Raw genomic sequence first — 226,696 nt, forward strand, 5'->3', positions numbered from 1 at the left:
AGTTCGAGCCCCGCGTCGGGCTCTGGGCTGATGGCTCAGAGCCTGGAGCCTGCTTCCGATTCTGTGTCTCCCTCTCTCTCTGCCCCTCCCCCGTTCATGCTCTGTCTCTCTCTGTCTCAAAAATGAATAAAACGTTAAAAAAAAAAAAAAGAAATTTAAAAAAAAAAAAGAAAAGAAAAGGAAACTCCTAAAATGAGTCCCTTGAATACCTGTAAGAATAAACCAGCTATCCCTGAGCTGGGACTTGCCGTTCCTCTGCCAGAAAATTACGGGATCTGGAATGGTAGTTACCCCCTCCTGTTAACTATATTTTCTTATTTTCTGTTTTCCTGACTTTCTGGCATCTGGGTCCTTCCTGACCCAGGAGAGGCCCCAGGGTAGCTAATCCCTACACATAGCAAACTACTTCCCTTTGAGCATGCCTGTCATCTGTAAAACAACCTAATCCAGAGTCTGTACTCTGGACCCCTTCCCCCATCTGGTGCTTACACTCTAAGAAACAATATTCTTCTGCCCTAATCATCCCCTGGCCAGGTACTAGACAACTAGAGAGAGCCCCCGTATCCCATATTCCCAGCTGAGATTATTCAAACCAGCCAATCCTAAACCTGCTTACCCTGCCTTGCTTTGTCTCTCCCATGGAAACCCTGCCTATGCTCTCCCCTCATTCCTCATAAATCCTGACCTACCCTGGTGTTTCCCCCTGTGCCCTACATAGTGTGGAGTGCCCCTCTTCTTGGGAACTGTGAATCATAAGTTATCTTTTCAGTGACAGTCATCTCCTGATGTGTTGATTTCACCGTATCTGAATAATAACAAAACTTGCATTTTAAAACATCCCAGGGGCGCCTGGCTGGCTCAGCTGGTTAAGCATCTGATTTCGGCTCAGGTCATGACCTCACAGTTGGTGGATTCGAGCCCCATGTTGGGCTCTGTGCTGACAGCTCGAAGTCTGGAGCCTGCTTCTTCGGATTCTGTGTCTCCCTCTCTACCTGCCCCTCCCCCACTCATGCTCCGTTTCTCTCTGTCTCAAAAATAAACATTAAAAAAAAATTTTTTTTTAAACATCCCTTCTCCACCCTTAACTTCCCACCCAAAAGGCCAATGAACTGGACAAATCCATTGCATGTTAGCTCCTCCATAGAAAAAAAAAGTCATTGGAAAGACCTAGATGTATCCCACAACATTTTGTGAAGTATAGATTTTGAACTATAGAGTTAAAAAAAAACAACTATATTTTTAGAAAAAGTTACTTGAAGATTTACCCCCAATAAATCTTTGAGATTTATAAATATAAATATATATAATATATATAAATATAAATATAAATAAATCTATGAGATTTATAGATCTATATATCATAAATCTATAGATCTATATATCATAAATCTATAAATCATAAATCTATGAGAGAATAAACAAACGGAATATTTTCCATTTTCAACATTTCAATGTTTTGTAGTTTCTAAAATGCAAGTTTTGCACTACTTTTGCTAAGTTTATCCCTAAATATTTTGTTCTTTTTGATGCTATGAAGTTTGTTGAGTGTTTTAATCGTGAAAGGATGTTGGATTTTGTGAAATGCCTTTCCTGCATTGTGTGGTCTTTATTTTTTATCTTATTAAGATGATATATTATGTTCATTGATTTTCAGATGGTAAGCCAACCTCACTTCAATGGGAAAAATCTAACTTGTTCATAGTGGAAAGTTCTTTTCATACGTTGCTGGGTTCAACTTGACAGTATTTATTTGAGGATTTTTGCATCTATATTCATAAGGCATATTTGTGGTTTTCTTGTGATGTCTCTGGTTTTGGCATCAAGGTAACATTGACTTCACAGAATGAGTTGGGAAGTATTTTCTTTCCTTCTATTTTCTGTAAGAGTTTGAGAAGAATTGATATTAATTCTTCTTTAAATGTGTGGTAGAAGTCCGTTGTGAAGCTATCTGGGCCTGGGCTTTTCTTTGTGGGTAATTTTTTGGTTATTAATTCTATCTCTTTGCTTGTAACTGGTCTATTCAGATGGTCTATTTCTTCTCAGACTTCTCTTTTAGTAATTTGTGTATTTCTAGGAATCTGTCCATTTCACCTAAGTTATCTAACTTATTGGCATACAGTTGATATAGTGTTTCTTCGTAATGCTTTTTATTTTTATAAGTAATGTTCCCTTCTTTCATTTCTGATTTTAGTAATTTGAGTCTTCTTTTATTTCCTTCATCAATATAGCTAGAGGTTTGTAAAAAAAAAAAAAATCAACTTTCTCTTAGGGGGAAAAAATCAGAAACAAAATGCCACACTGGGTAAAAATCTGTAACCTCTATCACAAAGGACTAATATCCCTAATACATAAAGAGCTCCTAAAAATTGTAAAGGCCAACAGCCCAACAGAAAAATAGGCTAAAGGTTTGAACAGATGGTTCACAGAAAAAAAATTACAAATAATCATTAAATATATTTTTTAAAAAACTATTCTTTCATAAGAGAAACATAGGGGTGCCTGGGTGGTTCAGTCAGTTGAGCGTCTGACTTCGGCTCAGGTCATGATCTTACAGTTTGTGAGTTTGAGCCCTGCTTCGGGCTCTGTGCCGACAGCTGAGAGCCTGGAGTCTGCTTTGGATTCTGTGTCTCCCTCTCTCTCTCTGCCCCTCCCCCCATTCACGATCTGTCTCTCTCGCTCTCTCTCTCAAAAATAATAAACATTAGGGGCGCCTGGGTGGCTCAGTCGGTTGAGCGTCCGACTTCGGCTCAGGTCATGATCTCACGGTCCGTGAGTTCGAGCCCCGCATCGGGCTCTGTGCTGACAGCTCGGAGCCTGGAGCCTGCTTCAGAGTCTGTGTCTCCCTCTCTCTCTGCCCCTCCACCATTCACACTGTCTGTCTCTCTCCCTCTCAAAAATAAATAAACACTTAAAAATTTTTTTTTAAAAAGAGAGAGAAGCATAAAGTAGAGGTACACCAAAACACCATTTCCCAACCATCAGATTGGTAATAATCCAAAAATTTTACAACTTTTGTTTCTTGTAAGACTGTTAGGAAACAGATATACATATATTGCTGGTGAGGATAAAAAATGAAGCAACTACCAAGGAGGAAAATATGGCAACATCTAGGAAAATAATGAACGTACTTATGCTTTAACCTAGAAGTTCCACTTCTGGATCTCCACCTCAAAGTTCCACTGACAAAACCATGAAATGACCTACACACAAAGTAAGTCATGAGCCCATTCTTTGTAAAAATAAAAGACTGGAAACAATCTACAGGAGTAGTTGAATAAACTAGGTGCATTCACACAAAGGAATACTACATAGCATTAAAAAGAATGCGGAAGATCTCTTTTGTATCCATTTGAAGTAATCTCCAAGATAATGTTGTTTGTATTGTTCATTTTACAAAGTGCCAAAGAGAATTTAGATAATGCTGTGTCTGGTCCCTTTGGGGCTGCCATTTTTTGTACAAGGGATTGAGATGAAGTATATGCCCTCACAGAGCATGGGTGGGGAATTGGCTGTCCTGGGGAAAACTCACAAGACCAGAGTCGGCAAAACAAAGATGCGTACATCATGCAGTCTCTCCATCATCCCATGGACAGGGGTACCAGGGCCAGGGCATCTGCTGGACAACAGTGCATGTTCAAGGAGTTCTGTTGGAGGAACCCCTCCCCGCACTGGTTCACGTGGTAAAGTGATCTAAACAGTCTGTTCGATACCAGGCAGTCTGGGATTGGATGTGCCAGTGATTCACAAGGGTTGTCTGGGAAAGTCACTTATCCTGCACCCAGGGAACTTGAAGCCTGTGAGATTTTACAAATCTTTTTTTTTTTTTAATTTTTTTTTCAACGTTTATTTATTTTTTTTTGGGACAGAGAGAGACAGAGCATGAACGGGGGAGGGGCAGAGAGAGAGAGAGACACAGAATCGGAAACAGGCTCCAGGCTCCGAGCCATCAGCCCAGAGCCTGACGCGGGGCTCGAACTCACGGACCGCGAGATCGTGACCTGGCTGAAGTCGGACGCTTAACCGACTGCGCCACCCAGGCGCCCCCCCTTTTTTTTTTTTTAACATTTATTTATTTTTGAGACAGAGAGAGACAGAACACGAGCGGGGGAGGGGCAGAGAGAGAGGGAGACACAGAATGTGAAGCAGGCTCCAGGCTCCAAGCTGTCAGCACAGAGCCAGACACAGGGCTCGAACTCACAGACCACGAGATCATGACCTGAGCCGAAGTGGGACGCTCAACCAACTGAGCCACCCAAGCGCCCCTCACAAATCTTTTATGCAGGAGGGGAGCTACAGGTTGCATGAGAGGCTGAGCTTAGGTGCTATGCAGTAAGGAGTTTAACTGTGTTAATTATATCTCAACTCTAAAAAAATTAACCTTACCCCAAAAGAGGCCTGGCCTTCACCCTTGGCTTCTAGGAAGTGATCTTGAAACCCTTGGAACACTATGCCTGATAGGAGTGTCTTTGTTTAGCAGGGGGCTGTTGGTCAGGCCCAGTAGTCTAACAATGCACTTTAGTTGTGGGCTTTGAATCACACCCAGAGTGACTGGAGACTGGAGAGTGAGACCAGCCATGTAGACAGTCAGTCATGCTTATGTAATAGAGCCCCAGTAAAAACTCTGCACATTGAAGTTCAAGTGAGATTTCCTGGATGACAATGCTCGATGCCTTTGGTCACACATCAACACCAGGAAAGTAATGCATCCTGATTCCATGGGAAGAGCACAAAGGAAGCTCCACATCTGATACTTTGCTGGATTCTGCTGCATATGCTTCTTCCCTAGACTGATTTTTGTATGTATCCTTTCCCTGAAATAAACTACAATTTTGAGTACAGCAGCTTTCAGTGAGTTCTGAGTCCTTCTAGTCAGCATACTATTGAACCCAAGAGTTAGTTTCGGGAGCCCCCCCTGAACTTGTTTTTGTCTCAGAAGAGAGAGCAGTCTTGTATGGAAGGTATCCCTCTAATTCTGTAGTTGGCTCTGACTCTTCACAGGTGCTATCATCCCATCAAGGAGAAGGACGAGAAGCTAGCTGGTTCATTTTCTAGACAATCCACGGTGAGAACACCGGGTTAATTTCAAGCAGTCTTACCTTGCATTACAAGGAAAAGGGTGAAAATGAAACATCATACAGTTTTATCTTCAGAAGAAATACTTCCTTTTATATATAAGACATAATATCAAATAAAAATAAAAAACAATCTTAAACTTGTCCCAAAATGAAACCAGTAAAGTTAAATGAATATCAAGTTGATGACATAACCACACAAACAAAAACAATGATTTCAATGAACTTTATTTAAAAAATTTTTTTTTTAAATGTTTATTCATTTTTGAGAGACAGAGAGAGACAGAGCACGAGCAGGGGAGGGGCAGAGAGAGAGGGAGACACAGAATCTGAAGTAGGTTCCAGGCTCTGAGCTGTCAACAGAGAGCCCAATGCGGGGCTCAAACCCACGAACTGAGATCATGACCTGAGCCAAAGTCAGACGCTTAACCAACTGAGCCAACTAGGTGCTCCTGATTTCAATTAACTTTAAATTTTTTTTTATGTTTATTTATTTTTGACAGAGAGAGAGAGACAGAGCATGAGCAGGGGAGGGGCAGAGAGAGACACACACACACAGAATCTGAAACAGGCTCCAGGCTCTGAGCTGTCAGCACAGAGCCCAACATGGGGCTCAAACTCACAGACCGCGAGATCATGACCTGAGCTGAAGTCAGACGCTCAACCAACTGAGCCACCCAGGCACCCCTGATTTCAATTAACTTTAGAGCACAGTCTTTTGACTGTACATTCTTAGAGGAATATACTGTAAAGGCAATTGTAAAGACAACTAGAACTGCACAGAAATCTCACCTTCATTTGAGAAGTCTTAATCTTACTATCGTTAATATTACTAAATTATTTAAAATGTTATTTTGAAAGAATTTCATGTGTAATGTAGGTAAAGCAAGTAAGTTACTATGATAACGTTTTAGAAACAAATATTTTCAGCATAAAAGAAATGAAATATTAGTATAAGATCAAAGTTAAATAAAAGTTAAATACCAATTCTGCAATGTTAAGTTAAAACGGAAATATTAAGGGGCTCCTGGGTGGCTCAGTCAGTCAAGCATCCAACTTCGGCTCAGGTCACAAACTCGCGGTTCGTGAGTTCGAGCCCCGTGTCAGGTTCTATGCTGATGGCTCAGAGCCTGGAGCCTGCTTCAGATTTGTGTCTCCCTCTCTCTCTGTTCCTCCCCAGCTCCCACTTTCCTCTCTCTCTCTCTCTCTCTCTCTCAAAAATAAATAAAGATTAAAAAAAATTTTTAACATGGAAATATTAATATGGCCTTAAAGCATGTATTTCTTAGCTCCATGCACCAGAAAGCCCCAGAAGCAATGACAGCTAATAACAAGCAACACCAACAACCTAATGGTGATCCCTCCAACCATTCTCTACTCAAGGAACTGGGACTCCGAACCAAGTATGGATAGGGATAGATAGATGAGCCTGGAGCATCTTACACAGAAAGGCATGGCAGCTATCAAAGACCAATGGGATTGTGGCAAAGGACACAGGAACCGACTTGAAGAAGCTGCCAACAGTCAAAGATGAGGCATCATGAGCATGAAAATAACTGCAAACTGAAACAATGAAGTCTTCAAGTTTATAAATAAAAGTTTTGATTAAAATGCAAGAAGTCTGCAAGTAAAAAACCAAAACCAAATGAATGAAACGGAGACACCAACTCCTAACTCTGAGAATTAGCAATTAAAGAGGAAGAATTATGCATTTGTTGTCCCTTCAGCAAGTATTTAGTGCAGGGCCACTAGTTCAGGGTCAGGCACTGAAGTCAGTACTGGAGATTTCATCAGCAAAACAAAGTAAATTCCTACCCTTGCAGATCTTGTCTATGACTCTTTGGCATGTAACTATATTTCAAGGTAACTAAATAGTCCTCATTATTAAGGAAATGTTCTACTTTACAGAAGAATTCAGCACCTAAGTGTAGAAAAGTGATAGAGTTAAAAAGGCAACTATATTATTGTTATAAGTCCTAATGAAAGATGGATCCGGGAGACAATGACCAGTGGACCAAAGCTATCAGGTAAAACACTGGGAGAGGATCTGACAGAGGCAGGATGAGGCTTCGACCCTTGAAACCACTGACCAATCCTACCATTACTAAAAATGGGCAGGCCAGGGACACCTGGGTGGCTCAGTCTGTTGAGTGTCCAACGCTTGATTTCAGCCCAAGTCATGGGATCGAACCCCACATCAGGCTCTGTGCTGAGAGTGGAGTCTGCTTAAGATTTTCTCTCTCCTTCTCTCTCTCTCCCTCTGCCCCTCCCCTGTTCCCATGCATGCACTCTCTCTCTCAAAATAAATAAACAGAAAGAAAGAAAGAAAGAAAGAAAGAAAGAAAGAAAGAAAGAAAGAAAAAGAAAAGGAGGGAGGGAGGAAGGGAGGGAGGAAGGCATGTGTAGACCAAATCCTGCTGTGAGGCAGCAGGAAGCTCACATTACCATATTTTCAGTATTCTAGCTACAACAGTCCAACCTGAATCAAATCAAGCCTCTAGCATGAACTGCAAGACCCCACAAAATATGGGGGATAGAGGAACAACTGGAACAGTACAAGGAAGAAAACAGATCAACGTGGCACGGGGGACAGTCCATACAGCAGCAGGCCTGGCTTATTCAACAAGATAATGGCAGGAGGAAATGGGAAGCATGCAGAGGGACTTCTCTGGATTAAATGAAATTTACAAGATGCAACAACCACATACAGTGTGTGGACTTTGCTTGGACCCTGATTTGAAGAAACTGTTTGTAAAAAGTCCATCTTTAGAACAACTGGGGAGAACTGGATGTGAACTAGGCATTAGTTTTTGTCAAATAATTAACTCAGTGTGACAATAGCATTGTAATTATATGAAAATGTTCCTGGTTTTTAGAGAGGAAATAAGAACCCCAGTGCTAAAGGAGGTATCTCAGCGGTGCGATAGCATCCACATCAGCCAGTCAAATGAGAATTTGAGTCAACAAAAGCCATAAATAGAGGCCTTAGAAATTTACTCTATGTTGATAATAGGTTTGATGTACAATGAAGGTAGGTTAGTTATTAAACCAAGTTTAAAAATATTCAATTCAAGGGCATGGAAAAAATAATCAAGGGGAAGAAAAGAATACAAACATAGGAAGAATGAGTTAAAGAAAATAAAAGCAGAAAACAATACGTTAGAAAATAATAGCACTGAAATACGCACCGATGTAACACAGGAGCAAATTAATTGAAAAGGACAAAAAAATAAAAATCTGTAGTGAGGCTAATTAAGAGAAAGAGAAAGCCCAAACATTTGGAATGAGACAGGAAATATAACCAGAGGTACAGAGGAGACAAAAGAAAAATGTTTTGAGCCACATAATAAATTTGAAAACCTTAATTTAATGGAAAATTTCCTAAGAAAATCCAAAAAAAAAAAGGGGGGGGCACCTGGGTGGCTCAGTCAGTTGAGCGTCCGACTTCGGCTCAGGTCATGATCTCACGGTTCATAGGTTTGAGCCCTATGTTGGGCTCCGTTGACAGCTCAGAACTTCAATTCTGTCTCCGTCTCTCTCTCTCTGCCCCTCCCCTGCTTGTACTCTGCCTCTTCTCTCTCTCTCAAATATAAATAAACATTAAAAAAAAAAAGGATGCTTTCGTTAAGTGATTGTTGAATGACAGCTGAATTTAATTCCTCTACTTGGTTTCCATGAGATACTCATATACTTACAATGATACCCTTATTTGTTTCCCTTTAAGCTAACACAAGTTGGTCTCTTACAATCAGAAAGCCCCACCAAATACGGTAGGGGACCCTTCCCTTCGTAGCCACCACTCCACTCCAGGTATATGCACCTGGCCTCAGGGAAAAGACCACCAGACAGCACTGCCACGGTTCGTGCCCCGGAATGTTGAATTGACGTATCAGGAGACTGGGTCCGTGGCCGGTGGCCCTGGAGTGGGGTGGTGAAATAGCCAGGAAGATGTACAAATCCTGGCTGGCAAAAGTGGTAAGAAAGTGCAGAGAGGCAAGTCAACAATAAAGGGTTCTGAGAGAAACTCATATTCTTTCAAAAAGTTCTTTTCCCCCATCCCCACTTAAATTGGAGTGTATTTCCCTCCCCAGTAGTCAAAACCCGCAAACTTTGTGGGGTGATGAAGTGTTCATTATCTTGATTGCGGTGACTTTTATGCATTTATGTCAAAACCAATCACGTTTTATACTTTAAACTGTGCAGTTTATTGTACTTCAACTATGTATCAATAAAGTAAAAATATGTGGAAAGACCTTAAGTCGATTTTGTTATTTTATAATAATCCATAATGTACCAATAATGGTACCATGCGTAGGAGGCCCTCTGCCATGACTGTGCGATTGTGGATTGTGGACTGTGCTTAGTATCAGCACTTCTTTATTTATTCCAGCGTCTTCTCACCTCCTCCACCCCCAGCTCCCTCCTATGCCTCATGGAAGTGAACATGTAAATAGTAAAATATAAGAGTAAAGTTGGTGAACTCTCATTCATAATCAGTAGAAGTACACATTTCTTAACCTTATCGGGGAACTTTTACATTTTAATCTTACTCTCTAAATCCCTTACAGGGATTGTAACTTATTTTACACTTTTATAATTGTGAATTATTTTACACTAACAGTTTAATCATAGGGCAAATTTGCCTCTTACTCCCTACAGAAGTAGTAATTGGTTGACACACACCAGAGTTACGGCTTGTTAAGATTATCCATGTAGATCACAGCCACTTTAAGGACAGGGTCGAATCATGTATCTGGATTCCCCAACTCAAAAGGCAGTGTCCAGTACAGAGCAGAGTGACTGGGGAAAGGTAAAGGGATTGAGGATACGACGGAAAACAGGGTAGGAAGCAAAAGGGTACGTGTGGGGGCAGATCATGCAAAGCTTTGTAGACTGTGATAAAGACCTTGGATTTTACTGTAATTATAATACTAAGCCATTGGAGGATTTTGAGCAGAGGAATGGCATGGTCTGATTTATATTTTACAGTAGGGATCACTCTGGTTGCTATATGCGTAATTACAGATAAGTATGGAAGCAGGGAGTAATATACCAAGAGAAATGGGTGCACACGATCACTGAAAGACAGATACGAAAATGTTTCTAGCGACTTTATTCATAATAACCACAAACTGGAAACAATCAAAATTTCCATCAACAGTAGAATGGACTTTTAAATTGCGGTAGTCGTACAATGGAATACTGCACGTAAGTAAAAAATGCTGCTACATGCAACATGGATGAGTCACACAGTACTGAACAAAAGACACAAGAGTACATATAATTGTTACATTTACATGAAGCTTTAAAAAGACAAAAGTAATCTATGGTGATCAAGGTCAGAGTAGTGTTTATCTGTGTGCGGGAGGGACACAAGGGCATTTGCTGGGGTGCTAGAAATGTTCACTATCTTGATCTGGGTGATGGGTTCAAGGGTATATATAAAAATCCACTGAGGCATACACTCAACATTTACACACTTCACTGGATGTTTTACCTCACTAAAAAAGATTTCTAAAGAAATTATATAAATGGAGACATAACCATGTGTTAATCTAGTGTTGTCTTCCAAATATTTCTGGTTTTCCTTTGAGGCACGTGGAAGACTTAACACTATTCCTCGAACTTTGGTGTGGCCATGGGATTTGTTCTGGTCAATGACAGTGCTTTAAGGGCCTGTAAGTGATTTGCTGTATTCTTCTCATTTCCCAAAATGAACAGCCACACCCTAGATGGTATCTGCCTGGTCAACCTGAGTCTCAGCGACTCAGAGCAGGGATCAGTGAGCGTTTTCTGTGGGGTCACACAGTAAATATTTTAGGCTCAGTGGACTATGCACTTTGTCACAGCTATTCAATTCTGCCATGGTAGAGCAAAAGCAGCCACAGACATAGGTAAATGGGCAAGGCTGTCTTCCAGTAAAACCGTATTTACGGCAGCAGGCAACAGGACGGATTTTGCCTGTGGGCTGTAGTTTGTTGACCCCTGACCTAGCGCAAAGTCCCTAGACAAGTTGCAAGAAAAAAAGTTACGTGAGGCATTGAGATTCTGTGGTCGTTACTGTAGGACAACCTTACCCATCCTGATACAGAAAGTGACTCCATTTTTTAAAAACCTTAACGTACTACACGCTGGCTTAGTTGGGAGGCATTCAGGAAATTGCTACTGGAGGATGGGAGAAGTAACTTACGTAGGGGCAATTCACGTGGTGGAGTGGTCAAATTGTCTCTTGGGAAAGCATGGAAGGCACAGACTCTTTATTAAAGGGGGGAGAAAAAGAAAGAAAACAAAATGTTTTATGGTTGTTGTTGGCTGCATTTGACAAAATGTACAAGAAAGAGATGAACTCAGAATTCATCAAATTGCAAGCAGAAATGAAAGGGGTAGAGTTCACAAGTTGAAGTACTTATTGGGTAGGATGAGGCTACTGCTCAATTACAAAAAGATAAAAACGAGAAATTGTTTAATCCAGAAGATTAAAGAAACCCATGAAAACCCAGTTTTGCAGCAAGGATCACCGGATGACCATCACACCTACCATTAAGGCCTCTGGATGAGTTAATGTGCCACAGGCTAAAAGTCCAACTAAGTGAACACTGGTTAATCCCTTAAATTAAAATGACTCAAGGAAACAGGCCATGGTTATAGTTCTTCCACGAATCCCAAAAGCCCCAGTTACCCAGAAATTAAGTTCAGAGGCACATGAACAAGAAAGCAAAGGAGTAAATCTAAGTACACCTTGACTAGATGTCCCTCTTGGGTCACCTCCCTTGGAGAAGTGATGAGGACATTCCGCAGGCAAGAAAGCAAGAGAACTGGATACCTAGTGACCAGAAATACCAAGTCATTCCTCTAAAATTCTATTAAATTTACTTACTTTTAAATCCCAGAAGAGCCAGAAATCATCTGTAAAGGAAAGTAGCAAGTAAATAGTATGTCATTTTCTTCTACGATTGACACGTTAAAAAAGGAGAAAGGATATTTTAAGCAGCATTATCTTCTTCTGATACCGAGTAGAACTTTTTAATTACCCAAGTATTGCTTTAGTTCGCTAAATGGTTGCCCAATCTTTTTCATCTAGGTTCCTCTGAAGTCTACCTTTGAAAACTAAAAATAGTAAACTAATAATACTTCTAAATAAAGGAGGTAAAGACTCAATATTCCATAGATTTATGTGAGTATACCTGCGTCTGAAATCTGGCCTCACTTCTTGTTTCCTAGGGCAAACTGCAATTTAAGTTTGTTTCCTCAACAACACTCACATAGTAAATATTTGAGCCGCATGCCAAGCACTGAGCTAAATTCTGGGAATACAACTCTGTAGTCACAAAGAACTTAGTTTCATTTAATTTGTAATACGTGAATAACAATTACCCAAGAAGCGGGCTAAGGCAGGAGGACCTCGGTGAAGGTCAAATGAGACTGCAAAAGGGCTTCAAAGATCATAAAACACTACACACGTATTTATTCATCCAAACATTTATTGGAATGCCAGGCATTGTGCTAAGCACTACATATAGAACAGCTAGCAAGGCACAGTCCCCGCCCTGGTAAAGCTTACAGTCTAGCAGTGATCAATAAGTAGCAACAAAGTGTGCTAAGTGTATGATTAGGAGAAAAGGGTATTTAGAGAGTGTCCAGTGGGGGCACCTAGTCTAGAGGGCATCTACGAAGGCTCTTAGTCTAGAGGGCATCTATGAAGGCTTCCTAGAGCAAGTGGTATTTAAACTGAGACCTCAAAGACGAATATCAGTCGTATGTTATCCTACATAATGGGGAAAGCAGTGGAGAGATATGACCAACTATGTCTCTCGGAATGATCTGGCTGCAGCATAAAAAGGGATCGAAACCAGAGAAAAAGAGACTTGACGAGGATGCTGTTGCTGTATTAAGGTAGGCTGATGGCCTGAACTGGAGAAGTGAGAAAAACTTTAGAGACAGTCGACTTAACACCAAGGTTCCCGTGAGTGGATGTGATGGATGAAGAGTCACGGGCAGGTCAGGTTTTGGCTTGGGCTATGACGACTGATAGCAGCCGCGCCATCTACCGAAAGAGGGAACATAAAAGGAGCAGGTTTGGGGGCAAGATCAATGACATGCCATGGTGTCCATGAGACGGCAGAGCAGACTTAAGTTAGCAATTTGATATATGGATTAGGAAAGGCCTGGAAAGGAGATAGGAATTTAGGAATCATTTGCACATAAACGGTAACTGAAGCCGCCAACAGAGATGACAGCAGCTAAGGGGAGGTACAAAACGGTAGCTCTAAAACCAAATTTTAACATCACAAGAACACAAACATGGACGGGAAAGAGTACCCACGAAGGAGACTGAGAAAGCATACCTGCTGATGGTATCTACCCCCGAAGCAAAAGTAAACCAGGACTTCAAGGAAAAGTGGTCAGTGGTGTGAGAGAGGGCAAGAATGTTGACAAGGATCTGGCTGGCTAGAGCAGTTTGAGTGGCACTACAGGAGACCGGGAATACAGACACATCTTTTAAGAAAACTAGGAGGAATGGGAGATATATAGGGACATAGGGCTTTTAAAAAATAGTACTTATTTTAACTATATTCGCTGATACAACAGGACCAGTAACAACTATTTTGTAAAAAAAAAAAAAAAAAAAAAAATTTTTTTAAAGACTGCCATGCAGTTACAGAATTACTTAATACAGGAAACAGTAATATACACGCTTTTCTCTTTTTTACAAACAAGACTAGTTTATAGCAAATTCTCTACTATTTAGGGTCAATTTTAAATCCTTAGTTTATATCTCCCCCCCCCCCCGACTCAGTACCTACATGATGCAAACTAGTTTTATTACCTTAAGCAAAAATATATAATGGAACTTCACAAAATGTACAAGACTTCAATATTTGAGGAACCAGGGTAGGAAAGCAGAAGCAGGTCCTCCAAATATTTTTTTTCAATAAAGCACTTGCCGTGAAAGAGAATACTATAAACTAGTGGGAAATTACCGGTAGATTTTTTTTTGGGGGGGGGGGGGGGGGTTTTTTGTTTTGTTTTTTTTTTACTGCTGTTTTTCCAGATATTTTAAGCTTATTCCCTGTTAACTAAAATCTCAACTTGACCATTCTTGATTACTAGCTTGTAAATACTTGCTTTTCTGCTCTAATTAAACAGAATAGAGCCCTTTGATCTGGTTCAGTATAAATCACTGACATGTAAATGCTATTGCAAGCTACCAGAACCTATCAAGGCCTTTACCGCACTTTACCAGCCAAACCTGGAATGTTGGAATTAGTTCCTATCAAATATCATCAGTTTGCCAGATTTGCCCTTTCATTCTGCTTCTACCGGTAATTTGCCCTGTCCCTCAAAATAAAATAATCTACAACGCGGGGGGGGGAGGGCTGTCTACTGGCACTTTGCGAAGGATAATTCTCCATTGTGCCTGGCTGTCCTATGCACTGTGGGGGCAGGGGGAATGCCAGCAGAACCCTCCCAGGGAGTCTGGGAACCAAAAAAGTCCCCTATGCTTTCCAACAACCCCTGGAAAGAGGGGTTACTGCTTCTGGTTGAGAACCAGTGACACAATTTTGGTTCCTGGGCTTTTATGGCATCGATTTTGATTGCTCAGGCATCAATTCCTTCTAAATTCTTGGTTGTATCCTGGTTCGATGAATTTGCTGGATTAGTGACCATAGAATGTGTTACAAAGGTTAAGACAGGACTTTAGCACAAGTCTGCAAACTGTACTTGAGAGGACCTCTAAGTTGGGTCCTGCCTTTAAATCGTTTTGTATATTTGGCTTTACTGTAAGATTTTCTTTTCACGGTTAACATAAGTTTGAAAATAACTGTTTTAGCACAAAGCAGATGTCTCACTAGAAATATGGAATTGCCACAATCTGTTAATAAAGCTGCTTCTTGAAAGTTAAATATTTCTACTTGTGCACTATCTTAAATACAAAACGAGTGGGACAGTTTTAAACTCTATAATAAATCCACTTCCAGCGGCTAACACAATCTGAGATCTTTACCACTTTAAACTAAAGGGTTTCCTTTTAACAGGGTTTCTTTATGAAGCAGTCAACACCCATGCATAATAAGCTAAAATACCTCCCACCTCCTGATCCTGGAGGGCAAAAATCTTATTCTCTCATCCTTTTTTGACAGGGCCAAACTTCTATCTGGAGTAGAATAAAGAATTACTAACGGGCAACCATTAAGATTCTATACTTACCGTAGTCCTTTAATAGGCAAGCTGACAAAACAGCACCCAAGTGTGAAAAATTCAGGGGAAATCCCCAATAATTGGTTAGTCTGATCTCCAAAATGCAGGAAGCCTCCTAAACCAGCAATTGAAACATAATTCTTACTCCTCTGACTAAAATTTTGATTACTTCCCTCTAATCATTGCTAGGGCTGGTTGCGGGGGGAGGGGGGGGGGGGGTTGAGGAGGAAATCTGTCAATATTTACTTAGGACTCAGAAAAATGTTTAAAAAAAAATAGTCTCAAACACTTCGATAGTTAGACAAAATACCTCCACCGTATGTACGCTCTTCCTTTTCAGAAACTTCTGAACTTGCTATGTGAGTTTCTGCAAACTGGCTCAAACATACATTTATGGGGTTGATAACTTCAGATCATATGCATCAAAATTTTAACACTTTGTTCAAAAGAAGAGCTAAAACTTCTTCAAAACACCAGAAAAAACAGACTTCTAATTCAACTCGCATTATCAGTACTGAATTTCTTTAGAAACAATCATATCATAAAAGTAAAAGACAATGACATTGTCATTAAATTAAATTTTAAAAAAGGTGTTTGCATGTGTCAGTCCCATGCTGCCTCTTGAGATGAAAAAAACAAAAACAAAAACAAAAACACCTCTGTCAGAAGAATCTGAATCGTGATCAATTTGGATGAATAAACTTGGTGCTTTGCCACAATCCAAATTAGTTAACTTGAAAAATCAGGCAAAGGTTTGCTTTTAGAATCAGACTCTGAGCGTCTCAGTGTCGTACTACCAAGGCCTATGGATTGGGTTCATTTCTTCCTCTCACAAGGTCATCCCAATGCGGCTCTATTTCAGTTGTGGCAATCCTAAACAGGGCGTGGAGATGCTCATCTGTCAAGGGTTGGCTCAAAGTGTGTTGGTTTCGAGTCAAATACGAAAAAGCCTTTTCGCAGATTTCATTACTATCAAACAAGGATGCCACCTTACAGGCAACCCCTTTGATAATTGGGTAAGATTCGGCAGACAAGCCAGCATAGAACTGCCCCAGGTCTTTGACTCTGTATTCATTCCAAAGGTTAGTATTTGCCTGAAGTTTGGTTAGCTCCACTCTTACTGAAATAGGTGCATATTCAGGCTTAAAATTAAAAGGATTTGCAAAAAGTTCCAAGTCCTTTTTAATGAACCTGAGGTCCTTGAAATGTCTCTCAAATTCTTTTTGCAGGCGACAGATCACCACTTGATACCTATCGGGATCAAATATTTTTTGTTCTTCTTTAAGATGCTGTTTAAGCTCATCGACAACTTCTCTGAAGGCCGCAAAGTGTGTTAGGTTTTTTTCTTCAATGTGTCTCTGCAGTAAACTCAGCTTAACTTCAAAGGTACAGATATGGTCAAAGGCAGCGGCAGCAAAGACTTTACTAACTCTCAACAGTTCACTGAGTTCTCGAAGATGGTCCATGATATCCACCAAGAAGCCAAAGTCACAAAGCCACTGCTTGTCTGTGAAATGGACCGTTGTGGCCCCTATCGAAACCAGGAAGGCTTCTATCTCTTTTCTCAGGGAAAATATCAGTTTTAAAGTTTTCCCTCTTCTAAGCCAATTGTTCAGACATCGTCCGTTAACCCTTTCGCCATGCTCTGATTCAGATTCAGTGAGGAGAGCCTGAAATTCGGGGCGCCTAACGCCTCTGGTCTTAATCAAAACTATCCATTCAGATATAGTATTTATGATCTGGTTAACGTCTACATCGTAGGAGCTCAACAGTTCCAAGTGCAGAAATCCTGAATAATGGATAACATTCCAACAGTTGGGGCTTACAGCCTTTTCTCTCATGTATGACACTAGTCCTGAGTTCTCACCAATCATCCTCAGCGTGTGGGTCGTGGTGAGTCCAACCATTCGCTGCAAGCTAAGCCCTGCCGTCTGCAGGGCCTCGAGGATTGCCGCCATAAGGGCCCCAACACTGAAGTGACGAGTCAGGTTGATGATGGTCAGAAGCTCTTCTTGTACCTCCAAGTCCTGGCCCACGCCACGGACAAAGACCAGGAGGTAGTTCTCATAGGCCACAAAGGCCTGGTCGTCCAAGGCAAGGGAATAGGCTTTAAAGTCCTTGGCTCGGTTAAAAAGCTGACTGCGTAGATTCTTGTTAATGTTGAGGACCCTCTGCCGCGTGACCTCTGGCGATAAATCAACGCCATCCAGGGCGCTTACGTGTTCGGGCAGCACATCCCTCAGCATCACCTCCATGCACTGGTACACAAAGTCCCCCTCACCCCAGCCGCGACCCTTCAAGGCCAAGAGGCGGGCGAGCCCGAGGCCTGCACGGGCGGCTCTCTCCTCGGGAGTGAGCGGGGTGACCACGGGCAAGTCGCCCTGCTGCAGACGCTCCACCAGGGCCGCGCGCTCGCCCTCCGCCACATACCGCTCGTAGTAGTCGTGCTCGGCCTCGTAGTGGCGCCTGACATCGCGTTCGCGGGTGGCTACGACGAGGCGGCGACAGACCAGGCACAGGGCCCCTTCGCCCTCCGGAGGCTCCACCACCAAGTAACGCTGGGTCCACTCGGCCCGGAAAACCCGAGACTCGTCGACTTCCATTTTGCTCCTCTTAGGCGTCATAAACATCCTACTGCAGGCCGCAAGAAGAGGGTCGACCTCCGGGAGGCCGCAAGGAGAGGGGAGGAGCGGGAGCAGGAGCAGGAGCAAGCACCTCCTCCGCTCTGCGCCAGATCACCCCAGCAGGGGGACACCAACCTCCGGCTACGGCACCTGCACTCCTATTGGCTGGAGATTTCGTATTCCCTAGCCCAGGAATGAGCCAATGGGAGAGTGGACAGCGCGCAGGCGCATACCCTTCTAGCCAGTGGACTCAAGGGCTATAGGGAGGGACCAAGTGAGCCGGGCACCGGGGGACTTAAGAAATTTGACTGGCATCCCAGCTGCCCAATCAACGGCTCCCTCGCTCTGAAGCCGCTGCCGCGGGAAGGTCTGGCAGGGCAGCGTAGACAGAGTTGATGGAAAGACGTCAGCACGGAGCCCTGAGGTGATTGGCCGAAGGTACTTCCGGTGAGCATCTCGACGTGTCTTGGGCTCCTCTGGCGCCAAAATGTCGCTCGTAGCGGGGGTTATTCGGCGGCTGGACGAAACAGTGGTGAACCGCATCGCGGCAGGGGAAGTCATCCAGCGGCCGGCCAACGCCATCAAGGAGATGATTGAGAACTGGTAGGGAGGGAGTGGAGCCGGGCTTCCTTATAAGCTACGACTCAACGGGCCGTTCTTCGGGATGGCGCGGACCCGCCTCCCTGCGGTGGGCGGAGGCGTGCACGGCGCACGCCCACAGCGCCCGAGGTCTGGGTGTCCTGCTCCTCAATTCCCGGGTACCGCGAGTTCTTGAGAGCTCTCGCGAGACTTCTGTAGAGCTGTTGGGGGCGCGAGCGGCGGCGACATAGTATTTTAATGGCGCCGTTAGTTGAGGGAAAGACTTTTTATATTCTATATACAGAAGGTGCAAGATTTTAAATGCATAAACATTTTCAGAAGGGGGAGCCCGCTTCATGCTCCAGAGAGTACCGTGTTATGCGTGTAATGTTTGCTCCAAAAATAATCAGTCCAGGGTGCAGTTCATTTTGAATTTTATTCCAAATAAATTGTCGAGGTTTTCGGACAGGCCGATGGACACTGCCTGGGTTTAACTTGTGATATCCCTACTGCCGAGTTAGTGACCCAACTTAGTGTTTTCCTCCCCTTTACCTCTCCGTGGGGGAGCATATCAAAGACAACCTGGTGTTAACGGGGTATCCCGAGGATTCTGACGTTTCGGAATTTCCTTCGCATTGTGGAAGGAAGAAGTTAGAAACCTGGAAGGAAAGGTGGGGGTAAACTATAAACTTCCAAAAAGGCTCGCTCGTGGGGTACCTAAACGTGACCTGCGTGTTGAAATCAATTGATGTTAATAAGATCCGTACAGTAAAGGAACAAAATGAGCCTGCAAAGAACGGTAGGTTTGTGAGGGGATTTATTGGGAAAACGGAAGACAGCCGTTCGGGGTCGTGGGACTAAAAACCGTGCAGAAAGGAGGGAAAGGGACAGAGCTGGGAGGCAGACAAAAGATGGAGCAGGGAGGCTGGCAACTTTCTCCTTCCACCTAACGTGACGCCGCCTTTTGTCTCTGCAGTGTCGGAATATTCACTGACGGAACGACGTGGGCCTCTTATCCGAAGGCCACAAACTGCACAACCAAACCCAATATATTAGCTAATGGTTAATAATCAGTCCTGTGAGCAGGGCTTTTGTTTGGAGCCCAGTCGTGTTCTTTTTTAATATGGAAGTCGAGATGGCTAATACCACGTCAATTCAGGCGCTCCTGAGAAAGGACTTTGATATTTAAGTAACTTATTATTTTTGAAAAAAGAATTTTCTGTGCGAGATTACCCTTCTTTCTCGTGCAGCCGCGGACTGAATTCCTTTTCTGTCGCTGGCGCTCTTTGTGATTGTTGGCTACGCTTCGGAAGTACCAAAGATTTACTGGCTTCCCAAAGAACTTTCTGTATTGCCATTTTTTTTTCTTTTCCCCAACAAAATGTATTTTCTTAAAAGGGTATTAGCATAAAAACACATAATATATATATATTTTTAATTTTTTTTCTTTAACATTTATTTATTATTGAGAGACAGAGAGACACAGAGTGTGAGCAGGAGAGGGGTAGAGAGAGGGGGAAACACAGAATCTGAAATAGGCTCCAGGCTCTGAGCTGTCAGCACAGAGCCTGATGCGGGGCTCGAACTCACAAACTGCGAGATCATGACCTGAGCCGAAGTCGGTTGCTTAACCAACTGAGCCACCCAGGCGTCCCTGCATAGATTTTTTTTAATGACATTTAATTAGGGGCCCTCGGGAACCCAAGGCTGAATAAAGTGGAAGAGATAGGGGCGCCTGGGTGGCTCAGTTGGTTAAGCGTCTGACTTCAGCTCAGGTCACGATCTCACGGTCCGTGAGTTCGAGCCCCGCGTCGGGCTCTGGGGTAATGATGGCCCAGAGCCTGGAGCCTGCTTCCGATTCTGTGTCTCCCTCTCTCTCTGACCCTCCCCCGTTCATGCTCTGCCTCTCTCTGTCTCAAAAATAAGTAAATGTTAAAAAAAAAAAATTTTAAAGTGGAAGAGATAAGTGGCAAAATTAGTTGAGAAGAAGGTAAGAAACAGGCATGTGGTAAACAGGCATGTGGATCCTACTTTTAACTTCACTTTCTTTCCCAGAGGACCAGAAATGGTGCTGCATGTCCTAATGGAAATGATGCTTGCCCCCTGCCCCCTCTCTCTCTTCTCCCTCTCTCACACAGCATGTAAACTCTTTACAGTGTAGTCATGGAGCCTGTAAAACAAAGGAAAAACACATCACTCAGACAGTCTGGCGTTTATCTGGAATTTGTTCTCATACCTTATCTGATTGAAATAGGTGCATTAGAATAGGGCAGAGTAATAACTTTTTTTTTTCTGTTTGATTTGCCAGCTTAGATGCAAAAGCCACCAGCATCCAAGTGGTTGTTAAAGAGGGAGGCCTCAAGTTGATTCAGATCCAAGACAATGGCACTGGGATCCGGGTAGGTAAAACCTCAGAGGAGGGGGCTGTGTGCGTGCTTTGTGGGGTCCATCTGCAGGAAGTGGCAGAGCCTTTCCTTGTTGGGGAAACTCAACTTTGCATATGAGATTTTTAACTGAGATTTTCAATACCCATGATAAATATATTTTGAGTGCCTATTCCAAGCTGGACACTTATTCAGGAAAATGGTCCAGGAGAGAGTCATGAGGCTGTTTAAAGGATGAATGTTCTGGGCAGAGAGAACATGCAAAGACCACAAAATGGAAGCATGCTGGACTTGTTTAAGCACCAGCAAGGAGGCCCGTGTGTCTCTGACAGGGTGAGGGAGTTGAAGAATAACAGGAAATGAGGGGCACTTGGGTGGCTCAGTCGGTTAAGCGACCGACTTGGGCTCGGGTCATGATCTCGCGGTTCGTGAGTTTGAGCCCCGCATCGGGCTCTGTGCTGACAGCTCGGAGCCTGGAGCCTGCTTCGGATTCTGTGTCTCCCTCTCTCTTTGCCCCTCCCCTGCTTGCACTCTGTTTCTGTCTCTCTCTTTCAAAAATAAATACACATTAAAAAAACTTAAAAAAAAAAAGAATGACAGGAGATGAGATCTGAAAGTTAAGAAGGCTGATCATGTAGGACCTTGTGGGCCATTGTAACATCTTTGGCTTTTACTCTGATCAAGGTGGGATACTATCGAATGGTTTTGAGCAAAGAGGTGACATGGTTTGGAGTTTTGTAAGAACCCATTTGTCTAGAATATGGAAGATAGACAGTAGCAGGACAGGACAGAGGCAGTGAGAGGGCTTTTGGAGCAGTCCAGGAGAGTGGTGACTGTGCCTTGGACCAATTTGGTTGCAGTGAGATTCCGCATTGATTATGAAGACAGAGCTCTCAGAATTTGCCGATGTATGGTATAAGAGAAAGAGAAGCCAAGGTTCAGGGTTTGGGGCACCTGGGTGGCCCAGTCGGTTAAGTGCCCAGCTCTTGACTTCAGCTCAAGTCATGATCTCGTAGTTCATGGGTTTGAGTCTCGCATCAGACTCTGTGCTGACAGCATGGAGCCTGCTTGGGACTTGCTCTGTCTCTCTCTCTCTCTCTCTGCAACCCCCGAAATAAATACAAATAAAAACTAAAAAAAAAGGAATGATTTCAAGGTTTTGGCCTGTGCAAATGGAAAAAAGAGTTGCTATTTACTGATGGGAAAGCCTATGGAAGAAACATTTGGGGGAAGATCACAAATTCATTTGGGAGCATGTTAAACTTAAGATGGCTGTTAGTTGAATAAGTGTGTGGGTCTGGAGGGTAGAGTAGAGGTTTAACAGCTGGAGATGAAAATGTTGTGTATTGCAGTTTGATGGTATTAGAAACTATGAGTCTCCCAAGAAAAGGTGCTGAATGCCCCAAGCCATTAGAGAAATACAAATAAAAGCAGTAATAACATACCATTTGACACCCATTAGGATGGCTATTATAAAAACGATAAGATAAAATAACAAGTGTTATAAAGGATATAGAGAAATTAGAACTCTTGTGCATTTGCTGGTGGGAATGTAACATAGTGTAGCCACTGTGGAAAATAGTATGGTGATCCCTGAAAAAAATTAAACAGACTTACCATATGATTCAATAGAATTTGTGGGTATATACTCCAAAGAATTGAAAGCAAGGTCTTGGAGAGATTTGTACCCCCATGTTCATAGCGTATTCACAGGAGCCCAAAGGTAGGAGCTACCCAAGTATCCACAGATGAGTGGATTTAAAAATGTGGTGTGTACATATAATGGAATATCATTCAGCCTTACAAAGGATTGAAATTCAAACACGTGCTGCAACATGCACGAACCTTGACGACATGTCAAGTGAAATAAGCCAGTCACAAAAGGACAGATGTTGTAAGATTCCTCTTGTAGGAGGTTCCTAGAGTAGTCCCATTCATAGACAGTAGAATGGTGGTTGCCTGGGACTTGGGAGGCGTGGGTGGAGAGGAAGTGTTTAGCAGGGATAGAGTTTTAGTTTGGGAGGATGGAGGGTGGTTGCACAACAGTGCGAATGTACTCAAGGCCACAGAACTGTACACGTAAAAATGGTTAAAATGGCCGGGGTGCCTGGGTGGCTCAGTCGGTTTTCCAACTTCGGCTCGGGTCATGGTTTGTGAGTTCAAGCCCCATGTCTGGCTCTGCACTGACAGCTCAGAGCCTGGAGTCTGCTTTGGATCCTGTCGCCCTCTCTCTCTGCCTTCCCCCCCTCCCCCAATCAAAAATAAATAAAAACAATTACAAAAATTTTTTAAGAATGGTTAAAATGGGCACCTGGGTGGCTCAGTCGTTAAGCATCCAACCCTTGGTTTTAGGTCAGGTCAAAATCTCAGGGATCGTGGGTTTGAGCCCCGTGTCAGGCTCTGTGCTGACAGCATGAAGCCTGCTTGGGATCCTCCCTCTGCTCCTCCCATGTGCATGTTCCCCCCCCCCTCAAAAAAATATTGTTAAAATGGCAACTTTTGTTATGTGTATTTTACTGTAATTAAATGTTCTGTAGATTTTTAATAAAGTTTTCTCATAATAATGATTTTTATAAAATCCATGAGACTGGGAGAACTCATCAAGAGAGTGAGTGCAGACAGTAGAGAGGTCCAAGGATGGAGTCCTGGGTTACTCCGCTGTCGGAGGCGAGAAGGAACCAGTGAATGCAAATGAGAAATGTAACCAGTGAATGAGAAGGGACCCTGGGACAGTGTAGCACTCTGGATGCCAAGTGACAAAGTTACTGCTCATTTTAATACTCTTCTCCTAAGAGGGGTTGCTTCTTGGATTCAGTCAAGAAAAGGGAAATTCAGGATTTGGAAAAATGAGTAACGTAATTATTTACTTATTTTTTGGTATCTTCTAGAAAGAAGATCTGGATATTGTGTGTGAGAGGTTCACTACAAGTAAACTGCAGTCCTTTGAGGATTTAGCTAGTATTTCTACCTATGGCTTTCGGGGTGAGGTAAGCTAAATATTAAGGAAATGAGTAAAATATTCTCCTGTGATAACATTTCTGCTATTTCTCAACATAGAGGTAAATAAGATATGATACTTCCTACTTGTTAAATATATGCAAATTGAAAAATCTTAATTAAATTCAATTTTCTAAAACCAAAGATTGTTCATAAATACTTAATACACTGAAAATTATTTTATCTACAGATACAGCCCCCTCCTCCCCTCCTGCCAGGATGTTTGGTATCTTTTGATGGAGAATGCAACACCACCTACAAAGTTTTTTTGGTCAGATAATCAAATGTGAATCTGATTAATACTTATTAAGTGCCAGTATTGAGAAAATATAGGAGGCAAGGGAGCATGGTAAATGATACAAAAATTAGGAAACTACATGATAAAAGGCTTGTTTGTGTCCTTCAACAAATTAAGGAAGAAAAGTGGAGGAGGGAGCAAGAACCTGTAATTTAAAAGAGGCTTAAGAAGCACGTGAACCAGGGCACCTGGGTGGCTCAGTCGGTTAAGCCTCCAACTTTGGCTCAGTTCATGATCTCAGGGTTTGTGAGTTGAGCCCATTGTCGGGCTCTGTGCTGGCAGCTCAGAGCCTGGAGCCTGCTTCAGATTCTGTGTCTCCCTCTCTCTCTGCCCCTCCCCTGCTCGCTCTCTCTCTCTCTCTCTCTCTCAAAAAATGAATAAACAGTAAAAAAAATTTTGTTTTTAGAAACAGAGGCATACGAACCAGTTCCAATGTATGAATCTTAGTTGGATCTTGATTTGAGCAAAACGTAAAAAAAATTTCTGTGTCGGATATTGAGCACAGATTGGTTATTTCATATTATTTCATATTATTTCATAGTATTTCATATAGTATTGAGAAGAAATTGTTGATTTTATGGGTATAAAAAATAGCATCATGTTTTTGGGCGGAGTCTTTTAAGATATATATGGAAATATTTATGAGTGAAATTACATGATGTATCAGAGGCATATACTATAAAAAGTAGATAAAGGGGCGCCTGGGTGGCGCAGTCGGTTAAGCGTCCGACTTCAGCCAGGTCACGATCTCGCGGTCTGTGAGTTCGAGCCCCGCGTCGGGCTCTGGGCTGATGGCTCGGAGCCTGGAGCCTGTTTCCGATTCTGTGTCTCCCTCTCTCTCTGCCCCTCCCCCGTTCATGCTCTGTCTCTCTCTGTCCCAAAAATAAATAAAAACGTTGAAAAAAAAAATTAAAAAAAAAAAAAGTAGATAAAAACATTTTAAGAACAAAATAAGATCTTAAAATTTTATGACCATACTCTGTTGGACATCTTTTCATTCAGTATATATATAGGCCTGTATAATTTTTAATAGTTATATTCTATTCTTTTACATGAATGTACTGTAGTTTCTTTAAATGATTTCCTGTTAAACATTTATACTTTTTACCATTTTCCTGTTTGATGCTTTGGTGAATATTCATGTACATACAATGTGGTTTTTTCAATCACTGCCTCGGTAAATTTATAGAAATAACATTCATCGGTAAAATATGTGTACTTTTCAAATAGTTTGTGTTAGTTCCTATTTTTGCCCTCCAAAAATTGCCATGTTCTTAGTGACTTAAAACAATAAAAATCTGTTATCTTGCAGTTCTGGAGGTCAGAAGCCAGGGGTCCAGCAGGTCTCGCAGCACTGAAATCAAAGTGTTGGCAAGGCTGTGTTCCTTTCTGGAGACATTTCTTTAGTGCACCAGAGAAATTGTTTGGAGTAGTTATTTTGGGGAAATGAGAGTAAAAGAGGGGATGGAACCAGTTACTTTTCCCTTTAGGCCACTCTGTAGTCTTTCCATTTTTTATCATGTGTCTATATTACTTTAAATTTTTTAAATTAAAAGGCAGCTGTGACCTAGTCATTGCAATTCATATCAAACTGGGGTGGTCTCAAGCACCCTCTGGCTTAACAGTGAGCCCTGAATTATTCCAGATAGAAGCAGTTTCATACTGTTTACCCTGAGGCAGCCCTGATTTTAAGTGTGCTTCTGGTAAAGTCCTAGGAAAGCAGCTCTGTTGTGGCTTTGCAACTTCCTGCATCAGTTCCTAAGCCCATGGCCTCCTGGAGCCTTAGCCTAGCTGGAGAAGATCTTTGGGCTTTTATTTTACTGTAATTAAAACTGGAAAGATTGGGGCGCTGAGTGGCTCAGTCAGTTAAGCATCTGACTTCGGCTCATGGTTCATGAGTTCGAGCCCCACATCAGGCTCTGTGCTGACAACTCAGAGCCTAGAGCCTGATTTGGATTCTGTGTCTCCCTCTCTCTCTGCCCCTCCCCCCATCTCTCTCAAAAATAAACATTAAAAAAAATTTTTTTTTAAAAACAAGGAGGATTTAATGAGGGATTTCTATGTGTTCTTTCCCTGGTTCTCAGCACTTTGTATGCATTAACTCTTGACAGTAGCTCTGTAGACGAGGTTCTGTTACTACCCTGTTTTACATCTGAGGAAACTGACCCTTCTGAAGTATTTCTTTTTTTTTTTTAATTTTTTTTAACGTTTATTTATTTTTGGGACAGAGAGAGACAGAGCATGAACGGGGGAGGGGCAGAGAGAGAGGGAGACACAGAATCGGAAACAGGCTCCAGGCTCTGAGCCATCAGCCCAGAGCCTGACGCGGGGCTCGAACTCACGCACTGCAAGATCGTGACCTGGCTGAAGTCGGACGCTTAACCGACTGCGCCACCCAGGCGCCCCCTTCTGAAGTATTAATAGGAGCGCCTGGCTGGCCCAGTTGGTGGAGTGCGTGACTCTCGATCTCAGGGTTGTGAGGACAGCCCCACGTTGGGTGTACAGATTACTTAAAAAAAATCAAGGGGGAAGGGGGAAGAAAGAAGGAAAGGAAAGGAAAGGAAAGGAAAGAAACAAACATGGCCAGGGCACACAGCTAGAAAGTGACGAGCGGGGGATTGAACCCTGGCAGTTTGACTTCAGAGTCTGTTTCTGCTCCGTTTCTGGTGCGAAAGCCCCTAAAGCAGCAGAACCTCTGCCAATGGCATGCTGTCTTTCTGGCATTATGTACTGTTGTGCTACATACTCTATATATTTCGTGTCCGCCTTATGCAGCTCTCAAAGTCATTTACATCTGACATGATGAAAATTACCTCAGTTACGTCAACTAGGGAAACCCAGCCAGGACCTGGTAATCTCGGAGCCTGAGCCATGTTCCTCATGAATGAACCGAACCTGCCACAGGCTGCGTGTTCACCGTCTTCCGAGATGCTGTCACACAGACCCCATTGCAGTGCTGGTTGCATTTTTATGTGCTGTGATGCCCTTGAGAGAGGAGAAACAGGTTCCAGTGAGCTAGGAAACCAGTCTTGGTGACAAGGTTGAGGGGAGGGGTGGGGAGTGGTCATTTTCAAAAAATTTGTTGTGTCTCAATTTCATAACCTTAAATTCACATTTCTAAACACGTAAGTTTTGAAAACAGTTTTGTGTACCAGTATGCGACATTATCTACTTGGAGTGCTCCCGTTTCTGAAGGCAACTTTTCAAATTGTTGGGAGGCAAATTATTGAGAATATTATTAAGCATGCCTGCACTTCTGCTGCCTGAGCGCACTTGCTGCTGACACATTAGTACCCTGGTGTGTTTCTTTGCAACCACATGGATGGAGCGGGAGTGTATTATGCTAAGCGAAATAAGTGAGTCATAGAAAGACATACCGTATGATTTCACTCATATGTGGAACTTAAGAAACAAAACAAACAAGCAAAGGGAAAAAAAAGAGAGACAAACCAAACAACAGACTCTTAGCTGTAGAAAACAAATGGGGGGTTACCAAAAGCGGGGGAGGGGCAGGTGAAATAGGTGAAAGGGATGAAGAGTATGCTTATCGTGATGTACATAATTGTTGAGTCACTATAATGTACACCTGAAATTAACGAAGAACTGTATGTTAGCTATACTGGATTTAAAGTAAATACTCTGATGTGTTTCCTTTTGGACTTCTAATATATATTTTCCCCCTGTTCTAGTAATATGCCACAAGTTCAATTTGATAGCCCTTTTTTACAGGTCATGCAAGTGAGTGAGCAGAAAATGCTCATCGTTGCCATTTGTTAATACAAAATGGAAGGGGAAATTTAGATTTAGATCACCTTTCTCGGTAATGAGGTGACAGTGGGTGACCCAGCAGTGAGTTTTTCTTTCATTCCATTTTTTTCTTCTTCCTTAGGCTTTGGCCAGCATCAGCCACGTGGCTCACGTTACTATTACAACCAAAACAGCTGATGCAAAGTGCGCATACAGGTATGGGGTAGGCTGCTTTTATTCATATATTCATCCTGAAACGTGCTTTTATGCCTAGATTTCAAAGTAACCTTGTCTAAACACTAGTGTCACCTTTTTTGACCAAGATTTTGAGTAAGTTTTCTTTCCTCTCTGGATTAGTTGATAATCCAGAGGGATGATTATTAGGTAATAATCTTATTTATGGATTCTTAACAGATAAGATGTGACGCATTATAAGTGCCTACAAACTGTTACACAGATGTATTCTAAGTAGGTGGCAGATGTGGATGTTCTTCTGCTCCCGTGCCCTGTAGTAGGTTATTACTTTGATTACAGGTCTGTGGCTGGGGTGCTGGAGGCTCACGGTTCCTTTGCTGGCTTGTGAGCCAGCAGCTCCCTGCCACAGGTGCATGCCTGTGCTGGCTTGCCCTCCACAGGTGGCCACTGGCTCTCTGTTGTGCCGATGCAGTTTTCAGAGGCTGACAAACAGCCTTGGAACAGAACAAAAACAGGATTTGAGGAATCAGGGTTACATCTTTGTTTTTATAAGCACTCGCCACTTACTCGTGGGAGACAGGTAGGAGTACCCGATCCAGGGGGACGGTAAAAAGAAATTTTTTTAATCCTACAGATTGTTCATAATTAACACAGAAAAAATAGCCCTAACGATGGCAGTTCTGCCTGTTTCTCAGTCCTCAACAGAGAGATGTGTAGCGTAATGGGAAAGGGGGCATTCCAGAGTATGCAGCCCTGTTGCTGGGAGAGTTTGACTCTTTGTGCATTAGACTTGCCCTAGGATCTGCGTGCACTGATGTGATCGGAATTTCTTCTCACAAATTAATGTCTTCCTAAAATAGACTGGGACACAAACTCTGTTTCTTCACCTCTGGAATTATGTTACGCTCCTGCTTGGGACCTCCAGTGACCCCCCCCGTCCCCAGCTTACATACTAGGATAAAATCCAGAGCGATCCCTAAATAGCACACCCTCCCACTGTGCCTGCCATCCACCTTTCCAGCCTCTTTTCTCCACCAGTCCCCAGCTGCCATGTGTTCTAAAGCTTCGGAGCTTTTATGTTTTTCTCTTCCTGGATGGTCTTCCCTGCTTTCTCCCTGAAACTGTTCCTCCCTAGAGCCCAGATGAATTGTCATCCCTTCTGTGATGCTTTCACCCCCCTTCCTGACCCCAAGCTGAATGTTTCCTTCTCCAGATCACTTAGGACAGTGTTCTACACTTTAGGGAAAAGTCTGTCCCTAGATTGAGGGTTCTCCAGGGCCTTTCTTTATTACCAGGGCCTCTGCAGGTCTGTTGTGCGATGGCCCCTCCATGAATGATTACAGAATTACTGAAGACATTTTACTCTCACCATAGGCAATTTGCATTGTAGCTTGAAACTGAGGAACTGGGATGCCTGGGTGGCCCTGTCGGTTAAGCATCCGACTCTTGATTTCAGCTCAGGTCATGATCTCATGGTTTGTGAGTTTGAGCCCTGCATCATGCTCTGTGCTGACAGCATGGAGCCCGCTTGGCATTCTGTCTCCCTCCATCTCTGCCCCTACCCTGTTGCTCTGTCTCTCTCTCTCTCAAAATAAAAAACAAAACAAAACTCAGGAACTAAAAAGCAACGTTTGCTAGAATAGGGTTTTCTTTTCTTTTCTTTTCTTTTCTTTTCTTTTCTTTTCTTTTCTTTTCTTTTCTTTTCTTTTCTTTCTTTCGTATCCAATTGGAATAATGGAATAGTAGAAAAACAAAGAAAGAAATCGTAATTAAGACAATATATAGGGGCACCTGGGTGGCTAAGTAGGTTAAGCATCTGACTTCGGCTCGTGCCATGATCTGTGCTGACAGCTCAGAGCCTGGAGCCTGCTTTGGATTCTGTGTCTCCCTCTCTTTCCCAAGCTTGTGCTGTATCTCTCAAAAATGAATAAATGTTAAAAAAAATTTTTTTAAAGTGACAGTCTAATAATATGGCTATATTTTAATCTGTTGTATAATTTTCTTTTTTACATTTGGATAAGTATTCTGCTTCTGTTGGATATTAATAATCTCTTATTATTTTCTTTTAAGAGCAAGTTACTCAGATGGAAAGCTGACAGCTCCTCCTAAACCATGTGCAGGCAATCAGGGGACCCAGATTACGGTACGAACGGCACAGGAGAGTATAAGTTGCTGAAAAAGAGCGCTGCATAAATATTGAAATAAGGAATAATATTGTCTCTTGAGTTTCCAAAGCAATAATAAAATGAAGTCTTGCTAGTTAAAAGAAACAGCAGATAATTACTGTCTAAACAAGAGGCGTGGTTATTGGCTTTTGTGGCATGGCAGCCTGTGTACTCCCTGCATCTTTTTTTATGGGGATGGCAGAAATGAATGGCAAGGTAGTTGGCATTGAGAGGACCTTGAACTCAGTTCCGGAAAGACTCGAGTGAAGAGTGTCATCTCAGTCTTGCAACTCAATGGTTGTGTGTCCAGAGGCAAGTTGTTTAATGTCCCTTAACCTTGCTTTTCCCAACTATCAAATGGAACAAAGAATATCTGCCCACTCAGAGGTTGTTTGAGGAATACGATTGTATCATTCATCAGAAAAAGTCTAGTATGCTGCCTTTTTCTGTGGTGCCACATTTGGTCTCTTCCCATTGTGTGATCCCGTAAAGCACCCCACTGTCAGGTTATGCATGCCATCTTCCACCTCCAGTCCCAGCTAAGGCACATTTCCCTGAAGGCTCCTAGCCCTAGACTTGTACAGCAGGCAGGAGGCAGAAATGAATGTGTGCTTCTAAGTGCATGTTAAGACAGATCCTGTATCCAGGGTGACCACAGTGTGATTTCCAAGAAGCCCAAATGATCTCAGAAATTTTATTATTATTCTTAGTTCGAAAAATACGTTTGGATGCCATATGATAGTACAGTTATTTGTAAATTTACATGTTTGCCCCGCTGAATTGTGTGCTATTGTGGGTAAGACTGTGCTTTATTTATCTTCGTATTCCCAGCACAAAGCAAAGAGCCTGTTGTAGAGAAAGCCCCCAGTACCTATTTGAGGAATCAGTGAATGAAATGAGAAGCAGGAAAAATCTCTTTTATTTCCTTTGTTTGCTAAGGCTGGCTTATCTCTTGCCCCCTCCCCAGTCAGTGCTTAGAACTGTACTGTTGGTAAGTACAGTTTGATTCTCTGCTAGCCAGCTTTAGGTGGATAGCTTGGGTCTTCATTTCCATGTACTTCTGTGAATTTACAAGAAAAAAATCTTCTTTTCAGGTGGAAGATCTCTTTTACAACATATCCACAAGGAGGAAAGCTTTAAAAAATCCGAGTGAAGAGTATGGGAAAATTTTGGAAGTTGTTGGCAGGTACAGTCCAAAATCTGGGAGTGGTTCTTTGAGGTGTCTCACCAAAGAAATGTGTTCCCCTGCTTATAAATTGAGAACCGTTTCCGAGCTAGATGGAAAAGAGTACGCTGTGTTTTAGCCTACAGATGGTTTCTGATCAAGGTTTGGTCGCCAGTTCTGGGCTTTCTCTCATCTCCCAGGAGAGAGCAGTTGGTCTCTGAATCGGTGAGGGTTCTTTGGTGGAAAGCAAAACAGACGAACTCCAGCTGACTTTTGAGCCTAAGAGAAATTCATGGGAAGGCTGGGAGTGACTCACCAAGTGGCAACAAGTGTCAGTAGTTGCTCCCTGGGGAAGACACGAGAACCGGGGTGGCTTCGAATTTTCTAGTGGCCCTGCTGCAGTTGTTTTCGTTCTTTTCCCGTCTCTACTCAAGCATCTGTTTCCTTGGAGAGTACATCTGATTGGCAGGGCCTGGGTACCCCCATCGTGCGTTCCTGTCTGTGGGAGATTCCTTGATTGGCAGTCTAAGGGTCTATCAGATGGAATGGGGAAGAGGTAGTTTCCCAGAGGAAAGCTAGGGGCTCTTAAAAGAAGAAAGTGAAAGGCAGGGCAGGTGAAAAGAACATTATGTCCGCTGTAGACTTACTTCATCTGCTGGTTCAGTGGATTCAGCATGGGCTCGCCAAGCCTGCATGTCCTTGAATTGTAGCAGAGATCGGTTTAACTGTTTTCCAGTATTTCTCAAAACTCCAAAATGAATAAAACATATACTCCTAATAAAGTGGAACAGACTTATACCTCAGGTGTCTTTGCTTTTCCCTGGCCTTGTACAAGCAGCATCAAAATATTATCCCTGGAAATAAGAGAGTTCTGGTTGGCTGTTTTGGTTCTAGGTGTGGTCAAGTGAATTCCTAGTTGTTAGCTGAATAAATGCATTTTGCTAGACACAGTCCTTCGGTTCATGGGGTCCATGGGAGGAGGAATAATAAATAAATAACAGCCAACTGAGAAAAGGCTGGAAGATGCTGGAGCAGGGCCGGGGGCCAAGGAGAAAGCGAATGAGGAGGGGGGGTGTCTTGAAGGGCTCTGAGAGAGAATAAGAGTTCAGGAGTTGTAAAGGCCAGGTTCTCAAGATGTAGCACCTAGACCTGTTGGGTCTGGGTAGTAATGCTGTAGGCAAGGAGGAGAGTGTGTTAAAGTACCCCTGCATCTACTCAGCACCCTGGAAAAGCAAACAACCCTGGTTTTTGTTTGATTCTGCCACATTTGGCATTGATTGTCTCCATGATGTTTGTGCTGGCTTATTTTCCTGTGGGTAAAATATGACATATGGAGATATTCTTGACTGTCTACATCTTTGTTTAAATCACTTAACCCCACCAATTTATTTAACCAAAAGGGGGTTCTGCCTTATATTGTGCATTAGGCGATTTCTTGCTGCTTAGTGTTCTGTTGTCTTTCTTTGCCAGGTATTCAATACACAATTCAGGCATTGGTTTCTCAGTTAAAAAAGTAAGTGTCGGTTTTGTATCAGAAAAAGGGATGTTTTTGATTTTTAAGAGTTCACCTGTGGAGGTAAGGTTGGGATGTTTTCATTCACAGCTGTGAGACAGTAAGTCGTATCTTCTGCTCTGTTTATCAGCAAGGCGAGACAGTGGCTGACGTTAGAACACTGCCCAGTGCCACGACTGTAGACAATATTCGCTCCATCTTTGGAAATGCTGTTAGCCGGTATGTTGATAATTCATATTTTAAGAAATCTGCATTCCACGTCTTGGTTTATTATTTTTCACATTATTTTGGAATCTGTCAAGGTAGTACCTGCCTTAAGAGTTTGCTTTAATGAAATATGCAGGCTTCTTTGCATGGTTCAGATTCGTTCTTGGAGTCATTATTTCATGGAATCCACACTTCTTGGGTGCATGTTATCTCCTAGAGGCTCTGGCTGTCAATCAGTGTGTTCTCTCTAGTCTCTGTCTTTAAAATGTTTATAGGGTAGTAGAATTCTTTCATTTTCTAATGTTCCTTCTTTTCCTGATATTTCCCTAACATCACTTTGGGACTTTGTTTGTGATCGTTCAGCATTTATTAATTGCCTCCCATATTCTAGGCTTTGTGCCAGAAGTTAGGGATGTAAAGACGAAATATTTCCTGTCCTTAAAGACTTCCCTGTCTGGTGGAAAGCAGATTTGTAAATGTTACCAAGTCTACGTTGTCAAGGAAAGAGTCCTGGCTAGACCTCAGGATTCTGCCAAGCCCAAAGTGCCCGTGCCATCAACTGAGGGAGAAATACTAGGAGCCCGCTGTGTGCCACGCATGCTCTAGATGCAGGCCACACACCGATGGAGAAGACAGACCCTGACTTCACTTTTTCCAAAGATCTTAGGAGCAGCAACAGTAGTCCCAGAGCCCAGTTTTCTACTTGAAAGGACAAATTATTCATTCTTTGAGCAAAACCAAGTTCCGAACTAGGGAACAGTCAACTTGCTTTTAATTACCCTTCTCTTACTGTTAATGAATTAAGTCTTTTAACTGTGTTCCTAGAGCAGAGGGAGAACCCTATTGTACAAGGAAACTTTCATGAGTTTTCTTTATTATATTTGAAGACTCAGAATTAGTCGTTACGAGATTCCTAGGGACCACAAGAGATTAGAAATCCCACAGAGCAGCCGTTCCCCAAAGCGTGTTTCCAGAATACCAGCCTCTTGAGATATCTGGGGGGAAGAAAAGATTTGCTGGTTTACTGTGTGGGAGAAACAGCACAAGCTGTATTTTCTGCTCACAGCCTCAGAGTTACTACATGACAGCTTCTAGCATACACTCAGCAAATGCCTCACGAGTGCCTACTAATTGCTGGGCGCTGCGCTGAGAAACAGAGTAGGGCGTAAAGCAGAAATGCTTCTTGCCCTCCGAGGACTCATACCTAGTTGGAAAGACACATGAGATAATTATGCCATTCATGAGTGGTCATGCTGGATGTCTCAAAGGAAAAATATAAGGCACAACAGGAGAATCTCTCGGGGTCAAGGAGAGTGATAGAGTTAGGTACTTCTTTGATGAGGTTAAGCCCTGGCGCGAAGGATATGGAGGAGTTAGCTGGCTATCAATGGGAGCTTTCCAGGCAGAGAAACCAGCAGGCAGAGATGAGTGAGGCTGAGACTTCCTTATTAACCTGCCTCCCCATGAGCACAGCTCTGAGGAACATCCCCATTGTGGTGCTATCCCATATAGTAAGAGGTTCAGTAGAAAATGAGTCTTTTTGGAGTTTTGTCTTTGGGACTTAGTTACTAAGATACATAAGAGTTTCAGTAAAACAAGGTCTCGGAGCTTAAGGTTTGTGATTATGTCCCAGCAGTCAGGGCAGTGCTTGGCATATAACATAAGTGCTTGAAAACAGTGACTGGGTGGGCAGGTGGGTAGACGGATGGACAACAGGCGGATGTGTGAGTGGGTGGTTGGACACATGCATGGATGTGTGGGCCCAGAAGACCTCAACAGACCAAGTCTCTGGGTCCTTATTTGGCAGAATTAATTTATGGGAAGGAGCCCTCACTTTCCTGCTCTGAGTTTTTATACTGTTTGAATTTTCCATTATCTTCAAAAGCCTCAGAATTTCTTTTTTCCAACCAGAGAACTGATAGAAGTCGGGTGTGAGGATAAAACCCTAGCCTTCAAAATGAATGGCTTTATATCCAATGCAAATTACTCCGTGAAGAAGTGTATCTTCTTACTCTTCATCAACCGTAAGTGGAAAAGGACCATGTCTGCAGAGAATTTTATGGGACCATGGAAAAATTCCTAATCCACAGGTTCGATTACACACAGGGAACCCTCATGCTGAAGTGTGGCTCGGTAAGGAGGTGTTCATAATTTCTGGCCTACGCCTGTTCAGCCCTCGGATACGTGCTCAGCGCTGGCTGGCTGTTGCAGAGGCCTCTTGATGCTTGCCTTTGAGAGGGAGCCCGGGAGAGGGCAACACAGACCCGTGAGTCCGAACAGCTTCCTCATCTGCTGGCATCAGAACCTCATAAGCAGACCCCAGGCAGATGTTTGTTCTTTCTCGAGATCAAGATTCACTGTTTGAATTGGCAACAGCAGGACACAAGGAGAGGGGTACCTTGGGTGTCATTAGCAAAGTCCCTTGCGATTTTCTTTTTAGAGAATGAGTTATTTATGATACAGTGAGGCAGTACCAGAAATCAAGGAGGAAATTAGCTAATGAATTTGATTTTTGTGAATTTCCTCTCCACTCTTTATCTCTCTGCAGGCATATTGTTTACATGATCACTGCTTGTTAAGTAAATAACGTTTTGCATTCTGCTGCTTTTTACTTAATTGCATATTATATGGTTTTGAGAGACTGACAGGGGAACTAGAAATGTGTCTGATTTGGTTTTTAATTTTCCAACCTGAGATGCATCATTCCATTTGTTTGGTACTTACCGTTTTTTAAATGTTTATTTATTTTGAGAGTGAGAGAACACATGCAGAGGAGGGGCAGAGAGGGAGAGAGAGAGAATCCCAAGCAGGCTCTGTGCTGTCAGTGCAGAGCCCTACATGGGACTCAATCTCAGTGACCCGTGAGATCCTGACCTGAGCCGAAATCAAGAGTCGGACACTCAACTTACTTAGCTATGCAGGCGCCCCAGCACTTACCATTTTTATCATATAGATCCTTTACCTTTCTTGTTTAAAGCAATTCACAATTACAGTTTTGTTTGCTTGCCATTGAAAATGGTATATTCCTTTGTTCCATTTATAATGATAACCAGCTATAAATGTCCCAGATTATACATGGGTTTTTTTCTGAGAGAAAGACAGTGCATGAGCAGAGGAGGGGCAGAGAGGGAGAGGGAGAGAGAGAATCTTAAGCAGGCTACACACTGTCAGCACAAAGCCCAACTTGGGGCTCAGTCTGATGAGTGTGAGATCATGACCTGAGCTGAAATCAAGACTCAGAAGCTGAGCCACCCAGGTGCCCCTAGATTGTACATGTTTTACAGCAGTTTTCAAAGCCATATAGAACAGCGAAGAGAGAGTCAATATTTCATAGACACGTTCTGTTAAACTGATCTATAATAGTAGGGTTTTTTCCTACTTTATTAAGAAGGACTTAAGCCTGATGTGTAACAAAGTTTGCTTTTATCAAAGCTCAGAAGTATTTTTCATTTGTTTTTCCCAACCATGAAGAATCGCTGCTTTTTAACACATGTGTTGGCTACCGAACAGGCCAGCAGAAATCCGTGTAAGTGCCACGTGCGTAGCTCACGTCTGTGCTTCTGGTGAGCTGTTCACCGCACGGGCTGTGCATCAGTGTTAGCAGCCTGGTCATGATACCAGGTTTCCAGAAGCAGAGAGGTCAGACTTGTAGGTGTATCATCGGGTTATCTCTGCACTGTGTGCTCTCACTCGGGTGGTGGGACAAGGAACACTCCCTCAATGTGTCTCCAGTCCAGAAATCGCAGCAGAGGGACTCTGACCGTCCCCTTTCAGGTGCCCCTACCTGCTCCAGGCCTGTGTGCTCAGGGCACATGTCCCCAAGTACAGCAACACTGTTGAGGGGCTGCAGGGGTGCTGAGCACTCAGAGAAGAACGGTCTCTTCATTGATAAGATCACAGCCTCTCTTCTCATTAGAAATAAAACCACGGGACCTGTCCTCGCGACACCGACCCAGAAGAACAGGTCACCAGCGGGTCACCTGTCGGGGGAGAAAGGAAGGCTGTGTTTTGTGAAAATAGATCTTCCTCTGGTTTTTGTCTTACCTCTCCCATCTTTTGGTGTTTTCCATCCACCCCCTTCCAACCTGCCTCATTTCCTAAATTACCTTAAATGTACATTTAGCTATCCGTACTGCCCGAAGTGTCCAGAAAACTTTCTTGCTCTCATCGCTCAGTTGGGACACCCCACTGTTGGAACACTGCCCCCTACCACACCAGGTACCCGGGCAGAATCGGTTGCTCTCTCCTCCCACCACTTAGCACACACCTCTCTTGTGGTGCTCAGCACTCGGAACTAGAGTTTACCTAGTCACCAGCGTATTGTCTCCTGTGATACCTGCGATAGGCGGCCAGCGTGTTGTGTTGCAGCATGAAGAGTCTGAGAGCCGATGGCTCACTGCCCACTGTGCCCAGCGAGGTAGTCCGCCCGGGCAGACTGAGGGAAGGGAAGCGGGCAGGCCGAATTGACCACCCTCCCGCGTATCTGTGACATGGGTGAGCGGAGAGAGCCCCAAGCCCATAGGGAGACACGGCAACACGTAAAAGCGGCCTTCCTGGAGCCTGCTGTGGCTGTCACTCCCGAAGTGTTCTTCCTGAGTGATTTCATGGCATGGTATGAATGTGCACCCGTTACCTCTCCCTTCAGGACAGTTTTGAGCCAGTTACTTTCCTTTTATTTTCTAGATCGTCTGGTAGAGTCAGCTTCCTTAAGAAAAGCCATTGAAACCGTGTATGCAGCCTATTTGCCCAAAAACACACACCCGTTCCTGTACCTCAGGTAACGTAGCAGCAGACGCCACACCCAAGAGTCACAAGGAGCAAATCCCTTTCTGCCGTCCTCTTAAAAGAGACGGGCTTGCCAGTAGCTCCATCTGAGTGAGTCCCGTGCGCCGCTGGCCAAAGGGTGTTCTGTCCTTTCTCACGGTAAAGGGCACAGTTTTCCTGCATGTGTTCACTCATGCAGCAGAATCTCACTGAACGCCTCCCACATGCCAGCCACTGTGTTGGTGAAACAAAGGTGGGTAACAGGTCTCGTCCCCGAACCAGACGGAAACTGCCCCCTACCTGGCCCCCGTCTTCCTCCCCCAGGGTCCCTCCAGTGCCCTCTACTGACAGAGATTCACATTGTGGTCGCGGAGCACACGATGAAAGCTGGGTTTGGAGCTGGCACAGCCTCTCCACTGACCTTTGTGTTAGATTTTAATGATGGAAAGTTCTCTCGTGTATTCTTGTTTTGATCCTCATAATACCGAGAAGTAAGTAGGGGACAGGTTACTGATGAGAAAACCCATCCAGAGAGGTTAAGCGACTTGCCCCAGGTCACTCAGTAAGAAGTTCCACTAGTTCTGGAAAGATGGTAACAGCTGACGTAGAATTAATGTGCCAGGTCCGTGTGAAGTGCTTTACACAGATTTAATCCCCACTGTACATTGTGTCCATTTTACAAATGAGGAAACTGCAGCAAAGAACGATGATGTCAGTGACCTGGGGCTGCACAGCTGGAGAATCCTGTCGCTCCGGCTTGAGCTTGAAGTTTTGACTACTGTGTCATTTGGCCTTCCCAAGTCTGCTGGGGTAACTATTCTCTTTTCCCCCTGCCAGTTTGGAGATCAGCCCCCAGAACGTGGATGTCAACGTGCACCCCACAAAGCACGAGGTTCACTTCCTACACGAGGACAGCATCCTGGAGCGGGTGCAACAGCACATTGAGAGCAAGCTCCTGGGCTCCAACTCGTCCAGGATGTACTTCACCCAGGTGAGGGCGCTCTCCATCCGGCTGTTGCTCTGGTGCCTTCCCCACCTGAACGTGTGCCCTCTCAGACGGGAGAGCCCAGACTTCTGCGTGTTGCTTTAGACTGTCTTTCCAAGGATTGCTTTGGTAGTTTTCCTTTGGTAACATCTCCTGATTTGAACCTAACCACGAAGGTATTAGAATGTTAGTCCTCAGGGTGCCTGGGTGGCTCAGTCGGTTGAGCATCCAACTTCGGCTCAGGTCATGATCTTACAGTTTGTGGGTTCGAGCCCCGTGTCTGGCTCTGTGCTGACAGCTCTGAGCCTGGAGCTGCTCCAGATTCTGTGTCTCCTTCTCTCTCTGTCCCTCCCCGCTCATGCTCTGTCTTTATCTCTCAAAAATAAATAAATGTTAAAAAAAAAAATTTGGAATGTTAGCCCTGGGCCTGGAGTCAGGAGGCCTGCATTTACAGTCTGCCTCTATCTGGCACCTTAGACCGACCCCTTAGGAAAACAGGCTGTCTGAAACAGAATACGGCACCGTTCCGTGCATTCTTCCCTGGGGATGTTCAGGAGGAGGCCGATCCCGCATTCACGGGGCAGAGTGGTGAAGCAGGGGGGCAGCGGAGGAGCAGGGCCCTTAGAGTCAGGCAGGCCTGGGTCACCACTGTGTGACTAACTTCCCCGGTCTCCACGTCTCCCTCAGTAAGGATTGAACTGGCCTTCCCCACATCCGAGGGTGGTTGCAAGCAGTAGGTGAAAGTCTGCAGAGCCTGGCACCGTTTGCCTTCTTGTAATTACTGAGCTTCCCAGTACTTTGGATTCTCAGCTACTCCTGGCTGTCTGGGGCCTCAGTTTTCCCCTCTGTAAAATAAACAGGTGGCTAATACGATGTCCCGTGTCCCTCCCAGTTCTGACATGATGTGATTCCAGGCAGCACGTGGCGAGGGTGTGTTCAGAAGCACAACAGACCCCAGACCTGTAGAAACGGAAACGCTTTCCCGATTAATTATTCTGGGTTCTGCAAGCAGAGAGTGGGCGTCTGCGAGCCTACTTCACAGAAAACTTGTTAAGTCACCAAGCTGGCGAATGCTTCACCCAGGACCCTCCACGGAAAGCACCTGGCTGGGAGATGGCATGGGCACTGCGGTGAGATAAGTGCCGGTGGGGCAGCCCCCCCCGCCCCTGGAGCCCAGACAGAGGGCTGGGCAGAGTCCCCTCAGGTTGCTACCGATGCTACCCGAAAGGTGTGTGTGGCAGGTGGGCAGAAGGAAGTTCTCCCTGGGAACCAGCCCTCAATCTCCTGTGACTCTTGGTGGGCCCCTGGTGCCACGTGAGGCCCACGTCTCGCAGAGGTAACAGACACACAAATCCTCGCAGTGCCATAGTGGCGAGAGCAACGCGCACGCCGTGAGGGTTGGTGCACCTGGCGTGCGTGGGTGAGGCCCTCAGCAGTGTGTGGTACGTGGGAACCATCACTGTTACTTGGTTTATATCTGTGGCTGCCCCCTGGCAACTGTGCACTGAGGACCCCGCCGTGGGCAGGACTCCGTTGGGTGCCAGGGGATGCCCCATAGCCAGTTCCTGCCTCCACAGAGGCGCCCCAGCCTGCTAGAGAGTACATCTCACGAGAGAGGGAAAGAGGGACTCCTGCCCGGACTCGGGCTGTCAGGGAAGGGAAGGGAGGGATGCGGAGGCTGGGATCCGAAGGCTGAGTAGGAATGAGATGGGTGAAGGGGAGGAGGAATGAAAAGAGTTATTTCTGGCTGAAGAAACAGTGAAGAAAAGGCCTGAGGGCCGGGGGGGGGGGGGGGCGGGCGGAGGGCAGGAAGATGCGTGTTTGAGGTTATGGAAGTTCCAGGGTCCAGTGTTTACCCTGCTGCCAGTAGAATCACCTGGGAAACTTAGAAAACACCCTTGCCTGGGTCTTCTCCAGACTAAGAGCTCAGTCTCAAGGTGGCACATCAGTAGGTTGACAGCTTTCCCAGGTGCTGTCATGTGCAGCCAGGGTGGAGCCCAAGCGTGGGCCCGTTGGGGAGCTGGCCGAGGGGAGAGGAGGCTGCAGAGGTCCCCCCACGTAGACATTTCTGTTGGCATGTTAAGGAGCTTATGCTGAGGTCTGATGTGCCATTTTATGAAGAATCCTGTGGTCGTAGTGGGGCAGGGATTGCGGGGGAGCACGATGGAGACCCGCAGCTGTCTGGGAGAAGCAGAGGAGGGTCTGGGCAGAGGAAGAGGAGGTCGCTCCACTCACAGAGGGTTGAAGATCTGGAACTGCCGGGACCCGGACAGGGCTTGGCTGGGGGTGGGGCGGGGGGGGAGCAGGGGGACGGGCTCAAAGCAGGCCACGAAGATGAGGAGCACGCTGGCCGGGCCAGAGGGGCCACCCCTCGCTCTGTCCCAGCCGAGATCCAAGGAAGGGATCTGCCAGAGGTCCCGGGCTGTGTCTGTGACCGCACTGGGAAAAGAACTCCTCTTCCTCCTGGCCTTATTTTGCAGGAGTCAGATTCATTTAGTGGGCTTACGTTGTATTTTCCAGTAAGTAGATTTCTGACCAGTGTGTCTTCAGAAGGAAAGTGATTTCTGGATCAGACGGCCTGCCTCTGCTGGTGCGGTGGCACAGGCCTCGGAGCATTGCTGTGTGTGGTGGGGTCCCAGCCCAGAGCTGCCCCACTCCTAGAGGGGAATCAGAATCCTTTGTCTCCTGCTTGGCATCTGTGCCTTGCACAACACTGCCCAGGGCCTACAGCACAAGCCCTGGTTTGCAACGAAACCATTTGGTATGGAAATCACAAACCCCAGGGGCTCTTGGGCTTGTTCCGACTCCATCAAGGTATTTCACTTTTCTGGACTTTAAAATTACTGTCTGCGAAGTATTTATGTTAATTTCCACTCCTATGGATATTACACGAGCAAATGAAGCAAATGCAGTTGAAACTCAGACAGGGCGGGGGTTGGGGTGCCGACCCCCTGTGCAGTTACAAATCTGTGTATAAGATTTGACTCCCCAAAGCCTTTAACTACTAGTAGCCTAGTGATGACTGGAACCTTACCGATAACGTAAACAGTCATTTAACACGTATTTTATGTATGTGTTACATACTGTATTCTTACGATAAAGTAAGCTAGAAAAAAGAAACTCAGGTTTTTAAGAAAATCATAAGGAAGAGAAAATACACTTATAATACTGTACTGTAAAAAACCTGCATGAGGGGCGCCTGGGTGGCGCAGTCGGTTAAGCGTCCGACTTCAGCCAGGTCACGACCTCGCGGTCCGTGAGTTCGAGCCCCGCGTCAGGCTCTGGGCTGGTGGCTCAGAGCCTGGAGCCTGTTTCCGATTCTGTGTCTCCCTCTCTCTCTGCCCCTCCCCCGTTCATGCTCTGTCTCTCTCTGTCCCAAAAAAAAAAATAAACGTTGAAAAAAAAAAATTTTAAAAACCTGCATGTAAGCAGACCCGTGGCGTTCAGATCTGCTCTGTTCAAGGGTCAACTGCATTTACTTCATTTTCCTGTGTGTGTTGCAAAGGTTTTATATTGTCCATGAAGAAAGGTTTTTTGGGGTTTTTTTGTTTTTTTTGAGCAGAGTTGCTACTTTATTTGACTTTTTATTATCTAATTCGTCGAATATTTCTAAGTATACATGGAAGTGGATAATACACAAATTATCCACGAACGTATCACCCAACTTCAACAACCCAACATTTTGCCATATTTGTTTTCTCTCTCCCTCTCTGGCTTGGGGGGTGGGGAAAAGAATATTTTTTAATATATTTTTTTTAATGTTTATTTACTTTTGAGAGAGAGAGAGAGACAGGCACGAGCAAGGGAGGGGCAGAGAGAGAGGGAGACACAGAATCCGAAACAGGCTCCAGGCTCTGAGCTGTCAGCACAGAGCCTGATGTGGGGTTTGAACTCACGAACCGCAAGACCATGATCTGAGCCTAAGTCGGCTGCTTTAACCGACTGAGCCACCCAGGCGCCCCAGGGGAAAGAGTACCTTAAAGCACATTCCATGCATTTACTTTTTTCCCTAGTACTTCGTTATGCGTTTAAAAAAATTTTAAATATTTTTTCCTTATATAATCACAGTGTTCTTTTATACATAACAATGATAATAATGTCATTTAATATCCAGTCCATATTCAGATATCCCAATTGTCCAAAAAAGATCCTTTTATAAAGTAGCTTTGTTCAAATCTGTATCCATTTAAGTTCCATTGTATTTAGTTGATCTGTCTTTAAATCTCTTTTACATCTCTTTGAAAGTAGAAAATCCCTGTACAATCTTTTGTTGTTCCTATTAGCTTATTCTAAAGGCTTCCTGTGGAATAATGCACATTTTTGTTTGGCTGATTGCTTCTTAGTGTCATTTAACTTGTTCTAATTCTCCACATTTCCTGTAAACTGGGAATTCCTATAAACTAGCATAATTACACTCAGATTTAAAAAGCAGTTTGTGTTTGCCTTGTACTTTTGGTCACATCCCAGCAGAGGCGCATACTGACTTGTTATGCATTTTGGTGATGGGACTCATCAGTGGGTTCAGCTGGTGACAGCCTGTTTCCTTCGTTGTTAAGTTCTCCATGAATATTTAGCTTAATGGTTTCACCATTCATTGATGACCATTACCTGATTCTGTTATTTCACTAGGATTGCAAGATTGATTTTCTCATTTTATCTTTTTTCTACATTACTGAACTGTAATTCTTCTGTATACAAAACTTTCCCTCATTTGTTAGAGCTTTTTGGTTATCCTGAAATACAGTTCATACTAGAAAGTAAGGGTAAATGCTGAATTCTGTCTCTTTAATTATCAATGTGCAGAGGAATGAGTTGGTGTCCTAGCGATCTGCAGTGATGTTTAATGACTTTGTCCTCTCTCACTGTCTCTCTCTCTCTCTCCCTCTTCCTACCCGTTTTTTCTTTTTCTCTTAGTATTTTATCATAACTGCTAACAAAGCTATATAGTTTAATTCCATAGAGTCGTTTTTATTTTGGATGCTCAAATTATCCCATCTTCGACCAACGAAATCCCCTTCAAGCTGATGCTCTTGTCCTTATGACCCAATTCCATTAGTCTTTGATAGTTTCCTTGTTTCTGGCAAGAGAATATGTTGTAGGCTCACTCCGTACTTTCCCAGCCCGAGCTCTGGAATTGGCCATTTCTCCAAGGAAATCTGGTTTATTTTAGTGGGGATGGTATTTAGAGACTATAATCTGGGGCCCAGGGGTCCTTACTGCTGCTGGGTGGTCATGATTTAGTCCTTGCCAGTGGACAGAGTAGGAAATATGTATATTTAAAAATGGGAGAGTGGTTGCCAGGAGCTGGTGAGTAGGGGAGAATGGGGATAAAGTTTCAGTTTGGGTGGATGAACAAGTTCTAGAGATGGATGGTGGTGATGGTTGCACAGTGATGTGATCTACTTAATGCCACAGAGCTACACGCTTGAACATGGTTAAGTGGGAAATTTTGTGTTTATTTTACCACAATAAAAAAGTGAAGTCCTCTTATGGCAGGGAAAAAAAAAAGACAAAAATAGGAGAACTTTACACTAATATTTCTCATTTGAAACCAATTTTAAAATTATAAGGATTTTGTTGAACTTTTGAATTTTTTACTGGAGTATCTGTTGAATTTCAAGTTCTGGTCAGAACTCCTATGTTATAACTACCTCTGTAACGACTTACCTGGTTCTGGCTTCTTTCTCCAGTACTGCTTCACTTTGGGACCAGAACATCTTTTTATTTTATTTAAAGAATTTTTTTTTTTTTTTTTTTTTTTTTTAAAGAATTTTTAAAAGTAATCTCTACACTTTGAGGCTTGAACTCACAACCCAGATCACAAGTGGGCTTGTTCTACCAACTGAGCCAGCCAGGTGCCCCTGGAACCTGGACTTAGTTAGTTCATGTTCTAAATCTTCCCGTTGCTCTTTTTAATATTTTTTTTTTTCTGATAGATCCTACTTTATTGAAACATGTAAGATAGAATACAGTAAGAGTTCAGCATCAAACGTAAAGGGAATCTCAGATTACATAAGTACCACTGAGCTTGAAAGATCTTGGTGGCTAGGAATCTTATTTACTTAAAAAAAGTGTTTTTAATCCGCTACCTTCTTTTTTGACCCAGACTTTACTCCCAGGTCTTGCGGCCCCTCTTGGGAGGTGGTTAAGTCCACAATGGGTGTGCCCCCCTCATCCGCTTCTGGAAGCAGCGACAAGGTCTATGCCACCCGATGGTCCGCACGGATTCGCGGGAAACAGACGCTCGATGCGTCAGGCAGCCTGTGGGCAAGGCTCTGTCCGGTCAGCCTCAGGCCGTGGTCCCAGGCAGAGGGCCTGAGGCTTCCAGCGGCAGGGGCCAGGCAGCAGGATGAGGAAATGCTCGAACTCCCGGAGACTGCTGCAGTGGCTGCCACAACTCAGGGCTTGGAGGGGGTGCAACAGAGGGGACTTCGCAAGCGTCGGAGAAGAGAGGGCCCCCTTCCAGCCCAGGTAACCCCAGGTATGGACTCGGGGGGAGGAGCGGCTCGCCTCTGCTGTTCTCCCTTAAACACTGCTTCTGGCTCGACTCCACGAACCGCTTGCAGCTTCTCTCTGTCTGACTCAGCCTCTGACTCCAGTGGGACAGTGCCTGCCTTTGACCATGGCTTGAGAGTCCCCTCACCCAGTAGTCTGACGAAATATCTTAAATGTCCATTGTTCCAAGCGGGGAGGTTAAACACACATCAGAACAAACAAATCAGAAGATCATCCTTTATTTTTAGTTACTGGATTTGATACCTGCCCCAATAGCAGAGGTGACTAGAGACAATCCTAAAACATCCAGAGGTTCTCCTTCATTCTCACTCCTCTCAGTAAAATTGCATTTTTCCCAGTTCATATTAAGCCCACAGGCTGGCGGTGAGAACGGGAGAAGGGTGGACGGTAACAACAGCTGCATTTAGCTGCGTTCCCAGCGTGCACCCGGTACGCTCTCCAGAGGTGCGGCGCTGGGACCCAGGCGGACATTCCTTACCTGCGGGCTTGGGTGCCTCACCTGGGAACCCAGGTGCTTGCCCAGGGCTGCCCATCGACACCATGGCCGGCCACTAGGACCCCGGTGCTAAGTTGGCCTTTGGATTTGGACGCGTTACTGGACTCCAGTTTGCCCGTTGCCAAGTCGGTCTGGCAAGACCACCTGGAGGGCTGTTTCCAGAGAATATAAGGGTGCCGCCACTTATGGAGAAGATGCCGTGTGGTGGATACTGTATGCACACTCTTAGCAGCCCTGCAGGGCAGGATTATGTTTCCGTTTGTCACCGGGGGAGGTAACACCACCAGCTCTTTACCACACAGCAGTCAAAGACAACTTTTGAAACCAGAATGAAACTGTCACTCCTTAGCTGAAAACCAGCGTTTCCCTTGCACTTGGGTGCATCCACCCTGCCTCCCCGTCAGCCTCCCGCTTTCCCTGTCCCACGGGGTGCTTGGCCACTCCTCTCTGTGGCTGACCTGAACTGCCTGAGCTTCTGCCCTTTGCTCTCGCCGTGCTCTGGGCCTAGGAAGACTCTGCCGTCTTGGCACTCAGGACTTCTATGTCACCTCTTGCCAGAGGCCCTCTCACTGCCCCATCAGTGTGTTACCTTTTTAGTTTTCTTCTTAGTATTTGTTGCTACTTAAAATGAGCTTTTTTTCTGTGTCTTTCTGACTCCCCAGCTGGAAAGTAAGTGTGGTGAGGGCAGTCACCTTGTCTGCCTTGTGCGTGGCTGCCCAGAGCTGGCACTCTAGTGTCTGATAGAGGACTGAACGAGCAAAACTTGGCAAGGTCAGCGCACATGCTCCAGCCCCGCAGCCCACAGGGCGAGTGACCTCCAGAGTCCGGCTATGTGCAGGGCCGGCTGCTGGGGCCGCAGGGTCAGCCGACACACAGTATGCTAGAAACAGACCCATCTTGCTGGCCTGCCACCCGCACAAGGACCCCGCCCAGACGTGCATAGCCAGCACAAGAAGCTGTCCCCTCTTCCAAATGCATACACAAAATTGGCTGACTTAAAAACACCAATTTTAAGAATGGTAATCTCTGGGGTTCCTTATTGTCATCACAGAAAGAGGCCCCGGGAAAGCTCTGATGTGGAAATGGTGGAAGATGATTCCCGGAAGGAAATGACAGCAGCTTGTACTCCCCGGAGAAGGATCATCAGCCTCACCAGTGTCCTGAGCCTCCAGGAAGAAATTAATGAGCGGGGACATGAGAGTACGTAAGTGCCAAGGTCTGTCGGGTCTCCGAGGGCCAGAACGTGAAGGTTTTGGAAGTGCAGGAAGTATTTATGTCAGGGTGGCCACCGCAGTGTGCCAAGCAGACCTCCCTTTATTAACCTGCAGCAGCAGCTTACAGATGATTTTCAACTGGTAGGGAAGGGAAAAGTAGTCTTTGGTTTTAATTATAATCATCGGTATTCTCATTAAACCCAGCAGTCAGAGTAAGGCAGTCATTGAAACTATCTTCAGTTTGTTTCTTAGCCCTATTAAAGCAAGATCCTTTAATCTTAAGCCTCGCTGGGACGTGCTCTTGCCGAAGCACACGGCTTTGCAGGGCTCTGAGTGGATATCCTGGCCCTACCCGCTTCTGTGTGTTGACCTTAAAGTTGTGACTTAACCTTGCTGTGCCTCAGGTTTCCTCATCTGTAAAATGAGATCAGTTTTACCCTGAAGATGATTGTGTTGGTTAGAGATAAAATGTAAGTAAAAGACTTGCTACACAGTAAAGAGTCAGTAGATACTTTTATATCCTGAAGATAAAGACGTAAGTCAACATCATCTTCCTCAGAAATAGCTTTTCATAATCCTTGAGTATAGAAGCTCCATTTTGGTCCCTGTTACTTCAAAACTAACTAATGTGGTTTAGGAATTAAAGGGGGCTAGTGCCCTCCTGGGCGTGAACTGACCAGGGAGGGATTGAGGAGCGTAACAGCGGCCCCACCAAAGAGCTGTCACCACCTAATGAGTCAGTCGTGCTTCAAGTGTAGACGACCCGGCTCCGGGCTCCAGACGGCAGGTCTGCACTGCAGGCCACACGGTTCAGCCATGGCCTTCCATTTTTCGCGTGCAACTCATTTCTTGATTAGAGCAGTCACATTTCAACACTGTGTCTTAAAATAGGACAACCTGGATTAACTCATAACGTCCTGAGTGGCCGAGGTGAATTTAGCACTTTCCACACTAATCCTCAACCTTCTAAAGCGGCTGCCATGACTCAGCGGCCCCTTCCATTTTTCTCTGTCTCGGTCATCCCCTGTGTGAACAAATTCAGGAAGGCCTCCATTTGCCTTGCCGTGTTCTCTCTTTTCTTTGCACTCTGGCCCTTCGTCCGCACGTGGGCAAAGACATAGGTGTCTCCACACACGGCAAGAGTAAACGCCTCCTGTGACTGAGGTCCTGCCAGCTGCAGGAGTAGTTGCCAGTTGGCTTCTGGCTTTTGTTCCGTGAAGATTTGTTCTGGTTGCTCTTCCGTTCTTGGCTTTCAAGCTGGGGACTTTCACAGCCGTTTAAAATAATGTAAGAGCGGTGGGCTGTTAGCTTGATTTATTAGCAGGCTTGCTCACAGTAGTTTCATTGACGGCCTCCCTCCGACTTGGAATTGACTGAGTCTTCCTTGAGGCTTTGTCTCCCTCGTGCAAAGCAAGCTACTTAAAGTTCAGGTTTCGAGAAACTTCTGACTGGTTGCAAACTATTTTTGGTGCAGCGTCAAGCTAACCTGCATCACGTTGGATCAGGTGTAGCGTCCGTCGCTGAGGCTCAGTTGATGAATCTAGATGTTCTCGAATTGCGTCTTTGTACGCGTTATGTCATTGAACTAGAATCGCCCTGTGAGAGCAGCTGCTGTTAGGTGTTTTGAAGATGGGGACGTGGAATGGGAGATGGAGAGGACAGATGAGTTGGAACATCGCGGCAGTCAGAAACAGGCCCAGGGACACGCCTTGGTGAGGGCGGGTCGTGACTGGCACGGCCTGCGCACGAGGTGGCCGGCCCGGGATTCAGATGCTAAACAGTCACCTTGCCTGTGTGGGCAGGTGCACCTTGTGATCCCATCCCGCATCTGAGGCTGGTTTTTCAGATGCGCCGGGGAGGGGCTTACAGGAGGAGTCAGTGCCCGTGGTCTGGGAGTGGAGGGAGCCGGAAGCGCGCTGCTGGAGCCCCTCGGAAATTTGTTCACCTTTTTGGGGCATCGTTTTCATGCTCTGCAACAGCCTTCCTGGGCCCTAGTGATGAACACCTAGGATACCGTGTGTGGGCCTCGTCAGCGCCAGCCCGCGTCCAAGGGGAAGGACCTCTGCCTTGGTCTTGCCCGCTGGCGTGTGGTTTACACCCCCACAGCCCCAGGTGCGGGAAGCTGCTGGTCTTTGAGGTGAATGCTGTACCGGGATTTCCCTGAAGCTCGGATTTGGTGAGGTGGGCCACCGGCCTCAGCAGACCAACAGCCTGACTGCTCCCCCGCAGAGGCTGGCTGTGCCCCTAACCCAGGAAAGGAGTACGGGATACCCTCCTTGTAGCGACATCCTTAGTTGTGCTTATTGGTGTGATTATTCGATCTACGAATAATCTGCAATACGCGATCGTGTTGTCTGTGCAGGGATCGCGTCTCTCGCACTCCCCGCCTCCCTGTTGGTGTCCACAGAGTGCCTGGTGGGTGGACTCAGGATTGAGGGGAGTGGCCCGGGAGGTGCATCTTTATCGTGAAGGATGTCAGAGTTGAACACTCAGACAACTCTCTTGAGTCTCCTGGATTTCCCCACTCCGGTGGGGCACACTTTCAGTCAAGAAATGAGGTTAAATTTTGGCCCAGTTTCCAGTTAACTGGATGCTGCATGGAATTAGGCTCATCTCAGATTAGTAATGACTAAACCTACCGCTAGTGCTGTAATTTTGATCTGTTAATTTATGAGGATAAGGAATGTCGTAATGTCTTTTGCTGTCATTTGAATGTAAAATGTGCTTCACTTTTATCCACAGTTCACTTTCTTGATCTTGGCGAACAGTCCTGGGTCTAAATGTTCCATACTTTTACATGGCCTGTCCCCAGATGATAGTTTCTTTCGGTACAGGAAATCAGCTTGGCAGACATTTGTCAAGTATCTTCTCCGCACAGATGCTCGATGCCAAGCCCTGAGGCAGAAAGTGAGGTGAGTGGCCTTGACCCCGGCCCTACAGGACACCAGGGTGTTGTGGGGAGTGTTTAGTAAGTAACCGGCTACCACCTAAGGTAAGGCAAAAGATACTCTGTCACAGATAGAAGGCCACGTCAGCCGAGCCCAGGGAGAGACCAGCCTGGGAGAGCTTCTGGCCATCTCCGACAGCGGCCACAGGCTGGGCACCCGTTGGCTTCTGGAAGGCGGGCCTGCAGGGCGCCGAGCTTCTGCTCTGCAGATGGCCGCTCAGAAGTAGAGGACTGCTCGCGCTTCCATCGGGTTTGGCTTTACTTGCTGCTTCTCGGAAAAACACACTGAGACCCAGAGCCTCCATCGAGCACTCAGATGTGTGGTTTGGCCTTGAAGCGCAGAGGGATCGTGTCCGTTTTGCTGCCGGCAGAATGGCAGGGAAATGCCCGCGGACTAACAAGGCTGTGGAGATATTTAGAGGAAGCGTGGAATCGAGGTGCTCGAGGTCCAGCTAAGAGGTGGTGAAGAGGGCCGAGCAGCCTCAGGAAGCCCAGGGAAGAAGAGTCCCATCTGCATGAAGGAGCACCTGTGGGGGCCCCACGCAGACGCCAGCAGACCCCTCCTGCCTTCCCCGCCCAGGGTGCAGGGCCGCGCCTCAGTAGCCGGGATGCGCCAGAGGGTTCCATGAGAAATCTGTGTGGAAAAATCTCTGACCCTTTTTTTAGTGGATTACACTGCTTTTCTTTCCTCCAGTGCCTCATTATTCAAGATTATTTGATGTTCTCCAGCTTTTAAAATAATCATTTCCCGCCTACGCAGAACATCCCGTAGAGACATTGAGTTTCCAGTGGTAACAGAGGGGAATGCTTCATTCCACAAATGAAGGGGGAAAAAAGCCTCTTCTTACTGGGGGTTGGGGGGACAGAGAGTATTACAGAACTTATGTAACAATATGAGAATTCACTTGTGGTGCCCAAGCTTAAACAGAAAAGTGCTGTATAGTGAAAACATGATATACAGGCTTATTGCTGTCCCCAGACCCTTTTCTGTGGTTTCCAAACCGCTTTCCCCCATTCCCCTCTTGGTGGTGGTATTTTTTGCTCTTCCATTTAAAACGCGCGCGCGTACACACACACACACTCTGGTAAATACAAAATCAAATTTATAAAATATTTACATAGGACCTATAGAAGAAAACATGTGAACATCTGCTGAAGAGAGAGCATTGCTGATCACCTTTGAATCTCTTAGGTGCTTCTTCCCTAATCCACCCCCTTCCCTTTCCCTTAAAGGTAACCACTTTCCTAAATTTTGTGATTGTTATTTCTTTTCTTTATAATCTATTTTTACCACCCCTATTTGTAGCCCTAAAAAATTTGTTTAGCCTGCAAGTTTTAAATTTTACATAACTGGGGGCGCCTGGGTGGTGCAGTCAGTTAAGCGTCCGACTTCAGCCAGGTCACGATCTCGCGGTCCGTGAGTTCGAGCCCCGCGTCGGGCTCTGCCCTGTTGGCTCAGAGCCTGGAGCCTGTTTCCGATTCTGTGTCTCCCTCTCTCTCTGCCCCTCCCCCGTTCATGCTCTGTCTCTCTCTATCCAAAAATAAATAAACGTTAAAAAAAAAATTTTTTTTTTAAATTTTACATAAATGGAATCATACTGTGGTTTTTTTGCTACATATATATGTATGTATCTACGCATACGTTCCTAGGATTCGTCCATTTTATTACATATAGCTCTGGTTTACTTTTTTTATGTAATAGTTTCCACTTAGTGACTATTACTGCACGTTTGTTCATTCACTCTGCTGTCGAGGGACATTAGAGACTCACATGGCCTCATCCCTGCTTCCTCATATTCCACCCCACTCTTGGACACAGGAGATTCAAGAGCTTGGCACGCAGGTTTGGAAGCTTGCTATGGGTATATATGTAGGAGAGCTACTCCTGGGTCATAAGATGATAAATTGTTTTTCAGAAGGGTCGGATAAATGTACACATTGTTGGTCCCACCAACGATGTACAGAAGTTGGATTTGTTCTGCTTTCTCTCCAGCATTTGATCCTGTCAGACTTTTTACCAGTTTAGTGTTTGTGAAATGGTAGCTAATGGTAGTTTTAATTGCATCTCTGTGAGTACTAATAAATTAAAGTATGTTTCCCCTTAAGTGCCTGTTCAAGTTTTTGCCCATTTTTCTGTTGGGTTTTGGCCTTTTCGAACTGATTTGAGGAGTTCTTCATATATTCCAGATGGTAATCCATTACATGAAACATCTTCTCCCAGTTTAGGACTCATCCATGTTTTCTTAAACAAACACTTGTTTCATGAACAGAAATTCTTAGATTTAACATAGGCAGATTTTATGAATCGTTCTTTACAGACTGGCTTTTTAAATCTTATTTAGAAGATCCTTGCCAACTCTGGGATAATTAAAGATACACTCTTACATTGCCTCCTAAAATGCTTTGTGTAAATCCCTAGTCCTCCTGGAATTTGTCTTTGGTGGACAGTGTTAGATTCATGGTTTTCATGTGGATAGCATATTGTTCCATAATATGTTACTGCTTGTTTGGAATTAGCAAATATTATTTGCTCATAATTCTTTCCCTGAGATCTTTCATGGTCTACCTGAAGCACATCCTTTGGTGAGGTCTTGGGTGGCAAACTGAGTTTTTTTTGGTCCAGTTCATCCGCATTTTGAAAAGTGTTTTTGCTGGTTTTAAAATTCCAGATTGGCAATTGAAATTGCCAGTTGGCAAAGAAATTACCTTTTCTTAATGCATTGAAGGTGTTCTATCATTTTTCAGCTTCCACTGTTGCTGCAAATCCAGCTATCGGTGTTATATTTTATTACTTTGTGGGTAGTCTCTGAGTGCTTTTGTCTCTGAGTGCTTTTAAGCACTCTTTTTTTTTTTTTTCTTTAATGTTTTATTTTGAGAGAGAGAGGGCACAAGCAGGGGAGGGGCAGAGAGAGAGGGGGAGGCAGAATCCCAAGCAATTCCACACTGGCAGCACAGAGCCTGACTTGGGGTTTGAACTCAGGAACCATGAGATCATGACCTGAGCCAGATCAAGAGTCAGACATTTAACCGACTGAGCCACCCACATGCCCCTTAGGTCTCTTCTTTAGTGTCCTGCAGTATCTCTGTGCACCAAATGTGGGTTTTGTTGGGCCTCCTGGAGCTGAGGCTTGGTGTCTTATGTCACTTCTGAGATAGTCTCTGATATCTTTGTCTTCAAAGTCAGCAAATATTGTCTCTCCCCGTGCCCTCTGCCCCTTCCGGAACGCGAGTTACGTATTATCCTCCATGTTACATAAGCTGTTCCCCATAGTTTTCATCTCTTTGTCTCTCTATGCTGCATTCTGGATAATTTATTTAGACCTACATTCCAGTTAATTACCTTGCCAGCTTTGTCTAATCTGTTGTGAAGTCCGTCTTGATTTTTAATTTCAATTATTATTTTTCATTTTAGAAATTTGAGTTCTTTTGGAAATCTTGATCATTTCTGATAGTCTCCTGCTACTTATCCATTATTTTAATCCCTCTTAAGTGTACTGAACATACATATTTTCTCTTTTCTGCTGGTATTTCCAGCCTCTGAGCCTTTGCAGAGGTCATGCGGTTTCTTCTGGATTCTAATTCTTGGTGCATTCTTTGTGTGTTTTGTAATTTTTTGACTGCTAGTTCCTGGTATTTTATCTGTGGGGGATTATTTGAAGCCTGGATTGAAACAGAGAGTTTGCATTTGATTCTATCAGGGACCTGGAGGAACAGTCAGCCCCGAATCACGTCAAGCTATAATCTCCATACAAGGTTTTAGGCGACGCGCTCATCGGGGTTATAGATTCTCAGGGCTGTGATGTTTTTCTTTGCTCCCAACACCCAGACTTGAGGTGGGTAGAGTTTTGCCCACTGCCCTTGGAGGGCACGGGACACAGTATTTCTTCTCTTTGGCTGGAAGGTGCAGCTTCACGTGCCAGGGAAGAGGTGAGCCTCCCCATTTCAAACCAGTCCTAGATTTTTATTTTTCTTTTTCTCCCCGTCAGAGCCTGCAAAGTCTAGCATTCGTGATTCCTGAGCTTCCTCTGGTGCCTTTGGGTGAACCTGGCTTCACGCCTCACAGTACTTCTCTGGCTCCTTGCTTTGCCTTAGGTTGTGATCTTCGAGTATTCCTTCGTCCTTGGGCAGCTTTTTGTTGCGTCGTCGTCTCTAGTCCTGGTGCTTGGTGTGTTGGGCTGCAGAGGGTCAGATATCATTACGTAACCTGCTTTTTGTCTTTCAGCTCTCCGAGAGATGTTGCACAACCACTCCTTCGTGGGCTGCGTGAATCCTCAGTGGGCCTTGGCACAGCATCAGACCAAGCTATACCTTCTCAACACCACCAAACTTAGGTAAATGAGTGAGTGTGTGAGGAAAGCAGGGCCGCTACAAGGAAGGTCTTGCAGGCACAGGCACAAAAGGCATGAGGTGTTTGGAAAGGTCCAGGCGGATAATGGTTTCAAATCCAGGCTCAGCCATTTACCATTTATGTGACCGGGACAAGGTACTTTCCTAAACTGTGTCTCAGATTTCCCATCTGCAGATTTGGAAATCACTACTTAACTTGCAGGGTTTTGTGAGGATGGGAAATGACAGGAGAAGCCTAATGTTTGGAAGCTTCTTGGAGCTCAGTAAATGTTGGCCCCAGTGAACCAGGTGTTTAGGGCTTGGTGCTGGTGAATTCTAGCATCTGCTGTGTGCAGCGGGGTACTGTGGGACGCGAGAGAAAGAAGACCTGAGGCCCCCTTTCCTCCTCCGCGAGCACAGCCAAGGCTTACCCTCGCCACCGCACCCGCCTGTGGGGCTGACGAGCACAGAAAGGTGGTCACAGCAGTGCCATTTGCTCTGCACGTAGCCGGCAACATTTCTGTTGATTGTTTCCACAGAGCTTGGTGGGTGAGCTCCTAGTGAGTCTAGAAGCTGTATTAAGTATCTCCTCGAGTAGGCGGCACAGAGGGGAGGGTGCTGCCGCCCTACACCTACGAGACCTCGCTTGTCCCCGTGGGGCCCCTGCCCACTGCGCCCCGCGGTGGCCTCAGCCTCTGGAGCCTGTGAGCGGGGCGGCCACTGGACGTTGCTTGGGGGCGGCACACCGGTCAAGACCAATTTGATCTCCCTCACCTAGAAACTGCCCCCGTGCAGCCGACTGTTGGCTCGTACGTCTCTTTGGCTAAGAACTCACTCCTCCTACGCCCTTTTGGTGCGGCTCTGTCCGAGGTCCATGGTCTTTGCTTCGAGGATCCTTTGGCTTGTCCGGTGAGCGGTCTCTTACTAATGTGCTAGGAATTCGCCTGCCCTTCTTCCTGCTTTTCCAGCGTGTGTGAGTGCATTTCCAAGGCTCCATCCAAATCACGGTTGTGGTCAGGGTCTTTCACTTCACAAACAGAAATCCAGGCCAGTCCTAGAATTTCAGCCAGTAATGAATGTGAATGGTTTCCCCAATTGAGAACCAGGTTCAGCGTGCGGTGTCTGGGTTCAGCTCCTTCCTCTTCCACCTTATTAACTCTGACCTGGGACAAGTCAGGTACTTACTGGGTGCCTCGGTTTCCCCACTAGAATGCGAGTGTACTGGATGCTTTGTCTGCTTTGACTGATAATGAAAAAGAAGTCTTTAACAGCCTGTGTGGTTCGGATTGCTTAAGAACTATAAAGTGCCATTTATTTCAGTGCTGTGGTTGTGTAAGGGGTTCAGTGTATTGTGTACTTTTCCGCCTGCTTCTGGAATGTCGCCAGCCAGCGCATCATCCTACACCATAACACCAGGGTGGTCTAATTCTGCCTTGTGTCCACTGGTGATTATTTAGCAAGTGTCCTACCCTCCCTATTCACTCCACACCGTTTTTAATGGTGAATTGTTAAAAAAAAAAAAAAAAAAAGGTTTATAGGATTCTTTGTAAGTGGGGAAAAGGTAAGCAAATAAAAATCCCTTAAATTTCACCTACAGGGCATTCAGGCGCCTCTTGCAGCACCAGGGGGTGGGGACAGAGCATGGGTGACTTAGTCTTAGTGCTCTAAGCTGCATGTGGAGGCCAGAGAGCCAAAGCCGCGGCTGGAGCACGCAGTGGGCCCGGTGCCGTGGAGGGGGAGGAGGTCTCCGTGGACCGCCGAGAAGGCTCCACAGCAGGCGGAAGCGTCCCTTTGACCCATCCGTGTTTCAGGGGTTATTTCTCCCCTTTGTTCTGGCTGCTTGGCTCTCAAGCATGGATTCAGCCTTTCCTTAAAGTCACTTCATTTTTATTTTCAGTGAAGAACTGTTCTACCAGATACTCATTTATGATTTTGCCAATTTTGGTGTTCTGAGGCTGTCGGTAAGTTTATTTCCTGCTTCTCACTTCTGAAAGTTCCAACAGCTGGTCATTTCTGAAAATAGTAGCTCTACCCTAATATCTGATTTGCAGGATGTTAGATTTTTCTAACTGTGCTTAGGACAGTGTCTATGTTGTATGATTTGTAGATGGAAGTGTCTTTAGTTATAAGTTTTATACAAAGCAGAACAATCATTTGGTAGCCAAGCTTAAACACGTGTTTGTTGTTATGTAAGTTAATACATATCTACTTAAGAAAACTTGTAAAGAGATAAAAAATAGAAATAAACATCCTCTAAGGCCCATGACCCAGTACAACCAGCCCCAGCTGACATATCAGGTCATTTCTTGTAAGACTTTTCATTGCTTAATTTTAATTTAGAATTAAAATACTACTATTTATCTATGTAGGTTTATGTCTTCTTTTTAGGGGTGACAAACTCTACAAAAAAAAGCCTTCTGGGATTTTTCTTGGGAGTATCTTTAATTTACAGATCAATTTGGGGAGAAAGTCTTTTGTTAGATTTATCCCTTAGCATCTCACACGCTTCAACACAATTATAGATGGCACGTTAAAAATCTTCCAATTGTTTGTTGCTAGTACATAGAAACACAGGTGTTTTCGTGTGTTGATCTTGTACTTTGCAATCTTGACAAACTCACTTAGGAGTCCTAGTAGCTTTCTTACAGATTCCATCAGTTACTACGTGGCCTCTGTATGAATAAAGGCACTTTTATTTTTCCTGTCCAGTCTGGATGGCTTTTCTTTTTCTTCCCTGACTGCACTGGCTAGACCCTTAGTACAATGTTGAATACAAGTGGTGAGCATGGAAATCCTTCTCTTGTTCCTGATCTTAGGGGCAGACACATTCAGCTTTCAGAATCAAGTATGCTTTCTGCTGTACGAAGAGATGAGATGTTCCTTGTGAGGTTGAGGAAGTTCCCTTCTGTTCTTGCTTGCTTAGAGTTTTTGTTCAGGAATGGATATTGAGTTTTTTCAAATGTTTTTTCTGCACCTGTTAAGATGATTGCATGGTGTTTTTTTAATTTGTTAACATAATGAATTACATTGGTTTTCATGTTAAAAACCAACCTTGAAATCCTGGAATGAATGCTGCCTGTACATGATGTATTATTCTTTTTATATGTTATTGAAATAGATTTATTTTTTTTAATTTTTTTTATGAAACTTATTGTCAAATTGGTTTCCATACAAACCCAGTGCTCTCCCAAAAAAATGCCCTCTGCAGTACCCATCACCCACCCACCCCTCCCTCCCACCCCCCATCAACCCTCAGTTTGTTCTTCAGTTTTAAGTCTCTTATGCTTTGGCTCTCTCCCACTCTAACCTCTTTTTCTTTTTTCCCTCCCCCTCCCCATGGGTTTCCGTTAAGTTCTCAGGATCCACATAAGAGTGAAAACATATGGTATCTGTCTTTTCTCTGTATGGTTTATGAAATAGATTTTCTAGAATTTTGTTACATTGTTACATATATATTCATGAATGATACTGGTTTTTATTTTTGTTGTACTCTTGTCTGGTTTTGGTATCAGCATAATACTGGTTTCATAGAATGAATTGGGGGGGGCATCCCTCTGTGTAGAATTGGTGTTTATTCCTTAAATGTCTAGTAAAATTCAATGAGGGCCACCTGTGCCTAGAGATTTCCTCATGGGAAGGTTTTTAGCTACAAATTCAATTTCTTTGATAGATAACTATTCAGGTTGTCTTTTGCTTCTTGACTGAGCTTTGGTTTTGTTTCTTTTAAGGAATTGTCCATTGAAGTTTTCAAACTTAGTGGTATGAAGTTTTTCATAGTATTTTTCTAATTCTTTTAAAAAAAAATTTTTTTTTATTCTTTATTTATTTTTGAGAGAGAGACAGCGAGACAGAGTATGAGTGGGGGAGGAACAGAGAGAGAGGGAGACATAGAATCCGAAGTGGGATCCAAGCTCTGAGCTGTCAGCACAGAGCCCAACGCGGGGCTTGAACTCACAGGCCGTGAGATCATGACCTGAGCTGACGTCGGACGCTTACCCGACCGAGCCACCCAGGCCCCCTTTGTAATTCTTTTAATGTGTGGATCCTCTCTCATTCCTAATACTGGGAATGTATGTCCTCATCGTTTTAACCTCATCAGTGTGGCTAGAAGTTTATCAATAGATTGATCTCAAAGAACTGACTTTGGTTCATTGAGTTTTCTCTATTGTTTCCCAGTTTCTATTTCACTGGTATGTACTTCTGATCCTTATTATTCCTTTCGACTTATTTTGGGTTTAATTTGCTCTTCTGTTTCAGATTTCCCAAGGTGGAAGCTGAGGTCACTGATTTGACATCTTTCTTCTTTTCTAATGTAGGTGTTCAAGTGCCAATAAATTTCCTCTATGTGCTGCTTTAGCTGCCTCCCACAACTTTTGACAAGTCATTTCGTTTTCATCCTGTCAAAATATTTTATTTCCCTTTTGGTTTCTTCTTGACCCACAGGTTATTTAGAAGTATGTGTTTCCAGTGACTTGGAGATTTTCCAGTGACTTGATATCTGTTATTGATTTCTAATTAATTCCATTTTGGTCAGAGAACATACTTGAATCCTTTTACATTACTGAGACTTGTCTTATGGCCCAGAGTCTGGTCTGTGCTGATCCGTGCACCCTTGAAAGGAATTTGTATTTTGGTCTCGTTGAGTAGAGTGTTCTAGGAATGGCAAGCATAGCAGGTTGACAGTGATGATCAGATCTTATGGATCCTGATTTTCTGTCTACTTGTTCCAGTTTATTTTTTAAAAAGGGTGGTATTGAAACCTCTGACTGTCATTGTGAACTTGTCTTTTTCTCTTTCCATTTCCATTAGTGTGGTCCTTCGTAGACTTTAAAGCTGTTACTGAGTGTGTAAACGTTTAGAATCGTCAGGTCCTTTCATCAACTCCTCCATTATGAAAATTACTAACGATGTTGTGTAGGTTCCTAACATGCAAAAAAAGTAAGATGTATGGCCACGGTAATGACAGAAGGGGAGAAATGAAAGACAATTTAGGCATCTTATTTTTAACCATGTATTTCAGTCTTCCTAATCCGATGATTACCTGGAATGTCATCCAACTTATTCACCCTCCCCCTCGCTTTAGTTATCAGTGATGCAGTAGAACTATGAAAGCAAGTGGAGTTCTTAGACCTACACAGAAGGCAGGTGCCTCCACAGGGCCTCACCCTGCCCTGTTCAGCAGGCTGTCACCTCTCTGTTGAAATGGCCATCAGTGAGGAGGAGCAAGGTTTCCTTGTGGATTTCTGGGTGTTTTCTTTGTGGGAGATGGAGAATGAGTGTTAGATTTGGGGTTTCTCCCGTCGTCACGATCATGGTTTTGTGGTTGTTCACACAGCCACACCTCGTCTTCATTCTGCACCTCGCTGCGCTTCACAGACATCGCATTTTTACCAAGGGGAGGTCTGTGGCAACTGTGCAGAGCAAGTCTGGTGCACCGTCTTTCCAGCAGCATGTGCTCACTCCGTGTCTCTGTCAGTTTGGTGATTCTCACAGCATTTCAGACTTTTTTGTTATTATCCTATTTGTGCACAATACAAACTGATCAGTGATTATAACTCAGTGGAAACTCAGATGATGGTTAGCATTTTTTAGCAATAAATTTAGCTAAGGTATGTACGTTGTTTTTTAAGACACAGTGCTGTTTCACGTGTAACAGACGTGTAAATGGAACTTTTATATGCACTGGGAAACCAAAAAATTCATTTTACTCCCTTTAATCGTGGTCTGGAAGCAAATCCACAGCACCTCCGAGGCACGTACACCCGTGGCGGTCTCACGGGAGGGAATTCAGGCGCCACCGGGACGCACGGTTAACGCTTCTCCCTTCTAGGAGCCAGCGCCGCTCTTTGACCTGGCCATGCTCGCCTTAGACAGTCCCGAGAGTGGCTGGACAGAGGAGGATGGCCCCAAAGAAGGACTTGCTGAGTACATTGTTGAGTTTCTAAAGAAGAAGGCTGAGATGCTTGCGGACTATTTCTCCTTGGAGATCGATGAGGTATGTATTCTTCACGTAAGAGTCCAGTTCTGTAGTTGGTCCAAGACCAGGATGAAAAGGCTGCCCACCCCAGCACGGAGCATATATTTCACATCTTCACTCCCAGCTTGCATTTCTGGGTTACACAACCGTTTTCCTTACTCTTTCATGCCCATTTCTGTTCCCAGAGTGAAGGACTCATGTGAGGGAGAGCTGAATCCCACGGTCCCGCAGGCCACAGATTATGCCAAGCCACTTGCCTTCCTTGTTTCTTCATCTTATCCATTTAACCTTTGGGGCTTTCCATCTCCAAGTGTTGTTTAGTTGGTGAGCATATAGAAAGAAATAGTTGTTCTGCCTCATGTCAATACAGAAAGCTCGCTTTAGAGTGCTTGCTCTCCTGCCCCAGGGCGCGGCCCAGTCAGGCACCTGGCCACCCAGAGTGCAGGGAGGAGGACAGGACCCGGAGGAAGCAGCGGGAAACTGAACTTGATTAACTGTAACCGTGTTATTTCTTGTCCCCTTGTCTTGGTTGGCCTCTCTTCCAAAAACGAGCAGGAAGGGAACCTGATTGGATTACCCCTGCTGATCGACAACTACGTGCCCCCTTTGGAGGGCCTGCCTCTCTTCATTCTTCGACTAGCCACCGAGGCAAGTGACCAAGCCGACCCCAGGTGTGTGGGCCGGAGGGAGAGGGCACAGGGCCACACCTTTGTCTAGAAGGATGATGAAGAGGATAGAACAGCCCAAGGCCCCCTTCCCCCGCCTCCCCGGGCAGTACTCGGCAGTTACGCTGTAGATTTAACACCTAAGAAGTAACATTTGAAAAGCTTTAAGTGGTGTGCAATCTCCACTTGGAAATGAAAGGTGTGTATTAAAGCCAGTACATATGTTGAGGTGTCGAATTCTCTTTGGACCAGGTGAACTGGGATGAAGAAAAGGAATGTTTTGAAAGCCTCAGCAAAGAGTGTGCTATGTTTTACTCCATTCGGAAGCAGTATGTATGTGAGGAGTCGACCCTCTCAGGCCAGCAGGTACTGTGGTGATAATGCCCATCAGCACCCGGGACGGGCACGGGCCCTCACACCACCTTTAGGAGATGAAACTGGCCGTCCCCGAGTTCCTAGGATTTCACTGCACAGGAGGGTTGGACACGGCGGTCAGCTTTTATTCGTGAGTTTTGCTTCCTTCTGCTGGTCTGGAACGATGTCGCCCTCAAATGGAAGGACACAGGCCATCCCGAGGAGACATGGGAGGCTGTCTCCATCGTTAGCCCGTCGTGTGTCGCCTCCGCCTTCCGGTCCCACGTCAGCCTCCCCGCGCTTGCCCGGCTCTGGCAGCCTTCTGCATCCGACTGCCGCTCTGCCGGGAAAGCAGGGCTGTACTGGGGCGGCGTCCCTGGCCCTTCTTATGGATGGGCTCGGATGGACACACAAGGGCCTGGGTGAATGCCCTGCTTACTGCTGCCATCCAGGCGTCGTCGTCAGGATCAGACATTATGTTAGAGCCCGCTATAGTAAACTTCCTCCCAAATGGAAACAGAGTTTCCATGCGAGCAAGTCTCTTCCCCTTGGCTCCTCTCTCACGTTCAGGCCTGTAGGCTCCCTTGAGAGGCTGGCCAAAGAGGATGTGTCACCAGCACTGGCTAGAAAGCCCGTTGTAACCAGCAAGACTTCCCGGGCCCAGTACACGTCAGCCAGGAAACCATGCGCGCCGGGATGTGAGCAGGGTGGACGGGAGGTTTGTGACATCTAACGTGTCTCTTCCAGAGTGACGCGCCCGGCTCCTCAGCAAACCCCTGGAAGTGGACTGTGGAACACGTCGTCTATAAAGCCTTCCGCTCACACCTTCTGCCTCCTAAACGTTTCACGGAAGATGGAAATATCCTACAGCTTGCCAACCTGCCCGATCTATACAAAGTCTTCGAGAGATGTTAAGCACCGTCACTCTTGGGACTCGGGGGTGTGCGGTTCCTGCACTGTGTCCTGATGAGGGTAGGTCTATGACTGAAGACTCCCATCTGCCTTCTGACCCGCAGCATTCTTTCACCCTTGGTGGACTGACCAGAAATAAATTGTCAGACACATCCTAACATGATTCCTTTTTTTTTTTTTTTAACGTTTATTTATTTTTGAGACAGAGACAGAGCATGAACGGGGGAGGGCCAGAGAGAGAGGGAGACGCAGAATCCGAAGCAGGCTCCAGGCTCTGAGCTGTCAGCACAGAGCCCGACGCGGGGCTCGAACTCACGGACCTCGAGATCACGACCTGAGCCGAAGTCGGCCGCTTAACCGACTGAGCCACCCAGGCGCCCGATTCCTTATTAATACTTGAGGGGCTCAGTCGGTTGAGCCGCCAACTTTGGCTCAGGTCATGATCTTCGCGGTTCGTGAATTCCAGACCCGCATTGGGCTCTGTACTGACAGCTTGGAGCCTGGAGCCTGCTTCCGATTCTGTGTCTCCCTCTCTCTCTGCCCCTCCCCTGCTCGTGCTCTGTCTCTCAAAAATAATAAGTGTTAAAATAAGAATTACACTTGAAAGGTTCTCGATCCATTTTTACCTATGATATACCTGGCTGTGTTAAAAAAAAAATCCAAAAGTAGTTTGAAAGCCCTCTGGGCATCTCGTAATTCTAAAAATGCCCTGAAGATTTTACAGTTCTTGCTCTGGTTTGATTCTTTGTGTATTCTGGTAAATTTCTAATACTGGGTGATACAAATTATGTTGGTTCACGTGCCTTTTAAAACAGGTCCTGGGGGCACCAGGGTGGTTGAGTCGGTTAAGCCCCAAAACTAGAGTCCTGAACTAGAAGAGGCTCTGGTGACACTGAGAATGGAGAAAGGTGAATCGAGGATCTGTTAGCACCCTCAGTAACCTAAGCTCATTAGTTTATTCGTAATGAAAAAACCTTGAGAGAAGACAGAAGTCCTTACGGAATCTGTAACTGGTGCACATTTTAAACCAGCCTCCTTTGTTAAGGGATGTGAACACTACCAGCTTAAGTTCTCATTATTCTGACCCGAAGGATGACGTAAAAATACAAACCCGAGCCGTATGTGCCACTACCGTCAGATGCCTTTAATACTAGCCTGGTTCACAGAAATGTGCAGTGTGCACGGGAAGAATGCCTACAGTTTTGAGGTAAAATCCAGATGACAAGACTCAGTAAAGAACGTTCCATGGAAAGAACAGGGAACCGTCCCTTAAGAAAAAGTGGAACCATTCCCTTTGGAAGAGACAAATCTGTTGTATCACCAAAGAAGCAGCATCAGGTTCTACCACGTAGAACTTCCAAAAAGTTGACAGGGCATCTCAGCAGCGGCCCTCCGGGAGCCCAGCGGGGCACAGGCTGAGCGGCCCAGGCGGGGCGAGGAGGGGTCACCTCACGGTGTGCTGGCTCCAGCTGTGGGCCCCCACCCCTCCTACCCCGGGTGCCACTACTACGGCTGCGAAAGAAATATGTAGGAAATCCCCCCGGACTCACGACACCGGTTCCATATTTTAAAAACAAAAGGCTAACTGCTCTGAAGAGGGTAATTCGCAGAGATTTTCTTCACATCCGAGTTAGCTTCAGGATGTAATTCCAAGTCTAACTTTGTTATCTTACGTGCCCTGGACTGACTTATTAGACTTCTCGCGGTATTTGTTCCGAACATGCAACCGCCATCTCCACAAACACCTTGATTCTGAGGGCAGACAGAATCACGGATCCTGCAAAGTCGCTCCATGATAAAAAGCCTCTTAAACTGGGTACGTTTAAAGACGCGACTGAAGTTCTTAAAAAGCTGTATATTCCAGATTTTCCGTGAGGAGGAGGAGAAGAGGGGCAGCGTAAGAGGGACGTGGCTGCCCCGATGTGTTGAAAGGCTCCCGTAACAAAATGAATGTGTCAGGAGCCAGCTGTGGTCAGCAAGAGGGTGTGTTTAATAGGGTCTTGGGCCGACTTCCCCCCGCACCCCCCGCCGGGCTCGTCTGAGGTTTCATTCCACAAATCAGCAGCAGATGAGATACTTACACGAGATACAGCACAGGCGATGTTGACGACAAAGGGCCCTACTCTTACCTTAAGAGCGTCAGGCTTTGGACTTCCCCGGCCACATGCAATAAAGCAAGTTTTAGATACACTCCCCGTATCCGTATTTTTTCTAACATTTTCTTATATAAATTTAAATATTTTACAAAAAAAGGCTTCTTCCTCCAAACATAGAAATTTGAGTGAAACATACATTCCCCACGTGTGAACCTGTTTCTTCACTAAAATATAAATGCTATCTGATACGAAGGGTAAGTGTCTTTGACCGCTGGAGAGGACTGAAGTCTGAATTGCACCGTGGAGAAGGCACTTGTGTTTCCCGAGGTCTCCAGCCAAGTATCTCACGGGGCGCTCACAGAACCGCCGTCCTCTCGCCATGACGAGAGCCCCGTCACGGAGGCCGCTGGGGGAAATGGTGAGTAAACTCGATTCTACAATTATGGAAATAAAAAGTAAAAACAGCACGGACCAGTTCTTAGTCTAGAATCAAATTACAAACGAAATCCAAAGCGTTCATTCATGAAGATTCAAACCTGTTTCATTCTCTCATAAATTATAAAATACAAAGGTGGCTATTTTACTGACAAGACTCAAACAGTACAGAAGGGGGTTTGTGTCAGTGGACAGAAAGTCCCTCTGGGCGGGACCCCGGGCGCGGCTCCCGGGCGGAGGGGCGCCTCCTACTGCTGGGCCAGAAGTGCTGTCCTGTTGGCCTTCATCTTTTCCAGCCGCTTGGCCAGGTGGCTGTTGGTCATCTCCACCTCCTCGATCTTGTCCAGTGCCGTTCGTAACTGCAGACAGGGAGAGCCCGGTCACTTGACACGGTCACACACAAAACCCGGTGCCACTTCAATGCCCCTGTCTGCGAGACGGGACCCGCTGGCGGCGCTGAACGGGGACACTGAGCGTGGATCACAGAAAGGACAGACATACAGCAGGTGGAGGAACAGACCGGCGCTAAAACAAAAGGGAAACCTCTCCTCTTCCTTAGTCTCGAACTGACCGAAACATACAAGTAAATGGCAGTCACCGTGCAGGTCAAAACCCACCACGGAACAGGGAGAGACCCACCGCTGTTCCCTTAGGACTGGACCCAGGATTCAACTCCTGACGCCGCGAAGGATCTTTGCGTTTTAGGAACGTGAGCGTGCAAAAGCAGGTACCTCTCGCTGTAGCTTCCTCTTCTCCGCCTTCAGTTCATCTTCCACTTTCTCCGCATTCTCGGCGGCGGTCTTATACCTCAGCACCTGGCCCTCGAGTCGGCTGACCTGTCAACAAGAGAACACGGGCCTCTGCTGACGGGCACCGGGAGCCCTTTGCTTGCAGCCACCGTGGAAACGCAGCGTCATTACAAATCCCAAGTTGTCCCCTCACGGTGAGTCACAGGGCCTCTCAGAACCCAGCGGCTATTTATAGATGAGGAAGTGTCCCCTGAGAGGATTACAGCTGGACAGTCAACACAGGGCCAATTTCCCATGTCAGGTTTACGATGGACATATTGTTTAAGTGCCAAAGTAACACTGCAGGATCAGACACACTAATGGAAAAGCTTTTAGACTTCTTGAAACATAGAATAAGGGATTTTCAAACTAAGAGACTTCCTGAAGTCCCCTGAAATATCTGGAAAAAACAGAATTACAGCTACGGTTTTCTACGTTTTCAATAGCGAACGGAAGGCTGAAGTGCCCTTCGGGGTCTCTTCTGCTGGCTTTCTTCTTTACTACAGAGCTTCTACAGAGATCCAACTGCAGAGACCCCCAACCCAAAGAAACCTAGGTACTCCTGGAGTCGGCCACTTAGATGTCGCAAAGGGACTTTAAATCTCTCGCCACCATACTGAGAAGGTACTTACGTTTTGTTCCAACGTGGTTATATCCTGTTCTGCTTTTGAAAGCTTAAATTTGTATTCACTAATTTGTCTATTGGCATCTCCTAGAACAGAAGAAGAGAATGAATCCTCTCCTGGAGGGAGTGAAGGTGTGACCCATGAGGCGCTGACACCCGCTGCAGCCCGGGAGAGGACGATGCGGTCTCCAAGACAGACACGAATGCCCGCAGGGCAGCCACAGCATCTCCAGCGGCCCGGGCCCTAGAACGAGTCTCCTGCGAGAAGCTCCGGCACCGATCCAAGCCTCCCTTGGACCGGGGAGAAGAAAATGTACCCTTCACCCCACGATGTGCGTAGGCTGAACGTGGAGCAAGGAGCCCTGTCGGTGCCTCAGTGGCCCTGCCAACCTTGACCTGCTGACCCCCGTCCAGGAGCCTCCAGTTTCCTGTACCTTCCCGCCTCCCGGGTTCCCTCCTGCTGCCACACCTCGGGTGCCCCGCTCTCCCACCGCTGACTGAAGTCCCCAGCAACCTCCGTCATGACTCTCCTTAGTCAACTGTGACTTCTTCCCTGTCGCTTTGATTTGCACTGTCTTTTCTAACACTGATCATGCCTCTGAACGCGGGCCCTGGCTCCGCCTCCCTCGGTCTATCTGCGTCTTGCCGAGGGCTCTGTGCGTGTGCTTAATAAACATTTGCTGAAAGAAATGCTTTTCAATAACATGTGCGTAATGTGATGGGTCGACTTCTAAATCATTACTTGTACTTCTGACCTAAGCAGCACATCATTTAAAACGAGAAGTTTAGAAATTCCCTCCAGCAAACCAAATTTAACAAAAATCACTCCGAGGACCGCGCGATCTTTGTAACATGGCTCCTCTAGAGAAGCGCCATCCCCGGGCCGGCGGCCTGCTCGCAACCCCCCGCCTAGAACACAGCCTCCCTGCCCGTGGCGCCGGCCCGGCCCCGGGACCTACTCTGCATGTCGATGAACTGCAGGTCTGAACCGTTGTGCAGCCCCGCCAGGTCGGCCGCCGTGCTCTCGCTGCGGGAGCACCTCTGCCGCTCTTCCTCCAGCTGCAGCTTCAGCCTCCGGATCTGCGGCGGAAGGAGGGGTCCGTCACAAGATCCGAAGGACACCGCGGGCCCTCACCGGCCACACGGGCCGTGCACCCAGAACCGGAGTGCCCACCGCGGGGGCCACACTGCCAGAGGCGCTGGCGACAAGCTGTAAAGCAGCGTCAGAAGGAGCCCGCCCCAGGACCAGGTGTGCCGATCGCAGCAGCCCCATCGTGTGTAGGCGGCTGCAACAGGTCTTTTCAGTGTTCTTCACTACTTTCATCAAATTGCTTTTTTGTTTTTAACTCTTTTATTTATCTTGAGAGAGAGCGAGAGCGAGCGAGTGCGCGCACAAGCGGGGGAGGGCCAGAGAGAACCCCAAGCGGCTTCTGCGCTCTGTGCTACGCCCAACGCGGGGCTTGATCTCACAGACCGGGAGATCATGACCGGAGCTGAAATCAAGAGTTGGGCGCCCAACCACCTGAGCCACCCAGGCACCCCTAAAATTCCACTTTTAATAAAATTCCAAGGGGAGTTAGATGCTTTTGCTTTGTCTTAGAATTAGGTTGCATATTCTACGTTAAGTATTCAGGAAACTTAAATTCATATTAAATATTAAAGTTGAGACGCACATTTAATTAATATATTAAATTAGGTATTCCATATTAACATTAAAACTTAAATATTGGCTTAAATATATTAGTATGCAAAAATAACTGCAAATCTGTTTTTGAGTCGGCTACATAGTTGATCTACCTTACTGTGCCCAAAATAAAGGATGCTTATAGTCACTTATTCGTAATAGCTCCACACTGGAAATAACCCAAATGTGACAGGAGGATAAACTAACTGTGGCACATCTAGACAGTGGAATTACTACCCAGCAAGGAGGGAGAGCGGAGTGTGCTGTGTGGAAGATGCCAGACAAAAGAAGAGTAAGTACATAGTGTAGAATTCTAATTATATAAAACTCCAGAAAATGCAGACTAATCCCCAGTGATAGACAGCAGACCAGTGGTTGCCTGGAGAGTTAGGGAGAGGGAGGCTCAGGAAGGAAGGTTCACCAAGGGACACAGAAACTTGAGCGTTACAAATATTTCCACCATACTGACTGTGGTCGTGGTGTCACCGGTATCGTTAAGGGTTGAGTAGTGTCCTTGCAAAATTCATACAAAGTTCTAACTCCCGGTACCTCAGAATGTGAACTTACTTGGAAGTGGGAGTCCCTGAAGATGCACTTAGTTAAGTTGAGATGAGGTCATGCCAGAATAGAGTGGGCGCACAATCCAGTACGACTGGTGTCCTTACAAAAAGAATGCCATATAAGAGAGACAGACAGAGGGAAGACGCTGTGGAGACACACAGAAGGCTGTGTACGGGCCACGGAATGCCAAAGTCTGCCGGCAAACCACCAGGAGCCAGAAGAGAAGTGTGGAACAGACTGCCCTTCGGAAGCCTCAGAAGGAACCAACCCGGCTACTGCTGTCTCACCTGGGGCATTTTCTAATCTCCAAAACTGCATAGACAAGAAATTTCTGTTGCTCCGAGCCAGCCAGTTCGTGGTACTTTGTTATGGCAGCCGCGGAAACGAATACGGTAGCTACCTTTCTTTTTACCCTTTACGCACAGGCCGCTTATTCCGTACCAGTTATACCTTCGTAAAGCTGTAGGCTGCTTTAAATTGGCAAAGTGAAGAAACTAAAAAATCCAACAAAAAGGAACTCTGGGTTGGAAAAAGACAAGGCCCGGTGGAGACAGGAGCCCCGCACGTGGGGAACAAGGAGATGGGGCGAATGGACATGTACCCCATGCTCAGGCCTCCGGTGCAGCCTCAGTTCCCAGAATGCTGATGGCGAGGCTGGTACCCGCACACGGGAGACCCGGGCACGTCTCCCTAGAAGACCATCTGCCTAGTGTAAAGTCAAGACCGACATACCCGAACGAAACACCCTGCCACATCAACTTCACCAAGATACTGACATACGCTTAAAGTTTCCCACTGGCATTTTAGCTCTCCCTGAAACGTAAGGCCGAATGATACACATAAAACATCTGTTTGGAAAGGAACTATGCAGACAGAAGAAATCAGAAAACAAAGCAATGAGCTATCAGGATAAGTGAAAATAACTGCATCCTGGAAATGACTGCAGAAACCGAAACCCAACAGAAGAATTCAAAGATAAAGTTAAGAACGTTTTTTAAAAAGTAGAGCAAAAGAGGGGTGCCTGGGTAGCTCAGTCAGTTAAGCATCCGACTCGATTTCAGCTCAGGTCATGATCTCATGGTTTGTGGGTTCGAGCCCTGTGTTGTGCTCCTCGCTGACAGTGTGGAGACTACTTGGGTTTCTCTCTCTTTCCCTCACTCTCTGCCCCCCCCCCCCACTTATGCACTTGCTCTCTTGCGCTCTCTCAAATTAAGTAAATAAACTTAAAAAAAAAAAAAAGCGAAAGAGATCAAAAGGGATGGAGAAACCAGAGAAACAAAAAGGTTAAAACACTGGTCCCAGGGGTCTATTGCCCCCTCCCCCAGAAATCAGAGCCATGTTTCCCCAAATGCCTATTACTCTTATCAGCAGAGGTCTGGGGAGCACCACAGCTCAGAACTACGATGGGGAGCTGCCTCTGGGACCAAGATGTGAGTCTCTCCGGGCCTCCTTCACCATTCATCATCAAGGGTCAAGGGTGAACGCGATGATCAGGGGTCCAGGTGGAAGAGAAGGCTTCCCTCACTGTGACCCCATCAACAGTGGCCAGGGGAATCCTCGAGGACCAAGTACGCCACTCCCCCAATGGGGAAAGGGCGAGCTCTGCACTGGGAGGAAAGCCATGCTTCCCAGACACTTCCACCCTTTCAACACAGACGGTCGCCATCACCGTCTGCCTTGAGTGAACCAGGACTAGTCTTTCATTATCCCCATCATCGTCACGTCCATCTCAAGAACAGTCATCCTCTTCTACGCTCTTTCCTAAAGGGCTCTGTACAACTCCTCCTCACCCTTCCCAAAGGCTGGAACTCTGGGTTACCATTTCCCCCTCATCCTCAGTCTCTTCTCGGAGCCGTCTCCTCACCTAGCGCGCTAGCAGAAAAGCGCTCTCCCCTGAGAAGCTCCCTCTGCAGCCCTCTGGCCTTCTGGAGACTGCTTCCACAGTCCTCCTACCACTGAGCCTGAGAACAGAACACATTACCTGCTTTCTGTGCTGTGTCCCAACTATTCTCCCTCGGTGCTCCCCAAAACTCCTCTTTTCTGACCTCTTCCCCTCTAATTCCACACACCTGCCACCCCTCCTCACTGCCAGTGCCCCACTCCTGCTTCACCGTTTAGCTCCTGAACCTCACTCCCTCGAGAATAGCCTTGGCAATTTCAAGATACATGTAAGTAGAGGAGTGCTCTACAACTGATGTCAGTTTCTAGAAAACCTCCTCTCCAAGGATCCTGCCATCTATCCCTTCTTGCCCTCACCACTCTCTCACGGTCACATACTAGATCTCCTGCTAGATGAGGGTAGTCCCTGCATAAGTCAGTCCCATTCTCTTCTTTCTAACCTCTGTTGCCGATCCTTCCAGCTCCCTCTCTCAGGACCCAGAATCCCCAAAGCCTTCAATCCCACCGGCACCTCCCATCTTCTTTCCACTGGGTCCTGACATCTTCCCCGGATTACCCATTAGCGTCATTACCCACCTAATCTCTGGGGCCATGGTTTTCCGCCCTCACCTCCTCTGCCCAGTTACACTCCCTGGTAAAATCCAACTCCACCCACCCATACCGGCACCTGTGCCACTCAATGTGACTGCAGACACACACGCGGTAGGCGTGTTCACACAAACCTCTGACATTCCGGGTAACCGACATGCTCGTTATGTGTGCTGTTTACCGTCTGCTCTTCTTCCACAGAATGTAAGGGCTACTCGTGCAGGAATTCTTTAACTGCTGTGTTCACTGAAATATGCCAAACGCCTGCTAAACAGTGCGCTCTCTTTAAACATTTGAAAAGACTGAATAGGAGTCAGTCATTCTAGGAGAAGAGAAGATGGGAAGGGAGCAGATCAGTCAAGAAATTTCCCCAGGATTGAAGGACAGGAATTCCTACAACTGACAGGGGCCCATACCACGCATGACAACTCCAAACCACATCACTGTGAAACTTCCAAACACTAAGGGAAAAGTGTGATATAAACAGCCAGAGAGGGTTCTACAGAAGGAGTCACATACAGAAGATGAAAAATCAGAATGCCCTTGAAATCTTTAACAGCCATACCGGAAGCCAGAGAACAATGAAGCAACTTCTTTAAAAAAAAAAAAAAAAAAAAGAAGGAAAATGACTGTCATGAAGAATTCTATACCTAAACTGTTAATCAAGTGAGAGAGTAAAATGAAAACATGATCAGGCCTCCAAAGTTAAGAAGACTTTACAGCCCATATACACCTTTCTCAGGAAGTTACTGGGGGACAGACCAAAAAGAGAACGAATAAAAAAGGAGGAAGTCATAAGGCCTTGCAAAAGGGAATCCAACCTGAGCCACAGCAGAGGAAAGCCTAGGTGGCAACAAAGGGCAGTCCGGCTCTGCACGGAGGGAGCAGGCCATTAAGTTCCCAGGGGCACAGGTCGTGCTCCAAGAATCAAGGAGTGGAACTGAGGGGCGCCTGGGTGGCTCAGTCAGTTAAGCGTCTGACTTCGCCTCAGGTCATGATCTCGTGGTTCGTGAGTTCGAGCCCCACGTCAGGCTCTGTGCTGACGGCTCGGAGCCTGGAACCTGCTTCGGATTCTGTGTCTCCCTCTCTCTCTCTCTGCCCCTCCCATGCTCATGCTCTGTCTCTCTCTCTCTCAAAAATAAGTAAACATTAAAAAAAAAAAAAAAAAAGTGGAATTGAGAGAATACACGGTGGATCTGAAAACGCTAACAGCAGATTTCACTACCGTTGCAGACTCTGTAGCCAAATTGGTCATAAATACACAGGAAACCAAGCAAAGGAAAAGCAAAGGCATGCTATGAACTCTGGGGGAGCCGGAGCCTCGAAGGAGAGGGAAGGCACCCCTGGAATGTGGCCAGGCTCCAACGGCGAGCGGCGCTCGCAAGTCCTGATAAAACGCGCGGGCCGGGCGTGCCGTTCCTTCCGGAGGAGGATGGGGGCACAGGACAGAAGGCCAGATGGGAGCTTCTACAGAGGGAGGCCAACAGAGAATGCCCAGAAGCAACTGAGCGTGTGGGACGGGGATGCACAAGAGCAGTACGCATCGAAAGACTCTGCCAGACCAGGTGGGCACGGTCAGGGCTGAGGGTGGGGAGGCAGGGCAGGGAGCTCCTGTCTTCACTATAAGCTCTGTGAAACTATTTAACTCCTTCGACTCCACGTCCTGTAAATTTTTTTAAAAGAACAGGAAACAACAAAGAGACGAAATGGGCATCATCTTTTTACCCTTCAAATGTTGCTTGAGTACTGATGTTTGAAGTAAGCACCCTTCTTTCTTGTGTACATTTTAATTCGCTAACGTTTTACCCTGTGATTTAGTCCGTTACGACCAACATTACCTTCCAATGAGAAGAATGCCTTTACCTGTGATAGTAGCTCTTCCTTTTCTCCAGCAAGTTTTCGTAGCCTGACGTCTAAAAAAATTGGAAAAGGCTGTAAACCAAATTTGTAATGATACAGTACTGGAACAATTAAAAGTAATTCTTGAAATTCAAAAACAACAAACATTATCTGATAAACAGCTCACAGCTTTCTACTGAAGAGCTTCGAAGGAAATGCTTCAGTTAATGGTATTAAGGAAAAGTACTTAAATATTCAACACATATTTCCACACAGCTGATAGTTATCAAGGCACTAAATACAACATTTGCTCCAAGGGCAGTGATTTTCCATTTAAAGACAAACCAAAGTACAAAGGCCGCTTCCTTGTTTCAAAATGTGCAAGCTTTCACCGCGTAGGCAGACGACTCGAGCTGCCGGGGTGTTCTCGCAGGCTTGATGAAGCCTCACAGGAGCAAACATGACGTGGGGGAGAGGGGGCCTGGGCGCGGAGGCTGGACAGGGGAAGCAGGAACTCAGTGCCGAAGAAGCCAAAGGCCCACGCGGGCCAGTGGGGGCACACGGGGACCAACCCTGAGCCGAAGGCTGTCAAGGGCTAATCCGAGGCACGGCACTGGATCGCCGGGGCTCGCTCCCGGCCCGAGAGGAAGACGGCTGCTTCCCCGGCATGCATCAAAACTGGATCCTGGGCGCCTGGGCGGCTCTGGCGATTAAGCGTCCAGCTTCGGCTCAGGTCACGATCTCGAGGCTCGTGAGGTCAAGCCCAAGCCCCGCGTCGGGCTCTGTGCTGACAGCTCGGAGCCTGGAGCCTGCTTTGGATTCTGGGTCTCCCTCCCTCTCTCTGCCCCCCCACACTGTTCGTGCTCTGTCTTTCCCTCAAAAACATTTAAAAAACGATTAAAAAAGAAAACAACTGGATCTTGGACTGAGGGAGGACCACAGATGAGTAGAAGCAGCAGCCGACATCAAGCCAGCACCTCCCACAACCAACCGGGGTCACAGCTGAATGCAAGTGCTGGTTTCCTCAGCACCTTTCAGATCAACAGAGGACACCCTGAGCTGCCCCCAGCCACACAATTCAACGCATTCTCTAGAGCGGCTCCCACTGCCTCGCCCGCATCTGCTGTATCAAAGTGCTCTGTTTCTGCAATTCTGTGCATTAGAGAATGTGCTTACTAACTCTAAAAACGTTCCACTCCTCTGGGAAACCTACAATATCTATGAAAACGAAAAAAGATTTTTTTAAACAAAAAAGTGAGCTGATGATAGAGTTTCTGCCATTTTCCTTCCTCTAGAGCAGGATCTTAGCGGAGCCAATGGATGCACACCCGTGTGGTTTCCTGGGAGAGGTGTTATGGAAGTCTCGAGGGCTTAAATTTAAGAGGCTTAGATGTCAAGAGGCCCAGAGGCCCTGCTCTGGAAAGAACACTCCTGTAAGACCTGTCTTCTTGGTCATCTGCGGTGGCAAAGAGCTGCAGAACCGCAGGATAAGGAGCAGAGCAGAAAACCAGATTCTCTAGGAAGAAGAAACTTAAAACATACTTGGGAGCCGCCTACCAGCCCCCTGGTTCCCTGGGGTGCCTGTGCTGGATTATCTCCTCCAGGAAGATTTGTATTTAGGTGAAAAAGCAATGATGCTGGTTTCCCAAGGTCAAGGATGCCTGGAGACAACGTGCCCAGATTTCTTCCTGTTAAGGATTTAGATACACCTCAGATGGCCCTTGTGTCGTTTTTGTTTTCCAAGATGGGACATGAATAAGCCGGAAGTCTTACGAGGACGACATTAAATCCCAGTCGACACAGCAGCGGCCGGTGCCTTACCTAGCGGACCTTCTCCTGCAGACTCCAAGACCTGAGCAGCCTCCTGGGACACCACAGTGATGGCTCCAACCACCGGTTCATGATGGACGTCACCATTGGGGGTGCCATCAGGGATTATAACTAAGCCATGCTTCTGTGGAGAAGGCAAAACCCACCGTCACAAAACACGGCTCACGCAGAGGCGGTACGTCCCGTGACAGACAGGACGTGTGCCACGGGTAACACCTGGTGAGAACCAGTTACGTGGAGCAGAGCTCTGCGGAAGAAGTGGCTTACTCCTGTCTACCGTGCACTGAAGAATGAGCACTGGTTTGTCTTTGGGCTAGGAAAGATAACCAGATGAGAGGGAAGAACAAGGCAGCGAGGGACTTAACTCCGGGCCAAAGCTAACGTACCTCTCCTGTCTTCACCGTCTCCTTCGGGTCAGCCAGCTGCTCTCTGAGCGCATCTCGCTCATTCCTAAGGCAGGCAATGTATTCTCTCTGTTTCTCTAGGGCCTGGTTTTAGACAGGGTAGCAAGGGAAAGAATGGCACAGAAAAAGAGCGAGTGAAAGAGGGAGCAGAGAGCACTAATTCAAACAAACACAGATAAGGGCATAAAAGACGAGGGAGCGGTAAAAGCTTGGGAACCGGCAGTTAGGTAGACACGGGAGGAAATACAAGGTCTTGGGGACACACGTCTCCACAGGAGAGTTTCAACAGAAACTGGTTAATCGTGCATAAATTCGCCAAAGCATGCTTATCCCATCAGGCAGGAGAGCTGATCTTTCTTTCCCAGTCGATGAAAAGAAAAGAAAAAAAAAAAAAAACAACAGGAAAAGGAAGATGAAGACAGCAATAATATTAAAATGAAGTTTTCCTTACTGATCTCCTTACTACATTTTCATCTGGTGACCAATACAAACAAATACATCTCACGTTTAACTAAAAATACTTCATTCAAGAACATAGTGAGGTTTAATTCAAAAAATTAATTTAATTTAAACTTTTTTTAAGTCAGAAAATTTCAATGGCCCTGGAAGAAAAAACACCAGTATGCACAAGGTATTTTGATTCAAAACTGGCCGTAGTGATTGTTCTCTAAGCAGTGTGGCAAAATACTCCTCAAATACCACCTAATTCAAAATAGCGAACCTCCAAAGGGATCCCCAAGGACCTGTTTTTTGTTAATTTACTTGAATACAATTAAGAATCATCTGGTGTTCTGATAACGCCTTTCTGAATGTGAAAACCGAAACTAAAATACTGACAAAACCAAAGGAGTCCGCGTACGGAGCGCAGCAGAATAAGGGTTTGGGGATGATCAGGCTTTTGAGTGGTGGCAGGTCCCGACTTACCTATGCCTCAGACTCCCCATCTGAAAAGCAGAAGGGACAACAGCAGCCCCGCCCCAGGTACACGGTGTGGGCACTGCTGCAGCACCAGAGCCCCGGGGAAAGCTCCGGAAAAGCCGCCCCCCGCCACCCCGCCCGCTGTTTGCACCTGGAGCCCCCCACCACTGCCTGGACCTCACAACCGTCGGAGCTGAGGAGCCGAGGGTGGCGGTGGGAGAAGCGGGCATGCAAGCGGGAGAAGCAGGTGACAAACCAAACCTGCCCCAGGTAATGAAATAAGCCAGACTTCAAAACGTACCCCAGGCAAGCAGTCTATGCGGACAGCTGACGGGTGACTATTTTTAAAAAGCCTCTCTCTACACGTGTTCGTATATTTAATATTTTCTACCCACAACCCCATTAATCCAAGAAATGAAACTACAACAGGTAACCCTGCTCTCTCGGTTTAGTGGGCTAGAAATGAGCCAACTGCTTCATTACTGACTGGGGAACAGGTGGACGATGTTCTAAATCCTTATAAATCCTACTGTGCACCCAAACTGGCAGTCAGTAAATAAGGGATGCTAGCAATGACCTCTGTGCAGCTCCAACTATACAGCAGGCGCTGCTACAAAGACATAAAATCTGCCCTAATATGTTTACATATATAATCTCTCCCTTATATATCCTGTACTTGTGTTATCCCCATTTCACAGATGAGAAAATTGAGGCCCAGAGAGGTTATGCTTTTCTTGCCCAAAGTCCCAGTAAGTGCCAATGCCAGTTCTTTTCAGTTCCAAAGCCTTTGCATACTTTTTCTATATCACAGCCCTAAAAAAGCCACAATTACGTTTCCTTACTGTCGTCTCAATGTTGCTGGAAAAGCAGTGTATAAGGGCAAGTCCTACTCCTTGCTCACCCAAACTGCAACGTCAAGATCTCATTTCTTTTCAACAATTTACATTCACACCATATGGTGTGTCTTAAGTCTGCCTATAAGTTGATACTTTGAATTGCTAGCATCATGAGGCATTTACCCTGACCCTCCACGCTAATACTCCCATGCCATTCCATTAATGACAAGTGTCACATCAGGACAAAAAAGCACAAGCAATACTTTCCCACCATCTGTTGACAGACACCCGGACCTCCGCTGGGTTAGAATCTGTGGGTTATTGGTATCTGCGTGCACAGTTACGCGTGCATCAGCACACACAGCTGGGTCAGTGATCACGGCCACGACATGCTCCACAGAAACACCACCACTGAACATACACGGTCTCTCAGGAACAGACCAATTTGAAACTGGACATTCTAGCAAATGCCGGTACATGCCATTCGCTCCTCTTTCTACGTCTTCTGGCAATGGACAGCTTTACTTTTGGACTTTTTAAACTTCGTCTTCCCATAATTATGGACGGGAAAATAAAATACATCCTATAAGTTCTCCCACTTCACCACAAAGTTTGGAGACTACCAAAATACCTTATAATTGGAACAAATGTACTCACGCCGGATCTGAAATCCTCTGTAGTACCTGACCATAAAACCACTACCCTGTGTTTGCATTCAGTAATAGCTCATATGGCAGATTTTTTTCTTAGGGTAAAAAGTACATGCTTGCAGAGATCTAAAGAATCCTTTACCCCTGACCTAACCTCAAATTCTAGTGTCAAGAAGTCTGGAAGATACGTATAACAGGCTGCACTTTTGGGCAACAGGTTAACTCTCCATATAATTGCACAGGGGCAGAAATACCTTTCGTCAGAGTGGGAGTGAGTCTCACACTGGGCTATCTAGATCGAAAAGTCCTTTGGATGCATTTATTCTACATGTAGCCACCTGGCACTTAGAGCTTCTTTCGGGCTGTGTGCATGACTACAAGGATCAATGAAGGAAGAACTAAAGAGAACCAAACTGTAGCATGAAAATAATGGCCATGTTCCCTTATTAAGTTACTAACTTGAAATCTTGAAAATGCAGCTAGAGGCAAGTGGTGCATTAGGGAGTCACTGACTGTTGAAAACGCGTCTTGGGTAAGTCATGGGAGGACCGCATCAGGATGGCTATCGGAAAAACGGAAAACAGGTGTCGGTAATGGAACCCCTACGCGGTGCTTGATGGGAATGTGAAATGGGGCAGTGGCTGCGGAATACAGTGGCTGGTCCCCCAAAAACTTAAACACACCATCGCCATATTGTGCAGCAATTCCACTCCTGGGTATACAGCCGGAGAAACGAAAGCAGGGTCACAAAGAGGCATTTGCCAACTCATGTTCACAGCAGCATTATCACAACAGCCAAAAGGTGGAAGCCAACCACGGGTCTGTCCACCAACAGACAAGCGGATGAACAAAACGTGGTGCATCCGGACAACGAAATATTTCTCATTTGGTCTTAAAAAGGAAGGGCATTCTGACACCTGCCGCACCACAGAGAAGCCTTGAGGACCCGATGGGAAGTGAGATAAGGCAGTCACAGAAGGACCGTCTGATTCCGTCTGATAATTACGCGAGGTGCCTAGAGCAGTAAGTCCGTAGAGACGGAGCGTGGAATGGTGGCTGCCGGGGGCTGGGGAGGAGGGGGGGGGAGTTGGCGTTTAACGGGCACAGTTTCAGTTGCGCAGGGCGAAGGAGCCCTGGAGACGGACCGTGGTGACGGTAGACGGACTGTGGACGTACTCAGGACCACCGAACTCGACGCCGAAAACTGGTTCGAGTGGTAAGCTGTACGTTATTTGTACTTTACCATAATTTAGAAACTTTCCAAAAAAGTCAAAGGAGGGACCAACTACTACTACATGCAACTTGGGTGAATCTCAAGGGAACTGTGCTGAGGGAAAAACATAACCCCAAAGCGTTAAATACCGTATGATTCCATTTCTGTGACAGGGCTCATAATGGCCAAATCACAGAAATGAGAACAGACTGGAGGCTGCCAGGGCTCGGCAAGGAGTAAGGGAGGTGGTGGACAAGGCCACGAAAGGGCAACTGGAGGGATCCTTCGTGGTGATGAGAATGTTCTGTGCTTTGCCTACATCAAGGTCAATATCCTGGCTGTGGCACTTTGTAAGACGTGACCTTAGGGGAAAAGTGGATGAAGGCCATACAGGATCTCTCTGTATTACTTCTCACAATTGCATGTGAAGCTACAATTACCTCAAAAAAATTCTTTAAGTGTAACTTTAAAAAAAAAAAAAAAGCCAAAGGAACACATCATTATATACCACACAGAAAGAAGATAGCCACTTAGTCATTCAGTAATGCCAGGAAAACTTAAAAGTCAAAAAATCTGTGTCTCAACTATCAGCATATCTTTTTGGTCGAAAAAAACTTTTGTTTTATTTTGAATAGCTATTTTATTGGACTGTGTGGGTTGGGGTTTTCCTATGGCTGATCCAAAATAATCAGTTTAAATACTAAGATAATTACACAAAATGGAAATCATGGACCTACAGATCTGTGCTAAAGAAAATCATGGAAGGTCCTAAAAGAAGACCATTCTGGATAGTGACCAGACTTCAACCAAACTTTCAAACTACTCCTTAGTGCCACACATTTTTCACATCTCATTTTAAATTCCCCAAGTAAAAATTTCAATGAGATCAGCAGATGACAATCAAAATTTCCAAACTCTTAACTGTTGTTAATTTATATTCCAGAAGGCTCTTCTAATTTGGGGTGGAATTTTGGAAACCCCATTATTTAAATATTAGAAATTCTAAAAAGGTAGCTTCATTTCTTTCAAACTTTTGGTCTACCAAACTCTTAAGAAGTAATTTTGTTTCCCATGTGTTCATTCCTAAGAGGACAGGTCCCTGGAGGGATGAGAAGCACCCGGGAGCCCTCCCAACAATGAAGGACACGGACCCAGAGGGCTTCTCGTCCCGGGTCCACGCAGGCGCTCTTGGGGGCCTGTGCCAGCCTCCCCCCACGCCACCAAACCCTGTCAAGCAGAAAAGGCTTTTTCACCAGGGTCTCGGGGCAGGGGCTTCCTCTGCCTGCCGCCTCCCCCGCAGCCCCTTCCTGACGAGGAAGGCGCTGCCCTGGCAGCTGTGGCTGCGCGGAACCCCCGCCGCACGACCCGGAGTCCACGCCGGGAGACGGGGCACGTGTCAAAGGGGTGACACAGGACGAACTGGGGGGCACTTTTCCAGCCTCCCGTGTGCCTGGAATCTACCTGAAGGCCTTAGGGCAAAAGCACTGAGGACTTTCCCCATCGGGGCCCCTGCTTTGGGGAGTCATGGGGCCGTAATTAGAGATGACGTCACAGTTTGGCAGCCCTGGCCAATCTCACATTCCTATCCACTTCCGTAACGACGATGATGTTAATCTCCCCCTATTTTATTCACCAGGGATTTATGGGATACTAATTACTTGTCCTCTACCCCCCACTCACCGTTCTCTCGCTTCTCATCCAAAATTCTTGCAATGTAAGGATATCAAGTTACCCACAGAGTTTGAATTAAATGCCTGTGGCTGCTTCTGGATAAGAATCCTGGGGAAATAAACTTCCCTAGAAAGTTCCTACTTGTAGGTTTCAGAATCCCACAGCCAGCTAGAAAGAAGAGTTCCTTCCAGGCACGGTATCAGGTTTCCCCCTGGAAGTTTTGTTCTTCTTCTGCTTTTACTCACATTTCCGTGCATAAATGCTCAAAGATAACCCAAAGGACGGATTTTTAGGAACCTCTACGTTAAATTCTATTGGTCTGTTCCTCATCAATGAGCTTCAGACCAAAGCCCAACGTCATCTCGTACCCTAATGTTTTTATCTTTCCAAAGAAGTGTCTCCTGGAGGTCAAACACCTCTTTTGTCATGGTGTCTATTTTCTGCTGCATTCGTTGATTCTCCTGCAGAGGAAGAGGGGAGAGAAGTAATAAAAAAGCAGAAAGAAAAACGGAGGGGGTCAGAGGGAGGCAAACAGAACAGAAATAAAGCTGGTAAGGAAACTTTAAAAAGGGAGAAAGAAAGTCTGCGATCAACAGGAAAAGCCAGAGTTGCTTGCTAAAGGGCAAGATGACATCCCGTGTCTCGGCGACACGACTCCCCCTGGCTTGCCACAAGGAAACCGGGAGTAGCTGTTGCAACCACAGCTATGGGGCAGCAGGCCAGGCGGGGCTTCTGTGTGCATGTGGCCCCGCGTGTGCTCCTCTGGTAACTGACTCTCCCCAACATGGAACGACTGACGTTTCTAGAGAGGGAGACGCAGATTTGCTTATGGACAAATGATCCTTATCACCGAGAACAAGCAGTGGTTTTAAACTTCCTTTTTTGAAGCACAGCTGAAGAATACAAGGGAGCCGTATCTCAGCTGAATCATTCTGAACTTGTCAGCGGAACCTACGATAGCAAGAGTATCATGAATTGAATAAACAGTCCTATTGGTTTTTAGAAACACTGGAACGCCGTGTCCAGCGATTCCTAAACAACTGTCCTCCTCAGGCAATGAGGCTCAACGTGTATCCTTTTGTATTTAACAGGTTTGCTTTTAAAAATTACTGGCAAATTACCATCTCCTACCTTCTCAACTTACACATTTCTCATCTACTTAACCACGCAAGACCTCAAAGCATTATTTTGTCACATTCAAGGTTTGGCAGTTATACGTAAACATGGGTATTCACATCTGAGAGATGTCAATTCTAAACATAAAAACTCCCAAAACTAAGGTTTTTTTAAAGTTTGTATATCCAGCACCCCCGGCTTTTAGAGAAACCACGGTGACAAGTTACAGGAACCAAGCATTACAATTCCTCTTAAGCACAATCATCAAATTAAAAGCTAGAACAGAATTGGTTAAAAGCTTAACCAATTCTGACTTAAGCTACCGAATTTGAGAGGCAGCTGCCAAAGCAGTTTTACTATTCTTTCCAGATCAAAAACGGGAAAAGTATATATCTTAATTAGAAGAAGAAATAACAAGTGGCTGGCATACTGACACAAAAAACACAAAAGGGCAAAAAAGGAGAGGAATTCCCATTATTTTCGAACACCAGCAGGATGCACAATTTAGACATTATGCTCCATGCCATAAATGGAAAAACTAGGACAGCTAACTTCACATGTCATCTGATATTTTCAAAGGGTTGTCTGTGTCCGTGTTTAGATTCACAAACTCCACCCGCTTTCGGCAGGCTACATTCACTTCTTCTCAAGGATGAAGAGAAGTGACACAGATCCACAGACAAAAAAGCAGGCATTTCTTTTCCTCTATGAACTGGTTTCTTAACTGACTTACAGGGTGAGGGATTAGGTGAGGCGGGTCCATGGGGGAAAAGAAACAGAGGGGGCAGCGCGGGTGCTGAGCGACAGGAAGGTGGACAAGCACCGGTGTGGCACAGGAGGCACGTCCCGGGGATCCTCGGGAGCTGGCCTTCCTGAAATCGCCCTCGTGGCATCAGGCGCACGCGAGACACCTCTGATACCCACACCGAGCCAGCGGGCGGGACCCCTGCCCAGACGCTCACCAAACACGACAGCCTCGAGCGGGAAAACCACATTCACGGGAAATCAGGGATGCTCACAGGGGAGAGATGAGGAGCACTCTCGGATTCCCCCTGGGGGACCCCCGCTGCTGCCACCCCGGGCTCCTCCCCGAGCACAGCCTCTGCGCTGCCGAGCTCCACCCTTCTGCGGGGAAGGCGTCACGGTGACTCGGCCTTGTCGTCTGGCTGCCTCGGCGAAGACCAAACGCCTCACTCCCCAAGGCTCCCGTCTCGACACACAGCACCCACCACATGCCAAAGAACGATGGGGCTCCTGCTTTTTCCTTTTGCTCGCTTTCTAAGACAACTTTAGCAAAGAATGTGCTGAGGAATAAAAGACAATTACAGAAGCTTCTGCTGGCAAGAGCGGGAACGTTTGTAAGACCGGTAGCGTCAACTTTTTAAGCCTGACTCGATGTGTCACGTGTGTGAAACTTTAGGGTGAGGAAGAGACCAGGAAACTGTGGCATTTTAACTCCCTTCCCTCCCAGCGCACACCCCCTCGTCCCACCCAATGCTTCGTTTCCAAAATCAAGGGTTTCCACAGGGCCCGCACCTACCTCGATGAGCTCATCTCTCTGCCGAAGGCCTTCTTTAAGCTCATCCATCTTATGCTGCAGCACGCTACACATGTGTTTCTGCCTTTCCAACTCCTGTCAATACACAAGTGACACGGTTTGCACAGAGAATGGCGCACAAGACACTGGACCGTCTACGCCAGAGTAACAGGCGACGCATGACCTCCAGAAACACACCCGGACTTCCCACGCACAGCAACTTAGAAAAATGCCGTATTCTATGGAAAGGCTCAGAAAACTAACATTTTTCATCTCCTAGGAGATGAAAACCCAGACTAATCAATGGCAAAATTACTAAGAACTATGAGATGACTTAATAAAGTAACAGGTCATAAAATTAACATATAAAACTCAATAATCTTCATAAATATAATCTAGAGAGAAAATACAATAAACACACGATCACAACATAAAATTTTTAAAAATACATGTGTAAACATATAGGAAATACCCAAAAATCAGTATGAGGAAAATTATATACAATGTTCCTGAGGGCGCCTGGGTGGTTCAGTCGGTTAAGTATTGATTTCAGCTCAGGTCATGATCTCACGGTTCATGGGATCAAGCCCCATGTCTGGCTCGGCACCGACAGTACGGAGCCTGCTTGGGATTCTCCCTCTCCCTCTCCCCCCGCCCCTCACCCACACTCTCCCTCTCTGTCTCTGTCTCTGTCTCTCTCTCAAAATAAACAAACGCTAAGAAATATATATTCCTGAAAGACAAGTAGGACTAAACAAACAGAAAGGTATACCATCTTCCTGGATAAAAAGACTCCGTATCAGGGCACCTGGGTGCCTCAGTCGGTTAGGCATCCGACTTCAGCTCAGGTCATGCTCTCACGGTTTGTGGGTTTGAACCCTGAATCGGGCTCTGTGCTGACAGCTCAGAGCCTGGAGCCTGCTTCAGATTCCATGTCTCCCTCTCTCTCTGTCCCTCCCCCGCTCTCACCTTGTCTCATTCTCTCTCTCAAAAATAAATAAGTGTAATAAAAAATTAAAAAAAAAAAAACACCTCAGTATCATAAGAATGTCAGTTCTCCCCCAAATAAATCTATACATTTAATGCAGTCCAAATAAAAATACTATTAGGCTTTTTTCTCATCAGAGTTAGAGAAGCTGATTGAAAAATTTGTAAGAAAAATGTAAGAAAAAACAGCCAGGAAAAAAAGCACTGAAAAAACAGAAAGCTAGCCTTACTGGATATAAGACCTACATAATTAAAACAATGTTGTAATGGCTTATGAGCACAGAGAGCAGAACAGAAAATCCAGAAATATACCCAGTTACATGTCAACTATATCAAACAACAAAGCAAGAAGAGCATCTCAAATCAATGAGAAAAGACAGACTTTCATGTCGTGACCCTGGAAAAACCGTATATCCAAATGGAAAAAGAGAATTGGAACCACACCTCAGACTATACACCGAGACAAATTTCAAACGGATTGGAAGTGCACAGAAAGAAGAGAGGGAAAAAGAGAGAAGGAAGGAAGGATATAGTTACTAGAGAAAAAAATGAGTGAATTCCTATAACCAAAGAGTAGGGAAAACAGTACTAAAAAATCCAAAAATCTGTAACCAAGAATAGGAAATGGGTAATAAGTTAGACCACATACAGACTTTCGAATGGCAAAAGGCACTCTAAGAAAAGTAAAAATACAAATGATAAGCTGTAAAAAATAAATTACAACTTACATCAGAGACAAAACATGACTATCTCTCTATATAGAGTCTCTAAACTTAGGAAGAAAAAACACTAGTATATAGAAAAATAGTCTAAAGATATGGACAGTTCACAGAAAAAAACAGAAATCACTCTGAATATAAAAAGATGATCGTACCAAAAGAACAAGAAGTTAAAACTATGTCCCACTGAAGCACTCATCCAAAACTTGACAACATATTCAAGAAAATTCTATGGGGAAGGGAACAGGCCCTCTCGCACATTTTGACAGGAATCCGAAATGGCATCACTACTACCACAAAGGGAATCCGACAGATCCGAAAGAATTACCATACCCTTAGACCCAGTAAACCCACTTTGACGACTCCCGTAGACAGGCCAGCAAAAATGCAAAAGGACTTATGTAGCACACCACTTCTGCAGGACTATTTTTAACAGCAAAAGACTGCCAGCAATTCAAATGTCCATTAATAGGGAGCTGGTGGAATAAACTACAGGACACACACACAACGGAATAACTATGTAATAATACAAAAGAGTGAAGAAGATCCACGATCATAAAGGTCACAGTCATCGAGGTATGGAAAGGTATTTACAGTATGCTACCATTTTCTAAGAAAGGGGGGAAATAAAAACATACACATTTGTATATATATTTTTTGAATAGCAAAATAGATCTACCTTCTTAAGCAAAAAAAAAAAAAAAAAAAAAAAAAAAAAGAAGAAGAAGAAGAAGAAGAAAGGAAGAATAAACCATTTAGGTGAAAAATTCCCTCAAGAAACAGGAATGAAGAGATAGAAGACTGATTTCTTTGAGTAGATTTTCTTTGATTTGACTTCAGATACACGTAAATGTTATGTAACTGCAACAAAATTAAATTGAAAAAGCAATTCCTGATGGAAGCAACCCAAGTGTCCACCAGCAAATGAATGGATAAACAAAATGTGGTACACAGACACACTACAGTATTATTCAGGAAGGGAATTCTGACACGTGCTAACATGGGTGAAACCTGAGGGCATTACGCTAGTGAAACAAGCCAGTCACAAAAAGACAAATCCTGTATGAGCTCACTGATATGAGACGCCCAGAGCAGCCGGACCCACAGAGCAAGGAGAACGGTCGGTCGGTCGTTGCCAGGGGCGGAGGGCACGCGGACGGGAGCTGTTGTGTAAGAGTTTCAGTTTTGCAAGATGAGAAAGTTCTCACCGCACAGCAATGTGAATATACTTGATATCACCGAACTGTAACAATTTAAAACTGTTAAGACGGTGAACTTCGTTGTACTTTTCACCACAGTTAAAAGCGAAAATTATTTAAAGATAGAAATTTTAAAAGCAACTCCTAAATACTGAACATAAAATACAGTGAACCTAACTATATATCCAGGTAGCAGCATAAGCACAGAGAGAGAAACTATTTTGAGTAACTTTTAAAACCAATGCTTGGGCTATACATAGGCTAGCAGCAAAGTAACAACCCAACAGAAGAACACAAAAAACTTTTAACTATTCAGTAATTATATCGTTGGTGGTGACATTGGTATTGCTATTCTGAGTACTGTGGGGCACAGCAATGAGAACAGAATATAACATAATTACTATCATCCCCAGTGACTTTGAGAACAGGCAGTGGGAAAACGGAGACATGCACGTGTAAGAAGGAAAAATGCTTGAGTCCTGAACGTGAACTAGAACTACCAGCGTAAATTCGTAATGTATTTTGACTTTACAAAGAAAAAAGTACCCCACATAAACATTTCCTATATAGCCACTAAAAAGGCCTTTATAAACCATGATCCTCTCGGTGGCAAGAGCTCTCTAGCACACACACTGCCCCCCTACGAGAGCCAGCACCCCGGACAAACAGCTGGTTCCAGGTCTGGAGCAAGAAACGACCAGACGAACCTGGAACCCTTTCTCGTGCTAGGTAGTAGAGAATTTAGCAAGACGGTGAGACTTACAATGAGTCAAAGCTACTTGGAAATCAACCTGAAGACACTCATATTAGTTAAAGGTTGAACAACTTGAAAATCGACTAAGAATAAAAGCTACAATGAATTCGAATCATCAAACGTTCGAATTCTTGACTTCATAATGATATTTTAAAACATGCTTTAGGCTGTATCTGATAAGGGACTTGTATCTGGAATATATAAACTCTTACAACTCGATTATAAGCAGACAACCCAACTTAAAAATAGGCAAAAGATGTATTTTTCTGAGAAAGATATACAAAGAGTCAATAAATACATGAAGATATACTCAAAACCATTAGTTATCAGGAAAACGCAAATCAAAACCACAGCTGCTAGGACGGCTCTAAAAAAAGTCAGACAATAACAAGTGTTGGTGAGGGTATAGAGAAATCAGAACTCACATGCCCTGCTGCTGGGAATGTGAAATGGCGCAGCCACTTTGGAAACCACTCTGGCACTCCTCCAATGGTTGAACATGGCGTTGCCACGTGACCAGCAATTCCACTCCCAGGTATACACTTAACAGAAAGGACAGCATACGTCTACACGAAAACTTGTACAAAAATGTTCACAGGGGGGGGGGGGAGAATGTGCATCAACACCCAAATGGACACACAAAATGCGCTATACCCATACAATGGGATAATATTAGGCTATAAAAAAGCAGTGAAAGTAGTGACTCATACTACAGCATGAGTGAACCTCAAAAAGATTTAAGCTAAGTGAAAGCAGCCAGTCTCAAAAGACCACATATTATAGACTCCACTAAATGCAAATCTAGAAAGAGGAACTCTACAGACACAGAAGGCAGACCAGTGGTTACGCAGGGCTGAGGGGGCGGGAGACAGGGGGATAACAGCTAAAGGATACGGGGTTTCTTTCCGACAAGACTACAGGACTCTGAAACTGGGGATGGCTGCACGTAACTGTGAATATACAAAGGCCCTGAATTGTACACTTCAAACATGAACTACAACATATGGTATGTGAATTATAGCTCCAATCCACTTTAACATAGTCAAAGAAAACAGTAATGATGGACTTAGAACGTCCCATTTTACAGCGCCTGGTCAACTAACAGACCGAAGCACCCAGCGACAGCATTACAAAAAGAAAGAGCCACACATCAGGGCCTCCTGAAGGAAGACAACCTATGAAGTGAACTTGCCAAAAACACTACACCTGTATTTGTTTAAGCCTCTAAACCTAACTACCTGTTTACAGGAAACACAGAGGAAAAGGGAACACATTAAAGACACCATAGGGATAAAACAGCAAAATCCCTAAGGCTGTTGGAAACTGTTAAGCCAAGCAATCCAGTCTCTTCAACACACAAATTGCAAGGGAGGGAAAAAAAAAAAAAGAGAGAGAGAGAGAGAGAGAGAGAGAGAGAGATGAAAGGAAACCTATAAATAAAAAGAGACTTAAAAGACATGACAACTAATTCCAATGTGTGGAACTTATCTGGATCCTTGGTGGTCGTTGTTGTTGAAGTGTAAAAAAGAGAACAACTTAGGTCACTGGAGACCGTTAAGATTTTAACAATGGTTAGATCAGTAGTATGAAGGAATTATTCTGAATTTTTCAGATGTGAAATGATCTTGTGGTTATGTTTTAAAAAGAGAGGGAGTCTGGGGCACCTGGGTGACTCAGTCAGCTAAGCATCTGACTTCAGCTCAGGTCATGATCTCACAGTTCATGAGTCGGAGCCCCACGTCGGGCTCTGTGATGACAGCTCAGAGACTGGAGCCTACTTCAGATTCTGTATCTCTCTCTCTCTCTGCCCCACCCCTCCTTGCGCTCTCTCAAAAATGAATAAACGTTAAAAAAAAGTTAAAAAAAAAAAAAAGAGAGAGAGAGGGAGTCCATATCACTTAGAGAGCCATACCTAAACTCTTATTAAAATACGAGACACTGAGGACTTGTCTCAAAGAACAGGAGTGAAGGAAGTGGACAGAGTAAAATTGGCCACACACTGATGGTTGCTGGGGGGTATGTGATGGGTTTTAGGAGGGTTCGGTATAGTCTATTTTTTTTGCATTTTTAAAATCTGTAATGAAACACTTTTTAAAAATCTCAGATAAGCTTAAAAAAAAAAAAAAAGAATCCCCTACTAAAATAAATAGCTACTAAGAAAAGAATAATGGGGCACCTGGGTGGTTCAGTCGGTTAAGTGTCCAACTTGGGCTCAGGTCATGATCTCACAGTTCTTGAGTTCAAGTGCCGCATCAGGCTCTGTGCTGATGGCTCAGAGCCTGGAGCCTGCTTTGGATTCTGTGTCTCTCTCTCTCTCTCTGCCCCTCCCCGCTCACACTCTGTCTCTCAAAAATAAATCAACATTAAAAAATAAATTAACTGGGGCGCCTGGGTGGCTCAGTCGGCTAAGCGTCCGACTTCGGCTCAGGTCATGATCTCACGGTTCATGAGTTTGAGCCCCGCATCGGGCTCTGTGCTGACAGCTCAGAGCCTGGAGCCTGCTTCACATTCTGTGTCTCCCTCTCTCTCTCTCTGCCCCTTCCCTGCTCATGCTGTGTCTCTCTCTGTCTCAAAAATAAATAAACATTAAAAAAAAGAAATTTTTTTAAATTAATTAATTAATTAAAAAATAAAAAGAAAAGAATAATATACTTCAGACATTCCTAATCAGGCATTCTTCCCCAAAGTAGGTACAGACAGAATATTTAAGATGCAGTTATTATATTCCCAGTAGGAAGTACTGATGACATCTGAAAAACTATATTAATATCACTGTTGTTTTAATTGAATGGTCCTTCTCCACCCTTACCTTCTGAGCTATAATGAAACATACCTGAGCGCCTGACCTCTCTGTATGTCTCCGAGCACGAACCTCTGAGCCTCCTGCATGAGGCGATATCTACTGAGAAGAGCTCAGAGAGAAGGTGCGCTAGAGAGAGACGCTATGACAAGGTCTTTGGCATCACGGTACCCGAAGTAGATTTACAGAGTATTTAAAAAGCTCACAGAGGGGCGCCTGGGTGGCTCAGTCGGCTAAGCGTCCGACTTCGGCTCAGGTCATGAACTCGCGGTCCGTGAGTTCGAGCCCCGCGTCGGGCTCTGTGCTGACAGCTCAGAGCCTGGGGCCTGTTTCGGATTCTGTGTCTCCCTCTCTCTCTGACCCTCCCCCGTTCATGCTCTGTCTCTGTCTCAAAAGTAAATAAACGTTAAAAAAAAAAAAAATTAAAATAAAAAATAAAAAAAAATAAAAAGCTCACAGATTTTTTTAATTTGAAAAGCACAAGTTTTTTTCTACATAAAAATTAAAAACCACAGCACTATGTATGCTAAGACATCTCTAGATCTTAGAAAAAGAAGGGAAAAAGAAAGTGGCTTAGTAAATTAATCATGGAGGTTTGTTTTTTTTTTTAAATGCTCAAGGGCATTTAGCACTGAACATTAAATACTTTAGCGTGAGATTGTCCTCTAATCTCCTAGAAGCAAAGAGCCAGAAATAGATACGAAAAAAGCATGGAAAAGCAAAAAAAGGAGTCCAAGGGCTCTACATAAAGTATGATGGTTCATAATCTCCAAAACTCGTCCTTAAGAAACAGGAAGAATCACAGAGGAAACCAGCTATGCCACCAAATCATAGTCCGCAATGAGCCCTGTCATCCAATATGACAATACCCAGAAGTCTCTTTTCCACTTGTGCAGATACAAGTTTTCTTATCCTAACTTTTTTTTTAGTAGACTTGACTGTTTAGAGCACTTCTGGGTTCTTGGGAGTTGAGTGGAAAGCACAGAGTTCCCACATACCCCTCCCCCCGACACAAAGAGGCTCTCCTGCCTGCTATCAGCATCCTGCACCAGAGAGGTACAATCGTTACAGTCGCGGACCCCACAGTGACATATCACCACACCCAAAGCCCACAGTTTACATGCAGGTTCATTCTTGGTATTGTATATTCTATGGGTTTCCACAAATGGATAATGTATCCATTAGAACAGTATCACTGCCCTAAAAATCCTCAATGTGCTGCCTATTCATCCTTCCTTCTCCCAAATTCTTGGCAAACACTTCTGAACACTTTTTAAACATGACCAAAACAGACTGGAATGAACATTTTCAATCCTCAAGGAAAAAAAAAATCCCTATTAGAATTTACAGTATTAATGCCAGTCCCTTCGAGGTTATATTAACAGCTTCCCTCCCTTCAGATGACTGATGTTTCTAACCAATGCACATTTCCGAAATTGTTTTCTGGGCTTTTTATTTTTGCAGTGTTGTCACAACTCATATTTTGGCAGTAACAGCCTTTTGTCCTCTGCTTGGACTGACATTAACATTTTAAAAGAGAACCCAATTTGTTTTCTGCATGCGTCAAAGGGCAAATATGAACCTTGGACAGTGGCTTTCATTTTCCATCTGTACATTCTAACAGTATAGCTTACAAACCTCTAAAGAAAACATCTGCTGACATCTGACCCAAGTCTCCATCCTGCTGTTTTTAAATAACTGATTAAAAACTTCTCTCTAATCATTTGGAAAAGAGAGTCTCTTAAAAAATGATAGAAATAAAAGAAAAGAACAAAATGAACTGCCTCCCGGAAAGTCTTCAGAGCTTTGTGGAGTTTCCAGCCAGTTTCAACAGGAAGAAATTAAGTAATTCGCTGAAACTGCCGCAATTAAGAGACAGAAAATAAAGATAAAACTTGAGCTGCATTTTATCTTCAGAAACTGAAGGAGGTCATAAGACTTTTCTTAAGAAAATTAAACAGATTCCGTAAGACCTTAAAAGGAAAACATTCTAGGAACTGGTAGCTCACGTTCTGTCAATTTCCTTGGAACAACCAGTTTCGACTGAAGCTCCACTTCCAGGTCTGAAGCCCTCTTCCATCCAGCGCAGCACCTTTTAAATATCCGCCCCAGACCAAGAGAGGATACAAGGTGCACACTTACCTTTGATTTTTCTTCATTTTCTCTATAAAATTCCGCCATCTGTTCCTCCTGTTCTTCAATAACGTCTTTGAGGGTGTCTACCTGGTAGATCAAATTGTTCTTCTCGTTGTCCAACTGTGCGTTGGAAACCATGGCTTTCTTGTATTTTTCTTCCACTTCAGACAAAGATTCCTGAACGAAAGGCAAAGCCGTTAGCCTGACATCTAAAACATGCCCATCGCTTATATGCAACATGACAGGAAATACAGGACCGGCACAAACACATGAAGGTGCATTTTCGCAAAATACAAGCAGTCGGGGGATCTCCACGTTTAGTAACATGCACGCGAAACAGAAGGACGGTAAGAAGCCAGTTGCGCCACCGTGAGAACTTCATATGCTCTCTGCTACCCGAGAAAACAAAATCAAGCACCAATGTAGCCTCTGAAAGATGAAAAGGTATGCAGACCACATCCATTTGTTAGGAGTCCTAAAACGAAGAATCATCAATGTTTTCGGAAACGTTACTCTTGTTTTTAACAAGCTATTCGGGACCCAGAATGCAATGATAAGCCTCTCTTACACAAGTAAGCTTCATACTCATTTGAATTTTGCTGCTTCCTAGACATCTGCTTTCAGTTCTTTCCCGTTCTGCATAGGAATTTTCATGTAAACGTATAAACATTTTTTCTAGCAATTATTCAAATTCTGGTCATTCTTAAATAAGTAAGCAATACAAAAACGATGAAAAAAAGCAACAACAACAAAAAAAGAGCAACAAAAAACAACTGAAATTTTATATACTTCAAAGCTTTCTGCTTAAAACAGCTTCAAGTCTATCTTTTAATAACTATATCTAATTTGGTAGATTATTACTACATAGTGACAGTTTTTAAAGCTAAAAAGAAAAAACATTTCACGTAGAAAAAATCATCACTTCTGGAATACATTTTAAAAGTACTAACATAAATGTTCAACAAACCAAGATTAATGACATAAAACTGATAGCCCAAAATGCTTATATTTATGATCAACTGACTTTTGACAAGAGTACCCAGACAACTCAATGGAAGAAAGAATATTTTTTTCAGGGGCACCTGAGTGGCTCAGTTGGTTAAGCATCCGACTTTGGCTCATTTTATGATCTCATGGTTCATGGGTTCAAGCCCCACACCGAGCTCTGTGCAGACGGCTCGGAGCCCGGAGCCTGCTTTGGATTCTGTGTCTCCCTCTCTCTCTGCCCCTCCCCACTCACACTCTGTCTCTTTCTCTTTCAAAAATAAGTAAATGTTAAAAAAATAGGTTTTTTCAACAAATGGTGTTGGGACAACAGGATATCCACACTGCAAGAGACTAAAGTTGGACCCACACCAAACACAAAAATTAACTCAAAGTGGATCAGAGACCTAAATGTCAGAGCTAAAATTATAAAATTCGTCAAAGAAAACGTAGCCCTAAACCTTCATGACCTTGGAGTAGGCAATGGTTTCTTAGATACAATACCAAAAGCACTATCAATGAAAGAAAAGACCACCAGAATTAAAACCTTTTGTGCTACAAACAATACCATCAAGGAAGAAAAAAAAAAAGGCATACCGTAGGAGAGGGTATTTGTAAATCTTACGCTGAGTAAGAGACTTGTATCCAAAATACATAAAGAACTCTTACAATACTATCATAAAGAGACACATATTTTAAAAATGGGTATGGATTTGATTAGAGATTTCTCCAAACAGGATATACAAATGGCCAAGAAGCACATGAGAACAGGCTCAACATCATTAGCAATTAGGGAAATGCACACCAAAACCACAATGAGATACCACTTCAAACCTACTATGATGGCTATAATTAAAAAAACAGAAACAAGATTAAAGTGTTGGTGAGGATATGGAAAAACCAGAAACCTCATACATTGCTGGGGAGAGTGTAAAATAGTGCAGCTGTTTTGGAAAGCAGTCGGACAATTCGTCAAAATGTTAAACACAGTGTTACCATCTGACCCTGCAATTCTATTCCTAGGTATCTATGTAGGAGAAACGAAAAGGAATATCAATACAAAAACTTGTACACAAATGCTCACAGCAGCATTTTTCATAACAGCTAAAAACTGGAAACAACCCAAATGTCCATCAACAGACACATACCGGAATACTAACCAATCACGACAGAGACACATGGATAGATGATGGGACAGACAGGCGTTACGACATGGACGAATCTTGAAAACATTACACTAAATGAAAAGTCAACCACAAGAGACAACATATTGTAAGGTTCCATTTGTACGAAATGTCCAGAGCAAGCAAATCCAGGGACAGAAAGTAGATTAGTGGTTACCGAGGGCTGGGTGTGGAAGTGGAAGAGGGAGGGTGAGGCATGACTGCTCATTAGGACAGGGTTTCTCTTCGGGGTAATGAAAGCATTCCAAAGTTGGATTGTGGTGATGGCTGTGCAACACTGTGACCATGCTAAAAACCGCTTGAGTTGTGCACACTTTAAATGGGTAAATCTTACAGTATTTGAATTATATCTCAATCAAGATACACACGCACGCACACACACACACACGAATAATGCTTCACAAACTAGGACTGCATTAACAGACATTTGTACCAGGACTGGGAACAGATAGAACCCAAATAAAAAATAAAAGCAAGGTCAACTGTACAATGGTTTAAATACAGTAGGATCCTATATGATACAGAATTTAGAATGATTCTGATCCACCTTAAAGGCTGACAGCATTAAAAAAGTCTTTTTCACAGATCAGTCTCATAGAAAATGGGACATAACTGCACGAACAACCAGAACTAAGACAGTTACTCAACAGATGCAAAAATACAATATATAACATAATAAATGTGACATAACAGTTACGGAATGTACTCTTCCTTTAAACAACAAACCACAGAAGACTGTTTTAAATTTAAGTATCAAGGTAGTTTTAACTATTTAAATCTAGCTTATATGGTGATACCTATTAGGAAATAGTTTTACTTAAATGTATCTAAGGCAATGATTTGGCAAGAGTGGGTTCTAGATTAGCAGCAACAGCATTAGCTGGGAACTGGGTAAAAATGCAACATTTCAACCCCCTCCTAGACCCACTGAATGAAAAAATGTGGGAGTATGATCCAGCAATCTGTGTTTTAACAAAACCCAGGTGGTTCTGCATGGAGGACAGAATGAGGAAAAGCATCCCAAAGGCTGACCCACTTAATCAAGAATACTGTCAAAAGTAGGGGTGCCTGGGTGGCCGGCTGAGTCGGTTAAGCGTCCCGACTCTTGATTTCAGCTCAGGTCATGATCTCACAGTTTGTGGGTTAAAGTCCCACATTGAGCTCTGCACTGACAGTGCAGAGCCTGCTTGGGATTTTCCTTCTCTCTCTCTTCCCCACTCATACTCTCTCTCAAAATGAATAAACAAAAACTTCAAAAAAAAAAAAAAAAAAAAGAATATCGTAAGCAATGACCCAGCATCCTTTTTCAATAGAATATGTATGGATATTATCACACTATTGTGTTTGATCACCAATCAGATCATTTTTTAATGATTTTTCTTCCACTTAACGAGTTGTTTCAAGGACAAATATAACCTGAAGTCAAGCTCAATTATATGCTGACCGTGAATTAAGAAAATGGAGGTGGCAGGGGATGGGTGAAATAGACAAGGGGATTAAAAGTACATTTATCATGATGAGCACTGAGTAACGTACAGAATTGTTGTATAATTATGTTGTGCATCTTAGATATAGCACTTTATGTTAATTTTACTTCAATAAAATAAATAAACTATATCTCTTCTAAATGAAAATAATAATAATAGTAATAATAATAATAAAATAAAGCAGGGCACATCATTGTATATCACTAAGTAAGTTTTCCTTTACTCTAGGTATGCTTAAAACTGTTGCCTTGAACATGAATATATTTAACGTATATCTTAACAGTCTTTCTTAGCATGGTGACATATAATGTGAGGAACATACAGTTTTGCTTTTTTTCTCTTAAAAAAGGGGATCTTGTATCTGTTCAGTCTCACATTTAATCTGTTCTTTTGTATCCTTCAAAGAAGGTAACAAATGATAGATCTAAAATGTAAGCAAAAAATGTTTTAAATAAATAAAAAGCAAGAAAACCTCTGCTTGCTTTCCTGATATGTTACATTACATATGAGATTTCAATAGAAGTGTATTTATTTAACATATTTAATTTGCTCCCTTGATCCAACATATTTCCAAAAGTCTTATCACTAAAATCTTCAAAGGTGATTCAACCCTGATGATCTGAGCCAGGAAGACCGGGCAGGTCAGCATATACCCCTGTACTTCTCCTGCTCGCCTGACAACCGCACGCGCGCACACACTGCCGGGTCAGCAGCCTCCAGGCTGCCCTCACGGACACTCTCCATAGGACCCGCTACCCTTTTCTGTCCTGACTCGTAACCGTAAGTTTCCTCTGGACGATCATGCCCCGCGTGAAGGTACCGACTGGTAACTGGGCCACTTTGCATCTCGCCAGGAAAGCTGATGAGAGCCTTGCCCGTGAGGTCCCCGCTTTGTCCTTCGGGCATATCCTGAGTCGTCTTTCTGAATGCCTTGTTTATGCACCTTGAGACCTGATATTTCTGTTTCAAACAGGGCCATGCACATGTTGAGAAACTTGTAGCTTCCTTGTATCAGAGTTGAACTGCATAATTAAACATGGGGAAGTGCATGATAACCAACCGCCATTTACAACCAAAATGTCTGTGTCACAAGGACACTTCTATTGAGAACTGGTAGCCATCCTTGCTCGGAAAAGATTAAGGCCCGTCTCAATTTACCTCCAGATTCTTCAAAGCAGTGAACCTGTGTAATCTTCTTTGAGCCATAGTGAAAAACAAGAAGAAAAGGAAGAGGAGGAGAAGAAAAAACAAAATGAAAACACAGGCCTCCTACCTCAGGTTCCTTCCTCCGTAAGAAATGTTTATAATAATGCACTCTTAGATGCTTCTTCCTCCTGCCTTCAATACTGACTAAATTTGTTGACAGAAATAGGCAATACTCTCTCATTTAGCAGGGAAGAATTTTAAGGTCTAATTCTCAATTGAAAACCGTAATCTCAGAATACGTTTTAAGAGTTTACCCAATTCTGTTTTGTATGGCTAAGACACAAGCGGCATGTAAGTATTTCACAAAGTTTAAAAACTCTAAGGTATAATATCTTGTACCGAATATTGCAAAAACCATAGTAAACGTTGAGACATAAGCAGACTGAAAGTTCACCTTTCCTGTGCACTGCAGGTTAAGCACATGCTGGAAAGACAAACACTGTTAGTAAAGCTTTGTGCACTGGGGTTAACAGAACTTGTGAAACCACCATTACCCAACCATTCTGCACACAGAGAGCATGCGTGGGCTGCACAATGGGCCCTGATACCTTTAGTTCTTTAAGCCCTTGCATGTATCTCCCTTCTACATCCTGTATCTGGTCCTTAAGGTCATAGATATCCTGCAGGACATAGGAATGAACCATTGCATAAAACCATGCACAAACATATCTTAAGTCTCAAAGGATTCAGATGAAAATGTGAATTACTTTCATGTATTCCGGACCAAAAACAGAGAAATCAAAATACACAAACGTAACTGCCACTTAAAACCACCGAACGAGGCAAATAGGTCAGGTGATAATGGGGCTGGGGAAGGTCTGGAGTAATCAATCTAAAGTGTTACATATCTTCTTGGCATGAACTTGTGTTGAGACCGCATTAGCAAGAGGGGGATGGGGCCGTGTACGAGAAAAAGCTGTACCAATTATAATGTTTTGAACATATAAACTTTAAAAATTTATAAATCATTTCAATAATCTTTAACATAATGCTTCACCTGAACCAGTAAATTACTAAAGTACTAAATTAATTATAAGCAGCAAATTTTACTGGCTCATTCAGAAGTTTTTAAAACTGTAATAAATGGACACGAACAAAATGTCTTTCAATGACTTGGTTACTAATCACAATTAATTTGGAAGAAAGAAAGTAAAGGGAGGGAAGTTAAACACTGACATTTTAAACCGTATGTCAGATGAGAGAGTCTATGCTGAGGATGCCATTTAAATGAATGATGAGAAAAGAGCATTTGTTCCAAATGTTACCCCAATCATTAAAAGTAAAGCAGGTCAAATTTTAAATGGAAAATACAGTTCCTCCTATACCTGACCCTGCTACCTACAATCTATCCTGGATGCTTGATTTCGGCGGAATACAACTGCCACAGGGCCCCACGTGCAACTCTGCAATACGGGCAGGACCAATCCTCAAAGGCCGGTCACACACACCTTCTGTATCATACCCCCCCTGCCCTCTTCGTCTCCTCCTTGGTAGGTCTGTCTTGTACTCGCTGATTCATTCAACAGACACACATCAAGAGGCTACCGCAAGCGAAGCGTGAGGATACAAAACTCTCATTTCCTTCAAGGAAATCATTCTCTCAAAGAAGCAATACGAGCGGAGTGGTGCGGCTGGAAGGCCTTGTCCTCCGGTCTTCCGTCCCACTGAAGACAAGAGTTGAGCCCATTCAACTCTGCAGCCCCAGCACCTATGCCCGGTACTTCGTAAGAGCCTGATAAATACGGACACCCTCAAAGTCACACCATGTCGGCCTGGGTCAGCTCTCCGTTGCCGCCGCCACTGCCGCCGCGGCAAACGTCTCCACCCTCTAACCCCCAGCCCACTTTTACAGGCCTCCCATCCCGTAAGCCGGACTCTTGCTCCTACCTGCCTGCGGTCTGACTCAGTACCCCAGCACGCCCCCTCCCTCCCTCCCTCCCTCCCTCCCTCCCTCCCTCTCTGTGTCAGCGGGACGGGCCCGCCACATCTGGCCCCCCTCTATCTGCGCCCGGGCATCCCTCTCAGGCACTCTGCTCATCAGCCACCCTCTCCTCGCTCTGCCTTCCTGTTCTCTCTCAACTGGCTCAAGCCAACGAATAAAAATAATCAAGCCTGCCTTTGAAAGAAAACGAAAACCTTCCCTTAACCTCTCCTCTCTGCTATTGACCAATCAACTCCAGTATCTCCCAGGATTCTCCTCGGAGTAAGTTCCTTGCATCCTCTCCCACTGCAGTTCCGCCTTGTTCACGCCATCCACAGGGTTCCCTTCACCTCCAGAGCTTCCTCCGACCTGGGGACACTCTTTAAGGATGCGAACCAGATACTCTTGCTCCCCTATTTAATATCCCACAGTTGTCGGGGGGCGGCGGGGGGGAGGGGGCGAACCAAATGTCTTCTAGGCTACCACACATGATGCTTTGTGGTCTGGCCCACGAGTACTGCCCCCAGTTTTCCCTCTCCCTCACCTCTCCTCCTCACTTCCCATCCTACCCTCGGGCAACTTTGCTAGACAGAGAACCTTCTGGTTCTCTGAAGTTCTCAGAAAGCCTTTTCCCTCCAACTTCTTTGCCTGATGCATTTGCATTCTTCCTTCACAGTGGGTCTCCTCTGAAAAGCTTTCTGTAATCTCTTCTCCTAGTCCAACAGAGCTGATGCTTCTCCGAATTCTCTTAACAGTCCTATTCTCACTACTACATAGGATCATACACGTGACCTAGTTTTACTGGTTTCTATCAGCGGATCTTCCCTATGAAACAGTGAACTCCTGAAGTTCAAAGTGTGTTTCACTGCCTAAATTGCTGAAGCCAACGGCTCAATAAATGTTGAATGAATGAATGAATGAATGAATGCAATTTTTATTACAACCCTTCCCCCCATTGCTCACAAATAGCAGGTTCAGCAAACAGACCTTCAAATACATTTTGAAAGTCCCCATCTTTCAAATAAAAGGGTTAATAAGAACAGGAACTCAACCCAGGGACTCAACTCAGGTATTTCTGTTATCCCAAATATTCCTATGCTTATCTTACCATGAAAAACTGAGAGATAACTATACTCCAGCAGCCAAATAATACCATAATGGCTCAAAAGGCCGACAATTCCTAGAACCTGGTCCCTTGCATATCTATGTATTTTCCATCTAAAATATGGCCAACTATTTCTGAGAGAATTACTTTTACATACATTAACAAGTTTTTTTGGCATTTGTAAGTGAGCAGAGAGATACTGATCATTCCAATATCATCAAATGTTCAAGAAAGAGAACAGAAAAAAGAATGAACTCATCTCTTTCCTTTCAGATCTGAGTCACATTCCCGAACTGTCTTTTAACAGTATTTTTTCAAGAACTCATACTCCTTTTCTTTCCACTAAGTCACATTAAGTGTTAAATAGCTCCAGTATACTCTACTACAAAGAAGCCGAAAACCTGTTTGTAAAAAGCAAACCAAAGACTGCGGTTTACCCGCAATTCACTTAATGAGGTGTCTGGGTCTACTAAGCTGCTGGTGTCTCCGCTCCCTCGTCTGGATGAATTTCCGCTTAGAGGGGTTGTTGCTGAGGCAGAGTTCCGAGACGAAGGCTAGAGAAAGAGAGAAAGAGGACACATCTAAGCCTTGTTTCTGTACAAAGACGTTTGCTGTGGAAGCTGAACATGGGGTGGGGGCGGGGGACACCTAACACCTGTGGATGAGACATGCGGACAACATAGGTTGGCTTTGGGAAAGGGGTATCCAGAGAAGGGCCTGGAATACGAAGCACAACCTTGTTCCCTCCAACACATTACTGTAGTCTAGAATTCATAATGACAAAGGAAATGGCTTGCGTGCGACTTGTTTTCTATCTTTGGTATATTGTAAACAATACTGAGCACACGAGATTAATTTCAAACAGTTCAGGATTTATAACTGGTATGCTAATTAGCAGTCCTCCTACTGAGTTCCTGAGGCTGCTTCTTTAGAATCTTTTCTTTTTCTAATACTCTGAGAAAGTTGGAAACAATATTTGCAGCTCGGGCAAACTGTGTATCACTATGAATTTAGACTGCTATTCCCACAGTTTACATGTGAGATACGCTACTGGATGAACACACGATGGAGCAACCAAATGAGTTAACCATTAGCCACATGCAGCTACTCAGCATCTGAAATATGGCTAGACGAAATTGACATTTAAGTGTAAAATACACACCAGATTTCAAAGGCTTAGTATGGAAAAAAGAAGGTAAATTATCTCATTAATAATTTTTCATATTACACTGAAATATCTTTGATATTTGGGTTAAATAAATTATTTAAATTAACTTTAACTGTTGCTTTTTACTGTTTTAATGAGGCTACTAGAAAAGTTAAACTTGGGGCGCCTGAGTGGCTCAGTCTGTTAAGTGTCCGACTTCGGCTCAGGACATGATCTCACGGTTCATGAGTTCAAGACCTGCCTCGGGCTCCTGGATGACAGCTCAGAGCCTGGAGCCTGCTTCGGATTCTGTGTTTCCCTCTCTCTCTCTGCCCCTGCCCCACTCACACTCTGTCTCTCCCTCTCTTAAAAATAAACACTAAAAAGAAAAATTTTTTTAAAGAAAAGTTAAACTTACATATGTGGGGTACATTTGTGGCTTGCATCGTATCCCTACTGGACAGAACAGCTGTATCTTTTTTAGGTACAGCATGAAATGAATCCTGATAATTTCCCTAAAATGACTTTCTGAAAGTACTTCCAGAAGATAGAGACTTTAACACAAAACAAGTCCTAGAAAGGAGTTATTTTACTTCCAAAGAAAAATGTGTTATTAAGGAAAAAAAACCAAAAGCAAACAAAAACGAAACCCTCAGAGTTTGTCACTAGCATTCCACTTCATTTTCAGTGTTTAATGGCTTCTCCTCGGGATCCAATTCTAGGCAATGGAAATCAAAAGACCAGCCCAAAGCTTCAGAAGTGACATTCAAGGAAATAAAACGCAGGGTCTTTTCTCTTCCCAGAGCTTCACATGATTCAACCTCGGAGGAATTTGGGGGGTCAAGAACAGGAAATAGACGGAGAAAGGAAGAGTAGCTCCCCCAGTTCACATGTAGTATAATCATGAAATAGCAGTTGAAATTAAGTTCAACTGACCTTGAGAATTTAATTCTCTTAGGAATGTATATACTCACTCTTGTGTAATTTTCAGCATACTGTTTGTCAGATTTTTCATCCAACTAGAAAAGAACAGAGATAAAAATCAGGAAAGATGCTTATTAGCATGTCAGGTTTTTTTAGAGGAAAAAAAGAAATGACCACAGTTGAGTTCTCCAAGTTCAACTGCTGTTTGCGACCTAAAAGTAAACATATTAAAACTGAAATAAAAGTTGAGACACATGAGACAAAATGTCAAGAATGTTAATTCTTATCCTAAGGATGGACATGCAGTGAGCAAGCTGTCCTTGTGCAGAAGTTTAGAATTTTAGATTTTCTTTTCATGGTATTTGAAACACATTAAAGAAAATTATAAACTTAAGTTCTAGCATTGCAAATGTTAATACAAAAAAAAAAAAAAACCACAAACTTGTACACATCAAAAGCAAAACTCTGATAAAACCAAAAGCCAAAAAGCTTTATTCTCTAAACATTATTAGGACACAGGACACATAGAGAAGACCAGTACACTTAGCCACAAAGAGTTTCGACTGAATTAAAGCATGTTAAATATACCATCAAAAAAGATTTCCCCTACAGCCTTAAGGGAGTCAGCTCTTTGGCTTTTTTGTTTTTTGGTTTTTTTTAAGCAGTACACACACATGTCAAAAAGAAAAGAAAAAATGAAATAGCACAAAAGGGTACGTGAAGGAAGCCTTTCTGCCTACCCTACCACATCCTGACCTTCCAATTCTTGATCCAAGGATAACCAGCCACCAAGTCTTTAACAAATTCTAGAGCAATGCCTCAAATACATTCTATACCTTCTTTTTCTCCTTACCAACTTTCAGGAATTAAAGAAACTACTTCATGGTCTTCATGGCATTTCTCAATCTCTGACCCCATGATATTTATTAATTTATTGTCTGATCTCTTTATCTTTAATGTAAGTAAGCCTGTGTCTGTATGTTCGTTTCTGTATTCACAACATCAAAAATAGCACCTGACATGTAGAAGGACTAAAAGTTCAGTGGGTGAATGAGGAAATGAATCATACCCCATCTGGACTTACAGACTTACTTCATTTACTTTGACAGCAGCATACTGTCCTATTATCTAGACATGATGATTGAGTTAGCCTATCTTCCGCAGATAGGCCTTAGTTATCAGCGTTTCATAAAGAGAGGCATCTTACAGGTCTCCTCCTAAACCCCGACCTTGCAGCTGAGGAGAGAGAAATTCAGGGGCAGAAGATCTTCCTGAAAATTGAACAACTGCTAAACGTCAGGGCTGGATTCAGATCTCAGTTTTGTGAATTTTAAAACCCGTCTTCATATTATTTACTGTCCCAATTACTTAACTAAATGAAAATCAACCCAGATTCCAACTCCTAGACCAACCCTCCCAGCTCAATCTAGAAAAAAAGATTTGAAAACTTTCCTCAGTTAATTATTAAAACACAAAATGCCATTATTTCTGGTTCTATTCAGTTCACTTCATTCTAATTTCCTCATATTTGAAAGGTTTTCTGTTCTTTTTCATTGCCCATTTATCACGTTCATTTTTTCTCTGCATTTATATAATAAACACTGTTTACAATAAAAGGTGTTTACTTTATTAAAAGTACTGTATCAATAATGCATTTATATTAAACTTTCGACTTTGATCTCTTTTTGCCACTTTTTACAGTAACACTCTTTAAAAGGAATTGATTTTAGTTAACTGATTTTTTTTTAAGTCACACATGAAACGTTTTGAAACAAACAAGCAATGACAGTGGTTTTTAATACTGGCGATTATTGCCACGAAAAGGAATCATCTTCCATCACATTTATCCTACTAAAACCACTGCCTCACATTTAAAGTGTTATTCTTCAGAGTGAAAGAAATACCGTGTCTGGATAAAACTGCCTTATTTTCCTCAGAGTATCTCCCACCTCTCTTCTACTAATGAGTTAGAGAAAAACAGGCAAAATCCGGAAACACTCTTCTAGGTCCACCTAAAACCCTGGCTCATGTCCCCTGTCACAAAAATGACCGCCAAACCCACCCATTTTTTAAACAGTCAGCTACTGAACTAGTCCGTGGCCACGTCGATCCTATCGCTTCCACTGTCTTCTGACAGATCCCAACTGTCGCAACCCAAACTGATCACGCGCCAAACCTCGGGGAGTGTCAAGGCAGCAAAAAATGCCAAGAGCAGCGACGCTGCAGTCCAGGTTCTTGAGCTGCAGTGACTTGGCCAGAGGCTCCAGTTCTCACTTCTCAGACTTGTGCTCTGCTACGTGCTATCTCCCATTTAGACAAAAAGCCACTTGAAACCTGGTCTTCCAAAAGCCCCAGTGCTCTCTCTAGGAGGTCTAAACACCTGTACCGCAATGACAAGCCAAGGTTCATAATGATGACCCAGAGTCTGCCAGGTACTGAAAAGGCTTTTAAATGGAATAAAAGTTAATCATGTTTAATATATTAAAGTATGAAATAGGGAAACAGCAAAAGGCTACAAGCTTTCAGCTATAAGATGAATAAGGCCTGAGGATCTAATGCAAAATCATGGTGACTAGAGCTGATAAAAAATTGTTGTGTACAAGTAACAATGGAAAAATGAATATGCACAACAATATAAAAACTTTGTAACATTAGTGAGAAATCAGAAAGCAAAGGCTGCATATATGGTCGCAATTCTGTAAAACAAATTAGAGATAGAAAAACTATTAAAAGTAAATCAAATTGTTAAAAAAGTGGCTAATAAAAAAGTAGACTAAAATACCAAAAACAAAAACAAAAAACAGCAAGCAAAGCTTTTTTCCGCCTTAATATGGTGCTCAGGACTTGCTCATTAATGTTAACTGTAGCCTACTCTTCTCAAAAAATTTCAAGTAAACATTATGTCATTGCACTCTTAAATAATTAAATAGGTAATTTTCCGATCAAGGAAGGGGTTTGGTCGTTTGAACTTGAAAGTCAGCTAACAAGCTTGCAATATTTCACGTTAGTATTAATGTGAAAAGGAGAGCACATGGTGGCAAACTTCATATTCCAATTTGAAAGCTTAAGTTCAAAGGTAGTATTTTCTTAGGGGCGCCTGGGTGGCTCAAAGTTAGGTTAAGTGACCAACTCTTGGTTTCCACTCAGGTCATAATCTCATGGTTCCTGAATTCAAGCCTGCTTGGGATTCTCTGTCCCTCTCTCTCTGCCCACCCCCCTCAAATAAATAAATAAATAAATTTTTAAGTAACATTTTCTTGAAGAATTTCCATGATCAACTAGTAAACAAAATTAAATATAATCTTCCCCACATTTCAGCGATAAAAGCCTTCGCCCTATTTATGCCAGGATGCTTGAAAATGCTTTGCTCTTGACATTACAGACTGTACATTACTTCTCTTTAAATCTGAACTCCTTGAATATTTGTTGAAATTAACACATGTGAGAAATATTTTAGAATACACATCTTGTCAAATCTTTGAAACTCCTTGTTTCTTCTTAAAGAAAGGCATTTATTCTCTGATATTTATTCTCTGATTAAGAGGCCCTTTGAACCACTTAAACATAAGGCTGCTTAGTTTGACAGATAATTTTACCTGACTAAAATGGTAAAATACAACTGAATTTTTTTAGAATAGAATAGAAACAGAGCATTTTAGTTATAAATACATTTTGATGCTGTCATTTAAAAGTTGTTTAGAAATAAAGACTGGTACCTTGTTACAATTATTTTCTTAAAAGGACTGAGCTATTCATGTCTGATGTGTACAATTTTCAGTGTGCAGCCACCATTTGGTCAAATGTATCAGTAATATATATGATCAGAAGTTAAAGGTATTTATATTAAGGCATTTGAATAAACTACTTATTTTTTAATGTTATAAAGTTATAGTCAAATAAAGTATTTATAGTATTTGTTTAATGTAATCATTAGTCTAATCATTTATTAACTTCTAATTTTATATATGATATGATAACACTAATAAAAATTCTGACAGAAAAAAAAACCCAGAAAACTGAAGATCTGATTCCCCAACTACAGAAGGGAAGGGAGCAATTAACTTTAATAATCTCATAAAGCAAAAATGGCTTTGGACTCCACTCAGAAATGCACTAATTATTAATAATCAGTAAAACTAAAGTTAGCACATTTACATTCTTCTCCCCAGCCTAACCGATAGGATAAGAGAAAAAGGCCATTGGCTAGAGCAGTCACAAACACTGTGTTAAGAGTCTTGCCAAATCAGGGCCTGGCACCCTTTTCAAGCACTCCCAGCTCAGAAGTTATAAATGGAGCAGACTGTACACATATATTTGGTCCACAGTGGGGAAGCCAGAAAGTGTCTTTTAAAATTGTGAATTCACTGTCAGTGTCTTAAAAGCAGAATATTTCGCATAAAAGTGCAGATTTCCCAGCTTACCTTTTAAAGGCGGGGATCTTAGCAATATCAAGTCTACTTCCCATTTATCCACAATGAACTGAATTATAGTTCCCCTTTACAAGAAATAATATTAGAGAAAATTTTTGCTCTAGAGAGAGGAATGGCAAGCATTTTAGGGTTTTTGTTTTTTTACAGAGTAAAACCTTTTTTTTTTTTAATTTAAATTTTAGTTAACACATTAAGGTTTTATCAAGAGGTAAAATTAAGGATATCATTACAGGTACTTAAACAAGAATGAAAAAAAAGATAAAAATCATTAGCTCACAGGCTATAAAATAAGAGGGTGCTATAACCATGTATAATGGTTATACACACACACACACACACACACACACACACACACAGGCTATTCTATCAAATCATGTTATACACATTAAATATGTATAACTTTCATTTTAAAATATGTAAATAAACCAAAATAACTATCTGGGAAAAGAAAAGAGTTATATTAAATCAGTAGAAGCAGGAAGAGATTTTTTTTCTTAAGCTATCAAGCTTTTCACTTCTGTGTAGTTACTAAGATAAATTGCCAAGAAATACATGTAAGGAGGACAAAACCACCACCACAAATATGAGGCTAACAGAATTCAAGTTTTTAAGAAAAAAAGGTGTATACATTAAATTGTTTGTATCTACAAAAAAAGGACAAGTTGTTAAGCAAATTAATAAAATGAGCAATATTTCAGAGCAAAGACTTTTGGCAGCCAGCTTTCCAACTCCGCATGCTGAGATTCCTTGATCTGACAGAGGGCAAGACAGGATTGCTCTAAGGCCAGGTTTGAGGCCCAACGATCTGGAATACTTAAGGACTACAAGGATTAAAGTCATTCAGAAACAGCTATTTAAATACAATCAGTGGAGTGCCTGGGTAGCTCAGTCGGTTAAACATCTGACTCTTGATTTCAGCTTAGGTCAAGATCCTGTGTTAGTGGGATCGAGACCCACATTGGACTCCTTGCTGACAGGCTCTTCGCCTGCTTGGGATTCTCTCTCTCCCTCTCTCTCTGCCCCTCTCCCTTTCCCTCTCTCTGAAAATAAATAAAGGTTTATCAAATACAAATAAATACAATCAGTAACATTCTAAATGTAAATCAATATCTCTTCATTTAAAAACTAACTTTTTGGTTTAGAAATACTACCTCTCATCTGCTTCAAAGGGCTTGAAAATCAGAACAGCACCGGTCTATGTGCAAAACAACACTAATGCCAGCAAGGGAGGGAAGGTGTCAAAGAGAAAATCAGGTTGTTAGATCCGTCAGGGAGTATATCTGTTTGGGGTTCCTTCATTAAGACAAACGCTTCGAGGCATCTCTATTGGACAATCTTTCCTAAGTTCACTTCCCCATGAATGTGAAAGCAAAGGATAAGCATTTCTTCAAAACAATGCCATGGTCCAAATGTTTAAAATCTATTCAGATTCCTCTGAGTAACCACATGTTAGCGATACTTTGCTAACTAATACGTTCTATTGTTCAACCTTCAAAGTCTACCCAGTACTACATAGATTCACCAAAATAAAAAGAAAACTTTTAAGACTGATTAGGAATATCTAAATATGGGCTAGGTATTAGATGGTTTTAAGGAATTATTATTTTTTAATGTTTATTTATTTTTGAGACAGAGAGCGAGCCCGCGCACACGTGAGCGGGGAAGGGGCAGAGACAGAGGAGGACACAGGCTCCAAAGCAGGCTCTGCACGGGCAGCAGTGAGCCCAATGCAAGGCCTGAACTCATGAACCATGTGGTCATGACCTGAGCCAAAATCAAACGCTCAGACGACTGAGCCACCCAGGCACCCCAAGGAATTATTTATTTTATTAGGTATGATAATAGTAGAGTGAATATGAAAAAGAAATTCTCAGGGGTGCCTGGGTGGCTCAGTTGGTTAAGCATCCAATTCTTGATTTTGGCTCAGGTCATGATCTCCCGGTTTGTGAGATCGAACACCTCACTGAATTCTGCCCTGACCGTGTAGAGCCTGCTTGGGATTCTCTCTCTCTCTCTCTCTCTCTCTCTCTCTCTCTCTCTTTCTCTCTGCCCCTGCCCCACTCTTTCTCTCTCTCTCTCTCTCTCTCTCTCTCAAAAATAAATAAACATTAAAAAAAAAACCAACAAGAAATTCTCAATTAGACATGCATACTGAACTAAATGACATGGATTTGTTTTTAAATAGTTCAGGGGAAAAAAAGGAAGGAAAGGGGGCAATAAAGTAAAATTGGCGAATTACTGGTAATTGTGGAAACTGCTGGTAAGTTCCGCGGGGGAAATTTTTCACAGAAAAGTTTTTGTTTTTTTTTTTTTTAATCAGAGCATATCAATATACACATTCCAAAACAAATAGCTATTTTATGCTACAATTAAGTTCCTAACTTTCAAACAGCTAATGTGTGAGCCGTTAGTCGCAAGACCGAGACACCACAACCACTGCATGCAATACACTCACGCGGGTCACATCTGGGATAATGACGTCATCCACCTCAGAGACCACGCTCCCCCTACGATTGGAGCGACTAAAATAATCGGCGGCAGAAACCTTTCAATCAGAAAAAATGAGAGGCTTTAAAGGTTAAGAAAAGAGAGCAGAAAAGGTAAGAACATTGGCATATGAGTGGACAACTTTTTTAGGTGCTTGGTAACTTACGTATCATGAAATGAGGAAACGGATGCAATTAACATCCTCAAAGAAGTAGGAAAGAAATGTAAAGCGTTCCTGAACGAAATCACAGCTGCCTGAAACACGCTTTTATTCACCTTCGCCAGAGTTCGACACTACAGAGATCACTTACTGCCCGAGGGCCAGCAAAGGTAGCGTGTGTGGCACATACATCATCCTCACTGGGAGGGTCCCTAGAACAGTATTTCCCTAAAACCTCTACCCTATTTCAAATTTACAGTTCGTCACAGTATCAACTCTGTTAAGCACCTGTATGCTCGATGCGGAACTATTTGCAGGGTATCTACTGCACTTTCACCCCATTTCTACACTTCCCTCCTTCTCACATTCCTCAAGACCAGGAACCGTGGGACAAAATAATGACAGAACTACACTGGCCTCTTTCTGGGTTCCCCAAACACTGCGTCTTGTCCCACCTGAGACTTTGTCACTGGCCTACAGAGCTCTGCTCCCAGCTCTTCGGGCAGCTGGTTCCTCCCATTACGAGGAGGAATGTCTCAGCTCAAAGGTCACTTTCCTTGGGGAAGCCTTCTCTGACCACCCTGTCCAAAGGGACTTGCACACACACACGCGTCCCTTCACGTTCCCTGTCCTGTCCCTGCTTTTCTCTTCACAGTTCCCGGGGTTACTTTCTTTTTATCTTCCTTTGCTTACTTATCTTCTATTTCTTTCACAAGGATATAAGCTCTAGGAGGTCAGAAACCCGGTCTGTCTGGCCCGCCAGCACTTTACTCCCTAAACATTTGGTGAATTAATAAAGGAGTATTTTTTACCTCACTCATCAGCTTTCCTTACCTCAGCTCTGTCTGACTGCCTTGCTTAAAAACTCTTCCCATCCAGGAATGGAATTTGGAAGTCCAACCACAGAGACAAAAAAGGCTCACAATGTGAAGTTTTGCTAAGGGCAACTGCAGTCAAGCAACAGTATTTTTATTCACACTAATAGTAATACAACTTAGATTGACACATACCTAATATCTTACCGGTCCCTACCGTCTCCGAATTGCGGTAGGTATTTTCCACATACTAATTCATTTAATGCATATATTAAGCCCTCCTACAAAGACAGTCACTAACATCCCCACCGCAAATAAACTGCAATTAACACAACTAAGAGGTTGTGGAAGTGGCTCAAAGCCAGGCATCGTGACCTTAAAGTCCCTGCCCTTTCAGCCCTTTCAACGCCATCACTCTCCCAGGGGCTTTCAGGTGGCCTGGCTTGTTTTTTCTCCTTCAGCTATGAGTATGAGCTCTAGCGGGCTCGCCAATGGACCACAACTGCCTTCATTAGATCACTGCATTCTTGGCAATAAATCTCACAAACATTTGGTGTTCCTCTTCTCTAAGAAAACTTCACATCTATTACAATCTTTCACAAAACACGGTTCTTTTTTCTAGCTCGAAGCTGACATACCATCCTTACCAATGTAACTTTCAAATCAATTCTTATATGTAGCAAAAATGCCATCAGCTCTCTGTAAAACTTCCAGCTTCATCAAAAAGAATAATCTGAAATTATTTAATTTGTAGTCTAACCCAGCTATTTGTTGCCTCTACAATTATTAAGCTAGTTGAATTCTAAGACCAGAATTTTTAAGTTTTGCCATCAACCACTCTTAAAAAGCTCACAGGTCTTAAAAGATATGTAAACAATAAACAATACATCTTAAATACACAGCGAAGAAAGCAACTGATGGCAACATGATTTGTGATCCACAGTTATGAGTTTTACACAGAGCAGAGCATTAATTTTGCTTGAGAAACTTGTCTGTGGTGAACTGTGCACATAAATGCATGTGAATGAAATAGCAACAAAGTATAGAAAGTGAAAAACTTTCAAATACGCAAAGACTAGCACGTTAGGGGTGTGAGCAGGCAAGTTACTAATGAAAGTTTCCACAGCCCCCAGAGAATACGCAGTCGCGGGAACACATTTCTGAAGGCAAATTATTCATATAAGTGAAATCTGAGGAAAATGCTCATTTTGCCAAATGCAAATCTCACTTCCTGATAGATTTCACGTGATCACACACTGGTGCAAGTTTAAAACTCATTGTATGTGTTTGCATGCAAACCACGCTCACCACACTGTCCCTTCGCCCGTGACTGGCGCGACCAGAAGACCCAACGCTTGCACTGCCATCGTCGGTAAACTATGGACGGTAAAAGCAGATAATGAAAACGAGGCGATTTCACTTCAGGTCTCACCTGACCGTAAGCACGTTAGGTAAGGTTTCGAGAAGCATGCAAATGCAATACGTGAGCATCTAATTGGCACCATGTATCATGCACCATCAGACAGAAAAGGGACTTCAAGGTGTAATAAACTATCCCTAAAAACCAACAGACGTTTCCAAAGAGCACACAGAATAAAAGGCTACTTTATCTTTTATTTAAGTTACAGAAGAAAAGAGGACAGGAGTGAGGGGCTGGGGTATAAACAGACCAACCAAAAGCAGCCAGGGTTTCATGCTTTTTAAACCCCCAGGCCCCTTGGGATCCCGTCCGGGGTCAGTAAGCGTACTTGACGTTTCAGTTTGGGAGAGAAAATATACGAATATCTTTTGGGGAAATAACGTAAGTCAAAGAATTGCCTACCAGCAAGGACACTGAAATGATGATTCTTATTTCCTTTATTCATTCCTATGCAATGAGTGGAGCTATTTCTAACATCACTCTATAGTTTTCTTCCTATTTCACCAGCCCTAGAAGACTCCTCTTCCACAGGTGAAGGTTACCTCCATTCTGACATCACTGAGGAACCATTCTGGCATCACTAAGATAATAACTCCGAACCCAACGTCCAAATGAAATAGCATGTAGCTAGCACACAAGGACAAGATTCTATGCTTGACTGAAAATACATTACCGTAATTTTGTTTGCAAGGGGTCATTACATTGGTACATTAAAAATGCTACCAGGCCCAAGAATTGCCAAGTGGAATTTTATTATGGAGTAAGGTAAAAGTAAACTCCCCACTTATATCAAAAAACCTTTATCTCCTTAAACATTCCTGTGCACATTTTTGTTAAGTAAAGGAGCAGAATTCTTGAGAAGTGCCACTTGGAAATGGCAGGAGAACAGAGTCAAACACATACATAAAAGAAAACCTACGTAGTCCACTTACTCCATTCCACAAAAACAATCTGTATCGAACGTTAAGAAACTGCTTTAATAATTTCTCCAGCACGCCTGGGTGGCTCAGTCAGTTAAGCATCCGACTTTGGCTCAGGTCATGATCTCATGGTTCGTGAGTTCAAGCCCCACACTGGGCTCTCTGTTGTCAGCACAGAGCCTGCTTAGGATCCTCTGACGCCCTCTCTCTCTGTCCCTCCCCTACTCGTGTGCTTGCGTGTTCTCTTTCTCTCTCTCAAAAATAAACATTTTTTTTTAAAAAAGTAACTTCTCCAATTTTGACACTGTCAAGAATAACAAGGTAGTTCTTAAAGTCATCCTTTGCCACTGGAAAAGTAAATTAGTACGGTCTTCTTGGTGGGCAATACGGCAACGTACATCATAATTTTAATGTATATACTCTTTGACCCCCATCATGTTAGGATTAGCAATTTACCTGGCATGAGATCTACTCATATGTACACAAAAATAGACTTGTGTAAGAAAGTCCACTATGCAAGTGTTTAGTAACCAAACTCTGGCAACCCTAAATGTCCATGGGTAGGGGAGTGGGAAATACAAACTTCCAGTTATGTGATGACTAAATCACAAGGATAAAAGCTAGAGCATAGAGAATAGAGACAATGGAACTGTAACAGTGTTGAACAGTGACAGATGCATTGTGGCAAACACAGAATGTATAGCCTTGTCCAATGACTGTGTTGCAAACCTGAAAGTAATGTAACACTGGACGCCAACCATACTTCAATTTAAAAACAAAAAAGAAAAGCAGTACCCGTACCAAAACATAAAATATATCCAAGAAATCCTCAAAAAGAAATGCACAATTCATGCACTAATGAAATGATAGATTGCCATTAAAAAGGAAAGTGCTGACAAAAAAAAAAACTATCTCCAAAAAGCATTCAGTAGAAAAAGGAACATAGTTTACTTTTTAAAAATCTTTTAAATGTCAAGGGTGCCTGGGTGGCTCAGCAGGGTGGGCATACAACTCTTGATGTCAGCTCAGGTCATGATCTCACAGTTTGTGAGTCTGAGCCCTGCACTGGACTGACACAGAGCCTGCTTAGGATTCTCTCTCTCTCTCCTTCTCTCTGCCCCTCCCCTGCTTGTGCTCACACACGATGCACTCTTGCTCTCTGTCTTGAAAAATTAACATTTCCAAAAAATATTTTAAATGTCAAAAAAAAGAATGAAATAAATCTTTATGTATGGATACAAAAAAGAGACTTTAAGTAAAGAAAACAAGCTGAGGCACAATCTGTATACATATACATACTGGTCAAATAAAGGACACTCATGCATGCATAACGTATCTCTGAAAGGATATACGAGGACAGAGCCTGCATTTGGGGGAAGAGAAACGGGGGAAAGCGTCAAGGGATTTTTAATTTGGACGTTCCTTAAGCTAATACCACTTTTATAACTTTAAAAAATGTTTAAAAAATGTTTTGGGGCGCCTGGGTGGCTCAGTCAGTTAAGCGTCCGACTTCACGATCTCACAGTTTGTGAGTTCGAGCCCCGTGTCGGGCTCTGTGCTGACAGCTCGTAGCCTGGAGCCTGCTTTGGATTCTGTGTCTGCCTCTCTCTGTTCCTCCCTGACTTGCTCTCTCTCTCTCTCTCTCTCTCTCTCTCTCAAAAATAAAGATTAAAAAAAAATTTTTTTAATAAAATAAAAAATGTTTTAATATTCCAGAAAGATTAGGTGATTAGAACTGTCCCAGTTTTGTCTTTTATGTAACAATTTTTAGAAGCTGGCTTGTTACTACTTCTCCTTTCACAACACTGATCCCTGAAGTGCTGGCAGGCAAGTGAAACGGCTCAACGCAGGAAGCAGAAACAGAGGGAGGGGAGAAATTCAGGATGATCAACCCATCTTTTGAATTATCACCACTAAAAAGACAAGAAGTTCACATAAATGACAGTACAACATTTTTTAAACTTTTAATGGCATTGGTTCCAGACTCATTTAAGAAATTATGTACAAAGCCACATTCATACAGAAACCACCCATTAGGACAAATTAGTACACCTGAGTTTGTGCTCTGACGGCCAATGATAATCCACGCACGAGAGTGAAACACACATCCTCAGTCTTCTGAACCGTGAGTACAGGTTAATTCAACAACCCCAAGTGTCTACAAAGCATGCAAAGAGACCAGACAGCTCACCACAGGACTGCTTCGGGCCGAACTCGTTCTTGAGGAGTAGGAACTGTATTCGGATGGCTATAAAGTTTCCAAGAAGAAAGGTTGTACAATAATGGCCAGTCCCTTTCCTGCTGGGAATACATTAAGGACCCTGGACCCTAAGTGGCTGCTGGCTCCCAGAGGGAAGGTGCTGGCTACTCCCTGGTCTGGAACCCTACCTCCCCCACAACCCTTCAGACCCAGCATCGCTCGGCAGGAGGCTGAGAAGGGGAAGGGGATGCCCGGAGGAGCACTGCTCTCATCCTCTTTCTGCGGGACTAGTGAGCAGGAAAAGAGGTTCCTCTGCCTATGTTCCCTTCAGACTTTGAGCCATGATTTCCGGCAGGCACTTGCTCACAGCTTGGGTGAGAGCCACAACTGGCTAGCTCATGGGTCGCTGCTTACAGAGCAACCGCAGGTCAGATGAAATGACTTTTCCTTTGTAAGGGAACTGTGCCCACCTGCACATCACCCTCTTCACCACCTCCCTCCGGTTGGACTTACAGTTCGAGACCCATAAGGGTTATATAATCCACCGTCATACAATGACACCTACAGAACAGAGAAAATGCCATTTGTCTATTGATTCAGCATCCAAGTTGTTTGGAAAATGTCACAACGTCTTTGCAGTACTCAGTTCCAAAAAGGCGTCAAAGAGTGGTATCTCAGGTGAGAACACCCACTGATATGCATGAAGCCCTAAACATCGATCCCATTAAAACTTCAAGCTCACGCTTCGTTTAAATAGCACCTTTAGTTACAGTATTTCCTCCCATCATTGTGTTACGAAGCTAGGAGAAGGAACACTTATGAATTTATTCTCTGAGCAGAAAAGGAAAGCGAGGGACAGAAAGCATTTCGCCCACCGGCACCATAAAACGAAACTACAGAGCCCTAAGGGGCCGGTCTACGAGAACAGGCCCCAGCAAGCAAGCGACAGCTCGAAAGCAACCGGCTCACAAGTCGCACGTTTCACAGAGCTATGGCTTCCGCTTTCTAATCAGCTTGCTTTATTAGAGCCTGGTATTAATGTGGCCAAGGCCACAGCTGTCCCAAAGAAAGACATGGCCGCTGTGCATGGGCAGCCATGTCACAAAAGTACACAAGTGAAGTGGGGCCCATGCAGGTCGGCCTTCTCTACAGGAACCAATCCTAAGCAAGGGCCTACCAGCAGCCAGCTGTATCTGGAAAACAGGGGCCTTTTTACTACCATAAAGTTTTGCAAGTTAAGCACAGGCAGCACATCCTGAGGACACACAGCATCAAAGCCATGTGTCCCCGACTGTTGTGTAGGAAAGCTGTCAAGCCAGAGTCAGCGCCATGACAGGGGCTCCCCGGGAGTACACACACTGGAAGAGAGCAATACGAACCAGACTGGTACTTCTCAGCAGACCAGAATCTGCAGTGGAGGAGGCCTATGAAAAAAGTGCACGATCTCACCCAAAGAAAAGCAACTGGTAGCGATGAAGGCAACACACTTCTCACAAAGTACTAACCCTGTTACTCCTTGAGGTCGCCAGAGGGTCACTACACAGGGAAGAAGACTGTTAAGAAACAAAAGCAAAACAGAACAAGGTAACTTAGCAAAACAAAAGAACTGGTCTCTCCAACACGAAAGCAGAAGCCGCGTTTATTCTATACTGCATAATTTATTAGCAATTCCTGAGTGCTTAAGGCAGTTAAGTAACACACAAGTGAAAAAAAATTAGTCATTAGAAATCTTTTTGAGGGCGCCCGGGGGGCTCACTCAGTTGGTTGAGCCTCTGACTTCGGCCGGCTCAGGTCATGATCTCACAGTTCACCAGTTCGAGCCCCGCATCGGACTCTGCACTTTGGGCTCGGAGCCTGCTTCGGATTCTGCGTCTCCCTCTCTCTCTGCCCTGCCCCTGCTTGTGCTCTCGTGCTCTCCCACTCTCTCTCTCCTCTCAAAAACGAATAAACGTTAAAAAAAAATCTTTGAGTACCCATCTTAAGGGATAAGTAACAAAAACACCTGGGATGGTTTTCCATAAATGGGTTTAAGTCCTACTGGGCTTTCAACAGTAACGTCAGGAGGTAGTATGGCAGCCCAAGAAAACACTCCAGGAAAGGGGGTCAGGGCACAGGGTCTGTGGAGGACGGTGGCCACACGCAGGTCGCCAGTAGTTCCTGGGACATTCTGTGATCTCACAGCAGACTCCTGATGGGCTTAGCCTGACTGCTGAGGAACCAGGTAAATGAGCTCCAAGCCATCACTATAAACACTGTTTTCCAAATGGATGAGAAACCCAGTCTTTCAAAACAAGCCATGGACCAAGTGCCTTAGTTTAATCAGATAAACTGTAGTGGTCACAACAAAGCCCAAGCACCGACAAGGCACAGCACTCTCAAATGGAATTAAATCTTTGTTTTTCTGACGTCATTTGAAAATATAATTTTCAGTTCCTTTTCCCAAGCCCATCAGACAGGGCAAATAAGAGTAAGCTGTGTGTGCAGGCTTTGACAAGTGAATTATTTTAAATGTACTATGCACCATGTATTGAATGTTTTTTAAATTTATTGATGTGCCAAATGCCTTGAAAAAAATAAGAGTTCTAACATTAAACAAATAATTATATTCTTCTCATCCCATTTACAGTTTAAATCTTTACATGTAAGCTTTTATTAGAAAGACATCCACCATGATGTGTACTGATGCCTACGAGTTATTCTGAAATACATCCCCCCCCCCCCCCTAAAAAGATGGATCAATGGATGGACAGACAGGCAGACAATAATATGATAAAGGAAACAGCAAAATATTGATTGTAGACTCTAAGTAGTAGGCACATGGATGGTCACTATACAATTCTTTGAACTTTTTTCTATGTTAAGTTTTTTCACTTTAAAAAACTGGAAGAAAATGGTACTCACTTACAACAACGGTGATTCAATAGCTCCCAGTGTGTGAAGACACACTCACACAGACTATATGAATTCAGTTACCACAAACCAGGGGACACACAGCCGTTCACAGATTAGTTCTAACTAGTCAAAAGGCAAAATCGAGGGTTAGAAATGTGTTAAAGTTGGACAATAAAACACACAGAGCCAAAAAGCTTGAGACAAACCCGAGTGTAGTAGGCAGAGGTGGGTTTGCTATGTCTGAGACTGCTATAGTTTCTCTGGTCAAAGTAGAGGCCACTCTGCAGAAAGTAAAATTAAACACTTTTCTTAGCTTAAACGTTACCAATGCACAAAGGCAGACTCCGATACTGCCAAAGCCCTCTCCTCCAAAACAATGACTTTAAAGCACTGAATTGCATTAAGTAAAAGTTACAATAATAATTATCTCAAGTCTCCAAAAAAAGACCAATACTAAAGGTTAACTGTTTTCAAACCAAGTCACTACTAACTTTTTTACTTTAAAAACATGAGCATAAACCCTCAGTCAAAATGAAATAGAAATAATAAGTGATTGATTCTCATGTCACATTTAGTAACATCCTTGAAAAATCCAGGACAACTGAGTAACTGCCATTTATAATTACCATTATAATTACCATTTAGTAATTACCAATTATAATTCCATTTGGCAATGTCACAGAAAATATTCAAGTCTTTTTTCTTTCCAAACTTCTCCTAATCCCATTATTTGTCAAAATGAACTGATCAAATTACGTTACCAAAGATGGAGTGCACGTGTTTACTGAACAGGTTTGGCCTAAAACCTCCATGGCAAGTTCATTTTCAATACACTGCACAAAATAACCCATTTTACAGACTGCGGTTGCTTGACATAGAGAAAATCATCTACAAAACTCCCTTTCTAATTTATCCAGCCATCTTCTTTGCTAGAAGTTGAAGAAATGTAAGCAATCCCTGACCGAATCCCCCTGCAGTCGGGGGCACCCCTCCTCCCACCGCCCCCCTGCCACTCCAGGCCTTGCCTCCCTGTGCCACGCCCGCAACAAGGCACCAGGACTCACCTCTCCCCAGAGCTCCCGATGCTTCAGCCCCCACCTCTCACAAATGTCCTCTCCATCACATTCTCTCCTCTCTCCTCTGTGCCAAAGCCCACCGACCCTCTCTCACCCCACCAAATATCAGAGCCCTGTCCACAGAACTAGTTAGCAGGGGAGCTTGGGACTGATTTTCCTGCCAGTACTGTGGCAGCCTAACAGGGAGAGGTGTTCCTCACACCCCAAACGGGCATTCCGGACACGCTTTTTCTAGCAAAGTGGCTGGAAGTGGCTGGAATGGAGCACTGTCGTTGGTCCTGTGGCTTCGCGGCATTATAGGTTAAAGAGCTTTCTGCAAGACAGCACGGGAACCCTGCTAACACAAACTTCATTGTTTCTACCAGAAAACTCACTCCACGTTCCCAGAATTTAACCTACAAACTCTCAGAATGAAACCTATTTGTGAGTTTGGCATCGCCGATACTACCACAACTAAATCAATTCAAATTTCTAAAACAAGGATAAAAATCTCACTAAACGTATTCTTGAAGTATATGCCAAAAGACAGTTCATAAATGAAAACAGGTGGGTAAGGAACTTCTTGTATTAACTTGATAGTAAATCCTGTAAGTGAAAACAAAATTACTTTTAAATAAGATTCTGAAGAATCATGTTTCAGTATGGTATCAGATTGCAATAACGCCTAAGGCACACCAAAATTGCAATCATAATTCTCAAGTTCCCTAAAAGTAATCCGTGAATTTTACAGCAGCACAAGATAGTGGGACATGAGAAAGAACACAACTAACCAGTGGGTCTTTACGAGAACCAGAAGACCTCTTCTTCATTCCGTAAGAGTGACTGTAAGAATGATTCTGGAAACAAACATTGGAAGTTAACTTTAATGATCATACAGTGAAGTTTTAACAATCACTTCACAAAATCTGTTTTAAAATTAGACACAGAAAGATGCATGAGATACAGAGTAGTCCCCATGCAATCTACTTCCCAGCTGTTAGTAAATGATTCACTGCCCTTGACTAGCTAAGATCCCTAGCACCTCTACACATCTGCACTCTCCCACTCCCCGTGCCATCGGCTCCATGTGCAACCAGCTAAAAAAGATGCAATTATGACTCAGAGCCAGGCAGGGGATCTGTGGGGATGTTCTCCCCACCCTTTATTTGAGTCCTTCTATCTTCTTCATAAAGACATGGGTGACAAGAGGGTCCACCTCCTTCTAGGTTGTCCTCAGCTAAAAGCCAAAGGGCAATCCTTTGGGATCAACCAAAACAAGAGAGAAAGAACAGGACATTGCTTTGCCCAAGAATGCACCCTTGACCCAAGTTAGTCGTCCCACAGCACGCGCTGCTCAGGAAGAAAACAGCCAACATGGTATGGATTGTGCCTTGTAGCAAGAGCATTACCAGACAACGGCCTTACACGCAGGTCCTAGGAAGACAGACTGTCTCAATACATAACTTCTCCCAGGAGTGCAGAGCCAAGTGTATACGAGGGAATAAAGGACAGAAATACTACTACACGGGTCAATGGGGAGACAAGAAACCCAGTACAGCTATGCCCGGCTCACGTGAAATGAGGAGGTGCGGGCAGAAGCGTCCTAGCTATCACTAGTCTGCTCCAGGCCAACCATCTGACACACACACACACACACAGCTCGATCCTGAATCTGTCCGCTCACTTTCCTTTTTTGAATATGCATAACCTTCCATGTATACGTTACCCTGAACATTTTAAGAGATGACTATACAATCTAGAAACTCAGGCCATCTACTGACATAACCAAGGAAAACATGCTATAACTAAACTTCCTTGGCTAAGACGACACACATAAAAGAACGAACCAAATCAAGCAAATATAAGCGAACATAACTGATGTTTCCGGCATCATCTCTCACTGCTGGCTGTTTCCTGTTTAGTAACCTCACACCTGCCGGGTTGGGACACACAAACGTGAAACACAGCAGGGTCTGTAGTTCAGTGAGTATCAAACACTGCCGGAAACATGTCTTCCGGGCAATGCACATGTGTCAGCTGGGTGGTTTATCACTCTAAAAAAAGAAGTGACTACCAAGCTTAGTCCTAAATAGGAAAGTAAATAATTTTTATCTGATCCTGAAATTCTAAAAGAAAAACGATTCAAATATTAAATTATGCCACGGTTGTATTCTTGGCCATATTCTTTCCCCAAAACGTAAGAACAAACCTGTGAAAGTTAGTCATAATCTATGATTAGCATCATTAAGCATTTATAAAGTAAAACTCTACATTTAACACAAAATCATGCACTACATACTAATGATGAAAGTCTTGATGATCTGTCCTTGAGAGCATCATACTGGGTTTCAAAGAAAGGTGAAAGTTGGTTGTAGTTCCAAAATCAGAAATATAAAGAGGAAAAAGCAACATTTGCAAAGATTAAAAATCCAAACTAACTGGAATTTAAATAAAAACTTAATTTAAAAAAGATCCAGCACTATTAAAAGCCCCAAATTATACGCAAAGGTTGTTACATGTGGATTAAAAAATATTCTTCCCCTCACCCACACTTTCCTAGTGTAAGTTATTGCTAAACTGTATGTACATGTAAAACCACATGTTCTCTTTCAGACACAGAATTCATCATCGGTAATGGTGAGACGATTCGATCTCAGTACACTAGAGCATGAAGCATCCCAAGGAAGCCTTTAAATGCAGGAATTAAGCATTCTGAAGTTAAAAGAGGTTTTACTTTTTATTGTTGTGACCATTACCATCATTTCCCATTGTTTAAAACGTGACAAAAGCAAGGCATGAATAACGAAGCAAGAGCATGTAATATAATCAGGCTTACAAAAAAACAAATGCAGCGTCAAAGTGTAGGAAGTTCCCTTGGAGCTGCCTGTGGACAAACAGGTGTAAAACTGCCTTTCTCGACTAAACTAAAAACTGAAAACACTGGACAAAACTGGAAACTTAGTCCGAGCAAAGTGCGGAATGCACAGTACACATACATACGTTAAAAACATAAATAAAGGAAAAATACAGAAAACTTATGGTAAGACCAGAAAAACCACACTTCATGTACAGTCTCTAAGAAAATAACATAATAGGCGTAACAGTACATTTCAAATCCAAGAAACTCAATAAAATAGTAACTACTGAGATTTCTGGTTTCCTAATTTTGTTTTTTAAGCATTCTAGCTTATACCTTTTAAGCAATCTTACCCAGAAGAGGCAAGAAATAAAGAGTGTTATTACATATGCAAAAAAAAAAAATCTGTTTATCTAAAATTTTTTTAAATGCCTAAAGGTGTGCATTTGGTAAATTATGTGCAATGATAAAATGTCTCTGTATGGTGAGTGACATTTCCCGGAAAGTAAAGTTCCTTCTCTATAGAAATTTCACTTAGGTCTTTTCTCAGTCAACAAAGTATCTTTTTTGTTTAAACCATCACTAAAGTACGTATCACTCAAGCCACACATTCTTGCATATAAACTATTCCACCCTCCCAACCAGATAAGTTCACTGAAGAAAACAGTCATGTCTTCTATTCTCTGATCCTCTCTGGAGCACCAATGGCATTTTACAGAGGCATAGGATTTAAACAGGATTTAACAAGTTGAATTGAAATTGACCTATTTCGATTTTCCTTTCCCACAATGTAATGCAGAGTTCAGCTGTTTCTTTTTAAAAAACTGTTGAATCTAACTGGTAAGATATCCGAAAGTTGGCACTCCAACTGCTACTAAAACAACTGGGTAAATGAAAAGAATCCCCCAGTACCTGCCAAATGGCATTTATGTTGTTTAAAAACAAATGATTCATCAAAGCGGGGAGAACTGAAGACACTAAAGGACTCTAGCTAAAACATTTCCAAAATGCTATTATGGTCTATTAAAAAATTTTTTTTCCTCACAGACAGTTACCTGAAAGTCTTCATTTGAAATAAAATTAAAAGAAATACAGCAAACAAGTTGTGGAAACAAAGTTCAGCAAGTGACAATTTCCATTAGAACATACACCTATTACTCAAGCCCACAAAACTCTCCAAGTCAGCAGTGAATGCATAATATTAACACTGCACATTTTTCTGAACTGCACACCATGATGTCTTTCCTTTTGGGTGAACTGGCTCTGCTCCAGTGTGTCCCAGTCATGTCCTTCGATGGGCTCTTCCATGGAATTAAACAGTGTAGTAGTAAACGACAAAACAGAAATCGCAAGCATATTAAAAGCAAATCCATTAAAATTAGACTAAGGCTACTGATAATTAAATAGGAACTAGTATTTGTAACAGTAAAAATCGGCACCAGTAAGAACCTGCCATGTGTCCCTACTGCTCTAGTTCAAGCTCACCTCAGTTTTCTAATTTTGGACGTCTACTTTACAGTCTTCTTGTATTTCAGTATAAAAAGCAGTGACCAAGCATTTGTAAGATGTTTTTTAAAGAGAGATTGTTTTTTAAAGAAACAGACTTTAAATCCTAAGCTCAGGGCTTTGATTTCATCCTCTTTCCCCCAAACCAACCATTCTCAGTTCTGAACTATCTTTGCTCTTTTTATTTTTATATAGAATGTCTCTAGCATGAACACCATTTCCAGCCCAAATACCTTCGGGCAGGCCATTTGTCACAAAAAGTACTAAAAGTTAATTGGACAAAAATCAAAGATCAAAGTCCTAAGAATGGGGCAGAAAACCTTAACTATATCTGCCCTCACATCCAGGTACTGCTAATTTTCACACATCAACTACAAGTTTTAAAAGAAAAATTTTAAAAAAGAACTGACAGGGGTGCCTGGGTAGCTCAGTCGGTTGAGCATCCGACTTCGGCTCAGGTCACGATCTCACAGTTTCGTGAGTTCTCTTGAGTTTGAGCCCCGCGTCAAGCTCTGTGCTGATATCTCAGAGCCTGGAGTCTGCTTCCTTTGGATTCTGTGTCGTCCTCGCTCTCTGCCCCTCCCCCACTCGCACTCTCTCTCAAAAATAAACATTAAAAAAATTTCTTTAATAACTGACAAAGAAACACCAAAACTCCCAAATTACACCATAATAGGAAATTTTCATAGTTACCACAGTGAAATAAAATACTGTGAAGATCCACTTTTATCTTCAAGTTATTTAATTATATAATTTCCATAGTAAGAAAATCCTCATTATTACTTTATAGACACTCAGGGTAATCAATTCCTTATTAGTTTAATTGCACATTTAATTTCTCTTGTGCTTATTTGAAGATTTGTTTTAAAGGTTCCTAAATTAGGTCAAACTTAGATGGTTTTACTGTTCGAATAAACAAATATAACTAATATATAGTCAAGTTTGCCTGAGACCACATAGAAATTTAAATAACCAGCTTGATGATAATAACTGTGTGAAACTTCACACTATGAACATTATAATGGAAAGCAAAGAAAAAAGCCATAAATTTTTAAAAAGTGGGGAGAGATGATTTTCGAAGCCCCCGACACTCAACTTTTAAGCTTTTGTTGACTAACTCCCTGTATGATTCTTTCCTAAGTGTCTAAAGGGAAAAAAAATATCTCCAGGGAGAAGCAGGATGAATTTATTATCTTTAAAAAATGGTTCTCCGGTAAAATCATTCTTAAGCTGCTGATTAGATTACTGTGAAAGCTTGTTAATATTCTCATAAATCTAAACTTTTGCAATTAACAAAAATACTTGATTCAAAAACAAGTCTACTAACTTACTGTAAAAAGACAGTAGATTACATCTACCAGTAAGAAATATAACCAGAGGAAAGGACCGTTTAAGAATTATAAACATATCAGTATCTAGTATACCAGATCATACTTGGGTTATTATAGTGTACTTTTATATATTACACAAGATAGGAAGAAAACTAGACTTAGGGAAAGTTAACCAATATAGACCTCAACATGAAAGATCATTTTACTGATGAAAAATCTACATATAACACACATACAATCTTACCAATACATAAATTACAAGCATTGCTTTAAGGTTTAAAGCACAATTCTTTAAAAAGAGATCCGTGTCTTGACACAATATACAAGCCTTTAATGAACAAACTCCCATTTATCTTGATTTACAGCAATGTATGCTAAGAAGCTGAAGCACACTACAAACTGTTAATCAAAATGTTGAAGTATGGTAATTACTATAAATATGATTAAGCAGGGAATTTTTCAAATCAGTAGCTCAATTTTTGTATGTAATAAAACTATAATTAGTCAACCAAGCCCCAAAGCAATTAACCCATTTAATAAACTGCTTTTTTAAGAAAAATATGAAAGTAGGAAAATTTGCAAGTTGAACCACACAGATGTCATCCCATAAAAGTCAACCTTACTATTTTGTGATAATTTTCCAAAATCAAAGGTCCTTTTATAGAAAAATAGTAAATATATATGTTAATAGATTAAAATATTCATGATTTTAGAATTGATTTAGATTGATTATAGCAATGATTTAGAGAAAGTATCACTTGCCAATGAAAGGACTTTGCCAATATTTTCTTTTTTCTTTTTTTAAAGGCAAAGGACTATATGAACACTGTCAGATTGTTCGGGCAACAATGCTGCAGAAGGCTCACACGCAGAAGCTGCTACCACAGCGCAAACAACTTAAAATACCAACCCTGTGGCTGCCAAGACTTCGAATGGACAGTGCATCCTCAACTCCCTGATAAGAACAGAAACAAACAGAGCATAAGTTTGAGGGTGACTGCATGAAGGCAATGAGGAAAAGTATCAGGGGCAAGCTTATCGGTTATTACAAACCAGAGAAGGTCGACGATGACTGGACCGGTGGGAATACCGGGCCCTTTCGGAATCTTCCTGGGAAAGGAGAAAGCACATGGAGAGTTAATCGCTGAACGGAGGCTTGTCTATCACAGCAACTGAGCAAAGAACAGCCGGTTAAGGTAAGAGCACAGCAGCATCCTTCTCATAGCAGGCAGGTGTGGACCACTCAGCTTCAGCAGCTGGGTTTGGAGCAGGCACGTGCTTCGGGCAAAAAGAAAGTAGAAATAATCTTGGAAATGTTTTTATTTTAATAAGTGTATGTACGTCTGACCACTTGTAGAATGTAATCTATATATGACCATAGAGCACAGTATACCAAGATAAAAATAAGTGTACTTAACGAGCAAATCGAGTTCAGCATTAAAAGTAGACTTTTATCTATTTTTTTTCTCATTGTGAATGTTCATTTACGCAAGGCAGGAAGAAATGTTTAGTACAGAGATAGTTTAAGGACCTAAAAAAATCTGGGTCATAATTCTGTGCTCACAGAAAAGAATTTCTTCCTGTTTTCTCGCACCACTCAGAAAAGAATAACGAAATGTGCGTTGTTAATATGAAAAGCTACTTTTAATTAGAAGAAACTAAATAAATATTTTAGAGTTGGTAAAGTTAACTCAAGAGTCATGCTTTATGAAGACGGTAAAAACAAAGCAAAACAAAACAACAACCATGACCACAGCCTAACAGCTGATTAAATCAAAATGCAATTCTAAACTTTTCCACAGTCAGCTATTAGCACTGGAGCATTAAGCCCTGCCTGCGTCTGTGAAATCAAATGACTAGTCCTAGAATCTAATCAAGTGAAACAGTAAGGAACTTCTGATCTTTCAGAATTTCAAAGTCCAAAGTGTTAAAGTAATTTGCATCGACTAAGAATCTACACACAGCTGTCCGACTGGGTTCAGAGCTAATTAACACTGTCTTTTCCGAAATGAATCAATACTTCAACACATGGCACTGCAGCACCATCACTGCACAGAACACACAGATGTTGCTATGTCTGAGCGTTCATTCCAAATACAGACACAGTAACTCAACAGACACACCACAATGCCGCATTTCGGTCATGAGCTTTCGGTCTCCTTCAAAAAAACCTCCTGGTTGTCATCTGCCTTGTACATTAATGCATGTGACCAAATCTGTTGAGAAGTCTGCTTGTAAGCACCAGTATGATTCAATGATTCAATATCCAACAGGGCGTTCTGAACTTTCGGGAGTTCACCACTGATTTACATTTTTCTTATATAATAGACACACGCAATCTGCAAGAAGACAAGCAAGTTTCTTCCCTTCCCTTGATTATCAGGTTATAAACCCAAAAGTTTTGTGGGGCATGTGCATAAACCCAGAAGAGCAGGTACAGTTTATTAAGTGGTAACCAGTTCTGGGCTAGTTAGCTTTAAAGAACCTTGTACTACACAAGCAAGGGGAAGACTGCCCCTTCCCAGTCTTCTTTGGGGTACCAGGGCAACATACATAGTTTAATGTTCAATCTTCCCTTTACTCTTTATTTTTTTTAAATATAATTTATTTATTTTTAAATTTCCATCCAAGTTAGTTAGCATATAGTCCAACAATGATTTCAGGAGTAGATTCCTAAATGCCCATTTAGCCCCTCCCCCCGCCCCACAACTCCCCAGCAACCTTCTGTTTGTTCTCTATATTTCAGTCTCTTATGTTTTGTCCCCCTCCCTGTTTTTATATTACTTTTGCTTCCCTTTCGTTACCCTTTATTTTCATTCCACCTGCCACACAAGAGCACTTTTTTAAAACCTACCTCTAAAAATAGCACAGCCCATCAGAGATGCAGTAAAGACAGATGAATTCATACTTATTTTTAATTATACTACTGTAAAAATAATTCTTAATAAGAATACCTTACACAGCCTTTCTTTCTAATCCCATTTGGGAAAAAATGGCCTAAAAAGACCTTAGAAGACTACAGAATAACATGTAAGCCCATACAGGCCAGTTAACATAAAGTGAGAGAATATAGTTTATTCCAGTCATAAACTACACCTTAAGCCAGCCCTGTCCACCAGAACTTTGTGATAAAATGGAAACGTTCTCTTTGTGCTAATATGGTAGCCACTGGCCACATGTGGCTACTGACCACCTGAAATGCTAGAAGTACAACTGATGAATGAAATTTTTATTTTTAATCTAATTATCCACATATGCCTAGTGGTGACTATATAAATAGTAAGGCAAGCTTGAGCAGATTTTTATTACACCAAAAAAGACACAAAGCACATATTTTAAGAGGCTGCCATGTAGCACTACTTTTGTATAAAAAGGCAGGCATTTAAGTTGTTGTAAATTATTGACTTTGAATACTTCTGCACAGTGGCAAATATGAGAGAAAGAGAAGGAAACCCTTATATAAAAGACCCTAGCACCAACCCTAGAATTACTTTTAAGTGCTAGAAAGGTCCTGAGAGATTATATAGTCTGATCCCTTCGTTTTAAAGTAAAGGAAATCACAGCTCAAAAAGATTAAGTAGGAATATACAAAGACAGAAAGCTGGGACTAGCATTCGGATATTCTGACTCAGTAGACCACTGAACCATAAAGAGACCATCCTTTCCTGGCTAAATTCACACTGATTATATAATAAGAGCATAAAGAAAATGGCCAGGTAGTCTGGCTTTTACTGAGAGATTTCTCCTTCTCTGGAAGAACAACCAGCTTTACTTCTCCCATATTTCTAGAATAGTATTTTAAATTGTCAATTGGCTTTTCCTGAATTAATAGCACCAGGGGCCAAGAGAAAAAAAAATTCGGCACCCTGTGTTTCTATGTACCCACTACAGGGCTGACTATCCTTCTCTTCCACCATCTGGGAAACAATCCATTTTTATTGTCCTGGAAGTCCTTAGTAGCATAAAGGATCCAAGGTGGCAAAAATAGGGCAATGCCTGCAAAGATGCATATATATTTGTTCAAGGCTTTCTGGAAAATCGTTTTGATACATTTAAATTAAATTAGTGGAAATGAAATGTAGCCTGTTTTTAAAAGTTCACCTGATGAGGGGGTGAAGTGATTTTATTAAGAAAGAAGACCACAACCCCGTGAGGAGACCTGGCCATGTTCTCTGTCAACAAGTAATATTTAAGTCAAGGCTAGAGCCACTCCCTCAGTTTCAAATTAGGAAACCTCAGAAATGGCACGTTCTCTTCCAGGTCACCAACATGCTCCTGATGGGGACGCCCAGTTTACAAACGGAAACCCTGGCCACACGCTAGGACTATCTGGAGGCCCACAAAGACCGAGGCCCTTTCAGCTTGGTCCTTTCACCTCCCAACCCACTGGCAGACGTGGTGCTCTCCCCAACCCTTGAATTCTGGCTCTGCCAGTGGCTGAGCAAGTTGCTGACTTCACCAATCCTTCGTCACCCGACCCAGAAAATGGAGATGGTGGTTACCTCTCCTATCGTGCGAAATGCTGACATGTGTGAGAGCACTCACACAGCACTGGCATACGGAGGCGTACTCAGAGTTAGCATCCTTCCTGAGCCCCGTGCCCTCGCTTTCCCTGTTCACTTCCCAACATCCCCCCCCCAAACACACACAAAGTGTTAAAATTAGGAGAAATTTCTAACACAGGAGGATTTTTCCTTCTGATAACAGACAATCCTACTTTTTGTATACGTTTGGTTTATTATACATTTATTATTCTTTATATTTTATATAGTGACTATTACATGCCAACTTCTATAGGTTCACAAACAGAAAACAGTCAGAGAGACAGAGCTAAGGTGAGAAGTGAAAGGAAAAATTAGTTTGAAAAGAGTAAAAGCAAGTGTCCGAAGGGGTTAAGTGATCACCGTTCCCCTCTGAAACTAAACCCCATGTTCTCTGCAAGTCCCAGCTATCATTCAGGACTTGAGTTAGTCACCATTTACATTCTAAGCCTCCAAACCCAAAAACACTCCCCCTTCTGTGACAATCTAGTGCATTCACTGCCTGAACTGCACACATTTCACAGAGATAAAAAAAAAAAAAAAAATATGTTTATCTTCACGGCCTTTGAATATAAGAATCAAATATTAGACTTTTAATATAGGCTTTTCTTCTTTCATGTGTTTGTCGGTCTGCCCTAATAAAATCAGACAATTTAATTTTAGAATTATAATATGTAATTTTAAAAAATTAAGCTAATATTTCCATGGAAAATTTGCAAGCAAAAGTGATGTCCTTGAGTCACACAAAATGTTCCTAATGCATTATCAGTAAGATAACCCAGTTTCATGCAGAAGACACTTTAAATAAAACCAATTAGGCTAGCTTTAGTAACGAGGGCAGATTCCATTCCAAAGTAACAAACACATACATGAGAACTCGCTTAATTTTAAGTAACCAAACATCATCTTTCTCTCCTTTCTAAAATATCATGAGAAGTGTGATAAAGTTTCAAATCTGTAGATCAATACAGTCATAAATATTTTAATTCCAGATGTACTTCAAAATACCGCTACAGAAGGAATTTGCTGATAAAAATGTCTTGTTTAACAGCAATTAGTGGTTCCTAACCCTTTAGGGGTCAAAGGTTCCCTTGAGAATCTGGTGATCGTTAACACCTGTGGACATCTCATTAAAAATATCCATGCAGATTTTCAGGCTTCCTGCTCCTCTCCCAAGCCTGTTCACGTCCAGGGTTAAGAAGCTCTGCAGGAGACAGTTGGGGCAGTTACAACACTGAAAAAAGCTCAAATTTAGGAATGCTTCCTAAGTACGAATATTCTACTGGTTCGCAATTTGCTCCTGTAACTAAAACATTGGGAACGGTGGTAGAGAAGACTCCAAAAGGAGCTGAGAGAACTGAAAACATAAGAGTAATTTCCACAGAAAATTAAAGAATGACTTGGGCCACCATCTCTCAATGAGGACATTTCTGGCTAGCGTTTTTTAAAGAAAAGAGAAAGAAAGGGGAAGAGGGAAGGAGATAGCGGGGAGAGGAGGGGGGAAGGAGAGAAGTAAAGAAGGAAGGACGAATTTGAGGGAGACAAGAACAAACACAGAGGAAGAAAACACATCCATTTACTTAGTCTTCCTTGGTCAAGAGCACTCATGACACAAGTGTGAGGCTAGACTACGAGAGAAAATGGGTGGACTCTAAGTACACGTTTGGTCCACTACAGCCAGAAGAGACTCTCTCTGACCTTTAGGTTCAAACATGCCAAACACTCCTACTTGGCAAACGATTAGTCAACGTTTTACTTCAAGATTGTGTTATTTCAGCAACCGATCACAACATGCGGACAGGCAATCCTGGCCTACCAGCCACTTGTGAATCTGTCCCCATTTCCGGTCAAAGGAATAATGACAGTGCTACAAATACAAAAGTTTCATAAACTGAAGTTTCCAACATACTGCATGCTCTCAAAAGTCTTCAATCAATCATATACATCTTCCCTCAGGGGCAGTGATCATTAGCTCGACATAAGCTACACGTTCAAAATACAGAAAATCACTAAGTTAACTGTGTTCAATAAGGAAGAGATATACGGCCCTCTGTAGTTCAGAGGAAATGGCACTTATGCTTAGTAACAATCCCTCTATAATTTCCTATAATGCACTGCAACATTTTCATCTTAAGCCAAGACCTGCATTCAATATTTGAAACTATATATGAAGTTAAAAGCAGCGTATGTATCAACTGTTTTTGAGTTTGTGAATAAAGTCTACACAGTCCTCTGTAAACCATTAGTGGAAGATCCACCACCAATATCAAAATAAAGTGTTGAATACTACTCTGCAGGTGTTTTCCCCTTTATACCAATATGGCATCCAAAGTATTTTTTATGTGAATTTTCAGAGCCAGGTCAATCTCAGAATGGAAGGACTAAAAAAAAAAAAAAAAAGAATATTTGTTTCATTTTAAAGAAGCCCAATTTCTATGATTTTTTTTTTTTTGCTTTTCTTTCTGATAAAGGTATATTCAAATTTATGAACTATAGAAAAGCATTAAGAAGAAAACAAAACCAATCAATTCCACCACTGACAAACCGAAGTATTGACAGTAATCATTTCTTTCTAGTAGTTTTTGACCCTATATATGGATACTAGTTTTTGTAACACACGATGGAAGTCCTACCAGTCAGTCTTACAGCTGGGTTTGTTTTTGTTTTTTTTTTTTAATTTTCTTACATGAATACTTTCCTCCATTATTAAATATGCTTAACAACTACAAGGTTGAATGACTTCACAGTGTTTTACTATGTAGATATTACACAATTAACCAAAACTCTAGGACAATTAGGACTATAGTAAATAACTTTGTCTCCTCTAAGCTGATTCTCCCTGATAGAAGTAAAGCACTTTTCATACCGTAACAACTTATTACAATGTACATAGCAAGAGCTGTATAGGTGTTTGCTGTTATTATTTAAAGGAAGATTGCATTTAATTTGCTGACACAGAATGGCTTGTTCAAATACACACATCAAGTCAAACTATTCCCAGTGTTTCAACATGAACCAGATATACTCCATCGGAAGGAAACTAGCCAATAAATAAATAAATAAATCTGGAAAGAAAGAAAGAAAGAAGAAAGAAAGAAAGAAGAAAGAAAGAAAGAAAGAAAGAAAGAAGAAAGAAAAAGGAAGGCAGCAAGAAAGAAAGAAAAAAAGAAAGAAAGAAAGAAGAAAGAAAAAGAAAGGAAGAAAGAAGGAAGGCAGGAAAGAAAGAAAGAAAGAAAGAAAGAAAGAAAAGAAAGAAAAAAGAAAGAAAGAAGAAAGAAAAGAAAGAAGAAAGAAAAAGAAGAAAGAAAGAAAGGAAAGAAAGAAGAAAGGAAAAGGGAGGGAGGAGGACGAGGAGGGAGGAGGAAGGAGGGAGGAGGGGGGAGGGAGGGGGAGGAATAAGGAAGGAAGGAAGGAAGGAAGGAAGGGAGGGAAGGAAATCAGCCAAGTATTGATTTCTTTGACACTGGCATGAAATGAGGAAACGAGGATCACCCCCAAATTACCTCTTTCTGTTGTCGCTCCAGTTCTCTCATGCGTATGTCTCTCGCTTCTGCCCGAGCGGCCCGTTTTGCTGCCAGCCTTGCCTCTGCCTGAAAAGTAACAGAAAGATTCAGCTTCATTTACAAACAACACTGACCTCCACCAGCTTTGAGGTTAAGGGGCAGATGGGACACGACCATTCAAAGGGGGTGCGGGGGGAAGAGATACCCTCTCTATCAGCTGCCTCACTCCGCTCCCGTGCACTCGTGTCTCTGTTCTGCCCCATAGTCTCTCCTGTGATCTGGGCCTTTCCTTTTAAGTGCTCGCTTTGATTCAAACATTTCCCACGACTCATTAAACGTCTTCTTACGTCTCTGCAAACTTGCTTTTTCCAGAATTTCTTCCCTATCAACTCACTCCTACAAATTAGAAGCTTCAGAAGCAGTCTCTCTTTCATCTTGGGCATTGCCAATATCCAGGCTCCAAGCACTGCCAATCCTCTACCGCTGAGTTTCTCGCACCCCAACTCAGCCTTCCTTATGCTGTTTCTGACCGACTGGGGAGCTCTTCACATCTCCCTCCCTTTAAACTCGTACGTAAGTCACATGCCATCGAATTCACCACCTACAACTCTACAATTTGGTGGTTTTCAGCAGTACAGTCACAAGGTTGCACGATGATCATCACTACTATCTGATTCCAGGATATTTTCCTCACCCCAAAAAGAAAGCCTATGCCCATTATAGGCACCCCTCCATCCTCCTCCTCCCAGCTCCTAGAAACCACCAACCCTACTTTCTGTCTCTGTGGATTTGCCTATTTTGGAAATTTCCTACCGGGGACATCATACAATGGGAACTCATCTCTTGCTCGAACACTGCAACCGCAATGCCTTCAAATCCACCTACCCGCCTCCAGAATCCACCCTATAATTCATCTTCTACCTGGTGACGGGACTGTCAATCTGCCTTTCAAAACACATTTCCGATCATGTCATTAAGCTGTGTCAAATCCACCGCTGGCTCCCCCTCCCTTATGGCTAAAACAAAATTCCACAGATCAGCACAAAGATGGGGGGGGGGGAGGGCCCAGCACAGGTATAATTCCTCTCAGTCAGATCTCCCCTCATTTCCCAGGACTTGCCCCACGTGCACTAGCTGCAGGCCTCCTTGCTCCATCCCAGACTCCAGTGCGTCCCATTAAGCCTCTCTTCACACACGGTCTACCTGGCGAGAGGGATCCCCTCTCCTCTTCGGCTAAAATTGACCCGTTATGAAGCTTTTCCCCATTCCATCTACATACAAACGTCTCTACTGTGGCTCTACGACACTGTATTAAAATTACACACTTCTGTCACTCCCACAACTTCCACGTCTCAATCAACATCTGCTAAATAAACAGAAGAATGTCAGGCCATGGACCAAAGCACCGAGGAAATGACACAGGGAAACAGCGTGACCTACCACATGAAACGTAAAAATCTTCTCAATGATGTCTATCTGGCAGTGGTTTCCCCTGTTCTTGGCCACATCCTACCTAAGTCTGATTCAGATCACCCCCTGATAACTACAGCAGTTTCTTCTTCCATGCCCAAGTCTCACACTAAGACTCGGCCAATATTTAAAAGATTATGGTGAGGAAGCAATTGTGCCTGGTGCTGAGAATGCAGGGTAAGATGTGACATCTCTGCCCCAAAGTCTTCAGTCCAGCTGAGGGACGCAGAAACACAACGCTCCAGGAAGGAGTGCAGGAAGAACAATTAGTTTTGCCCCGCAAGGTCGCAGCAGGCTTCTAAGAGAGGAGACAGCTGAACAGCTAACACTTATTCAACCACCTCAATTCTGGCACTTTCCCAGTCTGATTAACTGGCCTTTTGGAAACAAAAACCCTAAACTGCAATCTGCCAACCTCAAGCTTTAAACAATGACATGGCCAGGGCAATTAATCTTCTCACATGAATTTTTCATTGGCCTCTTATCTTTAAAAAAGCTATTCCTGCCTTCCTTACCCTTTTGACTAGATAGACACCACTTTCTTACTAGAGTTTGTATTTTATAGAAAAACACTTCAAGGCTAAGTTATGCTTCAGCAGATCGCAAATACATTTTTAAATTAACAAAGTATCACTTTTCTAGGGAAAATTTTCAAACCTCCTTTTTTTTTTTAATTTAAGAAAAGCCAGAGCAATGTGTTGGGATTGTCATTTCTGCGTTATTAGCTTTGTATTTGTGGCCTTCCTTAGAAATTTCTCAATAATGCCCATTTCATCCAAGATCTATGGCCCATTCTGTACAATCTATACTAAAATGGCTCACTTTCTTTCACCAAGTCTAAATTACAGATAATTGAAATCTACTCTCTAATAAGGATTTCTTTTGCAACGAAAGGGCAGGGAACCTGGCTGCAGTGTAACAGAAAGAACACGGGCTTCACAGCCACAAAAATGCCCTTCCCTGTTCCTTATCCTCTGTCCAAACTCAGAGATGCCTCCCTTGGAGAGGGTACTGAAGAAGGTCACTAAACAGCAAGCTTAAAAAAAGGAAACAGGATTTAAAATTACTTTATCTTAGTATTTTTCTACACATTGTAACAGATGCCTGAGGCAGGAACAGCAAGCAGCTACAGGAGATTCCAACCCAGCAGACAAAGCCTGCCCTGTGTGCGTGTACTGATCCAATGGAATAGACAAATTACAGGCACACACGGGACACTTCTAGGTAGTGACACTAGCATTTTCTCCTCTGAATCCTGCACGAAAGTTAGTACAGATTCGTCTTAACACACACTCAGAGATGGAAAATAAATGGGACATAACAATAAAGGATCACAAAAAATTAAGTTGAAAACAAAGTTGGTAAAAAAAAAAAAAAAAAAGTTAAACATGGAATTACCATTTGATCAGATCATTCCGTACCTGGGTACATACACAAAAGAACTGAAATCAAAGAGTCAAACAGATATCTATATGCCAATGTTCAAATCAGCCTTATCCATAACAGCCAAAAAGTAGAAACAACCCAATGTCCATCAATGGATGAATAAACGAAATGTGTTATATCCATACAGGAGAATATGATTCAGCTTTTAAAAGGAAGAAAATTTTGACATATGCTAAAACATAGATGAATCTTGAAAACGTTATGTTAGGGGCGCCTGGGTGGCGCAGTCGGTTAAGCGTCCGACTTCAGCCAAGTCACGATCTCGCGGTCCGGGAGTTCGAGCCCCGCGTCAGGCTCTGGGCTGATGGCTCAGAGCCTGGAGCCTGTTTCCGATTCTGTGTCTCCCTCTCTCTCTGCCCCTCGCCCGTTCATGCTCTGTCTCTCTCTGTCCCAAAAATAAATAAACGTTGGAAAAAAAAAAAAAAAAAAGAAAACGTTATGTTAAGTGAAATAAGCCAGATACGGAAGTACAAATGTTGTGTGATTCTAATTATTTGAGGTACCTACAATAAAACTGAACAGTGGGGATAGAAAGCTGAACAGTGGTTCTAAGGGGCTGGAGGGAAGGGAGAAATGGGGAGTTTTTACTTAATGGGTACAGGGTTTCAGTATAAGATGATGAAAAAGTTCTGAAGATGGATAATAGCGATGGTCAGACAACAACGTAAATGTACTCAATGACACTGAACTATATACTTAATGATTAAAATGGTAAATTATGTTACATATATTTTACCAAAAAAAAGTTAAAGTTAGCATAAGACATGAAATCAGCATTATTCAGGAGCCTAAATCATTTAAGTATTACAGGGTCTTTAAGCTGATATGACTCAAACTTTTTTTTTTTTTTGAGAGAGAGAGAGATAGAAAGAGAGAGCACATTCAGGGAAGGGGCAGAAGGAGAGGGAGAGGGAGAGAGAGGGAGAGGGAGAGGGAGAGAGAGGGAGAGGGGGGGAGAGAGAGAGAGAGAGAGAGAGAATCCTAAACAGGCATATGGTCGAATGCAGGGCTTGATCCCACAGCCCTGGGATAATGACCTGAGCCAAAATCAAGAGTCAGACACTCAACCAACAAGCACCCAGAAATGCCACGATTCAGACTTTTAAAATAAACAAGAAAATTTAGGAACTGGAAATATGGGTTCACAAGTTACCTGTGAAATCAAGCAGGTCAATGGACTAGGTTTCTAAAAATTTTCTGATCATTCTGCTTTCAAATATTAGACACAGTAAGGCTGATTAAAGGAAATATGCAATCACATAAGTATAGAAATTTATTCTTCTTAGGACAATGAAAATTATAGTACAAAAAGTAAAGCTATATTTGGATAGATTTAAATCCCTTTCCTACTAAATTCTTGGGGCAAATGGAAAAAGAAAATGACAGCAGGAAAAATCATGGGACTCGATCACCCCTGGAACAAAACTGCTTTAGGTTGTGTTAATTTAGAAACATTCCAAATGTGTTAAGACATTCACTGTACTACTCAACGTAATAATTAGAATCGTACAGTGACCGCTAAGAAAGAACTTGTAGGAAAAGCTGAGAACTAACCACTATGGTTTGAGTACCTTCTACATTAAGGACTCTCCCTTTACCATGAAGATTTTGTATTATCCTTTTTTGGAATTTAAGAAAGTAAAAATATTGTGTGGGTTTGCAAGCCAGGATGGTGGCATCGTAGGAGGACCCTATGCTTATCTTCACTCTAGAACACAACTAGATACTATCAAATCATTCTGAATACCCATAAAATCGACCTGAGGACTAACATAACAACTGCACAACTAGAGGGACAGAAGAGGCCACATCAAGGAAGTTGGAAATTTAGATTAAAACTTGGCAGGAGCAGGAAAGAAAGAAAGAAAGAAAGAAAGAAAGAAAGAAAGAAAGAAAGAAAGAAAGAAAGAAAGAAAGAAAGAAAGAAAGAGAGAGAGAGAGAGAGAGAGAGAGAGAGAGAAAGAAGATGAGATTCAATAAAAAGATACATAACTCCATTTTAAAATGGGCAAAGGGGGGCGCCTGAGTGGCTCAGTCGGTTAAGTGTCCAACTTCGGCTCAGGTCATGATCTCACGGTTGGTGGGTTCCAGCCCCGCGTCGGGCTCTGTGCTGACAGCTCGGAGCCTGAAGCCTGCTTCGGATTCTGTGTCTCCTTCTCTCTCTGTCCCTCCCCAACTTGTGCTCTGTCTCTCTATGTCTCTCAGAAAACAAATAAATGTAAAAAAAAAAAAAAAAAAAAAGTTTAAATAAATAAAATGGGCAAAGGATTTGACTAGGTATGTCTGTAAAGAAGATACACAAATGGCCAATAAGCACATGAAGAGATACTCAACATCATTAGCCATTAGGGAAATGCAAATCAAAACCACATTGAGATATTTCACACCCACTAGGATGTGTAAAATTAAAAATAAGTAACTAGTGTTGGCAAAGATGCGGAGAAATCAGCACCCTTAAACACTGGAAAGGTAAACGGCGCAGCCACTATTCAAAACAGTTTAGCAATTCCTCAAAACATCAACCACCTTCCACAGAGGCCTCATCTTCCCCCAGTGAAGAGGCTCTGTTCCCCTATCTTCCAATCTCTAGAAATGGAACCTTTGCCACACTTGTTCAAGACCAAAGGTCTCAGGGCCTCCCACTTCCTAACCAAATCTTCCTTTATAATATCCCTTGGTTCCCACCTTTGCTTTCCATTCCAAAAGACTTCCCCTCTCCCAAGCAGGCTCTTACCACTTTCAGCCAGAATACTTCATTTCCTAATTCTAACTTCACTGTCTCCATCCCCACTCTCCTCCCATCCTTGCTATTCCATACTACACACTGTTCAAATAATCTGTCTGCAACACCAAGGAACAAGTGAGATGAAACATCCCCACATAAAATATGATTAGCCATAATATATTTTGTGGTATCCAATGCTCAAAATTATCCTTACACAAATTTGGATTCTGTTGCTCCTTTGGTAAAATAAACGCAGGAGAACAGGCTAAAACAAAACTACTGTGGCTCCCAGTGGCACGCCAGATAAGAAACTCAGCTGAAACCAATCCTATCATAAATCTTCCATCTGTCCAGTGGGTTGACAAGTAAGGCAGGATCCATCCGATTCACTGCAGAGTGTTCACTGTTTCCTTGGAATACAATTCACAAGTCAAATTTCATTTGGGACTATTTGGGGGGGGAGGGAGGGAGTTATGTTTACTTAGAAAAATAGCTTGAATCCATCATCCTAAGATTCAAAGGCAAGAAAATTAATTATAAGCTATATAACTTAATATAAATATAAATATACCCCTCCCGAGACACACACACACACACACACACACCCTCTCCATGCTATGATGTGAACCCCATCTTCCCCAGGGATCTTGCCTCAACCATGTGATCTCTCTTCTCTGTCTTCACTCTTATTGGCTTGTTCTTCTCATTAGGTAGGTTCAAACTCCCTCCCATCTTTCAAAAACAAATAATGAACAAACAGTCCCATCCTGGTTCGATTCTGCCTTATCTTGTCTTTACAGCCGACTTTTCTCACACCTCCTCCTCGTTTCTCACTCTCTCCACATGACTGCATTCTGGCTTCTGCCCCAATCATTTTCCTGCAAGTCAGTCACTAATGACCTCTAACTACCAAGCCCAATAGGATTTTTCTACGCTTCCCTCGCTTGTCAGTTCTGCACTTCCAACATCCCTCACCACTCAATTCCTTCTTAAAACTCTCAGCTCGTGGCTTTCTGCAATACTAACCTCCCAGTTTTCCTCATGACTCTCTGATCTCTCCTCCTCAGAACTTATCATGAGCTCATTTTTCTCTACGAGCTCCTTAAATTTTAATGCAACCAAAGCTTCCAGGCTTAACTCCCTCTTTTTACTCTAGGCTCCACAGCCCCCCACCCCACCCCAGGTGACACTGATGACCCGTAAATCTTCTGTCCACCTCAGACTTTTCTCCCACTGTCCTGATCCAACTGGCGATTAGCTACTTGGGCTGTCCCACTGCAACCTGAGACTCAACATATTACAAACTGAATCTGTAGCCCTTCCTTTCAGCTCGCTCTTCCTCTTTCTGTTCCAGTCACCCAAAACCTGAGGTGAAGAATCAACACAATGCCCCTCTTTCTTTTTTTACGCCCCCCCCCCCCACACATACATTAGGTCATTCAACCTCAACTAGGTAGCTCCCATCAAGACTCTCTCTCTTTACTACTCCTTCCATCCAAACTGTCCTCCCCATTCCCACTATCACTGCCTTAACTCAGGCTCTTGGCATCTCCGGCGAAGATGACTACAGCAGCTCCCCGGCTAGATTTCTGCCTCCTACCAGTCATTCTCCACACGGTAGCTAAACCCGTTATGCTACAAATCAAATCTGAAAAGGGTTTCACCCTTCAGTGGCTCCTCCACAGCTTGCAAAACCGAATTTAAACTCCGCGGCGCACAAATCCCTTCACGATTGGTCCCTACGGTCTCTCTAGCATCTTCTCCTCCCATTCCCCAACCTCTCCCCAGCCATACTGAGTTATCACCCTGGCGGCTTCCCATATGGTTCTAGTTGTTTCACACCCGCATGCCTGTAGAGCACTTAGAAAACAATACAGAAAAACCCGTAAAACAATACTGTTCACGGAGCTATGTATTAGAACTTTTAGAACATAGACAGGAAGGGTATCTTATGATTTTATTACAGTAGTTCCCTGTTGGGTGAGAGGGGTAGGGGAAGATAGGCCTAGGGAGTGAAACAAAGGACCCTAGACTTGGTTTATAATGTCTTCTTTCTCCCTTCTTTCTCATCTTTTTTTAATCTGAAACAATTATCACCAAACATTATACTATTATCAAAACCTTCCTGCATTTAATATTTTCAAAGAGTAGTGCATGAAAACACACACTTCAATGTCTTAAAAAAACAAAGAGAAACCTCTAGTTTTAAAACTTTTGTCCTACTGTGCTCATGTAACACTTTTCAAGGGAGGCAAATTAAAACTTTGTAATTTGACAGAAATGCATTTAATGAAGCCAAGTGTGGAGTTGCCAGCCTGCGTGTATATCCATTAGATAAAACCCATGTAACTGGCATAAGAAGAAAAGACAAAATACGATCTGGATCTTTACAGACTACGCTTTAATTTCAAGAACCCGAAATACAAAATTCTAGAAAGTGAAACATTCAAGGAAAATGACTAATTCAGGTAGCTAAGACTCAGAGTTTACTGTGTTTAATTTTGTTTATTTTTCCATGACACTCATGCCAAAAGAACCGTGAAAGACAAATTGAGACATAATATTTATTGTGTTGCTATGGTTTCCAGACTAACAAATAAAAATCATTACTCGATTTCTTCGCAACTTCCCTTTAGTAGAAAATCTCAGGTACCATTTTTTCTTAATTAAATCTTACAACGTAATTATGGTTAACTACTTTCTATAAAGGTTTTGGTAGTTGAAGACCAACTGTATAAGTTTTTCTGAGCACAAACAGCTACACGTATTCGATAAAATCTAGGGATTTTTAAGCCATTTTCTTCTGATGTCGAACGACTATATACTCCTTTTATTGAGACCTTTTGATGGCAAAATATTCTTTTGTAACGAGAGAGGAAATTTAAGGTTACAGACTTTACTACTGAGGTCTGAATATAACCTAACAGAGAGATCACTCAGGAGAACTGAAACTTTGGATCTGCAGTGACACATCTAACCAAAGGGAAATTACGAATCACAGTAGAAATACTTTGGGAGAAAAAGAAAGGGTGTTGCCAGTAACGTCTTCATATTTAGGTTACTGATACTGTGCTGTTTGAACTTTTTTCTCCAAATTCCTGTAAGTCACAGGAATGGTAAAGATTATGACAATGAATGCTATACCAAATATATTTCAATCACACTGACACAAAACTAAATCTTGTTAATTTTGGTTAGAAGAACAAATCAAGAACAGGGAGATACTCAGAGTGACGCTGGCCATTACAGAGCCAGAACTCTGACTCAGTTCCAGGGGTAAATGGGAAAAAAAATGAGCGTTCAGAACTCAATGGACGCTGGTTGCATTCATGTATTAATGCCACTGGAAGGAATTCTAAATGACTAAAAACAACTTAGATTTGCTCTTTCAAAGGATTTGTCTAATAAAAACAGTAAGTACAGGGGGAGAATTTTTTTTAACTGAGTAGAAATAAAAATATAGTCACTCTCCAAAACTCTGAAAAATTAACTCACATTTCATAACCTTTTATAAATTTTTGAAGACCACTGTTGAGAACACTCGAAAGTACTTAAAAATTTTTTTTCTAATGTTCATTCATTTTTGAGAGAGACACAGAGTGTGAGCGGGGGAGCAGAGAGAGAGGGAGACACAGAATCTGAAGCAGGCTCCAGGCTCTGAGCTGTCAGCACAGAGCCCAACACGGGGCTTGAACCCACAGGCCGCGAGATCATGACCTGAGCCAAAATTGGGTGCTTAACCAACTGAGCCACCCAGGTGCCCCAAAAATATTTTAAACAAGAATAACTCTGCTTCCTATGAAGTCAGCTTTTCAGACAAATCGGATTTGCACAGAACAATGTGAACCAAACACAAAAGGATGATCAAAAAAGTGTCAGAATTAAGACTTGAGACTTGACCTTGAAATCCTTGGAGTGCTTTAGGACTCAACCTGAGGAATGATTACTTTCAACTCTATACTTCCTCCCTAGACAATCTCACCAATACTCACAATTTCAATTACGTTCTACATGCTCATAAGTCTCAATTTTTATCTACAGCCCAGACCTCTCCTTGGAACTCTTGACCCATATCCACAAACTGCCTCTTCATCATCTCCACTTAGATGCCTCCCGGACACCTTAAATATAATACACACAAATCCGTGATCCTCCCTCTCCAAGCCTCCTCCCCACTTGAATGTTCCCTACCACCGACCCAGATGATGCACAATCCAAACCTTTCCCTCTCTGCTACCCAAACACAGCCACTCACCAAGCATCGACTACTTACTTCTCCGTCCCAACCACCTCTCAACATGCCCAGCGTCATACCTCTGGGCCAGGCCCCCACTGCCTCTGAAAGTCTCACGACTCATCTCCCCACATCCACTAATGTCCTTTTTGATATAATCTCCAACCTGCACTAAAGTCATCCTTTCAAGGCACAGATCTGATCACGTCATGCCCCTACACAAAACCTTTCAATGGTTTTCCACTGTTCTTAGGACACAGACCCAAATCCTAAATACAGTCTAAAAGAACCTGCCTCAGGGTTCTCAGCCTTGGCCCTACTGACATTTGGGCCAGATAATTCTTTGTCGTGAAGGGTATCCTGTGCACAGCAAGATGTTTAGGGGCAACTCTGGTCTCTAGCCATAAGCTCTGGTAGCACACCCCTCCTCCTGTTATCTCCAAAATACCTCCACACATTGCCAAATGTCCTCTGGGAGACAAAATCACCCTTGGTTGAGAACCACTGGCTTATATGATCTGGCTCCTGCCTACCTCTCTGACTCCTCTCCTCCTTGCTGTGCACGTTGGCGTTAGTGATCTCACGGAAGGCATAATACTTTCAGGGTGTGGGAGCCCCCATGCAAATTTCAGTCCTACCCTTTCTAGCTATGTGACCTTGAGCAAGTTACTCACTTCTCCACACCTTGCATTCACCATGGATACAATGAGAATAGCAGACCACCTCACAGCGTCGTCATGAGGACTAAATCCCTTTAAAGAACTTAGGACAGTGACTGGTACATAATACAAGCTCAGGAATCAGTAAATATTAGCTGTCGTTATTATTCTTCCAATTCTCCATACTCTTTTAGTCTCAAAAGCTGGTCACACATTCTTCCCTCTGACTGGAAAGCTCTTACCTACATCTGGCAACTCTCTTTCCCCTCAATAATTCCACTCATTCTTCAGAACTCAGTTGAAAGGGCACTTCCTCAGGGAAGCCTTCCCAAAGCCCCCAAACATGTCAAGCCCCACTGCCACACACTATTTAATAAAAGCATTTACTTTTTATTCAAAGCACTTAACACAGTTGCAAACAGATTACCGTATTTCCTTGATTCTAAGAATGCCGCTGATCAGCACTGACAATCACAACTTGCAAGACAAAAAAAGAAATTACCGTGTAAAATGTAGATACTAATTTTGAAGAAAAAAAAGGAACTGAAAGTTGAGCTAGTCCATTATGTAGTTTCCCCTGTAGAATCTAAGCACCACGAGGGCAATGACCTTGTTAGACGTGTCTACCCCACATCCCTCATACCTGACACATGTGCTTGCAGAGAACAGATGTGCATACTGAATGGATGACATTCAACATTTGTGCAGTTTTTTTCAACTCTATTCTTAAATGAAAGATGGTATTAACACCCATAAATATTGTGATTATGGTAATTCACAATATTTGCATCTTCAAAAGCTGCTATCCTTGTCAAAAGTTTTTCATCCTTAATTTATCCTAAAAATGAGTATGTTACTCAAGTAAAATAGTGAGGTAACCACAGGACCATTAGCTCTACCAACCTATTATAGTTAGCATTCCACAAAACAATAACACCAGATGAGGAAGGGTGCCTGGGAGGCTCAGCTGGTTAAGCATCTGACTTCGGCTCAGGTCATGATCTCATGGTGTGTGAGCCCTGCCTGCATCAGGCTCTGTGTGCTGACAGCATGGAGCCTGCCTGGGATTCTCTCTCTCTGCCCCTCCCCCACTCATATTCCACCCCCCCCCATAAATAAATAAATAAATAAATAAATAAATAAATAAACGAACAAACAAACTTTAAAAATAGAAAACAGGGGCACCTGGGTGGCTCTGTTGGTTAAGCATTGGACTTCCACTCAGGTCATGATCTCATAGTCCGTGAGTTCGAGCCCCACATCGGTCTCTGTGCTGACAGCTCAGAGCCTAGAACCTGATTCAGATTCTGTGTCTCCCTCTCTCTCTCTCTCTCAAAAAAAAAAAAAAAAGCAAGCAAAAGCATTAAAAAAATTTTTTTAATACAAAACAATAACACTGGACAGTATCTTTTAAACTATAAGCACAATTCTTCCCTTTATATCCTTCCATTCAGGCTGCTAATCCATAATCAAAACCCACAAGCTTCTGATTCTCACACTAGATGCCTGGATGACTATTACTTCTGTAGGCAGCAAAATGCAATCCAACCACTGACCATCAACAGATAAATGGATAAACAAAATGTAATATATCAAACAGTGGAAAATTATTCAGCCATAACAAAGGAGTGAAGTAATTTAAAGGAGGGGGAAGGAATGAAGTTCTGACACGTTACAACATGGATGAATCTTGAAATCCTTACGCTAAGTGAAAAAAAGGCAAATACAAAAGGATAAATACTATATAATTCTACTTATATGAAATATCCAGAATTAAGCAAACTCCTAGAGACCTAAAATAGATTAAAGGTTACCAGGGGCTGGAAGAAGGGGAATGAGGAGTTCTTACTTAATGGCTACAGAATTAACATCTGGGGTGATGAAAAGGTTTTGGAAATAGACAGTGGTGATGGCTACACAACATTGTAAATGCAATGAATGCCACTGAATTGTAGTCTTAAAATGGTTAAAATGGCAAATTTTGTTATATATATTATAATCACAACTTTTAAAATTTTTTTTTTTCAACGTTTATTTATTTTTGGGACAGAGAGAGACAGAGCATGAACGGGGGAGGGGCAGAGAGAGAAGGAGACACAGAATCGGAAACAGGCTCCAGGCTCTGAGCCATCAGCCCAGAGCCTGACGCGGGGCTCGAACTCACGGACCGCGAGATCGTGACCTGGCTGAAGTCGGACGCTTAACCGACTGCGCCACCCAGGCGCCCCACAACTTTTAAAAAATAATGTTGTAAAATACCAAAAACCATTTCAAAACCATACCAAAAACATTTCAAATGGGTGAATTATATCTTAATAAAGCTATTTTTAAATTTTTTTTTTCAACGTTTATTTATTTTTGGGACAGAGAGAGACAGAGCATGAATGGGGGAGGGGCAGAGAGAGAGGGAGACACAGAATCGGAAACAGGCTCCAGGCTCTGAGCGGTCAGCCCAGAGCCCGACGCGGGGCTCGAACTCCCGGACCGCAAGATCGTGACCTGGCTGAAGTCGGACGCTTAACCGACTGCGCCACCCAGGCGCCCCAATAAAGCTATTTTTTTTTTTTTAATTTTTTTTTCAACGTTTATTTATTTTTGGGACAGAGAGAGACAAAGCATGAACGGGGGAGGGGCAGAGAGAGAGGGAGACACAGAATTGGAAACAGGCTCCAGGCTCCGAGCCATCAGCCCAGAGCCTGACGCGGGGCTCGAACTCACGGACCGCGAGATCGTGACCTGGCTGAAGTCGGACGCTTAACCGACTGCGCCACCCAGGCGCCCCCCAATAAAGCTATTTTTAAAAAAATGAAATCTGAAAGCTCTAGCAGCCACAAATGTTGAAAAGAAATAAAACCTTCCTTCGTTATCACAAGTAGGTATATGCTCCAAACACGTCCACATGTACATCTGCTCAACAAGTCTCTGAACACTCCATTTGCTAGACTCCAACTCCAGCTCCTATAAAATCAATTTCTATGCTCGTCACTGATCTTTTAGATTTAAGAGAACTGTCCATTAAGAGCATGAATCTTTTTGGGTCCTGGATCTCAAGGGAAATCACAGAATTTTAGAGCTGGAAGGACTCTCAGATCATAAGATCCGAAATTAAGCAATGTTCTGATAACTTCCATTTGGAGAGATGTGCATGAAACATGTTTTCTTCGTATTTTCAGCTCCAAAACAAGGAGATTAGTAATATTCCAGGCTTCTTGATACCTTAAAAAGACTGTTTGCGGGGCGCCTGGGTGGCACATTCAGTTAAGCGTCCGACTTCAGCCAGGTCACGATCTCGCGGTCCGGGAGTTCCAGCCCCGCGTCGGGCTCTGGGCTGACCGCTCAGAGCCTGGAGCCTGTTTCCGATTCTGTGTCTCCCTCTCTCTCTGCCCCTCCCCCGTTCATGCTCTGTCTCTCTCTGTCCCAAAAATAAATAAACGTTGAAAAAAAAAATTAAAAAAAAAAAAAAAGACTGTTTGCTATCCCTTCAAAGGCTTAACTTCTTCTGGGAACACTCACCATAACATTCACCAAACTTACTGCAAGTAAGGCAGCATAAGTAGCTTTTGCCCAACCCTCATCTTTTTCCTTTGGAGAGCCAGCGGCCTCAGGCTTCCCAATTTTATACACTCTGTGCTGTTAGGTAATTTTCGCTTAAAGTCCATGCTTCAACTGCATTTCCCCCAAACCTCTGGAACAATCAAAGCCAAACAAGCAAGAAAGGAAAGAATCCGCATTGGTCTTCTGCCGCCCTAGAGGACTTGCTGGTGACCCCTTCTGACTCAGCTCCTCTGAGCTCTTCTGAGAGCTGTGACAGACCAACCCCCCCCCCCCCCCCCCCCCCAGCGGCAGAGCAGCAGTCACATGCCTACTACATGGTGGGACTTCTAAATCCATCCACATTCCTGCCTTCCCAGAGCAATCTTCAAACTTCTAAATGTCCTTCTTAGAATGTACACAGGTCTTACAAAACAAAGACTTCAACCCCTGTAGATGGGTGGTGATAATGGTTACACAACAATGTGAATGTACTTAAAGCCACAGAATCCTACATTTTAAAAATGGTTAAGATGGTAGGTTTTGTGTGTGTTTTACCACAATGTACTCAGTTCCATATTTAGCAGGCAAACTATCCAGTCTGCAGAATATATTTATGCCTTTTGTTTCTTTTCCTCCTCATTCTCCCCAGTTCCCTGACTTGGGATCAACTGAGGAGCAAAGAAACCTGAGCAAATAGTAAGCAGGAGGAAAAAGAGATTATTTTTCTGTATTTATGGCATTCCCTGTCTACTGCAAAAAGCAATTTGAAGTGAGAAAAGAAAAATTAAACACTTTAAATTTAACTATAAAAAAAGGATTAAGCTATTGTCCTCTTTAAAAAAGAGGACATTTTGCTCTTTCATTTTTGTTTCTTCCTAACTTCAGGCATGTTGTGTGTGTGTGTGTGTGTGTGTGTGTGTGTGTGTGTGTGAGTGAAAGGAGAAAATAGGGATTAAGGACTATCTGCGAGTGTCAACCAAGCAATATATGAATGGACAATTAAGAATTGGCTATGAAAACTGTAAAGGAAAGAAAAATAACCACAAGGAATATATGAAAGAATTGTTAAAACTGCCGAACTTCTAAAGTTTTCAAACCACTACATCACACATTGGGCACCCATGCAAATAAAAGTCGTCAATTTAGTAAAAACTGTCCCTTTCACGTTGAAGGCTAAGATCGGCTTTTTGACCAGATTATTGGAGATGGTATATTCATATTGAGAGCTCTGAAAACAGAAACATAAACTAGAAATACTGGCCTTTTAAACCCTTTTATAGTAATAACTTTTATTATTATACTATAACTTATCATTTAATAATAGGATTAAATTTGTTATTGCATAGCAAAATAATAACATACAGGGAGGAAAACAACCTGGAAGTATAAAAAACTGACCATCCAAGTGTATTTTGGTTCATGGTCCCCAAACCTGACTGGCCATCAAAATCCTCTGGGAGGAAGTGTGTGTGTAGGTGTTTGTGCATACCCATAGGTGCACACACACTTAAACACAGGTTTCTGAGCTCAACCCCCACAGATTCAGATTCGCAAGCACAGGTAAGGCCTGGGAATCTGAATGCTGAAAAATCTCTCTGAGTCTGGCAATCAAAAATGTTTTAGAACACCTATCTTACTACATTTTTTTTTTTACAAAAAAAAGACTCTTTTACCTGTATTCTCACTTTCAATTATGACATTAATAAGCAACAAAATAGCCACTGCAAGCCTAACACTATGCTAAAGGTTTACATGCTTTATTTCCTTTAATCACCACAACAGCCTTATAATACAGGAAGACAATACTGTTCCCATTTTACAGATGAGGGAACTGAAATCCACAGTAGCTACTTAACAAAATTACTCAACCAGCAACTAGCAGGGCCAGAATTAAAAGCCACACTTACAACTCTCCAAAGCCTGCCTATTCTGGAAGAGTACGGTACAGTAGAATGAACAATGGCTTTACAGAGCTGAATTTGAGCCCCAGGTCTCATACCTTTTAGACATTCATCTCAGCTTCGTCCGTTTCCTTGTCTGTAAATAAGGCTAATAACAATACCTATCCTACCTAACACACAAAGTTATTATGAGAATCAAGATGTGCAAGTACTTTCAAAATCATGAAAAGTTACAGAAAACAAACTGGGGGAGTTGGAGAATATTGAGTAACAGTATAGCATAGCAAGTGTTTGAATGCTCAGACCTTGGAACCAGACTTCATGTGTTTGAACCCAAGCTCTGCTATTTCCTGCCTATGTGACCTGAGGAAAAATATTTAACTCTTCTGTGAGATGGTTTCTTTATCTGTTAAGTGGAGATAATAATAAAACCAATCTCAGAATTTTGTGAAGATTAAATGAATTAATGCAGTTTGAATGCTTACAATAGTATTTGTCACATAGTAAGTATGCAAGTGTTAAATGTTTAAAGGCACCCACTTTTGCAAATGAAGTGTCACATCCAAAAAAAAAGAGTTGAAACATTTAGTAAAATACAGACAAGCCTAGAAGGTGCTCACATTTGCTTTCCTTATAGAAATCTGGATAAATCTCTCCAATTTGGGAGGTAAACATTTTGAGTAGTTTCAGTTTTCAACTAAAACTATGTGGCTCCCAAAATGCCTCATTTTTGTGAATACTTAACATCGCTATAACTCCTTTTCATTCCATTTTCAAGTATCTTTTACCCTTTTATCTGAAAATAGCTCACTTGATTTTTTTGAGAGAGAAAGAGAGGGGGCGCAAGTGAATGAGGGGCAGAAAAGAGGAGAGAGGGAGAGAGACAGAGAGAGAGACAGAGAGAGAGAGAAGCAGGGCTCACCCAGTTTGGGGCTCAGGCTCACCTGATGTGGGGCTTGAACTCACGAACTGTGAGATCATGACCTGAACTGAAGTCAGATGCTTAACGACTGAGCTACCCAGGCGCCCCTCACTTGAGTTTTTTTAAATATCACAATTTTGTCAACCGTTTTTAGATCACTTTTGTCTTTGCCTCAAACATCGTTCTACAGAATTTGACTTCTAATTCAAAAGCTAACTGAGTAGCTGACCAGAGGAAAAAGTTAACAAAGAGCTGGATCAAAAAGAGACCGTATAATATGTCAAAAGGAAACAGCACTAGCCCTAAATGAGCTATTTACTAAGAATAACAAAGAGGAAGTGGTGAGGGCCTAATCCTCACGAAAAGAATATAATTTAATAATGCTGTACCCAATTCTCGTGCCAGATTAGTTTACCGTCAGGTCTGCAGCTGCAGACAGAGTCAGAGTCTGAAACAAAGTTGGCACCTCACTAAGAAATCACAGCTGGGAGTTATCTTAAATTTCCAATATGCAACAGGAAATGCTGCCAGTGATTCAAAGGTGACAGCCCTTTCCATTTGTTTCTTTCTCCTAAGTTGTCAACAAACCAAAACAAAAATGCTGCAGAAGCTCTGGTACTAGCTAAAAGTTAAACATAAAAATTCCAATGCAGTATTTCAAAACCCGGCTAAAGCAACTGAATCTGAGCAGACACCAAATAAGGATTGCTTCCGTCAACATTTATACAGTGCCTCCTGGAATATGTTAACGGTACAGCCCATGAGCGTTTCTATGATACAGCTGTCAGATTTGCCACATTCTAATTACGTTAAGTTTCAATACTGAAGGTTAATTACAAATTTCAAAACATTCCAACGGGTACCTCAAAGTAATCCGCAACAAATAAAAGGAAAAACTAATTTCAGGTAAGAGGAACAGCCAAATAAAGAGATGGTAACTGTATTTCACTCCAACACATCATTTCGAGGCCACATACAACATCTCACAGTAAGCATTCTGAAATTAGCTCAGTTAACGAGAAAGTCTACCGAGATCTACCCCCCACCCCCCGGCTTTTACAAAGACTCAGTGTTGGGAGGGGGTTTTCCAGACACACCTCTCTGGCAATGTTACTCAAAGCTTCATCTTCTGCAGAAAATCGGTCTTTTACAGGCGTCCTTTTCCTTCCAGAACCAGGCGTCCCCATGTTGTCTTCTTAACAGTTCCTTAACTGTGAAACGTGATTTCACTGTTTTCAGCCCTGAAATAAACAGACACAGAATAACTTAGGATGTTTCTCTTTGTATCACTTTAAAGCTCCTTTATACATTTGCTTTTAGAAATGTGAAGTTATATTTCTGTATTTAATTTACATGTAAATTAGTCACCAAATACTTTTTCCCACTATCAAATTATGCCAATAAATTTTAGAATACTTAAATTTATACTTTTTTACCATACTATTCACGGCAACCTACTAGAGTGTGTGGTAATATTAGCCTCAGAAAACTGCGGTCAGTAGTAATTCTTATCAGTATACAGTACACTTATCAGTATAAAATTAATACAGGTATTTCTAAAACTTATTCCCATTCCAGAGCAAAAAAAAAAAAAAAAAAAAAAAAATTTCAGAAAAGTCATTCAGTCTAAAGCTCTGAAAGAACATATCAAGAAATTTTAGTATAGAACTTTAAACTTACAAAGGTAAGTTGGCTGTTTAATGTAATTTAAGAAACAATTCCAATTAAACTATTACCACGTAAAAGAACAAATGAAGGCTTATTATTCTGCAATTAACAATAACTAACACTGTCCACACAACAAATATCTGAGTGCCTGTCACTGCCAGGTACTGTGGAAAGTGCCAAAGATACAGTGACAAATTAAACTGACTCAGGCCAATGATTAAGAATGTATCTGTGGATCTATTATTATTGTGGTTATTATGAAAGAGACCTATTTTTACAAAAGAGAGAAGAAAAATTCATCTGCCAGGATTAAATAATAAGGATAATAAAGATCATCTAACCTTCCAAACACATGGTATTTGAAATTAAAGATTCTCATGAGAAAAAGCATCCCCATTTGCATGACCTCCCTCTCTCCTATACACATTCCTGAGAAGTACGGCTCATTTAGTAAAATACTCATTAACTTAAAAAAATTTTTTTCCTAGCTTTAACAAAATAAACTGACAAAATTTCATTACACCGTGAGTCACAAAGGAATTCTCATGTAAGTCTGTCCCAGTAGAATAAACTATATAAAACTCCAAGTGACTTTAATGTGTTGGAATTTACTTGGTTCAGGCAAACTAAAATAGAACTTCATCAATTCACTCTTCTAAAAAAAGTCTTCTCCAATGAAAATTCAGGCCATTCCCCTCTTATCTGACACCATTTCTTATTCCCACATAGCTAGCATGCTATGTTTGTCAATCAAAATGAAGACGGATGATAATTCATTACCCTGCCACAGAAAATCTATCTGGGCACGATAAGCAATGGAAACAAAGAGAAAGAATGTAGGCCTGAAACCAGCAGCTGATAAGTCCCAGCCACAAATCGAGACAATTTCTGAAAAGCTCGGTGCTGGTTTTTCAGAAGTCTCCCATCATCCCCATGCTCAGCATCATTTTAAAGACCATACACCTTAATAGTAACAATGCACAAATACTAGTCACCTACTGAGAAAAAAAAGCAGCAGGTAACGCTTTTCAAAGACAGGAGTGACAATTTAACCGATGCACAGTGATATCACCCAGTATCTGTCCTTCAGCTAGCTTTCCAAGGGCACATTCAAAGACAATTCACAGAAACAGGAGACAAAAGCAGGCATTTTCTAATTCCAGGAACATAAAAATAATTACAGAAGAAATTAAGATTTTATCAAAAGTTTAACAGCGGTTTCATTAGAAGGAAAAGAATTATGGCTGCACTTTGTCTTCTTCTTTTTGATTCTCTAGCATTCCAACAACATCAGGGAGAGATGCACTTAAAAAAAGTAATAAGAACACTCAGGTCCAAGGCTCAAAGAAGAAAGTGGCCCCAAAGTGGATCACACCCAAGTTAGGCCCCTTACACCACACAGCTGACACACACTATCTGAAGCCACTGCTGGAGACACTCTTTTGAATGTATTTCTTTTTCCTCTTTTTCCATAACCCATTTCCTTCTTTCTCAACAAACACTGCCCTAGACCTCAGACCTGTCAGGATATTCCTAGCACACAGATTTACATAAAGAATTATCTTTTCTTGGGGCGCCTGGGTGGCGCAGTCGGTTAAGCGTCCGACTTCAGCCAGGTCACGATCTCGCGGTCCGTGAGTTCGAGCCCCGCGTCAGGCTCTGGGCTGATGGCTCGGAGCCTGGAGCCTGTTTCCAATTCTGTGTCTCCCTCTCTCTCTGCCCCTCCCCCGTTCATGCTCTGTCTCTCTCTGTCCCAAAAATAAATAAACGTTGAAAAAAAAATTAAAAAAAAAAAAGAATTATCTTTTCTTAAAAATGCTCCAAACGAAACTGTCCCAACAGGCTCCGGGCTAGCCAGCCCGGCGAGAAAGATGACAAGAAAAAAGAAACACAGGATAAGCGGGAAATGGGAACAACTTCTGGTCTTCCTTGTCCTTCTTGTCTTATCTGTAGGGAGTATCTAGTTTCAATGACTCATTGGTCAGGTCCTATCACCATTTTCAGGTGCACATGAGGCAGATCAACCATTACCTATGTCAAAAAGCAATCTAACGTTTTTGAAAGAATTACACGATTTGTACTCTGTAGGCAGACATCCTCACTAATACTAGTAAGGGTAAAGCTTTTCAGCTCCTATGCAATCTATCTTCAAAATGACAAAAATAAGGATACAGACTCAAAAGGTGATCTCAAATAGACTATTTCCAGTTTCTGATCCTGAAGGACTTTCAGTAAATTTCTATCGCAAGGTTTCCTCAAGTCCACATTCTTCAGGAGCCATATTCATCTCTTCCAGCTTTTCCTTAATGGTATCAACCAAACCAAGAGCTAAACCTTTACATCCACCGCCAAAACCAAAACTGCCCACATTTCCGTCAAGTCCGTTACCCAAAGTGAAGCTGATTTTCTCCAGCTGCTTGTGTCATTAAGGATCTGCTACCTAAGGGAAAGTAGGGAAGTACCTTCAAGGATGTTGTGAAACCTAAACCTTCCAAAACAGATCAACAAGGCTTTCTCTTCTCCGATGAGCTTCACATGCAATCGATTTCTGAAAAATAGGCATTATGCCACATTAAGTGACACTTAAATCATGATACTGTTCACTTTTGTGCGAACAGAACGGGGATGTAGTGTCAGTACGTCACATTCTAAATATAGCCCACTTAGAGAGTTCTGTCTGGATCCCAATAGTTGCAGTTCCTTTATATCTGAGTACTTCATCCTGGGGAACTCAAAATATTGGCATAGGTCTTTGTGTCAGGGTCCTCACTACAGTTAACGCCAGTCTGCGCAGCGTAACATTTGCTAGTTATTCAGCAAATCCCAGCAGCTGGAACGGCACTTGAACTAAAGACGAATGTGAGCACAGCTGTTGCTACTGGACTAAATTTAAAGGGAGAGGATCTGAGTTCAACGGCTACCCTGCCCTTTCCCGTGCCTGAGCCTTGGTTTCTTCACTCACGGCACAGACAGATCAACCATCCACCTATCCAACACGGTGAATGGGAGGCTCAAGTGAGTTCAGACAAATGCGAACACTCAATAAACTCATAAAGCACTCCATAAATGTTTCAAGCGTCTTAAATTAACTATCTCTTTACCCATTTAGCTTATGAAGTAGACAAAGGGGCAATCCTTGCCTTTCTTTACATGTTCATACGCTTAACTAAACAAAAACACCCTCAAGTTATTTCCTCCAGCATGCATTATGTGGTATCATTAACAATGTTAAGAATATTTGCTGAAGCATGGAACAATCTAGAAAAAATAGAAACACCTTAAATTATAATCATTATACTATGTAGCACTCTTATGTAATAAAAAAATTTTTAAAGAAAAAAATTTTAAGGTGTTTTGTGGTATTCAAAGTCTTATTTTTGAAAATCCAAATGAATACACAAGTTTTAGAAGTATGGCCTTATGATGGGAGTTAGTGCCTTATGAGAACACAAACGACTTAGAACATAGAGGTCATTTAATGACGGTTCACTTAAGATCTTTCAATGTAAATTTTACCTCAAAAGAAAAATTCCTCTCAACAAACACTAAACTCTAGTTAATAAGACACACGGTAAATATTTAGGGTTGAAGCGAGTGATATCTGCTGCTTATTTTGAAATGCATCCACCCTCCCAAAAAGAGATGTAACAATAAATAGAGGAATGGATAAAGGATAGTAGGAGATAAAGTATAATCAAATATTAGTAGTGGAATCCAGGTAGTAAGTATATGAGTGTTCACAGTAGAACTCTCTTCAACTTTTCTGTATGTTTCAAAATGTGTACAATAAAGTGTTAGAAAAAATAACTGGTTGAGAAAGGTAGATAACCAAGAGTACAAAAGACATGGGAACTGGGAATTTCAACCAAAATCTTGATTTTTACTGTAATCACGGTACAGAAGAATACCAATAGTCATGTATACATTAGAAAGATTATAGGCAGGGGCGCCTGGGTGGCGCAGTCGGTTAAGCGTCCGACTTCAGCCAGGTCACGATCTCGCGGTCCGTGAGTTCGAGCCCCGCGTCGGGCTCTGGGCTGATGGCTCAGAGCCTGGAGCCTGCTTCCGATTCTGTATCTCCCTCTCTCTCTGCGCCTCCCCCGTTCATGCTCTGTCTCTCTCTGTCCCAAAAATAAATAAACGTTGGAAAAAAAAAAAAAAAAAAAAGATTATAGGCAAAGGAGAGAATGGCTCCATTGCTGGCTAGAAGACAAACAAATGAAGAGGGAAAGGCAGGGGAGGAGCAAAGCGGCAGCAGAGGGAGGTAGGGAAGGAGGTAGGGAGGCATGAGGGAAGGTAGGCAGGTAGGCAAGAGGAAAGAATTAACAGTTAAAGACATCAATCCTGCAAATATCTAGATGAGATTCACAAAATGAATAAATCATTAACAGAATCTACGGAAAGAATAAAACGTACATCTAGAAATTGAGGCTAAGTATAAAATGAAAATATGGGGGGCGCCTGGGTGGCTCAGTCAGTTGAGCGTCTGACTTCAGTTCAAGTCATGATCTCAAGGTTTCTGAGTTTGAACCCCACGTCTGGCTCTGTGCCGACAGCTTGACTCTGGAGCCTTCTTCAGATTCTGTGGCCCTCTCTCTTTGCCCCTCCCCCACTCACTCTCTGTCTCAAGAATAAACAAACGTTAAAAAAGAAAGATGGAAAGAAGGAAAGAAAATACGCATATATGAGGCAAAATTGGAAGACCTGGCAGAACATGAAAGGTAGATGTTAAACACAAACTAAATCTCAGGAGAATATTAAAACCTAGAATGGTTAAATTAAGCTTACATTTTACAAAATACAATGCTTATTATGTTTCTTATATTTTATATTTCCATGAGAACCTGTATAATCACATCTCCAACTTCCACATTCAGTAGTCCTAAGAATTAACAAAAATTTAAAGTCTCCTATTTTGAATACATACTGCTCACATACACCCAAAACAACTGCAAATCTTTCCATTTCCTACTTTCATAAAGATGACATACAGTGGTTGCACTTCCTTCCTTGCTAACCATGTTTAAATAAATTAGCTCTAATGGGCTGTATGTTTGACATGATTTACAATACTATTTTCATCAACTGTGCAGAACCCATATTAGGAAGATGTGCTCTTAACCAACAACTGTATTCTCAGTATGCCCTGAGAAGTAAACCATTTTCTAGTATCAAATTCTCTCCTTTTCCTATGCCTTTTAAAAAGTATGTCAGTGTGTCAACTATACTCAAAAAAAAAAAAAAAAAAAAAAAAAAAGCACCCCAGAAATGTTATGTATAGACATACACTCAGAGGATGAAAGAAGGGTGAGAAAATTACATATTGCTGAGGACAGGTCAGACTTAAAAGCATGCCATAAAGCAGAACAGAAAAAAAAAAAAAAAAAAGTATTAGGGAGAACAGCAGAACCTTAGGCAGCAAAAAACAAAGATAAGACCAAACACTAGGAAGATATAGGGAAGCATGCAGTAAAGATGTGATTTTTTTTCTAATGTTTATTTATTTATTTTGACAGAGAATGTGAGCGAGCAGGGGAGGGGCAGAGAGAGAGGGAGAGAATCCCAAGCAGGCTCTGCACCGTCAGCACAGAGCTCGATTCGAGGCTTTATCTCACAAAACCTGACACTCAACCAACTGAGCCAGCCAGGCGCCCCCCACATATCCTTTCCTAATGGTGTTCTCTGAAGCACAAAAGCTTTTATTTTGAGGAAGTCAACTTACCTATTTTTTCTTTTGTTGTTTCATTCAATTTGATGTCATTCCTAAAAAAGCACTGCCTACCCAAATATCTCAATGACGTATTCCTATGTTTTCTTCTCAGAGTTGTACAATTTCAGCTCTTACTTTTATGTCTATGATCCATTTAGAGTTAATTTTTATATATGGTCTGAGGCATGGTATCAACACTATTCTTTTGCCTGTGGATGTCAACTTGTTCTAGTACCATCTGTTGAAAAGACTATTCTTTCTGCAACTGAATGGTCTTGGCAGCCTTGTCAAAAACCAACTGACCCCAAAAGTAAATAAGGGTTTATGCGTGGACCCTCCATTCTATTCCACTGATCTATCTATATCCATATCAACATAAACATCCTTCTGTCAGTATCATGCTGTCTTGATTACTGTAGCTTTGCTACAGTTTTATTTTTTATCTTTTAATGTTTGTTTATTTTTGAGAGAGAAAGCAAACACAAGCAGGGGAGGAGCAGAGAGAAAGAGGGACAATGGATCCAAAACGGGCTCTGAGCTGTAAGCCCAGAGCCTGATGCGGGGCTTGAACTCATGAATCATGAGATCATGACCTGAGCTGAAGTCAGATGCTCAACCGACTGAGCCACCCAGGCATCCCTACAGTAAGTTTTAAAACTGGGACGAGTGAGTCAACTTTGTTCTTCTTAAGATTCTGGTGCCTTATATTTCCAAATAAATTTTAGGATTAACATGTCACTTTAAAAAAAAGAAAAGCAGCTGGGATTTTGATAGGGATTACATTAAATCTATAGTTCACTTTGGGAAATATTACCATCTTAACAATATTAAGATTCCAATCAATTAACATGGGATTTATTCAGACCTTTAATTCTATTCTATGTTTTGTGACTTTCAATGAGTAATTCGCATACTTCTTTTATTAAATTTATTCCTATATCACAGGGGTCACTTTAAAGCTCAAATAGACATAAAAGTTTCCATAAAATGTAAAATGCTATGGAAATATGTGACATCGCCGACACTAAAAAACAAAATATCTAAAATCACGATAGGCAAAAGAGAAGGTAGTGAAGTATAGAATTCAGAAGTATATCCCATGGCTAAGGTTAATCTTAATTGAGCCACAGGTGGGTGAGGGAATTGCATATTTTCAAACACAAATATAATCCAACACTACATCTATATACTTAGTAGGAAGGCATTTTTCACTATTTCTAATTTACTAGACATGTGGCAACAATAAAAGGAACTGGAAATCCTTTTCCTGAACTATACAAGTGTGTGTTTTCTTTGTGGAGCAGATAGAATTATTACTGAAATACTTCTTCCGTCAAAAGAAATGAAAATCAAAACCAACATGATAGAAGTGTGCTAAGTAACCTGTGTTACTGATAATACAATAGATGGGGCCAGAATTAAGCCCCAAAGGAGAAAAAAACTTAAATTAGCCTCAGACCTTTCTAATTCTAATTCTAATTCATCACTAAGATGAATTCTATTGACAATACTTATACTAACTATATTCTAATTCTAATTCTAATTCATCACTAAGATGAATTCTACTGACAATACTTATACTAACTATATTCTAATAAAAAAAGTAAAACTTAAAACATAGTGCAAGAGGAAAAATTACTTATCAAAAATTGATAAATATGATCATTTTCTTTTTAGTAAAACCACACACAAAACTGAAAATGACCCAAATTGACAGCAATAGCTTTAAGTCAAGCCCAATCAACATGATGTAATAAATTGTGGTAGTAGAAAACTCACGGAAAGGAAGCAAAGACAAGGACATATTCTGATATTATGCCCATAAGGTACAAAAAGATAACAAAACCATATATACAGTATGACTGCAAATATGTAAAACCTCATACACACGAATAATGAAGAACATAGGCAATATGTATAAAACAGAATTTTCCTTTTTTCATAAGCTTTATATATTGTGAAAAAACACTTTATCAAAAAAATGATTTAAATTAAAAGCTACAATTATGGGCTAATTCATAGTATGAAAATATAAACTTAAAGGACTAACCAACTTTGAAATTATATTAATAAACTGATAAAGAGGAAAGATTTAATCTGTCAGAGCAACTGCAAAGTAACACCATAAAAATTTATGTTGGTCATCTGTGGTAAAACTATAATTTTCTAACAGATTTCCCAGTAACCATCACTTTTATAGGCATAATGAAATTCTAAGTAAGTGGGAAACACATTGCTAATTTTAAATAGAATGAGCACCACTGGATTAACTTTGAAAATTAAAAATCTGACTTGCATCAAGTCAAAATTAGAACAAAGAAGCAAGCATTAATTCCTCTAAAGTCCTGGGGAAAAGCACTAATTTTTAAGCCTACAACTTTTATTATCAAAGCAAAATCCTTTGAAATTTTCAGCTTTTCCTGAAGACCTTTATTCTATGAATGCTTCTACCCATGTAGCTCACTGAGTGGAAAATACAATAGTAGCGACTTGAGATGCTCTTGGAGTAGAAAGGGAGAGGCCAACATCTCTCTTGAGCCATGTTGGTCAGGTTTGTATAGCTTAAACCTGTCTTACAAAGGGCAAAGTAATGCCCTGAAATGGTAGGCAACACACCAATCAGGCCCATAAAAGGGAGAAGTCAACAAGATATCATGCGACGTAAGTTCAATGTTCACAAGGGAAGGATCAGAGAAGAGAGCCGAGCTGACAGCACAGCTGCGAGTAGCCAATCCACGTGCCATTCCAATTAAAGCCACATGCCACGAGCTCCACCTTACATTCACGACTTCTGCTCCAAAAAGACCTCACGTCAACACGTGGGTGGCTCCTCTGCATACAAATTAAGAGAAACTGACCCTTCCTCCTCCCACAGAAACTTCCCCAGAAGTTACGGACATGAGACGCCAGATTCAAAGGGTCTACAGAACGCTCAACACAAGTCCTGAGTCAATACCAAGGTGTTTCGTAGTGAATTACCACAGTGAATTTCAAACACCGAAGACAAGGATGATTTGACAAGCTTCCGTGGGTGGGAAATTAAGGTTACACAGAAAGGATTAACAATCAGAATGGCTTTAAACCCTAAAAAGTAATTCTGGAAACAAGAAGACAATAGACTGATGCCTTCAAACTTCTGAAGGAAGACTGGCATAGGCTACTTGCCAGTCAAACCATTCTATTCTCATGCGTGACAATTAAAGGCCTTTTCAGACATGCAAGGTCTCAAAAACTTACCTCTTTGATACCCTTTGTCAATAAGCTACTAGAAGATACGCTTCATAAAAAAAAAGAGAAACTCAAAGGAGCAGTCTATTCCACAGTCACGCAGGGACTCACGCACCTTCCACTGCTTCCCCACTCACAACGGACACAGATGTGAGTGAGACATACACTTGAACTGTATTAAAGAAGGTTAGGCTATCCTAACAGACAGAACAACGTGGTAGAGCTAATCCACTTTTCAAAATTAAACCACACGTTGATTAGAAATACATGTATGGAGGGGAGAATGGGACTGCAGAGTTGGGCGGGGAATGGTCCCAAGAAGAGTGATTAATTAACATGCAAAATGGTATTGTGATTGCCTGGAGCGGAAGGCGTGCATTACAGAATACATACAGGAACTCCTAGGATAATTATAATGCCATTTCTTGACCTAGGCAGCGAGACACAGATGCTCATTGCATTGTTCTTCCTCAAACTGTATTTTTGTTTTATATTTTTCTGTATTTCAGAAACTATCTTATTCAAAAGAAATTAGAGAGATAGGATGAGGCATCTGAAAAATCTCCCGGAGGGGTGTTTGGGTGGCTCAGTCAGCTAAGCACCCCACTCTTGATTTTGGTTCAGTCATGAATCTCATAGTTCATGAGATGGAGCCCCATGTTGGGCTCTGAGCTGACAGCAATGAGCCTGCTTGGGATTTTCTCTCCCTCTCTCTTTCTCTCTTTCTTTCTCTCTCTCCCTCTTTCTTTCTCTCTCTATCCCTCCCCAGCTCAGGCAAGTACCCGTGCTCTCTGTCTCTCTCTCTCAAAATAAATAAATAAACAAACAAACAAACAAACATTAAAAAAAAATCTGTTGGAGCACTTGGGAAAAGTAAGGTGAACAGAAAACTAAGCCAAAAAAAAAAAAAAAAAAAAAAAGGGAAACCCCTGGAAACCCTCCTGGAAAAAAACTGAAAGTTAAACAAGAAAGAAAACAATCATGGTGGAAAACCTGGCTGAACAGTAAACAATATTTATTTAGTTATGGTGAAAACACCAACTATTGATTTAAAATTGCAAAACTGGGATGTTGCAGAGAGGAGAAGTGGGAGGAAAATAATAAAATACAAAAGAACAATAAAACCACCAGTGATACCTCAATTGCACGCACGTTTTTCAAAGTATGTGTTACTTTGTAAGATGCTTCTTTTAACTGCATATGTATGTTTTTTAAACAAAAATGGCTTATAAAGTATGGGCTATTTTGTAATCAGCTATGGCAGACAGACTCTAAGGTGACTCCCCACCATTATCCCCCCTCCTTCTGTTCCCATCTTTGTGTAAACACCTCCCAAAGAATGTGGCCAGGACTTGTGACTTGCTTCTAACCAACAGAATAGGACAAAGGTTATGAGATGTCATTCCCATGATTATGTTACCTTATATAAGACTAGCCAGCCAGCAGACTTGCTCTAGACTCTCCTTGACGATTTGACGACTCGGTTCCATCAGGAAATACCACAGGGCCAAGAAATTCACGTTGCCTCTAAGAGCTGAGAGCAGCCTTCAGGAGCTCGAAGACAGCCTGCAGATAACCTTTAGTTACCTTAAAGTGACTGCTAGTGAGCAAGAAGCTTCAGTCCAAAAACCACAAAGAAATTAATTCTGCCAAACCTTCCTCGGTGAGCCTGGAAGTGGACTTTATCATGTAAGTCTCCAGGAGAGAATTCAGCCCAGCCAACACTTTAATGGCAATCTCATAAGACCCTATGCAGAGGACTCTGCTCGGCCATGCTCAGATTCCTGCCTCATAGAGACTGTAGGATAATAAATGTGTGTTGCTTTAAGCTGCTAAATTTGTTACACTTGTTACACAACACAGAAAACAAGTGCAACAGCTTTTAAAACTCTGGATGAATAAACCCAGCAAAGGGTACAGGGATAAAAAAATCAACACAAAAAAGCCAGTTGCATTTCTATACACTAGCTATGAACAATCCAAAAAGGAAATTAAGAAAACAATTACATTTACGATAGTATCAAAAAGAATAAAATACTTAAGGAAAAAACTTAACCAAGGAGCAAAAGACCTGTACACTAAAAATTACAAAACGTTGCTGAAAGAAAAAAAGAGACATAAATAAATGGAGAGCCACCCTGTGTTCAAAGACTGGAAGACTTACCACTGTTAAAATGTTAACACTACCCAAAGTGATCTACAGATTCGATGTACTCTCTACCAAATCCCAATGACATTTTCTGCAGAAATAGAAAAACCCATCCTAAAACTAAAATTCACATGGAATCTTAAGGGACCCTGAAGAGCCGAAACAATCTTGAAAAAGAAGAACAAAGTAGAGGTATCACACTTCCTGATTTCAAAACTTAACTAGAAAGCTACAGTAACCAAAACGGTGTGTTACTGGCATATACCACAAACAAAAAATAACTCACAGTAGATCAAAGAAATAAGGGTAAGCTAACACTATAAAACTCTTAGGAAAAAACATACGTGAAAACTTAGCGACACTGGATTTGGCAATGATTTCTTGGATATGATTGGCAATGATTTCTTGGATATGATGCCAAAAGCCAAGGCAACAACAACAACAAAAAAAGTAGATAAACTGGACTTTATCAAAATAAAACCTCTGTGCATCAACAGACACTATCAAGAGAAAAAAGTGACCCACAGAATGGGAGAAAATATTTGCAAATCGTACATCTAATAAGGGATTAATATCCAGAATACCTACAGAACTCCTAAAATTCAACAACAACAATAACAACAAAAACAACCCAAATCAAATCCAGGCAAAGGACCTGAATAGGTATTTCTCCAAAGATCTATAAATGGCCAAGCAGCACAAGAAAAGATGCTACACATCACTAGTTATTTGGGAAACGCAAACCAAAACCACACTGAGATACCATCTCACACCCATTAGAATGGCCATTATTTAAAAAAAATAACAAGTGTGTCAAAGATGCAGGAAACCAGAACCCCTGTACACTGCTCTTTGGACTATGAAATGATCGTCTGCTACGGAAATTTGTGGCCATTCCTCAAAAAATTAAACATAGCAGTGCTATGCGATCCAGCAATTCCACTTATGGGTATGCACCCAAAAGAAATGAAAGCAGGAACTCAAATAGATATTTACATACTTGCTTTCATAGACAGCAGCACGATGCACCGCAGCCAAAAGGTAAAAGCAAATCAAGTACCCATCAACAGATAAAGGGATAAACAGGATATGGAATATTACTCAGCCTTAAAAAGGAGTTAAATTCTCATGCATGCTAATGAACTTTGAGAACACTGCACCAAGTGGAATAAGCCAGACACAAAACAGAGATACATCATTCTGCTTACATGAAGTACTTAGAGTATCAAATTCATAGTGACAGAACGTTGAACAGTGGATGTCAGGTGCAATGGGGAAGGAGGAGTTATTTTTTTAATGGGCACAGTTTTAGTTTGGGATGATGAGAAAGTTCTGGAGATGGATGGTGGTGAAGGTTGCACAACAATGTGAACGTACTTAACACCACTGAATTATACACTTAAAGTAATTAAAATGGTAAATTTTATATTATGTACACATTTTTTAATTTTCTTAATGTTTATTTTTGAGAAAGAGAGAGACAGCGTGAGCGGGGGGAGGGGCAAAGAAAGAGGGAAAAACCGAATCCGAAGCAGCCTCCAGGCCTGAGCTGTCAGCACAGAGCCCAACACAGGGCTCAAACTCACCAGCCATGAGATCATGACCTGAGCTGAAGTCTGATGCTTAACCAACTGAGCCAACCAGGCGCTCCTATATTATGTATATTTTAACGTACTTTTTAAAAAAATCGGATAGACAGCAAAGGGTGAGTTGGGTAAGACAGGAGGACAGTGACTCTCTACTTAGATGTGGCAATATCCACGAGAGGGGAAAAGACATCCAATGTAAAACTGAATTGTTTTTCTATCTTTAGTCCTATAATCCTTGGGTCACTTAAACAAAATCATTTTTTTAAGCTTTTTTTAATAGCAACAACATGTATACTTACTAATTGTATTATTTATTGTTACAAATTAGTTAAACCATTTAACAGGGAAATAGGGGAGCCCGTGTGGCTCAGTAGGTTTTGCGCCTAACTCTTGATTTCCATCCAGGTTATGATCTCACCGTTCATAGGTCGGAGCCCCACGCTGGGCTCTGAGCTGACAGCAAGGAGCCTTCTTGGGATACTCTCTCCCTCTCTGTTCCTCCCCTGTTAGCATATGCTCGTGTGCTCTCTCAAAATAAATAAACTTAAAAGAAAAATCAGAGAAGTAAATATTTTAACATCCTAATCCTCTGCATACAGTATACTATATTTTACTTAGACAACAGAGACCCAAAAGAGTGCCCTGGCTGTTAAAATGTTTCTACTTAGGAAAGTAGGGTCTATAGAAGAAAAACAAAGTGATCGGAACAAGGAACTTTAAAATTAGTTTCCTAAACAGTAAAGCTTTGTTATACCAAAATTAGTTAAGGGGCACCAGGGTGGCTCAGTTGGTTAAGCATCAGACTTCAGCTGAGGTCATGATCTCACGGTTCGTGGGTTTGAGCCCCATGTTGGATTCTGTGCTAACAGCTCAGGGCCTACAGCCTGCTTCAGATTTTGTGTCTCCCTCTTTCTCTATCCCTCCCCCACTTACTCTCTCTCTCTCTCTCTCTCTCTCTCAAAAAATAAATATTAAAAAAAATTTTTTTAAACACTAGTTAAGAGTTTGGTGTTCATAATGGAAAAAAAAAAAACCCAAAAACTAAGATATACAAGGTTCAAAGTGAAAACAATGAAAGAGATGAACTACAATTCTTTAAGAAGGGTTTTAATATTTCACTCCTGAGAAAATAAAAACACCCTGGGGTGCCTGGGTTGCTCAGCTGGTTGAGTGTCTGACTCTAGCTTTCAGCTTAGGTCATGACCCCAAAGTCATGGGATCCAGCCCTGTGTTGGGCTGCACACTGAGCATAGAGCCTGCTTGGGATTCTCTCTCTCCCTCTGCCCCAATCCCCTGTTCAAGATCCCTCTCTCTCTAAAATAAAAAAATTAAAATATATATACAAAATTTTTAAAAACCCTGTTACACACTTTGTACTCAAATGCTTTTCCCAACCTCTTCTCCTCTTTTCCACTCTCTCTGCTCTGCCCTATCCTCCCCTTCCCTCCTCACCCTCCCCACCCCCTTTTTTTCTGGTAGGGGAAGGCTGAAACAGGGAAGGGATAATAGGAATAAACCAGAAATAGGAATAGGAAAAAAAGGAAAAATACTCCAGTTTATTTTTTTTCCTCACATCGACTACAGTACTAAATACACCATCATTATCCAATGCAAATAATTCACATTTCTGAGGGCAAGGAAAAACTAAATTTCTTGGAGTTACGACCTAATGTAAAGCAGAAGAAAGGAAACCATCTGCAGGCTTTCCGTCTGCAAATTAAATGTGCATTGTATACCAAATTCTTCAAACAACCTTGACTGTAATGTAATACAAGGCTGCAGTTTAATATGGTGAAATGAACCTTGGCGAGCACTAACCCTTTAAACAGCTTTCTAGCCTAAGAAGTGAAATCAGTCAAAGAACTTGAAACTCAAGTGCCTCATTCACTAAGTATAGAAAACAGCAAGGTTTTCGTGAGAAAGCACATGATACCCAGAGGCAGCTGTGCTGGGATACAGCATCTGGTAACAGCCACAAGTTATTTTTAAAGAGATAACTTCACGATAACGTACATGAGACTGCAGCAGTTCTATGGGAAGAAGACAATGAGAATTTGGCCAGAAGCTAATTTCTCTGTGTGAACTCAAAATAAGCTTATAAAACAGCTCATCATTCCCAGTGTCCTTTTGATCCAAAGACACGTGTGCAGGTCTCTGAATTGCACTAGTTCAACAAGGGTCACGGCCACCCTGTGCCAGTATCAGTAATGGTTTTCCCCTGTCATAAAACATCTGATCACTCTTACAACCAGAACATGATATCAATACCGGTACAATCCTGTGCTCCTCCTTGTGCACGTTTTTCTAAAACACTTCCCTCGTTAGTTCTCCTTAATCGTGCTCTGAAAAGAGGAGGGCAAAAAGAAAAAAAGAAAATGATCCTAGAATATGCACGCAAAGCAGATTTTCACCCCAAAACTTAGACTTAATCTTCTGAAAGCAAATGTCCTTCGTAAGCTCACTCTTCTGTGGTTGCCACTTTTCCTAAACCGCAGGCCTTCCTGACTTGCAGCAGGGGCCAGGACAGATTACAGTTCTGTGGTAGGTTCTGTCAGATGAGCTGTGACAAGGCCTCAAAATAGATCCTGGGCACCAGCCAGAGAAACTGCCACTCACAAGTTCCAACTCGATCATCACACATTAGCCCCTCTGTACTTTTTTTTTTCCTCCAGTCTCTATCATCTTCAAAGGACAGAGGTTCTCAACCTCCTTCCTCTTGTTCATGAGTGAACGGTGCAGTATAGAAATTAAAATCGTAAACCCTTGATTTGCTCACAAACACTCTGCAGAATAAAAACTGAATTTGTACCTACCCCCTGCCTTGGGAAATTAATCCATCAACAGCACTATGGTTTGCAAAAGGATTTTTGAATCTCAAACTCTACCAAGGTTTATTTTATTACGAAAAGACTAGGATGTGGACAGTGAAGGAAGACAGAAGGTGGGCTATTTATTTCCCATGACTAATATAGTAGCAGACTTCGTTAGCGCAAGAAGTTAAGCTATATACAATATTTTTAATTGACACCAGTCATAAAATCCTAAAACAACCCACTACAAAAGGTATTCATTTAACTCTTGCCAAATATAACATCAGTCTTCAAGCTACAGTATTTTTAGCCTTACCACTACAAATAAAATTAACCACCTGTCACTCTAAAATGTTTAAGACCGCCGTATACAATACATTTTAGTATTTTTTAAAATAGAGAAGATAAAGAATCCAAAGTAATTAAGAGTTCCTTTCTCCTTCCACAAGGTTGAGAAAGTTAACTTCTATTATAAAATAAAGTCCAATATAAGATGGAAATAAATTTATACATTTTCACAACTTAAGCCCCAACTTTGCAATCACTCTTCCAGAAATATATTCAATATACATACTTATGGACTAGTGCAAAGACTTAAATACTAGTTGTTCACTATAGCAGCATTCGTAGAAAGCTAAAACAACCTAAATGTCTGTTAACAAGGAATGGTAAAATAAATCATGGAAAATGAATAAATTATGGTTCATCTACACTACCCAGGGCATTCAGTCTTTTTTAAAAATCAGGTGGGGGCTCCTGGTTGGCTCAGTCAGTTGAGCATCAACTTTGGCTCAGGTTGCGAACTCATGGTTTGTGAATTCAAGCCTTGTGATGAGCTCTGTGCTGACAGCTCAGAGCCTGGAGGCTGCTTAGGATTCTGGGTCTCCCTCTCTCTCTCTGCCCCTCCCCCACTCACATTCTGTGCGTGTGCGTGTGTGTGTCTCAAAAATAAACATTAAAAATAAATAAATAATCAGGTGGACATATGTGCAAATACAGAAAAGTCTCTAAGATATATCAAGGGTAACAACGAAAGAAGATAACTCTCCTAAACAAAGCCAATTACATATGTAATAAAAAATTTGGAGGAGGACATACAGGAAACCACTCACAGTGGTTGCTTGGATTAAGGGGTGGGAGAGTAGAAAAGGGAAAAGGCTAGAAGTATGTTGTGGAAAGAAGGCTTCTTTTGCACCATATAACATTTAAACTGTCGCATCAATTTTTTAAACTCCCACAAACATCTACTGCACCCATGAAGTGGGCATTCTCCTTCCGGGTACGCATGCCATGTCTTCCCCCTTCTCAACCACTTGTATCTACTGCTCTCCTGACCCAAACAAAAGCACACAAAAGCAAAGCTCAGAGTTCCCCCAAGAAACAGAATCCTCTCTCCAGCCCCCACCAGATAAAAAAATAGAACCAATGAAAAAGTAACACTTATGCCAAACCCAGTTTTTAGCCAATGTTTGATTCCTTTTAAATCTAGCCTAATTTACTGTAGGGCAGAAAGTTTTAAAAGTCAAAGTGCAATGTGCAACACAAAAAAATCATTTCCAAAGGTGTCTATCTTAAAAGGAAAAATGGAGAAAAAGGGCAAATTTTGCTCAATACCTTCCTTCTGAAATTTTAAAAGTTAAGTTTTGAATGACGGTCATAAAGTCTATTGTTTGCAAACTGGATAAGGTAGTACGTTTTCCTGGTTAAAGGTCCATCTCTCCATTCAGAGTCTCCAGAAAGCAATCAACTACCCACAAGGAAAAGGCTACGAAATGGCCTCTGTTTTGTAGGTGCAATGGGCAGTGCTCCTCTGGTGAAGACGGAAGAACGTATTTTCTCTTAAATGATCCTCATCAACATTCCCAGCATGCTGCAGGGAGAATTTCTTTTTCTATACATCATCAACTCTGTCCCTTTTCACACTAGGAGCAGGATAAACAATTCACAAAGAGCTTTGCAAGAAACAGCTCTCATTTCTAGTAAAGATCTGTTTTTGGTTTTGTTCTGAGAAAGAATCTATTTGCCAAATATACCCTCATTATCACTTTTTTCCTTCATTATGGAGATGCTTAAATCATAACAAAAGAAGGCTTCTGTTTTTTAATTATTATTATTTTTATTATTATTTAAATCCAAGTTAGTTAACATATGGTGTAATAATGATTTCAGGAATAGAATTTAGTGATTCATCACTTACGTATAACACCCAATGCTCATCCCAACAGGTGCCCTCCTTAATGCCCCTTGCCCATTTAGCCCATCACCCCCACCCAAAACCCATCCAGCAACCCTCAGTTTGTTCTCTGTATTTAAGAGTCTCTTATGGTTTGTCTCCTTCTCTGTTTTTATCTTATTTTTGAGAAAGAAGGCTTCTCTTGTATATCCACCTATCAAGATTGTTAGTTACGGTGGTTTCCACAAGGGATTTTCCAAAAGGGAATCTGTTCACTGGGAACTGAAACTCCTAATTAAGTTACTATTAGCTGGACAAAAATCAAAAGCAACATTAGGGAACACTGTGTATATAAGAATGGATAAGAAAATGAGATGCCAAAATTTAGTCAAAGAATTAAAGGAATCTGGTAAGCAAGACCAACTTACCATTACTTTGTAAGTAATAACTAAGGTTCTCTATAAATGAAAATCAAGGTAAAATAAGCTGAATTCCAAAAAGAAAAGGAAAACAAGGTTAAGAGTATCAAGTATTCTGTGATTCAAAGTTATTTTGCTTAACATTTTTAAAGCCAAAAATGATCAACTTACACTTGAGCAATAAAAAGTTATTTCTAGTTTACAATGAATTCATTCCAATAATAAATCACAACCTCAATACACTTTCTTCTGTAACAGAACTTACGTAAGAACTCGGTATAGTCTCATTCCACATTTTTGAGGATTTGCAAAATAGGTGAGGCCTTTCACTCAAAAGACTACTTTGTAACTATGGATTCTTTCAGTAAACTTTTTTATATCTTTTCACTGACATTTATTTTGTTTCTAGACATCTTTAATTATCTTCTCACATCTGGCCAAAAAAAAAAAAAAAAAAAAAAAGGAGTGGGGGTAAAATTACCACAATATACTCAGGAACTAACAAACTATTCTGAAGCCAAACATTCTGCAAAAGTTCAATTAGGATTTCCTTATCACACTTCATAACAATAAATACCTACCAACAAACCTAACAAAGCATAATACAACACTTCATACAAAATGACTGAAAGCTTCTAATTAAACAGGCAGTAACAAACTTCTAGCTTTCCTCTCTATTCCAATCCTAAGATCCATATCAATGATTCACAGCGTGACCTAACTTTCTAAATGAATCACTTTCTGAAATTCTTACTCCAACGTGAATCTAACACCAGGTCATCATCTCTACATTTGTTAAACAGAGGATAAACAGAAGTTAAGCAGGGTTCATTCGTCAAGACGCCCAAACCACAGCAAACCTCAAGTCTTTGCCAACTAACTTTTATCTGCAATTGCACCCTTATATACAGATTCATCCCCAAATAAAATAGTTATCCTGGAAAAAAAAATGTTATTTTAAACATTATGAACTCGCCCACCCGTACCCCGTTCACCGTCCCTCTGGTTCCATTTACTGCATCCACGTTCTCTTCCCATTGTGAGAACATAAAGTAATGGCTACTATCCTTACATCTTCTCTTTTAGCCAATTAAACTACTCTGCAGTTTTTCTGTTTACGGCAGAAATGCTGAGTCATTAAATGGAAACTCAAAGAAAATGAGCTACAAACAGTTAAAGTTTAGGATACAGTATTTCCCTAGCCGTTTCTCGGCAGCCTGATATTTGTATCTCCCACGGCGGAAAAGTAGAGCAAACACTTGAACTTTTTTCCCCTCTAAGAGAGGCAAAGAGGTGCGTTTCCATAGGTCCGCCAGCTTCCTGCTGGGTATCCACAGGCAAGAGAAGCAGGCCTGACTGGAGCTGTATAACTTAACGATCTGGGTGTGAATAACGCCACATATTAGTCAAGCATTAACCCTGACACTCCTAGCAAGCGCCTGTTATGCCCGCGCTTCAGTTCGGGTCAAGGAGGAAGAAAAAAAAAAATCCCATAAAAATGCTACGCCCTCCACCGGCCTGACACCGTTCGCTGGGGTGTCGCGCTGGGGAGGAGATGAAGGAGCCCCGAACACCGGAGGCAAAAGGGACAGCGGCCCGATGTAATTTCTTCCACAATGGGAGAGACCCTTGCCCCCCGGCGCAGACGGAGGGTGCGCGGTAGAAATCAGGCGCGCTGCCGGCGAACGCGGTAGGCGGGGGGCGACCCCGACCCGGAGCCGGCAGGGAAGCCCGGCCCCCAGCAGGGGTCAGCGGCGGCGCGGGTCGCACGGGCTGCAGGCCGAACGGGGGCCTCCGGGGCCGACGGGAGAAGCGGTCCTTACCTGTCCCTGGGCGCGGACTGTGACTGCGGCGCCGCCCGGGAAGGGCTGGGGCGCGCGGGTCGGCCGCCGGCACCCGGACGGGCGAAGAGCGAGGAGCGGAGGGCGAGGGGCGCGGACGGCGGACTGGCTCCCAGGCTCCCGCAGGCTTGCCCGGCCGGACGCAGCGGCTCCCGGCGCCCGCAGCGGGTCGCTCAGTCACGCCGGCGGCCCCGCGGCGCGGTGGCTGACACGGAGACAGCGGGAACCGGCCCCCGAGAGGAGCCGCAGCCCCAGCGGCAGCCGAAGGAGGCGAAGGAGGGGCGGGGCCACAGGGTCGGTGACCCGCTCACCCGGAAGCAGTTGCGGCGGCGGCGGCGGCGGCGGCGGCGGCGGCGGCGGCGGCGGCGGCGGCGGCGGCGGCGGCGGCGGCGGCGGCGGCGGCGGCGCGCGCTGCGGGACAGGCGGGTTCGCGGCCTGGCGAAAGACGGCCGGCTCTCCCGCGGCCGGCTGCGCGGGGTGCCGGGAGCAGCAGCCCCCGCCGCGACCGCTGCGAGCTGCTGGCGCCGCGCCGGAGGGAGGGCGGCAGGGTGCGACCGCCGGTGGGCGGAGGCCCGGGCGGCCTAGAGGTGGCTTCTCGGGGCCCGCGGAGGACCGGGGACCGGGAAGGTGAACTGAGGCGGTCGCCCGCTCGAGGCTGCACCTGCCCTGATCGCCCCGAAACTGTCCGGCCTAGTGGGCTTGGGTAAGTGGGCCGGGCGGCGGCTCCGACCGCAGGGAACGAGCGTGCGAGAGCGAGCGGGTGTAGCGGCAACGCTGAAAGCCCTATTTCCAAAATGAAAACCCGTGATTTTGAAATGATTTCCGGAGAAGGCGGCGGCGGTGGTTTGGCGGGGGGGGGGGGGGGGCGGAGATGGCGGGATACGGAGGCAGTTAAATATCTGCCAGACCCGGACCTGTCGTTCATTCCAGAAGTGTCTCTTGAGTCTCTTGAGACTCAGCAGGTTCAAGGCGCTGGAGGCAGACCCAGGGCCTTGCTCTTTAGGAAGCTTACCTTCTAGTGGAGTAGAGAGGTTTAAGCAGACAGACCAGGTAAAGACGGATTGTGGCAAGGCTATGCCATGCAGGGGATACAGAAGAATGATGCGAGGGTTGAGTGGGCGAGACCCCCTTTTTCGGGATAGGATGGCTAGAGAACCTCTGGAGGGAAGTGATAGTTGAGCTGCTTCCTGAGACAAAGGCATGAAATGACAACTTAGACACAGTTTTACAGCCGGGGACTGTAGGTTCCAGAACTGCTGCGTAAGGCCGCGGATTATGTTAAAAACCTGTCTCCCAAAGCCTGCTGCTTCTTTTTTTTTTTTTTTTTTAATTTTCCTTTTAATGTTTATTTTTTGAGAGAGAAAGAGAGACAGCGCGAGCGGGGGAAGGGCATAGAGAGAGAGGGAGACCCAGAATCCCAAGCAGGCTCCAGGCTCTGAGCTGCCAGCACAGAGCCCGACTGTGGGCTCGAACTCACAAACCCTGGGATCATGAACTGAGCCAAAGTGGGACGCTTCACCGACGGAGCCACACAGGCGCCCCCTCTAAAGCCTTCTAAGGGCTGTCTCTGTCCTGCCCACTCCTTCAGTTTCGAAGGGCTTGCTCCCCCTTGGGAGTTGTTGGGGTCTGGGACTGTGGCTTCTCAGCGGAGGTTCAAGGCAGGAATTAGGGAGCTTTGGTGTGTAGACAGACATCAACAGATGCTTGAAGGCAAACAGCCCCGAAAGACAAATTCTTTAACCTTTTGCCGTTTCTTTTCCCACGTCACTTTTTCTGAAACCCATGAGTAAACATTAAAACTATGATTTTTACCTGGGAGCTTAATCCTCCCAAAAGATGGAGCTCTGTTACGATCTGCATAAGAGAATTAATGACCTATTTTGCTAAATCAGTTAAAGACAAAATTAAAAGCGGACTTGCGAAGAGAGGACCTTTTCAGGTTATAACGCATTACCTGAATAATACCAAAAAACCCAATAATGTTTATTCAATATTAGTTTATATAACTGCATAATTAATGGAACGATTGTTTGGATAATAATAGTGGGGTTAGAATCTCGAGCCCTCTTTGCTTACTCCTCTGCCATTTGTTTTGGTTCATACCAAACTAACAGAAGGAAATACTTTGTTGTGTCTTCTGGGAAAACTGGGAGCGAGCTCACACTTCTTGCCGCCTACTGTTTGCACAGCATTGTGCTAGGCATTTAAATACATTATCCCTTTCAGGACTGGGACCAACCTTGAGATATGAGGATTGTTATACCCATTGTCGTAACGAAGACGTAGTCGCTGGAAGGGTCAGAAATTAAAGTCTAACTGATGAACTCTAATTAACTCTAGCCCTAATTCCCCTTTTGCACCATGTGCTATACTCTAATATTTAAGAAGGAAATATAAGTCAAGGGTCCAGCCAAGCAGATTTGTATGTTGCTTTTAGAATTTTGTTACAAAAATAAGCTTTAAGGTCGAGTGATACGAGGCAATGTTGGAGCGAGCTTCTCTGCGTTTTTACTTCTGCCTCTAAAGGATATTTGCCATCTATTTGACACCAAAAAACAACCCTACTTGTTTTAGGAGTTCAGAATGCCATGTGTCTTTTGGTTGGTTGGTGGTTTTATGTGAGAGGAAGAGAGCGCCAGCAGGGGAAGGGCAGAGGGAGAGGGGGAGAGAATCCTTAAGCAGGCTCCAAGCTCAGTGTTGGAGCTTGAGCTCCAAGCTCAAGACCTTGGGACCATGACCTGGCGGAAATGAGAAGAGTCAGGCGCCCAACCTGCCGAGCCACCCAGGCACCCTCGCCCTGTGTCTTTTAAATGCTCCCAATAATATGATAAATGATGACACTAACATTATGTCATTGCAAGGGGCTCCTGCCCAACTGTGTCAGTCTGCGTTCTTTCACAAGCAGCCTTTCCTTGCACACAAAGTGACTTCTTTCTGCCAAAAATATGTTCCCAGATTTTTATGGAATATTCTGACATGTGAATGCCCCCAGGTCTGTGTAGACTGGCTGCTCTAGAGACGTTTAACGGATGAAGGAAAGTCTTGCAAGTGTTTATATGGTTTTGAGGAATGGGGTAGTAGGATTTGTACATTTTTGTTTCGTTCCTGTCAGATCCTTCACGTTTTTCTTTGATGATGTCAAGAAATAAAACTTTTCCTTTCTCAAGAGCAGTCGTTTTTTGTGGTTTTCACAAAATTCAGTTGTGTTTTGCACACATAGTACTACGTGTTGCTCTCTGCACACTTCCAGAAAACATCATTAGTTCAGACATTAAACATAGGATGCGACTTTTCAGAGCCTAATGTTTTTATTAATGAGATGTGTCTGTCTGTCTTTTTCATTTTGGTTAACTCCTTATAAACCTATGGGAATCTGGCAAAGCAAGTCTTTGACTATGTATGTTTAAGTTCTCGTTCTAAAAATCCCTTCTTATCTACATTTACTGTTTTTCCTGCTGTCTTCTTTTTTTATTTTATTTATGTGTTTATTTCACTTTTTATTTGGAAATAATTACAGACTCGCCAAAGGGTACAAAAATAGCGCAGCGAGGTTACCCTCCACCCAGGTTCACCCTCTGGCAGCATCTTGCGCACCCATAATACATTATTAAAACTAGAAAATTCACATCTTGCTATCTTCTTTAGGTTTTTAGTTTCTTTTTAAGTTTCATTGGGTCGAAAATTACCATTTTGTAACAATTCATTTGTACTGTATTTGATTTGGCTCTTCTCCCTTTCCCAGATTAACAAATGACAAAGTCCGTAAGCTTGCCACAGTGCTCCTCTGGAATTACAAGCTTACTACGACAATTCTGTGTTTCAGCACGCTTAAAAGGAAGTCATTTGTAAGATTTTTGGTTTTTTCTGCTTACGCCGCTCCATGTCATTCTGCCCTAATAAACCTGTAAATTTATACAACCTGTGTATGTGGGTGTTTTAATATATCCTTTGACCACTGAAATGTTTTCTTTTTTTTTTTTTTTTTTAATTTTTTTTTTTTTTAACGTTTATTTATTTTTGGGACAGAGAGAGACAGAGCATGAACGGGGGAGGGGCAGAGAGAGAGGGAGACACAGAATCGGAAACAGGCTCCAGGCTCCGAGCCATCAGCCCAGAGCCTGACGCGGGGCTCGAACTCACGGACCGCGAGATCGTGACCTGGCTGAAATCGGACGCTTAACCGACTGCGCCACCCAGGCGCCCCATTTTTTTTTTTTTTCAACGTTTATTTATTTTTGGGACAGAGAGAGACAGAGCATGAACGGGCGAGGGGCAGAGAGAGAGGGAGACACAGAATCGGAAACAGGCTCCAGGCTCTGAGCCATCAGCCCAGAGCCTGACGCGGGGCTCGAACTCCCGGACCGCGAGATCGTGACCTGGCTGAAGTCGGACGTTTAACCGTCTGCGCCACCCAGGCGCCCCAGACCACTGAAATGTTTTCAAAGAGGTTGCTATTAAAGTAAAAAGAAAAATAATGCAAAGCTTTTTCATTTGACTGAGGGGAAAACTTTCTAGTGCTTTCTTTCCTTCTTTCTTTCTTTCTTTTTTTCTTTATTCCTTTCTGTCTGTCTTTCTGTCTTTCTGTCTTTCTTTCTTTCGAGAGGGAGAGAGAGCGTGTGCGCACCAGCAGGGGAGGAGCAGAGACATGGGGAGAGAATCCCAAGCAGGCTGTGCACTGATGACGTAGGACTTGATCTCAGGAACCACGAGATCATGATCTGAGCTGAAATCAGGTGCCCCTGACTGGGGAAAAAAAAAGTTTCTAAACATGTGACTATCCAAGTGAGAATACGAGGCATGGTCTGTTGGTTCAGAAGCCAGATCTCACTTCTGGCTCATTCTGGCTCTAAATGAATTCTAGCCAGCTCACCCTTTACTCCACCAGAGAGTAAACAAAGGAAAGAAAAGAAGCGTAACTTACTTTCTTCAGTCTTAGCGTTGAGAAGAAGTTGATGACAAGAGAGAATTTGGGATTTGGGGTAGGTATCAATTATGTATGAATGCCTCATCACAAATAATCAAGTGATAGCCCTTATGCGTTATATATTTATTGTAAATAAGTAGTCAAACGCTCTTCCTTCTATGGCTTGTTTAGCAAATGTATTCGTCTACTGTGTACCAGTTGCCCAGTTAGACGCTGGTAACAGAGACACAACAGGATCTATTTTTTTAAGGAGTATTAAGCTCTTACTATGTGCCAGAGACTTCATAGATGCTAGGGATCCAAAGGGAAGTAAAAAGAAAGCTGTGTTTTCTTCTCTCGTGAAACTTCCTGTCTGGTGAGGGAGACAAATTATCACACAAAAGTAACTTTATAATCCCAATAGGTATTACTAAGGGTAGAGAAGTGGTGCCTGAGGGCATTAAAGTGGAATTCTACCAAATCGGGGGTGTCCGAAATGGCTTCTAGCAAGAGAATCTTTGAGCTAAGATTTAAAACTGCCTCATAGTGAACTTGATGCAGAAGCACAGGAGGAGCAAGGAAAAACAGAGTCCCAGAGACTGAAAAGAAACGAGGGAGCTAATGTGAGAGGGATCTAGAGAATTAAGCAAAGACCCACCATGCAGGGTCATACAGGTTTGGTAAGGATTCTTGTCTTTGCTTCTGAAGTGATACAAACCAATTTAAGAGTTTTTAGTAGGAGTGGCATCAGATTGGTGTTTCCAAAAGCTCACTCTGGCTTCAATGTGAAGAATTCACTCTTTAAGTATGTCCTGAGTACCCACTAGAAGCCAGGTTATATAGTCTGCACACTGAGCGTGCAGCAGTGAACAAAACAGAAAGATTCCCTAACTTTGAGGATCATGTTATAGACAATACACAGTAGTATATAAGATAGTAGTATCTAAGAAGCTCTATAAAGAAAGTTGGAATCCAGGTGAGAATAAAAAGGTAGGGTGGTGCTGCATTTTATTAGCTTGAACCATATGAAGCTCCTGATCTTTTTTACACTGTTTTCGACTCAGAACAATATTGGGTTCCTATGGGTTAAACATGGTTGGATGGCATTAAGTTGTTCAACCTAATACGTGCTTGGAAGAGTCAGAGAAGACCTCTCATGAGGTGATCCAAAGAAAGAGGCAAGCCATTCACATACCAAGGAGAAGAGCATCCCAAGCAAAGGGACAGCAAGTGCAAAGACCCTGAAGCAAGAACGTGCCCGCCGTGTTTGAGTAAGCAACAAGGAGACCATTGTGGCTGAAGGGTAATGGTCAACGGGGAAGAATGGCAGTAGGGACCAGATCATAGAATCTTGAAGACCATAGTAAGAAATTGGCTTTTCCTTTTTGAATGAGGTAAGCCGTTAGAGAGTTTTGGGCAAACGAGCTACACAATCTGTCATCTTAACAGGACCGTGCTATTAATAGTGGACTCTACAGATAGTGGGTCTACATACGATGGAACATTAGAAAATCTTTTCACCTTTTACGTATGTCTGAAAACTTACTTCATAAAATGAGACTGTTGTAGCTGCTCTATTGTAACTAGACTTTAGAGGGCCAGTGATGAGATCAAGAAGACCAGTTAGTCTATTGCAATAATTCAGGCAGCAGTGGAGGTATTAAGAAGTGGTTAGTTTCTGAATACGTTTCGAAGATAGAGCCAGTAAGATTTGCTAATGGAATGGATTTCATATGCAAGAAAAAGAGAAAAGGCCACCTGTAAGGTTTTAGACCTGAGCAACTGGAAGGATGCAGTTGCCATCTACTGAAATTTGGAAGACAGTCTAGGTCACGCAAGTTTGGAGGAAAAGACTTTTTCCGGACGTTTGAGATGCCTATTGGTCATCTAAATGGAGACATCAAGTAGGCAATTAGATACACAAGTCAGTCATTCAGAGGAAACATCCAGAGAGGAAATACAAAGATGTGGATCTACCTAAAGACTAGGGATACGAGGACCAGTGCCTTGAGAATTTAATGGAAATAGTTGGGAGTTTAGTCTAAACCCTCTTTTGTTGTAGGCTGGTTTTGTTTCTAGATAGGTGTCTTTATATTGCCATTCTGAACACTTAATATGCATACTGTTTGCAACTCATTTGTGTTCTAAAGGGTTTTGTTTTTTAATGTTTTCATGTCTTTCCAAGCAGATTTTACATTTCTTTAAAAAAGATTTATTTTAGGGGCGCCCGGGTGACTCAGTCGGTTAAGTGACTGTGGGTTTCAGCTCAGGTCGTGATCTCAGGGTTTCATGAGTTCGAGCTACGCTTCAGAGTGTGGGCTGGCAGTGTGGAATCGGCTTGGGATTCTCTCTCTCCCTCTCTCTCTGCTCCTCCCCGACTTGCGCCGTCTCTGTCTCTCAAAATAAATAAATAAACTTAATAAAAAAGATGTCTTCTTTTGTACACTTCACACTGCCATATCCCTAGAAAACTTTTTTTTAAATATTAGAATGAAAGAGCACAAGCAGGGGAGAGGGGCAGAGTGAGAGAGAGAAAATCTTAAGTAGGCTCCATGCTGAGGGCTCAATCCCATAAGTTTAGGATCGTGACCTGAGCCAAAATCAAGACTCAGATGTTCAACTGACTGAGCCACACAGGCACCCCCCTAGAAGACATTTTACAATGCTTATATAATAAACTATTCCAATACGGAGTTTTTTTATTTCTTTAGTTGTTACAAAGCATCAATTTTCTTATAATTTAGACACTTCTAGCTGTCCTGTGAAAATAAGGGTAGAGTTAGAACTTTCAATCTACTGCCACTCATGCCCATTTCAAATCAGACAAAAGAGAGCCTTCTGAGAAACAAAAAGCAGCAACAAAAAAGGCTCAGCTCTCCTCCATGTTGCCTTTATACTCAGACTTCGTGTGGCCGCAAAATGGTTTCCAACAATTTCAGGTCTACATCCGTCCCCATCCAAGTCCAGCATGAGAAAGATCCTTCCTAGCAGCAGTCCCTGATTCACTAATTAAACCAACACAGATCCCATCCCCAGCTAGGAAAATTTTATGCTGTGATTGGCCAAATATGAGTCACATGCTTCACTTATGTTTCACCCAAAGAACATGGACTGTAGGAGAGGAGTGGTTCCCCAGAAGAAAAAATGGGATGCTGTCAACAAAATAAGGAAATGGACACTGATGGCCAGAAAATAATACGACCTCTACAAATTAACAAAGGCCTAAAGCATTCTCCCAAAGCTTTTAAAAGAAGTAATACCATTGGGGTGCCTGGCTGGTTTAGTCGGAAGAGCACGCGACTTGATCTCAGGGTCGCCGTGAGTTGAGTCTGAGCTCCGCTTTGCGTGTAGAGATTACAAAAAAAAAAAAAAGAAAGAAAGAAAAACGAAATGTCATGGCACTCATTTTGCATCTCTTCCAATTCTATACACAATACTGCATTTCCCTTGTATCATTAGGCTGTCATATATTCATTTGTCGTTGATGAGTGAATGTCACAAAAAGTAAATAAATGCATGAGCATAAAAGTTAACCAGCTGGAAGGGGCAGTTTTTCAGCACATCACTTTCCAGGGTACTCCCACCTAGGTATTACAGGTAGTTTCTTGTCCTACAATTCTTTCCTGTTGTCAGTCCACCTGAAAAATATTTATTAGCCCTCAGGACCCTGGGGGCAGGGTGGCTACTATCTAAGACGCCTCAGAAACCTTTGCAGAAGCAAGTGACAATGAGTCAGCTCAAGCTTATCTTCTTGGAGGACATTTACATAGTGTGGAGTCTTGAAAGAAAAATGTACGTACAGATTTGTTTTCAGCTTCTTTTTGGTTTCACCATTTCCAGTCCCTTGTACACTAATAGGTTACTTTCCCCACAAGATGTTTAACCTAACTTGTGTGGCATTTTTATCCTTTTAGATCAAATTTTGCTGCAGGAAATGGATAACGTGTTGGCTCTCTGTATTATTCTGGAATTTCGGATGGCTTCTCCAGTTTGCTGCTTCCCTGGACACCAAACATAACATTCCCTGTTCTAGGACCTGCTTCAAGTTGGTCATAAGACTGGCAGAAAGTCAAACCAAACTAAATGAATAGTTGTTGAAGTTAATCTCACGTCCTGGAGCTGTGTGTGCTATGGAATAGCCTGTTATTACCAGGCATAATGCTGATCAGAATCACTGCTCTGTGGTCTTGTTCATCAGAATTTCATGTTTGGAAATTAGATTTGGGTCTGGTTACTGTAAAAATAGATATTATGATAATGGAATATAGCCGTTAAAATTTCTATTGCAGGAGAAATTAGCCATGTATTTAAATGTAGGAGTATGTTACTAAACAATATGTTCAAGATGATTCCAGTATTGTTTAATGTTATACAGACGTAGACAAATACTGGAAAAAGGCACTCAAAGTTAACCTTAAGGAATGGAGGTACCAGTGATTTCATTTGACTTGTTTACTGTTCATGCTAAGTGAAATATATACACAATGGAATACTATGTGGCAATGAGAAAAAATGAAATATGGCCCTTTGTAGCAACGTGGATGGAACTGGAGAGTGTAATGCTAAGTGAAATATATACACAATGGAATACTATGTGGCAATGACTTGTTTACTGTTCAGAATCTTCCTAGATGAAATGTACTACATCTATACTCAGATAATTTTTAAAGGAATCTATTTTTCATACTAATATCCCAGAGTCAAAATATGCAAAAGATACCACTAAAAAGTGGTAAATTAGGTCTACCTAAAAAGGTCTTCTTAGGATTCTCGCCACTCAAAAACCATTGTAGATTTTGCTCTTGTCTTGCATGCATCGTTTTTTTTTTCTTTCACTTTAAAAATTCATGTACTAGATGCTAGGAGTAAATGAACGATACAGGTGCGGCTTCTGCCCTCTCGGAACTAACTAGTTGTCTGGGGAAGATAGAACAAGCCGACAGAAACAATCTAGCATGTCACAGCCAAAAACACAGTTTCATGCCTACTCCGTTAAAACACCTAACCCTCCTTTTTACACGTCAAATTCCGGCTTTGGCATGTCAGCTCACAAACACATTGAACTCGCACGCTGGCACTCACTGTCGGCCATTGCTTCAGCTTGAGCCACGTCCCCATTGTCCACAAACTCATGTTCAATTACTAGAGTACTAGTCAGTTGTTTGGGTATTAATTTGCTCTTATTTTAGAAAAATGTAATTGCAAATACTAGTCATGGGGCATGTAGGTCTTATAAATGTAATTTGAATGATATAAAGATGGAAATCATTGTGTGCCCGGAACTGAATCTAGCCTCAGTCAGATACTCAGACATTCATGAAATGAAGTCCAGTAAACTGAGTGAAACTAAAGAAGAAACTCAGAGAACAAGTATAAGATCCCAGAAATAATCATTGTTAAATTTTGTGGCTAAAGTTTTGGTATGTTCAGAGATTTTGATCTTAATTTTTTAGTTCTGTTAAGAAAGGATTCCCCCTAAAACAATAAGCTTACTGTTTGATTTTTAAAGTTTTTTAATGTTTATTTATCATTGAGAGAGAGAGAGATAGCACGAGTGGGGGAGAGGCAGAGAGAGAGGGAAACACTAAATTTGAAGCAGGCTCCAGGCTCTGAGCTCTCAGAACAGAGCCCAACGTGGGGTTTAAATTCACGCACCATGAGATCATGACCTGAGCCAAAGTGGGAAGCTTATGCGACTGAGCCACCCAGGCATCCCTGATTTTTAGATCCGTGGTCAGTTATGCTTTATGTTTGAAAGTTGGAAATGGCCTGTGGTGGCTCACCATTGCCTACAGAATATATTTTAAGTCATTTATCACATGAGTGATGTTAAAATCCACAAGTTCATAATGACACTGAGAAAAGAAAATATACATATAAGTCACCTAGAAGTTGCGATAGTAAGTTGCTACATTATATGGTAACGACGATTGGTAAATAAAGGAAAAGAATCAAGCATTCTGCTTCTCTTATACAAATTGCATTTTAGGGTAACCAGAGTTGTAAAGGGCAAGCCCTTTTGTATACCGTATTTCCAACTGATAAAGGTAAGAGAAATGACAAAAGACCATTTTTCAATCTCCTAATAAAATAATAGACAACACCCGAACCCACTGATCAATTTTAACATCACTCAGAGTCGAATGACCATACATCATATGCTTCCTGATGTGGTGCGATCAAAATATGCTGAATCACCTATGCAGTATTTTTGCCACTCCCCAAATATTTTGAGTTTAAATCCAATAAAGCCTCTAAATGTAACAGTTTATGAGAAGGGAGAATGAACAATATAGGAAAGTGTAAAACAACACCAGAGAAGATGCGATCAACTAAACCCAGAGTGTGGAAAGTTCTACAGCACAAATGACAGGATTTCTTCAACAAATAAGTTATCTTAATAAAGAGATTAAAGGCGTGCCTGGTGGCTCAGTCAGTTGAGCATCCGACTCCTGATTTCAGCTCAGGTCATGATCTTACAGTTCGTGAGTTCGAGCCCTGCTTGGGGCTCTGTGCTGACGGCGTGGAGCCTGCTTGGAATTCTCTCTCCTTCTCTCTGCCCCTCCCCCACTCATGCTCTCTCTCGCCCTCTCTCTCAGAAATAAATAACTTTAAAAAAAGACAGAGATTTAAGAGACCTAATAACTAAGTACAGCGTGTGGATCCTGATTGGACAAACCAGTTATAAACAGACATTTTTGAAACAGTTGGGAAACTTGACTAGAGGCTGGATATTAGGTGGTAGTATATAATTTTGTCTTTGTCATAACGATGCTTTCGAAAGCAGTCTGCTAGGGTCGTATACTGAATAAGGATGAAATTTCAATGATCTCCAGGATTTCCTTCAAAATACTCCAGGGGGAAGGGAAGAAGTGGCAGAAGAAATGAAAACAAGGTTAGGTGAGGATTGTTTAGTGTTAAAGCAGAGTGATGGGTCCGTGAGGTGAGAACTGGGGTTTAATACCGCATTCTCTGTTTCGTGTGTATGTTTTAAATTTTCCGTAACTCGAAGTTAGATTTAAATCGGTCAATACATGCGTACTTAACACGCAAATGTACATAAAGGCTTTAGAGCATTTTGTTTCTACACCCAACTTACTCCCTGGGGAAGTGACTGAGTGCATGAATACAAAGAACTGTAACACTAGGATCCCTGAGCCAGTTGGTGTGGGCACACCCTCTAAATGTGTAATCCCGAGGAAAGGAGCATCTCCTTTTCTTTCTTGTGGAACCACCGAGGGGAAGTGTCCCAACGATGGCCACAATGAGGACAGGAAGCACAATCCAAGTCCCTTTCTTCCGATGGCTTTTGTGTCCGTAGGCGATCAACGTAGTGGCAGCTAAAGTCCATGGTGACACTGGAGCTTGGGTCTGAGTTAGGGTGTAATTATTTCAGGCTGGTGCTTCATTCGGTATAAGGACACTGCTCTCAAAAACTGTGGGCAACTGCAGAGGTTGACAAGGGCATTGCTTTCCAAGGTAATAGCCTTGGAACGCTCTGGAGTCAGCGATGACACTGGGCTCCCAGCTACTACAGCGGTTAGGGTAACCCCTTCCAGAGCAATCAGCCATGATTGTGACTGCTGTCATTCCTAGACGGACAGGGGAAAGGGCGATGCGTGGGACAAGAAGACAAGAGTTCTTGGAGCGCCTGGGTAGCTCAGTCGGTTGAGTGACCGACTTCAGCTCAGGTCATGATCTCACGGTTTGTGAGTTCAAGCCCCCGCATTAGGCCCTGTGCTGACAGCTCGGAGCCTGGAGCCTGCTTCAGATTCTGGGTCTCCCTCTCTCTCTGCCCTGCCCCCCTCATGCTCTGTCTCTCTCTGTCTCAGAAATAAATAAACATTTAAAAAATTAAAAACAAAAAAAGACAAGAGTTCTGGATTTCCCACTGATCTAGACATGTGAGGCCTACATTGACACACCAGAGGCATCCCTATGTTGAATCACTGAGTGTTCATCAACTGGTGAGGCAGGATTTATTCATTGCCCTGCTCTTGAATTGCATGAATGTATCATTATATTTAATGGCAATAAGTCTGACTATGACTCAGAGGTGTGACTAGAAAATTCCTCCCACTCCCTTGTCCCTTGTGTAATCTTGGGCAGGTCGTTCTTCTGGAAATTTGGATAATAATACCTTGCCTCTCTACCTCCCGGGTTGTGTTGAGGATCTGAAGACATAATATGTGGAACTATAGTTTTTGTAAGCTATCAAATGCTATACAAATATAAGGCATCATTACTACTGTAAGTGACTAGGTGATCCGTATCTTAAAGCCCCTTATTTTCTTTGATTCTGGGTTAACAATTAATGTTTAATTAGTACATTATAAAATTAGATAGTCAAGAAACAACTACAGAGAAGTTTAGCATATAGTATGATCTTTCTACTTTCTTCTATGTTACATAGGAATTCCTAGAAATAGGAAGATCTTATCCAGTTATATCCTTTATATATATACATTTTTTTCCTAATTATATCCTTGAATGCATGCTCATTAATTTAGGAGACAAACAAATTGCTCTATATCTCATTAATAATGCTTATTACTTTACAATCTCAATTTCATAAGTCAATATTTCTTTTGTCCAATAATATTTTAAAAACTGGGGGACTAGAGCAGAAGTTGACAAACTGTAGCCTGTAAAACAAATCTGGCTACCACTATTTTGTATGGCCTGCAAACTAAGAATTGTTTTGACATTTTGGAATATTTTTATTTTCTATTTTCTTTTAGAGAGAGAGCACATGAGCAGCGGAGAGGGGCAGAGTGAGAGAGAGAGAGAGTCTCAAGCAGGCTCTGCGCCAAGCCCCTTGAATTTTTTTTAATCAAAAGAAGGATATGAAATTCATTTTAGTGTGTATTTATCAGAACACAGCCACATTCCTTCAGTTATGTACTGTCCATGGCTGCAACGGCAGTTGACTAGTTGTGAGTGAGACCGTATGGTTCACAAAGCCTAAAGTATTTACTATCTGGCCCTTTATAGAAACAGATTCAAAAGGACATAAATTTAAAAATAAAATTTCTGGGGCACCTAGGTGACTCAGCGTGTGAAGCGCCCAACTCTTGTTTTCAGCTCAGGTCATGATCTGACAGTTTTTGAGTTCAAGCCTCCCCCCGGGCTCTGTGCTAACAGCATGGAACCTGCTTGGGATTTTCTCTCCCCTCTCTCTCTGCCCCTCTCCCCCGCTCACATTCTCTCAAAATTAAAAAATTTTTTTTAATTTTTAATTTTTTCAGTATTTATTTTTTAGAGAGAGAGAAAGAGAAATACAGAGTGTGAGTGGGGGAGGGGCAGAGAGAGAAGGAGACACAGGATCCAAAGCAGGCTCCAGGCTCTGGCTGTCAGCACAGAGCCCAACATGGGACTCGAACCCACCAACCGTGAGATCATGACCTGAGCCAAAGTCAGATGCTTAACCAACTGAGCCACCCAGGTGCCCCAAAATTAAAAAAAAAAAAAAAATGTTAAATGAATCTAAAAATAAAATTCCTAATTTGCTAGCTTCCCCCTGGGATAAATAAACCTGGGATGTGTGGATTTAAATTATGCATATGCAATAAGAGAAACTCAAAGTTATGATTTTAATATGCAATGATTGTTTTTGAGTCAATTAGGAAGAACTTCTAAAATATATTTAATAAAATATAAATAGAATACAATTAAGTTCTTAAAAATATGTTCCCATTTTGTTCATTGTTGGTGGCAAAGTAAAGAGAATAAGGAGGACATCTATTCTCTGATTAATACACAATAGAAACTGACTCTGGCTAAGGGGAAAAGGGAGTTCGTTGGAAAGAGAATTATCGAACAACCCCAGAATTGATGGGAGAGCTAGAGATCATAACGTTTGGAAGGACAGGAGTCTGGAGAGCTCCACATCCTCAGCAGGAAAAGACCCTGCTTTCAGGGCATTTCCATAAGACTTGAGGAGACTTCCATTTGAGTTTTGGGGAGAAATAAACCAATGGGCCTCATGTAAGGCCCACAGAGTAACATGATTGGGAGTCTTTCTGGAATCACATGGTTGGAATGGAGAAATAAAGAGGAAGTCAAAAAGGAGAAGGGATTCCAGGCAGACAAAAACCAACAGGTGTGCTCACAGAAAACTTGTCAGGAAACATGGGCTTTCATGCCAACTTTAGAACCAAATGGGAGAATGTGAGAATAAGTCATCTTACTGGTCTTCACTTAGGGGTACTTCCATTATATGTTAGCACAAAAGAAGGGATACAATTAGACTACCTGCCATAAAACTATTCATTGGCCACAGAACATAAAATTATTACCCTGGGAACAATAGTTTTTAAGTTAATGAACAATTTCTTCCAAAGGATCAAATAAAAAGATAATTGTGTGACCCCATCACCACTTTTATTCAACATTGCACTCGAGTTTTCAGCCAGTGCAATAAGACAAGAAAGTGAAATAATAAATATACAACTGTAAAGGAAGACAAAGAGAACATTTTTTGCAGAAAGTGATTGTATACATGTAATATTCAAAAGAATATGTGTTATGATAATTAATAAGTGAATTCACTTAAGTCACTGGATGAGGGTCAATTTACAAAATTTGATTTTACTTCTATACCAGAACATAGCAACAACAAAAATAAAATGGTACTATTTATAATAGCATCAAAAAAGCATTAAATATGTAGGAATAAATGTAATGAAAGATGTGCAGCCAATTTCCTCAAATTATCTATAGGTTAATGCAGTCTAAGTGAAAATCCCAGAAGACCACCCCTTTTTTTTGTGGCTGAAATTGGCAAACAGATTCTAAAAATTTTAAAGAAATGCAAAGGGTGAACAGTAGCTGAGGCAATTTTGAAGAAGAAAAACAAAGGAGGATCTATGCCACCTGATACCACAACCTAGTAGGATAACCAATTGTCCTAGTTTGCCTGGGACTGAGGGGTTTTCTGAGATGCAATACTTTCTGTTTTAAAACACAGAAATTTGTATATGTCAAAGCATTATGTTGTATACCTTAAACTGATACAAAATTGTATGTCAATCATATCTCAGATGGAAAAGGGGGTGTGTGCAGAATGTACTGGGACAATGAGGACAATCAGTCACTCTAAGACATAGTATAGCACTAGAATTACTAAGATAGTGTGATACTGGCACGAGTATAAACAAACAAACCAATGAAAGAGAACAGAGAGACCAGAAATAGACTCATGTGTTTTAGACTCATCAATAGACTCGTCTATATGAGTTTTATCATCTTACTATGATAAAGATGGCACAACAGTAGTTGGGAAAGGATGATCTTTTCCATAAATGGTGCTAATTGGGTATCAATATGAACAATATGGTGGGGGGGCGGGTGGAAACTCAACTCCTAACTCATAATACAACAAATAAATTTCAGATAAATTGTATTTCAACATGTGAAAAGTGGAGTAGTAAAGCTTTAGGAAAAAAAAATAAGAGGTTATCTATACGACCATGACATGGACAAAGATTTCCTAAATAGAAAACATAAAATGCTAAACATTAAGAAAAAAATTGCTAAATTGGACTAAATTAAATTTAAATACTTGTTTTGTGTTTTGTTAAAGATTTTATTTTTAAGTTATCTCTATACCCTACGTGAGGCTCAAACTTACAACCCAGAGATCAAGGGTCGCATGCTCTACCAACTGAGCCATACAGGTGCCCCAAATAACTTGTTTTCATAAAAAAAATTATTTAAGAAGGGGCACCTGGGGTGCTCAATCTGTTAAGCATCCAAGTCTTGATCTCGGCTCAGGTCTTAATCTCATGATTTGTGAGTTTGTGTCCCAAGTCAGGCTTTGCACTGAGTCCAGAGTCTGCTTGGGATTCTGTCTCTCCCTCTCTCTCTGCCCCTCCCCTGCTTGCTCTCTCTGTATCTCTCTCTCAAAATAAATAAATAAACTTAAAAGAATTATTTAAGAAAATATTTGAAAAGCAAATTAGGAACAGAGTGATTTTATATATATGTGTGTGTATATATATATACGTATATATATATATATGTATATATAGTGACTTCATGTATATACACATAGTATATATGTAATTATATATTATAACTATATATTTGTATTGAATATTTTATTCAATATGTATTTCAAATAATATAAATATGCTAATGTTTATTTTTAAATATAAAGTTATATACAATACATAATAAATATATATTTATATATTTATAATTAATAATGCTTTAATTATAATATAATGTTTTATATATTATCATATAATATAATAATGCTTTAATTTATAATATAATGCTTGCATATTTATGTTTATATATAATTATATATATTATACATGTAATTTTTACATGTAAATTACGTGTATCTTCTCCAACTCTGTATATAGGTATCTATATCTACACCTATCTATATATTGTTTGTTAGATATATATCTGACAAAAGACTCATATACAGAATATATAAAGCATTCCCATAAATCAATAAGAAAAAGACATGAAATGGTGCTTAATTTTATTCGTCATCAGAGAGATGCAAATTAAAATCACTAAGGGATAATACAGACCGTACCAAGTGCTGGTAAGGATGGGGGCAATTAGAACTTTCATACCTTATCAAAAGCAGTATCCAATGGTACGACCACTTTGGGAAACTCTTTGGCAGTGTCTACTAAAGCTCAACACGTGTATACCCTACCACTTACAGATTCCACTTCTAGGTACACGCATACCGAACATAAACCCTCCTTAATGAGTTTAGGCTTGGAGTCACACATTCAAATGCATACAGAGAGAGGTCAGGCAATAATATCGATTGTAGACAATACAATCTGTAGACAATCTGTAGACAATACAGAGTATCGGGGACTGTGGCAAACCGTCTGCGCTCCCTACTGTCTATCACAAATGACGCTACTTGGCCGGCCTATCTCCTTCTGCATTTGAATTTGTGATCCCAAGCCTAAAGCCATTAAGGAAGATTATGATTAGTGCCTGGGAAGCAGGCACCCTCCTCACTGAAGAAGAAACCCATCTGGCCACAGCTCTGCACACTGTCCAGAAGGGCATAATCAGTGGACGTGCTACAAGGACATACGCCGGACGCTATCTGGCATAGCTGCCCTTCGCTCTTCCGTTCACTTACCTCTGCAAACAGCCCCTGCCGCCATGTCTAGACCTCAGGTTTCGACCTTTCTCTCTCAATGGCTCATTGCTCTTGGGTGGACACCTTACCCAAGCCGTGCTTGGATCTAGTCGGTGATCTGCCCAGATCTCTTTGCGAGGGCAGTGCACCATCCGCAGTGAATATTGGCTGCTAGCAGCTCACAGCTACCCCCTTCTACTTAAATAGCGTTGCCCCAAAATGCTTGAGAAACTGCCCACAGCCAATAACTGATGGACGGGGGGTGTACAAAAGGCAAGCGCCATTGCTTCAAGGGGGCTGACTCGGAAGTGCCACTCTCCAGATTACACCGCAGGATCCCGCTGAGGCTAGACTAGCTCCTGCTTCATCCCGCCCCCCTCACTGCCTTGCACGGTTCTGCCGAGGACACTCCCCACAAAAATCACCTGCACCAGGATCGCTCTGCTTGTGGGGAGCCTGAGCTAACACACGGGACGCGTGAGATCTTCTCTCCCCAAAGAGCCAGAGGGCCCCGGGCAGGCCGAAAGGATTGTATCGATGGCAACACAACCACAAACTCCCGGAGCTCCAGTCCTTCCCTTGCCGAGCTGTGGTTATTCAGTTTTCCTCCCATTTCATAAAAGCCCCCAGGAGCTTTCCGATTATCCCCCTTTTTGTTTAAGTCAGCCAAAGTCCATTTCTCTGCCCTGAAACCAGTATAACCTTAACTAATGTGATGGGTAAGCCAGGCCTGACCTAACATGGTTTTGGAAATATGACCCAGTGCTTTGTGGGATAACATCAGTTGGAATCCTGAGGGAAGAAAATGAATTGATTAGCCTTCCCATTCCTTGGCGTCAGTAACTACAAGTACTGCTGGGCACGCTCCCCATCTTTTAATCCTCCCAGGAATTTGCCTTGCTAAGGAGCTAATAGTTACCCAAGACTATGCTTCCCTGAGACCTTCCGGATTCCCTGGAGGCAAGAGAAACTAAATTCCTTCCACTGGACATCATCCTCTCTCATTTCTCTTTGTTTCCAGTGCTGTCCAGGAGGCTCGAGCATCTCTCTGAGACTTCGTATCCGTAAACCTAACTCTCCTACACCCCACTGCTGTCTGCGCGTACACGTGTACGTGCCTATGCGGTTCGTTTGCGTACATGTTAGGAAGGCAGGAAGAGGGGGTTGGGGGGGAGTCACAGGCCGGCAGTAAGAGTTCAAATCACTGAACTATGGGTTGTAAAGAAAGGGTGACACGATACAAGCCTGATTAGTTCCGCTCAGAATTGTTCACTGATTCATCAGAAAATGGATCCTTCTGCCCCAGACTCCGACTCTCCCCTCTTAACGGTCAAAGGCTTGTGGGAGCCAGTAATTGTGCATCTACGGCAATTCTATGTAGTTTAGCCCAAGACGAATTGCTCCCCGGGCCAAGCGTAGATCTGGCTCCTGTGGTCCCAGGTGAGACCCTGCAGAGGGTCGAGTGAAAAGTTGGTAAGTCTTTCTAGCTTGCTCCCAGTGACCGGTAGATGCCATAAACCAATGGTGCCCTGGTCTCAGAGTGTCTACAGGGAAGGTGTTTTTGGTCCACACAGTACCTTGTCAAAGTATGATTTGGGCCACACAGGGCTCCCAGCTCCACAGTTTGTCACAGCTCCCAACTCTCCCTATCGTCTATCACCGTCGACATTGCCTGCCTGGCTTATTTGCGTGGGCCCTGGAATCTGTGACCCTAGGCCTAAACCCATTAGGGAAGATCGTGTTCAGTGCCCAGGAAGCAAACCTTCTCCTCTCTGAGAAGGAGCAGGAAGATTAGGAGAAGGAGGCTTCCTGTCAGAAGAGGGAAGGCCCCGGATTCTAGGCAAAATGAGCCAGAGTCTCTTAGCACCATGGAGAGTGAGAAGAAGCAGATTCCACAATTCACTTCGGCGCCCTGCTTGAGCCCAAATGTCTGAGGAGGTGGGGAAGTTACAGGAAAGGCTACTTTGGAGGAACGGTGTGCCTAAGACGGGAAAAAGGTGTACGTAAAGACCTGAGGTCATGGTGAGGAAATTTTCTCTCCCAGCCACCCATTTGGTTTTTCCCATGTGATTCATCCACTGAAGAGATATTTATTAAACATTCATTATGTATCAGGCATTGTTCTAGGGGCTGGGGTTAAGGCATTGATCAAACTTTTGTGGAGCTTTTTTCTTTTTTAATTTCTCTTATTGTTTATTTATTTTTGAGAAAGAAAGAGAGACAGAGTGTGAGCAGGGGAGGGGCAGAGAGAGAGGGAGACACAGACTCCAAAGGGGGCTTCAGGCTTTGAGCTGTCAGCACAGAGCCCGACGCGGGGCTTGAACTCATAAACTGTGAGATTATGACCTGAGCCGGAGTCAGACACTACACTTGATCTTAGCCAGAAGGCCAAGAAATGATTCCAAAGTCAGACACTTAACCGACTGAGCCACCCTGACACCCTGTGGCACTTTTTTTTAATGTAGTCTCTCTCTGTCTCTGTGTCTGTCGGTCTGTCTGTCTGTCTCTCTCCATCTTTTCATCAAGATTCTGAACTGTTTCCAAATACCACCACCATGCTTCACCCCTTGGGATAACTTGAATACCCCTTTGCCTTGAGCAAGTTATAGAAAATTGTCTTCCCTTCACATACTTCTAGAATGTTAGGTCTGAAAAAGCCACGAGGGCTGATGAAGGCCTCCCACCTCCAGGGAATGGAGACCCAGATGGGGGATATAAGCTCCAGCAGGTAGGATCTTGGTCTCTCTGGTCACTGCTACGTCCCTGGCATCGCCTGGTACACAGTAGGTTCTAAATACCTATTTCTTGAGTGAATGAATGAATGAACACCAAACTAAACAGTTAGGGGCGGAGCTGGCCCCTGATGCACGTGTCCTGAATTTCTGTCCAGGCTCATTCCCAAACTGTAGGTTAGCAAAGGGAAAGTCAGTTGTTTTCATAAGGCTTTAAACAAAAAAACTAAGTTGAGAAAAAGAAGCATAAAGGAAGATTCATTGACGGGGACACTTTCCGAAGCGCACATGACCATGTGTCAAGAGGAGCCTGACCTCATGGAGGCTGCCTTGAGCTGCACGTGGTTTACAGAAATTCCCCCAGAGCTTCTCGAACTGGTTGCTCTTACCTCGGGATAGGTGCATTGGGGTTAAAGGGCTCCCCAGGGAAAGCTTCCTACTTACCTAGAGCCCCTCAGCTCCTTGGTGCCCTGTTCTTCCACCCAACATGCACCAGGTCACCCAGCTGTTACCTGACTGATGGCGAGGCCCTGAGCAAACATATGGAATCAGGAGCCTCAGCTCTTGGCTTGTTTCCAGACTTTGGAGGAAGACAACATACATGCTTCTGAAACAAGACCGATGATGGCCTTGATAGTGGTTTTGCTGCACATAATTTAAATGACGACCAGAGGTAAGACAGGTGGGCGAGAGGCCATCATGAGGGAGGGAAGACAGCAATGTGGGTCTAAGGCTTGAGAGAATGAAGAAAAGATTGTGGGCCTCATGTCTGATCTGCTCAGCCTCCCTCCCCACTTCTTCTGGTTGTGGCACTTCGATTTACTGCCCCCCCCGCCCCCCCCAAAACAAAACTGCCCCAACCCATTGCCTACAGTCTTTTTTTTTTTTTTTCAACGTTTATTTATTTTTGGGACAGAGAGAGACAGAGCATGAACGGGGGAGGGGCAGAGAGAGAGGGAGACACAGAATCGGAAACAGGCTCCAGGCTCCGAGCCATCAGCCCAGAGCCTGACGCGGGGCTCGAACTCACGGACTGCGAGATCGTGACCTGGCTGAAGTCGGATGCTTAACCGACTGCGCCACCCAGGCGCCCCTAGTCTTGGTGGGATTGTCCATTAAAGTGCTGTGGCCAAGGGGTATGTGTGACCAAGTGACCCACCAGGCCATTCATCCTCTTTCCTCCAGGAATTTGAATCTTGAGCACAGAAACATAAGGGTAGGAAATCTAGCCTGAGGGAAGTTCCCTGAAAGAACCATCGGTTAATTCCTGCTACCGGACTGACTCCATAGGTACCCAAATTCCTCTTCTTTCAAGGGCCTGCCAGCTCAGATTCTGTCAATTCTGTGAGCTTTCCCATATCATTCCAGTAAGGCCTTTTAGGGTCAGTTTCTGTTGCTGGCAACCCAAGAACCCTGCCTTGTACAGAAAGTTTCCTGGAAAATGTGGGGTGTGAGCTGACCCAGCGTACCGCCGCAAAGGATGTGGGACAGACTCCAGGTGAGGAGGACAGTATCAGCAAAGCCTCTCAAGAACTCTGCTCGGCCTGGTTCAAGGCAGACGTCAGGGGAGGGAGCGTGAGAAATCAAGCGGGAGACGTGAGGTGGGGCTGGCGTGGGAAAGCCCTTTCGTACTCATCTTTCTTCTGTTCCCACAATGCTGTTGGATCCACTGCTGGGCCATGATCCGTGAGAGCTGCACATGGAGGGAGAGCCAGCCGGCACAGGTGGGCTGGGGGTGAAATTGGGAATGGGCCGGGGAGTGGGTCTTGCTGGGCAATATCACCCGTCTAGTGAGTTGAGGCAGCAAAAAAGTTGGGAGCCTCGATCAAGGGAAACAAGAACTATGGAGGAGGTGAGAATATGAGGAGGTGGTGATTGTCAAAGAATAGAAGGGACTCCTGAGTCAGTCTGCCTGGGTCTGAATCCTGCCTCCATCACTGACTTTGTGGGAGCGAATTCCTTACGCAGTCCCTACTTCAATTTAATGTAGTGGCTGGCCAATAACAAGCCCTCAGTAAGTGGTGGTTATCATTATTATTATTATTATTATTGTCAATAAAATTTGATTCTATGAATCCAAATTGTTGATTATCAATTATTATCACAAATTAAACTTCAGATTCAAAGCCACAGATCGTCCCTAAATGCGCAGCCACCCACACCCAAAACACAGTTACATTTCAGAAATGCCCCTGAGGCCCAGCCTGACATCACCAGAGACATTATACCTGAGACGAAGCCAATGAGATATCATAAAAGAAAAGATCCAAGAGGCAGAGAATTCTACTATCGTGTTAAAAGGGAAATGGTGGTCTGAGACACAGCATTATACAATAGGCAGGGACCCAGGTGACTGGCAGAGTTTGGACAATGACATAAAATACTTCCCTTTCTAATAAGATCCTTGGAAACTAGAAACAGATACGGCCCATACTGCTTCAACAGGAGAATGTTGGTCCGGGAAGTACCCAGTGAGCCCAAGGAACTAGACTTGAAAATGTAATTGCATGATTCCCCAATATGCTCTCTCTCTCTCTCTCTCTCTCAAGAAATTAATAAATAGGGGCGCCTGGGTGGCTCAGTCGGTTGAGCGTCCGACTTCAGCTCAGGTCACGATCTCGCGGTCCGTGAGTTCGAGCCCCGCGTCGGGCTCTGGGCTGACGGCTCAGAGCCTGGAGCCTGCTTCGGATTCTGTGTCTCCCTCTCTCTCTGCCCCTCCCCCGTTCATGCTCTGTCTCTCTCTGTCTCAAAAATAAATAAATGTTAAAAAAAATTTTTAAAAAAGAAATTAATAAAATAAAACAAAATAATCTTATGTATCACCGTTCTAGAAGATGGGAATGATGGGGAAGATGCTGGTCTGGGAGTTAGAAGTTCTGGATTCCACAGAGTCTGTTAGGACTTATTGTACCTGAGAGGATTTATCCTCTTAAAGCCTGACTTTCCCATATTAGTTCCCATACCACGAAAAAAAGAAAAAGAAATAAAGAAAAAAAAGGCGGGGCGGGGTGGGGGGGCGCCTGGGTGGCTCAGTCGGTTAAGCATCCGACTTCCGCTCAGGTCGCGATCTCAGTAAGTTCGAGCCCCACGTCGGGCGCTGTGCCGACAGCTTGGAGCCTGGAGCCTGCTTCGGATTCTGTCTCCCTCTCTCTCTGCCCCTCCCCCACTCGCTCTCGGTCTCTGTCTCCTTCTCAAAAACAAATAAAACGTTAAAAAAAATGTTTTTAATTAAAAAAAAAAGTAGTCCCAGGCCATGGCACACACACTGCTCCTCACACCTTTGTGCACTTGTGACTGTGGCCCACTCTGTCTGGAGCACCCTCATCCCCCTCCCGGAGTGGGGAACGGGCGACAGGATGGGAGGAAGTGTTGCACTTTTATTTATTTATTTTTATTTTTTTAAACATTTATTCACTTTTGAAAGACAGAGACAAAGCGCACACGGGGGAGGCGCCGAGAGAGAGAGAGAGAGAGAGAGAGGGAGACACAGAATCCAAAGCAGGCTCCAGGGTCTGAGCTGTCAGCACAGAGCCCGGTGCCAGGCTTGAACTCACAAACTGTGGGATCGTGACCTGAGCCGAAGTCAGACGCTTAACAGACTGAGCCACCCAGGCGCCCCGAGACAGCCTCTTTAAAGTCTTCCCTGCTCTGTGCCCCCTGAGCCCCCTGTGCTTACTGGAGCTGGAGCATTTACCATGGCAGTGAGACTGCCCATTTACCCTTCTGTCTACGCCAACAGAGAGCAAGTTTACGGAAGCCACAGAATGTTTCTTCTTCACCAGAACCTGAGAAAACTGCAAGCAATATTTTGAATAAAAAATAGTTTTGAATAAATGAATGGAAAAATAAAACTCCATTGGAGACATGTTGAATTGAGGTGTTTGTGGGACACAGAAGGCAGAAGCATCTAGTTGAACAGTGATGTGCTGATAATGTTTACCCACTGGTTCTTGATAAAGCCCTGATTAGTAGCATTTGTTGAAAACCATGGTGTAAATACTCCCACCGTGGCCGATTTCAGGCTACCAGTGTGACAATGTTAGACGTGGGATCGGGAAGAGAAGTGTGCCGTTGGCTCTCAGGAGCTGCTGTAAGTGGGCTCCAGCATGAGGCTACCTACAGGCGGGTGGATGTGAGGGCGCCATTCTCACAAGCGGGATGTGGGCTGGACCGATGGATTGGGTGGTCGTCTGCAGAGTGATGGTCAAAGGAGCAGCAAAGTGACCCACAGAGCTGGCTCAGGGTCAAAAGAAGAGAACAAGGATAGACTCCGAGGCAGCATCCACATTCATACGGCATGTGACAAAAGAGGTAGGAAGGAGAAGGAGGTAGGAAGACTTGAAAGAGAAAAATCAGTAGAACCAGGGTGGTTTAGGGTCATGGAAGCCAGAGAGTAGGAATTCTCCAGAAGATTCCCCATTGGGAGCAAAGAGATTCCGTAACATAAGGGTTGGAAAACATCTGTTGCATTTCAAAGTTCGTTACACTTAAGTAAAATGGTGAGGACAGCAGCCAGAGAAAAGAGAGGAAAATGTTTGAAAAGAGAGTGTATATAGGCAGGGAAGCTGGCATTTAGAGTGTTGTATTAGGTGTCTATTGTCACATAATAAAGTACTATAAAACTTAGCTTGAAACAACAATAAACACAGTCTCAAAGCTTCTGTGGGTCAGGAAGCAGTATAGCTGGGTAATTCAGACCGAGAGCCTCTCCTGAGTTTGCAGTTACGATGTCGGCCGGGGCTGTGGTCACCTGAAGGCTTATCCAGGTCTAGAGGACCTGTTTCCAAGATGGCTTACTCATGTGGATGGCAAGTCAGTGCTGGCTGTTGGCAGGAGGCCTCAGTTCTTCCCCACGAGGAACTCTCCATTGGGCTGCTTGAATGTCCTAACGGTACGTCAGCCTGTGTCCTCCAGAGTGGGTGATCCAAAAAGAGTATGGTGGAAGATGCAACATCTTTCACCTTCCAGCCCCAGAAGACATATATCATCACGTCTACGGTCTCCCATTGGTTACACAGACCAGCTACTGTGCAGCAGGATGGGAACAATACAAGAGCGAGGAAACCAAGAGGAAAGATGGTCATCGTAGAGGCCAGCTGCCACAGATAGAGACCAGACATGGAGGGTTGTGGGGCCTGGTGAGGTTCATTGGCCTCAGGGTTGCAAACAAACTCTGATATAACTTCGCTCCGTGGAATCACAGGTTTACTTGGGTTCCCTGATCGAGTTGTGTCAGGCCCCCAGGAGACTCTGAGGTGGACGCAAGAAGAGGCCTGGCAATGTAGAGAATTCCTTCCGTGAGGACCGTGGGCTAAGACAGGCTGAGGCCTGCCATATACCCCGTTGTTGAGCCTGTTTCAAACACAGACTCCTCCCCTGGAAGATACACTATAACTGGACCTAGAAACCTGTGTCACAAGATAGAAGTAACGTCATTATCAGAATGTAAGACATGTGCTTATCCTGATTCACTGTGACCTTAATGATTAGGGTTTACCTCTTTAGACCTCTGAGATTTTGTTTTTTCCAATAGTAAAATACTCAGTTTGGGGAAAACGTTTTTCCTTTGCAATTTTGTGTGTCATAAATCTCTAAGGGCTTATGACGGCATATACGACACCTCCTGTAATGTCTGAAGATCTGAATCAAATTTGCGGAAACGACAATTTCTTATTTAACCGTCTTTTGGGGAACTCTCTGCTGCTGCCATCTTGTGGCCACTTCAAATAATAACAACTAGGCTGTTGGCCTTTGGTCTTAGGGATCACCCATCAGACAATGCCCAGAGTTCCTCCTCTTACACCCCACCCAACGGTCCTCTGGATTCTGAGTGAGCGTTTTCTACGCAGGTTACTGATTTGCAAGGCAGCCTATACCTATGTTGTACATGTTTGAGTATTAGAAAGTTCTTTGTGATACTGAGCCAAATTGTGCCTTGGTCTAATTTCCGTGTAATCTGTCCTTTTGCTATTGTCTCATTTTTTTTTCATATTTGAAGACAGTTGCTTATCATATTTCCACCCTCTTTGTTCCTGGACTATTTCATCTCCTTCATCCCTCCTCATGATATGGTTTGCAGAACCCTCACCATCCTGTGCTTCTCTCTCAGGTCAGGTGCTCTAGGAGCAGAGTCTGAGGCAGGAATTCTGGTCCAAGTGATTTACCCGAGGTGTTTCCTCAGGGTACACCTGTAGGGACATGAGGGGTATGGGGTGGGGCAGGGGACGGCGCCGAGCAAGTATGTGGTCTCAGCTGACGACGAGGCTCAGGTTGTTACCCTGGGTAGCTCTGGGGCATCAGTAGCACCACAGAGATCTCACCACGACATGAGTGGTTCAGACTTTTGCGTTCTGTGCCACTCAGTCGTTGGCTCCAGGGGTGTAGAGAGCCAGGAGCGACATTCCTGAGTGAAGTGGTTCTCAGGAGCAGGGTACAGCCGGGAGCTGGTGGCAGCCAGCAGTCACAGCATGTGGGGAATGGGTACCCAGGAAAAGGGGATCTGTCTCCCTTCTGCTAAGATCCTGTCTTAGTTGTAAGACCCAGACCAGAACCCACATATTCCAGATGCGGTCTGACCTGTAGAATTTGAGGGGACCATTAAATCCCATCTCCTTAGCCCAGGATCCATAGTCTAGGCTCACCCTGGGGCTGTGATAATCTAACCCCTAAGATGTTTTTCACTTAGAATTGTTCCCAAGCCAAGGGGTTTCCATCAGTGCTCATGGCATGGGGGTACCAAAACCAAAAGCACTTTTATGACTTTAAAACAGGATGTTGATGTTTTAAGTTCACGTTCTAGCCAACTGACTTCTTTCGGAGTCTAGGCTTTGTGGCCTAACCCAGCACCGCCTGCTGTTACCTGCAGACTTGATAAATACATCAAGTCTGTTTGGTTACTTTCAACCATCTTGCTGTTCTTGTCACCCAATGGCTGGTCACCTCTTGATATCTGGCTCTTCCGAGGCCTCGCTCATTGCCCCTGCCTCACCATTCCTGTTCTGTTGCTGCAGCCCATTCACCATCCCCGCTTAACTTTGGCTAAAAATGGACAGGAGCAGTCCTGAGGCCAGGGCCCAAGAGAGTCCGCCAAGGTTGAACAGAAACCCCAGTTTGAGATACGCAACAGCCAGAAACCCAGCTAGGTATAGAGGCCACACTGACTGACTAACACTGGAATACAGGGAAACCGGCACAGCAGCCCTGGGCCTTTTGGGTAGCTTGACAGGAGGTGGGGAGGTGCCTGAGGATAATTTTAGGGAATGTGTTCAGCTAAGATATTTTTTAAAGTGCATTTATTTATTCAGAGAGAGAATGAGAGAGGGGGGTGAGGGGCAGAGAGAGAGAGAGAGAGAGGGCGAGAGAGAATCCCAAGCAGGCTCCATGCTGTCTGCACAGAGCCCAACATGGAGCTCAATCCCATGATCCTCGAGATCATGACCTGGGCCACGATCAAGAGTCAGACGCTCAACTGGCTGAGCCACTGGGCTCCCCAATATTCAGCTAATACTAAACTTACTTAAATGCGTTGTGGAGTGGTGTATGATTGCCTTGAGTCTTATAACATATAGAGAATTATCCTTGATAACTGGCCTCCTTCATCGTCTAGGACAATGTTTTCTGTGTATCCAACTAAGCGACACACCCAGAGAATGTAGGCAGTATGCTGCTTTCTCCCCTGCCCGCCCCCAACCCCATCTATCCATGAGCCGGGATGGGGAGGTCACGCTCATCTCTGACCCTGATTGAGGTGTGGGTCACAGCCTCCTCTCCCCAGGCCTGTATCAGCAGAAGGAACAATCACTGTCAGTAGTCCTGCTGCCATATTTGTCTCTGCTAGCCTTGTCCAGAACTAGAAAATCCTTTCCCCCAAAGGGCACGTATGAAATGAGTCATCATGAAAGGCAGACCAGTTAGGAAAGGTGAGGGGCCACCTAGAATCACCTCCTGTACCCTAGAGATTTGTGTGTCCTATCCACCCTTTGGGAAACAGTAACTTGCAGCATACATTGTGGAGAATGGTCTAATTATTCCTTGGTAATTCCATCCTCCAAGCCTTCCATCACTTCCAGATCAAAGACCTAAAACCCTTAGGAATGATAAGACTGCGCAGTGAAAACCACAGTAGAAACATTGTATTCATTACCTTTGGGTTGTGAAATACCCCCTTTTTTCTCCTTGGAGCCATGGAGCTTTACCTATGACAAATCCTCTCTTATTTGCTACTCTGTTCACCAAATCCAGTAAGTCTGTACATACTTGGGCTCTCTTTACCAAGCAACTTAAACCAATTGTGTCTATCACGTCAAGCGGAGATCCTAGGAATGAGGAATACACTCCCCCAAATGCAGATATAAGGCAAATCCCATAGTGGGATGGTCCAATCCAGGTGTTTGATCTCAGAGTCATTATGTCTATCTACATTTAAAATAGGTAATTATTAAAAAAATGAAATAAAAAAATAAAAAAGGGACGCTTGTGTGGCTCAGTTGGTTGAGCATCTGACTTCAGCTCAGGTCATGATCTCATGGTCCGTGAGTTCGAGCCCCGCGTCGGGCTCTGTGCTGACAGCTCGGAGCCTGGAGACCGCTTCGGATTCTGTGTCTCCCTCTCTCTCTGCCCCTCCCCCGCTCATACTCTGTCTCTGTCTCTCTCTCACTCAAAAATAAATAAACATTAAAATAAATAGGTAATTATTGGGGCGCCTGGGTGGCCCAGTCAGTTAAGTGCCCAACTCTTGTTTTCGGCTCGGGTCATGATCTCGCGGTCATGGGATCGAGCCCCATGTCTGGCTCCATGCTGGGCTGGGCATGGCGCCTTCCTGAGATTCTCTCTCTCTCTCTGTCTCTCTCTTTCTCTCTCTCTCCCTCTCCCTCTACCCCCCACCCCCTGTTCATGCATGCTTTCTCTCTAAAATACATACATACATACAATAGGTAATTATATTTTTAACCAGACAAAGCATTCAAATTAGAAAAGGCCACAGTGAGGACTAAGTTCTCTTCTCAATCCTTCCGTTGGTTCCCTTCCTTTTTCCAGATGTAAATGCTGTTGCCAGTTTCCTGGGCATCTTTAATCATGGCTTTCCTTTTAAGTATATATTAATTGTGCTGTCTACATCCTATGTTCATAATTCTTTGAAATAATGTTCTAGTAATATCTTAAGACATCTTTGTTCCTCTCCTGTCACCCGTCTTAGCTGGGGTTTCCTCAGAAGCAGAGACTGAAGCCAGGACTTAGGCAAAGCACTGAATTAGGGAGATGATGGGTTGCAGCAGAGGGAAGGAGCAGAGGCAAACAGGAAGGGAGGAAAACTAAGATAAGAACATCCACAGTGCAGGTGTAATCAAGAGTTTGGTTTTGGATATATTGAGTCCGAAGTGATTTTTAGACATCCAGTGAAAAATTCAAGCAGGCACCTGGCGAAAAGAGGCAAATTATTCGCAATCGGTAATCTGGAGCTGATCCCTAGTGAGTCTGGTGGCTCAGGCAACAAGTCCTGCCTCTGACGTAAGGCCGGTCACTGCTCAGGCTTTCTTCCCCTGGTGACTGATGTCAATTAACTGGAGACTGAACATTATATCAGACACCATTAAGCGGTATCCAGAACTTAAACAGCTAGCCTTTGCGTTCGGTGGCAGCTGTTCTCCGACATCAGAATCCCCCCTGAGACCTTTCACCGCATTAAAAAACCAGTCCCAGATGCTGCTTTCCATAAACTTCATACTTATGTCTTCTTAGATGTGTTTCAATATATTAGCCCATAAAGGGGAAGCCATTATCACATTCATTTTTCATGAAGTGTCGTAACAGGAATCGTGGACTCAGCAAGTGAAGCTGAAAGTCATATTAATAATGCATGTTAAGTACAACTGATAGGCACTCTTGTCATCTGAACGTCACTCAAGGTGTTAGACCGAGGAGGCATCCATGCCTGGTCATGCGCGACAGCCCTTCTGGGGAGACTGGTAACAAAGGGACCAGAGGCAGATCTTTGGTTTTCAGCTTAAGTGAGTGGTTCTTCGGCATTAATGAGCAGGAAAACCATCTGAGGGTGACCGTAACTCAGCAGGTCTCTGTCTCACCCTGCCTTCCCTCCTGGTGGATCACACAATACCTTAGGCCTGGGAATCTGCATATTACCAAGCCCTCTAAATGATCTCCACATAGGTGGTTCACAGAACACATTGTAGGAGAAGTTGGCCTAAAGAAACCTGTAACCGATACTGTGGTTGTCTCGCTGACATCCATTTTGTCCAGTCCCCAGCCCGTACACACAGATGCTATCTTGTGTTTGGTGCCCACCCTTCTCAGCTCAGCCATGTGCTTCAGGAGAGGCTGGCCACAGACCCACAGGCTGGTCCTGGCTGGTCTAGCAATCACGGGTTTCCCATTCCCCTTCTCAGGGATTGGTTTAGACATGGCCGTGTGATACAGTTCCGACCAATAAAAATTAAGGAGAAAGCTGCAGGAGGTTTGTGGGAAAGAATGTCTTGCTCCTAATAAGAGATGTGCTGGAGGGGCCCTTGGTGGCTCTGTGGATTAAGACTCCGACTTCAGTTCAGGTCATGATCTCATGGCTCGTGGGTTCGAGCCCCCCATCGGGCTCTGTGCTGACAGCTCAGAGCCTGGAGCCTGCTTCGGATTCTGTGTCTCCTTCTCTCTCGGCCCCTCTCCCACTCGTGGTCTCTCTCTCTCTCTCTCAAAAGTAAATCAACATAAAAAAAAAAGACACACTGGGGAAGATGGTATTTCGTTTTCTGGATGTGGCTGTGTCCAGATGTGGAGGCTGGCAGTGGGATAGCCACCTTGTGACAACGAGAGGGAGGCTAGTCCAAAGGTGAAGGCTGCCCACCAGGGTGACAGTGCAGCTAGATGCCATTTAGTCACGGAATTCTCCCGAGATGTCTTATCCTTGGACTTCCCAGGTGTCTCCTTGCTGTTTAGCCAGATGAGTTAGAGATTCTTTTCTATTTTCTGCTAAAAACGTTCTGACTGGTACTGACTTCATATGTGCACTTTTTTTTTTTTTAATTTTTTTTTAACGTTATTTATTTTTGAGACAGAGAGACAGAGCATGAACAGGGGAGGGGCAGAGAGAGAGGGAGACATAGAATCTGAAACAGGCTCCAGGCTCTGAGCCGTCTGCACAGAGCCCGACGCGGGGCTCGAACTCACGGACCGCGAGATCGTGACCTGAGCCGAAGTCGGACGCTTAACCGACCACGCCACCCAGGCGCCCCGTATGTGTGCTTTTGATGCAGAGTTTAAGCTTTCTGTGATCTACTCTTGGGTAATTGTAACATAAGGTCTCAGTGGGTTCCCTAGAAGCAGATTCTGAGATAGGAGTTCAAGGGTACGTGATTTATTGAGGTTGTGATCTCAGGACAAGCCAGTAAAGGAGGGAGTGAGATTGGATAGGAAAAGGGAAGAGGCAAGGAAGGATGTGGTCTCGGGTAAAGTCTTGGCCTCATCCATGAGAGGCCCTAGATCTGCATAAGCTTATAAGGTAACTACCACCTCCCTGCAGCCATTTACGTTTAAGTTAATTAAAAGGGATTAAAATTTAAACTTAAGTTCCTTAGTCTTGGGGAACTTGGCTGGCTCAGTCAGGCGGCACATGGGACTCTTGATCTCAGGGTTGTAAGTTCGAGTCCCATGTTGAGTATAGAGATTACTTAAAAATAAAATATTAGAGGGGCGCCTGGGTGGCGCAGTCGGTTAAGCGTCCGACTTCAGCCGGGTCACAATCTCGCGGTCCGTGAGTTCGAGCCCCGCGTCTGGCTCTGGGCTGACGGCTCAGAGCCTGGAGCCTGTTTCCGATTCTGTGTCTCCCTCTCTCTCTGCCCCTCCCCCGTTCATGCTCTGTCTCTCTCGGTCCCAAAAATAAATAAACGTTGAAAAAAAAAATTAAAAAATAAAATAAAATAAAATATTAGAGGGGCACCTGGGTGGCTCAGTCGGTTAAGCGGCCGACTTCGGCTCAGGTCATGATCTCACGGTCCGTGAGTTCGAGCCCCGCGTCGGGCTCTGTGCTGACGGCTCGGAGCCTGGAGCCTGTTTCAGATTCTGTGTCTCCCTCTCTCTGACCCTCCCCCGTTCATGCTCTGTCTCTCTCGGTCCCAAAAATAAATAAACGTTGAAAAACAAAATTTTTAAAAATAAAAAAAATAAAAAAAATAAAAAATAAAATAAAATAAAATAAAATAAAATATTAGAGGGGCACCTGGGTGGCTCAGTCGGTTAAGCGGCCGACTTCGGCTCAGGTCATGATCTCACGGTCCGTGAGTTTGAGCCCCGCGTCTGGCTCTGGGCTGACGGCTCGGAGCCTGGAGCCTGTTTCCGATTCTGTGTCTCCCTCTCTCTCTGCCCCTCCCCCGTTCATGCTCTGTCTCTCTCGGTCCCAAAAATAAATAAACGTTGAAAAAAAAATTTTTTTTAAATAAAAAAAATAAAAAATAAAATAAAATAAAATAAAATATTAGAGGGGCACCTGGGCGGCTCAGTCGGTTAAGCGTCCGACTTCAGCCAGGTCACGATCTCGCGGTCCGGGAGTTCGAGCCCCGCGTCGGGCTCTGTGCTGACAGCTCAGAGCCTGGAGCCCGTTTCAGATTCTGTGTCTCCCTCTCTCTCTGCCCCTGCCCTGTTCATGCTCTGTCTCTCTCTGTCTCAAAAAAAAAAAGAAAAATATCCAAAATAAGTGGTAAGAAGAGCATAAAAAAGGTAAGAGCATAAATCAATAAACTGGAAAATAGATTTAAAAATATATTGGGGCGCCTGGGTGGCTCAGTCGGTTGAGCGTCCGACTTCAGCCAGGTCACGATCTCGCGGTCCGTGAGTTCGAGCCCCGCGTCGGGCTCTGGGCTGATGGCTCGGAGCCTGGAGCCTGTTTCCGATTCTGTGTCTCCCTCTCTCTCTGCCCCTCCCCCGTTCATGCTCTGTCTCTCTCGGTCCCAAAAATAAATAAACGTTGAAAAAAAAATTTTTTTAAATAAAAAAAATAAAAAATAAAATAAAATAAAATAAAATATTAGAGGGGCACCTGGGTGGCTCAGTCGGTTAAGCGGCCGACTTCGGCTCAGGTCATGATCTCACGGTCCGTGAGTTTGAGCCCCGCGTCTGGCTCTGGGCTGACGGCTCGGAGCCTGGAGCCTGTTTCCGATTCTGTGTCTCCCTCTCTCTCTGCCCCTCCCCCGTTCATGCTCTGTCTCTCTCGGTCCCAAAAATAAATAAACGTTGAAAAAAAAATTTTTTTAAATAAAAAAAATAAAAAATAAAATAAAATAAAATAAAATATTAGAGGGGCACCTGGGCGGCGCAGTCGGTTAAGCGTCCGACTTCAGCCAGGTCACGATCTCGCGGTCCGGGAGTTCGAGCCCCGCGTCGGGCTCTGTGCTGACAGCTCAGAGCCTGGAGCCCGTTTCAGATTCTGTGTCTCCCTCTCTCTCTGCCCCTGCCCTGTTCATGCTCTGTCTCTCTCTGTCTCAAAAAAAAAAAAGAAAAATATCCAAAATAAGTGGTAAGAAGAGCATAAAAAAGGTAAGAGCATAAATCAATAAACTGGAAAATAGATTTAAAAATATATTGGGGCGCCTGGGTGGCTCAGTCGGTTGAGCGTCCGACTTCAGCCAGGTCACGATCTCGCGGTCCGGGAGTTCGAGCCCCGCGTCGGGCTCTGGGCTGACGGCTCGGAGCCTGGAGCCTGTTTCCGATTCTGTGTCTCCCTCTCTCTCTGCCCCTCCCCCGTTCATGCTCTGTCTCTCTCGGTCCCAAAAATAAATAAACGTTGAAAAAAAATTTTTTTTAAATAAAAAAAATAAAAAATAAAATAAAATAAAATAAAATATTAGAGGGGCACCTGGGTGGCTCAGTCGGTTAAGCGGCCGACTTCGGCTCAGGTCATGATCTCACGGTCCGTGAGTTTGAGCCCCGCGTCTGGCTCTGGGCTGACGGCTCGGAGCCTGGAGCCTGTTTCCGATTCTGTGTCTCCCTCTCTCTCTGCCCCTCCCCCGTTCATGCTCTGTCTCTCTCGGTCCCAAAAATAAATAAACGTTGAAAAAAAATTTTTTTTAAATAAAAAAAATAAAAATAAAATAAAATAAAATAAAATATTAGAGGGGCACCTGGGCGGCGCAGTCGGTTAAGCGTCCGACTTCAGCCAGGTCACGATCTCGCGGTCCGGGAGTTCGAGCCCCGCGTCGGGCTCTGTGCTGACAGCTCAGAGCCTGGAGCCCGTTTCAGATTCTGTGTCTCCCTCTCTCTCTGCCCCTGCCCTGTTCATGCTCTGTCTCTCTCTGTCTCAAAAAAAAAAAAGAAAAATATCCAAAATAAGTGGTAAGAAGAGCATAAAAAAGGTAAGAGCATAAATCAATAAACTGGAAAATAGATTTAAAAATATATTGGGGCGCCTGGGTGGCTCAGTCGGTTGAGCGTCCGACTTCAGCCAGGTCACGATCTCGCGGTCCGTGAGTTCGAGCCCCGCGTCAGGCTCTGGGCTGATGGCCTGGAGCCTGGAGCCTGTTTCCGATTCTGTGTCTCCCTCTCTCTCTGCCCCTCCCCCGTTCATGCTCTGTCTCTCTCGGTCCCAAAAATAAATAAACGTTGAAAAAAAAATTAAAAAAAAAAAAAAAAAGGCATCTTAGGGGCGCCTGGGCGGTGCAGTCGGTTAAGCGTCCGACTTCAGCCAGGTCACGATCTCGCGGTCTGGGAGTTCGAGCCCCGCGTCGGGCTCTGGGCTGACGGCTCGGAGCCTGGAGCCCGTTTCAGATTCTGTGTCTCCCTCTCTCTGACCCTCCCCCGTTCATGCTCTGTCTCTCTCGGTCCCAAAAATAAATAAACGTTGAAAAAAAAATTTTTTTAAATAAAAAAAATAAAAAATAAAATAAAATAAAATAAAATAAAATAAAATAAAATAAAATAAAATATTAGAGGGGCGCCTGGGTGGCTCAGTCGGTTGAGCGTCCGACTTCAGCCAGGTCACGATCTCGCGGTCTGGGAGTTCGAGCCCCGCGTCGGGCTCTGGGCTGACGGCTCAGAGCCTGGAGCCCGTTTCTGATTCTGTGTCTCCCTCTCTCTCTGCCCCTGCCCTGTTCATGCTCTGTCTCTCTCTGTCTCAAAAAAAAAAAAGAAAAATATCCAAAATAAGTGGTAAGAAGAGCATAAAAAAGGTAAGAGCATAAATCAATAAACTGGAAAATAGATTTAAAAATATATTGGGGCGCCTGGGTGGCTCAGTCGGTTGAGCGTCCGACTTCAGCCAGGTCACGATCTCGCGGTCCGTGAGTTCGAGCCCCGCGTCGGGCTCTGGGCTGACGGCTCGGAGCCTGGAGCCTGTTTCCGATTCTGTGTCTCCCTCTCTCTCTGCCCCTCCCCCGTTCATGCTCTGTCTCTCTCGGTCCCAAAAATAAATAAACGTTGAAAAAAAAATTTTTTTAAATAAAAAAAATAAAAAATAAAATAAAATAAAATAAAATAAAATAAAATAAAATAAAATATTAGAGGGGCGCCTGGGTGGCTCAGTCGGTTGAGCGTCCGACTTCAGCCAGGTCACGATCTCGCGGTCCGGGAGTTCGAGCCCCGCGTCGGGCTCTGTGCTGACAGCCGGGAGCCTGGAGCCCGTTTCCGATTCTGTGTCTCCCTCTCTCTCTGCCCCTCCCCCGTTCATGCTCTGTCTCTCTCTGTCTCAAAAGTCAATAAACGTTAAAAAAAAAAATTAAAAAATAAAATAAAATAAAATATTAGAAAAGAAAGAAATTTAAGTTCCTTTGTCTCATGCCAAGTGCTCAGTAACCACATGGGCGCTAGTGCCTCCCATATTAACAGAGCAGAGAGAGGCATCTCCGTCATCACAGAAAATTCCGCTGGATGGCTCTGTGAAGAGTAAGTTATAACACAACACGCAGTTGCCCCGCCTTGATGTTTTCCTCTGCAGTGTTGGTCGATCATTGCCGGCCTACGGGGGGGGGGGGGGGGGGGGGGGGGGGGTGGCGACAAAATCCTCCCAGGGAGATGCAGGGGGGTGGCTCCTATCGGCCGGGGGCAATTCCCCAGGACAGAGCACGGAAAGTCCCAGCACCCACAGCAGCTGCAGACTGGCCACTAAGTAAAGGGGCCTAACTGAACTGCCTGCGGTGACGACTACCCTGTGGCAAGCAGGCATGAGCTGGGAAGCAATGTTTTTGGCACAGTCATTAGGCCCCACCCCTCCCCCTGCTGATCCAGAGTCTGGGAATTCACGGTCTTCTGGGAGATGGCTGCTAGGGAACACCTTTGGTCCCTACCCATCCCCGGCTCGGCTGTGTACCAACTCCGGAGATGTTCAGTTTCACGGGGCGGGGGCGGGGGCGGCAATGAAGGCTCAGACAGCAGCCCCTGAGGGAGAAAGGCACACAGCCCAGTGAGCAAGGCCTAGATTAAGTGCCCGAATGTCCAAGAGGCCTGGTGACTCTGCACAGAACATGGAGCTGTGCCAGAACTCTCTCATGTGGCCTCTGTGCCCAAGTAGAAAGAAAGTGAGGGTGTAAGTTCTCGTCAAGGGGTCATTATGCTCCTATAACACGCTTTCCTGTGTTTTACGTCCATCTCCTCTTTGGCCGCCTCTTCCTATGACGCCAACTTTGTAATGCCGCCCTCCAGAAAGAGACTAGACTATGATTCAGTCTCCTCTTGCATGGTGTATCAAAATGTTTTGGTTTTTTTCACATGTTATTACTGCTGCTTTAGAAACATTCCTTTTATCCCCACAGTTTGTGATGGAAAGCGACACATCTCTACCTTCCTCCTCAGTTTCCTTGATCAGGGGTTAATTCTCGTCTGGGGGGAAAGTCCTCAGATAACACAAGCGTGTGATTTCACTCTCCTTGACTTCCCGACAGCTGCTGCCAAAGTGGCTGGTCTAGCTCAGGTCAGGTCTCCACGGCCCCGAGGACCTGTTCCATCACCGGTTTGGTCCCCAGGGCAGAGTGGCCGTGGCGGGCGTCGGTGCAGGAGGAAGTGGTGTGAGCCTAAGTCATAGTGACCCCTGAACAGGAAACTAAGGAGCTTCTCATTCAGATTCTTCTCCTTGGGTCAAAGACAGAATCCCAAGGCTAGAAGATCCTGGCGGTGTTCTTCGTACGGCCCCTCAGTGCACACCAGCCCAACTTCCAACTGTGGGCACTGCAACTCTGTCTGAGGGCTGTTCTCTGGCCACCGAAGCCCATTTGGCTCACCTGAGTAGGCTCTAGGTGTCCAGGAATTACTATCCCTCCCCTCACCCCACCCCCACCCCCCACCGGCCTTCAACCAATGATTAGTGGAAGTTGGTGTGTAAATACCAAAGCTCCTCATCCCTTGGGTGGGATAGCCGAGCACGGGTCTACCCTGGCTCCTGGTGCCCCATCGTGATTGAGCTCCAGTTGTCCCCATGGTAGGTGGCTTGATAATGTCCAAGCTCCCCTTTGGCTGTCTTTCCAATACTGTGTCACTTTCTCTCTTACTGGTGTTTTTTTAGGTTCCAAATGAACTACTTGCACTTGAGTCGTGGTCTCAGCATCTGCTTCTGGGGGTGGGGGAGGGCATGAAGATCCTAGGTACGGTCCACCCTCCTAGGTACGGTTGTCACTGGGGACGGCCGCCCGACCCGAGCCCTAGGACCATCATCAGGGCTCGGAGGCTGGAGTAGAATGCCTTGCCTCCAGCTCTGCCGAATAGTTTAATTCTGCAGCGAAGGTTATTAACAAGTGTATGAGGCATACAATGTGCCACTGGCTCCGTTACTCTTATCAATTATATGGCTGATACTTTGTTCCCCAAGTCCTGTTGTGATCTCTCAGTTGGCTCAGAACTTGAAAGGAGAGTAGGAGGTTTATTAATCGAGTCTCCCGAAAGTGTCGCAATAAGCCCGGTAGAAAGATAGCAAGCCAGGATGAGCAAAATCCAGGTAGACGGGTCAGAGGGTGGCTGGATGCTGGCCACCGGCCTGAGGGGAGGAGCAAATCGACAGTCCGCAGAGGAGGAGGCAGAATGAGGTAGTAGGCGGCATACCGGAATCAGAATTCAGGACCAGGGACGAGGCAAATGCCAAATAATCGGAACGCTTGGGGGTGCTGGGGATGTGATCCTACTGATGAGGCCGGAGCTCACTTATCAGAACTGTATCACTGCAACCAGAGTGAGTGACATCACCCGTCTTGATGCCTAACTCATGGGGCCAGAACGAGTCAGATGCCTCCTCTGTCAGGCTATGATTGGTCGTGGGGGCGGGAGGCTGGGCTGCAGCTGTGGCCAGAGGAGAAACCACGATTCGGGCAACAGGCCGGTTCTGATCCATTCTGCAGCCAAACATTTCATAGCCCGGCATATAACAGGCAATCAATAAATATTCTTGAGTGAATGAATAAGGTTATAATGGCCCATGTGGCGGATACAGCCCCGTTGTTATAAACTAATACATTTTAGTTTATGTCTCTATCTCGAGATACTGGTGCTATGCGCACGCACTTGCTTCTGAACGATGTCTGCTCTGGATGGGTTGAGGAAACGGTCTCAGAGCCTGCAGGACTGAGAGTTTTGCTAAATTCAGCAAGGTAAGTAAATGTCACCCCGGGAGGTCTCCGGGACAACAACCTGCGCTACATTCTCAAATAACGACCTGGACGCTGCTGTTGATGGAATTTATGCCTGTCCCTGATTGAACTTCTACGTTGAGAACTTAACTGTGAAATACAGCGTATAGTTTTCAAACTGACCTTCACAATATCATTATGAAGTCATTGTCAGATAAGATCTATAGTCTCCATTCCGTAACTAGAAAAGTCCAGGCATATATTGGGTAGGTCAGTGCTTTCCAAGATTTCTTTTCCAGAATGTGAGTCCCTGGAATATCCAGGGAAAGGGGGTTTGTAGTCGATAATGATTAGGAAACCTCTGATTGATTCACAATGCATGTTCACATTAGCATATCAATATAGTACACGAAAAGTTCTGAAAGAAACCACACTCAAGAAACCTATATGAACTGGGATCTTTTTAACATTGATCAAAAGGATATTGCAAAATTATTGGATGCTAAACCTCTTACTTCTGCATCCGTTTTCTCTTGTTCTGTTCTGTTTCCACAAATGATCTCTTACCACATAAAACGTATCCCTTCATCTATGCCTAGCATCTTATCTACCCCCCCCCCCCCATCTCAGGAATCTTATTTTTTTGCTGCAAGAAAACCTCTATTGTTTCCATTTGGTCCAGGGCTTGGGAGAGGGCTCCAGGGTGGTTAAAAATCTTCTCTGTAGCTGCAGAGAGAGGCTCAGGCAGAAGTCCTGACACCAGGGAGAATGCCAAAGGGGCCTTTTAAGGGCCATTGAGCCCTCTAAGCTCCTAGTTGTGTTTGCAAGTGAGCCTTATAGAAGAGATATTCGCCCAGCCCAGCCTGGGGGCTGGCCACCCTGTGGAGGTGAGTTAAGTGGTTGACCATCTTCTTGATGAGTTTCACCTCTTCGTCTAGGAAGTCGTTCTCTGGGAAGTCACAGAGATGGGGGTCTGCAAGGGCAGAACCCAGGGCATGCAGATCCAAAAGGGCCTGATTCAGTTTCTCCTCCAGGATCATGGTGGCTTCCCTGGCAACGAAGGTTTTACCCCTGCTTATCCTGGGACAACTTCCACATATCCTGGAAGAGGGCAGAGCCCCTGCACTTGTGCCTCTTGGTGGCCGACTCCAGGAATAAGCTGCCCATGCGTTCCAAAACCACATCGTTGGGTCAAAATAGAAGCTCAGAGAAAGAAAGGTAAATACGCGGGAGGCCACAGATGTGTGTTGACTGGACAGTTGACAGTGGCCTCCAACTTGGTGGAATAATTCTGGCAAATCCGGAGGTTGATGGTTGATTGGCAATAAGTCTATGCGTGTGCGTGCATGCGCACACACACGCACGCACACAGACACACACACACACACAACGGTGTCTGCCGATCCTGGAGTTAAAGTGTGGCTGAGACAACGGCACAGCGGGAAGAGAGGCTGGAGGGTGGTTGGAGGTTGGAAGAAGGCGTGTCCCTGGGTCCCATCCAAAGACTTGAAGCAAGAGAGAGATCTGGGGGACCCCCAGGTTGTACTACCTTTTCTATCCCTTTATCTCTTTCTGGATCGACACCTTCTCCCTCCTGGATCCTTGCCATCGGCATTTACACAAACCCAAGAGCCTAGATCCTTGCTTTTTTCCCGTGTGATCAACATCACCTAGGAGTCTGCTACAAACGCGGAATCTCAAGCTCCACCCCAGCCTGCTGATTATCTGCGGTTTAACAAAACCCCCAAGAGATCTGTGTGCACATCAGCACGCTCTAAACCACAACCAAGTTTCTCTGGTAAAAATGCGAATCCCATCTTATCTAATCTCCACCCAAAACACCCTGCTCCTGGACTCTCTTCTCTCCTACTCTCCTTCCCTTCCACAACTGCCGATTTCCTAAAATGTGTTTGCCAAAGACCCTCTCTGGTGAACACCGGGCGGTCGTTGGTCCCGCCTTTGTGACAGCACCTGACTCCCTTGCCCTGTGAATGTGCACTATGTGAGAGAACCCAAGCAGGTTCTGTGCTGTCAGCATGGAGCCCAACCTGGGGCTTGCTCTCACGAACCAGGAGATCACCACTTGACCCGACATCAAGAGTCGGGTGCTCAACCAACTGAGCCACCCAGGTGCCCCAGAAACGGCATTCAAGGAGCGTACCAGTCCTTCTCCAGTTTGTTCTCAGCGCTGCTCTGCACTCTTGATATTGCAAAGGGCTGCCCCTGGAATGATAGTTCCCAGGCTGGGAGGCAGTGGTGGCAGATTGAGGGTGGGAGGGGAGGAGTGTCTCCATCGAGGCGACACCACTTTCGTGGTTCCGGTCCCGCTCCTGGACTCTCTTAACACCGCCTCCTGTCCTTGCTGATCTCTCTGCTGCCTGTCTGTTCTCTGGCTTTTTGATTTTTTTCAACACTTATATAACTAGTTTCCCACACCCGATATGGGCTATGCTTTCCTGAGCGGACCCTGACTGATACACGGAAGTATCAGAAAATGGGCATTGGGGCAAAACGTTTGAGAAACAGGCAAATTCTACTTGACTCGATGGGCAACCCTGAAGTCCAGGCACACCAGGACAAGTAACGGAGACCAGGAGGCAATGACAGCACATTTGTGTCACAAGCTCTTACCTAGTGTCCCTCCAATAGCACCTTCGTTGAAAGCTAATGTCTTCCATCTAGAGGTTGTGGGGAAGTTTCATGTATAGGGAAAAGGGCAGGTTACGGAGAACAATCCACCTGCCTCCACAAGAGTGACTCTGGTTGTAAGTCCCAGATAAATCACTGCTTGTGTTAGTTGGCTGGGGTGGAGGTCAGAGGAGTTGTCCGGCAACAGAAACTTCATCTTGGAGCAGGTTGGCGACAACTGCCTTTGGCTGCGTGCATCACCTGTCTGGGTTGGGCCAGCTGCTGAGTTGTCACAGTTGGTGGTTGGGGCCTATTGTCAAGTGTCAATATTTTCACAGTCATCCCACATTGCTGAGCTACAGCTCACCCTGGCATCCGCCCCGTGGCCCTGGAGGACAGACAATCCTTTCATACGTAATGGGGATAGATACAAGAGAGACTCTTTTTCTCCCAAAGACTGTTCAAGTAGAAGGCCAGTGGACTCTGAATAATGCCCTTTCAAAAGGGGAAGAATAGAATTCTAGAATCACATACTCCTGGGACAGTTAGAGATGGCTGTTTGCTGAGTATGATTTCTGCAAGAAGATTCTGCAATGAAACGTGAGCCTCCAAGTCTGAAATAGATACAGTGTGTATATTCAGAATATTGCATGTTTGTATACGTATGTTCTCATCCTTCAAGTGCCCCATGATCAAGGCGACAATTATACTGTGCCTGGGAATATAGACAGAGCTAAGGCTGAGGGTACAGGGCACACATAAGGACACTCATCACCAAGGTGATGTTCTTCTGGAGGTTGAACCAAGAACTGCCAGGTGTTTTGTGGGGTTTTTTTTTAGTTTTTTTTTTTATTTTTTATTTATTTCAGGGAGAGAGAGACAGAGACAGAGTGTGAGCTGGTGAGGGGAAGAGAGAGAGGGAGACACAGAAAATCAGAAGCAGGTTCCAGGCTCTGAGGTCAGCACTGAGCCCCATGTGGGGCTCGAACTCACAAACCATGAGATCATGACCTGAGCTGAAGTCGGAAGCTTAACCGACTGAGCCACCAGCCGCCCCGAACTGCCATGCCAGTCTTTGGGCACACCCCTTGGGGGAGCCGCTGAGCAGGTGCGTGGTCTAGGGTGAGAGCACTCTGTGGGAAGAAATGCCGCTTTACTTTTGGAAGCTAAAGACACAGCGTGGCCCGAAGGTGGGGGTGGGCAGAGCTTTTGGCTGAGACTAGAGGCCTCGAAACTTGCAGCTGCCTAATTGCCTTCGTGGGTAACAATCACTGTCATTGGTTTGGGGGTTTTTTGTATTTTTTTTTATGTGTCTTCTGAGGAGTATTTTGGAATACCTATGTATTTACAAATATATATGCACATCGTGTTGAACCAGAGGAGATTACCATTTTGGGGGTTAAACATTTTTGAGAGAGAGAGAGAGAGAGAGAGAGAGACAGAGCATGAGCAGGGGAGGGGAGAGGGAGACACAGAACCCGACGCGAGGCTCGAACTCACACACCATGAGATCATGACCTGAGCCGAAACCAAGAGTAGGACCCTAAACCGCCCAGGTGCCCCTATGAATACAATTTTTAATCACACTAAAGGCAGCATGCTGTATAAACTGTAGTGCACTTTGATTTTGCACTTCGCCAACAGACTCCATCAGAAAACAAGTATTTCAAGCATATCCATGTAATTACTGCCAACAGCAAAGACACAGTACTACCTGAAGGTACCCTAGGATCTCCACTCAAACTTCCTCTCCTTGTTGCAATGTCTTTCCTACACCCAAGACAATATTCTCCTTGACCTTCAATGCCATAGTTTAGTTTTGCCTCCATGAACTCACGTAGCATACGTTCTTTGGTTTGTCTTCTTTTACTCAACATTACATAAGATTCATGTGATGACTCTGGAGCAATGCATTGCACAATATTTCATTATATTATAGCATTTTTTGCCATGCAGTATTAAGGAAAAATTTTTACGTAGATTGATAAATTCAATGTTGTTTGTTACAATGGTTTCTGGGTTTGTATTATACTTAGAAAGGCCTTTACCACTCCAAGATTATAAAATAAACCCTCCCACATTTTCTTCTTGTGCTTTAATAATTCCATTTTTCAGGTTTGAGGAATGAGGCCAACTTTTTTTTTTTTTTGCTTCAGGTGCTGACTTATTGGGGGCGACTGAGTGGCTCAGTGGGTTAAGCATCTGATTCTTGATTTCAGCTTCAGGTCATGGTCTCATGGTTTGTGAGATCGAGACCCACATCCGGCTCAGTGCTGATGGTGCAGAGCCTGCTAGGGTTTCTCTCTCTCCCTCTTTCTCTGTCCCTCCCTTGAATTCTGCGTGTGTGTGTGTGTGTGTGTGTCTCAAAATAAATAAACCTAAAAAAAGACACCGACAAAATGCTTCTTTAATCCTCATAGGAAATTTATGGTGGCTATACGTACACGTCTTCATTTTGCAGATGCAAAAACTAAAACAGAGAAGTGAAGTAACTTGCCCCCATCACAGAATAATAAGTGGCAGAACCGGGATTTGAACCCAGTCAGTTGAGTTTAATGTCTGTGTGCTCATCCATTAATCTACTCAGCCTTCCCACCTGGGAGGAACCTACCAACACAGTATCTTGACTATGGGGCAAGGGCTCTCCCTCTTTTCAGTGTAACACAAACACAGCATGCAAATGTTTTCAAGAGTGACTTTGTTTACTTAAGAGCCTGATTATCAAGCAGTTACTTAGGAGCAAAGAATTTGACACTTCTCACCTTTATTCCCTCCACCCTTCTCTTTGTTACCAAGAGGCCTCATTCTTCAAATTGGATTTTTTTTTTTCTCAGCCCGGTGTTGGGTTTTCCCTTCAAAAGATCCTTCTCGTTACATTGTTGCCATCAGCTGTGTAAACTGTTCTAGGACATGTCGTGCAAACGGTCGTAAAACTGTTGAAGATTAAATTGAACTGCTTTGAAAAATTGAGCAGGGTGTGTCTCAGAGAAGAGAAGGAAGTGTTAAACATAGGACGGCCGGGAGACCAGGACAAAGGGCAAGAAGTCCTGAGGTCACTTTCCAGTTCTGTCACCGAGATCATATGACTTTAGGAGAGTAACTTGTGCTTTTCTTTGTGTCTATTTGTCAAACGGGGGCAATAGCAATGACAGCGTAACCCTTCACTTTTCCCCAGTTTACTTCCTTTCTGCCTCTAATAGGAATTAAATTAAAAACAAGGGTACCTCCCCCCCCCCCCCCCCGCAAAAAAAAAAGTTATTTGAAAAAAAGACCAGAGGTGGAAAAGTAGGCTAAAGTCCTGGGAGAGTCCTAGTCCAAGTTTAGACAAAGCTATGGAGACCTTTCTTTCCTGGGAGGCTTTCCAACTGTTTTGTAACTGCAATTTACATAGATATACAATGTTCTTTTGCAGATGTAAATAGTAAAAACGTAACGTGTTTCCAAGTGTTCTCAAGAAGCGTATTACAACAGTGTAATGAGGGGGCGCCTGGGTGGCTCCGTGGGTTAGGTGGCTGACTCTTGATTTCAGCTCAGGTCATGATCCCAGGGTCGTGGGACCAAGCCCATGCTTGGGATTTTCTCTCTCTCCCTCTCTCTCTGCCCCTCCCCTCCTCGTTCTCACTCTCTCTCAATAAATAAATAAACATTTAAAACAAACAAAAGACAGTGTAATGAAATATTGCAATCTGCTCAGATCTGTTTCTTGCCACAGTCAAATGGTGTGAATGTACATACAGATATACATATGTATCCCCCTGCTCCACACAGATCTGGTATGTGGAGAACAACATCACTTTCACGTTTGAGGATAGTGCTATGAATGTACCAAATAAAATATTTCTTGGGGCGCCTAGGTGCTCGGTCGGTTAAGTGTCTGACTCTTGATTTCTGCTTAAGTCATGATCTCATGGTTCATGGGACTGAGCCCTGACATCCCCCTCTCTCTGCCCCTCTCCCCCCAACTCTCAAAATACATAAATAAGCTTTTAAAAATAATAAAATAAAATATTTCGCTTCTTACAACTGAGAAAATTTATTTTAGTGAGCTTTAGAGCCATGAGAGCTCTGGGTTCAAATGCTGCCTGTACTGTGTCCAGGCTGTGTTACTTTGGGTGAGATTCTTGACCTCTCTGAGCCTTAGGTTTTTTATTTAAAAAAATTTTTTAATTATTATTTTGAGAGAGAGGGAGCAAGCAGGGGAGAGTGGCAGAGGGAGAGATTCTTAAGCAGGCTCCATGGGACTGGATCCCATGATCCCAGGATCATGACCTGAGCTGAAACCAAGAGTCAGACACTCAACTGACTGAGCCACCCAGCTGCCCTTAATTTTTATTTTAAAGGTTTCACGTAGCGAAGTTCAGTGTTTGGAGTATATAGGTTTTTGGGGTCTTTGAGGAGCATGCAAAGCTGTGTATCGACTGCCATAGTTACGATAAGGACTCTTTCATCATCCCATAGATTCCCTCATGATGCCCTTTTATTTTTTTTTTTTATTTTTTTTTTAACGTTTATTTATTTTTGAGACAGAGAGAGACAGAGCATGAACGGGGGAGGATCAGAAAGAGGGAGACACAGAATCTGAAACAGGCTCCAGGCTCCGAGCCGTCAGCACAGAGCCCGACGCGGGGCTCGAACTCACAGACCGCGAGATCATGACCTGAGCCGAAGCTGGCCGCCCAACCGACTGAGCCACCCAGGCGCCCCTCATGATGCCCTTTTAATGCCTCCCTTTCCCTACTACCACCCCTCCCCCTTCTCAACTCCGAGCAAATACCGATCTGTTCTCTTCCCTATAGTTTTGTTTTTCCAGAATGTCATATAAACGGAATCATATATACGTATGGCATCTTTGGAGTCTGACTTCTTCCACTTAGCAAAACTCACTTGAGGTCCATTCAGGTCGTTGTGGGTACCAATAATTGGTTTTTTTATATGTCAGGGTACTATTCCATGGTATGGATGTGCCACAATTTGTTTACCCATTCACTGGCTGAGAAGCATCTGGGTTTTGATAATTTGTGTCTTCGAGGAATATGTCCATTTTTTCTACATTGTTGAATTTGTTGGCCTAAGCTTGTCTGTGATATTCCCTCATACAATCTGTAGAATTTAATTCCTGATATTGATAACTAGTGTTTTTCTTTCTCTGAATGAATCTTACTAGGGGCTCATCACTTTTATTCATCTTCTCTAGGAACTAAATTTTAGCTTTGTTGGCTTCTCTCTGTTGTTTCTCTGTTTTCTATTTCACTGATTTTTCTTCTCTCTTATCTTTATTGTGTGATGCCTTCTACGTACTTTGGCCTTAATTTTCTCGTCTTTTTTCTAACTTCTTAAGGCAAAGTCTTAGATGATTGATTTTCAAGGTTTTTCTTTTCTTTCTTTTTTTAATGTTTGTCTATTTATTTTGAGAGAAAGAGAGCGTGCAGGGGAGGGGCAGAGAGAAAGGGAGAGAGAGAATCCTAAGCGGGCTTCATTCTGTCAGTGCAGACCCCACCGTGGGGCTCAGCCCCACAAGTGTGAGATCATGACCTGAGCCAAAGTCAAGAGTCGGATGCTTACCTGACGGAGCCACCCAGGTGTCCCAACCTTTTTCTTTTCTTTTTTTTATTTTTTTAAAATAAATTTTTTTTTCAACGTTTATTTATTTTTGGGACAGAGAGAGACAGAGCACGAACGGGGGAGGGGCAGAGAGAGAGGGAGACACAGAATCGGAAACAGGCTCCAGGCTCTGAGCCATCAGCCCAGAGCCCGACGCGGGGCTCGAACTCCCAGACCGCGAGATCGTGACCTGGCTGAAGTCGGACGCTTAACCGACTGCGCCACCCAGGCGCCCCATCCTTTTTCTTTTCTAATATAGACATGCGATACTATAAGTTTCCTTCTAAGCACTGTTTTTTTTTTTTTTAATTTTTTTTCAACGTTTATTTATTTTTGGGACAGAGAGAGACAGAGCATGAACGGGCGAGGGGCAGAGAGAGAGGGAGACACAGAATTGGAAACAGGCTCCAGGCTCTGAGCCATCAGCCCAGAGCCCGACGCGGGGCTCAAACTCACGGACCGCGAGATCGTGACCTGGCTGAAGTCGGACGCTTAACCGACTGTGCCACCCAGGCTCCCCAGCTAAGCACTGTTTTAGCTGCACCTCACAAATTTAGATATGTTCTATTTTTGTTTCCGTTCATTTGAAACATTTTCTGATGTCCCTTGTGCTTTGTCCTTTGACCCATCACTCATTTGGAAGTCAGCTGCCTAATTTCAAAACATTTGGGGGATTTTCTAGATTTGTTTTTGTTATTGATTTCTAATTTAACTCCTTTGTGGTTGGAGAGTATGCTATGTGATATTAATCCTTTGAAATTTATTGAGACTTGTATTATGACTTAGCATATGGTCTATCTTGGTGAACGTGCCGTTCCACGTGTACTCGAAAAGAGTACAGCTGTTGGTTGTAGTTTTCCAAAAAGATCAATTAGGCAAAGTTAGCTGACCCAAATCCTCTGTATCCTTACCTGTTTTTTTTTGTCTACTTGTTTTATCAAGGACTAAGAGAGGTATCTTAAAATCTCTAACTATAGTTGGAGATTTAGAAATTTGTCCCTTCAAGGGTGCCTGGATGGCTCAGTTGGTTGAGTGTCCAACTCTTGGTTTCAGCTTAGGTCATGATCTCATGGTTGGTGAGTTTGAGACCTGCCTCGGGTTTTCTGCTGTCAGCACACAGCCGGCTTCAGGTCCTCTGTCTCCCTTTCTCTGCCCCTCCCCCACTTGGTGTGCGTGTGTTCTTTCTCTTTCTTTCTCTCTCTCTCAAAAATAAATTTAAAAAAATTCGTCCTTTCATTTCAGTTAGTTTTTGCTTCATTTTTTAAAAATGTTTCTTTATTTTGAGAGAGAGCATATGTGCGAGCAGGGGAGGGGCAGAGAGAGAGAGAGAGAGAGAGAGGGAGAGAGAATCATAACCAGGATTCATTCTGTCAGCGCAGAGCCCAATGTGGGGCTTGATCTCATGAACCCGTGAGATCATGACCTGAGCCAAAACCGAGAGTCAGACACTTAACCATCTGAGCCACCCAGGTGTCCCTCCAGCTTCATGATTTTAAAACTATGTTACTATGTAGATGCACATTTAGGGTTATGTCTTCTTGATGAGTTGACCTTTTTGTTATTTTGAAATGCTCTTTTTTGGGGGGGGGGTAATACTCCTTGTCCTGAAGTCTACTTTATCTGGTATTAATATAGTCATACCAGTTTTCCTCCAGTTCAGGTTTGCACAGTATCCTGGATTCCCTAGTGCGTTGTTCAGATGTGCTGTCGGAACTGAGGCATTTATTTCCCCAGCAGCTGATAGTGTGGCTACAGGTGGCTCACACCTGTCTGAATTGTCCTTCTCTTTCCCCTCTAACAACTTCTAACAAATCTCTTGTAAATAAATCTCAGAGTCTGTTACAAGGGGAACTTTGAATATAGTATATTCTTTTCCATGTTTTTATTATTAGCTTACCCGTGTCTGTATCTTGAAATTGCATCTCTTAAAAACAGCATAGAGTTGGATCTTGCTTTTCTATTCATCGTGACCATCTCTGCCTTTTCATCAAGGTGTTTAAATGATTTATGTTCAATGTAATTTTGATATGATTCGGTTTAAGTCTGTTGTCTTGCTCCTTGTTTTGTATTTGTCACCTTAGTTCTTTGTTCCCTTTTCTTTTCATTGCTTCCTTTCTTTAAAAAAATTTTTTTAATGTTTATTTTTTTGAGAGACAGAGAGAGAGAGAGAGAGAGAGAGAGAGAGAGAGAGAGAGAACATGAGTGGGGGAGGGGCACAGAGAGAGGGAGACAGAATCCAAAGCAGGCTCCAGGCTCCCAGCTGTCAACGTAGAGCCTGATGGGGAGCTCAAACTCATGAACCATGAGATCATGACCTGAGCCGAAGTCGGACGCTTAACGGACTGAGCCACCCAGGCACCCCTGCTTCCTTCTTTTTGATTACGTGAGTTTTTAGGATTGCATTCTAGGGGGCTACTGGCTGGCTCAGTGAGAAGAGTGTGTGACTCTTGATCACAGGGTCATGAGTTCAAATCCCATTTGGGGGGTGTGGAGATCACTTAAATACATTTTAAAAAAACTTCAAAGAGGGGCGCCTGGGTGGCTCAGTCAGCTAAGCACCGGACTTCAGCTCAGGTCACGATCACACAGTTTGTGGGTTCAAGCCCCATGTCCGGCTCTGTGCTGACAGCTCGGAGCCTGGAGCCCGCTTCAGATTCTGTGTCTCCCTCTCTCTCTGCCCCTCCCTGGCTTACACTCTGTCTCTGTCTCTTTCTCTCAAAAATAAATAAACATTAAAGAAATTTTTTAAATGTTATACCACTTCACATATAATGTAAGAACCTTATGACAGTATGCTTCCATTTAACTATGTGTTGTCCTTTGTGCTACTGTTTTCATAGATTTTACTTCTTTGTATGTTGAAAACCCCAGAATATAGGGTCATTATTTTTGTTTTAAACAATTTGACTTTAAAGAAATTAAGAAAGGATAAAAACTAGTCTTTCATATTTTTCTACATATTTATTATTTTCGGAGCTCTTCCTTCCCTCTTATATATCCATCTGGTATCTTTTCTTGAGCACTTCTTTTTAATTTTTTTAAAACATTTATTCATTTTTCAGAGATGGAGAGAGACAGAGCACGAGCGGGGGAGGGTCAGAGAGAGGGGGAGACACAGAATCCGAAACAGGCTCCAGGCTCTGAGCTGTCAGCACAGAGCCCGACGTGGGGCTCGAAGTCACGGACCGCGAGATCATGACCTGAGCCGAAGTCAGACGCCCAACTGACTGAGCCACCCAGGCGCCCCTTGAGCACCTCTTATAGTACAAGTTTGCTGGTAAAAAATTATCTCAGCTTTCCTTTTTCTGAAAATGTTTTTGTTTGGCTTTCATTATAGATGAATACTTCTCAGCATTTTTTGGTTTGTTTCAGCATTTTAAAGATGCTGTTCTGTGCAGTCATCACTTTTGTTTTTCTGTATATAACATATCTTTTTTTCTTTGGCTGCTTTTTAAGATCTTCCGTGCTGTGGGGAAGAGTAAAGTAGCATACTTTCAATTCTGAAGGGAGACTTTGAGGAGGACAGGTGTGGAGGGCCACAGTCTACCATGGAATCTACTCCTGGGAACTCAGTTTCCTTCCCATGTGGCGTTACTCTAGCCTGAATAGCTCAGAGTATGATAAACGTAAAATTAAAAAATACTGAGTCTCCGGGGTGCCTGGGTGGCTCCGTCGGTTAAGTGTCCGACTTCGTCTCAGGTCACGATCTCGCGGTCTGTGAGTTCAAGCCTGGCATCGGGCTCTGTGCTGACAGCTCGGGGCCTGGAACCTGCTTCGGATTCTGTGTCTCTGCATCTCTCGGCCCCTCCCCTGCTCATGCTCTGTGTCTCTCTGTCTCTCAATAATAAATAAACATTAACAAAATTTTAATAATAATAAAAACAAGAAATACTGAGTCTCCAAGACCGCCTGGATGGAGAAGGAGCATGGGCCAACTCCTGTGGTTAAAGGTAAGAGTTTTCATCAAGGTTGGTGGAGATTTGCACCGTAGAAGCTAGGAGAGAATGCACCTGCTGAGGGGCGCTTATGGATAGAGACAGGGAATAAGATGAAGGTCTGGGAATGGATAATTTAAAGGTATATCCTCAGGGCGCCTGGGTGGCTCAGTCAGTTGAGCTGTCGACCTCGGTCATGATCTCACAGTTCGGTTCACGATCTCATAGTTCGGTTCATGGGTTCGAGCCCCGCGTCAGGTCCTGCACCGACAGCTCAGAGCCTGGAGCCTGCTTCAGATTCTGTGTCTCCCTCTATCTCGACCCTTCCCCTACTCGTGCTCTCTCTCTCTCAAAAATAAATAAACATAAAAAAAATTTTAAGTTACATCCTTAATAGGATTAAGAATATTATAATATATATGTAACATATATCATATTAAGGGCATAACTTTTTTTAAATCTTTCTTTCTTTCTTTCTTTCTTTCTTTCTTTCTTTCTTTCTTTTCTTTCTTTCTTTTTAAGTAATCTCCACACTCAACATGGGGCTGGAATTCACGACCCTGAGATCAGAGTCACACACTCTTCCAACTGAGCCAACCAGGCACTCCAAAGATATAACTTCTGATGAGTTTTTTCCTTCAGTTATGGGAAAAGTTGTATTTAGCATATAATTGCTTTTTAATATAGCTGACACACAATGTTACATTAGTCTCAGGTGGACCACTTAGTGATTTGACAGATTTATACATTTTGTTACGTTCAGCACTAGTTGCCATCCGTTCCATTACATTGTTGTTACAGTACATTGACTGGATTCCTTATGCTGTGCCTTTTATTCCCATGACTTACTCATTCCTGGGAATGCCTGTATCTCCCACTTCCCTTGTTTATTTTGCCCAACTCCCCAACCCTGATTTAACATATAGTTTTAATGTCTTCCTTTAATATGGCATAATTCCTTTAGTGTTTTCCAGTCTGCTAATAAATTTGATGAGTCCGCATGTCTTGAGCAGGGCTGTAACGGAAGGAAATGAGAGCGGGTCCATTAGGTCATTCGGTATATCCCCCAAATGCAACTTGCTTTTCTACTTCCTACTGATTCTCATCCTGCAAAGTCCCTTAGAGGTACAGCATCAAGGTACCCAGGGAGACTACGGTCACGAGTTCCAGACTGAGAACAATAACCAATGAAGGGTTGGTTCCACCATTCCCCAAGGTGGAATGGGATTTAGTAGAGACTTTAGGAAGAACACATACCTTGGAAGATCAAGGAACACTCCATGTCCCTAAATTTACTTAGAGGGAGTTGTCCCTCAGCGGAAAAGGAAATGCTAATACCTGGGTTACATGAATTTTATAATATAATCTGAAAGATCTATAATAACATGTATACTTGTGACTGAATTTTAACTTTGCTTACAATTAAATAAATGGAAATTAACAGTAAAATACCATTTGTCATCTTTTTATTGTCAAAACATTTAAAAAAATACGTTGGTAGAGGGGAGCCTGGGTGGCTCAGTCGGTTAAGTGTCCGACTTCGTCTCAGGTCACGATCTCGCGGTCTGTGAGTTCAAGCCTGGCATCGGGCTCTGTGCTGACAGCTCGGAGCCTGGAGCCTGTTTCAGATTCTGTGTCTCCCTCTCTCTCTGCCTCTCCCCTGCTCATGCTCTGGCTCTCTCTGTCTCAAAAAGAAATAAAACATTAAAAAAATATGTTGGTAGAAACATAAATTAGGATTCATTGTGGAGATCAAGTTGGCATTAACCGTACATAATGAATGGATACTTCAATTACATTTCCAAAAATCCACTATTTTCCACAAAAACATACACACAAGTGCACATATTTGTAAAATTGTTCACTTTAATATTGTCTTTTTAATAGCAAAAAGTGGAGAGAAGCAAAATATCCATTAATACATGGACATCAATACATTAATCATAAATTATACTTCATCCATTGTATAAAATACTATGTAGACATTAAGGAAACTGAAATACAGGCACTGATTAGAAATGATATTCGTAGCATGTTAATTGAGAAAAGCATGATGTAGAATATGTATGATCTGTTTCTGTAAAACTACAAATATATACAGATAATTACATGTACACATAAATACATGTTTTCATAAATACAGAAACAAAATGGAAGGAATACAAACTAAATTATGAATAGGAGTTATTTGGGGGATAAGATTATACAAATTGGTGCTTGAACAATGCAGGGGTCAGGGGTACCAACCTCATGCACTGTCGAAAAACCTGTAACTTTTGTCTCTTCCAAAATGCGAGCGCTTATGACAAAAGCCTTATGATGACGACAAATACTGTTGACCAAAAAGCCTTATCGATAACAGTCAACGAACACATATTTTGTATATTATATGTATTATATCCTGCATTCTTATAATAAAGCAAGCTAGAGAAAAGAAGGTGTTATTAAGAAAATTGTAAGGAAAATACGTTTACACTGCTCTACTGTAGTTATTGAAAAAAAATCCATGTATAACTAGACCTGTTCAGTTCAAATCTGTGTCATTCAACCGTACTTTTGTTTTTGTTACATGTGTAACACACATGTATTAACACATGTGTTACATGTGTTAACAGCATGTAAGACTGAGGTTGTTCAGATGGTAGGATGATTAACCCCATCGATGTGTGTGTAGGTAAGGGGTTTAGTGGCGGTGTTAGGAAATACTTGAAAGGGATGAGAATATGTAGGCAGGATTATCACAGATAGACGAGAAAGGTAGAAAAGAAGAAAAGTACAAAGTCGTGGAGGAAATAAGCATACGGAATTCATTAAGATTTTCTTAATGTATGTATAGCTACTACGTATAGCTTGGGGACTAAAAAAAGAAAGGCAAGGAAGTACAGAAGCTGGATGTGGGGGTGCCTCGGTGACTCCGTTGGTTAAGTCTCTCACTCTTGATGTCGTCTCAGGTCATGATCTCATGGTTTGTGGGCTCAAGCCCCATGTCGGGTTCTGTGCTGACAGTGTGGAGCCTGCTTAAGAGTCTCTCTGTCCCTCCCCACCTCAAAAAAATTTTTTTTTCTTTTTTAAAAAGCCAGATGTGCAAGAGAACCACAAGTTAATTTGAAATTCCTAGAGGTTTTAAGTGTGAAGTATGGAGAGGGTGCAGCTGGAGGGAAAGCAGGACCCAGGCCGCCAAGGGTTTCTCGTACTGCTTGAGAATTTGAATAGTGTTTTGCAGGACTGGAACACCACTGATGGGGTTTCGGCAGGAGAGTAACATTAGCTACGTAGAAGATATATTGGAGAGCAGCCAATCTGGAAACTGGGAGATCATTTAAGTGGTGGAATGCAATGAAAATCGAAACTAACTAGTGGCAGGGTGAATAGGAAAGAGAATGGATTTGAGAAGTGTTTCAGAGTAAAAGACACAGGGCTTGGGGATTCTTCAGATCTGGGGGAAGAATGAGAGGCACGTTTTGACTCACTTCCGTGCTTTTCACTTGGGGAACTGGGCAGATGGCGGTGACACCCGCCAAGGCATAAAATACAGACGGCAAAACAAGCTTGTGAGGAGGAGAAAATGCAGGAGGGTGAGAGGAAACACAGAGGGGCAAGTCTGATGGTGACGGGAGGGGTGCAACAGCGGATGGTTCCAATTTCAGACATGTTGAATCGAGGTGACCGTGCACCATTAAGAAAAGTTGTCCAATAGGCAGCTGGGTGTATTCTACATAATTCTGTAGAAATGTAGTGGCAGGCCCTGGACCAGGCACAAGCTGAGTTGTATGACAGCCATGGTTTTTGCCTTTCCAAACCTGACAGCCTAATGAAGATGCTATAATCTGGGGCTCATGGGAGAGGTCTGGACTAGAGCTCTCGACATACAGAGGGAGAGTATTAGAAGTAAAAAGAGAATGAAACTCCTAGAACTTCTAAGTATCGTTTACTATGAGCTATACTCTATGCACTTCAAGCTTGACAACATACCCATGAAATGTTAAAAGGTTACAGATGAGGAAAATGAGGGGCAGGGAGTTGAGACTCAGAGGTCACAATCTGGCCTTTGGGCTGAATTTTATTCTAAGAGCTGTTGTGCTGCAGGGATTTAAAATTGCCTCTGGATGGGCTTGCGCTATCTAGTTTGTTACTTTCCCTCATTCTCCGTTGTCTTATATACCACATGGGTGTCACTCGTGACCTTTCTGCTGCCTTCAGGAATCTGACCTTGTACTACGCGCCCAAAGGTCACAGTGATACAACTTTCTTGGTAAATACATAGGTGTTCACTATGGGATAAGAGAGGACTTAGCCCAGCTGTCAATGCAGTGCTCACACTAGACCCTGCTCTGGCTCTCCCACATTTAGGGATCGTGCTATGGGATCTCACAGAAGAACTTGTTAGTAAATAAAATGAGCTAAAATGTGAATATCGGCGTATATCCTCTCAGGTTCTGAAGCAATCTGGTATAGCATGCTGCCGAGATGGATTTGAGAGTTCACAGACGGTCTAAGTTCCGGGTGTTGGAAGAATTAGGCACATACACATTAAACTCTTTTAGGATGATTGCAGATACTAGGGGTGAACTTGGACCCTTTAAAAATTTGTGCATTCTACCGGCTGTGAATTCTTCAAAAAAAAAATTTTTTTTTAATGTTTACTATTTATTTTTGAGAGAGAGAGAGACAGAGTGTGAGCAGGGGAGGGGCAGAGAGAGAGGGAGACACAGAATCCGAGGCAGCTTCAGGCTCGGAGCTGTCAGCACAGAGCTCCACACGGGGCTCGAACTCACGAACGGGGAGATTACGACCTGAGCTGAAGTCGGAAGCTTAACCGACTGAGCCACCCAGGCGCCCCATGTGAATTCTTTTAACACCCCCGACGATCCTGGCACTTAGAATTGAACGCACAAGTGAATGTATACAATTTCGGCTAAATAAAAAAAAATCAGGGCAGATGTCCAAACGACTGAGATTTTCCAATATCGGCCTGAGACGTTTGGACCCTGGGAGGCTCGGGTCAGGTGCTTCTTGACCGCGGGGCGAGTCCAGGGAAGGAAAGAGGGCCCTTCTGCGGAGCAGCAGGGGTCCCAGGCACTGAAGATGC

General features: G+C 43.3%; 3 protein-coding genes and 1 long non-coding RNA gene across 17 annotated transcripts; 2 read left to right on the top strand and 2 right to left on the bottom strand.

Annotated features, from left to right (window-relative positions):
• Nucleotides 1-10,170: 10,170 nt before the first annotated feature.
• Nucleotides 10,171-18,033, bottom strand: EPM2AIP1 (EPM2A interacting protein 1). Its single transcript, XM_030329323.1, has one exon. It carries the CDS (start codon nt 17,900-17,902, stop codon nt 16,076-16,078), a length of 1,827 nt encoding a protein of 608 aa, XP_030185183.1. The 5' UTR covers nt 17,903-18,033; the 3' UTR covers nt 10,171-16,075.
• Nucleotides 18,034-18,351: 318 nt separating this feature from the next.
• Nucleotides 18,352-62,488, top strand: MLH1 (mutL homolog 1). Its single transcript, XM_030329963.1, is given in 23 exon segments — nt 18,352-18,499; nt 20,784-20,874; nt 23,748-23,846; nt 28,044-28,117; nt 30,167-30,239; nt 31,356-31,447; nt 32,897-32,939; nt 33,070-33,158; nt 35,058-35,170; nt 37,830-37,923; nt 38,748-38,901; nt 45,002-45,017; nt 45,020-45,097; nt 45,100-45,230; nt 45,232-45,307; nt 45,310-45,376; nt 46,959-47,107; nt 54,291-54,399; nt 56,292-56,355; nt 60,225-60,389; nt 60,927-61,019; nt 61,289-61,402; nt 62,138-62,488. Coding segments are annotated over 23 exon segments (2,268 nt in total). The 5' UTR covers nt 18,352-18,383; the 3' UTR covers nt 62,306-62,488.
• Nucleotides 62,489-64,271: 1,783 nt separating this feature from the next.
• Nucleotides 64,272-170,361, bottom strand: LRRFIP2 (LRR binding FLII interacting protein 2). 13 transcript variants are annotated; one of them, XM_030329964.2, is made up of 28 exons: nt 170,123-170,361; nt 149,651-149,794; nt 131,663-131,749; nt 129,976-130,026; nt 124,672-124,728; nt 124,529-124,573; nt 120,224-120,265; nt 118,716-118,781; nt 117,076-117,150; nt 115,483-115,530; nt 115,357-115,401; nt 114,491-114,538; nt 113,969-114,025; nt 110,746-110,814; nt 108,431-108,520; nt 101,596-101,640; nt 99,912-100,028; nt 96,997-97,068; nt 91,594-91,764; nt 82,996-83,088; nt 80,708-80,800; nt 75,034-75,135; nt 74,639-74,771; nt 72,842-72,891; nt 67,206-67,326; nt 66,254-66,333; nt 65,565-65,669; nt 64,272-65,192 (listed from the first exon to the last, which is right to left on the bottom strand). In XM_030329964.2, the coding sequence occupies exons 2-28, from the start codon at nt 149,738-149,740 to the stop codon at nt 65,082-65,084; spliced, it is 2,163 nt and encodes a 720-aa protein (XP_030185824.1). In that variant the 5' UTR covers nt 149,741-149,794; nt 170,123-170,361; the 3' UTR covers nt 64,272-65,081. The 13 variants fall into 13 exon arrangements, with proteins under 13 accessions (XP_030185824.1, XP_030185825.1, XP_030185827.1 ...); XM_030329965.1 differs by lacking the exon at nt 170,123-170,361 and adding an exon at nt 169,286-169,618; XM_030329967.1 differs by lacking the exon at nt 170,123-170,361 and adding an exon at nt 168,565-168,696.
• Nucleotides 65,669-66,932, top strand: LOC115523733. 2 transcript variants are annotated; one of them, XR_003971826.1, is made up of 2 exons: nt 65,669-66,245; nt 66,338-66,932. It is a non-coding gene; the product is annotated as an uncharacterized LOC115523733 (long non-coding RNA). The 2 variants fall into 2 exon arrangements; XR_003971827.1 differs by having other exon boundaries at nt 66,343-66,932.
• Nucleotides 170,362-226,696: the final 56,335 nt, after the last annotated feature.

This window comes from Lynx canadensis, chromosome C2, assembly GCF_007474595.2.
Source record: "Lynx canadensis isolate LIC74 chromosome C2, mLynCan4.pri.v2, whole genome shotgun sequence".
NCBI lineage: Eukaryota > Metazoa > Chordata > Mammalia > Carnivora > Felidae > Lynx > Lynx canadensis.

What these genes read in the sequence shown, in the direction of transcription:
- LRRFIP2 (XM_030329964.2), bottom strand. Translation starts at nt 149,740, where the DNA reads ATGGGGACGCCTGGTTCTGGAAGGAAAAGGACGCCTGTAAAAGACCGA. An exon ending in CCTCTGCCTACTACACTCGG is followed by an intron (nt 115,531 to 117,075) that starts GTTTGTCTCAAG and finishes GTTTCTTAACAG; the next exon opens with TCTTCTTCCCTGTGTAGTGA. An exon ending in TTATCCCAGATGTGACCCGC is followed by an intron (nt 101,641 to 108,430) that starts GTGAGTGTATTG and finishes GTTCTTTTCTAG; the next exon opens with TTGGATGAAAAATCTGACAA.
- EPM2AIP1 (XM_030329323.1), bottom strand. Translation starts at nt 17,902, where the DNA reads ATGTTTATGACGCCTAAGAGGAGCAAAATGGAAGTCGACGAGTCTCGG.